A 284,385-nucleotide genomic window follows, 5' to 3' on the forward strand; every position below is an offset into this window, starting at 1 on the left:
TACATCCGGGACCTTTCCGAGTCGGCGCCTGATCCCACTATGTACCACTACTCCTTTCTAGTATGCGCCGCCTTTTCCACCGCTAGGTGGCGGGTATGTCGACGGGTCATTTCTTGTTTCCGTACTTTATGAACTGCATTCGTTTCTTTTCTGATCTAAAATACTGAACAATAACTACTTTATAAATAATTGAAACGGTTCGCGCCACTTATATTTTATATTTCGACTAAAAAGAAGTTTTTAGCGGCTCTGACCAGTAATAAGCCCAGGACCAAAGACGTCACATTTTGCGCGCTTTCAGTACTGTGGGTCGCCCTCGTCGGTGGAGGAGGTTTCCGCGTCGTTCGGTTAAAATATGACGCACTGTTATTTAGTCGCTTTCTCCGTGCCCGCTGGCTTGCCCGAACCCCAAGCTGGTATTTCAAAGCGTCCCAAAATCCACCTGACTTGGACGGAGCAGTTGGACACGCTGTGTAATACAGGCTCTCTATTACTGGCGCCTGCCTGCTATGAACTAGTTATGACGGTGTTACGCATGCGCAGAACGCTTAGTGAGATCGGTGTATTGCGTGCTTGGGAGAAAAGCACGCTTTCAAAGCGGGATGGTGCACGCGAGCGCCCAGTGTACCTTAATGCATTTCAAAGTAACGAAAACAAATTTACCCCGAATCTCAATTTATTTTATTTTCTGAGATGTTGAAAAACAAGAAACGGTAAAATGCTGATATCTACATTGCAGTGATATTTTCAAAATTAAACTGTGGCTGTTGTGCAAGAGTACATGTTAGGCAGAGATGCCCGGACAACCTGTTCATCCTTCGTAATTTCTGTTTTTTTTTTTTTTTTTTTTTTTTTTTTTTTTTTTTTTTTTTGGGGGGGGGGGGGGGGGGGCTTAGAATTGAAGAGTTAATATTTGCATACAGCATTATTTGTAAATACACTCAATTAGGTATGGCTTGGCATCTCTATATGTTTAACTTTCTGTCAAATCCGTCGTTTACTCGCCATCCCGAAGCATCGGACTGTCTAAGGTCACAGTCCATAGCTTATAAATGGATAACTGGAAGCAAGAACCACCTTCACGAGTGAAAGCAGGGTGCAACAGAAGCGAACTCAAAATCCACTATTCGCACATGACTAATTTCTATGAACAAAATTGTTTGAAGGAGTTAGCACACGAAAATCAAACGGGTAGATTAGTATATGCACCAACTTTCGCGATTTTTGGAGCTCTATAGTTGAAATAATCGTTTTACGAATGTTGATCATTTTCGTATGGCGACCAGGCAACACTGCCCAAGTTGGTCAGGTTTCTTCGAGCTACTGCGAATTTAGCGAATCGTCGCTAAAAAGACGAAGACAAGAAAGAAGACAAGCACGGGCGCTTGTGTTTGTCTTCTCTCGTGTGTTCGTCTTTTTAGTGCTTTTCACCATAGTTCAAAACGAAAAAAAAAGTTCTGGCGCGGTTGTACGAGATGCAGGCATGTTTCAATCAACTGCACATATTATGACACGACATTCAGATCATTTGTCTGTATAAAACACGCGAGATAAATCATGATAAGCAACGGTGCCGCATTCCGTAATGTTGGGCACAACCAAGCAAATTTTGCGTGCGGCCTGATGTACCTTGAATTTTTTTTCTATTATTATTATTTTTTGCATTTTAGATTATTTGAAAGGTTGTAACAACGCAGTCGCCTGCATTATTTCTTTATAAAATTCGTGTTGATTTGCGACGCCGCCTGCAAGCAAGATGATATTTGTTTGACCAGCACTTCCATACGCTTTCCAGTACAAACTCCGAAGCTCCAGTTCTAAGTTTGAGCTATCAAAATAAGGATAAACAAATATTTTGACGGGGGACGTCAGAATGATCTCGAAAATATTTTCCCGTCTTAAAGGTGCCCTAAAGAAGTTTATGAGATCGTCTGTTCTTGGTGATAACAAATATTATACGGGATCTTCGCATCCCAGAAATCAAAAAATAATACTCGTGCGACGTTTATTTGTCTACTAAAAATGTGATCGAAGTTCGTGCCACGCCCCTTTCTGAGCGGAAAAGCGCCGATGGCGTGGCGACTGGCGCGCGTCAGCCAATCGCAAGCGGAGGCGCCTCCTCCGAATTTTCTGTTTCAGATTTTTCCGCTTAGAAAAGGACGTGGCACGAACTTCGATAACATTTTAGGTAGGGAAGTAGACGTCGCACGAGCATATATATATATATATATCAGTGTGTCGAACCGAAAAAAATACGGGTTCGGTTACGGTTCAGGTTCAGGTAAATTTATTTTGTTCCGGTTCAGTTCCAGTTCGATTGATTCGATCCGCGAACCGGTTCGCGAACCGGTTCGGGGCGCTGAACCGGTTCGCGAACCGGTTCGGAAATTATAGATGACAAATTGCAACATCAAAATAAATTACAAATAAAACATCTGAAATCAGCACATACGAAACGGGATACATCGTAGTGTAAGGCTCAGGGATTTCTACCAGGAATGATTTCTTGATGTGCACTCAAAGGTTACCTCACCGACGTTTACGCATTCGGACATCATCTAATTGGGTCCGACGCAGTAGCTGTAAAATCCGCGTCCTCCTCACAAACCCACTTAGAAGGAGAACTCGCTAACTATCCCGCCACCTCGGCGTGTAAGCAATTGAAGGAACAGTGGGGAGAAAATACAGCTTTCTTTAATTGAACTAGCCTTTGGTAACTCAAATTAGACCCTTAAAGAAGTTTTCATGAAACAAGATACGGAATATGAAAAACACTTCACCGAACGCAACGCCAGAAGGACGTAACAGGATAAATATTAAAATAGAAGAGTTCGCTGTCTCACAAATATGTTAGCTTCTAAGTGCCTATACGAAACCGGATGCATTATTATCAAACTCCACCGCCTTTTCTTTTCTCATTCCGATAAAAGCAAACTTCAAGAACTCGCGCGTTCTAGAAACGTCTTATGAAATGAGCACACAGCAGCATTTAGGAGTTACGAGATTGTAGAAAAACGAAATCCCGTGACGCGATTTTTTTTTTTTTTTCACAGCCTTTCAATTCTTTTTTTTCCGTGCAAGCCGCGACCAGCGCAATACTGGTTCCTATGTCAAGATTCATGGATGCAGCGTTTGTCAAGATTCATGGATGCAGCGTTTATATTCCTAAGACTGAGTGGAGAAGAAAACTATGTAAGCGAGGTGTGTGTCAGTTGACGGCCCTTAAAAAACATATGGCATTGATAGCACATTCATTGTCAACAGCGCGTGGCCGAACCGTTTTGACATGAGCCGGTAACCACTATTTTTTTTTTCCGGTTCAGTTCCGGTTCGGGTTCATCGCGATAACAATATAACGGTTCGGGTTCGGGTTCAGTTCCGGAAAAAATACCGGTTCGGTTCCGGTTTTCGGTTCGGTTCGGTTCCGGTTCGACCGAACCGAACCGAAAACCGGAACCGAACCGGTATTTTTTCCGGAACTGATATATATATATATATATATATATATATATATATATATATATATATATATATATATATATATATATCCATCCACGTAGCACGAAAACGTTCTGAGAACATTCCGGGAATGTTCAAAATAACATAGACAACATTCTTGGAATGTTGAAGATTTACGTAAGAACATTCTATCAACGTTGTCAGAATGTGGCGCAGGCACTTATCGCTACATTCGGGGAATGTCTTCAAAGGGATATTCTTAGAACGTTCTGAGAACGACATAGAACATTTCCAGGTCATTCAATCAACATTGAAACATCCTAACAGGGTTCTAAGAACGTTCTCAGAACATCCAAATAACTTCTGCAACATTCTCTGAATGTTGCAAATTTACGTAAGAACATTCTATCGAAGTTGTCAGAATGTGGCGCAGGCACTTATTGCTACATTCGGGGAATGTTTTCTAGGTGATATTTTTTAGAACATTCTAAGCACGACCAAACCAACAAGGTTTTCAGAACGTTCCCAAAACATCCAAAGAACGTCCGCAACATTCTCTGAGAAATGTTTACAAAAATTCCACAATGATAGCTTGCTTACCTTACAGCCCCACTGAGCCGTACTACATATATTGATATATTAAATCTTAAAGAGCGATCGATATTTTTTAATCGAAATATACTTTTTCTAGGCCTAGCACAACCTAGACGGCTTTACCAGCGCATTAGCCACAGCCTGTACTATAACGGCAGTTTACTCCTACTTATCAAAACGTGCGGCATACATAACCGATTACTCACTCGGAGCATAAGAACAGATACCTACGGCATCCCACACTCGAGCGGGACATACCTTCGTCAAGGTATTAAATCCGAGATGCTAAAAATCGGGTCTATTCAAAACTGCCCCTCTACATACGCAGTGAGTGCCAAACTCATTATCAAATTTTGAAGACCACTGCTTTTCTCCTACACCTTATCTCACATTCCTCGGTACGCTCGTACAAGATAAAACTGATCCCTTATGCTAAGTTTCCAAAACCTCCACTTCATTTGCATATTTTTGGCACAAAGTGGCATATAGTGGATGGTGTTTCGAAACACAGGTTGCTTGAAAGCTCCGTAAAGTTGGCTTCACCTGCGAAAATTCTAGAAATGTTCGGAAGCGAACGTTCTAAGAATGTTGCACATATGAATGTTCAAAGGGGAACGTTCCGAGAACGTTGTGCATACGAATGTTCGCGTACAAACGTTTTTAGAATGTTGAGCAGCATACCTTGTAAGGAATGTTCGCATACGAACGTTCCTAGAACGTTCCGAATGGTGTTTAACGTTCCTTCAACATACAGAACACCCAGGGAATGTTCGCACGACATTGGATGCTACGTGGGTATATTATGCTAAGATTCTGTAGAATTAGTTATCACCAAGAACGGACGATCTCAGAAACGTCTTTAGTGTTTCGTTAAGTCATTTTTCATTATTTGAAACTGTGTTAGTGTTTTCCGCAACAAATCGTGTAATAATTATTTAAATTGTACGGATATGTCGTGTTTTGTGGTCCTTTCAGGTTACTGAAGTTTTTTTTATTATTATTATTTATGTGCATTTTTCTTCCTACATAATGCCCTTCACGAGCCTGTAAAGTACCAAAATAAAGAAATAAATAAAAAAGCAGAAGTTGCGGGCTTTGAGGAGCTTCCAGAAAGGTTAAAACTGGAGAAAAAGACATAGTAGAATCTAAAATGCCAATAACCTGTGTTGAGGAAACAAAACCTGAAGGTCGGTTACGGCGGCGCCCCATACACAGCTGCTGCAGAGCGTCTACTGGGAGTACAGTTGCTGGGACTGACGACCACTGATCTTTACGACAATGGACATAGAGCCCCCCTACATCGTTCTAGGGATCCGTGGTGACGACATTCAATACTAAACATGATTGTAAACCTGAGACTGGAGCGGAAAAGAGAACACAACAGAAGGTAGAAAAAGAGGAGGCAACGTCTCAACAATACTAGCTGCGTTCGATTTATTTACACCTCCTGCGCCGGTGCAGAAAAGTGTAGGACACTGTACTTCCCTTGCACTGACGTCACATCGCATACTTTTGAACACCAAGTAAAAGGAGGAGAGGGAAGCTGCTTTTGTATGAATTTTGAGTGACAGGCTAATCTTCTATAATCTTCTGGGGGGAGAATAGCGACGCCTGTACAAATCCGGGAGCCACAAAGGAGGATCCTGATAAGAGGGGAGCTCCTTCTCCCCCTTTTCTCTGGAGGGCATCGGAAATGACGTCATGTGCAAGTACACCTCCCTAGGGTGCCTTCATGAAGGCTCCCTACACCTCCGGACTGTTTTCTGCACCGGTGCTGTAAGCAGGGGCCGATCCAAAACTCCGTTTTTTTTGTTTTTTTGTTGTTCTTTCTTTCTTTTTTTTTTTTTTTTTTTTGGGGGGGGGGGGCGGAAAATTCGTAAGGATACTATTCTCCCATTCTTTCTTGTGCACCGGCGGGTCCACCCATGTCGCATTGCCCTCCGAGAAGCGGGGAAGGGGGGGTCTACTTCGTTTGGGTTGGGGGGGGGGGGGGGGGGGGGCGGCCGGCCCCGTGGCCCCCATCCCCCTTTGGATCCGCCACTGGGTGTAAGTAAATCGACTCTTTGCACTGACACTGCACTGCTTTTGAACACCATGTAAAAGGAGGAGAGGGAAGCTGCTTTTGTAAGAATTTTGAGTGACGGGTTCATCTATAATCTTCCGGGAGGCACAAAGGAGGATCCTGAAAAGAGGTGAGCTGCTTCTAACCCTCTTCTCTGGAGGCAAGTTTGCAAGTGTGCAAGTTTGCAAGTCCGGTCTCAGGGCGCCGCCACCTTGGTCAGTGGGGTGCGTTCTCGGGCGCGGCCATAATCCGATTACGACGCCTTAGCAAGGCTTCGTAATCGGATTACGACGCGTCCAAGCTAGGGTGACCATGTTCCTCAAGGTTAAAAACGAGACATCCCAGTGTCACAAAACAATTTTTCCGCCAACAACAAAATTTTTTACAGCAATATTTATTGCGCGAGACTGATTTTAGTTTGCGGCTATTTCGTCCGTTTTAAATCGCGCGCCACAAAGTTGGTATATACGTCACGGAGTGGCTGCTATACGTCACTCCGTGATGTATAGCAGCCACTCTGCGCGCGTCGAGAGAGCGGGAGTTTCAAATGTGGAGAAGTTGTGACCCCGACTAAATTACGTCCTGTGGCGTAAATTTTGCTAGAAAAAATTTGTTTTTTCGCGGAAGATTTGTTTTGTGACATGCTTGTCCCAATTAGGCTGTTTAAAAAAAAAACGTTTTTTTTTTCTTTGCAGTTACCCTTTAAAGAGAGATTGAGGGGAAACGTTTAATAAAATAATTGCTCCTATTTCAAAACGTTACCATGTTGCACCAAGCCCTAGTGCGTAGGGAACAGTCGCAATCACAGTTCAATTGCATACATCCATTTGGAAAGTGTTTGTGGGCAAGAACAGTTCTAAATTTTACACTCTGAGTAAATATTTTAAAGTGCCAAAGTTAAAGGGGCCCTGCCAGCACTTTTTTACTGGTTTTTAATTTGCACCAAACCTGAGCGCACTGAACGTAGTAACTTAGTGTAACTTTTATTTTCTTGAAATTCGCTTTATTTTAAAAGTTATAGGGAAATCAAAATTACAAAAACAAGCAATAAATAACCGCCCTCATGACGTCCTTGGTTGCTTGAGCGACCGTGAACTAGAGGAGGGGTAGTGAGCTTATCGCGAGCGCTCACAGCTGCCGCCTTCCGTATCGACGGCGGAGAGAGCGGCACTAAAGCATGTTCTGGGCAGGCTGTATGCAGCGGGCAGCCAGGGTGGCTCTCATTGCCTTTGCTGCGTGATCAAACACCAATTCAGCATGACACTTCATTGGCCACAAACGACAGCAAACACGGGGTAAAGATCAGTTCAGAGTGGGAGCCTCTTCGCACTGCCATACCGCGAAACGGCCAAACCGCAAGACAAAGCATCTCGCCGACGGCCTTCGGAAGGCTCGGAGCCGGTCGGATCCTCCTGCCCATACGACTGCAGCGCTGCCGCGTACATCCGGGACCTTTTTGTGTCGGCGCCTGATCCCACTACTTCTTTCTAGTATGCGTCGCCTTTTCCACCGCTTGGTGGCGGGTATGTCGACGGGTCATTTCTTGTTTCCGTACTTTATAAACTGCATTCGTTTCTTTTCTCATCTAAAATAGTGATGAACAAAAACTACTTTTATAAGTAATTGAACCGGTTCGCGACACTTATATTTTGTATTTCGACTAAAAAGAAGCTTTTAGCGGCTTTGACCAGTAGTAAGCCCAGGACCAAAGGCGTCACATTTTGCGCGCTTTCGGTACCGCGTGTCGCCCCCGTCGGTGGAGCAGGTTTCCGCGTCGTCCGGTTAAAATATGACGCACTGATATTTAGTTACTCTCTCCGTGCCCGCTGGCTTGTTCGAAGTTCAAGAGACATGGAAACCGCAAAAAAAGTAGACGCTTAAATATGATTGCAGGGCCCCTTTAAGTTTTATAAAATATACTAGTAACGAGTAGGCATAGTTCCGATTTGCTTCAACTCGCTTGGTAACAATTTCAAGACTATGCACTTCTGCGAAAACGGGACATGATTCTTCATTGGGACAAAAAGAGGGGACGGCAGAAGCGGACCTAAAAACGGGACTGTCCTTGCCAAAACGGGACGTCTCGTCACCCTAGTCCAAGCGCACCCAAGTCGAGCAAGATGGCAGCGCCCTGAAGCCGGACTTGCAAACGTGTAATTAATGTCGTCACCACAAAGTTAATATATGTACGCTAGAGGCTCAGCTGGCGTTAGTGTGCTGCATTTCTAAGGGAAAAAGCGAGCGCATTTTCTTTTTGCGCTTGATTATAATAGAAAATATCACGAATAATTCGTACGTACTAGGCACGAACGTTGAAACATTTCTCAGTCCCGCAGACGAAATAATTTTTCAGTTACCTCAATTTTATTTTAAATTCGTGGCATGAAAAGCGGTGGTAAAACCACTTCGTACTAGGGGTGTCGCGAACCGGCCGAGGTTCGAGTTCGACCAGGTTCGACTTTTTCGAACTTTTAGTAGAAAATCGACGAACCTTGTATTGAGGTTTGACCCATGTGCGCATGCGCGACAGGCTGGCCAGTTGGCTTCGGATTGGATGGCGATGGCTAAGAAATAAATTAAGGGCAGCGCTGATTGGTTATTTCACTTAATACAGTACAAAACAATTAAGTTATTAACTTCTTCGGTGATTAGAATTAGTTTCTTTAAATTGCAACTGTTTATAAAATAAAATAACCCTTTTCTTAAAAAAGAATTCTTCAAACCTAGACATTCTTGTATCAAGGTCTGGCCACACTGTCCACAAAGTCGAACCGGTCGAATCCGGTGAAAAGTTCGAAGGTTCGTCGAACCGGTTCGACCCAGTCGAACCCCGAAAGTTCGACCTAAAATTCTGGTCGACAAAAGTTCGCGACACCCCTACTTCGTACATCTATTTTTGTGCACTGTCGGACAGTGTTAGTGCAAACACGGCGTCGGCGCTTTTTAGCATGTGGGATATACGTACCAAACTAGAGCACTATATAGCTCCTTCGGAGCAGAGTAGCGCAATCTAGAACGCCGCCTCTCGGCGACTAGCGGCGAACGCCCGGAGGTTCCAACTGTGGTCAGAAATGCATGGAGAACGTGAGAAAATCGTTGTTTCTTCAGTACTGTGGGGTTGTACGGAATGGCAATTGTTTTTGACATAATAATGGAACATTTTAGAATAATTTGCGCTAAGTTTTGTGCCCCGCAAGGACGTGACTTTTTTTAAAAAATTGCCTGAGCGGCATCATGCAGCAGACGACACGGCGACGTCACACCATTCACGTGACCCGCTCCGGCCAACCCGAAAGGCCCATCTCCGCTGCGAGCAAAAATCGTCTGCTTCAAACGCCATTGCCTTGGAAATTGCCTTCTCAAAATTTGCACATGCATCCGATATTATTTAAACTTTGATAAATGGTTTAGTGCTTTACTAACTTCACGACAGACTAGTTTTGAAAAGTGTGAACTCGCCGTTCATTTTTTAATCAGCCGTGTTGTGTCGATCTCCATGTATTCTCCCATAGGGCAGGCCGCCTCCTGGAACCCTGAGTACCACGTGACTCGCGCCGAGCCGCTCTGTCGGCCATGTTGTCGGCAAAACACGGGGTTCAAAGGATTGCGCTACTCTGCTCCGTAGGAGCTATATAGTGCTCTATACCAAACTAACGAAAGACCTGTGGAAAACCAAGATGGCAAGAACTACGCAGTAACACAGAATAAGTAACTCCGTGCTCATGCAGACGATAAAATAAATTGAAAGCCATGTAATAGTCCGATTCGCAATAAAAAATTACTGCTTTATTCTTTTTGCTTATGAGTATGTGCGAAGATGCTTGTTCGTTCAAATCATCACCCGCACGCTAGAGTACAGGTGTCCGATAAGAACTGCCCGACATAGGAAATAAGAAAAAGACACACGTTTCGTAGCCCACATACTTTATTTTTTTTTTATGTTCGAATGTTTTTGTTTAACCGATCGTAAAAATGCACGACAGAGTCCTTTTCACATAGTGACAGGACGGGCATATTAATGCTAGCGAACCTTGAACACACTCCACATTCCTTTCGATCGTTATTTTGCTTAGAATCGTCGCTCGTTTTTACATACCTGCCATGGAATAGAGGTTTGGGCCTGAAATATAGCGAAGTTTAACATCGTTCAGTGGTAAAGAAAAATGCTGTAACTAAAGCAATTACACTTTCACAATATTATTAAAGGTACATACTATCCGGTACAATCAAAATAACAAAAGTTATTCAAGTTATTTTACGGAGAAGAAAAAAAATCACGCGCGTTGTCCCATAGGAATGCACAGTACTGGCCTTTGGCCTTTCCAGCACACCTCAGCTCTCCTGAGTTGAAATAAAGTATTGTCAACGTTACTAAAACACTCAGTTGGGAAACTCCCATAGAGACAGCGTTGAAAAAGTGGCCCCAATCTGTCTCCGAGCACCGAGCTAATGACAAACACAACGCCACCATTTCTCCCGCAGCGGCCACTCTATGAACAGATACAGATGGAAGAGGTTACAGGGGTGCCACCCCCGTCTCCCCGGCGGACGCGCCGCGTCGAACTGCCGAAGTTAAAATGCACCTAGGTCGGGACGCGCTACCTGAAAGCCCCGCTGAGGCATGGTTGTATAAAAACAAAACCCTGCAAACTAAAGATTTTAAAAACATTACGCGCCCCTCTTTTTGTACTAAACTTTAATAAATTTCATACAAAAAGAGTCTTTTCCGTTTGTTTTTACGCAAAAACAGGCTTTCAAAAAGCTCAAGGTGACCACAGTACAGACAAACGATAAAGAGTGGCGCTGTTGCCGCATTTAGCTCGGTCTCGGTGGACGCCGGCGGCCCAGGTTTCGACGGCGAGTTTCCCAACTGAGTGTTTTAGTAACGTTGAGTATTGTTAAAAGCTAAAAGTCACTGATCTCTATTCTATTTCCTGGATCGCGTTTGACCAGCTCCGCCTATGGACCGAAATGCGGTCACTGGCGGCCATAGAGATCATACATACTAACTCTAGATGAAAAGGTCCGCCATTTTCCCATACATTCTGGCTGCCGCAAGCGGCGGATCATGCAGGCAGACCCTCGGGGTCCCAAACACGGTTACATCATCAGAGCAGTTTCATGAACTTCAACAATCCACGAACTTACCGGTGGAAAGATATTCGCGTTCCTTTCGAAGCTTTCTTTTTGCATAACGCGCAGATGTACGGCCTCGCGTTAACGCTAAACTAAACCATATACCCGGCTCCGCCGGTGCGGCGCGGGTATGGTGTACTAGAAGATAGCGCGGGTGGGCGCGTTGAGGAATACGAAACTGCGCAACCACCAGATTTCCGAGATTTCGACAGAAGGGAAGTTAATGCAGCAAAATGACTTTACTGCTTTTTATAAGCGTTGGAATGGCTCAGAATTTCGTTTACAACGTTAAATTATCACTGTTTATATTGCTGAGAGTTTTCACTCTTGGCGTTTACCATGGCAACGTTGCTTTCTTTCTCTCGTGTTCTGTCGCTCTCTTTTGCGATCGTTCACTCGGGACCCCGGGTGTCGGCGCACGGGATTTGCCACTCTTCCTCACCCACCTTTACCGCCCTGCTGGCGGCCATCTTTAGGTAGAGTGTTAAAAGCAGTGCTTCAGTGAGTGCTTCAATTTGCCTACCGGAAGCCGTATTGATTAGTGTCCGCGCCACTGATCTCAATGGTCCGCGCCAATTCCAAGGCGCCGCCATGTTTATCTACGCTCGCGCCACCACGCGGAGAGAACTGGCAGGCAGGAGGGGGGGCTGCGTTGGCGGCGTTGCTGGCGTTGGCGTTGCTTTGTTTGGGGAGCTGGATGCGGCAGGCTGTCCGAATGCACCGGCACATCGTGAACGATGTCTTCACCATAAGCCTCCGCGACCCGTTCTTCAACAGATAAGATGTCGTGAACGTTCGAGAACCCATCTTGATCAAGAAAACAAGAGAAAACCTTTCTTGTCTTAAATGTTCTCGGTGTCTGCTGACCCTTGACATCCGCGTTTCAGTCCGGGTTCATTGCGTAGTAAATATTTCGCTACCGCTTTCTTGTAGCTTTCAAATGCTTGATTGTTGGCTTCTTGTATACGACATTACATTCGTGGCACGTTTGAGACCGATTTTCGCGATCTGCTTGCCTTTCTGCAGCAGCGCGGCTCTGCCAAGCCGAAATAAGTGGGAGGCGATCACTTGATCGAACGCCGTTTTAGCGAATGAAAACGAGACCACGACGTTTCATCGAATGACTAGCGAATGGGTCTAGTTACATAGACAGCTCGGATATACTTTCTTTTGTAATGTGGCGCCTTGTCTGCCGCTGCAAAGCGGCGTAAACGAGGGCTCCGAGTATGTTAGCACGCGTCCCCACCCCCCCCGCACACACACACAAACACACACTGCGAGCGTCTGGGTTCGAAACTATTAATTGCCAGTTCTAAAGGATGGTACTTACTTGAAGTGGGAGCTGGAATTCTACGAGGTACCAGGAGACACTTACTATCGGGCAACGAAGCACGGTGCCTGTGGGGACGGAGTCTAGGAACGCTACTGATTAATATTGTGACAGGCGATCACTTATGATAGCAGACGAAACTTCGACTCGTTCGTTCAGAAGTTCGCGGTGATGTTTTATTAGCCTTCGTTACAGCACACCAAGGATCTTAGGCAGTGAAATTCACATCACGCAGGCTCGTCCGTCGTAGTCAAATGAGCGCAGTCGACGATGAGGTGTAATGAGCTACTAAGCTTCACAAGGAAAATGCGCGTGAGAAGGAGTTTTGAGGAAGTCCAAAACACCGATCCAGCAGACGCACGTACGTACGTTTACTCCGGACTTCATGAACCCGACGGCGCAAGATCAAAGAGCACCGCCGCCATCGCCACGCGGTTTTCTCTGCACTTTGCGCGACGACGGCACTGCACCGCTTAATTATAGATTAATTTCCCACTCTTGAAGCCATTCCAAATGATAAATGAAAATACATCGGCGTTGTTGAACATCTGACGACACAACCAACACAACTGTGCCGCTGGCTGCGTGAGCCTGACACAACTGTGCCGAGTGCCCACTCGGCACCGTTGTTGCTCGTGAAGGCCTGCTTATTTGTAGTTGAGGCGATGATTCCACATCTTTCGTGGTGCTTGCAATAACTTCGAAGGGCAGGGGAACCTTCTCACGAGGACGTTGAAGACACTCAACACCGGAGCCACCAAAGCAATCGCACAAACCGTCGCCATGTTTGCTTCTTCTTCGTCACTTGCGGCGCGGTCAACTCGTCGCGAGATGTTTTCTGGCTCGGCTAGATGGAAACCAACAGCGGCAAAGTGGCGTATGGACACACGGCTCTCACATTACGGGCACTATACTCACATACCGCGGTAAACAGGACCGATGCCAGCGAAACGGCAGTCGGCACATCAGCGAAGAAGCCCTCAACGGGAAGCGGCGGCGCAGGCCGACGCAGCCCCCCCAGCCCAAGCCCGGCCCCCCCTCCCCGTGAGCGTCTGGATTCGAGATTATAGTTCGCTTTTGTTCCTTGCGGTCGAGGCTAAATAGAGCACTTCCGGACAAAGGTCTATGGAGGCTACCTACAAATAGGGGTGTCGCGAACTTCTGTCGAACCGGATTCTTAGGTCGAACTTTCGGGGTTCGACTGGATCGAACCGGTTCGACGAACCTTCGGACTTTTCCGACTTTTCACCAGATTCGACCGGTTCGACCAAGGAGGTTAGAAGTACTAGGAGGGGGCACGTTGCAATATTGGTGAAGCCTAGTCATAAAAAGTTTAAACGATTTTGTGCCCAGCGTGACCGCAGATCTCTCTGGCGATTGGTGCGCGTGACATGTCACGTGTGAGACGGATGGTTGATTGTAGAAGGACTCCTTGCAGGCTTGCGCGCGCTCCGTCCGGTAGGTTTTATCGGATCGAAGTCTAGACTGTGGTGCATTCTAGTACCCTATAGCAAGACGAAGGCTAACTAAGGTCACGTGATGTGGTCACGTTGACATGGTAAGTGAGGAGAGTAAGGAGGAAAATGAGAAAGAGGCGAGGCGTCAAGGGAGCATGGCTTGTGGAGGCTACGCGGCCGACGTCATGCCCTCTCCTACCCTTCTATTCGTTCTATTCTCCATGGGTTCGACTTTGTGGACACTGTGGCCAGACCTTGATACAAGCATGTCTAGGTTTGGAGAATTTTAGAGCGCAGCTCTTAGGCGCCCGTTCCCGGCTTGAGCGGCGTCGCCGTCGCCGTCGGCGTCGGCGTAACCGCGCGGTGCATTATGGGTAAATTTCCCCGCTAAATCTAGCGGAAAAATTTCCCCGCTAGATATAGCGGAAAAATTTCCCCACTAAATCTAGCGGAAAAAATTTCCCCGCTAAATCTAGCGGAAAAATTTCCCCGCTAAATCTAGCGGAAAATTTTCCCCGCTAAATCTAGCAGAAAACTTTCCCCGCTATATTTAGCGGAAAAAATTTCCCCGCTAAATCTAGCGGAAAAACTTCCCCGCTAAATCTAGCGAAAAACTTCCCCGCTAAATCTGGCGGAAAAATTTCCCTGCTAAATCTAGCCGAAAAATTTCCCCGCTAAATCTAGCAGAAAAACTTCCCCGCTAAATGTAGCGGAAAAATTCCCCCGCTAAATCTAGCGGAAAATTTTCCCCGCTAAATCTAGCGGAAAAATTTCCCCACTAAATGTAGCGGAAAAATTTCCCCGCTATATCTAGCTAAAAACTTCCCCGCTAGATCTAGCGGAAAAATTGCCCGCTAAATCTAGCAGAAAAATTTCCCGGCTAAATCTAGCGGAAAAACTTCCCCGCTAAATCTAGCGGAAAAATTTCCCCGCTAGATCTAGCGGAAAAATTTACCCGCTAAATCTAGCGGAAAAAATTTCCCCGCTAAACCTAGTGGAAATTTTTCCCCGCTAAATCTAGCAGGGAAATATTGGTCACGTGACCTGGGGGGTCACGTGACTCCCCCTCCACGTGGGCTCCCTCCCTGAGGTCACGTGACCCCAACAAGGTCACGTGCCCTCGGGAGGGGGGGGGGTCATTTGTGACCCTTTCCCTTATGTCACGTGACCCCCGAGAAACCGTGGCCCTCATTACACTTCCCTCCTCCTCCTCAAGAGCTGCGCTCCGATTCGGCGTTACTGGGAGTGGTAAACAGCTTTCACTTTTTAGAGCGCAGCTCTTAGGGGCCCGTTCCCGGCTTGAGCGGCGTCGGCGTCGCCGTCGGCGTCGGCGTAACCAAGGTCACGCGACCCCCAAGGTCATCCCAAGGTCACGTGACCCCCAAAGGTCACCCCAAAGTCACGTGACCCCCAGAGGTCACGTGACCCCCAAGGTCGCCCCAAAGGTCACGTGACCCCCAAGGTCACCCTAAGGTCACGACGTGACCCCCGAGGTCACGTGACCCCCCGGAGGTCACGTGACACCCCCCTCGAGGTCACGTGACCACCCCCAGGGTCACGTGACCACCCCCCAGGGTCACGTGACCACCCCGCCAAGGTCACGTGACCTCCCCGATGACGTCACCGGCATCCGCATCGTCATCGTCATCATCACTGATGACGTCATCAGTGGTCACTGATGACCTCACCGGCATCCGCATCGCCATCGTCATCATCACTGATGACGTCATCAGTGACATCACTGATGACGTCACCGACATCCGCATCGCCATCGTCATCATCGCTGATGACGTCATCGGAGTCCGCATCGTCATCGTCACTGATGACGTCATCAGTGACGTCACTGATGATATCATCGGCATCGTCACGTGACCTCCAAAGGTCACGTGACCCCCAAGGTCACGTGACCCCTCCAGGTCACTTCACCCCCCCCCCCCAGTACCCCTCCCCCTTACTCCTCAAGAGCTGCGCTCTAATTCGGTGTTACAGGGAGTTTAAACGGCTTCCACTTTTTTTTTTGTATGCAATGGGTTATTTTATTTTATGAACAGTTGCAATTAGAAGAAATAAATTCTTATCGCTGAAGAAGTTAAGAACTTAATTTTTTGTACTGAATTAACTGAAAGAACCAATCAGCGCTGCCCCTCATTCATCTCTTAGCCATCACCATCCAATCCGAAGCCAACTGGTCTGCCTGTCGCGCATGCGCACACGGGTCGAACCTTAATACAAGGTTCGCCGAAATTTTCACTAAAAGTTCGAAAAAGTCGAACCTGGTCGAACTCGAACCGCGGCCGGTTCGCGACACCCCTACCTACAAAAGTCTAGGGAGGCTCAAGTGAGGGTAAGTGCAACTGCTAGATCGGCGATCACGGGACATGGACGCCATTTAATTGCTAAATTTTGCTGGGAGTCTATGGGGCAAAGGGTCGTTTTCTTTCCTAACTCGGGTCATAAAAGCCCATTAAGGTGCTTGAATAATTTACACAAGGTATAAATGATTACTTTTCTATAGCCACCAGTTTTGTTGCGATAGGTTAAGTATTTTTTTAACGCAATAAATGGTAAATTCCGCCATCTTGGACGTTGCTGCTTGTCTGGCAACTTTGCTTTCTCCGCTCGACGTTTGCAATTCTCGGAGCGAGAAGGAATCGAGAGAGGCTGCCCCAAGGCGCTCGTTGCTTGCAATGGGAGGCGAGAGGAGGAAAGGCACATGGAGCAACAGAGTAGCAACAGAGCGGGCGCCTGCTCTCGTGCAGGCAACACTGGCGCATATCCTTTCTCGAATCCTCTCCACCTCTCCCTCATGCGCCGCCATTAAATTGCAAACGCTTTCCAGGTTTTGAGTTGCGCCCACCCTCACTACTAAGGGTGTCGCGAACTTTGGTCGAACCAGATTTTTTGGTCGAACTTTCGGGGTTCGACGAACCTTCGAACTTTTCACCAGATTCGACCGGTTCGACTTTGTGGACAGTGTGGCCAGACCTTGATACAAGCATGTCAGGGTTTGGAGAATTTCTTTTTTTATGCAAAAAGTTATTTTATTGTGTGAACAGCTGCAATTAAAAGAAACTAATTCAATTCACTGAAGAAGTTAATAACTTAAATTTTAGTACTGTATTGACTGAAATAGCCGATCAGCGCTGCACTTAATTCATCTCTTGGCCATTACCATCCAATCCAAAGCCAACTGGCCAGCCTGTCGCGCATGCGCACACGAGTCGAACCTCAATACAAGGTTCGACGAACTTTCCACTTAAAGGTCGAAAAAGTCGAACCTGGTCGAACTCGAACCGCGGCCGGTTCGCGACACCCCTACTCACTACAGCCCCCCTACAAAGGTCTATAGACACCAGCGCCACTTGAACCTCTATACAAAACTTGAAAGTATAAAACAGAGAGGACGAGGACGAGAACAGGACATCTTTCAATTGTAACTGAACCTCTAGCGTACATTATAATAACTATTGGGGAGGAGGACAGACCGTGACGCCCCAAGCGGTTAACTTAACAACTACATGGATGGGGACAACAAATACAATGACTCGGCGCTCGGCCGACATAACCGAACGCGGCGTCAGCGTTCGTCTGGAGTTCGTGCTCTCCGGCGAGGGGGAGGAGGTTTTTTTTTTTGTTTTTTTTTTTCCACTATGGGCTGCATGAACAATGCAGCATGCACGATCCCAGCTCAGCACAAAAGCCGAAGTGGGTCAAGCTCGCATTCTCTGAGGATAGATCCGGCACTTAACGTTGCTTCGTCGATTGTTAGTATTTTTTACATTAAACTGTGCCCCGTGCTCTAGTGTAGAAGATGATATGGCTATGCCCATAAGGCCTGTCGGCATGTGCACAGGCCTTGTGTTGAGTAAACACCGAGCGTGGGGAAAACAAACGGGTCAGAGCGCCCCCTATAGTTCGATCTCCTGCCCAATATGGTCGTCACTTCTGGGTTTGCGCTGGAAGGTGTTCGCAAAAAATGCGTGACTGTCATACATTCTTTTTTTGCCTCACCTATATTTTTTTCGCATATTACAAGTTGAAATGCTTTATTATTTTTTCGTCCATATGGAACCCATTTGACTCAGAACGAAAGGAAACGAGGAACGTCTGATTTTTTTTTTTTTTTATTTGGAGTGTCCTAATATTGGTCTTTGCGCCTTCAAAAAGTCTTGGGAAAATTTATTTGTTGCTCTAGACTCCATTTCTTTTGCTCTATCAGAAAACATGCGAAGAATCTAACAGGGTTATTTTCAGCAGTAACATGCCCAAGCCTGCACACCGGTAGGCGGTGACGCGCGCTTCGCTTGCCCTCCTGTCGAATCGAAACTACGCCCGGTTATCAAACCAAAGTATTTCACCATTTCGGTCATTGGCCTAGTGAGACAGAAAAAGGACGCACTCACAGTTTGCTATCAACGCCGTTTATGTATATAATGATCCAAACATGGCGTGTTTTGTGCACGTGACGTATTTTAGCCAATAGAAGGGGATTAGCCAGCCATTGAGATTTGTGGTTACCTTACGCCTTCTCCCAAATGTGTACTCTGTCGTGCATTTACCCGTCGGAATGTGATTTTCTGGCGTGTTTCGTCAGATTTGGCCGTCAAATCGTTCTGAGTTTCGCATGAATATTGCACTGCCATTTGGAAATATCAGCATCGAATATTAGCTGTATCATCCTCAGTACTGGGTCAGGGTGCCTGTGCCGTATCTTGTCCAGAAGAAAGATCTCTGCTGTGCTGTCAGTATGGAAACTGCGTTTTCCTGTTCGCCGTGTTCTGCCAGGTTAGCAAGGGAAGAACTGACCAAGAACTGACTCTGCCTTTCACGCTCATTTCTCATACTACGACACGCGACTAGAGTCTACTCCCATAGTGCTCGCGTGAGTAACTTAAAAAAAGGGGAAGTCCGTTTTCGTCCCCGTATCGACGACGGTGTGCTGGTTCCTTTTTCGGCTCGATTTCGTACAGTGATCGAGACCCTTTTCGATGGAAAACCGCGGCTTTCCCGACGCACCCGGTGCTTGTGGAGGCGACGGCTACGCTAGGGAGTGCAACGGGAACTTTCCGCCCCACTCATCTCTGTCGCCCCTCGCCGAATACACCGGCGTCTACCACTTCGAGCCCGGCCTGAACCGTCCGGCGAGTGCCGCGTCAGCGTGGAGAGATTCGAACCCACAGGGTTATGTGGACTACGGCAACGACTTCTATGCTCGCAGGCGGGGCTTCTCAAATTTCTCCGCTTCTCCAAACGCCGACGGTAGACATCCCCAGGACGGCGGGATGACCGCAAAGAAGGTCGCCGTTCCGCAGGAGAGGAACAGGAGGAAAGGAGAGCCATTCCGTTACGACCGTCGGTTCTCCAATCGAACCCGGACCGCGGTGCACGAACCGCAGCCTCCGCGGGAGGAGCACGGCTGGATAGACATGCCGGACCAGGTTGGCGTCGAGCAGTTCCAGCCTCACGGCCAGTCGACGAGAAGCTGGGAGGACTCGGCAGTATATTGGGGCCCCACCGTCGGCGCAGCGCCTCACGCGAAGGGCAGGGGCCGGAACCGAAAACAGGATCACGACCGAAGACGAGTGCCCAAGGTGGCCGACCGCGGCGAACCTAGCGAGAGCGGGGCTCCAGAAGCGGACGGTGGCCCCTGCCTTCTTGAGACCTTCTTTGGCATTAAACCTTCCGGGCATAGTGACAGCAACACTCTATCAAACCCTCAAGGAGTTGCAAATGGTCGAGACAAGGAGCCCGTCACCGACACCGAGGCTTCTCCCACAGTTCGCAAGGAAAAGCCGGTTCGTTCAGCGAAACGGGGACGGTCGCAGCCACGCCGTCAAGGAGAGTGGAGGGAGAGGCCGCCGGCAGAGCATGCCAGGGACATGGCAGACGACGCGGGGACTGTAGCAGACGATGGGGCACCATCGAGGCAGAGGGTGCAGAGCACTGAAGGGCAGGGAAGGAAGGAACCGAGGCAGTTCCGAGAATACGGTGGCAGGGAAGGCCGTAATGGGTGGGGACAGGATTCCGTGAGAGGCGGCCGGAGAGACTCGTCGGGTAGGACGTATGACAAAAGGTCCGACAGAGATAGGTGCAATACTCGGGACTGGAGGAACGACTCCTCTTCCGGTGGATTTGGACGGGAGGACGATCGCAGAGCCCAGTGGGGTGGTCGCGAAAAGTCTTCGAGGGCAAGCGAGTCCCCTTCTTCGTCGAGTAAACGATCGCCTCCGGCCAACAAGAGCTACCCCCAAGTCAACCGCAGGGACGATGCTCCCCAGAAGGGTAAGCCAAGCTTGTTACGCCTTCACCAATACACCAACTGAACTCTGACGTCGCGCCACCCTGGTGGTGCTGCTGTCCATATTATGCATGCGCAGACGCTTCACCTTGTGGGAATCTGGCTTCGGAGTATGTGCAGTGTCTACACTTGGTGTGGGCAAACACGGGCTTGTTTCTAAGCAGTGTGTTGGTGTATAGCAAAGTTGTCCACTCTTCCTCGGTTTGTATGCTTGAAGAACTAGATTCGGCATCAACATTTTTGCGGTACCTTGTCATAGTATCCCAAAGCTGCAGCCCTGCATTGCTGCTCGAGCACGTGGGTTTGTTTAGCGTCTTACCTGCCTTGTGCTCGAGCAAGTAGCTTCACAGAGCAGGGAAAAGTTCGCTGACCTGACAACATGGCGCAAAAATGTTTATGCCGACTAGAGCACCGCCGTCAACATTAGTGCAGATTATGCAGTGCATTCTGAGAACCTTTACACTTCACGTACCGAAATTTGCTCAGGGCAAGAACTTCACACCGGCTTGCGGGAACAGCTGCAATAAAAACCACTTGGCACAAAACATGCATTGTCACTGTCAACGTAAGCTGTGAATTATGCTCTGTCACGCTCGAGAGCATAACTGTTGACAAGGTTGGTTTACGACAGCTGTCCATCGAAACTTGATCCTTACGAGCCTTCAACACTTTTCAGAATACTAATCCATTGGATACTTAGTCTTTCTTTGTTCTCTTACCCACAAAACTTAATTTAGAATCGACAATTTCCACGAAAGAAGAATGCCAGCCTGTTTGCTTGCTGGCGAACAGGCTGTCTCTTGCCTCCTCGATCCAACTTGATCATAGAGGGCCACCATTTTGAAACTGTTGACGTGGCTCGACGTGATTTCGAAACAAAGTTTGAGCATACTTTAGGAGCATTTGGCAGCTCTACTCGGGACTCGTTTCACCTCAAGTCTGAGCGTAGCCAACACTGAGCCGAGGGGATCGATTGAAGAGAGCTGAACATGCCACATCACGGTATTTGTTGTCTCACTGCGCACCTGCTGTAATCTGCTGAACCAGTCAAGCACAGTAAATATGCCGTGACCTTGAGCTTTTAAAATGTGTGTTCATGTTTGTATGTCTTCTGTTGGCAATTTTCGTTGCATGCTTTTTACGTTCCTCACGCTTTGTCTTTAGACGGCCAGGTGCTGTGAGAATCAGATTCGCTATAGAAAGCTGGCGAGCAAACCTGCCATGACAGCTTTCTGTTCTAGCCGCTAGGTGCCGTCGATTTCGCAGAAGTCGCCCTGACAGCTACACTAACCCTTAGCCACTCACTCACCATAACCCTCACAGCCACACTCACCTTCAGCCCTTCACTCACCCTCGCTGACCCTCACGCCCCTCACACCCTACATGCACTCACCGCCCTCACGGACCTCACGCACTCATACCCCTCACGCACTCATGACCCTCACCGCCTTCATGGCCCTCGCACACTCGTACCCCTCACACACTCATGGCCCTCACACCCCTCATGCACTCACCGCCCTCACAGACCTCACACACTCGCGGTCCTCAATGCCCTCACGGCCCTCACAGCCCTAACAGCCCTCACACCCATCACGACCTCACGCTCCTCACTCACCCTCACACATAAATTTTCTTGTTTCAGAAACTCACTCACCCCCTCCTCACCTGTGAAGATGAGGGTGAGTGAGGGCCCTCATGGGTGAGGTTTGCCGTGGTATGGTCACATATGGGATGATAATGGCTGGGAGGATGATAACGGGTAGGAATGGTTGGGTGGATGCTAACGGCTGAAGCGATGGTAACGACTGTTATTGAAGGACTGAAGGTAGGTAGCTTGTGCTGGGGGTGGGACAACTGAGACTCATCCTTGCTCTTCTAATCCTGTCAGTGACTATAGCCTTTGACTTTTTCTTTGTTGCGGTGAAATGAAGTGTAGGAGTGATTGGCCATTTTTTCCAAAGTTGAAGCGGCCAAAACAGGGTTGAAACTTCCCAATCGAGGTGTTGAGGGATTGCTCGCAGTGCGGCTTCGTTTTCGGGGCTGCGTTCCAGACTGGCTGTCCTCCCCTCGCAGATCGGCTGACGGAGCAGCTGCTGTCTGGCGAATATGAGTGCCTGGTGTGCTGCGAGCGGGTGCGGGGCTCGGAGCACACCTGGAATTGCGCCAGCTGCTTCCACATCTTCCACCTGCACTGCGTGCGCAAGTGGGCACTGTCCCCGGCCGCCCTCGTCAAAGGTGGGCCCTCCTGGAGCGCATTTCCGACCAGTGTGTTAACTGTTTTTAGTGTTTGAGAATTTATGACCCCCAACTGCTTAATTATTGTCTTCAAAATCAAACTTGTTTCCTCAAAATCAAATTTCTAGCCACAAACCGAATGGGAGCAAAGTTTAAACAAATACAGTTCTGCCATCTGTTGGCACAGCCACAAACTAAGCCATGGGTAGGCCTGGTTCGTCCAAAACAGTTGAGTGCTTGAACTGGGGAAAGCAGACGAGCTAGGCTTGTCCACCACCTTCAAGTGTTGACTTTTAAACCAGTCGCTCAATATTGATAAAATTTAAAGGGCCTGTTTATCTCGTCGCCTTAATGCACCGTATGACGTTTCATCTCCGTGGGACAATGTGCCGATAAGCTACATGGGGAGGTATACAGCTGTTGATACAGTTTGCCTCACTTAGTGAGGATATCTATCATATAAAATTGCTGCAAAATATTGAGCATTTCTAAACCAGCCGTAACTAGAACAAATGGAGGGTGTGGCTATTTATTGTTTGCCCTGAAATCTGCACTTTTTCTGTGCAAAATGACAATTTGAAAAGCATTCCACATAACGGGCCTTTTCTTCTCATCAAAACCCTACTTTTTGGCAATAAGAACTTAATTTAAATAGAAAAATAAATATCTAGCCCCCTTCTTCATTAAATTTTGCTTCAGAAACATCCACAGTGAAGAATAAATTCTGCAATTCATTGAAATGATAGGTTTCTTGAAACAAAAGTTGCTGCAAAAAATGAAACCCAGAAAAATCTATTTAAAGTTTCCACACCACTACATTTGGTTTTATTGGTGGTGGTGGCAACCAAAAAGGCAGCAAGAGCATAGGCAGTGCCTTCTGCTTACACCCAATCTCCTGCATGGCCTTGCCGAGTGAGTCTTGGCTTAAAACGCCTTCTTCGAGTGTCATTTTGTTGGCGACATCTGGATATTGATTATGAAGCAAGTAAGGAATTGGATATGCTCGCAGTACACGAACCAGTGTCAGCAATAATGGGCGGGGCAAGCATCGTCGAAATACAAAGCAGGCAAACCACGTGAAAGCTTTACTTCAAAGTGGACGCCAAAATTGCGCTTTCTTAAGACACAAACTGTTGGGCTCCTTGCAAATTTGTGAGGGATGTGTGAGTCTAGGATAGGTAAAACTAGTACTACAAGGTTTTTTATGCGTTGCCAAATTTGCAAGCACTCTAATGTTGGGAGCATATTTTTCCATCTAGGATGTGTTGCTTATTAAACATGACGGGAGCGAAAGGCAGATAAGGACACGAAGAAGAGTGATGCTTCTATAGTCTGTTGACAGTTAAGAAAAGCAGGGAAACCTCCTCTCACAGAGCCCTTTACTCTTTCCACTTGAGCAGGGCTAGCACTGGAGAGGAGGCGGTAAGGGACTCGCCCCCTTACCTCGCCCCAGTGTTCGCTTTGCTAGGGAGGGAAAAGTGAAGGGCTTTGCGAGAAAAGCCTTTTCTGGTTTTTTGACCCTCAACAGACTATAACAATACATACTGTCTTTAGGTTGACATCAGTGTTTTCATAAGCCTTATAGATTGTTGAGAACCGAAGGAGCAAGACAGTTCAATTTTTATTTGAGATGATCCTGTCATTTAAAAAAACCCAGAACTTGTTTCTAAAAATTAAGGGTCGCAGTAAAGATGCAGATGCAGCTGCAACTGAACCTCTTTGATACGTTTTTCAGGGGATCGATGCAAATAAATACTGATAAGAGAAAATTGTAACAACTGACAGCTCTATAGTCTCGTCTCTTTCGTGTACTTGTCTGCCCTCAAACTATTTGTTTCATATGCTTCACCAACCATGCCACCTTAATAATATGGGAGAATTTTATTGTTACTAAAGCTAACCTTGATTGAGCCTTCAAAAGTAAAGCGTGCCATGGTCGAAAAGATCTGTTCAGCTGCCAAACACCTGTGTCGTGAGCTTCACCAATCACGCAATGCAAATATAAAATAAATAAAAAAATAAAGAGTAAAAAGATAATGGAAGAGGTAGGACGGAGGATTCTGATGATGAATTCCACTGGTCGTTTTGAAGCGCACAGAGATCAGGGCCCGTTTGCTCGAAGCGCTAACCGCGGCTAAAGTTAGCCGCAGTACCTAGGAGAGGGATTTTGATATCACATGACTGGCTCGGTTGGGATGCGGGGAAACATGGCGGTGCCCAGTGAGTGAGCGCCGGTCGCTTTGGAACTAATATGTCGTTGTAGCTGCAATATCGGGCGCGTTAGTCAGCAACGAATAATGCAGGAGGCTTTCGCTTTGCCTTACCTCACTTAAACCGCAAAGCATGGGCAGTGACATCGCCGCATTTTTTAGATAGTGTTTCGATTCTGGGCATTCCTGAGCCTAAATGAACGCGAGAATTGTCGGCATGGCAACGTCTTTGTAAAGCGGATTGTTGATAGCACACAAAAGCAGACAGCGTCCCGGCAGACTTTTTTCTAAATTATCCAAGCATCGCGAGGAGAACGCTGGAAGTGTAATTCCACGGTTCACGCGCTGACCTTCCTCTTATAAAAAATTTGAAGTAAAAAATCCTAATAAGGCTTTAACGAACGCGTGTGCAAGGCAAAATTCGTTTTATACTTTTTGCTTTAGAACGGTTACTACTGCAGATGCCAGCACGTGTGACGCGTGCAACTACAGTCGTAGCATGCACCTCGGTGCTTGGATAATTCAGAAAAAAGGTATGTTGGGACGCCGTCTGCTTTTGTGTGCTATCAACAATCCGCTTTCCAAAGACGTTGCTATGCCGACAATTATCGCGTTCATTTAGGCTTAGGAGTGCCCAGAATCGAAACACTATCTAAAAAATGCGGCGATGTCATAGCCCATGCTTTGCGGTTTAAGTGAGGTAAGGCAAAGCGAAAGCCTCCGGCATTATTTGTTGCTGACTAACGCGCCCGATATTGCAGCTACAACGACATATAAGTTCCAAAGCGAGCGGCGCTCACTCACTGGGGCACCGCCATGTTTCCCCGCATCCCTACCGAGCCAGTCACGTGATCTCAAAATCCCTCTCCTAGTTACTGCAACTAACTTTAGCCGCGGTTAGTGGTTTGAGCAAACGGGCCCAGTAGACCAGATCCGAGATGGAGCACGCAACCCGAAGGGAGTTGCTCCACCTCCAGATCCCCAGTGGAACATGACCCTTCTTCCGGGATCAGCGGATGCCTTCCCATCATTCACCTTCCCAAGAATCCCCTTCTTGCAATCCCAGATGTCGAAGCACATGTTTTCGCAATCGCGGTGCTGAAAACACATGTTCAACGCACGAGCGAAGTTAATCATGATATGAAAGATGCGTGTCGATAAGCGATGTGCATTAGTGTAGCCCACTTGCCCCTTCATCGGAATACTCGGGAACGGTGTTCAAGTATGTTACTATTTTCAGCCTCTTCTGCGGTGGTCTGAAAAGGCAGTCGAATTCATGCTGGAAATACAAGTAATCTTCGTTGTCGTGGAGGAGCTACTTGACGACCAAACTGTCATCAAGCAGAAGCAGCATTAAAGAGAGCGGCGCTTCGCGAGCTGCCATTACGAATTCTTCCGAGGTGAGATGCGAGATGCCCGGCGAGAAACGAAGTCACATGTACGCGCCGAGGGCTGGTCAGGCTGGCTTCCAGTTGAATCAGCCGAAATTGGCGGATTCACCAATTTCAGTGACATGGTGACTCTAAACAAGGCATCGCATGCCTTTGAGTTTGAGACTGGAGTTGGCATCCGCTGCATTCCCCATAAAACACAGTTCTGTACATGATGGTTTGATCAGTATATTGAAGGACAACTGCCAGCCTTTTATTCTTGCTAACGTCCCTCCACTCCCTTTGTTCCAACCAGAGGGCGGCTGGCGGTGCCCGGCTTGCCAGACGGCGGTGCGAGTGGTGCCGGACCGCTATGTGTGCTTCTGCGGCAAGCGGACGAACCCGGAGTGGGACCGGTATGGGGTGCCACACAGCTGCGGGGAGATGTGTGGCCGGCTGAGGGGCCAGGGCTGCACCCACCGCTGCACACTGCAGTGCCATCCAGGGCAGTGCCCGCCCTGTAGCGCCACCGTGCGCAGGGCCTGCCCCTGCGGGAAGCTCACCAGGGTTAGTAAACGCACTCCAGGATTTGCCCCAAAGCCGTGTTCTGAGCGTGGCATCACGACTAGGGCGCCTGCCCGAGACCACAATGTGCTGGCTCAAAATCTTCGCCGGAATTATGTCAGTGGCGTTCGTCTGCTTTTGCCTTAGGTCCGTCACATCTTTCTATGCGCGGAAACAGTGTTCTCCAGATAGCTCAAATCCTTTTGCGTTGTGGTCGACTGCACCAGCTGAAGTGGTCAGGAACGTAAAGGGGCATTGGCTGGTACACGATTTTCGTACACACCGGTCTTTATTCTGACTTCAGACGAGCCAGCACTCGAGAAGTTGGTTTGTCAGCAGGCATAATCGGAGGCTCTGAAGAGGAAAAAAAAACTAAGTAAGCTTGGGTTTAAGCATCGCAAATACTTCTCCGACCATGTTTCTTGAGTTCTGTTCTCTACTGAGCCGTCCACTTTTTCGAAAGGGTCATCGCTGGCGTTGATAAAACGCCAGCGATGACCCTAACGAAAAATCGCTTTTGTGTGTGCAAATAGGGAAAATAGCGGAAATATCCTCCGGCACAGGGCACTGCTTTAGGCAAAGCTTGCAATGCTCAGAGTCTTGTTGCCTCCTTTTTCACGTACACTCACTTTGCTTGGTTTTTGTTCACACTTGCACAGCCTCGCAAGATGCTTCTAGCAATACATACTGTCTTTATGCTCGACATCAGTGTTTTCATACATTTTGGTGGTAGTTAAGAGCATCAGACTTTCCAGCATTTCTTTCACATGAGCCTTTCGTCTGGAGGACTGCACAGATGCAAATATAATATTCAAACTCCAGCTTAATATTAAAGATTATGGATCACGGTTAAGACGCAGATACAGCTGGATGTTTCCAAGTCAGATCGTGCAATAACTGTCTGGGTCATATTTTTATATTTCTGTAATAAATATATGTGAAAGCCATGTTCTTGGGAGCAGCATTCAGCGATATGTGAACGCTGTAGCAAATTTTTTTTCAGACATATACCGTAAAATACTGGGCAAGCGCCCACTCAAAATTTAGAGATAATCGCAAAAAGAGGGGGAATGGGCGCTCGTCCGGTCATCAATTTTAGATATAAATGTACTGTGCATATTTTCTCAGATCTTAGAAATTTGGATATGGGCAAATGTGGGATGGGTGGATACGCGGTATTTTACGGTAATGTTTAGTAGCTTAAGGCATGGACATTGCCGAGATTTCACTATGCTAATTTGCACAGCTGCCAATGTCATACCAAAGCAGGCACGTAGTTAAAACTCTTTTTCATTTATTTTATAGACAATTTACAATATGCACACCAAATATTAAAAATCACAATTATATATTTTTATGCAAAAAAAAAAAAGAAAGAAAAAATATGAAACCCATAAAAAAATGTTTAGAGACACATTCACAAATCACCCAGCAAAGAACTTTCTATAAAACATTGTGAAATCAAAATGTATGTCTTGAAATGCAGCTTACTATTATATAAAGAATATTTGTTTATTCATTATTGTAGTTATGTTATTTTTTGTGAAACGTAGGTCATTTCTCTGAAAGTAACAAAATTGCACAACAATATTTTTAAAAAGTATATTTTTTGTTTGTTTTAAACTCTCCTTAACTTCTTGCAGTACCTTGAGCTAACTTGTGATGGCAAAATATTGAGTAGCATATTACCTCCAATTGAGAAAAGCGACCACAAACCTTCGCTCAAATTGAGCTACTAGCTTGTCTTCATTGTAGGGGCTTCGCTGCACTGTGTCGGCTCCAAAGAGATAGGCTCTAGAACCAACAGAGTGTACACAACGGTGCTGCTCTATTGCAGAGTGCAGAAGGACATCATACCTTAAAATCATGGGACTAGGAGGGGCAAAAACACAGAAAACACAACACAAAATCTCCAGAACAGCCGAGTTTATTCAACCACACCAAAACAAGGAAAGATAAAAAAAACAAAAAACAGAACATGACGTCGCAAAGATTTCACCAGATGGGGCTTGACAGGCTAAATTCGTGCAACACTAGACACTCTTCCGACAACAAGCATTTGTTGCGAAGCACCCGAAAAGATAATCACACAAGCTATAATGTGGAGCTCCAGGCCTGCTTTTGAACATTTTAAAGTTTTTTGTTTTGTTTTTCTAAATATAAAAGTAAACTTTGAGGCTCTGTTATGTTTTAGAAAGACCACTCACAAAACATAATGCACATTCAGGGGTGGAAGCGCTGCCCGAATTGCGCCACCCTGCGCCAATTCACTTCCCTGCGCCAGCCTGCTCCAAAACGCCAATTTCAACTTTTTTTTTTTTTTATTGTTTTCTTTAAATTTAGTGGAAAACGGTTGGCCACGGGCCACCATGAGGTGGGTACTTTTGCTTAGGTGTCACTGCGGGTGACTCGTACCAACTCGACTGGGGCTCCGAACCATGTCTAACCTCAGGGCGATTCGTCGATTTTAGTTCATCGAGAGTGCGATGTCGTTTTTTACTACAAAGAGTTTATATACGAACACATCGGTTTGGTTTCGGGCATAGTTGGTTGGCGCGGTTGGAGCGCGCATGCAGTTGCCCGTGGTCCCGATTTGCCGTGATCGTGGGAGTTGGTGCCTCGGCACCGGTGGGCTACCTTGGCCATTAACATGAGCAGAAGTGGTCTTTACTAGCTTTACCTGTCATTTGGTAGCGTACCATATTTGGACGCTTAGCCGTGAAGAATCGCGAGCACAGGCACATGGGTTCTCGAGCTCAATTTGTCTTGTCAAAACGAAACCAAAACCATCATTGTGTGCGCGAATGTGCACGCTGTCGTGTGTTGTCTACCGCCGTCAAACCACTGGCGAAAACAATACCCGCGATCTTAAGCGAGTTGGTTAATTGGCAGTGCTACACACTTTTTTGCTTCTTTCCTTTGGCGTGGAGGAGTGGGGGTTACATCAGAAATGCCGTAGAACACTCCCGCGCTGCCGATTCCTGTCAAGAACGCACCTTAACTTGCTATAGCCACTCTACTCGTATAAGTTTCTGGATTGGGGGGGGGGGGGGGGGGGGTTGGGTTTGGGGTTGGGGTTGGGGTTGGGGTTGGGGTTGGGTAGAGAGAAGTTGGTGGGCTTCTTGTCACGTAAGAAGGCAGCCTGCCCCGCAGGGATCAGCGCCTGATCAGCTACATCTCATTTTCAGTCTCGTTCAAACTGTCTTCTCTTAAAGCACTTCTACTGAGTGCACAAGAACTCATAAGCAAGGGTGAGGCAGTTAAGGACATGGACAAGGTGGGTAGTGGACACCTCCTGCTAAGAGATGTGAACTCTAAACTGCCCAAAGTACTCGAGCGCATAAAAGAAATTGACTCTGCTCTTCAAACTGTGAAAAAAAAAGGTGAACTTCAGTTGTTTCTAAATTACACAGATTCAGCTTAGTCACAACCATTTTTTTTTGAACATGGAGCCTGTGGGCTCTTCTAGTCAGTGTTTATGCTGTATATGTATTAGTGGCTGTGATATTTTTAAGACAATATATTTTTCCATCCAAAGTAATTAGATATAGCTTAGTATGTTAACTTGGGTGTAGGGATTACTGTATTTTATGAACAGGGATTAAGAACATTTGTATTTCATGAAAACAGGTCAGCAAGGACTGCTTTATTCTGAAACATGTTGTGGTACCTTAATTTTTTTTTTATGGAGACACGCAATGCACAGCATTTTATGGAGTACATAAGGTTGCGTTGCTCTTCTAGTCGATGCTTAAAGCTGCATATGTACGAGTGACCGTGGTAGTCTAAAGATATAAAATACACATTTTATTTTGCATCTGAATTTTTGTCAAATGTCAGTAGCCTTGTATTTTGTTACTAACTTGATATAGGGCTTTTTAAGTAGTGATTGAACATGTGTATTCTTTATTAAACAAAAGCTGTAGTCAGCGAAGGTAGTTTATCTGACACCTTGCAGTGGTTTCGTTTTCTGGATACATGTTTACAATTGGTCTATTGAGTAGACGTTTTGTACTGGCGTGGCTCAAGTTGTGCTTTTATTGTCGGGGCCTCCCATATAAAGTCTATCATGACTCTGCCTGCTGCCGGAATGGTTCTCAAAGCCTTTCCTTTGCATAAATTGCCAATATTCCATATTTCAATGCAATAGAAATAGAAAAATGTGTATGTATGTTGCTTGAAAATTATTCTGGGATGTGCATGCATATATTTTTGCTACATTTTCACATTTAGAAACAACAAATCACTTTTAGACATTTGTTTGACCTCCGTGACCTGCTCCAAAACCTACTTCTACGGCTACAAAACTAACTTTTGCTGCTCCCGAGCTGCTCTAAAGCGAGCCTTTTACTGCTCCAAAACTGCTCCAAATTGGGACTTTTGCTGCTCCCAGTCCTGATACAAAACGCTCTAGCCCGCTTCCACCCCTGCACATTTCTATAATACATAAACCGTTTTTCATCGGTATATCTTCGAACTATCATAGCCACTCCGTGCTATTTGACATAGTGCGTCGTCTGCTCGCACCCTACCAACTCCGTCACAGGAGGTTGCGTGCGAGGTGGCCCCACCAAAACATCTCGTTGCCAATAGTGTAATGTTCCTTCCAAGAACATGGCTTTCACAAATATTTATTACAGAAATACTATCAAACATATGACCCGGACATTCATTGTACAATCTTATGGGGAAACACCCAGCTACGGTTACAGTATAACCTCATGGTTCTACGTAACAACCAATAATGCTTTCGGGGCCTGTAGGTGCAGCAAGAAGCAACTCTTATGCAGAAATGTATTTCATGTGAACTTCTTGTGTCTATGGAGAACTACTATATTTATTCAGATTGATGGGAACACTAAATATTATGTAGAATAAGGGGCCTATCTGTATTTGTATTCGAGGAATGTCAACCCGTAAGAATGAGCAAAGAATTTTTGAAAAATGTTCCCCCTCCAAGCATGCCAGTGCAAAGCAGTGAAGTGTGACATGCACGCCGGTGTAAGACAGTGAAGCTAGAGCTTGTTGTGCAATGCATGATTGTGAATTCTAAACTACTCATGAAATGAAGGTAGCAAAACCAGGGAAACGGAGCACAACGAAAGACAATATGCACGTTGGAGAAAAAGATGGAAGGACAAACGGGTGATTGAAGAAGCTGGAATGTTTTGCAAGCCCACCTGGACAGAATTGCACAGTACGGAAAGCCGAAGACGGTCACGAAGAAGGGGGAGGAAGGTGGTTGAGAAAAAGGAAGCGGGAGGCGCACCGTGTCGTGTGGCAGTTTTTGGGCATAAGAACGGTGAAGGCAAGCTAACAAACGGGAAGTCAATAGTACAGATATTTCTATTGGGCATCGAACAGGACTGATGGTTGTAAACATAACATTGGGGAAAATAAGTAGGTTGAGAGCACATCACCGAGGTTCTACCGTACAAATAAAGTGCGTGTGCATTTGGACGCAGATGCAAAGTCTGTAAATTAGCGCTTAACTTGGGTTCACGAAGCTTGGAATGAAGAAATTGTTACCATACTACGTAGCTGGCATGGAAACATGATTGCCAGTTTTTGTATTTTTTCTTTCTGATAAACGACTTCGCAGCAAAACTACCGTCGTTGCGTCTCGTTAATATGAGCACCTCCGCTCCTCCCTCAAATTGCCCGTAAAAAACGAGACAGAAATGCACATATTGATCCAGTTCGTCCCTGAAAATGTGTTCTATATAGTGAGACACGACAGTACTATAGTATGTCGGAAGTTCTAGCATAGTCCCCCGACTTTTGCGAGGGAGTTCGTTATCACTGCGTCTGCCTTTCCAGCACGTGCGCTGCAGCCAGGAGCAAGAGGTCAGCTGTGGAAGTATCTGCGGGAAACTGCTCAACTGCGAGATGCACAAGTGCGAGTCGCCCTGTCACCCGGGTCCTTGCCAGCCCTGTGAACAGACCGTTCATCAGAGTAAGCGCCTCGCTTTACCTCGGAGTGCTCCGACGGGCTTTCTGCACTTCCGTAGTGTCACGCTCCTCGGCAGTCTCCCATCTAGAAGCATTAATTCTTGCTATGAAGCCCGGCTTGCATCTTCGACTTGCGCGTTTGTCGCTTCCTCAAATGTCCCTCAACTTCTGCCCCATGACATCGTAGAAGGTCCTGGAGGTGACGGAGTGGCGAAGGTAGATTTAGGAGGTGCCTGTTCCGCTGTAGGTTGCTTTGCAGCCAGACAGTCGACAAAAAACGGAGCAGACGCGAAACGGAACGCCGCTACGACAGTGACCCTTGCGTCTGCTCGCCTTGTTCTCTGGCGTTTCTACGACCGACTTCCAGGACTGCGACGTCGGACGACACCACATGGCGGCTCGTGCGACTAAAGTTGTTGCCGCTTTGCGTGACCACTTTCAACGCATGGGCGAGTTAGGACGCTGAATTCAGCAGTCGAAGGTGCGTCTGTTGGAGACTCGTATCCTTCTTGATTGAAGACGAGTTTCAGCCGCTGATGCAACGCTCGTGTCCAATCCGTGCCCCGCATTCGCCTTGTTAGGGTGATGCTGCACGTTCAGCTCTATGGTCTTGACAGAATGAATGATTGGGCAAGTTGGTAAGTGTTCATCTTGAAACAGCTCAACTAGACACGGATGAAGTGAGAGTCTGGGCGAAAGAAACGTTGACTAACAACTGACTCGTTGCATTTTTCAAAACCAGTCAGTTGTTAGTCGACCTTCGTTTCGTCCAGTCTCTCACTTTGTCCGTATCTAGTCGCACCATTTCGAGATTAATACGGCCTCCTTATCTTGATGAGGTTGCTCACCTGGCCCTCCTCCTGTTCCCTTTGCAGGGTGCTTCTGCGGCAAACGCAGCCAGGACGCCACATGCACGCAGGAGGCGGTCGCAGCCCGCGAGTTCTGCTGTGGCGACCCCTGCGGCCGGGCCCTCTCGTGCGGCCGCCATGCCTGCAAGGAGGAGTGCCACTTCGGGGGCTGTGGGCCCTGCCCCCTCTCACCCGCCTCCCTCACCCACTGCCCCTGTGGGAAGACCTTGCTGGCCGACGTGCCCGGCGTCGTGCCCCGAGAGTCGTGCGCCGATTCTGTGCCAACCTGCGGCGAGACGTGCGACAAGATGTTGCCCTGCGGACCCAAGGGTGAGGCCGCCGCTTCTCTCTCGCTTGCTGGCCGCACGGTCCAGAGCACGGTGTAAGATATATATGCCATGAAATCCCGTGAGGGCACCCTCCCCCAGAGATTGCCCATCCCGTCTTTCTGGCTAAATATCCCTAACATAAAGATTTCAAAACATCGCCCATCCCCCAATTCTCGTTGCACATCTTAGATAAGTGACTAGAGGTAGACTGTCGCAGGCCCGGTTTCCCATGCTTCTCTGTGGGAAGCACGCTTGTTTTAAAGCAGCAGCTTTATAGGGCCACCCAACCTCAGGAGCTGCGTAAGCACGAAATGTGTAGGTTGGTCGATGCACAACCGTGGAAGCCGAGTGCGTTGCTGACTGAGCTATGGACCCAGCATGCAGGAACGGGAGGAGCAGAAGCAGGTGGTATGAGAAAGTCAGTGGAAAGGAGAGGGATGGAAAGGGCAAGAAAGAGAGGGGCAGAAACAGGTGGTGTAGAAAGAGTGCGTGGAATGAGGAAGAGTGGAAAGAGCAGGAAAGTGCAGTTCCCCTCTCTTGATGACCCAGAAAATTCAGCGCAAAGGCTTTGTATCTGGGTGGTGCTGAAGGAAAGCGCGCGCAGCGTTGCAAAGAGACAATGGTGTGACGTAATCTTTCTGGGTGTGCCGCGTTACGTAGAACTCAACACTTGCGCCATGCATCTCGATTAGACACTGCTTCATTATTGACCTCAGCTTCATATTTTCACAGCGGCAAGAACAGTTTTATGAATGTGTTGAAGCAAAGAGATCTCTTGTGTGGTGTTGGAGCCAGCGATTACACAGGCCAGTGCAAATGCTCCGAGCAGAAAGCACAGGCGCCAAAATGCTATGGCAACAAAACATTTTTTTTTTTTACTTGCAGTTGCAGGCAAAAGGAATTCTGGGATCTGGCTGTATAAAACTAGCTGAGGCAGATGATGGAGGAGCAACTGCAGGGCTGGACTGCCCTCTCTCTCTCGTTCTTGCTCTTCTTAGTTACTCTTCACGTAGAACCTCTTGTGGGTTTTGCAACTGGCCTCTCTTTGGACTAACCGTGTCGCCCCTCCGGATGCAGACAACTGGCACCGGTGCGGCGTTCCCTGCCACGAGGGCCCGTGCCCCCCGTGCCCACGCTCGACGCAGGTGCGCTGCCGGTGTGGCGCCACCTGCCGGGAGGTGCCGTGCCCCGAGGTGGCGGCCATGGAGACACAGCTGTGCCAGCGGCGTTGCCAGAAGCGGCGTGGCTGCGGCCGTCACAAGTGCCTGGTGCCGTGCTGCGTTGACACGGAGCACCGCTGCCTGCTGACATGCGGCAAGCGACTCTCATGCAACTTGCACGTGTGTGAGGAGCCTTGCCACCGGGGAAACTGCCCCACCTGCTGGAACGTCAGTGAGTTCGCTTCCCACCGAGCTCTTTACCCGTCGGGGCTATTAAAGGGACAACGAGAATGCTTTTTTAATGCGGAATGTGTTTTACAAGTCGTTTTTAATTAGAAGATTGTCATGAATGACCAACACACTGGGAGCCTTAAACGACTTAAGATTATATATAATGCTTACAAAGGCCCAGATAAAATCATAAGAAGGACACTACAGCGGGGTTTGAGCCTGGGTCAGTGCGGTGGCATTTAGATACTACAGTCGAACCCGGATATATCGAATTAGGGTAAATTAAGCTTGAGTTAAATTTCCTGGTGTGTCTGCTAATACCGAAGGTAGCTGCAAACGGGAGCTTACCAAATAGAGCATCCAAAAGCTGCTAAATACAGTAGAGCGTAGTTGGCGGAGACTGCAAACACCTCCGCGCCTACACACGCGCCTGGATGGGACTTCCACACAGCATAAACGACAAAACACGGAAATAATAAAAAAAATGGAAGCAAAACAAAAAAGCGAGACGCATAAAAAAATCTTTTGATCTATCGAAAAATGTTAAGCAAGCAACAAAAAGAAAGCTCACTAAATTCAGGCAACAAAAGACGGAAGGAAAAAAAACAAAAAAACGGGCAAAGTGATAACGGCAAAAGAAAAACGTAAACAAAGAAAAAAAAAACTCACTAAATTCAGGCAGCAATGAAAGCAAGGCAAAAAAGCAAACAAGCAAGAAACCTGGCAAAGCAATTACAGCAAAAGGAAAAGGTAAACAAAGATAAGGCTTTCAAAGTGCGATTGCACAACCATTGTTGTCAACACACTTGACTTGTCGAAGACTTTTTTTTTTTTGCTTGTTTTATTTTGGGGCCAGGGAGTTGGCAGTGTTCAGGGAAAGGGCGCAGGCTACCTTTCCGACAGCGTGCTCTTCCTACTCTTTCATTGGGTATCTTCCAGCGCGTATGATGGCTTGGCAGTCTGCCAGACACGCAAGGCAAGCGATGTGCTCGCCACCAGCACAATCGGATTGTGTGAAAAGCAACAAGCAGCTGGGCCTCATTCGCTATATCGAGTGTCCCCACCATGGGAGTTCGATACAAAAAGACAACGCTCCTATACCGTATTTACTCGCATAATAAACACACTTTTTTCCCCGAAAAATTTACACATATTGGGGGGGGGGGGCATTCATTACGCGGGGTAAAATTTTTGCATTTATACACTTTGTGCAAATGTCATATTAGGAGCCAATTTCACACAGCAAGGTACTGTGGCACGTCCCCAGTGATGGAGGTGCAGGGGCGGACGCAGGTATTTCTTGAGGGGGGGGGGGTCAGGTGTTGGTCAGCGTATCGTATGTTTAAGACCCCCCCCCCCCCCCCCCTTTTCCCGTTTCTTGCCCTAATTTTTTACAAATGCAGAATTTAAGGGGGGGGTCAGGACATCGGGACCCCGCCTCTGAATCCGCCCTTGTGGAGGCGCACCCATGGCTGGTCGGGGCGCACCACAGTAACCATGCTTTACGAATTGCAAACCTTTTTAGGGCGCTTTCGGGGTGCCTTTTGCCAAAGGAAAAGCACCCTACGAAGCTCACTCAATGCGAAAAGCAACACGACCGTTCTTGGGATATATTGCTAGTATTCCGTGTGCACGCTCAGGCGTATCCGCGACTACGCGTATAAGAACTCGTCCGAAGTCCAATCCCCGACCGCGGAAGCCCGCTCGCATGGATCAAGTTTCGTTCACGTAGACAAGAACTCGCACAAAGTCCAACCGCCGACCCTCGAAGCCCGCTCGCACGGTTTAGGATCGTTCACGGAGAGGCTACCAGACACTCTCAGCCTACAGCGCAGCATGCGCCTCGCTGTGCCATTTTGTTACGGATTAAATAAATGCATTTAGCCGGAGTATGTGAAATTAGGCCTAACCACTTTCACGATTTCACTGTCCGAAAGCGGACCACAGACGATGGCTTGTTTGTTGACATCAATGCATCCGGTAGGCAAAGAATGTCCGGGCTCGGCAGTTCCTCGACCCAAGCTTCGTCGAGTGTGCGCAGCACTCGGTCATGGTTAATCACTTCCGTAACTACCGCAACTACGCACTCGCGGCCATTACAGGGGTGCGAGAGTGGCTTGGCTTGGCTTAACCGCTTGGCGGCAAAAGAAAAATGGCTTGGTGGCTTGCTAAATTGGATGCAATTCGAGACTCTCGGATCCGAAAATTGGAGGTGTGTTAATTACGGGAGGGAAAAAAAGTCAAAATGTTGATGCCTGTTGTGGGGAGTGCGTTTATTATACGAGTAAATATGGTACCATTACATGCGATTTTCAAGGGGATGTTTGGATTGTTTGATATAAACAATATTTTGAAATACCCAAGTGTGATACAACGAGCTTGAGTAAACTTAGAGCGGTACACCAGCGGCCAAAAATGGCACCCCCCCGGTTGCCGCCATCTTGCCTGTTTGCCACATCAGTGATCACGTGACGTTAAGATGGCTGCGCCCAGAGGTGGGCCAGATCAGATTGGCCAGATCACGGTCAGGAGATGGGCACTCTGGGGCTGCGTTCCAATCTTACTCGAATGGGTCCGCTGTTCCGGCGGGTCAAGTCACGTGACGAGACAGATACAGCAATGCTGGACGCGGGTAGGTTTTCGAACGCAACGGGTACCTTCACCCAAAAGTCACATAAAAGCTGCGTTCGATTTAGCTGCACCTCCTGCACCGGTGTAGGAAAGTGTAAGGCGGTGTACTTCCGGTCGCATCTCAATACACACACCGGAAGTAGACTGCCCTACACTTTTCTGCACCGGTGAAGGAGGTGCAAGTAAATCGAATGAGAGTGAGATAACTTTATCTCACTCCTGGGTGAAGTTCTCGTACCCGTTGCATTCGAAAACATACCCGCGTACAGCATTGCTGCATCTGTCTTGTCACGTGACTTGATCCGACGGAAAAATGCGGATCTATTCGAGTACGAATGGAACGCAGCCCCAGAGTACCCGTCTGCTGACCGTGATCTGGCCAATCTGATCTGGCCCACCTCTGGGTGCAGCCATCGTAACGTCACGTGATCACTAATGTGGCAAACAGGCAGGCAGCGGCAACCGGGGGGGTGCCATTTCCGCTGCAGGCAGTAGGTTCCGGTTTACCGCTCTAAGGTAAGACTCAAGCTCGTTGGTGGGATATAACCACTGTAGGGTAAATTACTTAATCTGAATCTGGAAGTGCAAATTTAAACCTTTTAGAGAAAAAAAAAGTAAAAGAAAATAGATTTTAGAAAAAAGTTCGAGGACACTGTAGAATTCAGCAGCAAGCGTACCGCCATGAAAGAACGACCATCTCGTCCGATGCCTCGTGATGAACTGATTTTATATGACATAGAAAAGAAGATAGGTTTCTTAAAGTGAGATATGTAGGACAATCAATAGAAGAAGTGAAAGAGAAATAGCAGAACACAACATTTTCCCCCCTGCCCTTTTGGAGAGAAGACGGGTATACAAGATGCACATAACAAAGCCAGTCATAGATATTATACATACAAAACGAAGATGCACGAAATCATAATTTAAAAGAAATTAAAGTTAAGCATTCATTATCACACTTGGCCTAGGCTATTTTTAGAGCATTCACACTCAACACTCATACTCTGTACACAATATCTCAAATAACACTGTCAGAAAGTTTTTTTACAGAATTCCAGCAAGTTATTTACAAAACTACGGCAAGTTATTTATCTAGCAAATAATTTCACTTCAGATAATAAGCGTTAAAGAAATATGTAAACTTCTCTTCCCCCCCCCCCAAGACAAATATAGACAACTGTCACGTCTGTCACCGCGGGTCAGAGACCCACATCTCTAAACCGCACAGATGGTCGGCGAGTTCGGGTCGATCGCTGAAGCTCTTCCACTGGGGGAACGGAAACTGCCACTGGAGGAATAGTAGCATCCACTGAGGGAACGGGAATTTCCGGTGGCAACCTCACTCTTTGGTGTGAACTTGGTGGTACCGTCACGGCACCCTGTCGAGATTCAAAAAGACCGGTTGGACTATCTGGGCACGCTTCGTCTCCATCCTCATCTTGTCCCCGTGGAGGTGGAAAAGGCGGAGGCATATGTGGCCTTAGCTGCTGCCGTGGCCACTGAGTAGCCTGCTTTAATGTGTTTGGCCGCCAATCATGATGAGGATGCTGGCTTCTAGAGGTCTCTTTGAGAATTCTCTGTGTAGGCAGGTGCTCAAAAGGCTGTGCCGTTGCTTGCGACGACTTCTCAACGGTATCTGTGACAGGTGGAGCCGTTGCCGCCGTAAGCTTGGAGGCGTTCCAGATGCGACTGTCATGAAGCTTGAAGGTCCATCGGCCGACACGCTCCACAATTTTCATTGCCGGACCGAAAGCTTGGTCTCCCTTCTTTACCTTTCCTGGCTTCCTGACGCGCACCCATCCGCCGACCTTGAATGTTGGAACTTTGGCTGCTCGCCGTCTGCCTGTGTAGCGTTTGCTGTGCTCTTGTCCCCGCTGCACTCGGCACCGCAGACGCTGCAGCTCCTCAAATGGGTTCTTCAAGAACTGCGATGGAGAAAGGCCAATGATGTGAAGCCGGTTGCGTGGCTTGCGTCCATGTAGCAGAACCGCAGGAGACAGTTCTGTCATTGCGTGCGGCGTACAACGATACACGCACAAGTAATCCAGAATGGCAGAGTGAATTGGACGCTTCTCCAGTGCAGCACACTGTAAGAACGACTTGAAGGTACGATTAAATCGTTCTACTTGCCCTTTCGCCTGTGGATAATACACGGAAACCAGGTGATGGGTAATACCTCGCTTAGCCAGGAAGCTCTCGAATTCTGCAGAAGAAAATTGAGGTCCATTGTCATACACAATGGTGTCGGGGTATCCTTCCCGAGAAAAGACGAGCCTCAGGAAACCGGTCACCGTGCTTGTCGTGACGTTGGAGCAAAAATGGACTTCAGGCCACTTTGAAAAATAATCCACGAGCGTGATGCAGTACCGATACGCTGGTGACGAAGCTTCAAATGGGCCAACGATGTCGATGCCGAGCTTTGACCATGGTCACTCTGGCAAGGGCACGGGTTGCAAGGGTGTTGGCGATGTCTTTGCACTCTTGTCAGCCGAGCTACAAACACCGCAGGCTTGGACTGCCATTTTCACCTCCGCATTCATGCGGGGCCACCAATATAGTTTGCGAAGGCGAGTCTGCGTTCTGACGATGCCAGGGTGTCCCTCGTGTGCTCAGCCGATGAGAGCGTCTCTCATACTAGTAGGAACGACGAACTGTTCACCGCGCAGCAGAAGACCGTCGTGCACAGAGAGTGTCTCTTTAGTGGCGTAGAAGATGGCTTTGTTGGAAGACAACGCCCTAGATGGAGGCCATTCCGACATGACATAAGACATCACTACAGTCAGCTGGGGGTCATCCGCCATTTCCTATTGGAGTTGAGCTGTTGTCTTTGCTGGTGGCAGAAGCCGTTCAGTCGACTCTTCCTCCAGTGCAGCTGACGAGTCGTGCAGCTGAGAGGTCGCGGCTGAATTTGATGCCATTGGCTTGGTTGTCAATGTAGGTGATTGTGACGACGTTGACGGTTGTTCTGCCCCGCTTGTAGAGGCCTCACCGGTGTCACTGGTCGCAGTATAAAAACAAGTCCGCGTTGCTCCGCTCATTTTGATGTCGAGCGCCACAACGGCGTCCATGCCTAACAATGATGTGCCTTGGTCTGCTATGTAGAATAGCACTTGCGCGTGACGCTGCTTGAATATCACCATTGCCTTGAAGGCCCCCAGGATATTAATGGGCTGACGCGAATAATTCAATAGCGTCACCGGTGGTGGTATGACGAGTGCATGTCGCGCAAACCATTGCATGAACGTGGCTTTGTCCATTATTGAGACGGATGACCCGGTGTCAAGCAGGAACTGTATCGGCGTTCCAAAGACTTTGGCGCTAATATAGACTTTTTTCGTTGGTGATTCTGTTATGTGGCATACGATCTCAGAATCATCAACATCGTCGTCCTCGTAGTCATCATAATCTGAGAGCACCTGCTCCACTTGCTTGTATCGCGATCGCTGACAGCCCCGACGTGTACTTCTGCATATGTGGCCAAGATGACCCCTGCGACCACAGTTGTAGCAATAAAGGTTTCTTGCGGGGCAGGTGTCGTAGCTCTGGCATCGATGAGGACCATTTCCACAGTTGGCACAAGTACGTGTGTGGCGAAAATTGTCATGTCGCCTTGAATGCTGCCGCCCTTGCGAGCCTGGCCTTGAGAGAATTGACTGTGCCGCGGGGTCCTGACGGTGGTCCGACGAGTGTCTAGGTCGTGGTTGCTGATGGCTGGAGAACGGATCTCGGCCGCTTCCCCCGCAGGTCATGCAGGTTGTCTCAAAGCTCGGACGTCGCTGTCTGATGAAGGTGTCACTTGACAGGTCTGTTCGCTCGGTGTAGCGACACTAGCCCACTCTCGAACCTCTCGACGTGATCTTTCGAGGTTCATGACGGTATGCATAACAATGTCGAACGGGAGAGCTGCATCGAGGACCATCGTTCCTGAATTTCAGTCAAGCCACTCCAATCGTGAACTGTTTCCGGATACAGTCTTGAGTACGGCTTCCAAAATTAGCGCTGGCGGCTAACATCCGTAGAGCCGACAGAAAATCGCGAAGGGACTCGCCTTCTTTTTGTCTTCGTAGATAAAACTGGAGCTCCTGGAGCGTCACATTGGCTGGCTGTGTAAATTCAGCCTCCAGTAACTTGACTGTTTTCTTGTAGACATCAAAGGGAGCTTCCACAACTTGTTCGCCGCCTGCTGCTGCCAGCAGTGCTAGCGCTGCCTCAACAGCAGGCTCAGGCGTTGGTAGAGCGTCGTAAATCTGCTGGCCGGCCTCTCCGAGACAATTGAGCAGCATTGCCCGACGGCGTTCTGCACCAAACTCTTGAGCGCCACTTGCCAGCAAATAACGCTCAAACATCTTGATCCATCGCTCCTATGGAATGGGCGGAGGTCCCAGCTTGACCAAGAACTCTGGGGGTAACTTGCCGCCCGAGGCCATGACTAGTCCAAGATGGCTTCTCAGCACTCGGTGATGCCGTTCGATGTAGTCGCCATCTTGTTGCTGGATCGGTTCTGGCAAAGGTTTTGCCAGGACACGCAAGAAATTGCCCATTTGGCGATTAGCATTCCCAGCATATTCTCGCCGTGGCCCTGTCCAGCGCAGAACTCACGTAGATCCTCAACGCCATAATGTAGAATTCAGCAGCAAGCGTACCGCTATGAAAGAACGACCATCTCGTCCGGTGCCTTGTGATGAACTGATTTTATATGACATAGAAAAGAAGAGAAGAAAGAAGATAGGTTTCTTAAAGTGAGATATGTAGGACAATCAATAGGAGAAGTGAAAGAGAAATAGCAGAACACAACAGACACCTTACCACTTCTTATCAGTTGTGAATGCGAAAGCATGAATGTCATTCTTCTGCTCCCTTAGTTTGTCTGCGGCGTAGTGGTGTAGACGGCCGTGCTTCATTGGCCGGCGACAAAGCGCACGCTCTCGCGGAGTGGCCGCGCCACGCTGAGCTCTGCCGTTCGCCCTCTTCGGAGTGTGCCCAAGCGGGCTGTGCAGCCAGGCGGCCAGGCCCGCACTGCCGCACCTTGCCAAGCTGCTGCGTGTGCTGCACCACCATGAAGAAGGCTTCTCTGGTGGCATCCCTTGGAACTAAGCCGTTCGAGAGCCAATGGGAGCCTCGTTTTTTGATGACGCGTGCAGGCTAATGGGAGCCTATCCAGCCGAGTGCAGCTGTAGCCTCCACCGTGGTAAGGAAAAACTAGCGCCACAAGTCGCAAGTGGCAGAAAGTACGGCGTGAGACTGAAAAAAGTAAATCAGTCAGTCAGTCAAATGGGCCAAAACGTTTTTAAAACAGGGCGGGTATTTGTAGGAGGAGTGCCTCTGGTATCGTGAATAAAATAAAATCAAATCAAATATTGGGAGACCGCCAGATGGCGCCACCAATGTCGTTGGCGTGCGCAGGCGCGGCAGTCGCCGGTCTCCGACCCTCCTCCTCCCCCTCTCTCTCTCTCTCCCTCCCGCTCCTTTTTTATTATTATTATTTTTTTTTTTTTTTCGGTTTGTTTTCCTCTTTTGCTCGATCGGTGTCGCGCTGGCCACTGCGAGCGGCCAGCGCGGCACCGGTCGAGCAGACGAGCCGCGCGCGCTACACTTCGCAACAAATGCGCTTTGCGAGATATTAATTACCAGTACAATAAAACAGAAACAGCACGTTCATTGAAACGTATATTTTATTGAACACCGTTCAAATTAGTTGCAGTATTCCAAGCACGTATTTACAAACTCTGTCGGCAGTCCACCGCCCCTTGAGCGGAACCAAGAACTGTAGTAGGCAGTAAACGTTATCAAATATGTAAACACCAAATTAACTCCTTTAATGTACAAACTAACAGAACAGCACTTATAATCGAATTATCTAAATGCGTCTATAAACAACTCCTACAAACAAAAATGCTGAATACCCAAACAAACTAATCAACTCCGATATAAAGCAGGCTTGCATTTTAATTTAATTAACGCAGGGCTGCAGGTGAGCTCCATAAGAATAAATGATAAATAAACCATAAACAAACTCGCTAATTGGCAACGCAAAGAAGAAAAAAAAATGTTCTGGATTGACTGATTGTGGATGCTTTTAGGTACTCTATCCTAGAAGCTGTCAAATTAACTAAAGACTCTGACAGCAACTCACTTGGAGGAACCAGTCCTTGCAGCAACGGATTCGTAACAAGAACGGTGAGGCACGTGTTTTGCCGCAAACGAATCTTCCTACATTTTGCAAACGCGGTTGCACCGGCGTGCTTGCGGCACAGACGACACGGACGCAGCTTGCTCACCGGCAGGCTTCCAAAGTCCTGGCGCTTTGCATACGCAATCCATTTCGATGCTGTAACGGAAAGATTGAGAGATCATATATTTCAATGCTTCCAGTTTCGAACGTTGACAAAAAAGTTTGATATAAAGGCTCACCCGTCATTTGTTGGAAACCGGAAGAATAAGCACTCCGAGTTCTTTTGAAGAATTGTTACACCACTTGGCCGCGCAGTAGACTCCGTAATACGCTGTCATGAGGCACGCAACCCACTCGGCAGAATCTCTGTCAAACTAGAGACGTCTTTAATCCCTCTAATCATTTTCTGAGCGCAGACGCGCAGCTCCGTACTCCGTAAAATCTACACTTTCGATTTCAACACGCGCGGAACGGTTTGAAAGCTTGGAGTGACGAGCTCAAGCAAAAAGAGAAGACAAAAACGGTCGTTTGCCCTCACACTGAAGGTTGGTGATTGGTCGGAAGCGCCCAGAGTGCTTCAGTTTTGGTAGCGAAGATTCTATTCACGACGCCAGCGCTCAAAAGTACAGCGGCGAAACAGTCTGGCGTGAGACTGTTGGCTAGACCAACAAATCTGCTCTTTGGGTGGACGTACGAGAGAGAAGCCAGCGACGCGGCGCCCCAATCGGCCCAACCGGGAACTCCGTTAGCTGCATTCGGCTGGCCTATCCACCAGATTTCTGCTACAGACGACATTGGGACAGGGGAAGGTGCCGTTTGGCGCGGTTTCAAAGCTGATGATGTGGTTCGCTGCATGAAACAGTTAATGCTTTTGCATTAAAGATGAGAAATCTAGCACAAACCACACACGGAGGTTTGTGCGGGACCCGTTCTGTGCTCCCTGGTCTTTGTCGGCACGATTGAGCCCGTGTAATGTTCTTTAATGCAGAATGGATTTTAACGACAGCAGAGTTGGAATTTTTGTTGCATTGCCTTTGCCATACTCTGCCCTCATCGGCTAAGTTTAGCAAGATGCCACTACAGGTCTCATGGTCATTTGGCCAGTGCCGTCACAGGTCACACGTCCACGTGATGTGCATCGAGTCACGCCACTCAATGTCACGTCGCACTATCACGTGGCTTGGGGTCGCGGGATGTTGCGGCACCAACTGCGCTATTAGATTGAGTGACGTTGGGCGTCAGGTCGTGGTGTATCCTGGCCTCCCCCTCCTTTCAGTGCATGGGAGGTCTGCCGCTTGGCCAAAGCTTTTTTGGATTTTGCCCAGTCAGTTTACTCGATCCAGCTCCCGAATGAATCCGATCTGACCAAGCCGTTTGTTTTACCATTACACATCACTTATCCGTCGACTCACGCCAAGCGAGGGAGCCGTCCAGTCGATCGACACCTTTGGAAAGAACGTGGAAAGCACGACGAAAGACAACTTCGCGTAGGAGAGAACTGTTACCTTTGGCTGGGCAAACACGAAAGCAGCAGAAAGTAGCAGGAAAGGAAGGGACTACCAGCAACTGTGAAAGATGCAACGTCTCAGACAGCGAGGCCGTAGTGCTGGATATTCTTTAGGTCCCCTACTGGAGGCCAGCACGGGTCTTGGATTGGACGCAAGTGCTGTGTCAGCGTTTGGCAGTCTCGTGCTAAATCACCGAGGGCACAAGTCGCGGCCGGACGCCAACACTGCATGCATGTTCGGTTTGTGCCCCACGCTGGCTTACAGCACTATGGTTCACTTTTATGTGCCTCTACGTTCCAGCGGACACTTCCGTCTGTTTTATCCTGGTTCTCGGAAAAAAGCGTGTCTGATCACCCATGTGCGAGCGTCCTTTTGTGCCATTTCACCAGGCACATCTTTAGATGCCTCTACAAATAATGTATATTTTAAATGTGAACTCGAATAACTGTATTCTTTTTCAACCTGCGTGTCGTGGACGTTGCATAATTACAAATGTGCCTTGTACCGAGAGTTCGGTTACCCCGAAATGCGAAATGATAGAGCATCATTACGCAGTCATGTCTCTGACACGAGGTTCGTTAGTTTGTGTTAATTTAAGATGGTAAAATAATCAAAGACGAGACCAAATCGAATTTCTGCAATTTGTTATCATAGTAAAGAAGCTAATCATAGGACATAAAATAAGATAAATAAAAACAAAAATATGAGATAAATAGAATTGCGAAAGAAAGCATGAATGTCATTCTTTTGCTCCTCTTTATCGCTTGCCATCACCTTCCTTTTTGTAGGGAAAAGGGGGGGGGGGGGGTATGCCCAGATGCTCCAAGAACCCACCATCGGCGGGCAGAGCGGGCGCATCTAGCGGGAGGAGGGGAAAGTTTTCCGGAAAGTCGTAGCCGTCTGGCGGGTGTCTGACGCACTCGACGCCTGGCCCCGGCCTGCACTGCCGCACCGCCGCACATGGGAGCCTCGTTCCTTGATGACGCGTCCCAGCCAATGGGAGCCTATGCCTCAGTTTTCGGTCACAGACGACATAGAGACAAGGGAAGGAGCCGTTTGGCCCGGCTTCAAAGCTGATGACGTAGGTTCGCTCCATGGGACATTTAATGCTTTCGCATAAAAACAAATACAGTATAGACCACTTACAACGTAACCGCTTATAGTGCAGGACCGGATATAACGCGGCTTTTTTAAACCACCGGTTCGCCTCCCATTGAACTCTATGTAATTACATACCGCTTAAAATGCAGGCGCGCGAAGGGAAATACTGGTTCTAGTGCGGTTTCTGGAACAGCCCGCCGACCGCGCCGACTGACCGGCGCAGCAAGCACGCTTCCCTGTGCGACACTAGATAACGGCGCTAGCCGCAAGCGGCACTCGCGGGGCAAGGAGGTTGCTCGAAGAAGCGGGGAGAAGCGAAGAGAGAGGCTTCAGTTGCCATAGCGACGGAGGGACGCATGCACGTGTCGTTCACGTGCGTGCGTCCCTCCGCTGCGTTGGAAACAGCCGCAACGACAGACCAATCGCAGGTCGAGGAAAAGTGTTCGCGCGCGTTGCATGCCGGTCGCGGGCCGGCTGCTTCTATCCGCAAACGGCGTGGTGGAAGCTCATCGTTCCGCGTAAAAGCGCTAACCTTGACTGTGAATTTTCGTTGTGTGTCGCTATGATAACCCAGCACGTACTAGAAGGGAAAATCCACCGACTCGTGCTGCGATGTTGTGGAGGCACACTTAAGACAGCAGAAACGCCCGTGTAGTCGTGTTTGTTTACTTCGACTACTGTGGTGCTTTCTAAGCATTTGTGTTTTCGAACATCGCCCGGATTTCTTATTTGGAGCATTTCATGCCTGTGCTCAAGTTGAAGGTATTACTGGCGCGTACCGTATAAGGGAAGCGAATTTTCACGCGTTTTCATCACCAGAGAAAGGTGATTAGGGTTTGCAATCCTGAACACTCGCAACGTCCGCCCGCAACCCGCGACGCCGTTAAAAGGCTGCGCCAGGCAAAAGTCGCTCATTTCTTTCAAAACGTGCGACACACTTGAGAGAGAAGTGTACTAGTCTGGTGAAATAAAGACTTTCCTCAAACTAAGCTTTATTTTTCATCTAACATAAAATAAATTCTTTTACTAAGGTAAGTTGTCTGATGGCATGTATTTTGGCCTGAAAAATTGATGTTTTGGTTATAGCGCGGTACCGCTTATAGTGCAGATTTTCGCGACTCCCGCGACATACATTATGTGCGGTCTACACTGTATATTTACAGCAGAGGTGGCGGTGTTGAGTTTGGTTGTTTCCGGCGGTTCCGGTGGAGGTGTTCCTGTTTACACATCAGCCTTTGTGTTTCTGTTCGCCAGAGAGAGGATGAAGGTTGGAGACTCATAGTGCAATGTCAGGTGTCCTGGGAGTTCAGTTCGAAGGGAGCTCGAATTGACGGGCGACTGTGTTGGTGACTCTGGCTTTCCGCATACGAAGAAAGTCTTTCTGTTCCACTGCCTTGGAGACTCTGGCTTGGTCCGGCGGGTTCCTGGTTGCCGGCGACTTGCAACCCAGTCCTGGTTCGTGCCATTTATCCGAGCGCCCTGGCCTGGCTGTCGGTTGCTGGCTGCCCCTCGTGGAATCTCGTGCCAGTCTCCTCGTGCTTCTTGCGCCATCTACTATTTTGTCCATTCAGTATGAATGTCATCACAGTCTCGTTAAGATGGACACCCCGCATTAAGAAAAAAATGTTCGAAGACCGATCTTTGACCCTGCAATTTTTCCCCATTAATATGGGAACCCACACTCCAGATTGTGAACAGATGGACTTTGCTTTCTTTCCCATAAAATGGGTTATTACCTCTTGCAGTCTATTGTTGCCTGTGATCGTGTACTGTGAAACCCGTTTAGAACGAACCCACGTACAGCGAAATATTGTCAATATCGAACTCACGAAAAATTTAAATAAAAATGCATGTAAAAAGTACTTTTTATAACGAACAGCATATTGGCTATATCGAACTTTTTCCCCCCAAGAAGGCTTCCAGAAACGCGCAAGCACTCGTCTTCTAGCGTGTCCCTTACCCCAAAAAAAAAAATGTTGAAGAGAAAGAAAATTCCAAAAGCTCAAGCCGGGAACGAAATTGAGCGAAGAGAAGCGATTCAGAAGGGGAGAAAGCTAAAAAAAAAACACTCGGCACGCACGCATGCACAAAAAAAATAGACTTTTCATCCCAAAGTGGTTGCCCACGAAGAGAAGCGATTCAGAAAGGTAGACAAGCTAAAAAAAAAAACTCAAAAAGCTGAGCATGCATGCAGAAAAAGAAATCTTTCCAGCGCTTTGTTACAAGGCGGAAGCGAAGAAATGAGAAAGAAGGAAGCTCTCGCCTTACAACGAACGTATCGTGGAAATTCGTTGTAAATGATTTTTGCTATATCGAACTAGTTGCTATATCGAACTGATCGTAGCATTTCCTGCTGTTCGTTATTAACGGGTTTGACTGTATGACTTACAACTGGGAACACAGAAGAATTAACCCCAAAGCAGCTAGGCCACTTCACTGTAGACCTCGTCACTGCTTGGGGTACGGGAGAGAAGCTGTGGACCCACAAAGTTGATATCTCCTAGATAAAGCTATGATGGGAGATGAGCGAATTCTTGTCCTTGGAGTGGTTCACAGCGAAAGCCCCCTTAGATCACAAGCCTGGCATTGGCATAAAAGGCAAGGCCGGATGCCTCTATCTTGGTCACTTGGAAGGCAGAGTAGATAATGTCATGCAAGAGGCGGTCAGAGTTAATGGCAAGTGTCAAACGTAATTGAACAAAGCGTTCTGCTCAACTGAAAAAATGAGCGGTGAAGGAAGAAAAAAAAAAAGAAACTGGAAGAAAACTTTGCATAGACGGCAGTAGCTGATGAAGACGAGAGAGTCGACGTACAGTTCGCCATGGGTCGGAAACAGCCGTCTTCTCCTGCCTTGAACAGAAAGGGCAGGGAGAATGCACACTTCAAGTAGCGGACGGGTTGCACTTTCTGGACACAAAAGTAGGCTCGAAAGTGTCGGTACAAAACCCGCATCTTGTCCTTTTTTAGAAAACAAACCATGTATATCTTGTTGCTACACTGGTTAATATGTGTGTTTGGAGCCTGATTCGTTATTATAAACGACTCCACTATGAACGATTTTTCTAGATAACTGAGGCGTTTATATTAAGAAGTTATGACTATTATTATTTTATACAGTCTCAACATCCAGGAGATGTTGCGTGTGGGTGCCCATTTGCTTGACTCGGACGAAGGTCATCTCTTCTTTGCTTTTTCAGCCTTTTCCGTGACCGAGGCGATCTCTTTGCAGGCTTTGAGGACCTGACGTGCAACTGCGGCAGTGCCAGCCTGAGTCCGCCCGTGCCCTGTGGCACGCGGCCCCCCGAGTGCGGGCAGCCCTGCTCCCGCCCCCACCCGTGCGGACACCCCGTGACCCACACCTGCCACAGCGACCCCACCTGTCCCCCATGCGCCGCCCTCACCGAGAAGTGGTGCTTTGGGAGACACGAGGTAGGGAGGAGGTGCTGATGTGCCACGCCTGCATGTGCAGGTGTCCCTGCATGATGTCACGTGACACTGTGACGTCATTGAGGCTACATGCCACAGGCACAAAATTCTCTAAGCTGGACATAAAAATTTACAGTGCAATTAAAACTCTGTTTTTTTTTTGTGCACTTCCACGTGCGCCACCCCACGCCGCCAGCAAAGTGCTTGCACTTGGATCTTGTCAGGTGGCAGTGTCTTTTACTCTCAGGGTTGGCGAAGGACGCTGCTACACATTTTTCACCGTAGAACTTGGCTTGCGTGTACTTTTATATGTAAAGCAACCCTCCACTCGTGTACCAGTCTTGGGCAGGGACGTCGGCACATGTGTGCATGTTCCCTCTCCTACATACTAAGGCTGTGTTTGCATGGGATTGAGTGAATAAAAAGTGGATATGCATAGAAGTGGGTGTAACTACATACAATAACAGCTGTCGTCGTCATTTCTCTGCACACTGGTGAAAATCTGCAGATTTTTTAATGCAGAATGTGTGTAAGGGTTAGGATCCTTGAGGAAAGTGCGATGGAATGGTACGAAAAATTGCCGCAAAATGCTCAACACAAATTTTGAGAGGAAACAAAAGAACAAAATAATTTTTAGAAGAACTAGCTATATGGGAAGAAAGAGCAAAATTTCTAACATCCCCCAGCAAGAGTCAAACCCGGGATTTTAAGATTTTGAGTTCGTCACCCTACCACCATGCCAAGGGGTAAATTAAAGTTACAGCTTTTTATAGGGCCAACCAACCTCAGGTGTCGCTTAAGCACAAAATCTGCTTATGCGACTCCCGAGGCTAAGAAAGCAGGACAGGCTCATCTTGCAAAGCCCTTCACTTTTACTTTTTCTACTTTAGCAGAGCAAACATGGGAGAGGAGGTGAGTGAACTCGCCTCTTCTCCCATGTTTCTCGCTTTTCTGTGGCTTTCACTCTTCTTAAGTAGTAGTAGTAGTAGTAGTGGTAGTAGTAGGCCTTTGCGTGAGGAGCTTGTCATTCTTTTCTTAACCTGCAACAGAGTATACCAAACTTGATTTCCTGGTCAAAATTGGAAGAAGTTCTTTATAACGGACTTTCTTCCCCCTGCACCCACGCCCCGCGTGCAGAAGCGCAAGGCGGTACCCTGTTTCCTGGAGGGCCTGTCGTGCGGGCTGTCCTGCCAGCGAGAGCTCCCGTGCGGCCAGCACCGTTGCCAGCAGACTTGCCACCTGGGGCCCTGCACCCCGGCCCAGCAGGAGGGAGGAGAGAGGAAGGGCTGCGGTCAGCGCTGCACCACCCCGCGGGCTGGGTGCGGACACCCTTGCGGGGAGCCCTGCCACCCGGGCAGGGAGTGCCCCGCCACCAGCTGCAAGACCCTGGTGCGTGAATACGAAAATGGAAGCAATGCAAACTTAAAACTACTGCGTGGCACAAATTCTGAGCAAAGAATTGTCTGTCTCTTTGGCTAAAATCTCCCTCTACTTTTTTTCACATTTTCTTTCGAAAAAACTTGCTTGCAACGACGGGTACCCCGCCCCCCTCCTGTGGCGTCGCCATGCGTCGGATAATCATCTGCCGCCCGGCTGCAGGTGAGCATCTCGTGCGACTGCGGCCATCGGTCGGAGAAGCTGCCTTGCGGGGGCTACTCCCAGGAGCCGGCGCCCTCCCAGGCCCCACAGGGCTTCCACCAGCTGTCGGCCTCCCTGCTGGCCTCCAAGATCCAGGAGATCCAGCTGGGGGAGTCTGTCGACATCGGACAGATGCTGGCGCTGGCCAGGGCCAGGCCGTCCAGGTGGGTTCCCCAGTCGTCTCTTGTTTTCGGCCATAACGCCACGCTGCCCAGAACGTGTCTCCAACCGGTGCGTCCACCGCGTCCGAAAACGTGGTCCCTTTATTTCCGCCCGACGATGTTGTAGAGGTCCCGTCGTTGCTGGCCGCGATCTTAGCGGTGTCGCGGCAACGGTGGTGGATGTTGGCAGACGCCCGTTCTGCTGCGGGTCGCTCTCCAGCGTGACGGTCCACTGAAGCTTCTGCAACCGGGGGTCAGGACCCCACAACAACGGCGACATTCGCATTTGCTCGTACTTTCTATGGGGACTTCCAGCACCGACTACCAGGACCGCGACATAAGACAACACGGTGCTCCGGCTTCTGCAACATCTGTTGCCACTTTGGGACCTCTTTGGATGCGTGGGCAGGATAGGACGCTAAACACATCGGTTGAAGACGCATTTCGGTCACCGTAGCAATGCCAGCCAACCGTGGTGCATGCTGGTCGTTGTGACGGAACAGGTTGCCTAGGCAATGGCGATGGAAAGGGTTGCAGCAGAAAGAAGGGAGCGCAGCTGGTGTGAAATTATCACTCTGGAATGCAACGCAGTGTGCTGGCAAGGGCACTCACTTTATGCGATTGGGGAGAAATTTAACTGCATATCCAGCTACTTGCATAGGCGAATTCTACGAGGCTTGGGAAGTGGATTGAGCGTGTATGAAGAGTGAGAGCATGTATGAAGAGAGCACGGCGCAGTTCATTATGCAGTCGGGCTGTCACTGAAGCCTGTTCGTGACCTGGAGGAAAAAAGAGGCCCTCAACAAAAGCAAGCTGAGGCGGCGCGGAAAACACCACCTCCTAATGTCGCCATTTTATTATGAATTTCGTGCTATGTTGTCAAGGCTAGCATAACTTCCGTAGTGCCATAGCCTGAAACCCTGAAATTTGAAATGCAATAATCGTTTTAAAGACACCAGGCCCTTAGAAAACGATGACACCGGGCACTTTGGAAGACAACCGCAAGGACATAAACAGTCGCCCGTGATTAAGGGGGGCCAAGGTGGCCTCGATACGTTGGGTTTTCAAATTTCAAATGGTTGGAGTTTTACAGCGGAGCTGTTAAGGGCTAGGTTCCCCAGGATCATGTCCGGTCCCAAAATCATACCGGCACAAACCTCTGGACAGCTACCGCCATCTATAAACGACGGCGGCAAGCACTCAACTAGTCAAGTTGCCGCCGTTGCTCGTAGATGGCGGCAACCTTTCGAGCTATCATAGAAGAATGGATACTTGGGCGTGTTGGTGGGAATTCATCATAGGAAACAGCGCAAAAAAGAGACGAGGACGAAGAAGAAACTCACATGACGAGCGCAGCGCTCGTCACGTGTGTTTCTTCTTCCTCATCTGTTTTGCGCGCTGTTTCCTACGCTCTTATCAGTTTCGGTTTGGGCTCAGGATGGGTCGGCTGCAAGCCCTTTCGGTGAAAGAAGACTGGGTGCGGAAGGAGCGGCGACGTACACAGTAACGCAAATGGGTCCGCAATCGACGCAAAGCAGCTGTCGCCTCAACTTCCACTGCGTCCGCTGCTTCAGACTCCCTTGCAGAAAAAGAACACATTGCTTGCCTGAAAAGCCGCCGTTGAGAACAGAACCAGCGATGTAAACGGCGCCGGCGGGCCAACGCCATGGACAAGGATCGTTCCACGAAGGCGAAGCGCAAGCGCGAGGCCCAGTGTTCCGGAGGGAGTTCGCGGAAAAACCATTTAGCGTCACGTGCGCCGTGTGCGACTGACTCTGGTTCGCCGGAGACGTATCCACGATTGGCGGCGTTCCGGACAAGAAGTGGGAAACGGGCGCGTGCACGTTGCAGCAGTGTATTGAGTCGGCGGACGTCTACAAAGAATCGGTGTGCAGAAAGTGCCGAGATTCCCTGCTCAAGGGCACAGTGCCGCGGTTCGTAACCATGAATGGCTACAAGTACCCACCCAAACCGGAGCACCTACCGAGGTTGAACGTAGTGGAGGAACGACTAGTGGCGCCTCGACTCCCGCTCATGAGCTTTCGGCGGTTGACGTGGTATAATAACAACCGGAGAGAGTATGGTTGTCACATAACCAATTACCCCATCACAACTTAATCCTTACATTTATAAATACTTCATTTCCACCATAGCACAGCTTCGCTGGTCTTCCTTCTTCCCGAGAGTGGAAAGGCTGAAGTTTTTTCTGTTCTCTTTTGCTGTAGCCTCGCATTGCTGCGAGAGTTTGCGGCTTCGTCTTGCATCTCGTTTGCACACATTCTATTCTGAAAAAGGTGCCAAATGAAACCACATGCTTGTTTAGGTTTGAGATCATTGAAGCACTGCAGAAGCTATGCTAGCCTCGACAATGTTGCAGGAAATAAAGTTGACACTGAGTATAGGCTGTAAGTTGGCTCACTCTTGCTGGAAGGCAGCAGTTAATGCCAGAAGCAAAGTCAGTTTTGACCCTCATATTATCAGAGACTAGACCGCCACATTGGCCGACGAGCCAGTATCATCTTTCTCAGACCTGTTTTGTTAGCAGATGGGAGAAAATCGCGAGCACAAACTTACGGCACCCTTCAGAGGGGCCTCTGACTAGCCCAAAATCTGTAGTTTTAAAGGACACATGCAAAGGAAAAATAACTTTTTTTAATCAGGCTAGATGTAAAAAGAATTTTATAAAACAAATTTACAACGAAGAAAGAAAAAATTTAGCACTATATTTACGGCGCTAAACGAATTTGTAGTTGGCACCTGCGGGAGCCGCCGCTGGTCACGTGATGGGCCTGTGCGCCGCCGCGCTGCATCGCCACCGCCGCAAAGTCACGCCGTCGCCGCACGCAGAGCGTTGTGCGACACCGCTTCATTGCATTTCTCCACGCCGCCGTCACCGCCACCGCACAAGTTCGTTTGCTTCAGGGCGCCGCCGTTGTCATCTGACCGGCGCACAGGTCTATCACGTCTGCTTGTGCTTTTTCAGGAGTTTCCTTTGGGCTCTTAAAGTTACTTATTAACCTTAGTTTTTTTATTATACTTCAAACAAAGATGAATAAGTTAATTTTAGAGGCCAAAGGAAGCTTCCGAAAGAGCGCAAGCACCACGTGACAAATAATGGCCAGTCACGTGATAAATAAGGGCCACTTTTCCGCGGCGCCCGCGGGTGCCAACTACAAATTTATATAGCGCCATAAATATAGCTCTAAAAATTTTTTTTCTTCGTTGTAAAATTCTTTTATGACATCCTTTTTCCATCTAAGCTGTTTTAAAAAAAATGTTTTTTTCCTTTGCATGTGTCCTTTAAAGAAGAATGCTTTTATGGATCAGTTTCTAAGTCCCACTGTCCCAAAATGTTGCAATATAACATGATTACACAAGGGTATGACAATCCCTATGGGATCCACGGTCACGCTTCCACATGAAGTGATGTCAGCTCACATGATGTCACTGTTGTGTTGGGGCACCACAAGGTGTGGTGACATGACACCACGTCACAAGGGTTGATGTTTACATCATAGTGTCACATGGCGTCGTGTCATGCAACATCACGCAACGTGGTCCCAAGTTCAGTGTCAGGCGACCACGTTGTGCCGACGACATCATGTGACTGCCGTCCGCTAAATTTATCACGAAAATTTTGTGTATCGGCTCATAACAGTCCCCCAGTCCGCATTCTGGGTGATTTGGATTTTATAGTCATATTGTTAATATGGACACCTTCATCCTCCCTAAAAAGTGTCCTAATTTGAGTTGTCCATCATGACAAAACAATATTATTATTTTCTTCTTTTTTTTTTTTCATGAAGGCGTTTTATTGTGAAGCATATATCTGGTTGTATGTGATTTTTTTTGTTAACCATAGTTTTTCTTGTTTAGAAACTCGTATTTTGTAGAATATGTATTACGAACAGAACCTGTGCACATATTTTTTTTTTGGTGTTAGCTTGCTTGCGTGTTTGCTTGTGGCTTTTTTTGGGGAGAGGGGGGGGATTTTGGTAAATATGATTTATTTTATTAGCTTGTTTTTCTTCATACATATATTGAAAACTTTACCTGCTGCTAAACTCCAAATGGGCCCAATACCCTGTCAAGCTGCCTTTGGCAGCTTTTTGTATGGGGAACCAATTGCTTCAAGGCCAAAAATAAAGGACGAATGACTGATGGGAGTGTCTAGATCCCCGCGTGGGGACGTAGCCAAGCCGGCAGGAGATAAGGCTCCATCCACGCACGACGTCACTTCCTGCGTGGACGGTGCCAGTTCTCCTCCCGTCTTTTTTCCGTCCACGCAGGAATCAACTTCTGGTCTTGCCTCCCATTTTTTTGCCATGTGCTTGGCGGCCATTGCTGCTTGCTTTCCTGCCCTGCCCAGACTGCTGTTCCCGGCTGGTTTTCCGCGAGCAAAATTGATTTTCTCTGAAGTGTTTTTTTTTTTCTTGTTTTCTTGGTGAAAGAGTTTGGCCCTTTGTGTATTAGCACGGTCACACTTCTGACGTGTTTCGAGTTTCGGTTACCGAAGATTCATTGATAAAATACCCTGCGCGTGAATGTAGCCTCAGCCATGATTGATTGATGAAAGTGCACGCGTTTATCCAGTTTGTCCCCAAAATGCTTTTCTGTATAGCAGGGTAACCATATTAACAGGGCTCATATTAAAAGGGTGCGGAAACGAAATTCCAGCACTCATTTTCTGGCTTTAATGTGTTGCATGTTCTAGTATAACCTCAAAAATACTAGTTTTCATTGAAAAGCACAAGAAAACTAATTTTAAAGCTAATTAAACAATCTTTCAATGTGCACCTAGTGGATACATCTGGAGCCTATTTGGGAGGTAATCTAGCAGCGTTGGGGAACTTGCTACGTAGTCATGACGTAGCAAGTTCCATCAGAGCAGCGCCGCTCTTTGGAATTCAGCATTTTCCTTCTTAGCTTTCCTCGTCAACTCGCAAATCGCGCACTGTACCAAACAGTTCAAGAAGACAGAAAGGAGGGACTCCCCTCTTGCTCAGACCCTGGACACAGCCGTTCTCCCCCTAGAAGATTAGCCAGTTGCCCAAAACTCGGACAAAAGTTTCTTTCCCCACCCCAATCACCCCTAAGCTGACAGTGCTCTGGAAGCTACGTGCTCCATGGGCCAGCCTTATGCTCGTCATTCTACGGGTACTTCGAACGGCTCGGTTGTAACGCGTTGACGCTATTGACGCTACCACAATGCTGATAACTCCACCAATGGCAAAGCTCATGACGCATCGCGCTCTCCGTTCGCTTCTCTTCGAGCTCTTGCTCGAGTGCACCGTTTGGAACGAAAAATGAAACCAGTCGTTCAAAATACAAATGTGCGATTATCATTTACGGTTATTATCCGTCATGCTTGGCTCGCTTCCGAACGAAATTTGAATATTTAAATTTTCGTTTCCGTGCCTCTTTTACGAGACTTGACTACACATAAAATCAGTGTGCTTTTTTTTTTTTTTTAATTTATTTTTAATACGACTGGAAATGATTCCTGGGCCTCATCTCCAAATATTGAAGATTGGATGCTGTGTGTTTGCAGGAGGAAGCCTTTATTTTCTTGAGCCTGAGTTTGAGACATTTCCTTTCCGCCTCTAGGCTGGAGTGCAGTGAGGAGTGTGCGGTGCTGGAGCGCAACCGGCGCCTGGCGGCAGCCCTGCAGATTCCCAACGCGGATGTGTCTGGGCGGGCAGGGCCCCCTTCCTACTCGGAGTTTCTGCGGGAGGAGGCTCGCCGCAACCCGGCCTTCCTCTCCTCCCTGCACCAAAAGCTCACCGAGCTAGTGCAGACCGCCAGGCAGGTGAGAGGTACACGTGTTAGCAAATCAATAGTCTTTTAAACTTTTAAATGTTTTAAATGTCTCTGCTCATAGTCAAAGTCACGCTCAAGCTTATTATCAACCTCAAGCTTTTGTTTGCCTTCTTGCTTCCTCAGGCCAACGGTTTCATGTCAGTGGGCACTCCCAGTTCTTGCCTGTCACCTAAATGGAAGCCTTATTTAATGGTGTTTCGTCACTTTCAATTGACGTGTTTATGCCCGGACATGCGCTAGGGGAAAGATATTTTAATGCGTTAGCATTAGTGCCTTGGTACATGTGCTAGCTGACCTTGGACGTGGTTGTAGCAATGTCGTCACGGGATGGTGCCACGGCCCTAGCAACTGAAGTTTGCCGGCGCAGTGGGGGACGGCGGGTCTATCACTGGGGCGTGTGTCAACCCACCTCGGACCACCCAGACCCCCTGTTCACGCCGCGACAGTGTGCTGTTGGCTGATTACAAAATATTAATCCACCTTGGGCCACCTGTACATGCCGCCTCGCAGCGCCCCGCCGGCGGCCCAAGTACACCATAGTCCCGCTGTCCCCCACTGCACCTCGGTCGCTAGATGCTACGTCATATGGCTGGCACGCGGGTGCACGCTTTCGACGCCCTCGGAAGCTTCTGCTGCCGGCTTTGGAGACCTGTGTATGCACACAGGCTGCGGTCTCGTTCTTCGGCCTGCCACGCCGTTCTTAACGCGCAGTCGTCTTACTATGTCACCAAGCCGTAAGCGCACGGTGTTGTCGCCCTCTATGCACAACATGTATGCACAGCAACAAAATGGCTCTCGTTTTCCACACAGCATGCGCAGGTCCTTTGTGCACAAGCTAAGGGACCTGATCTGCTTCACAAGGGAGAAGAGGGATTTCGGGAACTATCATCCTGCAAAAATGCAAAATCATGCATTCTTACATATAACCACTGCACAATATTCTAACGCCTTTCTTCTAGAATCAGCATGGCTGCAGCAGTGATTTCGGCCCATTTTTTTTAAATATTAGCGATAACTGAATGCAATTTTTACAGTTTATAGTGCTTGATCTGCTTTTTGTAAATCTGCTGTTAGTTTTGATATTGCTTGCTGTTTATCTTTTGTTCTAAATGCAATGCACATGCAGAAAAAAAAAAAAGCTCGAGGTACACCTAAGCATTTCTTAATAGTTTTGAGTGCGAAAGCATGCAAGCCGCTATCCGCTCCCTTTGTCGTCTGCTGCATACTAGCGCATACGCGCACTTCAGAGGCCATGGCACAGTGGCCAATGGGAGTCCCCACTGACGTGCACCAGCCGGTGGAACCGAAGGCGATCGCAGAAACTTGGAGCCGTTTTTGCGCCTCAAACTGATGACGTCAGCTCGCTCCATGAGACAGTTAATGCTTTCGCATTAAAAATCATGAGCCATTCCACTCTGAAGGTGTATGACCAGTGTGAAGCTGTTTAGCAGACGACACAGACCTGCCCCGAGGAGCCAGAGGAAACTAGACAGGCACACCGGGACTGCCACTCGGCGGAAAGTAGAGATATGCAACGGGACCGCCACCCCGGAAGAGCAGACGGAAAGGAAACTAGGCATGCAAGCACTTGGAATGATGACAAAGAGAGGGCGGTGCTAGCGTAGACATGGCCAACGCGGATCGCACAGCAGCAAATCTTTGAGAAACCTTTAATATCTACCTAAAAGTCTACTGATCTTGAAGATGATGGCTATTGATAACTAATCTACTGAAAATGCATATCCATGTGATGAGACGTATAAGCTTTTGCACTTGAAAACTCCACTGATCCCTAGCCATAAATAGCTTTGTTGTAAAACAAAAAACGTTCTTGCGTGCCCTTGGGGCATGGCACCACACTTAAAAGAGCCTAGTAAAATGGGCTAATTCTGTTCTTTTAAACTATTCAGTGCAATGAATGACAGAGATAATGTGTATGAGAACATGTGTAAGAAAACATTCAAATGTATGCTGAGAAGCCTATGAATCTTTGAAGCAATGATGCACACACTAGAGGGAGCATTTGACATGGGGTTATGCATCAGTGAGTGGCTTAAATCTGCTTAAATACTGGCTAAACTGAGAAAAATGAAAACACTTTTATTAGCGCAGGGACAGCCGAAGGGATTTGAGAGCCTGGGGATTCTTTAAAGTTACTCTGGGGGATCCCTGGATTTTTAGGAACCCGGTTTGGGAACCCCCGAGACAGACGTGTTGATCACTAAATCTTGCCACTCGAGTTGGCGGCCTGCATCGGTGCACTTTGACGTGCCAGTAGCTTATGGCGGCCTCACATCCTTAAGAAAGAAGACGGGGAAACATTAGAGATTGCAGTTTGGGGCCAGCTGTGCCATGCTCCTTACCCAGCCGCGGTGTTGGCTTTCCCTCGCAGTCCAAGCAGAAGTTCCGTAGCCACAGCTTCCCCTCGATGAACCGGGACCAGCGGCGGGCAGTGCACGAACTGGCCGAGTTCTTTGGCTGCGAGACCCAGAGCTACGACCAGGAGCCCTACCGCAACGTGGTTGTCACTGCCTACAAGTGAGTGTCTCTGCTCATAGTCAAAGTCGCTAGATCCTGGGAAAGTAGCGTCATCGCCTTCCCTGCCTGCTAGCTGGTCACAAGCAGATACTAATGTACAAACGACCAAAACCTTGCAAGGCAATTGGCTGATAGGTCTCCGTTGCCACAAAAATGACCATTTCGGTCCTGTCAGATCTTTGAAGCTTCGAAAGGCTCGTTCCAAGCCAGCTATGGAGCGTCATAGTACGGAACGCATCTCTCGCCAACATAAGCGCCTTTGGCAGTGTGCATACAGTTAACTTATCAATTGTGCTTATCTCCACATATCTCTTACGATAGTATCGTTCTTCTGACATATTTCAAGACAGGGAAATTATTTTTCAATGCCTCCAAGCACTGACGCCACACTGAGTGGTGGTGCAAAGATGTGCGCTTGTTTCGCCGGTGTGTAGATAACAACATCTGGGTATACAAGAAGTGCCTTCATAAAGCAACCTGTCAGCGGCGAATTTAATTTGGCTCACCAAGAATGGGGAGGTCAAAAAGGAACCGCTCATTCCAGGGACCGAAATGGCGACCATACGAGGAGTTTGTCGCTACTTTCCCAGGATCCAATGCCTCTACTTGTAACCATTGAATGACCTTCGCTTCTGAGTAATAACACTTCTGCCATCTTGGCTGTTAGGGGCTCGTCCCACCCCTGGAAATGACGTCCGTGGTTGATGTTGCAGTAGTTGTCGTTGCTGATGTTGTATTTAGCGATTTAGGGCGTCGGTCGTCGATGTTGCCAGATCCTTAAAAAAGGCATACAGCGCGAACAATTGCTCCGTAAAAGCACGTTATACTGCTATGTTCTCCTCGTTAGTTTAAAAAAAAATGTCCACAAGAAAATAGAAAAACCAACCAAGTGCAACGAGGGAGCGAGCGGACCAAAGAAGCGACGAAGAGCGATGCTGGGAAAGTGGGAAAGCCAGTGATCATGTTGGCAAATACTTTGGCGTCGGGCACCTTGTCAATCGCAAGCTCTTGTGCAACTTTCTTCTTTGGTGCATACATGTGTGTGTGCATTTGTGCACAGCGGGCTATCAACGCGGGTTAAGGCAGTGTTGCTGCGTGGCGTGGACGGCACCACGAACACGGAGCTTGAAATGGGATGCTCTACAAACATCTGTGCGCGGCATTCCAGCAAAGCTTTATTTACCCCTTCGGCTTTGTCTTAAACACCCTCGCAACGTGCCAGGAAAAGAAGCGGGTTCGCAGCGACCTTACTTCTGTGGAGACAGACTCTGACCTTACACTCCACAGTTACATTCGAGGACATGGGGTGTTCGCTTACTTCGCGATTCCTGAATAGGTATCTTCTTTGTTATCTTTCAGACTTTTTTTTTTTTGTTGGGACGATTTTTTTTAATTTAAAAGTTTTATTTTGTTTTTTCCATCGTTTTCTTTTTGCATGGATACATTATGACCTGGAGGTCGCTCGCAGAGGAAATGCGTAAATAAAGAGAAGTGTCTTTCTCTCCTTTGTTTTACTTTGTCACGAACGTCTTCCAACTGTAAGATCTGTGACCACGTCATTCAGGTAGGACGAATGTTCGCGGAGTCAGTGTTGGGGTATTTGAAGGGGTGGACAATGACTCGGGAATTTACGGTGGAAGGTATTAAAGTCATTGTTGCCAGTTATCTGAAATCACAGGAAAGTGTTTTTGATCCTCCAGAGATGATAACACAGTTCGTGAGAGAACAAAACAATATCCCCTGAGCTATCCAAAGCACAGGAAGTTGCATTTTATTGCCAATGGCGCATGCTCTGTCCCAGTCATTGAAATGGTGGCGCCCACGAGACATTTGGGGAACGGAGTGTTGCTCGTTTATTAGGTTTAACCATAGTCATTCACCGGCTGTCCAGAAGTGCTATGAAATTATTGAACGCAAACACAAGTAAAGTAGTCAATGTTCTTGTCATCCAATGGCCGTGGGTAGGAACATGGCGACTCAAATTGTGCCACGGCCGACATTAGTAACCTTAATGTTTGTTTGTAACCTTCACAAGGTTACAAACATGTATGATGTTTTTCATTCTTGTTTGATCATGTTTATAACCTAAAGATTGCAGTCACCGTTTGTCACATGTAAATAACCTCCAATCTCTTAAAAGGGTGGTGCAACAATGATCAATCGGGAGGTTTTTCACTTTACACGAGCTTACTGGCACTAGTGGGACTCAAGGATACTCGCACGCAATGCCACTGGCCAAGAAACTCCTTTGTTGCGGTGTAGTATCAACGACAAAAGCAATCATTTTCAGTCAATCTCTCCTTTGCAAAACTTGATGACATAACTGGGGGTCGCAGTATGCGGTTCATAGATTGGACCCAAGCATTGCATGCGCAGTTGATTTGGGCTCGTGTTAATTACTAGCTCGAGAAGCATTCGGGTAGTGGCCCGTGTCCAATCGCTACAACGACGACAATAGCCGAGCCATAACAATGTCTGGAACTCAGCGCGTGTCCTGTGCCTTGCCAACCACAGCGCGTGGCTATGATCAACATTGCCGGTATATAATTGGCTCCAGATTGCGTGGCCGCTTGTTCTGGCTGCCAGTTGAGGGGGTGAACGCTGCTCGTTTTTCTTTAATTTTTTGGGGGGGACTTCTATGTCATGGGGTGAAAAACGAACTTGTGTTTCATAGGTCATTAACGTCGGGGATCCATTCTAAGCGGTATTTGCGCAAAGTACAAAAATTGTTGCGTCGCCCCTTTAAGCCTTCTTTTTTTTTTTTCCTTTTCAGTTTGCATTTGTTTAAAAACCGTTTAGTCTTTAATTAATTGGATGCAAGAAGTGAGAATTAAGTTTTGGTCGCCTCCCAGTCCCAAGGGGTACTGAGTCTCGAGGCGCGGGTCCGCAGCCCCGACAGGTGCATGTGCCGAAGCAGCCTGGTGGACGCGTTTCACTGAAAATAAACTCCCGAAACCCGAAACGCAACTGGAGTCGTAGCCCTCGCTGGGAACCCTGCCCCGTTGCCGAGAACTAGGTGGGAACGATGCTCGTAACCCGACTCGCCGGCCTTGCAGGGACCGCTGTCGCATTCCCAGCGGCAGCGTGGTGTCTGTGGTGCAGCGCGAGGGTGTGGGCATGCCCGGCAGGAAGGGCCTGGTGCCCCTGCTGCCCTCCTGGAAGAGGGACCCCCAGCCGCACAGCACCCCCTCCACCCTGTGCGCCAGCAGCGCCTCCAACGCCGGCCCCCGCCAGGAGCCACCTTCCGAAGCCACCCCTCCGGACTACTTCAACTTCGAAGCCTCCTGATGACAACGAACCTGTTCTTCAGCAAACCTGATCCCTCAGTGAATCTGACTCTTTGTCGAACCCGATTCTTCAATGAACCCATTCTCTCGGGGAACCGGATTCCTCAGCAGACTCGATTGCTCAGAACAAGAGGCCCCAGAAACATTAACCGTGACCTTCTCTGGAACCAACTGGAATTGTGGCGAACATATTTTCCCATGAAAAGCGCAAACAGTTGATCGTTGCAATTCAAATGTATTGCATGTGAGCTCGTAAAATGTGCCAAGAATTAGCGAGCATACCGAGAATTTTATGTGAAGCATTTCAGACCCCTCCGAGCGGCAAAAAGGATGGATCCGTGATGTTGTTTGTTAATTTCTTTTTAGTTTTATTACCTTAGTTTTGAGTTTACTGTGTTCTATTCGAAATATTGTGATTTTTGTATTTGGAGATGTTTACAATTTTTTATTTGGGAGATTGGTGAAGTTTTGTGGAAGTAATAAGTACCTAACAGTTGGTCTATCTTATAGGCAGATGTGCGGAGAGTGGAGCTTTACTTCGAATTTAAAGAGTGTTTGTTTTCAATATATGCAAGCTTTCAGGACTGGAGAACATGAGCGATCCTGAGGGAAAAAAAAAAACACAGTTTAGTTATGTAATTATAACAGATGCTATAATTCCTTGTGCTACAAGGGAAAAAAGTATGTACGTCATACTCAACAAGTTTTTATAACTTGGACATAGAGGAGTCTTTTTACCTCTTGAACCGATCCTCAGAATGGCGTGTTGTTGTTCTTGACAGTTCTTTCTATCGCTACAAGAAGCATTTTGAATGGTGGTTTTTGGAGCAGCTCTTCGTTGTTTGTCTCAAGATAGAAACCAAAGATACTGCCATTCTGCTCCTATTAATTGGGAAACTCATGCCGCTTATTCTCAATGCTCGTTAAGCCTATGTCAGGAAAATACCGGCGAGTGAACCTCCCAAATCAAGTAAAAGTACAGCCTTTGTCGAACAAAGGGCAGTTTATTCCGAGTCTCAAATTTTCAGGAGCCCATAAATGGATGTATGCAAATTTCTTTTGGTCTTAAAAGGTGTTGCTTCGTGAACATATCTGCAGTGCTGTTTTGGATTGGTTCATAAACCAAAGACTTAATACATGCATAGAAACTTACCTTTGCATTTCAACAGCACTTATGGTTGTGAAAGTCCTAAGCACTCGGACTGTGCCTTGAATTCTGCTCGGAGCAGATGGTTAGGCGATCTGTACGGTAATGTATGTTGATGGACCTAGGAAGTCAAAAAGTAGGATTCTCATTTGTTGCAGTTTGTTCATGTAGTCCTGGTTTTTGTAACAGCACATAATTTTTACAATTAAATTTTTTTTTTCTTGTTTTCTTCCAATCATTCTGTTACGATTTAAAGTTAGCCAAGTGAAGAAAAGGACAAAGCGCAGTAATTTCTCGTTGGTGCCTTGGGTATTAAAACTTTACAACTAAAATAAAACCTAACTACCGTAATACACTGTGCACCCACCCATTCCCAAATTTGTAAGGTATCAGGAAATACGCACAGTACATTTGTAAAATTGGTGACTGGACAAGTGCCATCCCCCATTTTTTTGCGATTAATCTCCAAATTTTGAGTGGGCGCTTGCCCGGTATTTTACAGTACTATCCGTTTAATTACATTTTAACTTTTTTTTTTGTGCTGATCTTTATTTGATTAATTACTTTTCAGAGTAAAACTGTCGAACATTCAGCTGCTGTTATTCTAGGATGGGCGGTGATCATCGAGCTGTTTCGGCATTGCACACCCAATGGTTCAGCTCGACCTTTGGGGCATTTTCAAAATAAACATATTTTCTGCTTTTTGTTGTGGATCTTGCACCCTCGTTCGAAGCATCACCCCCATGGCCGTCGCCAGGAAGACCGGGGGATTGGGCGAAAAAACTAAAAACACAACTTCCTGCCTCTTTTCCCCCCCAGCGGAGTTGCTAATTTTTCTCCGGTCAAACCTTGTCAGCATCTCCTCAACACCAGACCCACTGGGGGACAGAGTTGAGACTTTGGACCGGAGCCGTGTGGGAGGGAGTCCCAATTTTCCTTTGTCCCCAGCTGTGCTAGTTAGGTTTACTTCAATCAAGTTTCCACCGATAATTTCCGCCAATCTTCTAACCTCCTTTCTGTGACTAGTAGTCCTTTCCTCTATTATTCCATCTTCGCCACCAAAAACCCAGCATCCCCATCAGATCTGTTACCCCTTGCACTTTGAAACCAAATGTTCTAGCATCTGTCTCACTATGGCATACGGCATATGATGTGTCAATCTCTTGAAATTTAGCCCTATATGTACGTCTTTGTCCTGGTCGACAATGGAGCACAGTCGTTTGTTTGAAGTCGCTGCGTTTGCGACTAATGACATTGTGTGGAGTAGGGTGCAAACAGCATTATTAGTAGAATCTAATAAGGTAGTTGCATGGATGAAGAAGAAAGAAAGTTTTTTCTACATTCACAATTCCTTTGCCACGTGTCGCATCGCATGCCATTTTGTCACCCCTTCATTGCATTCAATGAAATGTCTAAGCTAGGCAATTTTTTGTGATGCTGCTAGGAAGGGAGGAATGTCCTTCACAATTCTCAAAACTGGACTGCGATGGAGGTATAGGTCGGTTGTAATGTGAGGTGAAATTATATGGAGAGGCAAGGTCCCTTTTTATAGCTTCAACCTGATCATGGCTAAAAGTCTGTCAGTTATCCGCATTTACAAAAACAAATGGACAGTGGATCCCTTGTGGGTAAAAAGGACCACGAGACATTCGTCATCCACGAAAAAAAAGAAGGCTGGAAAAACTGATTAGTGACCAAGTGAACAGATATCCTTTCCTTGGTGTGGTTGGCACATGCTTTTAGGTCTTGGTCAGCATCGAACAAGTTGCCCAGAGAACAGAGGGAGCACGATGTAGCTTAAGGCAGTGCTGCTCATCATTGATTTGAAGTGGGTACGTCGAGCGCCGCCACGATTGATTTTGCTCGGCATCAACCCATCCCTTCGCGTTTCTTTCCTTCTCCGCCCCCGTAACGGAATTTTTATAGACAAAGCTAGAGTCACTCTAGAGGAAGTGGGACACATTTTAGTGGATCTTTAGAATCCACATGGCATGTGAGCAAGATAAAAGTTGAAGACAAAAAAAAAAATGACCCTGATCCTAGGAATACAAGTCGTACACAGAATGGGTTTCGACAGCGTTCTTTAAAACTCGTAGCAAAATTCAGTTATTTTTTTTTATATGGATAAAAATGAAGGGAGGGGAGATGAGCACTAAGCTCTGGTTGGAATGATTAATGAGTAGATGCAAAGTTAGCTATTTTGTCACCACTCGCTGTTCAAAACACAAAGACCGGTATTAGTGCTTGAGCAGAGAGTAGACCAGTTGTTTCCTCTTCAGAAGTTTTCCCTTAAGCTGAGCGGCAATGTCAGACTGGTATAATCATGGGGTCGCAAGTTAGATTCGGTTGGGTCTTGTTAAAATTTTGTTTTTCTTCTCAATTAGGTGTTTTTTTTATTTTTTTGTTGATTGTTCTTTGAAGTAGACGTTACATATTTCGTACAGGTGCCTATGGTGTTCCGTCACACTTTCCTAGGGGATTTGGGCCTCTACACACATTCTGCGTTAAAACATTTTCAGCGCGCCTCTAAAGATGCACTAAACTGGCTTATGAAAATGTTAACTTTATTTATTTCCACCTTAAAGGGATACTACAACGAAATTTCGGCGCTTATTTTATGGTCTATATGTGTTCAAAGAAGCAGCATCACATCGAACATACCAATATATTGTTAAAGAAGTCACGAAAAGGAATTTTAAAACAAATTAAACGATTCGCAAAGAGCACCTGGTGGATGTCGCTAACGCCTCGCTTGTAATACCAGTCTAGGAACCTTGACAGCTAGTGACAATGAGTGTCTCGCCTCCGGCCACGACGAGAGAACGGGCAGGAGGAACTCCCCTCTTCCCGAGAATGCCTTTTGTGTGTCGCAGAAGTCGCTATTGTCCCTCTACAAGATTATAGAAGATTAACCCGTCACTCAAAATTCATACAAAAGCAGCCGCTTCGGTGGCTGGAACGACTAGGCCATCCTCTCGACGTCAGCCTCGTTGTAGCTTTGCTCGTCCTGAGATGACCTACGTCACGATTGCGTTGGATGTCACGTGGTCTCCGCTGGGCCTTCTCCGAGCGCTTGCCCAGAGTGGGCCATTTATAACAAAAAATACAGCCACCAGGCTCAAAATACAAATGTGCGATTGTCATTTACGGATATTGTGGATTATATTCAACATATTTTTGAACACGACGGGAATATTTCAAATTTCGTTCAAGTATCCCTTTAAAGGCCCAAATAGGGAGTTAGATAGGGGGACAGTGCAATAATATACAAATTGTGGCTTTTAGCCTTAAAAGGTGCAAAAGCGGCATTGATGAGAGTTACCAGGGGGACGTAATATGGGGGGCAGTTGTTGCGACAAGTCATAATTTGCTTGTGAACATCTAGATTCGTGTTGCAATTGCGGTATTGACGCCGGTTGTGATAAAGGCGAAGCCCATTTAAGCAATGCTTCATGATATTCATGGATGAGTATTTGTGTTTCCTTTCCCCAGATTTTGATACTTCGCAACAAAAGAGCCAAAACCATGCGTAAAGGAGCGACATACTCATGTCTGGGCTTTTGTCATTGTCGCTTTCGGTCAGTGCACCCACCAAGAGCACACTGCTGAGATAGCGATGACCCCACCAAAATTACTACATCGTTCTTCTAAGAGTCTGTGGGAGAGACTTCCGGTGTGCTTTCTGCATCGTTTAAAAATCTTTCGACGAAAACTCCAAAACGGATTGATTAATTTTCCCGAAGCAAATTCTTTTCGTTTGTCCTTTCAACAAGATATGCAGCATTCATGGGGCCAGTCTTGGGGATTTTGTTTACACGGATGTAGCTTCGACGACATCGCAGCGTCACGCAACACTAGTGTACATCGCGAGGAGGTGCTCTACACAGATGGTATTCAAGTCTTGTACGATGTTGTGCAACATGAAGGCGTCGTGCTGTCCTGCGACGCAGTTCCGACAGCAGCAGCATTGTGCCAGAGTTTTGCTGGTGTATACATTCACAAACCCTCGCAATAGGCCTGCGAAAGGAGCTCAAAGAGACCTTACTAAGACTATGCCCGAGATTGCCTTAAGAGACGCCAAACACAACCAATTTTGTATCTTCTTATTTATTGTTCTTGTAATCTAGCAGCGTGCTGTAAAAGTGGATGCTGCCTTGGGTTTGTGGAAGAGGCTTTTTTAGCGGCAGCAGCGGCCCGTAGGGGTGAGCAGCACTACAGTCGGCGACAGGTCAAGAGTGAAGTGGAAGCTCCTCCCACCTTAGCAGAGCTCCCCTCCAGCATTTGCTGTGCTGATGTAGGAGAAACTTCCACTTTTAACATGTCACCGACTAGGGCCAACAGGGGGAGTTTCTTGTATCACGCCCCCTCTTAGATTCGCCACTGCCTAAAACCACGTATAGGGTACACACAATGAATCTTATGCCGAAAGCAGGTCGGGTTTACCTTGTAAAATTTCAAGGCATAGTTCTCATCCTGCAAGAAATGGGACCAATAAACTTGCCAAAGTCTATGGCAGACGTGTTTGCAGACGACTAAATTTCCTACAAAATGTAACTTCTGACGCAGTTTCCCGATAGGTGTGGCAAGCAGACGATCCTCTGCAGACTGCTCGCTGCACCTATCGGGCGATGGTGGCAGAAGTTCATTCGTCACTAATTCAAGAGTCTGAAACATGTTTGCTGTTGACTTTGGCAAGTTTGTTGGCCTCATTTCTTACAGGAAGATAGTTATGCCTTGAAATTTTACGAGGTAGACCCGATTGCCTCAGTGCACATTCAATGAAAGTATGATATTTTAATGTGCGGGCACAGACGTTCCCGGCTCGTTTTACGGCGCAGGATCTATTGTACAGACCGTATAGATCGAAATAAAACCACAAGACAAAGTGGAAAAACTTCTCTAGCACAAATTTAATAACATAAAAAATATGTACAGATCTAAAATAAAACTTGCATGTCCTGATGAAATTGAGGACGGTAAAATTGAAAATAGATATAATCGGTGGAGCCCAGTCAAGTGCATATCGCTAAATCCTCGAAATGGTATGCGGGACTAAAAAAGAACATTTATTAATACATTAAGATTTAAAAGCAGAAAATGGAATCCATGGATCACATCTTTGTTATGGGTGTCGGGAGATTGACATCGCTGGGACTTGGAGGACGACGCAGCCTGTTCAGAAAAAAGAACATCCATCAGAAAATATTCACCATCCATGTCAGCCTTATATGCACTCTGAAAATTGTTCTAAGTTTCACAAGCTCAAAACAAATAGCAACATATAAGAGCTTCCACCTATGAAAAGATTTCATTAAATTTTTCTTCACAAGACGTCCTTTGGAATACCTATTGTTTTATTTCCATAGTCGTTTTCACCTCAATAATTGTACTAAAAAAGAGTGTGGCTCCTTGTGGAGCATTACTAATTTCCCCTTTATGTGGAGAACTAAGACATATGTCGATGCATTTAAGATTAGATATACTGCCAAGCGCCACCACACACGATTAGATGTACTGTTGGAGTGCCACCACACGATTTATTGCATTCATGCAGAGGTCTCAAAGGATATCCCATCGCCATCTATTGGTTCAGAATCACACTAACCAAGTTCAGACGCGGCTGACGCTACAAGCTTTTGAAATCAATTACAGCACCAAAAGCGCACCAGACCAGCATGGTGCACTTTTGGCATGTCATTTCTGTACATTGTCTATTATCACTGAACCAATCGTAGACAGGAGAAGCCCAGTGACTTGCACTTTTGACGCTGCTCGATCAGTCCCATTAGCTTGTATGACGGCTACGTCTGAACTTAAGCTGAAACGAGGTATAGCACGTGGCGCCATCAAGACTGACGTGTCTGCCACTTTGCGGCGACTCTCGTCGAACTTTGGCGTGTTTGCCGCTTAGGGCAGGTATGGTATCCACTAACGATGGCTTTATGTGCAGGACTGGTCTTCTAGGTGGTATTGAGTGGTTGCCTTGCACAGTGCTCATTGGTGCATGGGAAAACATGCATGTACGGATTCGGGGCCAATTAGTGGGGAGAGGGAAAATGAATGAACTCTAACAATGTCGGAAGCCCCAGATATGCTTTGACCATTGAATGCATGAATGCGACAAATACTGGTGGTGCGTACTGGCAGACAAGCACCAGAAAGCGTGGTTTCGCCACAAATTGACAAGGTTAATGGCACCTAATTTTTCCTGCAGTTTTTTCAATGTTTAGCGAGTGCAGCTTAGAACAAATGCATGTCTCGTACATTACAAACATCAGCGATTACATCTGAACAGTGAACAGCGAACAGTAAAGCAAAGAGAAGGATTTTGCAACTAACACTACAAGATCTCTTGGAGGGCATGGATCATTTCATGCAGACAAGTGAACTACCATATTTTCAAGTCTATAAGTTAAACCCCCCTTTAACGGCTGTTTTCAGAAGGTTGGCATATGAGTGACACCTTCATGTCTGTACAGTCGGTGTGGCGTTACTGCATTGAAACGCCCGCATATTCATATTACGATCGCAGTAGTATATGCACAAGCAAGAGCAAGTTTCAATATTCTCGTCGACTATAATTGAACAAGAAAAATTACACAAGCTTGACCATGCCGACAAGGACTGCTAAGTACAGTATGTGCAGTAGGAACTCCCAGGGAAGAGAAGGGTGTCTCAGTGCTGGAACAGACAAGAGGTGATTTGGAGCAGCTCTTGTAGCAGGGAAAAACAGATTTTGGAACAGAGATTCCCACTATTGGAGCAGACAATTTCGAGCTTTCATGTGAGAAACCCTGCAACCCTGCTCAAGAACCCTGCTCTAGATAGAGGTAAATTGGCACTATAAAATGTCTTCTCACGTGAAACAAACAAATAATCGATAAAAATATCTCTGGCTTTCCCTAATGTATAGCCATTTTAACGAGTAGTATGATTAAGGATTCATACCATTTGACGTGAAGGAAGGCAACAATTCGTAACCCAGCAGTCGTGACCGAGCATAATTGTGCTTGCGAATCTTGAGTAGTGCGCTTCAAAATGCAATTACAACTTAAGACTGCACTGCATTGGGAATGTCGGTAATTGGTGTGAAACCTGCGAAACAATGATGCGGAGCCGAAAATCTTGTTTGGATTGTGATGGCCAAACCCCACCAGGTTTCCACAGTGGCCAGACGAAAACGAAAACTCTTCCAAAAATCAATTCGTTCGCAGATTTGTTCGATTTGGCGTAATTTGCTTTGGATGTAGCAAGGTGCAGTTAAATGGTAGTTTATCAAAACGGAGAAACTGAACCACACCTGGGATGAGTTCCCTTTTGGCACAGACATGTGTACAAACACAGCATTTGGGGCTGCATGCAGCAGGTTGTTAGTTCTGGCACGGCACGGTTCTGGCACGCTGCAAGGTGGCACTACGCGACTGGAAAGGCCGAAAGTGTGCAAGCCCATTCATGCGCCAGGCTAATGAGCTCGCTCTTGTGTGGCCGCGCAAAAGCCTGTAACATTTTCCTTGTAGCGAAACTCTGGTACGTGCTCCATGTGAGACAACCTTTTTCGCTCCATTGATACAGGGGGTCTTGGGCTGATTCACCTATTTTTAAAACAGGTGGTTGTTCGTTTTATGTTCTTCCGAACTGTATCCCATCATTTTCTGCGCACTTACGTGCAGACAGAACTTTCAGAAGCTTTACCATACTTGGTAGTCTCATCTGTGCCTGTAGGCACATTGAGTCCTTTCGGTTTCCTTGGAGAGGTAGTTAGCGCGATTGAGTTTTTGAAAACCCGGTTTTCTCTGGAGTATTTATTTAAAGTTCTCCGAAAAACAATTTATGCTGATCTGATACATTGTTTTTCCTGTACCTTTGTATCGAAGCATATTTGGTAACGGTTCGGAACAGGATGTTTTTAAACGTGTGAAAAAAATGCGAGTGTCACCTTCTGCAAAAACCTTTTTTTTAAACTTCACACTACCACGCTACCTGTCAAGCCTTGGCTTCAAGAAAAAGGCATTTTCGTTCCGTGGTCAGTCAACTGCCGCCTTTATAACCAACCGGAAACTATAGAACATTGTTTTATTTTCTGCACTGATGCTTACCTCTTCTGGGATGTGTTACAAAGAACTGTGAAAAAAGATTTAAATATAAGTGCCTACACAATCCGTTTTCTACCTTTAAAACCGAATGACAGCTTCCCTTACGATCTGTTTACACTGATGGGTTTGCATAGTCTCTGGAAAACGAGAATGATTGACAGAAATGCTGATGCTCCCCGGACAACAAAGTCGAATTTTATAGAAACTGTATCACATGTACGAAATGTATTTGACCATCTCGGTGAACGCCCAGACTGGTATGCTCTCTTAAATCGATGCATTCATCTTCCGGATTTTTAGACGTGTTATTCAATACAGAATACTTTGTCGAGTTGTGAAACCGCACTCGAACCTATGAGGGGAACTAAGGCCCAATTAAGGGCATTACATGAGGGGGGGTACATTCAGGGTAAGTATCAATCAGAACAGAAGAATAGAAACAAAGTCAATAAAAAAAATTAATAAAAGAAATAAAATAAACCACACACACAGACACACGCGCTCCAAGGGGGAAAAAAAATAAAAAAATAAATAAAATAAACGAAATGTATGTCGACGCCTGTACATGACACCTAACGCCAACCTTGGTGTACCGTGATTTCAAGTGCCTTGTGTTTTCTGACCAAATCCCATGTAATAAATAAATAAAAAAAAAAAAAAGAAATCCTGCATAGCTTAGTTGGCAAAGCACTCGGCTCACAATCTGAAGGTTCAAATCCTGCTGAGGGACTGAAGTCTACACGGTTCTCCAAGGTATTTCGGTGTCGACGACAGAGCCGGCCGATACAGAACTCCATAGAAATCGACCGATAAAACACATTTTGCATTACTAGAACCCCCACGGTAAATTTCCCCGGTTAAAGTTTACGCTTTTATATCAAAATAGACACAAGTCGCACCACCCTGCAACAACAATAAAAATGTAAAAAAAAAAAAGAAGTGACTTATACATTGGAAAATGCGGTATTTGATAGCAGAGTTGGCCCACAGAAGGGCACGGCAGGAAAGCCTACCCCAGTGGTGTTGATGCCCTCACCACCGAAGGAGGGGGAGTGGGAGCAGCGGCCGGCGGGAGCCCGCCAAGCACCCTCTGGCCACGAGATGGGGGGGGCACCATGGACCGGCGGGTCGTTGCAGCACCTGGAAAGAGTCATCTCGTAAGCAGCATTCCACCTTTAAAGGAACCCAAGAACATCTCCAAGAACATCTTAATGCAGAGTCGCAGCGTACGAGGAGACAGAAGCATTTCTTTACAGATTACGCAAAGCAGACAAGCGGAGTTTCCAATCGAAGTCGCCTTGCCTCAGCACCGTGCAACACTTTTGGGGCCACAGGCAGTGATATTCTATTACGCAAGAGGTGGGAACTGAAAACGCAGATCCCCCCACGTGCTGGCAAAATGGCCGCAGCTGGCACTCGTCGGTAAATAGGCAAGGAGACGAGCGCTGAGCCGGCGTTTGCCGGGCACACGGGTCTTCTGGATCAGTCTCAAGAGGGAGAACTAGAAACAGTTAGGAACCAACCATATAACACATTCAGTTTAAAAATCAGTACGTATCAGTTGACTTAATCGAGTGGCGCCAAAGTATACCACCATGCCCCAACACCACAAGGCAGCTCGGAAAGTGGCAAGCCTATTTTTCAGCCTTTTGCGACACGACAAGCAGAGCCCTCCAACACCCCTGTGAATGAGGGTAGGATGAAAAGTTCTCTGGCAGTTCTTGGAGGTAGACAAAAAGCCTTTCGTGGTTTTTAGGGAAGTAATAGCCTGCTCAATGAAACATAGTGTTGATTTCCATTTTTTCAGGCTCGTGTATTAAAACACTACCACAGCGACACCACTCTATTGTCCGGGCAGCTCGCTTGTTTAGATTTTGCTAGGAATAGAGCATCGCTCTGTTTGATCGCGTGATGCAATCCAGGGAGTGGCTTGCATCTAATCGGAGGTTTGGAGCAAACAGCCAGCTTTACTATAGACAAACGGCGATATGCAAAAGAGCTGCAACAAAGCCGTAGAGCTGAACTTTGTATAGGGAACCCACTGGAGCCCGTTGCGGGGCACGAATTGGAAACCAGTTTTGGTGCAGCGGTTGGCTGGGATTCATGTCCGATCGGCGAAGAATCAGGTTAGTCAAATGCCGACACATCACTCGTGCAACGGTCTGTGATTTCGGAAGTGCGAAACTGGAAGCACCTAAAGGAGTTGTGCAATGATTTTAATGTTGAAAGAATTTGCATCTTCTACTTTTGTCTTTGTTTATCTAGTCACAAAGGACAGAAAACACATCTCCTTCGTTCGAAATGTTGCGAGTCCGCCGCGTAATTGCGAGGCAAAAATTGGAATATTCCCTGACCCGCTGCGGCCATGAGAACCACGCGGCATGACGTCAATGGGGGTCTAGTAGAAAGATAAGTTTTGCGAATACCTGCTCGGTAAGAGGCAACTTTTCTATAAATCCTGTTGTTCCAACATAAATATAAATGCGTCGAAAACCTGGTATCATCGACAAAACTTTTATTATAGGGACTTTTAGTGGTGCCATCTATCCTAGGTCCACAAAATTATCAGCTCTATCTGCTACTGCGAACAGCCGCCAGAAGCCGGAGTGGGACGGGTATGGCCAAACCCGGATGAGACTTTCCTCCTTTCACCGTATTGTTTGCGCTGCGCTAGCACATGGTCACAAGCGGACGAGTTCTCGCTGCTCATTGATGGCTCTAGAGAGAGCTTCTCCGGAACCCCGAGCGACCCCCACTGATGTCACAGTGCACGTGACTGAACATGGTGAAGTAGTTGAGAGGTGCCGAAAACTCTCTCTCCAGAGTCATCAGTGAGAACTCATCCGCTCGCGACCGCGTGACCACGTGCTGGCGGGCGCAGCGCGAACAATATGGTGCAAGGAAGAAAGTCTCATCTGGGTACGGCCATCACCGTTCGGCTCTGTCCCCCTCCGGTTTCTAGCGGCTGTTCGCGGTAGCAGACAGCCGACGGTTTTGTGCACCTAGGATAGATGGCGCCACTAAAACTCCGTATAATAGAAGTTTTGTCGATGATACCAGGGTTTTGACGCATTTATATTTATGTTGGAACGATAAAATTTATAGAAAAGTTACCTTTTATTGAGCAGGTATACGCACAACTTGCTTTCTACAAGACCCCCGTCATGCCGCGCGTTTCTCATGGCCGCCGATCGCGGCTGCAGGCCGGGGAATATTCCAAGTTTTGCCTCGCGATTACGCGGCGGAATTGCAACATTTCAAAGGAAGGAGGTGTTTTCTGTCCTTTGTGACAAGATGAACAATGTCAAAAGTAGAAGATGCTAATTCTTTCAACGTTAAAATCGTTGCACAGCTCCTTTAACGCATTCTGCGGTAAACAATTTCGGCAGCCCACCCGTTGCCCTGACGGGGACCAGCCGCGACTGCGTCGGTGCGGCAGCCACCCTTGGCAGAAGGCTCCCAGGCGGCTGGATGGCGGGCCGAAAAGCCAGCCGTTGCGTCGCAGTCGGCCGCGCCAGCACCCTCTGCTGTACGTGGGTGGCCGGAACTGCATGCGTGGCAGTGGACGAAGCCGACGTCGCTCCGGCTGCAGGTGCTAGAAAGGGAGTCACGCAAACCGCAATTAAATCTTGGCGACTGGAGGCAATAAACCGTTTGCCACTGGCCACATTCCCTGCTCTATGCATTTAAATGTTCTAATAATTAGACCAAATTTTAAGGTCCTGTAGAGGTACATGGTTGCATCTACAAACTGAGTGGCACCAGGTTCTACCATGGTTCTGTTCATGATTGAGGCAGCTGAGTGCGCCTGCTGCCTTTTATTTGGTAGAGTAAGAAATTCTAGAAATCTTAGAGCGCAGCTCTTAGGCGCCCGTTTCTGGGTTGAACGGCGACGGCGTAACCGCGCGAGTTGCGTTATGGAAAATTTTTCCACTAAATTTAGCAGAAAAACTTGCCCACTAAGTTGAGCAAAAAAACCGCCTGCTAAATTGAGCGGAAAAAGTTTGCCATTTAATTTAGCGGGGAAACTTAAGCCGCTAAATTTAGCAGAAACATTTTCCCGCCAAATTGAGCGGGAAAACTGATGTCATGTGACCTTAACACCAAATCAGTTTCACCACTAAATTTAGTGGAAAAATGTTTTGCTAAATTTCCCCGCTACATTTAGCTGGAACATTTTCCTTGCTAAAAGTAGCGTGATAATTTTCGCTAAATTTCCCACTAAATTTAGCGGGACTATTTCCCTGCTAAATTTAGCAAGAAATTTAGTGAAAATTTTCCACCGAATGGGAGGGCAGAAGGTGAGAAGGGGGAAAAGGTACGGAGAGGCATACCCTCTCCTCCTCAAGAGCTGTGCTCTAATTAGGCAATACAAAGAAGTGTAAACATGTCATTTTTTTACTCTCCGTTACCATAGTGCCAGTGGATACCAGCTTTCTAATGTGCGTTCAGCTTGAAAAATGTGTTCTGCATTGAAAGAAATTTAAATACTTACAAATTCGGCTATTTTGTGTGAAATGTTTTGTGGAGTGTTCACAGTCGCCTAACACTCCAACTGTTCTTGGCATGCATCACAACTAACATTTAAGCTTGCAGCTAGTCGAGTTTGACTAGTGGGTTTTATGAGTTTGTATTGTGATCAATGCTGGATCAACTCAATTTGATTTGACAGGGGCAGACCTGGCATGACTATCGAAGCCATAGACTTTAAGAGACTGAAACTCCACTTCAATGAAGTCCACTCACTGCTGCAACAAAGGGCCGAAATCTATTGTTTGAGCAGGTCTGTGGCTCTCTGAAATCTAAGACAACCGCTTATATAGTATGCTTGCATTATTGTGAATTACAAAACTCTCTGCTGAAGGTTTCTGCAGCCGTTCACACTGCAAAGCCCCATCTTGGTCCCAGCAACACCACACACTTTCAGTTACTCAAACTTCTCAGCGGCTCGGTTTGTTCTCTCGTCGTGGCTTACCGTCTGCCCATCAGTGTCTCTCACATATCACCAGTTTTGCCTTCGTGCTGCTCTCGTTAAGCCTACGAGACTCGGCGAGCGCAGTACTTCAGCGTGCACAGCTGACACATCGCACTCCAGTTCTTAGTCCGCTCCGGATGTACGACGTCCGGGAGCAAGACAGATGTACGACGGATGAGCTGATCGCGGTCCGTCGTCTGCTCCTCCGAACCTCGCCGCCACGGCCTCACCTGCCTAGACTTCACTTCACTTCACTTCACTTTGCTCATGTAACCCCTACCGAATGGAAACTAGAGCAATGTTACAGCCACATCCCATACAACCAACCGCCCAACTCTCGCATAACCCTGTCACATGTTAGTGCGAGTGTACTCCATGTAGGTGCAAGTAGTGTTTCAATTTTTGTGGCTGGACATCAAAAAAGTTTGAGGACGCCTAAGAACTTCTTAAGATTTGTGAATGCGAAAGCATGAATTTGCCATTTTTCCGCTCCCTTTGTTCGTCTGCGGCGTAGTGACGTGGACGGCCACTTTTTGGTACTGCGGAGGCTGCGGCCAACAGCCCAGCGTGCGCTCTCGTGAAGTGGCCGCGCCGCGCTGAGCTCGGCCGTGCAGCCTCTCCGGAGTTTGCTCGGGCGGGCCCTGCAGCAATGGGGGCCGGGCAGCTGCATGCACTGCACCGCCATGGAGAAAGCTTGTCTGTCGGCATTTTTTGGAACTAGGGCGTCTAGGACAACCTCAAGGACGCGTCTAGGACAACCTCAAGGACGGCGTCTAGGACAACCTCAAGGACGGCGTCTAGGACAACCTCAAGGACGGCGCCTAGGACAACCTCAAGGACAACCTCAAGGACGGCGTCTAGGACAACCTCAAGGACGGCGTCTAGGACAACCTCAAGGACGGCGTCTAGGACAACCTCAAGGACGGCGTCTAGGACAACCTCAAGGACGGCGTCTAGGACAACCTCAAGGACGGCATCTAAGACGACCTCAAGGACGGCATCTAAGACGACCTCAAGGACGGCGTCTAAGACGACCTCAAGGACGGCGTCTAAGACGACCTCAAGGACGGCGTCTAAGACGACCTCAAGGACGGCGTCTAAGACGACCTCAAGGACGGCGTCTAAGACGACCTCAAGGACGGCGTCTAAGACGACCTCAAGGACGGCGTCTAAGACGACCTCAAGGACGGCGTCTAAGACGACCTCAAGGACGGCGTCTAAGACGACCTCAAGGACGGCGATTAAGACGACCTCAAGGAGGGCGTCTAAGACGACCTCAAGGAGGGCGTCTAGGACAACCTCAAGGACGGCGTCTAGGACAACCTCAAGGACACTCCTAGAGAAATTCAGCCTTTCTACTCTTGTGAAAACAAGAGTGGAAAGGCTGGAAAGGTTACCGCCATCCAAAAGTGACGACGGCAACCAGACAACCGGCAAGCCAGTTGTCTGGTTTCCGCCGTCACTCATAGATGGCAGTATCTGTCCAAAATTTTGTATTGAGATTTATTTGGTGATGGACACGAAACTGGGGAAACTAGCCCTTAATAGATGGCAGTATCTGTCCAGAATTTTGTGTTGAGATTTATTTGGTGATGGACACGAAACTGGGGAAACTAGCGCTTAAAAAACACATGCAAAGGAAAAAAACATTTTTTGACGTCCTGGTTGGGAAAAGGAAGTCTTAAAACAAATTTACAACGAAAAAGAAGTTTAGAGCTATATTTACGGTGCGATACGAATTCTTAGTTGGTGCCTGCGGAAAGGTGGTCTTTACTGTCACGTGACTGGTTAGTATTTGTCTCGTGGTGGTTGCGCTCTTTTGGAAGCTTCCTATGGCCTCTAAAAGTATCTTACTCATCTTTGTTTGAAGTATAACCAAAATCTAAGATTAATTAGTAACTTTTAGAGCCCAAAGGAAACTCCTGAAAAAGCGCAAGCACACGTGATAGACCTGTGCGCCGGTCAGATGACGGTGGCGGTGCCCCAAAGCAGACGAACTTGTGCGGCGGTGGCGGTGGCAGTGTGGAGAAACGCATTGAAGCGGCGTCTCACAACGCTCAGCGTGCGGCGTTGTGAGACGCCGCACGCTGAGCCTATATTCGTGGTCGACTTATATTCGAACAAATACGTAGATAAGTTTCCGACACCTTGCCAGCTTAGGAGGAAGTGCAAAACAAAATCAAGGCTGTAGTTTTGTTTGGTTGTCCACGAGTTGGTACAATGCTTCCTGCCTGCCAGATTTGAATTTTGGCGGCATTCAGAAACAATTAGAACCCAATATATTCACACGCTTGTTGCCTTCCACTGGGCATTGGCTTTGATAGCACTTTGGGCCAAGTGCCAGCAAAGGCAGCAAGCTCGCGCTCAAGACTGAGCATCTTCTGGGCACTTAAAAGGGACACTGAAAGGGTATTTATGCTCGTAAAGGTTTTTAGTTGTACGTGACATGAGAGTAAAACCACCGAGAACAGAATTTGAGGCTTAAAATTGGGTTTCTTTCTGCTCTAAAACCGCTGATCGAGAACAGGCTGGTTTGAGTCGCGCTCACGCTTTTCCGTGATCACGGGCCGTTTTCTAAGGACCACCAAATTTAATCAAAGTCGTGGGTCATTGAAGGCACACAGTTAATACTAAAAATAGAAAAAATATGAAACCCATTTTTTGTGGCTTCCAAAGAGCTGCAAATACGTTGACTGAAAAAAAAAAAAGGTTGCACAGACAACCGGAAGCATTCTGCGAGGTCACTGCATAATTCTCAACATGGCGTCGTTTCGCATACCGTGGGACTAGCGGACGGCAGCGGACGACGAGCGTGGGACCTCTACTTCAGAACTGTCATTCACGGTACCAGCAAATACTGTCTTCCTTCGAAAGAGAAATTTTGGACCAATCAAAAGAATTGATATTCACTGTACGACACGCCCGATCGGCAAGCCGATTCCACAAAGACGTCGCCGAGCCGTCATCCCTTTTTGTGGCTGAAACATCGCTCGCTCAAACCGGCTTAAAACGTCAAGCATGAAGTGCGTACTTCGAGCTGAATGCGCACGCTTACAGTTTCTTTTACTAGGTGCGAATGTGGCCAATGCGTGGTGCTGCCCGACTTCCGGGAGTGCATGTACCGGAGGGAAATCTGCAGCAAACTTTCCGACACAGTCTATCGGCTGCATTACTACAAACAAAAGAGTTCCTTCAGTAGCTCAGTGGAAAGACGTCTGCTTCACAAGCAGCGGACACGGGTTCAATCCCGAATGTGGGCGTACCATTTTTTTTTTGTAAGTCATTTTGCAATGTTAAGAGTTTTTTTTTTTTTTTTTTTTTACAATTATCACTGAAAAAAACAATTCTTGTCGACGATATGTCGCTGAACTAAATGGTATGGGATTCCATTTTTTTTACACCTGCGAACTGAATGTAGTCACTTTCCACAAAATGCAAGGAGCATGTGAATGGAGTAGCGTCTGCTTTTTTGAGGTTCCCATAACTGTTCTACAGGAATTGCAGCCAGCCATTGATCCCGACCCGTTGATCTTTCGGAAACTTGTGTACTCTGCCGCACATTGCCACTTTCAGATGCAGGACATGTGAGGCAGCTCTTCACGCAACATCTTGGGAGTATTCTTTTCGGAGCCAATCATGGGAATTCACCACGGGCACCTCACTACTAATTGGCAACACTTAAAAGTACAAAACTAATCTTGATGTACAGAACAGTGAGCGGAACAAATATAACTACAAAGGAATCGCACGACAAACGGATCCCGCAACGCATTTTGTCTGCCGCGTGCAAGAAAAAAAAAAAATCGCATACTTTTGTTATTTTTTCTCTCCTCTCCACTTCTCCGTGTGGTGCGGGGGTTTTGGTTTCAAGCAGTTGCGTTTTTTGGCTTCATTAAAAAAATGCGTGACTCTGTAGCAAAATATTTGGGTAGTATTCTAACACCATAATAAATATCTTGGCGAAAAATTAAAAAAACTATTTTGGGGGTGTCAGTGTTCCTTTAACCTACCACAACTATATGCATCTATTGAGAATTTTCCTCGCATGTTTACGAACCGACTCTCACGGCTTCGTCTTTAGAAGCCGTGAGAATAGGTGCTATGAATATCCGATTCGCTCGACTCGTCAGCCTTCTGTTCTAACCGCTAGGCATTGACTTCTATAGGGCCATGCACAGGTGAGAGCGGAGCACGGCCGCACGTCACACACGCCAGTTCGGCCACTCTTACCGTCGGCAGAGGGGGCCTGTCTCTGCCTGGACGGCAACGTCTGCTGCAGGGGACGCAAGGGGCGCTGGGAGGGGACTGCCAGAGACTTCCTCTGCAACCCTGAAAGGAGGGACCATCGCACGACCATATGGAGGGCACCACACACTTCTGAGACGTCTGCCCAGACCGAGACTCCTTTTGGGGTCATGAGAGTTATCCACTTGTAGGCCCCTCTAACCAGAATATAGGCCAAAAAAGATGAAATTAACGAGTGACCTCAAATTTGAACTCTTTAATATACTACAATCAATATGTTCAATTTGAACCAACTCTGCATTGTTCTGAATGTTTTTAGTTGAATTATTGAACTATATATTTGCGGTATTTGTGCAGCATACAATACTTTTCAAGGCAAGTGCCGGAGTGCGAGCCAGGATGTCGAGTGCAGATTTTAAGTCATGTCTTTGTCTTCCGACTTTCCTGTCCCTGTAGACTGTACAATCTCCAGGCTGCACAGTCCGTACAATGCTGACAGAGCAAAGACTGCCATCTTGAAGACCCAAAAGCGTGTGCGAAATGCCCGTCCGCGCATCTAGCAAAACAAAAATGTGTCACACCTCTAACTAAACTAAGTATGCATAATTTACATACCCGATAAGAGATAACGCAAGTTGAAATTGTCGAGAGGCGCCTGACACCTGACCGCAAAGGGGAAATGGGCCTGTTGGGGGAGCCCAAACACTTGTCCACAACGGGAACATTTTATTATCCGGAGATACCCGACAGATGACCCCAGCGGGTTGAATACGAGACTTTTTCGAGTCATTCCTACCAATAAAAAAAAAAAAAAAAAAAAAAAAAAAAAAAAAGCAAACAATGATCATGACAACGGAGCATTAAACTTTCTTTCGCCCTTGTGCATTTTTTGGCGCTCCTCTAAGGCGATAATGACTTAACTGGCCCAAGTTGCCCTCTTAATGCAGTTAAAAAAGAGCTCCGGCAAAATTTTTATAAACACAGATTTACCTCAAAATTGGTTCAACATATTAATAAACACATCTGAACTGGTACCCAAATTACAAGTCACAATAAGTTTTTTTTTGCAGCTATCGAATCTTAAAATTTGGTTTGAGAGGCTCTATCGGCAACACTGGAAATGTGACATCAGATGTTGTAATAGAGTTTTGTTTTCTCAATAAGGACTTTTTAAAACAACAAAGTAGATAGCCCAATTCCCCAGTGAATTTCAGTTCAGAAGCATTGTGATTGTAGTATCAAAATGCTTTTACCTTCGAACAAAAGATTCCTTCGTATGAAAGTTCCAGCAAAAAGTGGAACTGAGAAAAATGCATTCAAACATTGAACTTTTACCCTGTTACTGCTGCACAATGTGTTGAAAATTTTATCAGTGTATAGCTATTTGGCATATGGTTATCAAATATAGTATAAGGGTGTATAATTAGTTTATAAAACCGAAAACCTCAAAATTAAAAAATTAAATTTAAAAATATTTTAACCCCTTAAGCGCCTTGGACGAGCTGTGCTTGTCGGCCACATTTTGGCTAAGAATGCCGTGGACGAGCTCAGCCCGTCCAGTGGTTTTTTGGCAGCCCTCAAACTAATCAGACGAGCTAGGCTCGTCTGATTAGTTTTGCAGCGCTGATCATAGATGGCAGCACTCGTTTTAGTTGGGAAATATTTTTTCACCTCCGCTGATTTTTGCGTAATGAACTTTTCAAATTTTATGTGTAATACTAGAAGAATAACAATTCAAAATAAAAAAAATATGGCACTTTTAGGTTAGTTTAATTTAGGCTTATGCCCCCCCTCTCACACATCTTAAATGTAGTAGCTTTGACAAAGTATGCTCGTCTTTTTTCCCACAACTACACTGAAATATGAAATGATGGCATTGTAATTATAACCTGCACGACCCCCAAACTGAAACTTTTGCAGGACGTAGAACTCACCCCTGCCAGCAGTCTTGGCAGCCCCACCGGTAGGCAGTAAAGACTGTCTGCCAGAGATACCTGTGCCCCTTTTTGCTGGGACAACCTGGAACCACAGTGCCGAGTGTCAGCAATTGGAGCAGAATGAGGAAAGTCAGAGCAGTTTCCACAGAAAACCCAAAAGCACAGAACTGAGCTTATTCAATTGTTTGCTTGCACCCTCATCTACAGCTTGGAACTTAAAGGGGTACTAAAGTGGATTCTGAGATCATTTTTATAGCATAAACCCGACCTATGCGCCCGACAAAACCAAAAATTACAATTGTGCGCAGCCTTTTCCCCCGTTTAAACGCGAGCAAACATTGCGACGTGCCCCTTTATCCCAAGCATCCCAGAAAACCCCAAATTAGTCGCTGCCAAATATTGCAGCAAGCACCCGTTTTCAGGGGTTTATCTAAAGCAGTTTTCCAAACAAGCAACCTTGAGTGCCCCCAAGCAGCACACTGCCCCTTCGCAACTTAGTTTCAAGAAAATGGTTTAGCAGCTTTATTTGGTTTTGTCAACAACAATAAAGACATTACAAAGAAAGAAGGAGCAAGGTTTGGTAATTCATTTATTGGCTACGCTTACATTGTGTGCAAACTAAAAAACAATGACACTTTAATCAAGGTAGGGGCGATATAAGAAATCACGAATTCGTTCCAGGAATCTCTTAACCCCAACGAACCCGATTTGTGAAGTTGCGACAGTCATCCGTAATGCAAAAATCTAGTTTTTTTTCGTAGCTACACCTATGTGCAACCAAAGGCTGGCTCACATTCTTGCATTTGGTTGAAACCGAGCGCATCCTGCAGCCTTGTGGTTGCTTGCGATGAGATAGGACGCTGATGCCACCTATCTGGTTGGCTGTAGACACCCCCGATTTCCGCATCTTCCAACAATGTTATAAACAACCATTTCTCGAAGAAATGTGCATTTGAACTCGCAAATACGCTACAAAATCTTCACTTCAGTTGTAGTTCCAGGGCCTCCATATAGATGGTGCCAGCTTGCCAGTTCTCTGAAGTTTTCGAAGCGCCGAGATTGAGATACGGATCGCCTCCACAACTTCCCACTACCGTGGGAATGGGGCCAGTCCCGCTGTGTGCGCATGTCGCCACGCTCGGTTTAGTGGCTGAAGTTTGTAGGCTATTTCCTTTTGGACGGATGGGACGATTGAATGCCTCCAGAACCATTCAAACGTCATCCGATCTTTGGCAAAACATTCCCCGCCCTTCTGAAGGAAGGTCCTTTCGAATCGGCACGACGTTAAGTTGAGAGTTGAAACTTCCGGCAAGACTGACCGCGCACTCACCCCGGCCGGCTGACCCTTTCCAGGCTGCAGCTTCGTCCTCAGTCGAGGCGCCGGCAAAGACCGCTGGGAACCGAGCGGCGGGGCGGGCACTCCAGAAGCGGCATCCGCCTTGGCACCGGCAACGGGACGGCCGGCCACGATTCCCGAAACCTTCGAAGGCTCAGTGAATGTGGCATCCGAGACAACGGCATCGCCCACCTCGTCCGCTACGACGGGCACCGTACCATTGTCTTCCTGGGTAAAAGAATGAGACAGTGCATTTCTTGGTGCAGCCTACTACACTGAGGTCTCGTTAATATGGACACTTTCGTTTAGCCGAAACGCAGGTTCGTCCGCCTCTTGCGCAGAGGTCGCTGCAATGTCAGAACGCCGAGCTCAGATTGGCTCCGATTGGAAGGTTAGCGGATAGACCTCAATGCTAGCTGCCTCGAGGTCTACCCACCGTCCTTCCAATCAAAGCCAATCGGAGCTTTGCATTCTCGGGTCATCGCAACCCCTGCGCAAGAAGCAAATGAACTTGCGCTACACATTGCACCTAGTTACAGCTTATAAAGTTTATTTAGAAATCCTCTTTACTATAGACCTTTGCAAAAAGAGCGCTCTGGCCGCCGCCATTTTGCGAATCAAGCAACCCCTATCGTCCAGAAATTTCTGGCACCCGCCTGAGCTGTGGAAACCCGGTCAGCGTGACTCCCCACCTGGAGGATTATTTCCGTTGAGATAATCTCCAAAAAGCCTTCCCAGCTGTGTTCCGGGTCTTCGCGAAAAATAGCTGATAGGGTCGGGTCCGGGGTGTGGGGACAGAATAAACAAGTTCATTCATTTGCTTTAAAGCTGTGCAAAAAAAGGAGCTCTCTTCTACATGTTCCCTAAAACACGCCGGATTCCGTCCGATCGTCGTGAAGTGACTATCGTCGACACTGTATATAGGATATGCTGAGTTATGCGAGACCTTTCTCAAATCCTGTTCGGATAACGCGGCACCGTGGGGTACGTACAATATATGGCGTTCAATTGATGAGACCTCTATAAATTATGTTCGCCACAGAACACAGAATAAAAAAGAAAAAGTGGCAATTCAGCCGCCACCACCTACGCAGGCTGCCACAGCCCACTGACGAGAAACTCCACGGCTCAGCGCAGTCGAGCAACACCGACGTACACTCTCAAAACCAGGGATGCACGCTGTAAATCGCTTCGTTCGAGACTGCCGCTGGAAAGGTCTATACTGATACTATACGAAAGTAGGCCCCCTTCGATAGTGAATTGTGGAAAGAACTGTCACGACCAATGGTGCATGCCCCACGTTAGGCATCATTTCTCTGCACTATTGCACCGTTAAAAGCATATTCAATGCAGATAAATGAACTCCCCAATGTTCGAACAGACTAGATTCAGAGAGAACTTCAGAGTACCTTCAGGTTGGAGACAAAAATCAAACTGAACATCGCAGCACACTAAGCAATAATCAAAATTATTTCTTCTTTTTAAATTCACACTTCACACAAGCCCATCGTAACAATTCAGCAGTGAGCTACGACTCGGCATTAAGAAAGGAAAACATACGTAGGTTGGTGCAGATCCCTCACATTTCTGTGTAGCGTAGAAAGCACTCACCGCAGTCGGCCGAGACTGTTGGGGACCGAGAGGCGAGGCAGAGGCCCTCACGTCAGCAACAAGACGGCTTGCCACAGTTCCCCGGGTCTCAAGAGACTCAATGAATGTGGCATCCGAGATTGCCGTTCCGCACACTCTGCCGGCTCCAACAAGTGCCGCGCCGACGTCCTCCTAGACAAAAGAATAAGACCTTGTCTTCCTTGGTGCAGCCTATTCCCACGATAGAATAGGGAGAGAGCTTTTACGTGAAACGACAGATCAAATGGCACGCATCCCTTCAGAGATCTCCAGTTTAATGTACCGCCTCTGCTGACAGATGCCTACGATCCTTCTCAAGAGCTACTTGCAGTGTCGCAGTAGGTATGGGGGAATGGTGGCATCAGAAAGTGCTTACATTTCACTGCCAGGTGCAAAATTAAACCACAGTTCCAGAAATTAAAAAGAAAAGGTCTGCCAAAGAGGATAGCTGCTGACAGATGCCTACGATCCTTCTCAAGAGCTACTTGCAGTGTCGCAGTAGGTATGGGGGAATGGTGGCATCAGAAAGTGCTTACATTGCACTGCCAGGTGCAAAATTAAACCACAGTTCCAGAAATTAAAAAGAAAAGGTCTGCCAAAGAGGATAGCTGCTGACAGATGCCTACGATCCTTCTCAAGAGCTACTTGCAGTGTCGCAGTAGGTATGGGGGTATGGTGGCATCAGAAAGTGCTTACATTGCGCTGCCAGGTGCAAAATTAAACCACAGTTCCAGAAATTAAAAAGAAAAGGTCTGCCAAAGAGGATAGCTTTGTAGCGATTAAGCTTGACAATCTGGATTAATTTTACAAATATGTGAAGATTTTATGACTTTGCGCTGTCCTAGTACAATGTACTTATATCTTAGTAAAGAGCATGAGCTAATGTAATCTTATATCTAAAAGATTAAAGTGCCTCTGGCACAGATGACAAACCTCAACCATTAAACGGGCGATGCAACAATTTTAACTTCAAAAGAATTTGCAATTTTTATTTTTACATTGTGTATCTTACCAAAAGGGATGGAGAAACTGCCTTATTATATAATTATATATTTCGCGATTTGCAGCCACGAGTGGCGGCCATGGGAACTAAGGTGTGATGCTAATCTGGGTGCCTTTTACTAAGTTGGCAAGATGTGCCATTATGCACTCAATCTCAGGCTATCTTTTTGTAAATATTGTTTCAACAGAAGTAAATTTGTCAAAAGCCTCACAACATGCACAAAATTGTATTATATTCAGTTTTAGTGGAGCCATCTGCCAGAGGTGAACAAAGGTATTCCTCTCTCAAGTCTCACCCCTGTGGCTTCTTTGTCAGTCCAACTTCCTTAATCAGACATGACTACTGCTGCGTACAGGCTTTCTACGTAGTAACATAATTACTATAGCACCATTTACAGTCAAACCCACTTATAACGATCCCACATATAACGACCTATCGGTTATAACGACCAACTTTCAGAAAATATACGAGTTCAAGGCCCTACCCATTAAAATTGGTCCAGATAAAACGACCGTTTTTTAAAGCATCATACCGTTACAACAAACACAAAATCTGCTTTAAAAAAAAGAAAAAAAAAAAGCAAGAAGGAAAGAAGAAAAAGAAAAAGAGGAAAAAAAGAACAAAACGAAGATTAAAAGATATGCCAGGCGCGGCGGTCCGCGAGACGCTCAAGGTCATTTTCACAGCATCGTGGCAGGGGAGAAAACAAAACTACAAAAACGAAAACGTCCTGTCGGGTCGCGTAGTCTGCTCATTGTGCGCACGCGGGAAGGAGAAGAGGACGGGGGTCAACTCTCCTGCCGTGCTGTGTTCGTTTGTTTGGGTTCGTTCTATGCGAACTGTATGCAGCTCAAGAAGAGCTCAATGCTTGGTACAAGTTGGCTAGCCCCATCTCCATTGTTACAGCTTGTTTACGTTCGCCATTTTGGTATCATGCACATTCTCTCGCGTCTACGGACTCGTGTCTGTCGTTTTAAGATGGAAAAAAAAAATATCCACCAAAAGGTTTTGTTTATACGAAAGGGCATCACGCTGGCGGAAAAAAGATGACAACGGAGCAGCACTGCGCGCTTGGCTCGCAATCCCAGCCACCCGACGAGCTCGCGAAGTGTTGTTTGAAAGACGACCCTGCCAGAGGCCACAGCCGCGCACTCGTACATGCGCAAGAAGCACGGCACTTAAAACGTTTTAGACCAAAGCAAGTATTAATTATTTCTGTAGACAGCGAAGAACCATCGTCGGGCTAGTGCTCGGCATTTATTTTTGTGGTGTAGAGCGTTTCATAAAATCTGTTGTATGAGGTATGTGGTCAATGTTCCTTATTTTACTTGTGCAGTAGAATCGGCAGCAATTTACTTTTTATTTATCTGAAAGCTAAATCTGCAATCGCGTTAGAATTGGGGGCCCGTTAATATAGTGCAAACAGTTTCTTTAAATAAAGAGCTGGCAGAGTGAAACTACCTATACCAGCTTCATTTTCCTTATTTATAACGTTTTAAAGGGAAGTCCAGATATAACGAACTACTGATAAAACGACCACTTTTCGCGGAACTATCACGTTCGTTATAAGTGGGTTTGACTGTAGACACAAGGTTGCACACTAACGAATTGTTTGCACCAAAAACCAGGCATGTGTGGCGTGGCAACAGCGAGGGATGGGCGCAGTTGAGGCTTCAACTGTCACCGGTGCAGCAGTTTGTTAAACCAAAATACAGTGGAACCTCGATCATGCGTCCCCGGTTCCTACGACATCCTGCATTTTACGACAAATTTCCCCGGTCCCGACGAACTTCCTATAGAAATAATGTATTAAAGGTTAGGTTTACACGATGCGAGATCTTGTGCGTCCCGCATCGTACAACGTTTCGGCAGAAAACGCCCAACAAATTCGACGGCTGCATGAGGAGAGGGGCGGCGGCAGGGCAACGCGGAAGAGTTCTGCGAGCCGTTTTGAAGGGTCCCAGAACATGCCACTGGCAACCAAAGACAGCCGCAGCGCCGGGAGGGAGCAGAAGACGGCGCATTCCTTTCTCCCCGGGTTGTCAAATGCCTCGGCGTTTTCGCAGTGCATCCTTGCTCCACCCATCCCATCGTTCTCTCGTCTACTCTCGCTCTCTTCTGCACGCCACTTTCTCCAACTCGTTGCTTCTCCCAGGAATGAGCATGCTTCCACTGGTTCCCGCATTTGGAAAGCATAAAAAGCGACAAGGATCTGATCGTCGCGATTGTGCACGCCGGCACAATTTTATGGTTTTGTTTCAATTCGTTTGGACGGTTTTTGCTTTGTCAAGGTACAACAGATTATTAACTTGGACATCATATTAAACGTCCGCTTGTCTTTTTCATGCGAGACCGATCACTGCATCCGTAATTGTTTCTTCGGGTGATACGACTCACGGATCATACAGTCGAATCTCATTAATTTAAACTCTTAAATCAAACTAACATGCAGGTCCCATGCTATGCGTCTCTAAGGGAGGAAACTCCCGGTTACTCAAACTGATTTATTCAAACAAATGTTCGGTCCCCCTCGAGTTCGAATTAATGAGATTCGACTGTACGACAATTTTGCGCAGTCCCGCAAGTCGTATAATCGGGGTTCTACTGTATTTGTTAAACAAGAATTCATTATAATCGGAGAAACAGATTGGCCGGGACTATTTTATTTCATTAAATGGGCATTTTCGTAGTAAAGGCGTTCGTTATAAATTCGTTTGACTGTACCCCCAGTTTGGAACCTACAGTATTGCTATAGCTCTCAATCACAAAAATTTGTTCCTGCACATTTCAAAGAGTGGCACTAGAGCAAATTCACGAAACATTAAACCCACCAATATACAGTCATCCATGTACTAATATCTTTAGCTTATAAACAAGCTACAGCAGAGCTTACGCCTAATGCGGTATTCACATGAGGGAGAAATCCGACTTCACCCAGTGGAATGCGCGTCACGTGATGCCGACGCCACGCCTTTCTGAGGCAGCACGGCGACGTCAAGTTGTGCAGACTCCGTTTCGGAGGCGCGAAGGAAATGCTCGGACGGTACAGACATTTTTCGCAGAGCTGCAATGGGAGATTCCTCGCCGGCCGACGTCTCGCCACCTCCGTCCGGGGGTATCTTTGTGCAAACACCGCATAAACTATGATATAATAGCCCGTGTGAACCGACCGGATTGTGCAGCCACAACTCACCCCCGCCGGTCCGCCTTTTTCCAGCTCTTCTGTCGCAGATGCTGAAGGCACCGTGAAGGAGATGCGACGCTCTGCCTCTAGGTCAGCCTCCTCGGTGAAGCCATCTTGGCACTCCCTCGCTGCCGGACAGCCGGCTTCGTCCTCTGTGCCGCCCCCCTTGCAAGCAGCCTCATTCGGATGGGACGATCCCGACGCCTCTTCCACAATATTGTGGGACACCGTTAAGGAGGAGTTTAGAAAATGTGCCGGCGCCATCTGGAACCACACCGACGGTTAGTCGTTACTGGGTTAAGGATGAGGTCTATTATGATCGCGCTTTTCACTCCGAGATTCCTTTTTCGGCACTTTGCTGATGCTGCAACCTTATTGGCTGCGAGAAGGTATGCTTGAGACTCGCCGAACACCACGTTTCTTGAGCAGTCGCCAACCATTAGCGCCGAGATTGTTTCGGTGGCGCAGTCTTATGGTTTCCGTCCGCAACATCACGACAAGGATTTGCCTCGCCGTGACATCGCGGGTTGTGAGGTAGCCTGCTTACGATCAGCTGCAAACGACAAGTTCGATGGTTTGCATAAAAAGCACAGTGGAAACTTTAAGCGATTGCATTCTTAAACCAACACCGTCCAATAAAAGCAGAATTCAGCCCACTAAAGACGTGCCAGGAGCTTGGCCAACTGTGGAAAGCGGTGGCAAGCAGACCACAGAGATGCTTTCGGTCGTATATGTTGCCAGTGGTTGGTACGAATTCAAAACAAGGGTAGAAGGTTGCCATACTATGTTTCACCTTACGGTGTACCGCAGCGGATGCCACGAGTTGCGTTAACCAATACAGCACTCCACGCATACCATGTGAACCAGTGCTCCACACGAGTATGTCCAAACTGTAAAATAGCTTGGATGACTCTTAGCGTCTGTTAAGCTACAGTAATCCCTTGTTAGAAACAAGGTCGCTTTTTTAGAATTGTCGCTTTTATGTGGTCCTGACCAAAATGCACACATTTTTAACCGGATTATTCTAAGTGTATCGGCGGCCGACCACGCTTATTACGAAGGCCGCGGTGCCGAAAGCATGGAAGCCTTCAAGGACATGCATGGGGACCCTTGCGTTCCCTCCCCCTTCTCCACTGAGGCAAACGGCAAACTGGGAAAACTGAGTAAACGGCCGACTCAAGTTCGAAATCACCAAATAATTCACAATTCTGGCATCGACTGTTCGACACTGTCCACCAGTTTGCAGAGCGAGCAAGGCATATTGGATGGGTTCGAGAAGTTTCTCATGGAGGAGAAAGCGTGCCCGCAACTCGAAGATAAAAAGTTGCCAACTGCCATGCGCACGTCGAATTTTCTTTTGCGAGCATACTTACCAAGCTGGCAAGCACGATTTCCATAGCTGCAACGATTTCTACAGGAGTGTGTGAAAAAAACACTCAAGACTGGTAACAAGTTGGAATGTGAAAGCGTGGGACAGCTACCATATTAACTGAAATCTAGGCAGATAGTTTCTATAAAAAAAGTAAAACTTAACTCGGGTATAATGGCTATAAGGGGAGGTGTGCCGAACAGAAAATAGATTATTCATGATGCCGGTACCATCGGGTGGCGCATAATGGCACCAAGCGTAGAAGTGTGTCCTGCATGAGCACGCAGAGCATGAGAGACTCTCGTGCCCCGTGACGCTTTACGCCATGCCCCTTCCGGCAGAAATGCACCGGTATCCTGGCTACAGCACCACTTTTTCGTCATAAAGCGGCAGCAAGTGGAACTACCCATAAATGCGGAGTGCTCGGTACACCTACCCCTACAGCCACCATAACTCGGGGGTCGGCCTAGAAACGAGGATGCGGCTTACGCCTACACCACCTCGCTGCAATGCCAGCTACCGAAATCAAAACTGCCGTATTTATTCGTCGCCGTAGAGTCGCGCCGCTCCATGTTTCAGAAAGCTTTTGGTGCACGAAAACAACCAAAACAGCAGCAGCCGGTATCTTAATGGGCTGCCTTGTGAGATACTCAACTTCTGACATATAAAACACTAATCCGCCCTATCGCTGAGTATGGTTGGGAGGGATCGGTGGCAGAGTGGGCTAGCGCACACCAGCTCTGAGCACGAGGAGTGAAAGCTCGCGCTTCAGAACCCAGGGATCCTAGGTTCAAACCCCACCCCTGCCAGTTTTGATTTGGATGAGCATCGTACCGGCGTGCGGTCGTGTATCACTACTGCGTGGTGCACGCTAAAGTCCCCAAGCTAGTGCTTGTACTGCACTGGCTAAATTGCTCATCTACAGCTAGTGACTCGTTGCAACTTTGAAATGGGTGACCAACTACACGCTGTATAAATATCCACACAACCCCAATTGTATGGTTCAACCATTTAGAACCCCTATAAACCATTGGGTAATAACAAACTCTAGTCAATCCAGAAGAAAGCAGTGTTTCATTCTTAGCCACTCTGACAACAAATTCTCACCCACCTCTAACCTGCGTCACGAGTCGTCTACAAGGAGCCAACACGGCTTAAACATCTTTTTTGTGCATACTGACATGTTAAAATACAGCTTTTTTACCTGAACAATTGAATGAAACAATTAGGAAAAACAACGAGCGAGCCTTTCATTTTGTCCTGTTACCAAACGATAGTTTTCCTAAAGTGAAGTTTATGCCAAAAGGTGGAATGGAGAAAAATGCGCTCTAAGTGCACGAACCTTTATCTTTTCTTTAGCATCGGTGAACCGAAAATAATTTATTAAAAACTATGCTCTGTAAACAAGTGCACCTTTCTGGGAAGACTATAGATGTTGGTGGATATAAATATGGTAATTTTCAAAATAACCTCTTGCAAAAACTTGTTTTTTCTGTGTAGTCCCCCCTTAATGATTGAAAGGTCTGCAAGCTTCTGCACCGTTTTGTTGCATCAGTGCCAAAACCATTAGGGGTTCTTGGGCCGTCAGTAATGGCAGATAGGGATTCCTCGAGACCAAAGAGTTCGAGATCACCCGCCATGTACAATTTTTGTAGCTTTCCAAAAACTCGTTTCCAATCTAAGACGCCCACAGAAAGAAGAAAATGGATTTGAATCGTTCGTAAACCCCGAAACATACCGCCCTCGTCTGTTCCAGCTTCGGTCGGTCTACTGCGGGAGCAGGAGATGCCATGAAAGTGGCACCAGATTCCGCTGGCACACCAACATCCTCGATGGCAGAATTTTCGCACGCCTCCATGGCAGGAAGCTGTGGTGCGACTTCAGAAGTTGTAAAGGACACCGAAAATGTCCCATCCAAAGCAACTGCAACGTCCAGATTCCCAGAGTCGCACAGAGCCTCGCCTCCATTGTCTGGTTTGGAGAAAGTTGCTTCCGCCAAAGTCTTCAAGGGAAGTCCAAGGGGGATGCTGGAAGGCACTGCTGGCAGCTCCTGCAACAACACCAACGCTGGCTTTGAGTGAAGCTCTGACAAACGTTGAATGAGAGAATGCCATCTCATAAAATGCTAGGTGTCTGCAAGAGGCTTTCCGGCAGACTATCTACGGTATTAATTTGTGTCAAACTGGAAGAGAGCTAGCACTGTCCGTGAAGCATGCTTCCTTTGTAATCACATCCCTTACCTCGTTTCTGTCACTAATCGGTACTAGTACTTAAATATATTGTTAGTATCCGGCAGCATGCCCAGCTATATGTTGCATATTGCGACTACGCGTGCAAGGATCCTCGTACGAAGTCACAACGCTGACCACCGAGGCCCCCGCAGCCCCACTCGCATGCATCAGGTTTCATTCACGAAGAGCGGCAGTTACCACGGTCTTCAGACTTAACCTACGAAGCAGCGTGCACCTCGCTGCACCGTTTCGTTACGTATTTAATAAACGCATTTACCCGAAGTATTGAAACTGGCAGCAAGGAAGTTTCTCGAAGACTGGACAGCTCCGCTCATCACGGACGGATTCCAAATTCCAAAGTTTTTTCCCGGCGGAAACTGGAGTTCTTGGTTGGAATGCCTCGAACTCTACTTCGAGGTTAAGAATATCACAAGCTCCGCAAAAAAGCGACCCATCTTCCGACGTCCTGCGGTGAATCAACCTACAACACCGCACGAGCCATGCTCGCAGCCAAGAAGCCTTCAAAGGTCAAGTTTGAGGACACAATCAAGAGCCTCAAAGAACACTATGACCCCAAGCCGGCAGAACTACTCAGTCGGTTCAAATTCTACCAAAGGAACAAAACACCGACCGAGTCCATCTTCGAGCATGTGGTCACACTGCGAAAGATTGCTGCTGACTAACATTGGCCCAGTGATGACCGCACCCACTCTGGCAAAGGCCATGACAGCCGCACCTGAGTCGGATGCCAGTTCATCACAAAAGAGACAGGTCCCTCAAGCCCTGGCAAGAGCATTCTTAACCGTGCTACCACTCCAAGTGATGCCGAGGGACCGACTCGTTTGTGGCGTCAAGATTTCACACCTTACACTATGTTTGTTAGAGGAACGGAACAGCACCTTCAGCAACACCTACGCTCTTGCATTGGCAACAGAGTCTGCCACCAGCCAGCAACTCTAGGTGCGAAAAGAGGGGAAAATGCACGGTTCTACTGCAACCACAAGAAGGCGAAACCATAGAAGAAACCCTGTTTCCTTTGCACAGGTATGCATACACCTGATGAATGTAAGCATGCGAAAGCTATGTGCCAATTTTTCCACAAGAAGGGACACCTCAAAAAAGTGTGTTTTAAGCGCAAAGTTCAATGCAAGGCGCAGGAACGCTCGCCAAGTCACACCCATCAGTTAAAAGCTATGCAAGAAGAGACGGATGGAGACCTCTTTGCTGAGAACAGCATCACTCAAGGGGACACATTGTGGATCATTGTTGACGCCAGATTTCACTCATGATCTCACCGCGCATGACGTGATAATGCCTCATGCTGGACATGTTGTGGGGATTGTGATCCCTTAACATTCTGTCGCGTCAGCGTTTTGGCACGTTGTGGCGGCCGCGCTGACGTAGTGAGAGGTGGCGCTGCATACAACTGTGAGTGGCTTCCTCCTCTCCCCCTTTGGGGCGATTTTCGTAACGAACCCCCGGCAGAGAGGAGATCGACGTGTCGCTCCTTGATTGGCCACTTCGCCCCCGCCGTTATCTTAAAACCAGCGAACAGCAGTATCTCGGTCTCTTCTTCCTGGGATTCGGCGGCGGCAACAACGGGGAACCGTCCGGCGCACCGGTGAGCGTTTACCCCGTCCTTTGTACCTTTGTGAACGAACGTTCGGCCGTGGGTGATCTCCACACCGACGGCATTCACCAGCTTATAGCCGGCGTTTTCTTCTTTTTGTTTCATTGTAAATAAACAGAGTTTATCACAGTTACCAACGTGACTGGTGTCTGTTTGTGCTCAAAGAGCAGCATGCCACGCGAGTACGAACCCGTTTCGCGGTCCAGCGTCTCGTCGCGAACGTGGTACTCCCAAAGGCAGTGGCCCAAAGGAGAACCACAATGTTCAGCCGGCTATTTCTGCCAGGCACCAGGGATGAACCGGCACCACCAGGATATGTAATCTTGCTGGAAGTCATGGAGATTTCACCCCTCACTGCTCAGCACGCAGCAAGTCTCACTCGAGATCACTGGTGTTGTCGCGAGTGTACAAAGGACTGCAAGATGGCACAATTTAACCTCCAAGTGGACACGAGACGAGTTAACGCCGTACAAGCGTCGGGAACTTGAGTTGGCAACTTGAAATGGCCGCAGTACTCGGGGAGCATGTATTATCATATTATTGTACAAGCAATGCGCAAGCAAGCCCTGAAGGTGTGTGAACGCAAACCATCCAGGCATTGTGGTGATGAAGGGCACTGCCCAAAGTTTTTTTGATGGCCAAGACTAAATGCAGACATTGACGACACCGCAGCTGTGTGCAAGACATGCCAGTAACATCATCAGGCAAAAACAGCAGTATACCTACACCTGACTGGTCACCTACCACCCGACCCTGGGAGATAATCCACATAAATTTCGCAGGACCAATTAATGGGGTATCGTATCTGATCATTGTCGAGGCATACTCCAAGTAATTGGAAGGGAAGCGGATGCGTGCCATGGCACCCACGCCCTCGTTGACGTTCTACGCTGTTTTTGCGATTTTTGGCGTACTGAGAATACTTTTCTGTGACTATGCGCCGAATCTTGCGACGAGAAAAATGAACAAGTTTTTGACAAAAGAAACTTTCAGCCTTTCCACTCTGGTGAAGATAGAAGACCAGAGAAGTTGTACTATGTGTGTACCAGTCTTGCACGCGGCCTCCTGGTATACCAAGAGGCCGCGTGCAAGACAGGTACGCACAGAGCATTAGGGCTCGCGGTGGTTTTTTGGCTTTTTTTAAGTTGTACTATGGTGGGATTGAAGCATTTACAAAAGCTGCGCAGCCGGCATGGCGTCCCGTCGTTGCCAAGCCTCGTGCTTGCGCTTGGCTTCCGTGGCATGACCATTGTCAGTGGCATTGGCCCGCCGGCGCCGGTCACATCGCCGCTTCTGTTCTTGGCGGTGTTCCAGGCGAGCGACCTGCTCTTCTTTTGCAAGAGATTCGGAACCACTCGACGCAGTGGAACTCGAGGCGAAAGCGGCTTTGCAGCGTTTGGGAGACCATTCGCGCTGCTGTGCACGTCGCCGCTCCTTCCGCTCTTCCTCCGAACGAACGGCATGCGGCCAACCCATCGCGAGTTCAAAGGGCAACTGATAAGAGCGCTAGTGCAATCTCAATGTCGCAGGACACGCACGATTGGTAGGCGAGATGACGACGTTTTACTCTAGTAGAGCCGCGCCAATCACGGTACGTGCTTGATGGCACGACACGAACGCAGGTGGCTGCTGACACAGAAGGTAAAGCCTCCATTGCCGACAGCATTGGGAGAGAGACTGTACAAAACACAATGGGTGAATCTCCTCGTCGTATGCGAGTGAAGGAGACGGTGAAAACTGGCTTCAGTTCAGTCGACACGCCGCTTGTCCGCTGACATGATATTGGGGGAACTAGCCCTTAACAGCTTCGCTGTAAAAGTTTGAGGACACCTAAGCACTTCTTATGAGTTGCGAATGTGAACGCATGAATGTCGTTCTTCTGCTCCCTTAGTTCGTCTGTGGCGTAGTGGCGTCGACGGCCACGTTTCGCCGGCGCATGGCCGAGTGCGCGCTCTCGTGAAGTGGCCGCGCCGCACTGAGCTCGGCTGTGCATTCTCTCCGGAGCTTGCCCGAGTGGGCTCTGCGGCCAGGCCCGCACTGCCACACCTCTTAGGTGTGGAGGTGCGGGACGCCTTTAGAGGTTCCAAGAGACGCCACCAGAAAGCCACTCTGGTAGCGTCCCTTGGAACTATGCCACTCGAGAGCCAATGGAAGCCTCATTCCTTGATGACTCACGCCAGCCAATGGGAGCTTATCCATCAGATTTCTCCTACAGACGACATCGAGACAGGGGAAGGTGCCATTTGATGCGGTTTCAAAGCTGATGACGTCGGTTCGCTTTGTGAAACAGTTCATGCTGTCGCATTAAAAATGGCATCAAGCACCAGACCAGTGCTACATGTCATCCGGCAGCCAACAGGCAAGCCGAACGGATGGGGGGCAAAACGAAGAAAGCCCTCTCGAAGCGTACAGAAGGAACAGCTCAGTGCAGAATCACCAGGTTCTTGTCCCGGCAGCACATGACGGTTTCATCTTCCACAGGGAAAACACAAATTGAAGCCATTTTCGGCCGACAAATATCCACATTCCTCGATCTAATGAAGCTATGACCTTTGAACGAAGACCCAGAAGTTCCCAACGATGGAGCAACGGCAGATTACTCTATTAGACAACCCATCTGTGTGAGGAATTTCAGCGAAAGTTCGACCTGGCTTCCAGCAGCAATTGTGAAGCCGATGGGAATTCAATCATTCCAGACAAGGGCAAAGGACGAAGACTTCAGCGTCGACATGTGGACCACATTAGCCTTTGACAGGAAAACAAAGGAGCTACGGACATGGAACCGGTGCTGTGTGGAGGTCGTGGCCAGGTGTAAACAATCACAAACACAGTCGGGTAAACTCGGCGGTGTTTGTGATCTAAGCTCTACTGTATTTAGCGGCTCATAGATGCTCTTTTTTGTTAAGGTCCTGTTTGTCGCATCCTTCGGTATTAGCAGAGACGTGCGGAAATTTCAACTGGAGCTTAAAGGGGCACCGACACCCCAAAGGTCGCATTTTTTTTATTGTCTAAAACGATGCAAATTGTAGTCCCCCCTCCATAACATGCAAAAAAATACCGCATCGCGAAAAAAAAAGAAGTGTTCATGCGCGCACACCTTTTTATTTTTGCCACTACTCTCTCGCTCTTCTCTTTTTAATTTCCGACGTTAAAAATTATGAAATTTGGAAGCTTTGCAGGTGGCATTTCTATAACATTTAGAAGCGGCAATCGTAAAACATGTTTTTTGACGCAATTGCAAATGCACTATGGCCCTTCTTTTTGAAATACCGAAATCGGAGTCCCTTGTGATGTCACCTTCTGGATTTTCATCCTCCCTAGGAAAACATGGCAGCACTCGACGCATGTAGCAGAGGGTGATCGGCGAATCGAAGAATCTGACAAAGCTGTCTCTTTTAGGTGCCCGACGAGCTCTCAGACATCGAAAAGGAAATCGTCAAACGGTAAAAAAAAACTGTGTTTGGTGTCTGTATCGTAGTTTCGGTTGTGACACCGCCGGGGCAGCGTCGTCTGCTCGAAGCAATAGGCAGCATCGCATGCACGAAACCGGTTTCCCAGTGCGCCGGTGCCCTTCTCTCCCGCTCCTCACCTCCTCGCTTCGGGTCGCGGAGACACGTTTCGATCCGGAGGTGCGAAAGAAACTCTACTCGCAGGACCCCTCAATATTGCACGTGACTCCACTGGCGCGCATCGCGCAGGAACTTCAAATTCGGCACTTGGAACTTGTTTTTTTACTTCACAAACACTGAATTCTCAAGCTTTGCATTTTTAGGGTAATGCCCAGGCATCGTTTTCAATCGTTTCGCATAATAAAAAAAAATTATTTTGATTTGTCAGTGCCCCTTTAAGTTAACATATTTTTGTATATCAAATTATTGATATATCGAACTATTTTACGATGTCTTTTGAATTTGATATATCCGGGTTCGACTGTATATACTATAAACTTTATTCATATTAAGCCAATGGTTCAAAAGTCAACCCTTTTGGGTCGTGTCCCCCCTTAAATAAATGCATTTACCCGGAGTATGTGAAAGGGACATTCTTCAAGTGTTTAGGTCACTGTCGCATTACTTCCAGGTTAGGGAACCCCATTCCCGTGTTCTATTCCCTTAAAAATAAGCCTCAATAAACAGCGATATTTTTGTCCCATAACGAAAATTCACATTGGAGCGATGGGTAAAAAATAAACCCTAATAAAACTCTCCCGAATTCGGGGGGCGCTTCCTGCCGCCAGAGCGAATGCTGGAGAGGACGCGACCTTCTCTTCAACGTTCGCTCTTCTAAAGTAGGAAGAGGTGGGAAGAGCTTCTCCTCGAACTCTTAAGTCGTCACCGACCATAGTTACGACTCCACTCCATTACACCGTTCAGTGGTTATGGTGAAATAATCTGGGACACAAACCTCCAGTGGCAGAGCAACGTCGATCGGCTCTTTCGTTGCAGGGTTCAGGCACTGCAGCACCGTACAGTTCAGAGAGCTTGGAAAGGAGAAGTCCGACGTGTCCACGTGGGAAGACTTGTCGACTTGGGTTGGAACTGTGGCAGCATCATTGCCTCTGCTAGAGATTCCCGGTGAAATGTCGCTGCACATCCAAGATGGGTCATCTGGGGCAAGGGACGGCTGAAAGCACCAATGGTTCCGGACAAAAAGTTAGTTTTCTTTTTTTTTTTTTTAGAGTACACAAATATCTAAACAGGTATGATGCATGTTAGTTAAAGGGTTTGAGGAGATTGTCGGTTAAATGTCCTCTGAACCATTTGATCAACCTCCTCTGACCTTACGCTCTGCAGTCCCAATCCTGGAAACTGAGAGATTGCCACCCTCCCGATCTAGGAGTGGGTTACTGCTTGTGTTAGCGATCTCTCCCTTCCTTTGTAAAAACGAACTTGCTTAAGTTCTCCAGCAAAACAAAAGCTGTATTCTGCTACCTCTGTAGCGACAGTGCATCTGACTCATCCCGATTTTTCTAGAAAGCGAGTCACGTGATACTGTGTGCGTTATATATACCGCCTCCTGAAGACTAAAGGGGGCTTTTTCCACTTTCCCAAGCGATCGGTGTTCCAGTGTGTCATTCTCACGGCTGCCCCTGCGCACGGCGCAAGCGTTAACGCTACAATCTCCATAGGTTTTCTTTTTTGCACGGACAACCTCAGACCTTACAATCCCCGATCTTGACATTCTAGATGATGAATGTTCACAGATTGCGAGGTCCACAAAGTATGTAGTTGAAGGGATTGACGAAGACTCCGTTCCTTCAGAAATTAATATTTTGCCCAAAAAGTGGTGTGGGGGATGACTCTGGATATTACAGTACTCAAAGCGACTCAATTTTGACGGTCTAATTTTCGCAAATTGAAAATTAGAACTTGCGGTGAGCGTGAATAGAGGAGACAATAATGGCCTCTTGCATTATTTTCTTCAGAGTATTTTAAATACCTATGCTATTAATAGAACATAGATAATGATCACGTGAGAACCTTTGCACGAGTTTTCTCACTGGAACAAGGAACCACAGCCTCTTAAAGGGATACTACTACAACGAAATTTCGGCGCTAATTTTTTTTTTTGTCTATATGTGTTCAAAGAGCAGTATCACACCGAACATACCAATAGTATCTTGTTAAAAAAAGTCTCAAAAAGGAATTTTAAAACGAATTAAACGATTAGCAAAGAGCACCTGGTGGATGTCGCTAACGCCTCGTTTGTAATGCTTGTCTAGGAACCTTGACAGCTAGTGACTGAGATTGCCTCGCCTCCGGCCCTGACGAAGGAAGAGGGGAAGGAGGAACTCTCCTCTTCCCGAGAATGCCTTTTGTGTGTCGCAGAAGTCGCTATTGTCCCCCTACAAGATTATAGAAGATTAACCCATCACTCAAAATTCGTACAAAAGCAGTTGCTTCGGTGGCTGGAACGACTGGGCCATCCTCTCGACGTCAGCCTCGTCATAGCTTTGCTCGTCCCGAGACGACCTACGTCACGATTGCGTTGGATGTCACGTGGTCTCCGCTGGGCCTTCTCCGAGCGCTTGCCAGAGTGGGCCGTTTATAACGAAAAATATAGCCACCAGGCTCAAAATACAAACGTGCGATTGTCATTTACGGATATTGTGGATCATATTGAATTTATTTTTGAACACGACGGGAATTTGAAATTTCGTTGAAGTATCCCTTTAATGTATCTTCCGAAGTGTAAAATTTTGCTCCAATTGCTCGTGGGACCTATTTTCCGTGAATCAGAGGCGATCCACGAAAAAAGGTCCTCATAAAAATTGAGTCGTTTACAGTATGTATATGGACCCTTTTTGTTCGATCTCGTCCCCAGCAAAGTAGTTCTTGTAAAAGTGGGACTCCGGTTTCAGATAAATAAAAAAAATCCGTAAAACATGCACCGGTAAATTTTCAGTCAATTTTAATTGATCCAAAAACGTCTGAATTTGAAGGTCATGATGGCAAAACAAAAAGAAAAAACTGACTTGCAAATAAATTTTATGAGAGCACAGTATCAGTGGTTCTGAGGAGAGGCCACTTCAGTTTCCTTTGAAATCTCAGACTACAGACAAAAGGGGCTCTATATTTAGCTCCTCAAGGATCGTTCTGGACAATGGGTCTGGTTACGGTACCTTTAGGTCATGACAAAAGCCATTGCTTAGGCTGTCACTTTTGACCATACATTCGTGCTCCTTAGAGGAAGGGGGCCTAGTGTTTTTACTATAACGGTGAAAGCTACAAATCCATAGATTTCAATGGAGGACAGCTGAAGCCTCCAGGCTTCCCAGTGACTATATCCTGAAGTTTAGTCATTTTAAGGTATAAAGTGTCACTAAAGCAACAATCCTTTTAAATAGTTGTTGCGCGATAGCACTGCCAATGAAAAGGGCGAGTTCCGATAAATTTAGGGTATGTTTGTGTCTGCAGACTTCATTTTATCTGCTCCAATACTTTGTGAATTCCACGAGGAACAAACTTTGAAAATACAAAACCCTACCTGTAGGGTAGGCAACGAAAAGAAAACTCAGTTTTCAGAAATAGGGGTTGAACAAGACAAGCAGGAATCCATTCCACTCCATTGCTCTCAGAGGGAACACTACCAACACGAGAGAGATGAGATTGTGATTCACACCTGCTTGACGTTGTCGGTGGGTGTACTGCCGTCTTTCTTGACAAACGAGCACAGCGAGAAAGTGCAGTTTGCATCCCTTGTAGCCGGCACCGCAGCAGGCGTCTGGATGTTGGCGCCCTTCTGGGCATCACCACAAGACCCATTGACCCAGAAGGTGTCCCCCAGCAGGTCGCGGCAGGCGGGAGACGCCGAAGCTACACAAGGGAACGCATAGGCAGTCAACTGGGCCAGAATGCTCAAGTCGAATTCGGGAGGTTTTACGTGCCAAACCAACAAGGGGGACATGGGTCTTTGGAGCCAAAAACTTTACAAAACTTTACTCTTTTGAATGGCAAAGTTGACCTCTACAACTGTTCTTCTGACTCTACAAGGTTTCTAATTTTGTGGACGAAAATTTGAGCTATAAATCAATTTATAATGCTTATGTGGGCTGAATGTGCACTGAAGTTGACTCTAAAACATTGTTTTCACAAAATACTATTTTTGAACTCGAAAATTTGCAGGAGGGATCTAGGCCAGATAGAAATATAACCTTTCCTGAATTGTGTTACTCAATATGTGAAGCATACAATGTTAAGAGAAGATTTTGTAATATAGGTTTAAAACTTTTTCCATTTTATCTTTTGTTTTATTACTTCTTAGCCCCACATTGAGCACTGAACTTCAATGTGTGGTAAAATCACTCATAATGGCTTAATCTCAAAAGTACTTTGAACATTCTATCTTCTACACTTCGTAATATCTAGCCGCATCTTAAAAAAAAAAAATATTTCGTTGATCAATTTTTTTTATTGTTCTTTCAAACAAAGGCAGGCGAATTTTATCTTGAGGACAATTCTACTGACTGAGAAAATCACCAGATATATGAAATCTGGCACAAAAAGCTGAACAAGCTTGTGCAGTTTCATTGGGTTTGGTCATAAAACAAGAAAAAAGCTCCAAGACCAGTGTTCCCCCTTCAGGAGACATGTGCCAGGGGAAACATTTTGTTATTTACAATATTGGAATAAATTTTCACAGTTAATGATGCTTAATCTCTTATAACTCTGGTGTTATATTTGATATACTGTTGAGACTGGTTATAACGAACTCTGTTATAATGAAATAGCGGCTACAGCGAAGCGATCACGATTTCCCATTACCTTTTGCACTTCGTTGAGTGAAGTCTGTTATAACGAAATAGCGAATGTAATGAAGTGATTTCCGATTCCCGTTGACTTCATTATAACCGGTCTCGACAGTGGCTTGTTTTTTAGGTTCTCGACAGAATGTACATGCAGAAAAAATTGTGTACTTGAGCACACGCGAGGCATGGCAACATGCTTAAAAAAGCCTAGTAAAAACAACCGAGTGCAATTAACAAAAATAATGAGTGCAACACTTCTTCAATTTTAAAATAATTAATAGTAAAAATGCCATTTAAAGAGTCTAACAAACAATTCTAGATTTTTTTAATAAATATAAAAAAAATATACATTCCAACCGAACTTCGATAGTCGCATTCTACATATCATAAAGTATGTGTGTGCCAAATCTGGTTATGATAGGGCTATATTAAGAACAGAAATTCTTCTGCACAAACTGTGAAGATCCCTGAAAAATACACAAAAGAAAAACGCATTTGAATGTTACCAATGATGTGTAGCAATACTCTTTCGTGGTGCGGAATATTTTGTTAATAAATATCCATGAGAAACAAGCTACAGAAAACTGCAATAGAAAGGCGACGGTAAGGCCGACTTGTCAACGTAAATGTGACAGTGGAGATATCACAACTTGAAGAACCACGCAGAAAAATATGGCCCAAATTCATGCCGTTGTGGGTTGCCTGGAGGTCCTCAAATGCGTATTTGACTAGTAATTTTCCATCATAACTGTTACTAACTATATTTATACATTAAATATCAAGATTCAAAAATAATAAAACACCATAAAACCCAAAATTAAATTTTTTGCAAAATATTGCCAGTCTTTGACACGCATCTCCCCTTAATATAGACCATGCAGGGATCTTTTGCACACCCAAAAGCTCCGTTACATAACACCTTCTCCACACTAAGTGTCAACAGAACAACAGCCAATGTTGCTCGATCTCAAGATTCTGCCAGGCACCCGAGCAAAAGGGTGCAGGGCACAAGAATGGAGAAAGTCGTGAATTGCTTACCCTCGCTCCCAGGAGAAAACGTCAGCAGTTGCACCGGTGTTGTCCCGACACCTGTGCAAGTGGCCAGGCTGCGGGGGGAAAAAAGAAAGCAGAGGACCAATGCTTTCATCTTGGAAGATCTGGTGCTTTTTTTTTCCTCGCATGTTTGAAAACATTGAAGACTTGAGATTCTGCTACTACTTCCTCACATTTGCATGTAGTATAGTATATCCCAAGGCAACAATCTGAGCCAACCAATTAAGCAGGAAATGTGAATAAAACAGTTACTACAAGCTCCGAGTGTTTGCCTCTTGAAAGTAATAAAGAAACATTGTGCAGAAGCTAAAATTAAAACTTAATAAAGAAACAATATGCTGAAGCTAAAATTGCAGAAACAAAGAAAGAGACAGTATGCTGAAGTAAAATTACAAACAAAATAGCATCATAGAGGGGAAAAAAAGGAAGCCACTACAACTAGGTGAGGATACAGAAAGGAAGATCAGACAATGTTAAGCCACTGAAAAAAGCAAAACAAGGCAGTGTGAAAACAAACCCAAGGCGAGGAGCAAGTGGTATACAAAGATGCAAACCTGGAATCTGGCAATGAAGGATTGCCAGCCTCCGGCGTAATGGAGATGTCCACGAATGTGATCTGCCGGGTGTCCTCCAATGGTGTGAACTCAAGGGAGTCGGACAGATACCTGCGTCCGACAGGCCAGGTGGGTGTCTCCGGTGTGAGAGATGGCACAGGGATCAGTCCCAGACCAGGGCATCCAGGCGTGGGAGACAGCGCCTCCTGAAAGTGAGAACCAATCTGCAATGCCACCTCAGAATGCCGCAGGATTTTGAAACTGCCAATCAGTTCGGAGAAAGCTGGCTCTTCAGCTTGGCAAGGCCAGGTGTTCTATATGACAAGGACTTCCTTTAACGCGACAACATTCTTCAGCTACCCGCTTACCCCCCACTTTTTTTGGACTCTCTGGCCTCCCGATTTTGGCCTTTCTGGTATCCTGCACATTCGCAACCTCTTCAAAGGACCCGACGACTTTTAAGTCCTTAAGATTGTCGAAGAAGTCGTTCTGGACGTTGTCCTCTAGGACGTCATCCTCGAGGTCTTCCTTAAGATCGCCCTAGAGGTTGTTCTAGACGCCATCATCTCAGACGTCGTCCTTCAGGTTGTCCTAGAGAAATGCTATCGCTATTAATAGACAACCAACAATAGTGGATTCTGCAGCCATTTTTATTTAAGAAAGAGTAAGACTTAGTTTTCGAACATGGCACCTTCGAATATCAGGATTACCACATTTTCTGGTCTAAATGTAAACTCATGAAGGGCATGCAAGTTGCAGCTCTGTATGCTATTCGCCCTTGTATATTTTTACGGCAGGCACGGCAGAACTGCACTGACAAGCCTACCTATATATAATGTGAGTGCAATATATGCACTAGCAGGAACCAGTTACAATATTCTCGCAAACAAATTAAACAAAAAATTTAACTCCGAGGCAAATTTGCGCAGTTCACGTTTATACACTACTTGTAAATAAAAAAAAAAGACGTAAGAGAAACTGGTTGGTTATAAATAAAAAGATGCCGCTACTAATAGACTGCACATGCACAATGCTAAAAATAAGATGCAAGTGTAGAAGCACATTACATGCGCCATCAAATATGACTAGTAAAGCAAGTGTAGTCACTCACTGAATAAAAAAAAAAAAAAACAGCAGTTGCAGGTAAAATTTAGCAAATTTGGCGGATAGTGGAATGAAAGCAAAGTGCAGCAGATGCAGGATCTCTAAGCTTTGTACATTAGACTGGGAAGTAAAATGTCTTGGAGGGCAAGACTAGCAAGGAGAGCCAAAACTGGAGCTAAGAATAGGAGGTCTCGCTTGCCTCACTGTTGAAATGCAGAAATATTAATGGGTTGATTTCTTCGTCGCATTAAGTCGGGCTGGTACATACTGTATACTGATCAGGCAATGCGAGGCCTACCGATGCCCCTGCAACCTTTCTTTGAGAAGCAATGCTTTGGCTTTCGTAGCAAAGTTTCCTAGCAAGATGGAAACGGCGCATATAAAATTTGATTTCGAATCAACCTCAATATGCAGTTGAGAACAGTTCCAAGACACTCACACTCAAAGATTATTACTTCAGCTGCACGAGGTTCGTTGATATTCTCTGGCAAGGGCAACCTCCCTTAATTGTTCACAAGAGCCTGTGCTGCACCAAACAGACACTCGAACGGCGTTGAACTGGCCGAGCCACGTGTAACCTTTTGCAATTGGTTGGAGTTGCAAATTTCGTTCCAACGGTTTACTTTAGGATAAAATTCACCTAAAGTTTGCCCTTCATAAAAATGTACTCGTCAAGATCTGCGTGGTGAAAGCGTTGAAGTTTTACTTCCTTTCGATTACGCAAATTTTTACCGATTAAGCTTTTAAAAATATTAATCACAATTAAAGCATTAATCGGTACGTTAATCCATCAACTGCCCAGCCCTACATTTTATTATTATAAACCCCACCATACCAAATAAGCTTGAAATTTCTACCGTAATATCCCGGGTCATCGCCCATCTCCGAGCCATCGCCCACCCCATTTTTTGGGCCAATATCGATTTCAGAAAAAACACCGAGTCATCGCCCACCCCTTCAAATACCCCAGCGCGGACTCTGCGATCCGCGAACACTCATCCTACCCGAATGACGTGGCCGCGGACCTTACAGTTGGAGGACGTCGGTGACAAAGTAAAACGATGGAGGGAAAGACACTTCTTTTTGTTTACGCATTTCCTCCGTGAGCGACCCCAACGTGGTTGTGCATCCGTGCGAAAAGAAAACGATGGAGATAACAAAATAAGAGTTTGTTAATGTAACCGCGGAGTGTTAGGTCAAAGCCTGTCTCCGCCTAAGGTCACCTCGAACCCGCTCCTTCTTCCCGCCCGTCGCGACTGCGGTTGTGCAATATTTTAGGCAAAGCCAAAGCGTAAATAAAGCTTTGCTGGAACGTCCTACACAGACGTTTGCAGAGCGCCCCAACCGTGCAGTGATAGCCCGCCGTGCACGGACGCACGTATGTACGCACCAAACAAGAAAGTTGCGCAAGAGCTTGCAATTGACAAGGCGCCCGACTTGGCCCGACGCCAAAGTATTTGCCAACGCGACCGCCGGCTTTCCCGCTTTCCCAGCATTGCTCTCGGTCGCTTCTTTGGTCCGCTCGCTCGCTCGCTCGTTGCGCCTGGTCGGTTTTTCTATTTTCTTGTAGACTTTTCTTTCTTTTTCTTTTTTACTAAATAGGAGAACATAGTGGTGACATTCTTTCACAGAACAAACGTTCGCGCTATATGCAGATCGGCGGTGTTTCTAGCGCGTATGCAAGCAACGGACTTCGCTATAGTAAAATATTCTTTCGTGAGCATTTTTTTCTATAAACCAATGAAACTAAATCGAGTTTTTAGTTTGATGTATCTCTTGTGCAACAGCGCTAGATACGCAGAGAAAAATAGGCGGTTTTTTCCGCTTTTTTTCAAGTGTTTGTGCTCACCCACCGAGACATGGCCCACCCCTTTTTTAACGAATTTCAGGCGGTAGGGGGGTGGGCGATGACTCGGGATATTACGGTAGTTCAAAAAAACCTATTAGCCAAATTTCTTTTTGCGTTCAATTGTTTGCAATAGGATTCTCGTTTTCTTTGGCATTTCGATTTGCTTGTAATAGTAGAACATAACATAACCGACCAGCGAAGTGGAAGGTAAAAAGAAAGCTTGCTCCGATTTGCTGAGAAGAGCACCGCTCTTTGTTCTTGATCAGCCTGCCATAAACATTTCTTGCCTGATGATTCTTTGATTTAAATACACAACACATGCACAGAAAGAGCGTCAAATCATAGACAAGCGGTAAATAAAATATGTTTTGGGGATTATTTTTGCAAGAAAGGTTTGGTTTAAATCCCGACTTATCAAATATTGATTTTTATTCTCCACCCTGCGTATAACTAAGCTATTAACTGCTTTCAAATAATTTTATTTTATTTCTAAACAGGTTTTGATGCAATATACTCAATCCGGACGAGCCTTCGTTTCCTATCAAAATGCACTTCTACACCGGTGGTCCTGCTCTCCATGGTAAAAGCACACAACCACCGGGTGAAGGCACATAACCACCACCTTGCCTTTCTTGTAGGAGAGAATAAAGTGTGGCACTCACCGGCAGAATGAAACACTGCTGTTCCATTCCGTCCAGTGCACCCTCTGAGGGTAAGTATTGATTCTAGAATTACCCTCGCTCATGTGAAGAATGCACCGTGGCGCACGCTGGTTTCGTGTTTTGGCTACGGGGCGGGCGCAAAGTTGCAATCCGATAGGAAACCGAAACTTAAAAACACGTCCCAATCGGATGTAAAATGGGTTGATTTAGAGATATCTGACAATGCCCAGAAAATTCCATATTGAAACCATAGCTGTAAATTTAATTAAAAAGTTCACCATAAAAAAATAATAGTAACCAATACGACATCCACCTTTAGTCTGTGTAATGCATAGTTGTTGCAGGGACAATTTGGTCGCCATTTCGTGGAACACCCTGTACACTCTTTTCAAGCTCAAATTTGGGAGTTTTACGTGCCAAACCAACGACGGGCATCTGGCACGCCCCCGCGGAGGCCTGAGGATTGATTTCGACCACCTGGGGATCTTTTGACGTGCAACCGAAAGCTCGGTTACACGGCGTCTTCTCCGCAATAAGCCTCCGTCAGATTGTGGGCACCTCGGCCGGGATTCGAACCCGCCACATGGGGATCCGTAGGCCGACGCTCTCGCCTCCGAGCCACCGAGGCGGCTTTTTTCAAGCTCCTCCTTTGCGTTAAAAGAGCATTGGCAAAGATGTGTGGCATTAAGGAGGGTTTGTGGTGCAGCAAAGAGGCACCAAAAGCATTTGGATTGGATTGCGACTAGGATGCAAGAGCAAGGGTGGATAAAGCCCGAGGCTAACTCCACAGGGAAAGTAATTACAGCTATCAAGGTCCTCTATAATTTTTTTGGCCATCCAAATTGCCTGACGTATTGGGTTCTTTTAATCTGTACAGCAATCATCAGCTTGCTGGCATTCAAACACTTTGCGCAATGTCCCTGTGGTGCTGAAAAAACTCACCCTGCTGTCGCTGTCCATGAAGGTGCACTGTTGAAGAAAGCAGGCATTAAGCAAGTTAGTCTTGAAATAAGAAGTGAGCAATCGCACAGGCCCTGGGGTTTTTCACCACAATAGCAACATTCTTTTTATTATTTATTTCTAAATGCCAGGGTGTCCAAACTTCAGTTCAAACACCCCACTGCAGTATAAATATTAAGAAGAGAGGGGGAGGGGAGGGTATTTGTCTCCAAGCGGCAAAGGGCAGTGGGTGGCGTTTTATATTTCCCGACAAGGTTCAGTTCTGTGGGTACGAAGCTCCAGTCCTAAGCAACCTTTGGAATGTCGTGCCTGCCTTTGACAAAATGAAGAGAAGGACCTTGTAAAGGGCCTTATATCATATTACTAAAATGACAGCCTCTTATACTTCATCAAAGCTTAGAAACACTATTTTCTTGAAGCTTAAAGAATGGGGGGACTGAAAAGAAACCACGGCTTGCCAAGGACAGTCAATGACAGTCACCAATTTTTCCCATCGAAGTTGCGGAGCAAAAAAAAAAAGATCCTATTAAAAGGCTTCTTAGGCTTCTCAAAGAAGTGCCTCCAATCACTGCCAACGGAAACTGGCATCAAGTTAAGCACAACGGCCGCACAAAAGGCAAGTGCCTGTTTTGTCGTAGCCCCCTTGCCAGACTATCGGCCGAAGATACCTCGAAAAGGCCATTGTAAGGCCGGCTCACACATACATCGCAGCGCTAAATAAACACCAGCGCTGATGCAGGGCTGATTTGAATACAACTTGGTACTATCAGCGCAGCACTCACCCAGAACAAATTAACCAACTCCAACAACTAAAAAAAAAAAAAAAAAATGTGGAGTGCAGTCGCTTTTATCAAAATAAACCAGCCTTAGAACGAGCGTCCGTTTTAAATGCCGTGGAATTCAAACTTTCCAGGTTAATGCCGAGGGCCGTTATCTCTCCTGTCTATCGTTGGAGGCGGACACGGTCCGGGCGACGCCTTGTTCGACATCGTTCCTCTGCCGGTCAACATTTTCAGACGTGAGTCAGGTTCGTCGGCTCGAAGAAGACGCCGGTAACGAAGGTGTAACGAAGGCTAAGGTCAGAAAGAGGAGCAGTGAGCAGAGTAGACACGGCATGCGGAATGACAAAGGTGTACTCGACGGAGAGGCGGGAATGGCAAATGCAGCGCTGCGAGAAACGCTGGCTTACCGACCGGAAACTGAAGAAGGCACGAACGACCAGCTGAGGTACCGGACGATTCGAAATGAGATCTTGAACTGATGCTGCTGATGCTGCTGATGCGCTCACTGTGGATGCTGGTGGATGCGCTGACGACTTTTTCGAATCTGGTAGCGCTTGCTTGACTTGTCTTGGCTTGACTGTCAGGGCGTCAGGGCTGGGATTGATTTTACGTTTACTCTTAACCTTGAGCCGAAAATGCTAGTCCATCTTAAAATTGTTCATAGTTTTTAATTTTACTTATATTATTTTACAATTCTCATTTTTTATTGAGTCAAGACTAAATTATATGAGACTTATTACAGCCAAGCCAAGCGCCCGCCAAATACCCCCCATGCCCCCCCCCCCCCCCCCCCCCCACCCCCCCCCACCCCCTGAAGTTTAAATCAGCAAGCGCGCGAAATAGTGATCCGTACCAACACCTAGACAGAAGGCCTCCGTATGTTTTCCTCTTCCTCTATGAAACGTCATCACAGTCGGATCGCGCTCGGTCGGCTATTGGACCCGAGTCCGACCTTCGACGCGCTGATTGGCCACGAGCCGCAGCTGAACACTGACGCAGCACTCGTGCCCAATCTCTCGCCTTGATCGATCTGACTATGATGACGCGTGTGGAGGCCATCTGTGGTGTTGTCCGTACTCGCAGTTGCTAATTTCTGATTTCCATAAACTCGTATGAAAATGTCAGGTGAATTGACGTGTCTTTTTTTCTTGGCGCAGAAACATAACCTTGTTTATGCCCTCACAAGCAGCGGCGTACCAACTTGTTTTTGAGTGGGGGGGTGCCCTTGGTATTCCTTGAGCGCCGCCAGCCAGTATTTGGCCTCCCCAGTGGCCACTGTTTCAGGGGGGGGGGGGGGGGGGGGGGGGGGGGGGCAAAACACATGCCTCGCCAGGCAAGGCATGAGCACTGGGGGGAGGGGGCAAGCGCTCCCTTTGGCCCCCGATTGGTACGCCTATGCTCACAAGTGCCAAACCTAACCTTAATATTATATAACTGAACAATGTTTAATCACAGTTGACTGCTCAAACTTTTTGCACAAGATTTACAAGCATACTTGAACTGACCTTAGCGATGCAGACATTTCTGAAGTTCTGCATGCGCGCAAGTTTGTCTGCTCTTTGCACACCTTGTGCGTTTGTTTACCCTTCATTAGAGCCCACATGCTTTTGTTTCCCACAGACATCAACCAATGACAGCACACGCTGGGCTGCCTTGTCAGCACGCGTTCCCTATGTTGCTTTTCTTCACGTTCCGATGCGCCAAAGACGCCTTCTGGGGCACTTGCTCGATGTATAGCAATTAGTTTCGAAACTGTAACCTAGGTTTCTGGTCACCCTCCACTGAACATCAAAGCAGCTTGCCAAACGTTTGTGAACCCACTGGTTGCAAGGACTGTGCATCACATTAGTGCGGTCCCTGGCAATGTGTGCCAGAACTTTATCAGGGCGGTGTATTTCTGTATTTCTTTGTGCATTTCTGGGCCTTAAGCCCAGAAATGCGCAAAGCATTTCTGGGCTCAAGGCATTTTAAATGCATAGTATTTAGTGCCCAAAAGCAAAGCACTTAGAACACTTTTAGTCATGTCCACTCAAAACCACCGTGTATTGCACGTCACACACTACACTGAAAAAATCGTCCCAACCAGACTGTCTAAAAAAATATGTTTTTTAGACAGTCTGGTTGGGATGCAAGTGTCAAAAACACCTTTTACGTAAAAAAAAAAAAAAAATTGGAGCAATATTGACAGGTGAGGTTCATTTTAAATTCTGCGCACAAAGTCCACGATGTCACGGAATGGGCATACACTCTTTCCACCTCATCGAGATGGTGATACAATCTCTCCACCTCAATGCGATGGCCAAGCCGATCCACCTCTCCTCCATGCGCCCGTAATGCCCAGAGAAAAAAGTGGAAAGGAGGTGCCGTCAATATGTTCCAAAAATATTGTGTTTTTTTTTGCGTAAAATTAATTTTTTTACACGCGTGTCCCAATTACACTTAAAAAAAATACATATCTTTCTTTTATTTTCAGGGGTCCTTTAAACTGCCGGTCGGCCACCGTGTAATGGCAACTGGTTTTGTGTCGTTGCTGGGCCTGACGTTTTCGTTTTGCAGCCACGTCCCTCGCTTCCCCCCCTCTGCCCTGTTGTGCCTGCTGTTGTTGCTCCCGCACCGCTTTGGAGGTACACAAAGCCCACAAGGATGAGACTTTTGGTATTGAGTGTGTGCCCTCATGGTATGTGCAGTCCACTTTGCCGCCGAGCACACCGCGAAGAGTCTCTGAGCCAAGAGCGGTCGATGATTGTACACTCTGTCAAGGCTACGTCCCAGACTCGAGCACGAAAGCACCAAGAGCTGGCCCTATTGACGCTGTTCATTTAAAAAGGGTACATAAAAAACGGCATTTGGTTTTATTGTCGCATCATAAGCCCACACGGCGGTGCCACCGTGGGGAGTTCAGGCGAAGATCTTCTCCTCCCTGCGCTTCTTGGTGACCACGGTGCCCGGCTTGTGCTGCGCGTCTGGGTGATTGGCCAGCTCCGGGGGGCAGGTGGACACGGGGCTGCTCATGATCAGCTGCTTCAGGTCGTAGAACAGGTGGGAGTCCTCCTTGGTCACGAAAGACACTGCCTTTCCCGTCAGCCCCGCTCGGCCCGTACGCCCAATCCTGTGCGTGTAGTCTGCAACAAAATGACACTGGCTAGAGCGCATTTTCTTGCGACAACTTACGAGGTGAGAACACACTGGATGAAATCTAATGCTAGCCCTGGAACCGTTTCGATCGGCATATATATTTTTATATTATTTATGCGCCACTGTTATCGGGGTTCGAAATAATTCTGTTGAAGCTATAAGCGACCGTTTCTCATATATATAGTGTGTAAATCTGATCTGTTCAGTACTGAAAAACCTTCATCGTATTTATACACAGTTTCTTGGCTAACAGACAGATGGCACCAGTGTCACTACGAGAGAGCGCAACACATCCTCTCTTATTTGTCAAAGTTCCCCATCTCAGGTTGTTACGTTAACATTTTGGAACCGTCTACTATGTAGCATGGAGAGAGTGGTGCAACTCGGTTTCAGATACAGCTCCAAAGCTCTCTGGTGTGCTGCCAGGTACCACTCTAGCTGTCCCCTCTCACACAATCTAATTGTCTTCTTTGCCTTCCTAGCACTTCGTGGCTTTTCACTCGCTACATTCATGTCCTTAACAATCTCGCTGATCCTCACGATTGGCTTGGCACCCTAAAGCAAAAAGACAAACTACTCTCAAGAGGAGCCCCACTAGTGACTAGCTGATGCAAAACCAAAGCTTGTGCACCCTTCTTATCCACACATCCAGACGAGCTCGTAGCGGCTCGTACATGTGTAACTAAGCCTCGCTTGCCCCCTCACTCATCCACCGACCCTAATGCAACTCCGCTCGCTAACCTTTCCCCGACTGGGAGAGTTAACGTGAAAGGGCAGACAAAAGATGTCGGTCCGACTCACTACGGACAGTCATGTCGTGTGCTAGTGTCAGTGACAATGTGAGAATGCTTGGCCTCCAGCAAGTGCTTGTTGCCTTTCGCCGCACCTTGGCTGCGCATGCACGTTGAAGACTAACAAGACGGCGGAGCGTTGTCAAAGGCAGGAAGCTCGCGTTGGAGGCGGGAAGACTGAAATCCTGCCCCGTTGTTCTCGTCTTGTCAGGGACTACGACATTATGCAACGACGTCTAACTGGGCAAACGTAGCGGCAACACCCACCTTCGATGGACTTGGCCATGTCGTAGTTGATGACCATGGAAACGTTGCGGATGTCGATACCACGTCCGGCCACGTCGGTGGCCACCAAGATGTCCTTGGCGCCGTTCTTGAGGCTGGCCAGGGCGTACTCTCGCTGCTCCTGGCCCTTGCCTCCGTGCAAGGTGCAGGCGTTGAACTGCGCGCCCGAAAGACAGGGAGAAAAAGGACAAGCCAAAGTAAGTTGCCAACCCCTTCCGAGCGGACGTCGGGACTGAGCGCGTTAGTTGGAGGTTCCGCGACCCATAAGTTTGGCGAAGCAGAGCGCAGGTGGTGCAGGTACAACCTTGGACGCAGCTAATGGCCTCGTTTCTCGATGTTCGGATAACGAGAGAAAGCTAGTACAAATATGGTGCCTGGAACGTGTTTTAGACTGGTGCGTTCACCGCGTCCCAAAAAGTGATTCCTTGATTTCTGCTCGACAACTTTGTAGAAGTGTTGCGTTCTTGCTGGGCGCAACGCTAGCGGTGTCGCAGCGGCGCCCGTGCGTGAGGCAGACGCCCGTCCCGCTAGAGGTCGCACTCCGGCTTGACAGTACACAGAAGCTTTGGTGGCCAAAAGTTGGGACGCCGCAACGACCGCAAAGCTTGCGTCTGAGCTTATTTCCTCCGAGATCGCAACACCTCACAACACGACACACCGGCTCATGGGACGTCGTTTGTCGCCACTTCAGGATTCTTTTAAATGCACGTGTGATATGGGACGCTAGACACACCGGTCGCAGACACGTTGCAGGCACCGCAGTTAAAGGGAGAGGCCAGACAAACGCGGACCGAGCGGGGTGCGGTGGCGGAGAGAGCACTTACGCCCATCTTCTCTAGACCCTTGGCCAGGACATCGGCCCCCTTCTTCTGGTTGACGAAGATGATGACCGGAGGCTCCACCCCACGGTTGAGCAGCTCCACCAGCTTCCTCCTGCGCAAGACATCATGGTCGTCACTGCCACGGCCCTCGGATGAACCACTTACAAGTCTGGAACATTCGGCGGTTTCCGCCCTACTTTGTCAACACAAGCAGCACTGATCCATGTAGAGGTAAAATGAAGTAAAAAATAAATAAATTATTAACGAATTAGAAAAAAATATTCTTTCAGAAAGCAGATGTAGCACCTTTCATCAGCATTTCAATGATTCCAAGTAAATATGACTTCTAGGTCTTAAGTGTAAATGGCGTTTCCAATCGTCTATCTTCTCAACAGATCCATGGTGGGGTTTTATGAAAGAGTAGATGCTTTGAGCGACTTTCTCCACGGTGGCTTCTCTAAACCCACGTCCTTCCGTTGAGTTCTCCGAGTGATCCGACAGACCTCTCGCTAAATTACCCGAGCATCAAAGAGAATGTTGGGAATGTAGGTACACGCGCTGCATGCACTTGCCTTCACTATAGAAAAAATGTGAAGTAAAAAACCAAAACAAAGTGTCCGTGGAAGGCGCGTGCGAACTGCCGATAGGTTTAGAATTTTAGCTTTTGAACAGTTGGAGCTGAAGACACCAGCAAGCGCAGCGCATGTACCTATGTTCCCAGCATTCTTTTTGATGCTTGGGTAATTTGGCAAAAGGTCTACTGGTTGACTCTTAAAGGGACACTGACAGGGTATTTATGCTCGCCGAGGTTTTTAGTTGTACGTGACATTTGAGAGCCCAACTACCCAGAACAGAATTTGTGACTCGAAATTCGGTTTCTTTCCACCCAAAAACCGCCGATCGAGAACTGGCCGGTGTGAGTCGCGCTCACTCTCTTTTCTGGGGTCACGGGACGTTTTCTAAGGTTTCGACGCGACCACCACATTTAAACAAAGTCGTGGGTCATTAAGACACACATTCAATACTAAAAATAAAAAAAAATATGAAACCCATTTTTTGTGGCTTCCAAAAAGCTGCAGATCTGTTGATTGAAAAAAAAAGGTTGCACAAACAACCGGAAGCATTCTGTGCGTTCACTGCATAATTCTCAACATGGCGTCGTTTCGCGTTTCGTGGGACTCGCGGGTGGCAGCGGACGACGTGCGTGGGACCTCTACTTCAGAACTGTTGTTCACAGTACCGGCGAATTTTGTGTTCCTTCAAAAGAGAAATTTTGGATCGATCAAAAGAATTGATATTCATCCCGAACGGCACACCCGACCAGCAAGCCGATTGCACGAAAACGTTGCTGAGTCGTCGTCTCTTCTCGTGGCTGAAGACATCACTCGCTCAAACGTCAAGCACGGAGAGCGTACTTCGAGTTGAATACGCACGCGTACGGTTTCTTTACTCGGTGCGAATGTGGCCAATGCGTGGTGTACTCCCGACTTCAAGCTTGGAGTACATGTACTGGAGGGAAATCGGCAGCAAACTTTCCGACATACAGACCACTGGATGCGTTACTACAAACGAAAGAGTTCCTTCAGTGGCTCAGTGGGAGGACGTCCGCTTCACACGCAGTGGGCACGGATTCAATCCCCAAAGTAAGCGTAACATTTTTTATTTTTTTTCAAGCATTTTGCGATGTTTACATTTTTTTTTTTTTTTTACAATTATTACTGAAAAAAAAAAGAAAACAATTGTGGAGGACGATACGTTGCTGAACTAAATGGTATGGGATTCCATTTTTGACACTCTGCCACACAATGCCACTTTCAGATGTGACGCAGCTCTTCACGCAACATCTTCGGAGTATTCTTTTCGGAGCCGATCACAAGAATCCTCCACGGGCACTCACTACTAATTGCCAACACTTAAATGTACAAAACAACTCGTCTTGAAGTACAGAACAGCGAGCGGAACAAACATAACTGCAAAGGAATTGCACGGCAAACGAATCCCGAACGCATTTTGTCTGCTGCACCCGTAAGAAAAAAAAAAAAAGAAAAACAATCGCACAGTCGGGTGTAGCCACGTTACTTCCACCACTCACTCTCTCCTCTCCACATCTCCATGTGGTGCGTGGGTATCGGTTTCAGTTTCGAGCAGTTGCGTTTTTTGGCTTTATTAAAAAAATATGTGACTCTGTAGCAAAATATAAATTGGGTAGTATTTCAACACCATAATAAATCGCCTGGCAACAAAGGAAAAAATATTTTTGGGGGGTGTCAGTGTCCCTTTAAACTCAGCAGCATGCCTTTGGTAATTCAATTTGTCCCTAGAGAAAACTTCCCCATACTGCGAGCAAAGATGACAGGCCAGATAACCTAAATATTGTGGTCACCCGGCTGAGTACCCACCTCTTCTCGCTCTCGGTGACCAGGTGGACCACCTGTTCGGTTCTCTCCACGGGCTTGCCGATGGAGCCGATATAGACGATGGCCGGACGGCGGAGATACGACCGCGCCAGACGCTCCACGGCTGGAGGCATGGTGGCTGTGAACATCACCGTCTGCCACGGGCAACGAGCAGAATCAGCACAGGCTGCACCAAACTCAAGTAAGGTTTCAACGAGAGTCACCGATGATCGTTTCCGAAGTTCCACATTCTATAGAGCATTTGCTGGATTTTGAAAACTGAGCTAATCGAGCATTCCGACTCAAGGATGTTGGTCGTTTTAAAGTCAGAACAAAACGAAAATATTTACGCCAGAGCTCTGTACAGCTTGAGAACTACAGCAAAAGTGGAAGGTAGTAGGCGCAATTGTTTTTCGCTGGGGCTTTCTACGTTGATTAACCGGTAACCCGAAACAAGGAGTTTTCAAACTTTTTCAGTCTCAAGGAGCACCAATTTCATTTGACTGTCAGTCAAGGAACTCTATCCGGTTTCACCGTTGCAATGAAACAGTGCAGAGGCTTAGAGACCTTGTAAAAAGATCGATGAATGAAGCGAGCAGGGACGCCGTGAAAACCGCAACACTAGCGTTCGCTCGCCTTTTTTTAAAAAATTCTAAGACCAACCATGCAGACCGTGACATCTGACAGTATAACGTACCGGCTCGCGAGACGTCATTTGTCGCCATTTGCGGATCACTCTCGATCCGCAAGCGGTACGGGACGCAAAACACACCAGTCGGATATGCGTTACGGGCACCATAATGAAACGTCCCGCACCTGGCGGTACTTGTGCTTGGAGGCGAAGTTAGCGAGCAGTTTCTCCTCGTCCTCCGCTTCCTCCGTGTCCGGCTTCTGGTTGGTGACTGGCATAAAGTCCAGGATTTTCTGGACCTCCCCCTCGAAACCCATGTCAATCATCCGGTCGGCCTGCGATCGTGGAAGAGAGACACAGACGCCGTCGCACCTTATGCCCTCTGCTTACGGCACGGAGGAACCTTACCTCGTCCAAGACTATGTAGGTGCAGCGACTCAGCACGAGGTACCTGTTCTCCAACACGTCGATCAGACGACCGGGGGTGGCAATCACAATCTGTGGGTCATGGACCAACGTGAAACGTATGTTAGCCCATCGTTGCCAAACACTTTTGAATGAGGTATCAATAACCGCCCACTGTTGCCATAGCACACCACTGAGACAGTTTGACGTGGTGGTGCTCGAAAGTATGGCGTGCTAAACGGAGAGCTTGAATAAGAAAATGACACCTGATTGCACATCACTCAATAATTTCAGATCGCAAGATCACGAGAAATGTAATTGGTGAAGGTTTTTAATTCACTTGATTTTTTTTATGCAGCCTGTCGTCTACAATAAAAGAATACACAATTAGTAGTTTTGCACACAAAATGAAGGACTATTGAACTGCCAAAAATTGTACATCATGAACAGCTTGACCGCCACATTTCCGCACACCGCTGATTTGGTCAATTCTGCCAACCAATAACTCGGAGTCTATTATCGACAGACTTCAGCCCGAATACTGCGACGAGGTGAGGACAAAATGCTTGTAGCTTGTTTGAGATTGCATTCCAAGGACTTGTTTCGAGGCATTGACTGTGAATGTCATCTTGAATTTTGGTCTCAATCCGACAAAGGGCCCCGTACCAACTTTTCTGGATTATCTCTATACATCAAGCGGCGTGTGTGCTTGAGATCATATACCAATGCTGAATAAGCAACTTTTAAATGAACAAGTCACATTCAATTCGTATTATAAAATTTGAATTCTCTGGACACCCAACCTCCCCACACAAAAGGCTTAACGAGGAGAAAATGAATGGGAAGAAATACTGGCTCACTTGCCACACAAAAACAATGACCGACAGGTTGGTACAGTTCAGGGCCGTAACCAGGGGGGGGATAGGGGGTTCTGACCCCCCCCCCCCCCCCCCCCCCCCGAAATTTTTTTCTGGGTACGGCCCTGGTCGGTGCACTGGCAGCCAGCCGATTTTAATCTCCACCTCTGCGCACGCGCAGCGGCGCCGGTCGGCTACCGGGTACCAAACCGGGACCGGTTCTCCGGTTTGCTGTAACTCTCCACTATATGCCACTGATGGAGATGATTCATAGGCGAAAATGAGACAATAGACACTTTCAAAATGGCCACCGTTGTCCCCAAAACCCCCCCCCCCCCCCCCCCCCCCCCCCCCCGCGAAATTTTTTTCTGGTTACGGCCCTGGTACAGTTGTACCATCTGCGTCGTCGGGTGGTTGCCACTGAGTGGCGCACGCGAAAAACCCCAGCCTAGCAGTTCTACTGCATCTGCCAAACTGCTCATCTACAGTGGAGACGGCAGATGCCATTCTAAAGGGCGGTTCAAGGGTAAGCAAATTCAGAATTGAATATTTTCAACTTTTCGGGTGTCCGTATTGTGACATAGGCTCCTGCATTGAGGGTGCAGCCAATAAGCAATGTCAAGGGTGCTTTTCCATCCTCCTTGCTAAACATGCATCACCACGTGCCACAGACCCTTTTGCTCTTTCCCCGTCTTCCATGAGCATTTGCATATTCCAAGTAGGTAGCTGTTCAAACCAAAAGTAAATAAGTTTGGTCAGTATTTGTGGACAGGAACACGTTTTATTTTTTGGTTTTCCTACGCAAATAGGCATAGTATTATGTCTAGGTTTGAACCATAGAGTTAATATAACAATCTAGAAGAAAAGGTCCTATGCATTCCGGCCGCTCCGGAACGGTGGTGCATAGACATACACATCGGTGGTTTAAATGAGCAGTCCTGATGGGCCAATATCGCTGGCAACACCTTAATATATACACAAAGAAGCAGCAAGACATGTGCAAGGTCTGTACCTAGCTCTTTTTAGCTTACTTTGCATCAAAACACTGGCATCGAGCGCTGTATAAAAATGAATAAAGTTGATAAGCACTCAAAGAACTTTAACTCGTCGCAGCACAACGAACAGGCCTAACCTAAAGTCTGCTTCCTTTCCCCTCTCTTCTGTCACTTTCTCATTCTTTCTCTCAGGACTATTGACGCCAGCACCCACGATTCACCGTGTTCTGCTCTCGTCCTTATCCCCGATTTGAACCGCCCTTAATGCGGGGCAGCTTCCGTACACAACACTCGACCTCTAAGCCCGTGAAACCAGAAAGGGTAGCCGACCTCGCAGCCGAGGCGCAGTCGGAAGCCCTGCTCCTCTCGGGAGAGCCCTCCGATGACGGCCACGGTGCGTATCTCGAGCATCTTGGCGAACTTGATGGTCTCCTCCTCGATCTGCTGGGCCAGCTCGCGGGTGGGCGCCATGATGATGGCGTATGGGCCCTGGTCCGCGTCCTCCTGCCTGCAACCGGCCGTCCCTGAGTCAGTCGCTTCCCCGGCACAAAGCAGCGGGGCGACCGAACACCTAAAGTAAGGCGCCTGAAACACGTCTCCGACCGATGCGTTTACTATGTCCTCAAAAGCAGTTCCTCGATTTCTGCCCGACGACGTCGTAAAAGCGTCACGCCGTCGTCTGCCAGGATCCTGGCAGTGGCACGGCGGCAGAGGTGGATGCGGTGGATGCCCGTTTTGCCGCGGTTTGCTCCGCGACGAGACAGTCTACGGAAGTATCGGCAGCCAAGAATTGGGATGACGGCAACACTCGTTTTCGCTCGTGCTTCTCGACGGAACTTCTACGACCGATCGCTAGAATCGCAGCATTCGACAAATTGACATTTCGCCATTTACGACGTCGTTTGTTGCTGCCGCGGGACCAGTTTTGAAGCGTGGGAGGAATAGGAAGCTCAGCACACCGGTCACAGATGCGTTTCAGGCACCATGGTGAGGAGTAGTTTGTCCAAAAGACACTGGGCTCGTTTGATTTAACTCCACCAGTTCATGTTTGAGCAGAAAAGTGTAGAGGAGTGCAGAGCAGTGCACACATGGGCAGGGCAGTGTATTCAGGTATTTGTGTTAAAACAGGCTGTACCCGTAAATCGAGTATGGCAGTGTGCGCAGAGTGTAGCTGATGCAGGATGTGTAGGTAAATCGAAGGAGCCTACTGACAAGCCAAACGGAGAACCCTGGCTCATCGTTGAAGGCCGCTAGACTGCGCATCGTTTGGAATTTGTCAACGATTATAGCTGGATATTATGGCTTTTGAAAAAAAATGACCGCATCTCCACGTGGTGAATGATGTTGATTAGGGCGAAGCTCTGGTGGTGCTGATGATACTGATTTTTTTGTTCATAGGTAGTGCTGATTTTTTTTATTGCTCATAGGTAGTGCTGAATTCCGGGTTGCGTTTCGACTTCATTATTACTGCTTTAAGGACCATGCCGAGCTTTTCATTCGTTTTCATCCATGTCAGAAAGAGAATGTGGGGTATGGAATGTGGTTATATACGCATTTGAGCATTTGACCGCAGTGCCCTCTCGTCTATAAAAGTTGAGCCAATGCATGCAAAGTTTAATGCGATTATATCTGCATTTGACCGCAGCGCCTTCTCCTGTATAGATGCTGAGCGGCTACATGCAACGCTTCATCCATGACACCCCCAGCTCTTGAGTTACTACCACATCTCAGAGCCCCCTACTCGTCCCGCAGTCGTGGCCAAGTGGTTAAGGCGATGGACCAGAAATCCACTGGGGTCTCCCCGCACAAGTTCGAATCCTGTCGACTGCGCAAACATTTTTTTCTTTTTTTAAGAAGACAGATAAGATGGCAATCGATGTGAGCACGAATGCCGAACGGACAGGGCTAGACCCTAAGGAGCTTCGCCCCTAAAAAAATGGGATACACCCGCCAACAAAATTTTCGTTGAGTTGGTTTAAAAAGAATTATTACCACAATTTAACAAACAAATTGTGAGATTTGACATAAACGACAGAGCACCAGGTGACTAGTCCTGGCAAAAGACCTCTTTTGTCTCCTTTCTAACCTTGGGCGATAAACGAAGAAAAGCTTATCGTCCGCATCCGTTTGGGACAGTGGGTGAATGCTGGTCTGTTTCTGAGTCACAACAAAAGCCAATCTAAGAATGTAATCATGCTAGCAGTTAATTTGATTCTACCTCTAGACGATACAACTTGGGTTTCCTTAAGAGAAAAAGAGACAATGTTTATATAATGGTGGAGATACCATGTAGCACTAATGGTAGAAGACAATGTTTATATAATGGTAGAGAGTGCATTTCTCGTAAATATTGTCTATAAATAAAATTGCCTTTCGCGCCTTTGAGGCATTTGTATCTGGATATTATTTATTTTTGGTTCCAACTTCGAGAATGGGAAATATTCAAAAGCTATACTGCCAAATAAACCATAAATTCAACCGAAGTAAACCTCAATAAACACAAGATTCTTGATAATTAGAACTGTGGATACTTGCCAAACTCGCAATAAAAACCGAAGTGCGAAAGGACCCTAGGAATTTCACCAGAAAGATATGAGCTTATCTTGATCGTATCTGACAAGCTCAGAGACAAACAAAATAATTTGCGAACAAGCTGGGCACAGGCTATGTTACTTCACGTGAGACCCTGACGTCAAGGTCGTAAAAGCGATACAGTCCTTGTGGGGCTACATTGCTTATATGACCCCGACACGCGTGTCACTCGAGCGTAGTGCTCGAACATCACGCGTCACCCTTCCGAAGAAACCCAGCCCTCCAACTTGACGCTCGGGCTCTCAAACTAGGTTCCTAGGAACCCGGGGGTCCCCCCCAAGAGCCCTTGGGAGTTCCTCGAACTTGCAAGCCTATGAATCGGAGCCCCGTGTTTCCGGACAGCACCTTGCCGTGCACGTGTGGCTGTAAGCGAGAGGGTGAGGAGGCCCACCTCACGATCTTGGGCAGAGAGGTGATCCAGACGAGCAGGGGCAGCAGGAAGGCCAGCGTCTTGCCACTGCCGGTCTCGGCCACCCCAATGATGTCCCGGTTTTGGAGCCCGATCGGGATGGCCTGCCGCTGGATGGGCGTCGGGTCCTAAAACAAAACGAGACATTGTTTCCACGGAAGAAAACCCACCGATGTCCCGGGAAGGTGAATTCCAAATGGCGGTCGTACGGTGACCGAAACGGGTCTTTGATCATTGTTTTTACTGCATCCATAGAAGCGGTCCCTCGATTTCCATCCGACGATGTCACAAAGTGCCGCGTCGTTGCCGGTCGCGACTCTGGCGGTGTCACAGTAGTGGTCGCGGATGTGGCAGACGACTATTCTGCTGCAGGTCGCCTCATAGCTTGACAGATCAAGAAAAATTCAGCAGCCTGCAGTTGGGACTCAGCGACCACAGCGACACTCGTGTTCGCTCCTACTTTTTGCCCGGACTTCTAGTACCGACCGCCAGGTTGCAACGTCCAACAACATGACACCCCAACTTATGTGATGCCACTTGCTGCCACTTCCGGACCACTTTCGATACATGGGCGGAATAGAAGGCCAAACAGACCTGTCGAAGACATGTTCAGGCACTGTAGCGGTCGTAAGTACTAACCCCAGAAGAAGGCCTGAAGAAGCACAACATGAGATTATTTTTATGAGTATTCCATAACATTTATTTCACAAACTATGTTTAAAACAAGATGAACCATTTAAAAAATTACAGGAATGTTCATTCGACCAAACGCTATGAAATGTGATAGCTTAACAGAAACATTGTTAATAAAACGTCAAGGACGACCTCTAGGATGACGTCAAGGACGGCACTGAGGACGACCTTTAGGATGACCTTAAAGGGACCATGAAATGATTTTAAAATCGAATTTCATCCACCGCACGTCGTAAAAGGTGTGAAAAGAAACACAAAAACACAAAACTAGGGAGCCAAAAAAAATTATTTGCTATAGAACTTTTAAAAGAAAACTGGACTCTTTTGCGCCTTCCTTCCTTCGCCTGTTCACTACGATGCATCCGCGGAAATGGAGCACGTCAGCCAAATCCAGGTCGCCTATTGGGTAAGAGCCTACCTCACCAGCACCACGATCGTAAACAATAAATAGCCGGCGAATGTTTCCTAAAAGGTTTGTTAAATAATATTCAGATCCACATTTTGTAGCATAATTAGAGATGTGTGGCGAAAATTGCAAAATTTGATAATGCTGAGAGCCAAGCGCCATCTATCGTGTGGTAAACGAAGCAACCACTGCGCGTGCGCAGTAGGGCAGGGCCGAGTTCAGAACGGTTATTTTTTTTGGTTTCCTTGACTGACTGAACGTTTGTTTTTCTACGTCTTCATCTCGCGCGTGCCGACTTCAAGCAGCAAGAAAAAAATGTACTTAAAACAGACCACGACGAACAAGAACGCTGGATCCACAAACACCCGAGAAGAGCGACAACAGCCGCGAATCCCGCTCCTACGAAGCTCTCAGGATATAGGCCTCACAGGCACTCCGACTCGGCGCAGCGTTGCTTCGTCGCAAGACCGTCTGCCTGCCTACGACCGGCTGGCGTGCTGAATGGAATATGCCCGCGCTACCTTCCCGTATTATAGTTTGATCGCTGACCTCAATTTTAGGTGAAGAGGTGAGGTCAATCTCTTCCCCTTGTTTTCCGAGGCAGGGTTGACGAACACTCGTCGAAAAGGGACCCTCGTCAATTCTCTCTTCTTGTTTTGTGTGATATAGAGCTGAAATAAACGCTGTATGGATTACCTTCGTAACACGGTATGTACACTTTGTTATTGGTATGCCATTTTTATTCTGACAGACTGCACGTCACTGTCGAGCTGTAACAGTTCGTGGGAGGTATACGCGCAATACCGGTCCAACCTTTCTTTGCCGAGTGTCGCGTCAGTATCGAGTTGCAATCGTAAAAGATCGGTCCCGAAGCGCTTACCAACAGCGCGAATACAGCACTTCCATCAAACGCGCGCGTCCGCTCCGAGTGTGAACAGGTATTTACGTGGCTCTTGCTGACACTCGTAGTTTAAACGTATCTTTTTTAACGTCGGCTCGCTCCTGCATCTCCGAGACCGCGAAAAACGCCGCGGCAATTTGTTTCCATCTACGTCGCTTCGCAAATGACTGACACTGGCCGCCTTTTACCAACAATGACAGTTGGGTTAACTTCTGGAGTCTTCACCGGAAGACTCGCTGCACTTCCCAACAGGCATAACGGCGTATGGGACTAGTCCCATGCTGTCGCTGTAGCGCAACGTATCATTGAATTTCGCTCAGCTGTGATGCGGCGATGAGAGGCGCCGATTCAGAAAATACGTCGGTGACATCGGCGCAGTAAAACCTACCGGCACACCCCAACTCGTCACCGCTAACGCTCCCATCTCCAACTGCCGAGAGAACTTCCGGTTCCGGAAGCAGCGTACGTCACGGCTTGTTTTGCGGTCAAGAAAAAGTCGATATTTCATTAATTTTTTGTGTACAAGTTAAAAACCGAGACGAAAACGGATGCCTGTTCGGCATTCAGTGAACATTGACGGTTTAATGTAAACGTTATCTGGAAAAAGTAAAAAAGTCATTTCATGGTCCCTTTAAGGACGACGTCAAGGACGGCATCTAGGACAACCTCAAGAGTGACCTCTAGGATGACCTCAAGGACGACGTCTAGGACAACGTCAAGGACAGCATCCAGGACGACATGAAGGACGACCTCAAGGACGCCATCTAAGACGACGTGAAGGATGGCGTTTAGGACGATGCCAAGGATGAAGTCCTAAAGGACTGCGTGAAGAAAGACCTCCAGGAGGATTTCAAGGACGACATTGAGGACTACATCAAGGACATCAGGTAATGTCAACCTTGGCTACCGATGCTTACTTGAACGGGGCTTACGCGAACAGATCCTACGAAACCGGCACTTGCGTGACCCTGATTACGCGATCTTGCACTACAGCCGCGGGCATTACGTGCTTTGATTATGCAACCTTGAGGACGTGACCTTGAGGACGAGAACATTACCTTGAGCAGAGTAGAACCTATTAATCTACTGCTTCAAAAAAACTAAAATTTGCCCCTTTCCTGCACTATTCTGGAAAAGCAGAGGGAACACAAAATGCATGCTGTGGTGCTTTGCAGTCATGCTGCATCGATAATCTTGGTATGCATGTTGTGCTTTGATGGCACTAAACTCATTGCGCACAGCGTCACTGAAAGAAAGCCTCGCCAAGGCAGGCGCTATCGCGGAGCACGAAGTTTGCGACCCCTGCTGTTGCGCTCCCCGGCTTTGACCCTGCCAGTCTGTGTCTCCCCGCTCTCTCCAAACAATGTTTCTTCCCCCTTGCCTCCTGCACCCTCCCCCGTCATGTGTGCGAGGGCGCTCACTCAACACCTTTTAGGGAATGATGCCATAGTGCCAGATTTTCTGCGTTGCCTACCAAAGCTCAGTGAGAGACAAAGATTGAAGTGCTATCAGCATTGAATTGGGACTTTCATTCAATCAGTGAGATTAGGAGTTCCAGCTGAACGGTGATGCAGCACTAGGGTTATGCTTTTCCGTTTCAAGACTGCGTAACATGATGCCCTAAGAGCCGGCCATATAACGCTGTTCGTGCTAAAAAATACCCGATAAAAACTTATCTGCCCCCGGTAATCTGTCAAAGGCATCGCAACGTCACTGCTTTCATACCTCTCAGCCGGATAAAGGCGGGTAAGGCTTACCCGACAGCTCCGATCACTCCACTTTTGCTAGTTTCCCTTGTCCTTTCTTCCTGTTCCACGCTCGGTGGGCAGCGGGGCGGGGGGGAAGTGGGGAGAGCTATGGGATATTTGAATTTCCGCCTTTCGGTGCTGCAACTCGTAACACCGAAAAAACAAATCTTTAGGCACATTTTTTTAAAGGTGCCTGCACCCAAACTCGCAGCTCTTTTTAATCCGAAAACTGCTTCAGGTTTCTTTTAATGGGAAGACTGAGAAAACCATTTCCAGCTGCCTATCGTGCATCGTCAGTCGCTCAAAATAAACTGTGTCAGGCTGGTGCGCGATGCCGCATTTTGCGAAAGACATAGACAAATTGTCACCTTGTAGCCCAGCTCCTTGATGATGTCCAGGATGGAGGAGGGCAAGGGGGACTCGTTCCACTTGCGAAGCGGGTTGGGGATGCGGCCTCCCTTGATGGTGATGTTGAAGTCTTCCCGGAAGATGCGCCAGTCTCGCTCCTGCATCTCCTCCAGGGACTTGTGGGACCAGTGCCGGTCGTCCCACTTCTGCTTCTCCTCCTTGCGCTTCACCTTCTTCAGCCGCAGCCTGCACGAAGCGTCGGCCACCGAGCGCGTTAGTGCAACGCGGCTAGGAGCACGTAAAGCGACAGCTCATGCCACAGAGCCCAAAGGTCTCGGGTTAATTCCCTCCCCCCTTACCTGTTTTAATCTGGATGGGCATTGTACTGGCATGCGGTCATGTGTCAGTACCGTGTAATGCACATTAAAGACCCCATGGCCTGTACTTCGTTTCACCTTAACTCGGCAAACAGCGAGGGCTACGGTCCCAGTGAGCCAATCAGCACATCAGAAGGAGAGACACGCGTGACTCTATCTCACCAGTTGTGCACGGTACAGTTGAAGCCATGGACGGGAGAGAGGGAAAAGTCGCTCTCATGAAAATTTCAAGTGACAGGCTAATCTTCTAGGGGGGACAAAGTGATGTCGGGGACACACACAAAAGAGGTCGGGTAAGAGGGACTTGCTCCTTCCTCTCTGCTTGAACTTAAGCTACGCTCCCTGTAGCTTTGGTAAGAGCCGTCACGCGCTTCGCCTCCATCACAATGATAGGCTCGAGGAGGACGTAGCACTCCCTCTTTGTCGCGTTACGGTAAAACAAAGTATGGCGGTGGTACCGCAGTGGGGAAGTTTCCCCATCTAGAGTGGAGACACCAGTTGCTCCACCTTTTTAGCTGCACGGAGAAGCAGCAGAGGGGTCTCCATGCCACGAAGCGTGGACTCGACGGCATGCCGGTCCTTTGAACGGACCCGCATTAATCGGTTTCTCAACGCATTGCGCTAAGATTTCCTTCAGAGGATAGATTGTGCATTTATAATTTGAAGGTTAGAGAATATGAGCTCACCTCAACCAAAAGAAAACATAACACCCCATCCTTTTTCTTCTACAAATAAATGTTTATCTAAGATGTTTTTTTTTTTGCAAAGTTTCTATAGGGAGTATTCACAGGCGGCCATATCTGTGTGCACGAATTCTGAGTGCGTGCTGATGGCGAGCTTCCACAGTTCTTTTGCAACATGCATTCCGCACCAACAAGCATGCCGGTCTTAGCAGCCTATTAATATTAGCTCGTTCTGAGAATGCGCTTTAAACAGCACTCACAAATATGGCGTCCAGTGAATACTTCCTATATAGCATTGCGGGCCATTGTGGTGTTTATTACGACTTAAAAATGGAAGAAGGAAAAAAAAATACAATAGGCTTAAATTTTATCTCTTTCATTTTGCAAACTTGAACTCTACAGTGGTCCACCACATCATTTGACGGTTTCACATGATCTTAAAGTGTAGCCCCATAAAAAAAACAAAAAAAACCTTGCATTGTGTCATTAAGAAAATAAATGAAATAAACTTATTCAATTTTTTACAAAAAGATGCACCATCTAATTATGGTACCTTTCTGATAAAGTTACATACCCAGCAATAGTATCTTTTTGATTGTTAAAATAACTGAAAACGATTCCTAGGGATCATCCTAAATATTTTAAGATTGAGAATTGTATTTGCAGAAAAAAAGAAATAGTTATAAAAAGCCCGATTTAAAAACTTTCGTCCAAATCTATGCCGGAGATGGCGAAATGGAGCATTCCTTGCCTTTTTGGATGACTGCAAACAGGAGGTGTCATTTAACTTCCATTTTTCCCTTGTCTTCGACCACGGTAATCACGAGCGCTCGCGTCTGCCAACCGGCCCAATAAGCGAAAACTTTGCTGCATAAAACGTTGCACGTGAAGAATGGTCCCATGGCAATTTGCCATGGGACCTTTCTTTATGCGCAGACGATGCATCATTTTTAAGTTGAAATCTATTTTCGACATGATCACATCTTTCATTTCGGGCAGGGAGGAAGGGGTCACTCGCTAAAACTGCACATAACGAAAGCATGCAACACTAATATCACGTATAACTTTGCAACCACACTACCTACGTGCCTTGATTTGGTATTGTTGTGTGAAGAAAAGAACCCATTACTCAATTACGCACAAACACGTGCGCAGATAACGCAGTTATTGCGCCACGCATTACACAATATGAGCTAAATTTAGCCTTGTGTGCAGCGTTCACAGGGGCTTAGCAAGGCAGCATGTTTGTCGATCCGAACGGGAGTGGTCGCATTTGAGACAGCTCACTCTGCCATGGTATGTGTAATCCATCAAACTCAAACCAGTCCTCATCGGGAGTTTAAAGGCTCACGAGTGCGTGATTTGCTGCAGAAATTTGACAGTTGCTTGGCTATGGTGCCTCCCGCGTTCGACACATAGGGTCTAAAAATGGCGCAAAGAGTCTTTGGCAGTAAGACAGAGGGAGGCCCAATCCTCGCCCGCCCCTTTGACCACGGCAGAATGACACGTCTCCATGGGGAGTGAATTGAGAGCAAGCACGGTTAGCTGTAACATAAGTTAAGCATGTAAGCTTCGTAATGTGCGAATAAATGTAAGTTGCATATTTGGCTACTTCGTTTCTCTACCCTAGTGCACACACACTCTCCGCAGCACGTGCAAGACATCTCACATACCCCATTGCGGCTCTGCCCCCCACACTACTGCCCGCCCGATTTTTTTTCATCCCGGTTTTCCGCTTAGTGAGTCTCAAACACTGGAAAATGATGTGTCGCAGACTTGGTGAGCGACGAGAAGCAGAGTTTGCTATTTCTGTAGGTACTCCGTACTCCGCTGGTCAGTGTTCGCCACTAATAATTAGAGCCTCATCAAAGTGGTCACGCACAAAAAAAGGCTTAAGGTGCACCTAAGCGCTTCTTATGAGTTGTGAATGCGAAAGCACGCACACCGCTCTTTGCTCCCTTTCGTCTGCGGCGTACGGCGCGCTGACCTTGGGAGTGAAGCTTTGCGGGCACGCAGCGCCATCGATGAGCGATCGTTGAAACCGACGCACAGCGGCCAGTAGAGCCTCGTCGACGCATGCCAGCCAATGGGACCGAAGCCGAAAAAACATCAGCTTTACTTCGCTCCTTTGGGATCGGGGAAACTAGGTGCCGTGTCTAGGCTTTCCGTGTGGTTTTATAGCTGGGAGCAGACTCCACTTGGAGAAAGGATTTAAGGTGCCGTTTTCGCACTCCAAACTGATAATGTTGGCTTGCTCCATAAAACAGTTAATGCTTTCGCATTAAAAAAAAAAGAAAACAAAACAAAACCGTAGTTTATGCTAGACTCTGATGGACTCAATCAAGCAACGCCAAAAGCGTATCGTTACGGCGTTCATCGTCTTTGTGCATCTGCCTTCACTGACTAAACCAATCATGCAGAGTGATTACATATCCACAAAGAAAGCGAGCGATATGACTACACACTTTTGGCGTCGCTCAAGTGGCTCTGTTTGATTGTAGCGTCCAATGCGGTCGGACTCGGAGCGGAACAGACCATGCAAGCTCCTAAAAACACCTTTGACACAGTCTGAGGCGTCGTCCTATGAAGTTGATTTCGGGGTGCAGATGTGCTTCCCAGGCACTTGCTAGTTTGACACGGACTGTGCTGGGTCAAATTGCCAAGTCTGGACTTACACTTCCTGGTCCTTCTCGGCCTGCGTCCTTCTGCGCTCGAGCAGTTCGCCGTAGAACTTGGATTGCTCCTTCTTTTGGGCCTGCAAAGTATGTGCGGAACACGTGCCAATTGTCCGCAGTTGGAATTATCCGTAGGGGGCTCAATGGGCGCTTGGCAGATCGGAAGATTTAATATAAAGAAGAGGGCAAAGGGGAGCTACAGCAGTTCTTTGAGCTACCTGAACTAAACAGATTTTTGCAATGCTTTACTCTTCCCGGCGTGCTATTTTTAATCTCTAAATTTAATGTGGCTATTGAGAAAACGGCAAATGAAGGTCATGCCAGAACCAACGGGGGGCGACGTCACATGATGTAGGTATAACCTGCAACTTGAGCTAGCAATCTAAAAAAACAGAATTTTGAGCGTTTTAATGCAGAATGTGTTTCATCAACCTATTTCCACGGAATTCTGTAACGTTTGGCTGTAGGGACCGGCTGTGATGACACCAAAAAACAATGCACCCATAGAAAATCATATAGAAAAGGAAAGACGTTTACAATTTTGTGTAATGCTGAATTAGAGTGCAGCTCTTGAGGAGGAGGAGGAAAAGGAGGGGAGGGTACGGAGAGAAGGGTAAGCCCCTTCTCCCCCTCCTCCTCTTCTGTTCCCCTCCCATTTAGCGGGAAATTTTCGATAAATCTTCCGCTAAACTTAGCGGGGAAAGTTTTTTACCCATAGTGCAATGCGCGGTTACGCCGACCGCAACACAGCTCAAGCCGGAGACGGACGCATAAGGATGCTCTAAAAGACTTCACAGCCCAGGCAAGATTTGAACTCGCTACCTTGAGATGGTAAGCCAAGTGCTTTGTCAGGGGCCTGACCATTCAAAGGTGGACTCATCTGCATTGTGTGCGAACATGCGATCGTGCGCTTTGCGTGACCGCACGTTCGTCTTAAAATGCACTGATGTTGCGCTCCCGAAGGAGCACAACATCAGTACGTTCTGAGGCGAATTCAATAGTCCTCAATCTCAAGGGAAACCAGTGACTATCAATTTTTTGCCATTAAAGATTGGCACCGGCGTCACTAAATGTTTATAATGTGCCACAGTCAACATTTTCTCCTAGAGGGAACAAAAACGGCTTCTCCAGCTAGTCGCATGCACTCACACGATGAAGAAAATCTGAGGCAGACAAAAAGACAAAAACAAAAACAGCGAATAGACAGGGGGACGCAAACGCGGGAGTACTAATGTGAGCGGGATGTTGGCAAATATTTATTAAACCGTTTGCTCAATTTAAATGGTTAAAGTCGGAAGCAAGCACGCAAAACTCCCTCGTAGCTTAAATCACCCCTGCAATTAATTCTGAAAGAGGTCCCGGGCCAGTTTGCTGGTGAATGCGGAGTATCTCTCCCAGTGGCTAAAAGAGCTGCAAGATGGTTTCTGAGGTCACATGACTGGCTCCGTGGGGAGAAAGTATCTAGCGTTCCAGCCTATTCTGCTAAGCAGACGTAAGCGTCGCCCATAGTTTTCTTTAAGTCTCGCTCAAAACGACCTTTCCCAGAAATAAATTTACATGCCACTCCTAAAGTACACAAATGTGATTCATTTCACTTACATTTCAGGCCTGCTCACCCTCTCTCTATCTATCTATGAATGCAACTGCAGGTGTTTGGTCTCAACAACCAAGAACCGAGGCATATTTATTTTATTTTTCGAAAAAAGTAGAGGATGGCAGAAGCAAAGGGGGAAGGCACGTGAGTGCGCGTGCCCTTCCGTCTGCTTTTGCCATCCTCCACTTTTTTTTTACGGTTTATTGTTTTTCTTTTTTTACACAATGTCCATACAATTTTTTGTGACGTCAATTTTTTCACTAAATTTAACGGGGAAACTAAATTGGTGCATAGGTTGTGACGTCAATTTTTTCGCTAAATTGAGCGAGGAAACTGTTTTCATTGCGTCAGTATTTAAGCTAAAGTTAGTGGAGAAAGTGTTGCCGTGGCTAGGAAACAGTATATTCATATAGGTAAAAATCTCGAGTACGGCATTCATTCGAATATAAGTCTACCTTTTTTTTTTCCCGTAATGTTTGTCAAAAATTAAGCGTCGGCCTATAATCATGACCAAAGAATTTCGACCTACATTCGTGACCAAATTTCGCGACCCTACCAAGGGCGTGGTGCTATTGAGTCACAGAGTCGGTGTCGCCCTAAAGCCGCAACACTTCTTGATTCAGAAAGCTTTTGGTGCACGAAAACAACCGAAACAGCAGCAGCCGGCAGCCTGGCCGTCGTGGCCACCGCTGGCGCGCGTCCCTCCTCATTTGTTACTCACGGCGACTCGCAGCATTGCAAAGCGTTTTTGTATTTGGTCTTTCATTGTTTCACCCGTCTTCACCTTCTTCTGTTTCTTGTTGTCGTCATTTTGCAACGGTGTCAGTGATGTATTTTTGCGAATTTGTGAGGATGTCCACGAAGCTGACGAAGCTTCCGACAACGATGACATGTCCGGAAGTTTTGACGATGATTAAGTTTTTGGCATCACACTGTGATTTAGCTGAGAGCGCTGTAAATAAAGGTTTTTTTTTTTTTTCTTTTGCCGCAAACTTTTCCCTGTTCTTTACAAAAAGAAAAAAGGTTGACCTATATTTAAATTATTTTTTTCTTCTTGACAAATTTAATATAAAGGCATTGACCTAGATTCGTGGTTGAATTATATTTGAGTAAATATAGTAGTAGGCTAATAATGCTATCGCATTGAAATGAAAACTTAAAAGGAAGCCGTATCCCTACCTTGAGGTCGATGCCCCCGATGTGCCCCCTGCCATAGAACTGAACTGTGTGCTTGTCCTTGTAGATGGGGTTGTAGTCCACAGCTGTGTCCTCCGACGCATCCCAGTCGAAGACAAACTTGCGGTCGTTGAGGCGCCGCACCCGCCGCTTTTTCTTGATGATCCCCAGGTAGCGCTCCTGCAAGGCCAATGCCCATTGCACATGTGCTGTATCTAGAAATGCCCAACCCTCACCAATGATTACAAGTTTAAAGCTTGAGTCTCTGTCATTGAAGTCTCAATACAAAACAAACACGGTGCTGGACAGCTTTGGAAGAGTGTCACTGAATAGTCTTAAGAATGGGAAATTTGCAGTTCTATTCCAATACCCCATGCTTTTGCATGCGGTATGAATCAGGACTCCAAGTATTGAGGGCCTCCGCTTTATAAACACCTTCACAAAGCTTTTCTGGATAAGCCAAGTGGATCAGCGACAATTTCTGAATTGAGAAAAGGAAGACCGTACAAAATGTTTTTTCTAAAACCTACCGAACAATGTATACTTTGACAGCAATTTTAAGAAAGCTACGAACATGAGGTCACAGCCTTCTAAACTTTGCTATGCTTCACCTTGTAGGAGCTGTAGACGAGCGAAGGTTATTGTGTCAGTGTCTTCTTTTGGAACATGTCAGAGAACATGCAAGCAAGAAAACCTGTCAGAGCTATGAGTGCATGCTTATAGCCTCGATTCCACTAGACATGGTTTGAATCATATGGCGCTGTGTCATTCAATGACACTGAGCTATTCTATTTGAAGCAGCATTTGCACACCCCTACATAACATGCTTCCTCTACACACACAGCAGAATCTATTTTCCAGACTATAGTTCACACCCAGGACATAATTCGTTAGGGCCCATTTGGATTAAAAAAAAAAAAAGTTTCCCGTAAAAACTGCTTCTGGTGCATAGTTTGATTGTAAAATTCTCACACACTGCCCACCCTGAGAAACACTCTTTATTGGTGCACAAGGGAGCTTGTACTATACGAAATTCATAATTAACATAACGTCTTATTCAAAATATCATGACGCCTTTGCATAATGAACAATTTTGAAAAACAAATAATTTGTGTGTAATTTGCACTTGTAGGTAGTCCACACCACATAAAATTTAAACTTTTAAACATGTATATAGTTTGAAGACTATAATCTGAAAGATACGGTGCCTTCAGAGATGTAAGTAATACAGGCCAGCCGGTTTTCTACAGCCGTCCCACGTCCGAGGGAAGAGTCGACAGACAAACCTTGATGGCCTCAAACTCCTTCTCCTTGTCTTTGTGCTCCCGCACCTTGTCCCTGTCGTCCTCATCCTCATCCTCCCGGAAGCGCTCCCTCTCCCTCTCTCGCTCCCGCTTCTCTCGGATTGCCCGCCTGTCCAGCATCCGGTCGGGAATGTCGTCTGCAAGCAATCCAGTGGACACGACTCTCGCAAGGAGCATTCGCAACTAGAGGACGGTCACAGTGGATCTTACGCTGCAAAACAAGTCCAAGAAATCAGCACTTGCACATAGAAAGCTGAAGTTTTTGTCAAATCTGCATCGAGGTGGCGGATTTGGCCTTGGGAAATTTCAGTTATCTTTCTGTAAAGGAAGATGACTGCACGACCGAGCTAGCGATGAATGTGACTTGTGGCGCCAACTCCTGACAGGCGCAGTGAGCAGATGATGCACTCTCGTCTGCTAACTGCGGTGGTGGCTTCTCCAAACCCATGCCCATTCTTTGGATTCTCCGAGCAACCCGCTCGGTTGGCTCCCAACATCGGCAGCATGCCTCCAATGCTTTAATTTGTCCCCCAAGAAAAACCGCGACAGCGCGTGGACTTGATCCCCACATCGACTTGCCTGTGCTATGCTTGGCCTGCTCAAAGAACTGCTGCCGCTTCTTCCTCTCCTCCTCCTGCCTCTGTCTCTGCCCCTGAATCTCTTCCTGGCGTCTCTTGATTGCCTCGGCCTCCCTCTGCTCTTTCGTCAGGAACACGGGCTGAAAAAACATGGTCGGAACAAATCGTAAGGTGGAGCCCTTGACGTGAGGTTCTCGAATTGAATTCCTAAAAACACGGGCGGGGGGGGGGGGGTTCCTCACAATCCCGAATTTCCTCCACTGTTCCTGTCCCTAAGTAGTGTTTCCCCATTTCAGCACTATTTTAGTTGATTCGAGCCACTCACTGATGCATAGTTATGAGTCAAACACTCCATAGTATGTGCATCACTTTTTACAAGGTCTGTAGGCTCCTGAACTGCTCTACCTCGACAAAGCCGACACCGGGAAGGGTCCCTCGGCTATCAGTCAAGGTAGAGAGAGGTGCTCATATTCCGCGAGATTGAAGAGTTTAAGAACCGCTCTTCAAGAGTATAGTACCCCCAGATGGCAAGCTACGAGGAATTCGTTTTTGATGCTTTGGATCAGACACTCAACAAACTGGTTTATGCGGCAAGCTAGCTTCTCACACAGATAGCAAACGGTAAATCCCAGATGGCAAGCTACAAGGGATTCGTTGACGCTTTGCTTCACACTCCACAAACTGGTTTACGCGGCAAGCTTGCTTCTCACACGGACGGTAAACAGTAAATCACGACACCGAGTTCTGATAAGAGGAAGCAACAGGCACAAAAACGCGTCGTCGTTTGCTAGTCGTAGCCCCGGCTGCCTCACCTTTTCTGCGGCTGTCTGGAAATCGCCAATTCTCGCGGACGAGAACTCGGTCTTCGAGAAAGAAGAGTCGAGACACTTCAAAGGGCACACTGTTTTGGTCGACTTCAGTACGAAAATAATTGTGCACTAAAAAGTGTTTCTTCGTCACGATCTCTTAGAAGTAACCAAGTTCCAGTGTGCCTACAGCGCTCCCTAGTGGGGGCTCACCTTGCTGCGGGCCTCCTCCTCGGCCTTCTTCTTGGCCATGAGTTCCTCCAGGGAGAGTGGCTCCTTCTTCACCTTCCCAGACTCCTCCTCATCCTCCTCCCCATCCCTGGAGAGAAGAAGAGAGGACACATCATGCTCCGATTGGCCTCTTGCCGGCACCTGAGCTCCTCAAATGCCAACAGACCCTTTTCAAAAGTGCATGCCATATAGTGGCTGCGGTGCCTGTTATCCGGGTACGCCATCGCTTGGGCATATACTAAAATAAAATTATGATTCATTATAGGGATGGCTAAAGACACAAAGCAGACACACAATGATTTCCTCTACACAGGCCTACCAACCATAAGCAGGTATGCCACACATGAAACAGTGGTGAAATGTATGAGGTAAGTTTATATTCGTTGCTCGAAAATGTTGTCCATCGTGAACTATTTAAACAGCCCATGACACCTCAAAACAAAAATTAAATTTGTTAATCTTGCAAAAAGTTGTCTATTGTGAAACATTAGGCACGTCGAGTGTGCTTCTTATCGAGCACCGGTGCACTGCGGGGAAGCAATACCCGTGAAAGCGAGCTATGCAGCAACGCCATTCAAATTAGGTGGCTTATAAATATATTAAAAACATAGCAGGACAACCAAAATTCCTGCATTTGTTTGAATTAACCAGAAGCATAAAATATCCAAGTTTGATTTATTGCGCGCCTACTGTATATGGCTTATTTCTTCACATTTTTTTGTGTGAACTTTATTAACCCTTTTTTTTTTCGTCCCTAAATTTTTTTTTTTTTTTGCACAGACTTTTTGATGTTGTTATGCCAACAACATTGTGATCGGTATTTTTTTGGTAATTCGTTATTCTTCTTTACAACCTCTAACATTTATACGAAGCTGGGTACCAACTACGCATCGTGTCGATATTCACTTTTTCGCTTAGCCTGCCACATCCCGTGTCGACATTTTCCACTCTTTCTTATTTTTGAGTGCAACTAATAATAATATAATTTGTATCATTATCATTGCTATCGTTATTACTAATATTTTGCTCCTTCAAGCTCGCAGCAAACTGTGAAGCCGCAGCACCCGGTTCTGAAGTGGAACAGGAAAATGAGTTTGGCAAACAAATTCAACAAAATAGCCCTGTTTCGCAATTGAGGGGAACTATTCCTTTTAATGGTTATTATTTAAATAACAAATACCACGGAATGCTGGGAGCAATAAAGGGTTCTTAAGGGGTCAGTACAAACAACAAGGAAGAAATGATTTGAGAACGAGTAAAACAGTACACACCAAGCACCGCAAAACCCAAAAGTAAGGCAGTGGCCATCGGCATCTGCTGCAAGGGCTAGTCAAGACCTTGTGGACAATTTTGTGCTTTCCCCTTTTTGTGCCAACCCAAAAAGGCTGGTTCTGGTAGTGCTAACTTTCTGTCATCCTCTGAACGTCAAGAGACGATGCCGTTTGCTGCGTTCAAGGCTGCGTCCACGGTGCCCCGCTTTGCAACACCAAACTCGCGGGTTTTGGTATGTCCGGTGAACGCACTCGGTCCTGACGACCACCTGCACAGGTCGGTGACTTACTTAGACCTGTCCTTGTTCTCCTTGTCCTTGGGACGGTCTCTGTCCTTACGCCTGTCCTTGTCGCGCCCCTTCTCTCGGTCCTTCTTCTTCTCCCTGCTGCGGGACCGGGACCTGGGGAAGACGAGCGGACATTTCATCAGATGAGCAGAGAGAGAAAGAAAGTTGATGGGAAAGAGATAAAGGACACGGACACAGAATGGATAGGAGAGACAGGAGGTGTAGAGAGTCTAGATTTAAGAGAAGGAGCAATTCAGACCATGGAGAGCATTTGAAATTTAATGGTGGATGCCTCCTGCACAGATCAGTTGCAAGTGCACATGCACAGTGTTGTCGCGGGGCGAGTAGGAAAACGGGCAGAGAGGCGGGGGCACTTGCCAGGCGGTTAATGCCCTCTACTCCTCCTGGCACCTCGCATCGCAAACGCAGCCCATAAACCACGTTAACTTGATCAAGCAGTTGGTAAAACTCCATAGTCAGTTAGGAAAAGAGTTGATCGCAGACAGATGGACACCAAGAATTTATCAGAAGATCGGGGATCCACTAACAACAACTTTATGTGCAGGCCTTGTCTCCTAGGTGGTGTTGATAGAAGTGACCATAAAATGGGAGAATTCATTGGAAACAGAAAAACAGCGTATACCCGCAAGACACAGACGCCCAGGGAGAGGGAGACCGGAGTTGGAAATAAAAATTTAATTACCAGAGATGAAGATGCAGAGCGGTGATCCGAAATAAGGTGAAAACTGATTAGAAATTCCTAATTTGCGAGAAAGTTGATTGGTGAGACTGACATGTAGGAAGGTTGTCCGAGACTTGATCAGAGAGATTAAGAACTTGTTGAAGAGAAAAAAGCAAGGTGTAGTTGGGCGAGTCGGTGCAGGGTAAGAATAAATATAACAGCATAAAAATGACACAGGGACAAGTGGAGGGGTGCTGCCTAAATGACTGGCTTCACAAGCACAATAACAACGTGTAAGAACAGAATGGTGGCTATCTTGACTTGCATTGCAGGACTTGCGGTTGTACCCCACTGTTGGACAAATGCGTAAAATTTGGGAAATGCAAGTCAACGTTAATACGCAAAATTGTAGAAGCAAACACATTGATTATTTAGGAGACACGTGTGTTGCTATGCCATCAATAGTTATCGAAAAAAAAGCTGGTTTTCCTTAGAACGAGATAGTTTTTTTTCCCGATTATGCTCTGTGATGGTTGTTTCCTTTGTGTATGTCGTTTTGTTTGTTGTCATTGTGACAATGGTTTAGACTATAAATACCGGAACACGTATTCAATAAAAATCACTTGAAAGTTGCGCCTTGTCGTGTCCTGTTGCCCCCTTTTTTCCTCGTCCTTGCTGCACACAAGACTGCATAAGATGGAGGACAGAGTGGAAGTCTGATTTGGCAGCACAGAGGTAAAGCAGTGCCAGAGAGGGATGAAAATCAATTTACATTGACATGTAACCAGACACATTACTCTCTTCAGAGCCTTCATTTATTTTCTCTCTCTCTCAATCGGTGTGGAAAATTGAGCATGTTGGTGACTAGAATGCAAAACCGAAAGGAAGGCATCCAGGACAATGAAGGGCGCAAGTTTACGTGCTTTTTCGCAGGGGTCGTGGTGGCGTCAGTACGCCACGCTCTAATTGGCTCTGATTGAAGGATAGTGGGTAGACCTCAAGGTAGTTAGCATTGAGGGCTACCCACTATTCCTCAATCAGAGCCAATCAGAGCTCGGCGTTCTGACGCCACCAAAACCCCTGAAAAGAAGCAGACGAACTTGCGCTTCGCATATTATTGGTACGTACCGTTTCTCTCTGCTTCTGGAGCGCTTCCTGCGTTCTTTGCTCCGAGACCTGGATTTCGAATGCATCACATTTAGTAAGCGGTTCGGGCTCTTGTTTGGGCGACGCACACCGGCGCGTCCCGGCGTCGCTTCCCGCTTACCTGTGGCGCTTCTCGCGTTCCCGGCCGCGATCCGAGGGTCTTTTGGGCTCCGCCGAATTCACGGCCGATTTGGGCTGCACGCGGCTGTCGTCATCCGAAGCCATTCGGTCTGCGGGAAAGAATAAAGCGGCTTTGTCACACTTGGGAGCTTTCTCCTAAGAGCCTTGACGCGAGCTAAAACACCGAACTCGATTCGTAAATGCCGCGACAGTGAACTGCGTCCCGAGGAAACGCTACTTTTTTTTGTAAACTCACGTTTTGCAGCTGTCCTGCGGACGCTGCTTGTAGAAGGCTGGTGTTATAAAGGAAGTTTATTTGCTGTAATAAATTCACATCGCCCAGAGAGCGTACGTTCAACAAACGATCAGCGATGAGCCAGGCTTTTAACCGGATGTAAATAAAGCTACCGGAACCAGATTATCGATGCGTTGAACTTGCCGGAACGTGCTACTTTTCTCATTCGGAAGAAAAAAAAGACAAAAATTACAAACATTTGAGCTAATAAAATACTTGTATTTTAATAATTATTGTTTTACGCATTTATTTTTATATTTTAGAAATCACTGATAAGAAAAATTCAGATATGACATCATAGGAATTTTTAGTCGGAATTTTCGAAAACGCTCAAGATCACCATAGCAACCCCCAATTCAAAACAAACAGCGGCGACGGTCGGTCATTACGGGATGTCCTCAGAAGCCCACTACTACGACGGTCTTTGGCAGGACCGAGATGTGAGGTTCGACGTCTCCAATCAGTGCGTCGCTTTCATTATCACCTGTCTCATTACGCGCGTTCATAGAGCTCTCAACCTCTGACTCGGCACTAGTTTCGCGCGCAACTCAATGCACGCACCTTTCAGATAGCGATTACGAAGTGCCAGTAAGTCTTGGGTTGCCAAAGGCATGGTAGCGCTTTTTTGGACGAGGACAAAAGAAAGAAAGACAAGACAGACACGACCGCTCGTGTCTGTCTTGTCTTTCTTTCTTTTGTCCTCGTCCAAAAAAGCGCTACCATGCCTTTGGCAACCCAAGACCAATACCAACTAGCCCAACATACAGCTTTGATATGCCAGTAAGTGTCATCTAATCCACTTTCACCACAAGTGTGGCACTCTCATCATTTTCTGCCTTTATATAAACGATTTCTAAGTGTACGGGGTGCACTTAGAAATGTCAGGATATCACCGAACGGCCCGGAGAGTATCCTAAACTCCTATGTCCAATTAAAATACGTAGTGTCTAGTGTACCGTCTGACGGCACTCTTGCAGAGCGTTCGAGTGCCGTCCAACGGCATTCCACTCACGCCTTCAAGTGTCGTCCGAAAGTCTGGTATAAAGCGAATTGTCAAAATCTGTTTTTCGAAGCTGTAGTGTAGCTTAGTGGTAAGATGTCTGTCTCATACGCAGCGACCCTGGCAAGTTTTTAGACCCTATTTTTTTTTACAGAAAGAGTTCTTCGCTTTATAATTTTATAAGAAAAAAAATGAAACACGTTTACAACTCCCTGTAACGCCGAATTAGAGCGCAGCTCTTGAGGGGGAGGAGGGAAGGGTACCGAGGGGAAGGTATATCCTTCCTCCCTCCTCCTCACCTCCTCATCCTGTCTGCTACTCCTCCCTCCTAGCGGCGTCGCCATCGCCTTACGAGGGTCACGTGGCGATGACATCAGTGACGTCACTGATGACGTCATCATCACTAGTGACGTCATCAGCGACGATGCGGATGCCGATGACGTCATCAGCGACGATGCGGATGCCGATGACGTCATCAGTGACGATGACGATGCAGATGCTGATGACGTCATCAGTGACGCCACTGATGACGTCATTAGGGACGATTATGATGCGGATGCCATCATCAGTGATGTCACTGATGACGTCATCAGGGACGATGCGAATGCCGATGACATCATCAGTGATGTCACTGATGACGTCATCAGTGACGAGGCGGATGCTGATGACGTCATCAGTGACGTCGTCGATGACGATGCGGATGCCGATGACGTCATCAGTGACCTCACGCGTCCCATAATACACAGCGCGGTTACGTCGACGGCGACGGCAACGTTGCTCAAGCCGGAAATGGGTGCCTAAGAGCTGCGCTCTAAAACTGACCTGTGAAATACGCCTTTGTCGAAAAGAGATTGCTACGTGCAGGCGTAGGTTTTTACGGCCCATTTTAGATTGAGCCTGGTGACTTGGGACACCTTATATATATATATATATATACACACATATATTTTTTTTCTTCATGTTGACGTTATCGATTGCAGCGCACGTCACCTGGGACACGTGATATACAGATGCAATTTATGCGTTAACTAGTTAACTTTCTTTTTGTTGTTAGTTGATATAATCCCCGTAGCAGCAGCACATTTGAGTCACATATATTAGTTTGCTAATTTTCATATCACACTCATGACAGCTTTACCTTCTAAAAAAATTAATTCTTTTTAATGCGAAAATCTGGTGGCGGCGTGACCTAGCAATGGTACAAAAAATGGCCAACGGCGCAAACAGGAAAAACACGACGAAAATGCTTGGATTGACGTCAAATATCTCGGGGAAGTTCCTGTAAATAAAGTAAATTAATGGCTTTGAAAATAAAATTTGGTACATTGCAGTCTGTGTGGGAATCGAACTCGGGCCTCCGGGGTGCGACACGAGCACGTTTCCCTGATGCCACGGCGGCTCCACAGTTCTGGTTGACTAAAGCTGTGCCTAGTCCATGCGTCATTGCACACGTCACGTCGCAGCCATCTGGCTGACTAAAAGTGTGGCCTAGTGCGTGCGTCCTTGGGCACGTAACGGCGCAGCCAATGGGGAAGAGGTGGCGCCACGTCATGAGTACGTAAAGCGAGCATGTTGCCTCCCGTGCTTCACTTGCTCTTCGGATTTCATCGGTGCTGTGTCTACTGCGATGGGCTCTCGACGCCATGTCATGGGTGTATAAAATGAGCGCACTGCTTTCCACACACACCGAATCAGCAGAAAAAACTTTAATGCATGTCGAAAACATCAATCAAAAACATTGCACCAAAAAGTACAATGCCTTCTTGTTCTCACACATAAGCAGTCCCTGCCGAATTTTTATTCCAAGTGCCCTTTTTAATACAATTTATCTAACACACTGTATTTTTTGATGCCTGCGAAAGAAGTGATCACATTCCGCTTACACAGCGAGCTCCAGTATGGCTGTGGAGAAGAGCAACTGGACAAACTCTGTGCAGTTGAGGACACGAAAGGGAACAGCGGCGATAAAGGCAAGTCGGATGCAAGACGCTATATTCTACGTGCACATACAAATGAGGTCATGACAGTTCTTTCGTTACACACCTGCACAGGAACCTTATACGTCACAAACCTGCGAATCATCTGGCAATCAAATGCACGGTCCCGGGTCAACTTGTGTGAGTCACTCTTTTATAGCTAGTCACTGACAAGGTAAGAACGGCAAGGAGGAGGAGTTTCGGATGTCCCGCCTCTAGCACGAGCTTCATATTTTCCAGCAACGCTTCGGCATCAAGGACATCTTGAGCACACGCGTGATAAAGCATGATGCGCTACTTTTGCACGCCCACTCAATACGCACACCGTTCAGACAGCAATTACGAAGTGCCAACGCGTGCTGGAATCCGGGCATTCGAAAGGTGCGCTCTGCCGTTCAATGAGTAGCTTTGTCTGATTTGTCTACACCGGTGCAGAAAAGCGTAGGGCACATGTATTCCCGGTCAAACCTCAACACACATGCCGGAAGTACACTGCCCTAAACGTTTCTGCACCGGTGCAGGTAAATAGAACGAAGCTAACGACTATACATCTCTCGTTCATTTCACTTTTACCGTGTCTTTTCCATCCACTTGCACAGCTGTCGGTTTCAACTGCGTCACGGGCGTGTCGACGCGAACGGTTAATTCCGTAAGTTCACGCCGGCCGTTCCAAATTGTTGCGTGCACTACTCATGGTTTGTGCGAATGTTTTGCAGAAGTTGTGTGGAATCGCCGAAGCCCTGTACCTCATGACAAAGGCAAACAACAGCAGGTTCGAGTTCATCTTTACCAATGTGGTACGTTGAAATTGATGTCGACCACAAAATATTGATTTAAAGAGCAGATCGGTCACAGTTGTTTTCTTTAATCCCCACACAATAGAGTTCAGCAATGGAACAGCCACGACTGATAACGTCCGTTCTGAAAACATTCAAGTAAGTCAGTTAAAAAAACAAAACAAAAAAAAACAAACTTACCTGTGTTTCTTATTACCTAATTTTTTAGGAAATGTTTCCAGCTTGTTTCAGTTGTAAAAAAACATTAATTTTTTTGTTTAGTGTTGTGAAACAACACTTTGTTGCCGTGTTAAGCTATGGCAAAGTACTAAAATTACTAAGAAATGTGTCCAATATCCAATAAATAATAGAGGCTAAGAAGTGAGCAAAAACAGCATAGTAGTACCATATCTTCTGGTGCTTGAGTCACGTTTCTTTCTCTCAAAAATTTCAGTCTGTGTGTTTTGTACGGCAGTGCGACTTATGTGCACTCTTTTTTCTGTTCGGACCTTAACTGCAGCAATTTACCACAGGGGTTATACCTCTCGTTCGATTTGTTAATGAGAATAATGAAACTTGCTCTTGCTTGCGCATGTATTTTGATCATGTGGGCTTTTGAATGCAATCTCACTGCGCTGACCATACAAATATATAATTGCGCCATATATACCGACGTATTTTTGAAAACGGCCATTTATAGGGGGTGCGGCTTATAGACTGAAGAATATGGTACTAGAACTTCTGCCATCATAGTCCTTAAAGGGACACTGACAAGGTATTTATGCTTGCCAAGGTTTTTGTTTGCACATGACAAATGAGAGCCCAACCACCCAGAGCACAATTTGCGGCTCTAAATTCGTTTCCTTTTTGCCTGAAAACCGCCGATCGAGAACTGGCCGGTTTCAGTTGCGCTCACTCTCTTCTCTGTGGTCATGAGATGTTTTTTTAGGGTATTAACGCAACCACCTGACTTTCGGCAATGCTCTCCTGCTTTATATTTCTTCCCCCCCAGTCCAGTTTTGGTTTCAAGCAGTTGCATTGTTTTACTTTTTTTTTTTTTTTAATATATGTTACGCTGTACCAAAATATTGATTGGGTATAGTCTTGTGACACCATTATGAATCGTCTGGCAAAAAATGAAAAAAATGTTTTGGGCGGTGTCAGTGTCCCTTTAAAGGGCAACTCCGCTCAGTTCCGAAGATTTCGGAATAATGAATGATTCACATTAAAAAGCCCTAGTAAAAGACTGTATGTCGTTTGCTTCGCAAAAAATGGGATAGTTATTTTTAAATCTAATTTTAAACACGAGCGGAAATTGAAACCAAAACTTCGGCTCCATCCAGCAACATTGGCCTCGGGCCGCCAAAAACATGGCCATCACATGGTATGAGATGTCACGTGATCCTCTATTCAACAACGGGCAGGATTGGGGCAGGCGTGTGCCAGGCGCAAGTGTCGTCTGCACCGCACTCTTCGCCACGTTTCGGCGTCTACGACATTCGACGTCTGCACAACTGCGGCATAGGTTTGCGCACATACTGCCCGTAGTGTGGATGAAACTCAGAGACAACATGGCCATCACATGGTATGAGATGTCACGTGATCCTCTATGCAACAACGGGCAGGATTGGGGCGGGCGTGTGCCAGGCGCAAGTGTCGTCTGGACCGCACTCTTCGCCACGTTTCGGCGTCTACGACATTCGACGTCTGCACAACTGCGGCATAGGTTTGCGCACATACTGCCCGTAGTGTGGATGAAACTCAGAGACAATAATCACGAACAGTGAGATGACAACGGCGGTTGTGACGCAGAAGACGGCGGTAACGGCGAGTCCATGGCGGGGTGGCCCAATTCGCTGGCGCCTTACGCCAACCACATAAGGCGCTGACGTCGTCCGCTGACGTCGTCTACTACGCTTGCCCGGAGAAGTAAAAACAAGCAAAAGGGGGCAATGGGGGTGACGTTTAGCTTAATGTTGGCTACGGCCATACCGTAGCCTTGAGTGCGCTGTTAGTTGTGCCTGAATTCGCCTGCTTGAGTTAGCTAATTTCAGCAACTTGGCAAGTTGCAAAGTTTATCCGACCGTTTAAGAAACATCTAGACAGAACTGCATCGTAATATTTGATGTGGGGTCTTCCTATGTGATACTGAAGAGGACTGCATTGTTTTTTCAAAGCCAAAAATGAAACGGAGTTGCCCTTTAAAGGTTTTTAATGTTTGTTCAGACCTTCTCAACACCAGGTGTTGCTGTTAGTTGTGTTTTTGGGGTGAGGATGTGTGGCATACCATATTTGAAGGCTTGGGGAGACCATGGCCTGCGGCTGTAGTTAGAGCTTGGTGCGATGTGCTGACTTCGGAATGCAAGGTCGGCAGGAGGTCGACCGTAAGAAACATGTGCAAAAAAGAAACTTCTCGGTGGGGTTGGACATTGCTATGCGTCGCGTCGGTTGCCATAAAATACCAAGGATGTGCGTATGTAGCAACAAAAGCAAGGTGCCCACACCTTGCTTTTGAAATATAAGCAAAGGACATATCAAGCACCTACCCCGGAAAACTTCTGAGCCCATTGTGCTACCTGATGCCTTCCTCTGCGTCGGCTGCTGCCCCAACAAGCCAGTGCAAGGGGGTGAAGCTTTATGCGCATGCACCGGTGTAAAGCGGTGAGGCTTGATGCGAGAGCGCTGGCTCGCAGCAGGCTCAATGAGAACAACGTGGCATGCTTTACAAGTATTAGGTGTTCTTCCAGACTTCTATACTACGGCGCCTTGAACGTGGCTTTGACTGGTGTGTTTACCATTCGCTCGTGCATTGAAAGTGATCCCGAAGTGGCAACAAATTGCGTCGCATCTCGTGTCTGCTTTTGTTTCTGTCGACTCTCTGGCTGCTGAGCGATAGACAGCAAAACAGGTGTTTGCTGCATCCACCTCCCCTGCTCTGCCATTGCCAGAATTGTGGCAAGCAACAGCATATCCACTTTCAAGACTTCGTCAGGTGGATGGAGGAACCACTTTTGAGTATGCGGTAACCGCACCAGATGAAAACTGTTCCAGGCACCATACATACACTGCTTCCATACCGTTCTGCTGGACCAAACAAGGGCCTGTCCTACCATGTGCTCCTTCTGCTTTTCCGCTCCTGAACTTAACGTGCGCCCACCCATATTTTGTCGCCATTATCTCCAACTTGTGGTGTTATGTATCAATCCGCACTTCGCCACTTCCGAAACCGTTCTCGTCACCTCGCTCGCCCTTCACTTCCGCTTCTTCCTCTTTACTCTCGTTCCCCCGCGCATCCGCGGGACGGGCCCGTTCGGTGCCGCGCTATCCCTCACAATCCTCCCCCTTTAGAAAGTGAAGTCCAGTCGGTCTTCGCAGAACTTCAACAGCTGATCCACATGTGCCAGTCCCGCCAGTCTTCCAGTACTTTGGTCCCTCAGACGATAGTCATTGGCCCCCACTTTCCCCACCACCACGAAAGGTCCCGAGCGTCTTGGAGCCAGTTTTGCTGCCACTCCTTTGCTGGCATCACTGGATGTGTGCAGGTCGCGTAGTACTGTGTCACCTATTTGGAACTCTGACTGCTGTCGAGTTCGATTGTAGTAACGCCGCTGTTGCTTTTGCGCTTTTCTTTGGTTCTCCAGAGCAAACTCATGCGCGTCCTGCAGTCTAGACGTCGAATCTGCCACGAAGCCCGGCGTGCCACTGATTGGTAAAGGGAGTTGGCCGGGGTTTTGTTCCCAAGGGCAGCGGAGCCCCCACTTGTTATGTATCAATCCGCACTACTCCACTTCCGAAACCGTTCTTGTCACCTGCGGCCAGTCCCGCGTTCGCTCGCCCTTCACTTCCGCTTCTTCCTCTTTACTCTCGTTCCCCCGCACATTCGCGGGACAGGCCCGTTCGGTGCCGCGCTATCCCTCACAGTGACTGGACACTTGATTGGTGTGTGTTTGACGGTGGCGTTTCTTCGGCCTCGGGGACTGGCAACGCCCTCCTTTCTTCCGGGTCCCAGGGCATACAGTGCCAGCAAGCTGTACCGTGACCTGCACCTGCGCGCCGCGCTGCTACACAACCGCCAGCTGCGGCTGCTTCCCCGGGAGGAGGTGTGCAGCCAGGTGAACGGGGTGTGGAACCTGTCGAGCGACCAGGGGAACCTGGGCACCTTCCATATCACCAACGTCCGCGTCGTGTGGCACGCCAACATGAACGAGTCCTTCAACATCAGCCTCCCCTATGTGCAAGTGGTGCGTGACGCGCCCCTTCCATTATCGTCTCACTGCCAGATATGGCAAATGTGCAAGTTCTCAAACTTTTTGATCTCGAGAAACCCCCATCTCCCTCGACCGACGGCCGAGGAGCCCGCCGTGGTCTTTGCATTAATGCGTTAATGCGCCGCAGGAGCCTATGGGCCCTCGATGCAGTGATTCACATACTGATTGACTTATAATTATGCATCAGTGGGTGGTTTCCACCCACTAAAATAATGCTTAAAGAAGAGAAACACTTTACAGGGGAGGAGACGGTTTGAGAAACTTAAAGAGTTTGGGAACACCCTGATGTAACTTTCGATTTCTTTCTAATGAAATCTATGTTCCGTTATTGAGCTCGGTTGTGAGTACCCTTGTGGATGTTTCTCTCGTCCCTAGTTTACGCGATAGGTACATGGCCTTGTAGATTACCGAAAGCACGTCTCTGCGTATATTGTCCAGGTGCGCTGTTTGGCATCATGTTGTCACTGAAACCAGGCTTGATGAAAATAGCAGCCAGCATTCACCAGCCGCAGTTGTCAGGATTAGCCTCAATGTCCTAGAATTCGGGTTATTTGCATCGCGGAGACACGTGCATGGTTGTTTGTTTTTCCGTCGCAGGCTGCCATCAGAACGAGGGAGTCCAAGTTTGGCAAGGCACTCGTCATCGAAACAAGCGAGAGCGTGAGTAGGCCACAACAGGTGTTGCAGAATTGGGAAATGCAGAAACACGTGCGGCGTTGTGGCCCCTCGTGTTAATGCATTCATCCATCCAGTTTTTCCACATGTGTCTCAAAGACGGTCTCCAGCTCAAGGGGTGTTTTAGAGAGACAGGGAAATAATTTTTTCACTTAGGCTAAGACTATGCACAGAATAAACACTTCACCTTCATAAAGCATGGAACAGAAGTGTACATTTATTATGCATATGCTAGTCTTTTTGCAAGCACATTCCGCTCCCTCCTATCAACTCCCAGTTTTAATCCCCCGGGCCAGAACAAAAAAAAAAAAAAAATTAATCGTCTGTTGGCGACGGATAATCTGCTTAATTATGCTCGCAGGAGATTCAACACTAAGGGGCACTAAACAGCCAAAGTAGCAAAACAAGAAAAAGAATAAAACCTCCAGAGACAATAACTGCTTCAAAACCCGACGCACCGGCATCACTCCTCGTGTCCTGAAGCGGCTCTTAGCTGCCGTCGCACGTTGCTTGGCAAAAGTCGACCGTGGCCTTGTAGGGTAGAAAGTGCCGCACCCTTCACGTCTTAGGTTTGGAATCATGGTGAGTCGTAGAACACGTTCATAATGCACACGCCTAGATAGATGATGCTGCCATTCCATTAATTACTCAGCCAATAACGGTATGATCAGTCTGCCAACAAGCGTGCCCGATTCTGGATGCCAGGTACCGCAGATCAATGACCCTCTTGGCGTAAACCACGATCAAACACCCTGGCCACCTTTAGCCGCCAACCAATCAAAAGACTTTGACGTATTCTTCCTTAGTCGGAGCCATCTTCGACTGCCTGGAAAGAGGAACATACGAATTCGCTACGGCTCCAGACTCGTGGGACACTCTGTAGTTAACGACATGGTAAGAATGGCAGGGTGCGTCTTTGGAACGTTCGGCCTTTGGCACATGCTTGTTGCCTAGCGCTGTGCTTCGGCTGCGCCTGCACGCTCGGAGGTCACGAGACGCCAAAAGGTTGTCGAAGGTAGGGAGCTTATGGCTGGAGATGGGACATCCGGGACTTCCCTAACCGTAGCATCGCCGCTTTCGCTTACACGGGGGATCTTGTTTCCTCTTAACGCTGCTTCTCCAACTCCCGCAGAGCGGGGGTTACGTGCTGGGCTTCAAGGTGGACCCCTTGGAGAAGCTGCAGCAGGTGCACAAAGAGCTGGCCAGCCTCCTGAAAGTGCACAGGGCCAAGCCCCTGCTGGGAGTGGACGCGCTCCTGCAGAGGCAGGTGGGAAACTGCCTTATGGACAAAGCACTAGCCAGGGGGCACATGGCAGACTTTTAAACTGGCGGCTTTACATGTGATTCGTGCGCTCAGGCCTCGCTTGCTCGCGTCGGTCAAACCGTAGCGTGGCCGTAAGATAGGGCATTGGCAAGGGAGCACGGCTGTTGGCTCAAGATCATGGCAAACAAACGATATGCTCAGTGCCGTGCGGAGCTAAGGGGGTGAGGGGTAAGCGGCGCGCTAACGCTTCCCTCCCGTCAGTGAGGCTACGTGCCACGGACACAGAATCTCTAAGGCTGGCCCTTTAAATGCTATAAATTTAACAAAATAATTTAGAAAACCCAACTTCGAAGTTCCCGCCCAAGTCGTTTATGTGTATGGCGAACTGGCGTGTTGCTGCCTCAAAACGAAAGTGTCGTAATGCGATCGTGGGCACACTCCTCATTCTCGCGCCATCCTCGTCGTCTTTGGCTGGAATGATAATTTGGCTTTCTAATTATCGTTCCTTTTGAGATTCCTCCGGATCGTATACCACAAAAATGCCCTCGCCGTTTCCTGCAGGACGAGGTGGAACCGGGACTTCCAGAGTCCGGTCCAGCTCTGCACTCGGAAGACGCAGAACTGAGCGACGTGGAGGGCAGCCATTATGACGCCTTTGCCGTACGTTTCCCCGCCATCAGGAATCGGGTAGTTGCACCGTTACACCACAGTGCCTGGAACATGTCTCTGACTGGCATGTTTAGCGTCCTGCTCCTCCCATGCATCGAAAGTGGTCCCGAAGTGGCAACAAGTGGCAACAAATAGCATCACAAAAGCTGGAGTGTCATGCTGTCAGATGTCGCGATCCTGACAGTTGGGCAAACAAGTTCTCGATAAAAGCACAAGAGAATGCGAGTGTTGCTGTCGTCGCGGCGCCAACTCTTGGCCGCTGGAGCTTCCGTGGCTTGTCAAGCTGGAGAATGACCTGCAGCGAAACAGACGTCTGCTACACCCAGCACCAAAGCTGCGACACCGCCAGGATCGCAGCTGGCGACAGCATGACACTTCTGCGACGTCCTGAGGCGAAAATCGAGGGACCACTCTTGAGCACGCAGTAAACACACCGGTCAGAGATGCGTTCCAGGCACCATAGTTGCAGAGTGTGTGTGAAGTAAAGGCTTAATTACGTCCGGCCACTGCTAGAAAACATGCTGTGGATGCCCCACAAACCGTGAACAGTAATCTAGGGGACTTATATAATCGGCGCCTTGCCTCGCGTTTTGTTGAGTGCGCTTTTCCACAATACAGCGGCAAACTGCAGGAAAGCATGAGCGTGTGTGCGCAGCTGTTGCAAGGTGTGCTATTCTGTGCTGCGAAAATATAGTTGGGATTTTCTCATTACAGTTTGTAACTGAGCACGGGGTCACTGCCAGATTTGCCTATTCCATCTTAATATTATTAAGGGTAACGCTATCTTAATTTAGACATAAGAAAGGTGCAAGTCGCAACAAAAGCTGTTCAAGACAGCGTGACAGGATCTTGGCCTGTACTCCGTTTCAGGATAACTTGGTGAACTGTATAGGCTGCGGTCTTAGCGACCCAATAAGAGCGCCGGAGCAAGGCACGTGATAACAGTCCATGGTCGAGGCCACGGGGGCCTCGTTACTGCCACAGCAACAGTGCCGTCTGCGACAAAAAGTAGTTCTAGGCTTCTTTCTCTTTTAGTGGCAGTTGAACTCGTGCAATTCCATCTCTAACGAGAAAATATGAGGAATAAAAAATCACAAACTTATGAGTTTCAATTATATTAAAAAAAAAATGAAAGACGTTTACAATGCTCTGTAATGCCGAATTAGAGCGCAGCTCTTGAAGAGGAGGAGGAGAGGGTATGGCGGAGGAGGAAGGGAGCATACTCTCACCTCCTCTCTCGCTCCCCTCCCATTTCGCAGGTAATTTTCGCCAAATTTCTTGCTAAATATGGCGGAACCAATTCCCCGCTAAATTTAGCGAGGAAATTTTTCCGCTAAATTTAGCGGGGAATTTCTCTACTGAATTTAGACGCCATGTGACGTCACACATGACGTCATTATGGAAAACGTCCCATAATGCAATGTGCGGTTGCGCCGACGACGACACCGCTCAAGCCGGATACGGGAGTTTAAGAGCTGCACTCTAAAAAGCGACGCCACATCTGTATCCGCTTCCGATTTTTTTTTCCTTGTAGTGCCGTGGCCGTTGGCGATCGCAGCCATGTAACTGGCTGTTTCCACCCAAAACATTGCACTGTGCCTTGGCATTAGCACTAGTCACAGATTCGCGGCAAAATTGGGCGTATAATTTTTTTTTTTTTATTTGTTTTGTGGATCTATTTTGGCAGAGGGGGAATTGTCTCATGAACTGTTCCCAAAGTACTCGCTATTGTAGCAGACGGAAAAATGTTGCTGTGGTGGACATTCATCCGAAGTTGGTTTTGGAGCAGACGGCTCTTAGCTAGCAGACGACAGCCAATTGCTCCAAGCCTCACGCCTCGCATTTGGCGTAGTGACACAAATGCTCCCGTGACATCGGGTCACGCAGAGCCGTGTATAGACTGTTCCACTAGGAAGAGCAGAGAGCGAAAAAACACCCTCCCCCTCTCACCCAGTGCGTCGTCTGCTCCGTTGAGTGGGCTGTACCCAACATCCGGCTGACGTTCCAACTCGGTTTAAAATCGCGTCATCTTGGAAACTTCAAGCGCAGATGCACAGATTTTTATATGCAAGTTATTGTGTAAAGCTGTGCTCGCAAAAAAGACGAACTGAATTCAATTGCGCTGTTACTTGTGTGCAAAAAAAGAAATGGGAAAGGTGTGTCAGAGTGGCTGGTCTCTCCGGGAAAATCATTTTTTCAACCTCCTTTCGAATGCGATTTTTTTCACGAATACTATGAAGTATCTTGCAGAACTAAGGTCTGTCCCGTTGTGTGGACAGGTTTCGCTACTTCATATAAAAATTTTATTGAAAACAAAAAATAGGCATGACACCACCATGACCGTCCTTATCTGAACACACCCTACTATAAAAAGTTTGTACTGGTGTAGGCCTTTAGCGACAGTGAGTGAAAGTCTGAAATAATAAATAAAAACATGCTCTCCTGACGCAATAGACGCAGCGGTTGAGGGTAGTATTGCTGGCTGACTCCACTGCTGTTGAAGTAATGGAACAAGGATACTCTAGTTGATCATTGACTGAAATAAAACAACAGAGCGCTATAAGCTGATTTTGGAATAGCTATGAATATTCTAAGAATGCAAAACACTTGACAATGGCAGCCACGAGCGAGAGTTCGATGTTTGGTAAAGCCCGCCGGTACAACTCAAAGATGGAGAACGGCAAGCTCCGGGTCTTTCATCTGCTAGCGGAGTCGGGTGCGTGCCCTCTCTCTCGTTTTACTCTGCCGAACCTGCTGAACTTCCGGGATGTGTAGAGAGGGCGCTGCGGTCTAACAAAATGCAGAGCCGTATATGGGGAGAGTTTGGTCAGTCTATGATCTCGCCGCCGTTACGCTCTCCTCCCGAGTGAGCCAATCAGCACGCAGCGCAGAGCGAGAGGCATGAGCGCATGCGCGTGAACTCCCGGCTGCTCCCACCTGAGCGGGAAGGGCCGCCATCTTCGATCATTCTCCTGGCGGAATGCGTGGGATCGGCATCTAAATCTCGATTATTGCCTTTTATATCACTGGCTCTGGCAAGAAAATGACATTCTGTTATTCCTCGGTGGGTTAAAAAGCTAATAAATGAAGATTTTTCGACGTATGGCCACAAACTTTTATTCAGGCGAAAAAGAAGTCGGCCCGTAGCAGACGACGCGTAACCTCAGCAGTGCTCTTCTCCGACAGTGTTGCTAAAAAATGGCGGTCATCTCCTCTCTATTCCCTTCTTTCTCTCTTGCTCCTTCGGCGCTCTCCTCCCTTTCATTTACTTTTCTCCTCTCCGGCGCCTTTGTCGCCACACCCACTGGCCAAACTCTCCCAATATACGGCTCTGACAAAATGGCGCCGCCCTGAGAGCACTAGATAGAATGGTCTATAGAGAGAATTTGGTCATTGGGAGGTGCGGGCAGAGCCAGAGCATGCACCAGATGCAGAAAGAGGGCTTGTCATGCCCTTTTGGCCAACCAGAAGCCAAAAACAATCCCCTAGTGGTGGTAGCAAGAAACAGTTTTAATCATATAGGTATATGGTTTTAATAAGCGTGCAAGAATTAAATGTAGTAACCCTTCATGGTTGAAAATCGTGTGCACCTGATGTTTCGATTATGATCATGCAGAAAGATGTAAGAAACGAATGTGTCGCTCAGCTCTGGTTTGCTCGGACAGAGTGTGACTGCTCGGGTGCCAGATTCCCGGCCCTTGACGCCTAGCGTACGAATTATGTCGATCGTTCTGCTAGTCGCACTCTTCCACTATGATTTTGGATGACGGCCGTGACTGAAACATCACGTACACCATATTTTCAATCACCGAGAGTTACTCCGATGCACTTATTAAGTTTGTTTCTCGCGACCACCGCCTGGTTGGCCACATTCAAATTTGTGAAGGCGCCCTGCAATACGCCCAGCTTACTTTCGGCCAATGGCTTTTCCTGATTTGTCTCCTATACTTGCCAATGAATGGCCAAATTCTCTACATATACGACTCTGGGGTCACGTGCCTCACTGCGACGCTCTTATTTGCGTTTCCAGTTCACTATAGATTTTCGTTTTCCAAAATGGCGATTTTAATGAGGGTAGGAGATGCGTGCCAGTATACTGGTTGCTGAGCCTGTCTACTGTGCTGGCTTCACTGAGCGACACAAATTATTTCTGGTTATACGAGGAAGCTTGGGTGTTATGAGTGCAAATCCTCTTTATACTGTAAAAAAAAAAAAAAGGTGTTTGTTGTAATATTTATGCCAGCAGGCACATTTTAATTCAGGAATGAAACCGAAACTAACTTCTATTTTGAATTTAATTTCTCGATACAGGTGTTAATTTCGGATTCTTTCATAACTCAAGGTGTGTCTCGCGCAGTAATTATTGAGCCAAAGAAGTTGTTTGGAGAAACTTTATTTGTGACATACAAATCCAATCCAGGAACTCCAAAATATTTTGTAGAGTTCGAAGTCCCTTTAGAGAGAGGGTCTTCCATACACCTTAGAGGTAACATAGCATATGGTATTTATTGAAAAAATCAGCATGATATTTATGTTCTTGCTGCATTTTCTCGCTCAGATAATTGCCATGTGAAATAATGAACTGCGGGCCTTTCAATATTCAGATGATTAATTGCTTTAACATTATTTCCATGCACAGGCGCGTAGCCAGGGGGGGAGGCCCATGGGTCCAGGGCCCCCTCAAATCTTCCATTTTGCTGGGGCCTCCTTTCCCCCCTCCCCCTCATACAATATTTTGTCATGGTCCCCCCCCCCCCCCAAAACAAAATCCTGGCTATGTGCCTGTCCATGCACAGGAATAACAGAATCATTCAAACCTCTAGAGAATATCGCCAAGGGTGATGGGTTTAGAATATGTTCACAAAATGTGTAAACTAAGAAACGCTGTTCTCACTACAAAAAACTAAAGACTGAATCCGAGTCAAAGAGCAGAAGTGTGTGTGTTTTTTAAAGCAATGCGTGACATATTGGACTTTGTATTACATCCAGTGTTCAACTGTTTGTCTATTTTGACAGCGAAATCAGAGTTTTTTTTGTGCTAAAAGAAAACAAAATGAGACCTGCCTACATTGCCACAATTTGTATTAATAACAATGAAATTAAGATATTTTAATGCATAGTTTTTTTTTAAGCTCTAATATAATTTGTTGCTTATGATTAAATTTAAACACACAAACAAGTATGGCAATCAATTGTAGCATTTTTAATTGCCAAGTTATAAAATAAAAATAGTCTAAAATCAATGAAAACATTCTAGCTAATCTGAGAAATCTATTTAAAATTACATTAACTAATGCTCCTGCAAATTTTACTTCTGATCTGTATGACGCGCTGAACGTTATCTCTTCTAGATTTCCTCGTGCCCCTTTGTTATTACTAGGCGATTTTAACCTTCCGCTAATTGATTGGTCCGGAGCGTTCCCGATTGCATCTGGGGGCTCTCCTGACTACACCGAGTTCTTGAACCTTTGTGCCGATTTTTCCTTTTCCCAATCTGTCACTGAACCCACCCGAGTTACCAGTACAACGGCCAATATATTAGACCTTATTCTATCTACTGACCCAGACCTTGTCTCATCCATAACTTACTTACCGGGAATTAGCGATCACTCGATTTTGCACTTTTATTTGCAACTTCCAGCTTATTTTGAAAAGAAAACCACGAAACATTTTCTCGATTATGATAAAGCTAACTTCGATACCATTAATAGCGAACTAGCTGCTTTTCTCGATGAGTTCCTTTTTAATTTCTCACACCGCACAGTTGATGCCAATTGGAATATGTTTAAAACCAAAGTAAGCTCTTTAATTACCTCTTTTATCCCATGTAGGCCTATCATTTCTAACCACTTATCGCCCTGGTTCAACAGATCTGTTAAGCGTCTTTCTAATAAAAAGAAACGTCTTTTCCGGACTGCCAAGCTTACTGGACTTTCTGAACGATGGGAAGCTTATAGCGCAGCAGCTTGTTCCTATAAGACCGCTATCGCGGAGGCCAAGCGAACATTTTTTTCTGTAACCCTCCCCTCTATGCTAACTAACAGTCCTAAACAATTTTGGAATATGTATAGCGGGTCTAAAAATACAGTGCTTTCGCTGACATGTGATGATGGCGTGATAGTTCCTAGTCAAAGTTGTGCTTCCGTTTTTAATGAATATTTTGTCAAAGAATTTGCTAGTGATGTTGTTCCTGTTTACCCTGGTACTTTCCCGAGATATGGTTTTTTTCAAATGGATCCACTTGCTTTTGACTATGACGGAATTATAAAACTTATTGATGATCTAAAACCATCTTCCTCCTGTGGCGTTGACAATATCACACCGAAATTTCTTAAGAGAACTAAAAATTACATTTCCATTTTTCTTTGCAAAATATTTCAACAATCTGTTAACCTTGGCGTTTTACCAGACGACTGGAAAATTGGGAAGGTGATTCCGCTTCACAAATCAGGCAGTAAACATAACCCTTCCAATTATCGACCCATTTCCCTTATCAGTACTCCCTGCAAAATTTTAGAGCACGTAATTTACTCACATCTTGCTAACTTTCTTGATTCAAATTCTTTTTTTACTGCATCACAACACGGTTTTCGCAAATCACTGTCCTGCGAAACCCAGCTTATCACTTTCACTAATGACCTACTTTCCATCCTCGACCGTGGTTCCCAGGTTGATTGCGTCTTTCTAGATTTCTGTAAGGCATTCGATAAAGTCTCTCACAAACTTTTACTTTTCAAGCTCAGTCACTTGCATATTGATCCTAATATTTTGTCTTGGATTGAATGTTTTCTTACTAATCGTTCTCAGTTTGTGTATACTAATGATGCTAACTCTTCTCTAAGTCCAGTCACTTCCGGTGTCCCCCAAGGGTCCGTTCTGGGGCCCTTATTGTTTCTTATTTACATTAACGACTTACCTACGTGTGTATCCTCTTCTATTAGCTTATTTGCCGACGACTGTGTGATATATCGTGAAGTTACTAATGAATCCGATTCACTCCTCCTCCAAAATGATTTGTGTGCTGTATCCCAATGGTGTGAATTGTGGCAGATGTCCCTTAACATTAACAAGTGCAAGTCTATGAGAGTTTCTCGTCGTCACACGGTTCTTCCACCTCTCTCAATTTGTAACACTCAACTTCAGTCTGTGACCTGTTACAAATACCTGGGTGTCTATATTACCTATAACATGTCATGGAAAACCCACATTGACCACATTATTGCTAACGCTAACTCTATGCTCGGTTTTCTAAAAAGAAATTTTACACTGGCCCCCGTTTCTTTGAAATTACTGCTTTATAACTCCATGGTCCGGTCAAAATTAGAATACGCTGCTGCAATCTGGGATCCCGGTCACTCGACACTTATAACTAACCTGGAAGCCATGCAAAATCGCGGAGTTCGTTTCATACTTTCTAACTATCATCGTACAGCAAGCGTTTCCTCCATGAAACTCAGTCTATCCCTAGCCTCTCTCTCTTTACGTCGCAAAATATCGCGCTTGTGCCTCTTTTACAAGATCTATCATTCTAACACGTCATTGAAAGATAAACTGTTCCTTGAGCCCCCATTCATTTCTCCGCGTTTTGATCATCCATTCAAAGTTGGTGTCCCTCATTGTAACACATCAGCCTTTTTGAACGCGTTTATTCCAAAAACATCTCTTGAGTGGAACCACCTTCCCGCTTCGTTTGTTAATATACCTTCAATTGATTTATTTAAAAAAACCTTATCTGCTCACCTTTTGTCGTGATTGTCCTTTTGTTTATTTTTTGACCAGAGTGCTGTGTTTCGAGCTGTTGATGTTTATTCTCGGCTGTGTTTGCTCTCTTTTTGTACCCTTTTTTTTTTCATTTTTTGGTTGCCCCACCCCCTCTGTAATGCCTTTTGGCCCTGAGGGTATTGTAATAAATAAATAAATAAATAAATAAATAAACTGTTGGTAAAGCATATGGTGCTATGAAAGTTGCGACTTTTGGAAATCGGCAAAACTTAAAAAGTTACCGCCAATCCTTCCAAACCAAATGCCCCCCGCCTCCCTTTCCCCCATACATACACACACAAAAGATGGATTCCGTTTGTGTTTTTATTAATCACCAATCTTCCCAGAACATTTTGTTTCTTTAATTTTTATGCGCCGTTGTTTTGCCAATTTGAACCTCTCCAGTTCAGAGGAACGCCTGCCCGCTTGCACGTCTGCTCACTGCAGCACGTTTCGTTGGCGTTGGAAACCGGTGAAACAGTAGTGAGTTATAGTATTGTGTATACGAGCGAACGAAAGCACTGTGTGTTTGCATTAGCATAGCGTGTTCTACACCGCGCATGCGCCGAGTCCAAAATTGTGGTTTTGACTGGAGCTTTGCAATGACGCGCACACACAGCGTGGAGAACGCCTCTAAGGGAAATGCATAGCGTTTGCGTTTGCTTTTTCACGCAATACTGAAACACTCTACAATCCCATACCGGCTGCAGCACTACATTGGGACAGTGAATAGTGTTGCTTGCGTTCGGAAATGATGTTTCACGAACCATGATTGCAAGCAGTTATGCCTTGCCTGCTGAGCAGAACCGGGGGACTCTTACTGGAGTGCTTCCCGTTTCTGCCGCGAGACGGCGAGCTGGAGACGCGAATCGGGTCGTGGGACCCTGGCCTCCACAGTTTGCCAAGCTATCATGAAACAGAGAATGCTAGTTAGGTAGTATCAGTGCCAGCAGAACAGAACATGCATGGAATAAAACAGATTTAATTACTAACCTGCACAAAATTGTAAAACAAACATACAGCTTTTGGACTCTTCGGTTGTTTAGAAGAGATCATGGTACCAAATGGGAAGTGTTCATAGCAATTCACCTTCAGTCAGGGTCACCAATTGTAAAAATGCAAAACACAGTATAGTTATAGTTCACAGATTCCAATTGAATTGCCAATTGAATAAGTGTAACACAGATGGAACAACCAATTAGTTTACTCAGTGATAATTAGATTTCAATCATTTCAACTGGAATAACCAATTAAAAAACAGACCCAATTGGAATGACCAGTTGATGAGGTCAGTATTAGCTGGACTCAATAGTTTCTAATTGGTACCAATTTAAAATTGTCCCATTGTGCTCGACAGTTATTTTTAACTGAAAAGTTCTTTGATCATGACCTCAACCATGTTGGTTTAATAAACTTGGTAACATGGCCCTCACCATCGCTTCCTTCTGGACTTGTTCCAGGAAATGGTAATTCACTTTTACCTTTGATGATATCCCGCGTAGCAAACTGACGTAATTAAAAACAAGAGCAGTCAATGAACCGTGCTTGAGCGAGGCCGTCCAAACTCTGCTGCAGGCCTACCTGGCGGACGGCACTCACGATCGCGATCGGGAAGTGGTGCTGAGCCCGGAGTTGGGACTGGCTGTCGAGAAGCTCCCCGACGGATTCACCCTCGCCAACCTCTGGGAGGTGCTGCCACCTTGAGGGCTTCTGAGGACTCGAGCCTGGCATTGCACCGACTACGTCCCTCCATTGAACCAATGAAATCAACGCACTAGGCATACCCATACTTTAAATGTGCAGCAGGTTAGAATGCTTCTACAAATATCAAAACTATGACACCCAAATCATGTTTAGACACCTAAATCATGAAGTTTAGGTTGTTTTTTTTTGTTAGACATGTTATACACCTAAACTATAAAGGTTTAGGTGTTACAATTAATATCACAGAACATCTTTTTTGCAAAAAAAAACAATAAAAAAAACGCAAATTTTGTTTTTAGGCTATTTGTAGAAAGCCGTTTAGCAAAGCTCCAGGGTCAAGCAAACAAGCCCACACGAGCAGCGCAACAGTAAATGCCCAAAACCCCGTTGCCAAATTCTGTCCGAAGGCACTGTACCCTAACATTGATTTCTCGGGTGCATATCCGTCCAGAAAGCCACGCAGAGGTACAGGGTTTGAAAGCCGGGCCTAGAGTTTCATTTCACCTTTCACCACACTTCTGAAACGTTTCAGTAGATAGAACCTCTGAACTTATTGCATGTTCGTGCCCATAATGTTGTTGACAACATGACCCCTATGACACAGGTCGTGGCTGGCAGCATCGAGTCGGTTATGCTTTACTCATCGTCGCAGTACATACGACGGCTTTCTTGTTTTCTACTTGCCTCATTGAACATTTTCTGTTTTATGCTCTTTATTCGTGACATCATCATATGCAGCTCTGGTCGCCGACAGAACCAGGGTGGCAGGGCATTTCTTTCGAACGGCCAACCAGCCCAACCTCCAGTATGCGCTTGCTGCCATGCTTTGGCTGCACGCATGCACTTGAGACTCTTGGCATGTTGAAGCCTCATAGAAGGTAGGAAGCTCGTACTGGAGGCAGGACGACTGAAGGACCTCCCTGCCGCTATCGGTGACTGGAGGGTATGGTACGAGAGCATTCCACGTTTCTTTTCAATGGACTGCTGGAGCAGTTCACCGACCGACAGAACAATGGACCTGTTGCTGCAGTGCAGGTTGCTTTGCCAGGTCCATCACTCTGTCGGTTTGTATTTCTCTTCACTGGAAAATTGTGAATATTTCATGGAATGAATTAGCATTTCTAATGCATTACACACAGGATACTGATGAAATAGCACTGGTGTTTCGTTCAAAGTTATGTATGCTTCCACTATGAAGTGCAGTATGCAAGATACAGTCGAACCCGGATATATTGAATTCAAAGGGGATCGTAAAATAGTTCATTATATCTATAATTTGAAATACAAAAATATGCTAACTTAAGCTCCAGTTGAAATTTACGCCCGTTTCTGCTTATACCGAAGGCCGCGACAAACGGGACCTTACCAAATAGAGCCTCTAAAAGCCGCTAAGTGCAGTAGAGCTTAGTTGGTGAAGATCACAAACGCCTCCGCGTTGACACAATGGTGTTTGCGATCCTTTACGCCTGGACACGACCTCCACACAGCGCCGGCAAGAAACGCAAAAATAATTTTAAAAAATAAGAAACGGAAAAAGCGAGCCGCATAAAAAACCCTTGATCTATAGAATAAAGTTAGGCAAGCAACAAAAAAGAAACCTCACTAAATTCAAACAGCAAAAAAAGAAAAGAGGCAAAAAAAGAAGAAAAAAAAAACGGTAAAGCAAAAGGTGAGCAAAGATTAGGCGTTCAAAGTGTGATTGCTCAACCGTTGTTGTCAACACACTCAACAGGACAAAAAATAAATTTTTTTTTTAGCTAATTTTTTTTTATTTTGGGGCTAAGGAGTCCTGCAGCGACAGTGGTGTCCAGGGAAAGAGCGCACGCTACTGTTTCAACAGCGGACATTCCCTGCCCTCCCTACGAGTGTGCGTGCCCTTCCCCTCGCTTTTGCCATCCTTCACTTTTTTTTTTACAATTTATTTTGCTGCGTATGCTGGTTTCACGGTATGCCAGCCCAGCAACGCGAGCTATGTGCTCGCTGCCCGCGCAATCCGACCGCAGGAGAAGCGACGACGGGCACCTGTGCGGACGGCCGGCTGTGCTTAGTGCTTCCTTTGCTAATTCGCTGTATCAAGTGTCCCTGCCATGGGAGTTTAATACAGAAAAACAACGCTCCTATACTATTACATATGATTTTCAAAGTGATGTTTGGGCTGTTTGGTATAAACAATAATTTGAAATATCCGGGTGTCATACAACCGGGTTAGACTGCATGTATGCGGGGAGCAAGTCGTCTGCTCCTTGCGCTATAGGCGTCAGCACGACGCCGAGCTCCGATTGGCTTAGATTGAAAGGATAGTGGGTAGACCTTAATGCTAGATGCCTCAAGGCCTACTCACTATATTTTCCTTTCCAATTAGCCAATAAGAGTTCGGCATTCTGACATCATCGCAACCCCTGTGCAAGAAGATGAGCCCCAAAAATGTTCCCACTTATGCCACATTTTTTTTTTTATATTTAGAGTTTGAATAGCTGCAGGGGATATATCCCAGGAGACAGTGGCCCCTTGCAAAAAATAAACTTTATTTCGATAAGACCTTCACGAGCTCTAAAACGGCAGGTTTGACAAGTTAACACTGTCGAAATGACCTCTCCGATTGTAACTTTCTACTTTTGAAATTCTGCTAGAGAATACGGTTTAAGTTGCCCTTCACTGCATAGCCCTCAATAACAAATAGTCAGAATTAGAAGCCACAAACAGATGGTGACAGTGACCTAGGGGAACAATATGCACACGAATCTGACATTCAACCTCAAAAAAAAACTAGCAGCAGCAGCTGGAACCATGTAATAAACTTTTATTGTTGAGAACCTAAAGGAGCATGCTTTGACACCAAAAACCCTAATTCTTAAAAAAAAGCTGAAAAGAGCCATTTTAATATGGAGAGTTCCTGGTCTCTCTCTAGGTCTTTCTTTGCCCCATTTGCATAGGTCAGGATGAGCATCGTGCTGGTGTGCTTACATGTAACCACCGCATGGTGCACATCAAGCACTCCAAGACAGCAGTTCTACAGCACTGACTGAATTTTTCATTTACAGCATAAATCATTGTTGCTATACCCCAAATGCAGACTGACCTTGCACTAGCATGTAGCCACAGATGTCTCTTTGTTTGTTTTTTAGAGCGCAGCTCTTAGGCGCCCGTTTCCGGCTTGAGCGGCGTCGACATAACCGTGAGGTCACGTGACCCCCCCCCCACCCCCCCCCCCACCCCCAGGTCACGTGACCCCCAGGATCACGAGGAGAAGGAGGGGTATACCCTCCCCTCCTCAAGAGCTGTGCTCTAATTCGGCGTTACAGGGAGTTGTAAACGGCTTTAATTTTTTTCCCCGCCGTTTTCCAAGTTTTGTGTCAAACAAAGTACTATACGAGGCATATATACTACATACTCTGTTCACCTTCAAGCTGAGACTACAGCCAGGGCTACAAGCGCGAGCTGGCCCACACCTCTTGCTTCGAGACATGCCTTTCTATAATCCGTTCCCCTAAGCTGACGACGAGGTGGAAGCTATGCGCCCGTTCAACCAGTCTGTCTTCTGCCACACGATCATGCGTCCTGCCATACCCATATGCAGGGAGCAGGGTCGGATAATGAAAGGAAGGTAATCGATTGGTCAGGCAAGCATGTACCTCCCACTTCACTGTCGGCTTACGGGTGAATCGAGAACAGCGATGACTCCATGCTCCTTGGTGACCTGGTCTTGAATCTTTTCGTTGCGCCGTGTGGAAGCTTTTAGAGCGCAGCTCTTCGGCGCCCGTTTCCGGCTTGAGCGGCGTCGCCATTGCCGTCGGCGTAACCAAGGTCACGTGACCCCTCCCAAGGTCATGTGACCCCCAAGCTCACGCGATCCCTCCCAAGGTCACGTGACCCCCCCTCCCCCCCCGAAGTTACGTGACACCCCCCCCCCCCCCCCCCCCCGAGGTCACGTGACCCCCCTCCCCCCCGAGGTCAGGTGACCCCCCCGGAGCATATTAAAGAATGGGGAGAGGAGGAGGAGGAGGGGTCTACCCTCCCCTCAGTACCCTTCTCTCCTCCTCCTCCTCAAGAGCTGCGCTCTAATTCGGCCTCACTTTTTTTCTTGGAACAAATGGAAGCGCTAGAGGCGCACTGCCGACGTCGGCATTCAACCTGTTGGTTCGTACGGAGAATTCTTCGAAGACATTGTGGAAAAAATGACTGAATGCATATACTGTTTTATAAAATGCCATGGATGCATCAAAGAGGCAGACAATTGGAAATGCCATCCACTGCAACTTCCTTTATTTTCGTGGGCTCGATATTTCAGAAGTTTCAGAAAGCATGGGTTTTGGAAATGTTTTGTGGGCACAAAATCTGGCAAGACCAATCTTTCGCACTCTTTTTCAAGTAACTTCTAATTCATTTTCACAATTTTTTACTCCTATATACGTGAGTTCCGCTTGAGGTGTCAAAATTCACTAGAGCGGAAACTGCTGAGCAGACCAGTACAGTCGGTAAAAAGTTTGACGCCCGGTCACAGAGTGCGGTCCTCGTCGTAGAGGCGGGCGGTGAGTGTGGCATAGAGCAGGGGCTTCCTGGACGGGTTCCCTTCGTCCATGGTGAGCGTGGTATAGTTCCCGGTGGTGGTCTCGACCTTCCAGTGCCGCTTGGGCGTCAACTCGAGCTCGGTGGAAGCAAGCAGCGGGAACACCTCGGCCGTCTGGAACTGGGCCTCCAGAGAGAACTTGGTGAACACGGTGCTCGACCTGGTGCCGAACTCGAGGCACTCCTTGAGTTCGGGCTTCTTGCAGACGGCCACGATGCACTTCTGCAAGGAGAAGGGGGCAGAGACGCACAACTGTGGGACAGTTTCGTAAAAGGCTCAATCGATCTCGCAAACGCAGAGGAAACGTGGAATGCACGGGCGTGAGCTGCACACGGAGTGTATGGTTTGCGACATGTGCGGCGTTTAAGGCTGGTTAACGCGGCACCGTTTTCTTGCGTTGTGAAGCTTATGGACGATTATGTCGAGATACTTCGCTGGCACATCCGTGCTTTGTACGAAGCAAGCATGTGCCTGTGACTGGTGGTCATTTCACGACGTATGTGTATGCAAGCTCCATAACGCAAGAAAAAGGTGCTTCGTGAAGCAGCCCTTCGAATGCCTTTGGAAAGCATTAAAGAGACGGCCAATGTTTTGCCTTTACTTTGTATTTGGGGTTTTTAAGGGGGAAGGGGGGGGGTATTTCTTTTCATAAATTTGCCGCTTCTTAATGGCCATCTTCGACGTCGGAGAAGAAAAATTGGCGTCAGTCTGGGCTTTGTCAAAGAAGACTGGACATGGGGGCGGGATTTCCCGACTCCCGAGGAACACACGCACGATCTGAATGCTCGGAAAGCATCCCTCCACCAATAAGAGAAGGAAATAAAACGAGGGGACTGGTTCTTGTAAAAAAATTGAGCAGTCCTGCGTTAATCCACGGTATAGTCGCAGTGTTAGCTGCGAGACGTGACGGTGAAGTCGTTGGGCATCGGCGTCGCATTCACGCATTATGAACAAAAGCGTTCGAAGCAAAATGAACACCTAACCATATTGTTCTAACCGCTTTTTTTTTTTTCCTTTTCTGTTCCGGAGCACGTGAGAGTGTGACTCCCGGCATGAGCTCTTGACATTGACAGTGCTACAACAGTACATGTTATTGGCTTTATTTTTTCCACAGGTTGCAAGCAGTCTGCATCAAGTGCTACAAAAACCCCAAGTTTAAAGCGGGCTGTTAATACTGTGGCGTACCCTCGGGGTAATGCCTTCGCTTTGCACGCAGCAAACCCAGGTTCGCCCTTGCCAGGCCCTTGGGCTATCTTTCTCGAGGATTTGGCAACATTGATGACGGACACCCTACATCACCAATGACACCTACAACAACGGGCGTCGTTTCCTGTGATGGGAAGAGCCCATAACAGCCATCGCTGTAAAATAGAAGCAGCCTTGCAGACACTCTGGTGTTGTCTCGGCCAGCACAGCACAAGCGGTAGTTACTTGCCTGCAAAGCTTGGGTTCTTCCCATTCAAGAACTCCCATTCGGTGTTTGTCGGTGCGTAGCGAAAACGCGGAACCCTATTACTTTCTTTCACCTTAAGTCCAGGTGCAGCCAATGCTACAAGCTGGTGGGAACGATTGAGCGGCGTCCAAAGCGCACCATCGTGGTGTTTGTCGCGTTTCAATACGAGTACTAGCCATCGTCTGAACCAATCATACACAGAAAAGGTTCAGCGATTTGCAGATTTGACGCTGCTTGATTGGACTTAGCTGGACTGTATCACAACTTAAGGTACGAAATATACAGTCGCGAATAGGGTTCTGCATTTTCGGGAGACCCAGGTAAGCACCAGTAAGTACACCGCGAGCTGGTTTTATCAAAATCCGGGAAGACCGGAAATCCACGAATTGTGGCCGTCCTTGTACAAGTTTGCGTTCACTAGGAACAGCTCCCGCAAAACTCCTCATGACGCTGCACCTCAATTCAGGCAACGCGCACCTTGTGTCGTTTCCTTTTATTGGTAGAGGGATGTTTTTCAAACGTTTGGGTCCCTCGCACATCCCACGAAGGTTGAGGAATCGCATGCTCGTATCCCGTTTTTTTCAGTGTGGGCACCGACAGACGTCGCCGCTTTATCCAACAGCAAAATTCGACACCAAAAGACAACCTCAAATTTGAAGAAAGACCAACTTCGAAAACCGGAAAGCCCCGTTACGAGCCAGACCCACCTGCACTCTGAGGGCCCAGCGGTTCTGGATGTGGTCGTAGCCGTCGTAAGCGAACAGGTAGAACTGGTCGCGGATCATGTCTGTCTCGAAGCGTGCCCTGCAGCAGAAGTTCCCGTGGCACACCCGGTACTTTCCGCTGGGGTTCCACAGGGCCAGGCTGATGTAGGGCCGGTTCTTGAGGTTCAAGTGCACTCGCTTGGGGGGAGCAATCTCGTCACCGTGGTACCTGCACGACAGTCGGCGTCCGGTCGCTGTGAAGTTTGCCAACCACGCCTGGAACGCGTCTTTGACCAGCGTGTTTAGGGTCCTATCTCACCCTGTGTCCCACCCATACGTTTGTAGCGGTCCCAAAGTGGCAACAAATGATGTCGCAGAAGCCAGCAGTTTCACATTGTTAGACATTACTACCCTGGCTGTTGGCTATAGAAGACCCGGCAAAAAGTACAAGCGAATGCGAGTGTCGCCGTCGTCGCGGAGTCCCAACGCCCGGCTGCCGAAGCTTCATAGATGGAACAGCGAGGGGCACATCTGGCGCGCCCTGGCGGAGGACCAAGAATTAATTTCGACCGCCTGGGGATCTCTCGACGTGCAACCGAAATCTCAACTAAACGGCGTCCTCTCTGCAACGGGCCTCCGTCGGAATGCGGGTACCTCAGCCAGGTTCGAACCCGCTGCCCAGGGATCCGTAGGCCGGCGCTTTGTCACGGTGCCACCAAGGTGGCTCCCGTACGCCGTCAAGCTGGAGAGTGACCCGCAGCAGAACGGGCATTAGCCACGTCTGCCATCGCTGTTGTGCACCGCCAGGATCGCACCCAGCGACAACATAACACATGACAACATGACACATGCTAAAAGCGGTGCCTGGTCCGGCCCACCTGGGGTTCACGGGCGTCTCGTCGAGGCTCGCTACGAGCAGCTTGGCCTTCCCGTCGGGGCTGTATGTGTAGTTGAGTGGGCCCCGGATGCCCGCGTAGATGCCGCTGCCCAGGGAGCCCACCGCCTTTTTCTGGATGTTGGCTGCGAGCAGCGGCACCCCATGGCGCAGGGACCAGGCCTGCTGCTCAGCAACCGCGTACAGGCTGGGCAGCTCGTCGAACCACCAGGTGCTCGCGATGGCCAGGGTCACATTGTGGTGAGTCACCAGCTCCGAGGCCTCCCGGAACAACACGTCGAAGCATATGAACATGCCGGCGCGCACGCCGAAGTCTGTCTCGAACACGGCGAACTCCGGGGGGTCAGGGCTGCTCATGAAGGGCTCCACGAACAGGTGGTTCTTGTGGTACCTGCGGCAAGGATGGCGCACGTCGCCGCGACGTTCTTGAACCAGGGGCGATATAGCCTTACCCGTGAATATAGATACCCATCAATAGAGAGTTTCTTTAGATCGTTCCGATACCTCCGATAACGATACGGTGCATGCAGAAAGGCGTCAAGTTTACTCACCAACTTTTTAATTATAAATAATAAAAATGACTGCAATTAGAAAATCGCTAAATAAGTCAATTTCAGGAAAACTTAAAGTGTGAAGCATGGGAGTGTGCCAAAATATCCAGTTGAGCAGCAGGCGCAAAGCTGACAATGCGAAAATGCGAGTGACAAGAATATCTTTTTTGTTTTCGAATCGCTAGCCGTGTTACTGCTGCGCATGACTGGGTCCTTGTGAAAATTAAGTCATTTACCACGCATACCGTAAGATGCCGCAACAGCGCCCACTATTAACATTTCCCAAACTTGAGAGTTATACAAAATATACATTAAGTGCCCGATATGACCGGATAAGTGCCCATGTGAAGATTAACCCAATTTTCAGTCAAAGTGGGCTGAGCGCTCCCCCGGTATATCACGGTAGTAATGTGCAAATAGTGGATTTTTAGTTCAAAGCAAATTAAAACTAAATAGTGGGTTTGGCCGAATATTTTCTAATCAAGTATCAAATAGTTTCTCCAAGCCCTTCGCTACTGTTGGCACCATGCCTAAATGGAAACCCAGCTTACTCATGAAGGTTGTTCCCAAGCTTCCCATCGTCCATTTTTAAGCCAAGTTAATTTTAATTAATCTATCTATATTTATATGAACTGTGGCTTTAGAAAGTTTAATGCCTACATTGTGATGGCCAAAAACGACGAATTTGACGTAAAACGAAACCTACAGAGATGCCCAGCTATACCTAATCGAGGGGACTTATAAACCTTGCTAAATGCAAATATCTTCTCTTCAATCTCAAAGTAAGAAGGAGAAAAAAAATCTCAAATGACGAGCGCAAGTTGTCCTTTGCCTAACATACACTCTTGCAAAATAGCCAAAGTTAAATTTTTTTTAAAAATTTTACTGCAATACAGGTATAAACATTTACAAAGTTTCCGTTTCTTTTTAAATACACCAGGCAAGCGCGTGCACCATCCTGCTTTGAAAGTGTGCTTTTTTCCCATGTATGAAACTGCAACATTTGTACCTTTTAAAATGTTGATTTCGGCGGGTTAGTCCCATTGATCGCGCTTCTTACAGAGCAACTTCGTTCATCTTAAAGCAAATATTTAATAACGTATTATTTGAATATTTGCACAACACTAGTACAGAGATTAGTGTTGTCATATATACAGGTAAAGGGTCACATTTTCTCGTCGACACTTTTCCAAAAATTATTTAGAGGGTGTGCGAGGTATTGGGGAACAGCTTCAGGGTGCGTAACTTCTCCCACTCTTACTACAACTGTCTAGATGCTTGACTTCGTCTTTGACTACATCTATGTCATCTATCTGGTGTATCAATTTCAAAATTGCTAAACCGGTCTTGCACAAGAAATGAAAAGGCATGCCGTCCTGATTGCATTGGCCGCTGACCACAATGGTTTAGATATTGCCACTTTCTTGTACCTGTCAAGGTCCTTCGTTTTCAAGGTCAGAAAATTACTTTCAGATTCTGACGGGAACATTGCACCTTTGGCTTAGGGGAAAAGCATTTTCAGCAGTCGGACGTCATCAGGACGGCAGAGTCCATCCAGCAAGTGCAGGATATTATGAACGACGACCCCAGCAAGTCAATGAGGGCCTTTGCTAATCAGCTCTAGGTGGCGAAGTTTACTATCAGGCTCGTGGTGCATGAGAGCCTTAGATACCAGTCATGATAAGGAGAGGGCGGTCTATGCTCCGAAGAAACCAAGAAAACCATATTATCCTGTTCAAGCGCTTGTTGAAAAATCTCAAGCACCCCTACAAACCGGACGTGCTTTGGTTTTTTTATGACAAAAACAACTTTGACCAAGATCAAAAGGTCAACCATAGGAATGAAAGGTGGCTCTGTGCGAGCCCTGATGAGGTTCCTACAGTCATGCGGACAAAGTTCCTGTCATCTGTGATGGTCCTAGCTGTTGCGAGCATCAAGGGTCATGTCATGCCGCTGCATTTCCTCCAACAGGGCCTTATGATCAACCCGAAGGCCTACATAGAGACCCTGGGTACTGTAGTAAAACCTTGGATAGAAGAGGTGGCCAGAGGAGGCCACACATTTTTCAACAAAACTCTGCTCAATACCACACAGCCCATGCAACCCAAGATTAGCTGACTGACAACCTCCATGACTACATCACGCCCAACATGCAGACGCCTAACTCTCCAGATGTAAGCCCCCTGGACTACGTCTGGGGCGTTGTCGAAAGAGAGAGAGAGAGAGAGATCAACAAGCAGCCTTACAACACCAAGAATGTCATTGAGGGCTGCCATATTGGATGCTTTGGCCAACATCAAAGAAGACTATTTGGTCGGGGCATGTAGCCATTTTCGAAACCGCACTGAGTCTGTTATTGCTGCTGAAGGTAGTTTTATCAAATGAAATATAAGAACATGAATAGAAAACAGTATCGACATACCGAATTCTCTGCAAATATATTAATATTTCTTTGAAACATATTTTTTTGTTTTGCTGAATCCACCGTTATGTTTTCAAACACCTCGCACACACCCTGTATTTAAGTTAAAACAAGATCAAGACAAACCCCTGATGTTTCACATCTTTAGTCCTTCGTGGGAATGCCTACCTCGATACCAGGGTCCCGTTGCGGTCAAAGGCCACATTGGTGTTGTAGAAGATGGTCTTCTCAGGGCAGGGTTGGCGAGTGCAGGGCTTCTTGTCTATCAGGTTGGCCACCACATACATCTGGTTCTCCTTTGCCATGCAGCTGAGATTGGTCAACACCGGAAGGTGGTCCTTCCTGTCGACGCAGGGCACTGCTCCGGCGTCAGGCACGTCCTCGGCTGTGGTGTTCACGTCAGCCCACTTGGAGAAGCTGAACATGATGCCGTCTTCCGGAAACACGATCATGTCCGCTTTCTGCACAAAGAATGAGACGGTTGGAAGTGACAAGGGTAATGTCAGCAGGCAAGCTGTACTCATTTTCACATCAAGAACCAACAAACTTAGATCCTCACAGAGCATTACTAGCTTCCCTTTATAAGGTGACTTAAGGGACGGTACAATGGTTTTTGTAACTTCAGTGAATACAGCTTAGAATTAATCATGATGTTCACAACCTACAAAACATATCCATGCAACAATAGTTGCAGAAAGAATGAGAGAAAAAGAATTTACCTTCCAGACAAGCTGTGCTAGTAGCTCAATGGGAATAGTATCCAACCACCAGCACACTGACCCAGGTTCGAGCCCCGCCGAGGTTCAAAGTTTATAAATGAACTTTATATGAAGTCACACCTTGTTAATACAGACCCCGCTGATGAAGGTACCTCGCTATATAAACACCATTTTCGGGGAAAAACTAAGTAAATACATGCATCTTTGTCTCATTATAATGGACAACTCGCACTATGGACGCCTTTTTGGGGGGAACTGACGTGTCCGTATTAACTAGACAGGACTTTATAACCTTAATGTGTGTAACGCTCCCAGCGTGTCACTCGGTCACGACAATTTTCTCAAAGAAAACAATCCATGAAACACATTCTGCATTAAAACGAGCAGCAGTGATCACCAATCCCCTCAACTTGAAGTCAGAACAAGTGGCCATATGATGTGGTGCTGTCGTTTGTATGTTGCCAACGTTAATCATGGCAACACACTCAAATTGGCAAAGTAGGGGGCACGCGCTGAGTTCAAAACAATGCTTATAAGGTTTGTCTATTCTCACTGCAGCGGTTGGACATGAGTCACAACCCGAATGTCAAAGCACCGATTGTCACGAGCTCAAATCAAGTGTTCACACAGAGCTTGTGTCTAATCTACAAGTCACTTTTGAATATCGTCACCAGGCAATCTTCACGACTATGTCAACACTGCCATTTCTGTCGCCAAGTTTCGCAAAGAAGAGACTAAGAGAAATCCACTTTTATCTTTGAACTTGCACCACCACAAAGAAATTTCTTGATCAGCGGCGTTGCGTGCAAGCATACATGAGTCACACTAGTGCCAGTAAGCTTGTTTAATGTGAAAAGAGTAAACTGTCTCTTTAGCATTTACTAAAGGGGTTCGGCATTTAGAACGCCTTTGCTTGTGTTCGCCCGAAACCACTAGTCTGTCGAAGGCATTACACACCGCACCGGACGGATCCATGAAAAGGTGTTACAACTCTATTTAAGCACCGGTTCAGCCGCTATATAGCGGCAACCGACTTCCTGTCGCCGTCTTTCCCGGCACTCTCTATAGTTTTGCAGTCGCATCCAACGCCCCTCTCTCTTAACCCTGCTACACCCACCCTTGCCCTTCCTGTGCCTTTTTGGTGCTGCCCCTGAGGCTGGAGCAGTGTTTCACACTGCTTTGACTTCGGGAATGACGTTTTTTGGGTGTTTTCCGCTCTTTGCCACCCGAGTCCAGCTTTTGTACTGCCGTGCAGCTACCGATATTCGCCACGTCATAACTCCAAGAATATTTTTCTTCTCTTCTAGTATTGAACAATATTTATTTGGCCTATATGAGCAATGGGTTTTAAACCTCCAATTGAAGAAAAATAAAATGAATAATGTTTTTATTTCCAGTGTACTTGCTTTGAAGGGGACTTGTGCTCATACTAACAAAACAGGACCATACTTAAATAGCATAAAATACAAAACGCGTATGCAGGGAAATTTGCGGTCTACTATTTCAACAATCATTGTCCACCGGTATACTTCCAGACGACTGTAATATAGGGAAGGTCGTTCCTGTTTTCAAAAACGGAGATCGCCACCTCGCAGAGAACTACCGCCCCATCTCTTTAACTAGTCTTGTGTGCAAAGTACTTGAACATATAATTCTTTCACATGTTGCATTGTATCTTGAGTCTAACAATTTTTTTTTATAAACATCAGTATGGTTTTCGTAAAGGCCTTTCCTGCGAAGCACAACTGCTTGAATTCACCCATGACCTACATCTTAACATGAACTCTAACTCTCAAACCGATGCAATATTTCTGGACTTTTCTAAAGCATTCAACCGCATCTCCCACTGTCGCCTTTTGTCTAAGCTTTCGTCACTTAATCTTGATTCTTTAACCCTCTCATGGATTCGCAACTTTCTGTTGTTTCGCTCTCAGTATACTGTCTGTGGTGATTTTCAGTCTGACACTACTAATGTAACCTCTGGCGTTCCGCAAGGCAGCGTCTTGGGTCTTTTGTTATTTCTTATCTACATAAACGACCTCCCAAATGCATTGTTTTCTAATGTGCGTTTGTTTGTGGATGACTGTGTCTTGTACAGAAAAATAAACACTCCAGATGACCACATACTGCTTCAGCATGATCTTGATTGCGTTAACAACTGGTGCGAAGAATGGCTAATGACACTAAATAAATCCAAATGCCAAATAATGAATTTCACTCACAAACAATCTCTTTCACAGTTCCCATACACATTAGGCACTTCGTCTCTTAGCGTATGTTCATCCTACAAGTATCTTGGTGTCCATTTTACATCTAACCTTTCATGGGTCACCCATATTAACTCTGTGACCGCTGACGCATCTAGAACGCTCGGTTATAATAAACGTAACTTAAAGGCGGCCCCAAACCATCTCCGCAAACTCGTTTACGAAACATATGTCCGTCCTAAACTTGAATATGATGCCGCGATTTGGAGCCCTCAACAGAAATACCTAACCATGCACATTGAAAAAGTCCAGACTCGAGCAGCACGCTTTATAACATCCTAAAACATCAATGTTCCCTGCCATTGCTCGAAGTGCGTCGAAACATTTTTACTCTGTGCCTAATTCACAAGTTCTATTATAACAATCGTTTTTCAAGCGTTACTTTCCTTAAACCCCCTAATAGATCATCTCATCGAACCACTAACAGAAAAAGTTTTCTACACCTCACTGGGTCAACCAACACGTTTATTAACTCAGTTGTACCACGTGGCATCCGCGCATGGAATGACCTTCCCGAATCCATAGTCACCATTGCCGAGACTACACTGCTCCGTGCTAAACTTGAATCTTATTTTCTAACCAATGCGCTTCCGCTTAATTTTGTTTCTGTGTAACTTGATAACTTTTTATATCAGTCCAGTGTTTTTTGTTATTGTTTTTTTTCTCTAAATTTGTGCTTAGCTGGGTTTTCACTGTATGCTGTGCCTACATGACAACTTTGTGTGAGACTGTATGTGCGTTTGTTCTATTTTCTTTTCTGAATTTATGTGTATAATACCCCCCTTACTTATGCTCTGGAAAAGAGCCTGTAAGGTATTGTGAATAGATAAATAAATATCTCTTTTTAAATTTCGTTTTGAGCAGGCATGTAGAAACTTCTGGGATAAAAAGACAAATCTGAGGTTGTGCGTCACGACGCAACCAAGTAATGAAACCGAAAGGATGGTGAGGAATTTAAACTTTCACGCTAATGACTTCGCACCTTATACAGTTTATCACGAGCCCATGCTTTATTGCATGAAAGTTTTTGTTGGTTAATTGGCTACTCACCTGGCTTTTAATTGTCCAATGTGCTGTCGAGTAATCAGTCTGCTTCCAAATGCATGCATCCCCCAATACTCAGCATTCACATTTAGTCGGCAAGTCTCTAGAACCAATTTGAACGAATCCTTGCCCTACTTTAAATTACCTGCTAGGCGCTGAATACACCACCCTTTTATTTTCGTAGCTTTAGGACGAATAAACCTCCGCAAACTAGAAAACGCAACAGCAAGCGGCAGCCGCGCCAAAACAGAAACCGAAACGCCTCCTGAAAACCGGAGGCGGCACTCAGCAAAATGCGGCACTCAGCAAAATGCCACATCCCGTTGGCTACAACTCGTTGTTGGCTGGCCACCGTCGGCTTGTCCTCGCTCAGCTATCGACAGCCCAACAATCAGCGACATCGCGTCGACCTTGAACATGGCGTCCACCGCCGCAGCTGATTCGGATCCTGCGTCCCGAAACCCCGCTCCGGAAAAGCCGACATCTCGACTCAAATCCGCCGACTCGGGATCTACCAGCGCTTTGGAACAGAATACCCCGAAATCGCCTATCCAAGCAGCCTCGGCAGACACGCCGGACGGAGAGTCGACCGATGTCTCGACGCCCGGAACGCCCGGGCCCTCGGTGCTGCCGCCTCCGCTGTGCGCCAAGTACGAAGACAGCTTCGCGTACAAGACCGTCCGAGAGAGGCTGCCGGTCATCCTGACCCGGGTGATAGACGCGCTGTTCCGGGACCGCATGGCGATCGAGCGTCGCCAGGGCAGCGAAGCCCGCGAGCAGTCCAGGCAAGTGCACGGGCCCCGAGCAAAACATCGAAAAAGCACCGCTAACGTTTCCAGTCGGTGGCCGAGTGGGCTAGCGCCGCACACCAGCTCGGAGCACGTGGAGCGAAAACTCGCGCTGCAGAATCCAGTGATCCTGGGTTTAATCCCCACCCCTACCCGATTCGATCTGATTAAGCACCGTACCGGCGTGCGGTTGTGTATCACTAATGCATGGTGCACGTTAAAGAGAGACTTTAACGAAATTTGAAATATACCCGTCGTGTTCAGAAATAAGCTGAATATAATCCACAATATCCGTAAATGACAGTCGCACGTTTGTATTTCGAGCCCGATGACTGTATTTTTCGTTATAAACGGCCCACTGTGGCAAGCGCTTGGAGAGCAGGCAGCGGAGAGCACGTCACGGCGCAATTGTGACGTAAATTGTCTCGGGACGAGCAAAGCTGCGGGCGAGGCTGACGTCGACAGGGTGTCCTAGCTGTTCCAGGCTCCAGCGGCCGAAGCACGCCAGCGATCTGGCCATCCACCGCAACTAACCCCAAAGCTGCTTTTGTATAAATTTGGAGTGACGAGGTAATCTTCTATAATCTTGTAGCGGGACTATAGCAACGTCTGGGACACACAAAAGACAGTCCCGGTGAGAGGGGAGTTCCTCCTTCCCCTCTTCTTATCTGTTGGCCCCAGACCTGGCGGGATGACTTCACGTTCAAGGCATGTATAGTTCTAGGCCAGACAGGCATCGTTGCTACCTGTCAAGGTTCCTAGACTGGCAGTACAAATGAAGCTTTAGCGACATCCACCAGGTGCTCTTTGCTAATCGTTTTAAAACTCCTCTTTGTGTCTTCTTCAACAAGAGATTGGTGTGTTTGATCTGATACTGCTCCCTCGAACATGAATAGACCAAGCAATAAGTGCCGACATTTCGTTGTAGCATCCCTTTAAGGGTGCCAGGCTAGTGGTTGTACTGCACTGGCTAAATTGCTCATCCAGAGCTGAGAGACCAGTTGCCCGTCGAGGCAGGCTTAGTTCAGACTGTATGAACATTTGCAATGCCCACAGTGCTTTTGCAACGTGATTCCACACTACCAAGATTGCCGGTTTTGGGAAACATACATGTTTTGCACCTGACATCATCCCATCAGCTTTCCGGCCACCACCAGACAAGAGGGCAAGGAGGAACTCCCCTCTCACCGGGACACTCTTTTGTGTGTCCCAGACGTCACTATTCTCCCTTCAGAAGATTGTAGAGGATTAACCCGCAACTCAAAATTCGTACAAAAGCAGCTGCCCCCTATTCCTATTCCGTGGTGGTGGGAAATGAAAGATGTGACGTCAATGCAAAGCATGTATAAGTGTGAGCTTGTGCAATGTAGTAATGTATAAATATAACGACTGTAGTGTAGTGAACTACACACACACCTTACTATATTGCCTCCAGCATTTGGAAAAATTTGTAAATTTCCACACACAAAAATAACAAGGTGTGGTAACCTTTTTGCCAAGCTTGTCCATTGTTGCCGTTCCTCCGGAACTTTCTTCTCTTAGTATCAACCTTACAAAAGCAGGACTCGACCACATCATACTCGGGGCGATTGCAAGTATTGTCCCCTACTCAACAAAGTAGCCACACTTAATTTTTCATGTACCGCAGAGAATGCTAAGAACCAATGAAGCCCACCCAATGCCGTGCAAGCGTCACATGATCTTCGACGGAGGCAAAGGCGGGACGCCTAGTCACGTGATATGTTCACAGCATTGGGTTAGCAAAGATGGCTCGTATAGTTTGCTGCAATCCGTCGTAAGGTGAAACATAATACAGGTGATATTAACCGGCAGGCCATTGTCGAGTCCAAGGCTGCCGAGCGCAAGCCGACAACAAGCTTCTTTGGTGCATCCGCAGCATGCATTACCAACACCATCGAGACTGCCGGTCTTAGCAGCCCATAAGTGCAAGCTCGTTTCGGGCATGGGCCGTGAACGGCACACGATGAATAACCCCTATAGGTGGTATTCGCTGGACGCCATATTTGAGTATGGTGCTTGCAGCGTACAGAGCAAGCCCCCACTTATCTTCCGGGATAAACTACAATCTCAATTGTGTGCAATGCATGTTTGCATAAACGTCATGGAAGCTCATTGTAAGCTCGCACTCAGTAGCAACATCCCCACATATGGCCGCCAGTAAATATTGCCTACGCGGAGTGCAAGTTTGTCTGCTTCTTGCACAGGGGTTGCAATGATGTCTGAATGCAGAGTTCTTATTGGCTGATTGAAAAAAATAGTGGGCAGACTTCAAGGCATCTAGCGCTGAGGTCTACCCACTATCCTTTCAATCCAAGCCAATCGGAGCTCGGTGTCATTCTGATATCGCCAGAACTCCTGTGCAAGAAGCAGACGACTTGCTCTCCGCATAGCGATGGACCGACTGCACTCTCTGCATTCTTTTCAAACATCTCCCCGTCTCTCGCACCTCCGCGCATTCCAGGCAGGTGGTGGGACGCCTGTCCAAGTTGCGCAGCGACATGATGACCAACAAGCCCCTGGCCCGCATCACAGATGATTATGCCGACGCGGCGCTTTGGAACCGGGCGTTCGAGGAGTGGAGCGAATTGGAGCCGCCACGCTGGTTCCAGGCCCCCTGGCTGTACGTGGAGTGCTACCTGTACCGGCGCATCTTTGAGGCCTTCCAGTTGACCACCCTGCTGCGAGACTACGACCCCTTCGCCCAGCAGAAACGGGAGGCCCTGTTCGAGTCCCTGAGTGCCATCCGCAGCCTCACCGACTTCGCGCGCAAGAACGCCCATTCCAGGGCCAGCCTGGAGACCATCAGGCCCGTGGCATTGAGGTCTGCCTGCTGCTGGTTCCGTAAGAACTGACAAGGTGTGAATGGCGGGGAGAAACTTCAGTTGTTCCGCCTCTAGCACGAGCTGCCTACCTTTGAGGACGCTTCGCCGTCTCGTGCACCTTGAGCGCACGTGCGCAGCGCAGTCAGAGCACGGCAAAAGGCGTGGAGCGTGTGCTGGAGGCCGGATGTTCAAGAGACACACCCTGCCGTTCTCACTTTGTCAGTGACTATAGAAGCCATAGGTTCTCAGACTGAGTTCTAAACACCCCAAGAGCTTCCCCGAGTTCCCTTGGGCGTAGGGTCCCGTTCGAAAGGTTCACTACTGCTGTCACATCGTTTTCTAGCGTTGGAGCCGCGCATCCAGTTGTCTCATAGTTATAGAAATCGGAGCCAAAGAGTGCTAGAAAAAAACTGAGTGTTTTCCCTGTTATGGACATAATTTTATAGAAGTAGACATACTACAAAAATGTTACCTCCCATGGAATACACTTTTGAGCTCTTTCTATGGCATCTGCCAATACATTTAGTTTGCATAAATGTGCTTGCGAGAGATGTTTTCTATATTCTATATGCGTCGGTTGGCGAAAATTCTACCCCACTGTATAAAAATGAAAAAGCGAGACGCTTTTTCATTTTTATACAGTGGGGATTTTTATACAGTGGGGACGAAAAGCGAGAGCGAAGAGCTCCAGAAAATTATGAGTTTTTAAGCTCAACTGAATAGCACTGGAGCTTTTCTTTCTGCCTCAAGAAAATGGAACAGAAAGCCCCCCCCTCCCTCTCTCCATCTTCTACTGTGAGGATTACGTTCACTCCACTCATCGGTTTCCCAAGCTGCAACATTTTCTTAACCGTCCCTGTACTGCTCTGCTGCAGTTCCTGCTGCTGCAAACTGCTCTCACAATTTAAGTACTGCAGTTCTGCTGCAGTTTGTCCCACGCAGTCTTTTTTATGCTGCAGCCTGTTCTGCAGCCAGGGGGTCAAAGGAAACTGAAGCAGACACGAGATGGTACTCTGCAACAATGGCGACCCTATCGTCTGCTCTCCTTTTAATGCGAAAGCATTAACTGGTCTCATGGAGCGAGCTGACGTCATCAGTTGCAAGCGCAAAAACGGCAGATAGTTTCCGCGCGCCAACGGGGCTCCCATTGGCCGCTGGCCCATGGCCTCCGAGATCCCGAAGCGCTCGCAGCTAGTACGCAGCAGACGACAAAGGGAGCGGACGAGCGGCTTACATGCTTTTGCATTCACAACTTATAAGACATGGTTAGGTGTACCTCGAGCTTTTTTCATCGGCATTTTCACAACCGACCGCCGCAATCGTGACAGCAGGGCACACCGGCTCCTGCGACGTAATCTGTTGCCCTTTTAGACCGCTTTCGACGCATAGTTGCGACGAGACTGCATGCAGAATTTGTCGTCCGACCCTCCCTTCCCGCCGCCCCTGCAGGCTCATCGAGGTGTCCCTGTGGGGCAACCGCTGCGACCTGTCCCTCTCAGGCGGGGCCGCGTCCAACCCCTCGGGCGGGGCTCTGCAGGAGACACAGTCCCTGCGCGCCAAGATCCTCTGCAACCAGCTGACGCGCTTGTGGGCACACCTGGGCCGCATGCGTAACCGGGCGAGCGGCGGCATCCCTACCCAGCTGCACCTGGTCATGGACAACGCGGGCTATGAGATGGTCACGGACCTCTGCCTGCTGGACTACCTCCAGGTGGGACGGGCCTTGTCGAGCTCGAAAGAAAACTAGACTGTGGAGGACGTGCTCTGCGCCTTCCTGCCCTGCACGCGCACGTGTGCTCCGGCTGCACGAGATGCCAAAGTATTGTTGGGAGGTGGGAGGCTTGAACTGAAAGGTGGAACAACTAAAGCCTCCACCTTGCCATTCTCTTCCTTGTCGGCACCTGTACCTGGACAAAAATGTGTGCCACAAGAAGCACTTTCCTCGAATTTAGGCTGTCCAGGATTTGCCCAATATATTTAGGTTGTGAGACGCAATTCGTGTATCGCAAGGCTTTCTATTTGGTGCGTCTATTTCGGAGTTACTTTCAAAATGTAAATACTATGATAAAGAAACGTGACCCTGCCAGAGAACTCAACGGCAAACCGCACTTCGTCAAATCGCCAGATCGGTGTCATGAAACGCGAAACTGCGCGTTGGAAGTGTGTTTTTATGTAAAAACATCTTGGACCGGGGCATGAGAGTAAATTCATGAAACTGATGTGATGAAAATGTAAAATGCAAGTCCTACGTCTCGAGCTGCAAGCACGAGTAGCCATGAATGGTGTTGGGGAAGGGCTGCGATCTCTAATTCGGGGGGGGGGCTAAAGGGGCGGTGCAACAATTTGCGAACTTCGGCTAATTAATTGCGGGAATTGATCCCAGCCACATATAAAACGAAGGACCGAAAACTATTCTTTCCTGCTTGCCCTAGTTTTCATTAAAAAAATAAAAGAAATTGGTATCTCTGGCACCCCTCAACTCAACATTGAAGCGGCACCAGCTCGCCTGTGACCTCATTCGGAGTGGCGTTGGTTTCCGGTTGGGTGCTTCTGGCTTCCGTTTCCCCAGCGCTCGCTGGCTCGCCAGGCTCGCCGCTCTCCCATCGATTCCCGACCAACATGGCGGCATGGGCGGACGGCCTGAGCGACGTCGAGCACAAGATGCTTGCGTATAGTAAGCCAGTTGGACTTGTGCGGCGGGCAGTCGACGCGGGGGGCAGTCGAAGTTGAGGTCGAGACACCACAGGAACAATAACGATACTATGGACCACGACCAACGCACTCCGTCGAGCGAGGGAAAGACAAAACGTCCGGGTTGCTCGTGTAGCCGCCGTAGGCGCCTCGGGCGTCGACGGATGACGGCAATGGTAGGTTTGGTTGACTTGCGGTAGATGGCGCTACAAATCTTTTAGCGGCAATATTAGGCTTTTGAAGCGTTTCTGCATGCCTAAACAACAAGATTTTTTTTAACTTAACTTTAAATCAAGCTTACAATTTCCTAACACTATCACTTACAAAAACCACTCCGAATGACGTCAGACCACAGGTTCCATTTGCGGCCACCATGTGGCCGCAGGTTGGGAAAAAAAGTGTTCTTTATTTTGCGATTATGCAGCGAAATAGAGGTATATTGGGGTATGGTGGCACTTTTTCTTTCACTTATGCTGAAGTAAACAATATAAAAAATACAAGCTGCACATTCTTTCAGTGTTAAAATCATTGCACCGCCCCTTTAAAGGGACAGGGTACTTATGCATGCAGATGTTTTTATTTTGACATAACTTATGAGGGCCCAACTACCCAGAACACAATATGCGGTTCAAAATTTGTATTCTTTGCACCCGAAAACCACCGGTCGAGAATTGGCCAATTTCAGGCGTGCTCACTCTCTTTTTTGTGTTCACGTGCCGTTCAGACTGATGCGTACCAAATATGTTCAAAGTCGTGGGTCAACAAGCGCGAGACACATGGACGGCAGAATCGTCCGATCCGACAGTACGAACGCCGCACGCAACAGTTTGAGACACACGCTTCCGAACTTGCATGCGTCACGACTATCCGTTCGGCTCCGCCCAGGAGATCCAAGCACTCCAGCGGAGGTCCGCGTTCACAGATCTTTGGTCCTAGATTAACGGTTTCGCTCACACGAGCGAAGTTAGAAGCTCGTTCTCGTTAGCGCGTGCATTCTATGCCAAAGCCATATTTCTCGAATGGGTCAGCGGGATCCACGCTTCCGGCTTCCCCTCGCCGTTCGCTTCGTCCCGCCAGACTCAGTGCATCATCATGACGTTCGCGCTAGCTGTGCTGTCATTGGCTGGACGCATCCGACAATCCGTCTGCCGTGCGAAACTATCTGGCGCGTTGGATGCACGTCGGATCGCCGATCCGGCGTCTGAAGCGACCAAATTTTTCGGATCAGGCAGTCGCATTGCCGGATCGGACGTCGGATCGGATGGATTTTTCGCGCATGTGTCTCGCGCTTAAGGCACACATTTAGTATTAAAAATAGAAAAGAATATGAACCCCATTTTTTGTGGCTTTCAAGAAGCTGAAAATACATTGAATGAAAAAGATTATTGCAGAGATCACAGGAAATACATGTACACATGTACTTCGTAACTGCGGTTCGTGGTACCAGCCAATCGATCTTCAAGTGCAGAACAGTGAGGGGAAGAGATATAAGTGTGAAACAATCACACGACAAAGGGTTCACACAACGTCCTCGTCCTCGTCTGCTTCACACGGCTCAGAAACGGAGGAACGTAAAAAATCTGGGTAGGGAGCGATAGCCACACGACTTCTGGCAGCTCTTTCCTCCTCTACATTTCTCCCTCCTCCTCGGTACACATCGTCCACATGTCAAGGCCATAAGCCTCCATGCACATGTTTTGGTTTCGAACGGTAGTGTTTTGGCTCTATTAAATATATGTGACTCTGTTAAAAAATATTGATTGGGTAGTCTTCTTAGACCATATAAAACTGCCTGGCCAAAAAACTAAAAAAAGTTTTAGGGGGTGTTAGTCTTGGGGCTTGAAGAATTCTACCGTGCATTAAAATTGATTTCATGGGGGGGAGGCAGGAGCAGATCCTTGCCCCATTTTCGTCACGTGCCCATTACTTTGCTATTTGCTGGCCAATTCTACAGCAGCAATCGATTTGTCTAATTAAACTGCATGTGGTGAACTAAAGCTTCATAAAATGTGACAATTTTTTCTGTTGGGTGAGGTATACAAACCACTGCATACTCCATCAATAATGAATAAGGAGACTTGGGTTTGGACCACGACCCTGCTAACGCTTGTTTTTTTGGCGGCTTTCTATCTTCCATTCTTATTTGGTTGGTATGCTCAATTCATCCACATATTTGGAACATTTGTGTAGAGAACTTGAATAAAAGACCAAAATGACTCTCGACAAATCACTAAACGGTACGCCCCACCCTCGACCGTTTCCACACCGCCTTGGCGGCTCCAGGAGTGCGGCTTCATCTCCCGGGCCTGCCTACACGTCAAGGCCATGCCGTGGTACGTCTCGGACGTCATGCGGCGCGACCTTTACAAGACTTTGCGCCAGCTACGTGACCTGAACCACGAGCCGACGTCTGCCCTGGCCCAGCGCTGCTTGTCCCGGCTCGAGAGCGGCGCCTGGGCCGCGTCCGAGGACCCCTTTTGGACACTGCCGCACGACTACGCCCGCATGGCCGCCCTCGCGCCCGAGCTGTATTGCTCCCTGCAAGAGGCTGACCTGGTGCTTTTCAAGGGCGACCTTAACTACCGCAAGCTGGTGGGCGACCTACGCTGGGAACCCTCCACGCCGTTCGAGGTGGCGCTGCGCGGCTTCCTCCCAACCTTCTTGTGTGCCCTGCGCACCATCAAGGCGGACACAGTTGCCGGTGTGGACGCTGACCTGGCAAGGGAGGTGGCACACCGGTCGCCAGACTGGATGGTCACAGGGGAGTACGCCCTGGTGCAGTGTGCGGGTAGGACTCTGTGGTCGCGCGACAGCGAACCGTGACGTTGAGCCCGTTCCTTCAGAAGCACGCCGACTATGCGCGGGTTGGCTTCCCAAGCTCTTGTGGAGTGTTGTTGACGAAATGCTCAAATGCAAGGTTAAGCGCCAAACACACGAGCGACAAAAACGGGAGTTGCCTGACTGTTACCGTAGCAACCATCGCTTGACGTGGCCCTATGCTACGCTGACGTGCCGTGGTGACGATTGCTATGGCAACCGTCACGCGAAATTCGTAAGGATGTCGCGTGACACGCGACATAAGACATCTTGAAACGTTTTTTGGAGTCATTGTCAAGTGCACGTTTATGTTTCATTCATTCCAAAAGGAGCACAATTTTATGCTCCTTTTGGGTATATATCAAAATTAATACTTTGATTCATGTGGAACAACTTGGTTTATTGTCTCCTCCCGTTAAAAGAGCCACCCACCAATTCATTCTTGCAAACCAAATTAATGAATTGCCTAGAAGTATGGAACACAGAGGCAGCCATCGTCAAGATAGCCAGCCAAAAAGCAAACAATTCTTTTAGCTTTGGGGCTATTCCATATTTATGCTGTTATCGGTATATTAAAGAGTTGATTGTTGTTGCCGACTTTTATATGTGCGTCGACTATCTTCGGAATCCCTCACACTTTAGTTGCCTGCACAGACATTGCTGATCGCAGCATTTACTCGATACCAAAGAAAAAAAAGCCAGTCCGGCTGGGACTGAGTTCTCATCAGCAAAGATAAGGAGAACAAAGGCAAGATAAGTGCCATAATCGAATCTAGGCAATTGTTGGCACTACTTCATTAATAATTGCAGCCTCAATTCTACAAGCTCTGGTCAGAAATACGAGGAATGAATAACGATTACATACTAAATTTCCTAAACGTATCGCCAAATATCCTTCGCCGAGAATGTCCTAAATGTAAGGAAAAGTTTGAACAGCAGCCTTGCCGAACAAAGGTTTGTGGAAGTTTTTCCTCCTTCAAGTGACCTGGCTTGTAGGGAAGGCTTTTCCCCAAAAATTTGTCTAATAAAGCTTCTACTGCTGTTCAAACTTTTCTCTACTACTTTCCTGAAATTCTCTATGGCTAATCGTAAGAGTCAAACCTTTCAGCACATGAAGTAAAAACTTGCACCATGGACTCGAAGATCACGGTTGCATCCCCAACTCGTGTCAGCTTCGATTTCGACTGGTGCCGTACTGTCGTACTTTTGCATCAACACTGCCGCACAGTGAGAGACAATGTCATGCAGTGGTCATAAATTGCTCCTTTTTAACTATGGCAGCTACATCTCACAAGGCAGTCTTCCTACGTTACCACAGTTGATTTTGATCGAAAATCTTTTGCATGTACCCCTCTTCGTAGCAGGACGCAATTTTAAAAGAAATGCAATTTGGCACATTTCTGCGAGACTGGCCATCTTTCAGAATACGGCCAATTCGAGATATGATGCACGACACTGCAATGCACTGTAATATTACTTGATTCTTCTTGGAGCAGCAGCCAACATCTGACCAAGATACTCCCCCTCCCCTTCAGTCTATTTCCGCGTCTCTTACGCATCTTTAGTCGGGACGACATCGCAAGGGCATACTATGCCCTCATCTTGTGGAATGTAAGGACAGCTCGTGCTCTGTGATGCACGACACCTTTGACTTTGATAGCCTTCAGATTATTGGCCGAGGAAAATATAAAATGTTAAAGGTATTCTACCACAGTCGCCGACGGGGTAAGAACAGTGGGGAAGCTCTTTCGAGCGCCGGGCGTCCAGCATGCGCTTGTAGCCTTGCAGAGGTCATTGATAGCTGCATTAGTTAAACTTCCGTCAATCTACACAACATTACGATAGAGTTCCCTAGTACTTGTTGAGTCGGGATTCATGTGGCCTGCGGTCTTTTTTGCTTGCTGCTTTTACTTGTTCTAATTTTTTTTTTGTGTGTTGGCTGTTGCTTGGTTTTTTTTTTCCCAAAATATTTCAGTTGCCTGCCAGTGTGCATCTAATGAGTTCCTTTCACTTGTCTTTGTGTTTCTGTTCACTGTTTAGTTCCTTTTCGCCATGTACCGACTCGCCCACGTCGTCAGTTTAATCAAGTATTTCTTCGGGACAACATTACTGATTGTGACAGACGGCAGGGTTTCAGTGTAAAGGGATAATAAGCAAACACTAATTGGTAAGTGCCCGGCAATGTCGATGTTTAAAAAAATTAATTATAGTAGTTTTTAAGTAATCATCTCGTTAATTATTACTTGATATTCATACTCGCCGTGGTTGATAACGTTATACCGAAAGGATAATTTCCTTACTTTCAGTGCCCGTTTTTTTATAAATTTACTTCATTCGCACGTCGTTAACATTTGTTTTAACTTGTTAAAACTTTCCCTATTTGTTCTGAACACAATTGACTGACTACAATGAGTAGAAGTGAAATAAGTCTAACCAAAAATCACAACTTTGTGTCGCTATGCGCGACTTACAATGACTTGCCACTCGTAAGCATGTTTATCGGTCGTCTCGCAGCAACATTTGCAATTTTTTTTCTCTCCAAAATTGGTGTTTGTGACTTTGTGTCGCTATGCGCGACTTACAATGACTTGCTACTCGTAAGCATGTTTATCGGTCGTCTCGCAGCAACACTTGCAATTTTTTTTCTTTCCAAAATTGGTGTTTGCGACTATGTAGCGTAAATTTATCTTTTGATGATTATCCTATGGGATCATATTTGTTTTTTCTTTCCTATTTTTTTTTATATATTTTCTTTAAATGTTTCTTATAGTATGCCCCTCCGTGTTATGACCCACCGGTGCATTAGAGGTACTTGGACAAGTAAATAAATGCCATATTTTCCAACTTACAAGTCACAATTTTTTTTTTTTTTTAAGTTCTTTTAGTGCAATTTATATGCTTTTTTTTTCTATACTTGTAGGCCTTAAATTTGCTGCGATTTCTCGTTCGTGTTCATTGGCAAGAATATGAAAACTTGCTCTCGCTTGCACATGTACTGCAATCATAATACACATGTGCAGGCTTTTCAATGCAGTTTCGCCATGTCTACCGTACAAATATATAAGTGCGACTTACAAACTTTTTTCTGAAAACACGTTTATAAGGGGGAGCAACCTACACAAAGGTACGACTTATAAACCGGAAAATACGGTGAATGGAACACTCTGTGAAAAAAAAAAGTGAGACAACCAAACAACAGCTTGAAGAAAAATGAGCAAATGAAGGCTTTATCTGACTCAGTCTTGGGCAAAAGATAAATTATGAAACTGGAAGATCCAATATATGAGTCTCTTTGTGCTGTGCATGGTCATTTTTTATCTCACCCAATCTGAGAATTCTGATAAGATATCGGAAATCATAATCAGCGGAGCTTGCTTATGTTTCAACATTACTTCTGAAAATGAAAGGTCCAGCATATGAGTCGATATTACTCTGTGCATGGTTATTTTTATCTCGCCCAATCCAAGAGGAGCAGAACAAAGCACAAGGTGGCTTTCACAGAATTCTGATAAGATAGCAGAAATCATAATCAGTCGGGAGAGATTGCTTATGTTTCAACACTCTACACAAAGGCTCTTTTCTGCGAAATGATAAGAAGAGCAAAATGTGATAACGAGTTGCAAAAAGACTTGCAGTTGCTGCTTATAATTCCACTAAGAACATTCTCAGAAATTTTCAGACAAGTCACCATTTCTGATACTGGCTTTCTGCAATTTTTTATCAATATACAAAAAAACCCAAAGGGATCTTGATAGAAAATCACGGCTTCAGGAACTTAAACAGGTATGCCCGAAGCATACTCAGAACTACCTTGTCCTCACCCTTCTCAAAGTACAAACAAAAAGGTCCCCTTCCCCCTTTGCAGGCAGCACGAAGAGAGAAAGAGAGATTTTCTGCGAGGAATTTGCAGCTTGATTACCGGAACAGTTCGGAGGTAGCACACGAGCAAAGTGAAGTAAAAAGCACCTGGCTCAAACATTCTAGAAGCCAAATGTAATCAAAACTAATATGCAGTTCCTGCACTATAATGCAGCAGAGAAGAGGGGGGGAGTGTTAGCATAAACCACCCACTCCATGCGGAGTAGCACCATTGGTCATGAGTGCCATGGCATTAGACCAACAGCTACACACCGTCACCAACAATCTTTCCCATGGCCTTGCTACGGTGCAACCAACGCGAGCAGGCGAGATATGTGCAGGGTTCGCATATAAAGCTAACGCCTTAAAACGAAGAACGTAAGACCGCACCTACCTCGACAGCAGCCTGTTTTGCAGCCTCTTCGTAGGCGGCGAGGTTCTTGGCAACCACCTCACTCCGTGCCTCGGTCGCCGGGCTCCCCAGCTGGACGTGCTCGAAGACAGCAGCCCTGAAGGCCCACGCCCCACTTGCGAGGACGCAGATCACCAGCTGGCTCAAGAATACTTGCTGCATCGTGCTGGAACGGGGAGCGTTGAGGGTTGTCAAGGTCGGTCACCAACATCGCCTACGGACCTTGTAAACAGTAATGCACATACAAGAAAGCGTTCGGCTCACAGTTAGGAATCAATGGGGGGACACTTTACTCAGGGTCTAGGGACGCTCGGGGAAATTCGGGAGCTTGGGGAACCCACCGCAGTACTATAGGAAATTTCTATGTTTCCCTAGCATTTGAGAACCAGTCATGTGCATCAGTAATACTAGAAACCTGGCAGATGAGAGAACAAAAAAAAAAGGGGACAAGCACTGTAGTCTGTGCAAGGTTAAGAAAAGCAGGACAAGCTCGTCTCACAAAAAATCATCGACCCGTTCGACTTTAGTACAGCGAATGGGGGAGAGGAGGTGAGTGGAGAGGAGAAAACTGTGCCAATTATGATGAGCAAAGAGACTCGTGGAAGAGGCTTGTCTCGCTTTTCTTAATGCTGCAAAAGACCACATACGCTGCCCCAAAATAATGAAATGAATGTTACATTTTTATTACTGCACCATACTTACCCAATTCTAATGCACACACTTTTTTTTTTAGAAAAAAAAAAAAAAAAACACACCTAGAAACTTGTTGCACCTTAGAGTCGGGCACGAAACCGAAATCGAGGGACATGCTGGAATCGCTACCCCAGAGTATGAAAACTGGTTGCACGTTAGAATAGGGTAGATATGATAACTAACCAAATGATTGTGTTCAACTCGTTACGTTATGCTGATGCTAGTGTACACTTCTATGCTAGTGTACACTTCTATGTGCAAGAAAAGATAGAAGAAAGTGCCCCAAAATAGTGCCTAAATTTGTCGTTGGCTTTCGCTGAGGTACCGAGATGTGCTATGGCAAGTTTCTAGCTGAAACTAATTATGCTGGAAATCTAACATCAAATATTTTATTAAAAAAACTTTCCTCGGAGCAACACTTCATTTGGCCAATGTACAATACTAATGGAAAATCTTTTACAAGAAAAAGCATACTAGGAAAAATAAACCAATTGTTGTTTATGAGGAAGTTTGGCTGTTTTTTTCTATTACCTCATTAGGAAACGTGAAGCGCAAGTTTGCCTGGGTTTACTACGGTTGATCAGATAAAATGCACCCGTTCCCTGCTTTAGGGAACGGGTGCATTTTATCGAAGCATGGTTTAGGGAGAGCGGAGCCTCAGTTTAGAGAGATGCTGTTTAAAAAAGGTTTTTCTACTTCGCATGGGGATCACTGGGGGCGCATTAACCCATTCCCCTTGTTGCATTCGTGCCGTTTTGCAGCAGCTTATTACAAAAATTTTAACTCATTTGACCCATCTGTGCACGCCGCTTCGCAGTGACTGAATTCGCTAAAAGGAGGCTCATCGCCATTTTCTCTAAACTGGGTTTCTGTATAAAGCAATTTGATAAACTGGGGTCGATAAAACGGTGTTTGCTAAAACGAGCTTCTCCAAACCGCATGCCTCAGAGCTTGTCTGCTTCTTGCTCAGGGGTTGCAATGATGTCAGAACACCGAGGTCTTATTGGCTGATGGAAAAAAATAGTGGGTAGACCTCGAGGCATCTAGCATTGAGGTCTACCCACTATACTTTCGAGCAAAGCCAATCAGAGCTCGGCATGATTCTGACATCACCGCAACTCCTGCGCTAGAAGCAGATGACTTGCTCTCCGCATAGGGTCCTGTTGAGCCTTATATAAGATGATTAGTGCAACATACAGCTTGGTAGTGGCTAGAAAAGCAATTTTACGAGAGTCAAAACAGTGGTGCAAGCACACGTAAAGAGCTAAAGGGCACAATAACTACTTTTGCAAGAAGTTCTAAAAGATGGGGGAATATGAATTGCGACTATTTCAGAATATGCCATTGAAATCTTTTAATAGGGCTATATATATATAAAACAATTGACACACCAGCTGCATGATTTGAAAGACTACCATTTTCTTTGTCTCCCAATGGACCTTTTCCGAGAAGCGTTCTGCGCACGCGCGAGCGCCCGATGTTAAGCGGCGGAAGTCGGAACGAAAAATCGAGGAAATTCGGAAGGAGGCTGTATATCAGTGAGTAGAACATGTAACTGCAGCATATATATAATTGTGGTACACAAAAAAAGAACGTCGACGGAAAGGAAAACACGACGTTTGGGTGGACGCCACGGATGCCCCTCTTTAAAGTCGCGTTGGGCAGGCGCCGCTGCTCAGAGAGCGAAGAAACTGGTAGCGTAGCTCCCATTATCGATTGGTAGCGCAGGTAGGTCACTTCCTCGATTTTTAGTTCGTGCAGCCACCGCTGGTGCCGTCGGTGTGTGGAAAAGGTCCATTGCAACAGGCGGCAGATCTTTCTAACGAAGAACCCCAAGATGCTGCTTGTGGCATATTGCACTTTCAACTACAGAATGTAGGAATGGAGAATGCGAAGATGTTGTCAGTTTCAGAGGAATGTATACCTAGAGCTGCCACCGAAAAGCAAGGATCCAAGCACTGCTCTGGATAGATGCTGTTCACACATCTTTCACACTGCACTTGACAATGTCAACAGCTATCCTGGCAAGCTTTTCAGGCAGTAACTATACTTCTGAGCCCCTCGCCACCGCTCACACCACCATACTGACTACATCTATGAAAAATCAGCATCCATGATTCCATTCGATACAAATACAACAAAACAAAGCGGGCCCAAATTCTGCTAGGGCAATTAATCACAATTTTGGTGGGATCAATAACCAATGATCATTAAAATGTGCTTCGGTAAAATGGATGCCTCTGGTTTCGGCGCATCCCCAAAAGCAATATTAAGAAAATAGCACTTTTTTTTTTTCTGAATAGTGCATGATGACTTAATTAAATGTAGAGTTTGGTTGTGTCTTCGAATGTGCTAGATAAGAATAGCACATCCCTATCGCACTCAACCTAACATTATTATTGAATTTTATCGATGTGCTAGCCAGTCTTTCATCCGGCCCTGCAAGTCTGTCCCAATACGATGGAGGGAAGTTTACAGTTAAAGTGACATTAGTTCAACAGCCAAACCAGGGCTAACGATATCCCAGTGCCCAACGCTGTGACGTCACGTAACAGGCCGAACCAGAAGCGCGGGATTGGCTGGAGGTCATGACGTCGCTTTCACTGCAGACGAGTAAAAATAACGAGCACGAATAGGGGAGGGCAAAAAGCAAATAGAAAAGCTTACCTTGTTATTCTTTTTTTTCTGCGGTCGCGCGGGAGGTACGGCCGAGCAGTGAGCTCCGCGCACACGAGTACGGAATGAGTCAGCCGGGCGCACTCGTGAGGCGCTTTATAGTGCGCAGGCCTATGATAAGCCGGCAAACCCGCCAAAGCCGGTCTGGGGCAAAACCACGACCTACGGGGCAAGACGAGCTGTCGGCCGTAGATCGCAAACCACACTTATCAATAACAAAAAAGAAAAAAAAAAAAAGAAAAAAAGAATTTTGCTGACCGTTGTTTGCAGGAAGAGATAAACGATGGTTCCGAGTCTTTTCTATGGCACCAGATCAAAAGAGAGCACTGATTTCACGTAGTTTGTGTAGTTTGGAAGCGGTGAGAAACTTTTTTTTCTTGCACGGCCGCCGAACCAACCAAACCAGAGGAGTGCAACTTCCTATACCGCCCATGGAACGCAAATTGGAAAACCCTGGGAGGCAGCAGCGCCATTTGAATCCCCTGGTATCTGGTGGCTGTACTAAAATCAACATGGCGGCACAGCGAAACCAAAACCGAAACTGCACGGCAGCGCCATTGTGTTTGGATGGATGGTAGCTTGCGCCCCCTAGAGTTAAAAATATATATATTGTAGCTTTTTTTTTTTTTTTTTTTTTTTTTGTCCGGTTTGCGGGTTTGCGCGTTGCTTTGCCAGGCTTCTGCTGCTTTGCGGCTGGTTTTCGCATTTCAATGCTGGTTAATGTGCGTTGAAACGCACACAAGCCAGCACTGAAAAGCGTGACCAGCAGCAAAGCAGCAGAAACCTAGCAAAGCAACGAAAGTGACACATACACAAAAAATATGCATTGCTTGTCCTTTTGCGTTCATTTTTATTCAACAGACAGTAGAAAATACAGACAAAATTTCTGTTTTCCACACGAGAAACAAAGAAATGAACAACAAAACGGGATAAAACGCTAAGGTTACGTGCGACGAAGGTGATGATATGCGTCCTTGCAAATTTGATTATATAAGTAAGCATATAAGTAAAGACCGACGACGGTGTCTTAATTGCAACTAAAGGAAACTAAGCAATGAGTACCAAGAAAAACAGCTCAGCTCTTTGGTATTGAGTCTTCATCGAGAACCTGCCCATTCGTTTTTAATATTATCACTTAAATTTAGGAGTGAGTTACTGCTAAACGAAACGGAAAACCAGAGCGGATCGCTCTATCGCTCATCCTCAGTTAATCGAAAAATATTTACGCTCATATTTTTACTCCTCGCGAACAGACGCGTGAATCGCTGACAACAGTGCCAAATAAACAGCTCACAGCAAAAAGTTTGCCATCTTTTAAAGTGAGCATATGTGCTCGATCTTGATATGAAAACGTCTACACAGAAGTCTCCAGTAATTTGACAATGACATATTTCTCGCGGCGAGTGATGAGCAATCCTGAACAATGATAGGATTTGGTTTTGTGATTGGAAACCATTGTAGCTATTGCCAAAATCAAACGATTAATACTCACTACCACTGGGATAGTTAGGTTTTGTTGCAAACATCTAATCAGAAACTTATGCAAGAGAAGACCAAAAGAGCGTACCGCACGTCCATTCGAACTCGAAACCATTGATATCCCGGCTTTCGGCAGTCATTCTTTCCCCACTTGGCATATCAGGTGGTGTGTTGATGACGAAAATCCATGCTTGACCACATTACACCAACAAGTTCCCACGAAAAAGAAAAGATAGCCGCGCGCGCACGAACGCGGGACGAATCTCGCGCCGCGACGCACTCCCAGAAGCGAAACAACTCGCCGGCTCGCGTCACTCGCGCGTTCTAACGGTCCACCGACTTCCCGGCGCCAGCGGCCAGCCAGCGCATCTCGAGGCGAGAGGCGCGGGTTCGGAGAGAGAGAAAGCGCGCCCAGACACGTTGAAAGAGTGAAAGAGAAAGTTACAATAACAAGCTTCAAAGCCATTCACACTTTCAAAACAACTTCACTTTTATTTCGCATCATTAGATATATGAATCAATTTTATTTAAAATGAAATAACAAGTGCCAACAGCCGCTGGGAGCGCGGCAATCGGAAGCAGTTCGCCGGACCGGACAAACGTCATAAGTATACGCGGCGGGACGGAAGTAGCCGAGAGCTTCACCCCACTGACCAAACTACCAACTACCAGAACTACTCCAAGAACTGACCGCTACGCGGATGGTGGTGACACATATATGCATGCATGCCACGTAGACGCTTTGAAGCGACAAAACAACGCGAAATAACTTAATGTCATTTGTATTTGAGTTAGATTATTCGCTTATTTTCTGTTCCTTCCACCACTGCAGTCTTTACAGCCGTATGATGACGCTACTCGCCGCCTAACCGTTGACAGTTACTTAAAGTAACCTCCACCTGTTCTTTTATTCAACTTCCGCTGCCTACCTCTAGCAACGTTGTAAACTGTCATGGCAACTTGCAGTGGCTTGTCGCGTGCCTGTCGCGTGTAACAACAATGCCCAAAATATGACGTTTAAAGAGCAAAGATTACCCCGCTGCAAAGCGGGGGCGAGCTTGATCAAATACAAGCCGGTGTTTTCGTACGACTCCAAGTAAGTCCAGCGGCGCGTGACGCGTCCGCTTCGATCTCATCGGCACATGTGCCCCACCGGCCGGTCGCTCGCACATGGACCCTTCTTTCGTTTTAGGTTCTTCCTCGTCCCCAGCGGTCGCTCGGTGAAGGTATTCAGCTGCTCTAGCGGGGAGTGCGTTCGGACCTTCGGCAAGCACGCTGCTGAAGTCGTCGCCGTCGTCAGGAACCCCGAAAACCACGTCCAGGTAAGCGAAATCTCCGCTAGCCTTGCAGAGCGAAGCCGTAAAAACTCCGCACAAAACCGATTAAATTTTTTTTTTTCTTCCTAGGTTTTGAGTTGCTCGGAGGATGGCGTGATCATCAAGTGGGATCCTTCGGACGGATCTGTCCTTAAGGTATTTAGATGCTTTCGGTGCATGTCAATCGCCCGTTTCACCCTTTTTTTTGTGTGTGTGTGTGTGTGTGTGTGTGTGTGTGTGTGTGTGTGTGTGTGTGTGTGTGTGTGTGTGTGTGTGTGTGTGTGTGTGTGTGTGTGTGTGTGTGTGTGTGTGTGTGTGTGTGTGTGTGTGTGTGTGTGTGTGTGTGTGTGTGTGTGTGTGTGTGTGTGTGTGTGTGTGTGTGTGGGTTTTGTATGCAGCGCTTGCCAATGGGCCTTTCTAGTGCACTGTCACCACCGTAGATAGCTTTAATGTTTGCAAAAGTTTCTTAAGAAATGTATACCTAAAATAAATAGCTCTTTCTGCCACACTGGTTGTCTGCACCGTTTCAGGGTGCTTCTGTTATGTGGCCCTGACTACACAGATTGGCCAGGCAGTTTCAAACCTGGTCAGTTTCTCCAAAACGAGTGAGACTAGAAGCTCTAGTGGCGACGAGATGTTTTGGTGGCGCCTAGAGCCATATATTGGGAGACTTTGGCCAGTGGGTGTGGCGACGAAGGCGCCGGAGAGGAGAAAAGTAAATGAAAGGGAGGAGAGCGCCGAAGGAGCGAGAGAGAAAGAAGGGAGCAGAGAGGAGACGACCGCCATTTTTTAGCAACGTTGTCGGAGACTGGTCGGAGAAGAGCACTCCTGAGGCTACGCGTCGTCTGCTACGGGCCGACTTCTTTTTCGCCTGAATAAAAGTTTGTGGCCATACGCCGAAAAATATTCATTTCTTAGCTTTTTAACCCACTGAGGAATAACAGAATGTCATTTTCTTGCCAGAGCCAGCGATATAAAAGGCAATAATCGAGATTTAGATGCCGATCCCACGCATTCCGCCGGGAGAATGATCGAAGATGGCGCCCCTCCCCACTCAGGTGGGAGCAGCCGGGAGTTCATGCACATGCGCTCATGCCTCTCGCTCTAAGCTGCGAGCTGATTGGCTCACTTGGGAGGAGAGCGTTACGGCGGCGAGATCATAGACTGACCACTCTATACGGCTCTGGTGGCGCCATTTCGCGTACGCCCTCCTGTGACGCAGCTAATAGGACGCGAGCAGACAATGTGCTATGTCGAAGCACCAGGTGGCTGTGTAAGTGCATCTTTGCCGCTTAAAAATGGTTTATTTATTATAAAAATGCATATAACGTTTTTGTGAGTAATCTTTCTAATGAATAATAGCACCTCGATTTATTATAAAAATGCTTATAACATTTTTGTGAGTAAACTTTTTAATGAATAATAGCACCTCAAGGTTGCTTTTTATTGTAAAAAATATTCAAAATGTTCAAAAACAAGCCTGGAGCTTTATAATACAGCTTGCGCGGTGTGAGTCGGGGCTATTCACAGCCTTTCTGATTCTTGTTTTTCCGGATCTGTGGAGGCTGCTGTAGAAAAATGTTTTGCATTAACCAGACTAAGTGACAGGTTGCCTTCTTAGCTTTGCACGCACGCACAGTTGTGTTGCAAAGCACCGCACACTTGCTTTAGCTACGTTGAGCTTGCCGATACTGATGCTTTTATCCAAGTGTGACTCGACAGTTTCTGCCGAGCAAATGCTCCTTAGCAACTGAGGCTTGATTCCTCCCGAATTGAATACATTGCAAAGAAGTTTGTCACCTCGAAACTTCTGTTCGAAAGAAAAGCGGAAATTTTCACAAAGTCTTAAATTGTCGGCCGTGGCCCGGCAAATTCATGCGTTTGATTAATTTGTTCTATCCTATTTTTACTAAGAATTGTTAGCAAATTTAAAATCTATTGCTGAGGTGCGCATTACGCATTATGCGCATTTCGGTCCACAAATATTAATCATACAGACAATAGTAATTTTGGGGACACTGAAGTGTCACCGAATTACTACATTTAAGACTTCGATGGCGAGGTGGTTTCGCGTCATTCAGTTGAATAAGCATGGATTTAGTTGAAACGACTCAGGAAGCCAGCCACCGCTTCTTCCTGCCAGGTATTTTGAGAAAATGTTTGTTGACTGGTTTACAAAATTCCAAAAGGAATCAACTCACACCTAATAAGAGACATCACTTCACTTTATTGCCAGACCGCCCCTAGGGGGTATTGCATAAGGGGTGTGGTGTACAAAATAAACATTAGAAAAAGTGCAACATGGATTCACTGAGATAAATGAATGGTAACATTTTCTATGAAACTTGATGGGCAGTTGATGGCAGCGATGTTGTAGGAAAGGTCTTTTCAGTCTTTGGCTGCTCGGAGAAAAAGTGAGGCAGAAAAAGTGACAGCGCGGGACTGTGGGCGGGCGACTTGGAGCAGATGACCGGTGCAGTGGGACCTGCGTGCTGGGGGTGTGATGTAAGGTGCGATACGAAGCGGACAGTAGAAGAACTTGTGAAATAGAGAGAGGCCGGAAATGCGGCGACGGCAAGAAAGAGTTAGCAGACATGATTCAGGTTTTAGGGACAATGCACTGACATCGTACGAGTACGAAGCATGAATGAATCTGGTGGCTCGATTTTGAAGTGCTTCGAGTGCATTGATAAGCTATACTTGGTGTGGGTTCCAGATTGTGGGTGTGTGTTCAAGTTTGGGTCTGATAAACGATTTATAGGCAAGTAATTTCACGTGTTGCGGCGCATGGCATAGGTGACGTTTTAAAAATCTCGGGGATCTGTTTCCAGAAGAAATGACGCAACACGCAGCAACGGAAAGGCGCTTTCCAGATAGCGTAGGAACGGTGGCAATGCAGTGTTTGGAAAACCTCTTCGACTGGTGTGTTTAGCATCCCATCCCATCCTGCATCGAAAGCGGCATCGAGGGGGTAACCAATGATGTCACATGCACTACCGTATTGTGCCGTCAAACGTCATGACCCTGGCCGCTAGTCATGGGAGTTCCAACAAAAAGCGTGAGTGAATGCGGGTGTTGCCGTCTTCTCGACGTTCAAACTCCTGGCTGCAGAGGCTTTTATAGACTGTCAAGCTGGAGAGCAACCTGCATCTGCTGCATCCAGCTTCGCTGCTGCACCCCTGCCAAGACCGAAATAAGCTACAGCGTGACACTTCTGTGACATCATTGGGTAGAAATTGAGAAACCATGTTTGAAATACACCAGTTGGATACGCGTTCCAGGCACCATAGTGGCAGGAACGCCGGTGTTTAAAGCACACTTGGCATATTGGTGGCGGCGAATGGCAGCCCTTTGTGGCATCCATGTGTGCTTCAAAACGCTGGTGGCAGGTGGCACAAAATTTTGTGAAAAGGTCTAGTGACAACTGTGTCTTGACTGTTTGCAGAAATATGAAGTTACGGCGCCTGCATCCAGTGGAGGGAACAGGGATGTGCTGGCCGGCTTTTATGCACCACCATCCGGCTCTGCCTGGTTTTGCCTTCGAGGGACACCAGGTGACTTTTTTAAAGTTTTCAGTTGTTTGTCGGGTGCTACTGCATTAATTCATGACTTCTTTTGTAACTCTTTATGAAAGACAGCAAATATGATTTTTCAGCACTAACCTTTTTAAGAAAAGCCTCAATATTCAGGCTGAACCTCCTTCTATGGTGAAGTCCAAAGAAAATGTGAAGGTGGCAGAAAGCAAAACCGTGCTTTTTTAAAGACAATAGCTTTGTTGTTGTTGGTGTTTCTTTTTTTTTTTTGGGGGGGGGGGGGGGGGCAGGGAGGAGGAGGAAGAGAAAAGAGAAGCATTGTGAACTAGGCAAGAGAACTTTATTGATTGACATGCAATCGGAGAAATTGTGAAAGAGCAAAGTCCTCGCATAGCAAAGACCAAGTTTTGCAGGACCTACTGTGAACAGTTTCTTTCATATGCACTCTATACATACTTGGTTTCATGTAAAAATAACTTAACAGTATTTGCTACTTCCACTGCCTATAGGTGGCACCACTCCTTTTTCAAAGTGCCGGGTACAGTGAGGGTCGGAGATTGCGTGCCGGTATACCAGTTGCTGAGCCTGTCTGGTGTGCTGGCTTCATTGAGTGACAGAAATTATTCCTGCTTATAGTCGAATCTCATTAATTCGAGCTAGATGGGGACCAAAAATTTGTTTGAATTACCAGGAGTTTCTTCCCATAGAGACGCATAGCATGGGACCTGCATGTAAGTTTGAATTAACGAGATTAGACTGTACAAGGAAGCTGGGGTGTTTAGTGTGGGTCACCTCTTTATCCTGAGAACAAAAAGGGTGTTTAGCGTAATATTTACACCGGGAGGCACATTCTAATTCAGGAACGAAACCGAAATTGACTTCTATTTTGGAGTAAATTTCTCAATATAAATGTTAATTTCGGTTTCACTCCTAACTCAAGACGTGTTTCGCAGCATAATTACTGAGCTAAAACAATTACAGTGATGTGATTGCTGCACCAAACTGCGCCAAACTGCGCCAAGGGGCTAACCCTGCTACATGCTGCTACATTTTGCCAAAATATGGGTAATCTGCGCCAAGCCTGCGCCAAAGGACCAATTTTGGTCGCCTTTTAAAACCGAAACTAAACTGAGTACCGTAATTGAGCACTCATGAGCTAGGTGGTGCAAGCAGCCATCCGACACAAAGTACCCTGCATCAATCGTTCATCCGGTCTTGCATGATTTTTCCCGCCGTCTCTCGTCTCGCGTCTTTTTAAAAAAAAAATTCAATGATAGACGTGGGCGTGTGCGGACGCTCCGACGCTAGCGTGCTGGGTACCAGCCATGCCGTCATGCAGTGAAACGAAACCATGTTTTTGCGCGGCGGGGGTTACTTTATGGGCTGAAGCACTCGCCCTGAAAGCAACGGCCGTGGCCAAACTATATTTGGTCCCCGCCTGTCAGTCACCATGGTCGCGCGGCGTCGGGTGTTGCCATCCCCACGTCACTGCAGTTATGGCACTTTCCAAACTGAAACGTAAGGACCGCCGCAAGGTTATCAACATTCTTGTTTTTGTTTAAATCATACGCTACTACAAAAATTCCTCTTTAATTCAAAGACTGCTGTGCCGAAGTAATGATTACCTAGGTTTCTCTCAAAAGGCCTTCTTTTGAATGGGACCCCGGTACATGAAAAATCTGCTGCGAAAGAAAGTTGAAGAGAAGTGAGCTAAAGCAAAGAAGGTAATGTCTGCACGCTGAACCCGCGCAGCGTGCTTATTTGTCTCGAGTTCAGTCATTGCACAAAGCCCTCCAAGAACTTGTTGACCCTGACTCGCGATGTCTTTCATCAATGTGCCCAGGTTCTTTTTTTTTTTTTTTTTTTTTTTCTTTGTTTAGCTTGTACCTCGCCTGCCGGACTGGCAAGCACGTGCCGCTGGACTGTTTTTTTTTTTTTTTTGTCGTATGTTGGACAGTTACATTTTGCATACAATTTTGGGAATTAGTTAGAGACAGAGCGGAGTGGCATGGTTTCGATCGAACAGCCATCTCCGCTCGCGCGAGAATTTCGCATTGCACGGCAGTAGTTAGGTGTTTCATCAGTTAGAGACTGCCTCCATTTATTATATTACTAGTCAACCTAATGATGTGATAATAGAGTTTTGGTACATCGTGTTTTCGGGTCACGCTATTTGTAGCGGGAGCTCGCGCTACCCCCTCGATGCATGCTCTGAAGCGAGCGCCTGTAGCTGTAGCAGGCCTTTGAAAACGATCTACTAAAATTCTCTATTTACTACTAAGGTGGTCATTTTCAAATAAATTTTAATATGTGCAGTTTCGTCTTATATATTCGTATCATTTAACTGAAGCATTGGAAAATGTGTTATGTCATTGGCATTTCAGTTACATGTTGAAAGACTCCCAGGTTGTCTATCTTGACAATAATTGGTTGATTGTGGCGAAAAATGTGTCCTTCGTTTGTCCACCACCTAAAATTAATATCTCTTTTTTTTTTCTAAGATTATCTGCTCCAAAAGCCACATTCGCTGCTCCGAAGCTCTGTTTTAGCTGCTCCAAAAGCCAGTTTTGCTGCTCCAAAACTCTGTTTTGGCTGCTCCAGAAGGTGCTCCAAAACGGCTTAGGCCAATCACATCACTGCAGTTGTTTGCGGCAAATTTATTCCGCAACATACGTGTGCTATTCAGGCACTTCAAAATATTTTTTGAGAGTAGAGTGTTCCGTTAATGCGCCTTAGAGGCAACATAGAATATTGTATCTGTTGAAAATATCAGCTCTGGTGTTAATACCGTTTTTTGTGTTCTTGGCTGCTTTTTTTCACTCGGGTAATTGTCATGTGAAATTAATAAACTGTGGGCCCTTTAGCGGGGTTTTGGGCATTTAGATTAATAATTGCTTTCACATTATTTCCAGCACAAAAATGACAAAATCAGTCAAAATTTTACATAATATCGCTAGAGCTGGTGATTTTAGAATAGGTTCACAAAACCCATAAATGTTTTGGAGTTAGTATTATGGGTTTTTCAGCCCAAAAAATTGGATGGGTCTTCTCTCGGGGGTGGGCATTCGTACGGGAATTCGCTAAGCACCCAGATCGTAAATCACCTGAATGCTAGTGATGGTGCATGTCAGAATCCCAATGAAACAACCTAACTTCTGTAGACACATTCAGATAAGCGGCCATTTTAAGGTCATTACCCCGAAATGAAATGATATGCATCATATTTTCCAATGTATAAACTTTTTTTTTTTTTTTGAGCGCGTTATATAACGATTTGACTTATATGCATTTTTTTTTCCTTTCAGTATAAACCTTTATTGTGCAAATTTGCTTCAGGGGTTATATCTCTTGTTTGATTCATTGATGAAAAATCAAAATACACGTGCAGGCTTATCAGGGCAGTTTTGCTGTGTCAACCATAAAAAATAAAAAATGTCAAATTTTGGAGGTTTTGCGTGCCAAACCAACTAAGGGCATCTGGCACGTGCCAGCGGAGTACCGAAAATTAATTAGGACTGCCTCGGTATTTTTTTGACAAGCAATCGAAATCTCAATTGCACAGTGGCTTCCTTGGAATGAGCCCCTGTCAGATTGCGGGCATCTCGGTCAAGATTCGAATTTGCCACCCGGGAATCCGTAGGCTTTGCCTTATGCCTAGACTTATACAAAAGAATGATTTATGTACCGCCTTTTTTGTGCAAATACCCCTTTATAGGGAGGTTTGTGCACTTACAGTGAAGTTCAAGGCAAATTTGACTTGCAGGGAAATACCACTTGAACAAACTTCGAGGGACCTTAAAGGGTCACCAGAGTGAATCCTGAGACTGTCTATTTTTGGCAATAACTTAATCTACGGGCTCTGAGCGTCCTGAAAAGGCCGAAATTACACTCGTGAGCGGCCAATTTCTTATTAAAAATCTAATTAAACATTGTGACACGCCCCCCTTTTCGCGCCTCGGAGCGGACACCAGGGGGTGCCGTCAAAAGGCATTGTCAAACAACAACTCTTTATTCAAATGTAAGCTAAAAAAAAAAAATTGCTTTATTTATATGTTACTATACAAATTTTTCAATTTGCGAGCAAAACCAAAATGGTACCCCTGTGGGATGATGATGATAGTTTTTGTACCCATCTATACTCCGTTCACCCTTAATAGGCTGAGACTAGAAGCTCTGCCTTCAGTGCGAGTCTTCTGCCTTTGCTAACACAAGTGTGATTGTGCAGGGACACACAACTAGAGCACTGCGGAAGCCAGTGAGCTCATGCTGAGGGCGGAACTTCAAGTCTCAGCTTAAGGATGAACGGAGTACACTGTGCGCTCTGGGGTCCAGCGAACTCAGTGTGCCCACTAGATGGGGACAAATGCTATTCTCATCATCCCACTGGGGTACGATTTCGGTTTCACCTGCAAGTAAAACAATTTGGATTGTAACATAATTATTAAACAGAAAAAAGTTTTTTTTTTTTTTTTTGACATATTTTTGTATTTTGAAACATGCCTGTCCTAATCAAAAATAATATTTTCTTTTTCTTTTTTATAGGGTTAGTGTTTTTGTAAGTGCCCCTTTAAGAAAAAGCAAGTAAAAGTTTACTCAGCTGAATGCGTTGGCCAATATGGGATTTTGCTGGGGAACAACCTTTGGGTTGCTCCGAAAGAAATAAACTTCAATTCAATTGGTTTAAATTTTTCAAAAGTTTGTTTATCCGAGTTTATCCAAGTGGTATTTAACCCTATAGACCGGAAAATATGGTACACCTTGCCGAAGATTGCAATAGTGCACCTCTCGACGTAAAACCTCGATCCCGATTCTGCCCGGCCTTGCGGCGTCTTGGTGCTGACTCCGCCGGCTTTTCTCTCCAAGGTGCTGGGTGGTGCAGGCTGGAGACGTGTCCCGCGGGAGACGACGAGGAGTCCAGGGTCCTCGTCGACAAGGTGTCGCTCGGCGGCGCCTCCCCTGTGGCCTTTGGCGGTCCCTCGTGCGGTCTGTACGCCGCCATCCGCAAGGCCAGGCTGTTTGTCGGTGACTGCACAGCACCGGCGTCTCCGCTGAAAAAGTGAGCGCGGCGCAGTTGTTCCTCGCCCTTTCGGCTACTGGTCCCTGGTTATAACGAGGCACCGCGTGGCCGTGGACAAAAAAAAGAAACCGATACGCACTGCATGCGCACACAAACCAGCTTTGCGAGAGAAAGCCTATGTGCATGTGCTGTGCTGGGAACAGCGCCTTTGCTGTCTGTCTCAATAAGCCCTCACTAAAGTCTGGCAGATGAGGCCCAGATGAAAAACTGTGCATGTAATTTTGTTTCTTTTCTAAAATTATACATGTAACAAGCTGTTGACAAGTATCTGGAGAAGATTGTTAAGCATTAAGCAGTTTTTTCATGAACAGTTGATGCCTTGGTAATGGTGCAGAACAGGGTGTTTAGAAATTTGTTAAACAGTGTCTATGCTACACAATTTCAGTTAAAATGTCAATACCTGCTGCACAGAGGTCGTTATACAAGTGTCGTATGAGGGTTATGGGACTAATTGGGACGATCGAATTAGCAAAAAAAAAGCCAGAGAAACTCACAGAAGTCGTCTTTAGAAATGAACGTAAATAGCTGATGCGAGATTGGGGCGTGTTGGAAATAGTGATGACCTTGCCGATACAGCGCTGACTTCAGTGCTAAGTTACATTCAAGTCAGCGCTGCATTGGCACTGCTCATAGTCTTGTTTTAACGTAGCGATATATGTGGGAACCGGCCTTCAAAGGGGCTCTGAAGCAATTGCGGCACAAAGATGACGATGTGGGGCTTCGGGGGAGCTGGCGAAGGATCGGTGGAGAAACGGCATAAACGGTTTTGTGTTACCTGTCTACCTTTTCAGGTTCTGGTCAAAAGGGAAACAGAATGGGGTCCACTTCACCTGTGTGACCTGCCATCCCACCATGAGGACACTTGCGACGGGAGACAGTCTGGGCTGCATCACGATCTGGTATGCCGTGCGCTCCTGGCACCTCGGTGCGCACCTGTCTGCCCACCTTGTGCGTGCAGACTTGTGCTGCAAGTGTTACGAAGGAGGCTCCAGGCCTTTGGAATTTCTATTCTGAGTAAATTCTCTTTTCTTTTTTAGTTGCTTTTGTGTCAGAAATTTAACTGCTACCAGAGTTCACTTTCATTCAAATATTTCCATTTTCTGAAATTTGGCGTTTACGAGAGTTTAATTTTTGTAATATCCCCAATTCTCCACACTTGCGAATGAAGAAAAGGAGATCACAGATAAGTCAAAGTCACAAGGCCCTTTTTATTACATGTAGCATTCGTGCAAATTTTGCAGGATGGCTGGTACAAAAACACTAACTCCTGTGTGTAAGATACTTATACTGGCTCCTCCACCTTTTAAGATATATCTTGCAGCGAGCAATTACCCTAGCCACTTTTCCAGTTTTGAGTTTAGACTAGTGTAGTCTGAGCTCAGAACTGAAACAGTGTTCGAGTTCTCAGTTTACCAGAACTGGAAAACTGAAACTGGATCAAAGTATGATATGGAACAGTGTTCCATTTCATACTTTGATTAGGTTTATTTATGTTTGAGAAATATGCTAACATACTGCACCTCTTGTCCTGAACGAACATTGACCATAAACCCTTGTTCGTTCATGTTAGAGGTTAGAAAGGAGACGAGGCTGGCGTCTCACGACAGCTGACCTGCTGGTCGGTTAAAATTAATCTAAAGTGTCTCGTCTCTTCAATTTTTATAAATTGTTTATTTTTTAAATTTTGAATTTATGAGTTTTTGGTATAAATCAGATAGAACGAAAATCTTACTGACAAGTTTTTTCTTGTTGCTTTGCCTTTACCTGTAAACGTGAAACCGTAAGCGGACCTTTTTGTCATGCAAAGAAGTGTACATCACGCTGACAATTATTTCTGCCATCCGTGCTAAAGGGGTAAGCATCTAAAAAGGGCATATGCCGTCCAGAGGGAGGGCAAGAATAATTGTGTCATCAAAAAGAAAGTTACGAATGACTTTTTGCGTGATAATGAAGTCCACTTGGTTCACACGCAATGGTCCTCTTCGCTTTCCCAATTGGGCGTTTGTTGAATAATTCTTTAGAGGGTGCCGTCTTCTTAACAGGCAGTTTTACAAGATTGTCTCTGCGCTTTGATAACGGTATGATGCAGGTGCAAGGGCACTGGTAAAATGTTGAGCATAGCTTCTTCTATAAATGCTCAGTCTATGGCCGGCGCTGCTTTAGTCCACTTCTTAGATATCGTCTCTGTCCTTTTGATGCAATTGCGTTTCTTATTCGAACTTACTAATCTTTTTCTTTTTCCATCGTGCAGGCAGGGCCTAGAAGAGGGTGCTCCAACCAGATCCGTGTACCACTGGCACACCCTTCCCGTTGCGGATCTCGTCTTCTCCTCCACAGGTGGGCGCGATCGCTTCTTCGGCCTGCAGACTTTACACCGCGTGCAATATCCAGTTAGCTGTACGTGGCTGTACGCGGGACAATGGCATAAAGGTGACGGCCATTGAGAGGTTTCCACTGCTCGGTTGCAGCTACAGTAGAATCTCGTTAATTCAAACTCTCTTAATCCAAACTCGCGGATAATTCAAACTAACATGCACGTCCCGTCCCACGTGTATTTAGGAAGGAAACTCCCAGCAATTTAAGCTTTGCATTATTCAAACAAAGTTTTCGTCCCCCTGGGGCTCAAATGAATGAAATTCCACTGTACTAGTACCTCCTAAACCACTCGCTCAGAGATCTTCCTGTAAACTCTGGAACACCTGGGAGTAGAATCGGGTCTGATTTGTGCTGGCAGTAACTTCGCGGGCACTACGTATACTTGTTTCATTTTATTACGCTCACCATGCCAACGTTCTTAACTTAAAACATAACTTAAAATTAATGAACGTACCGCAACAGACGCTACGAGCCACATAGCCGATTCGGCGTGCGACGTGGGCCACAAGATTTCACGCTTCGTGCATTGCTTCAAGCCGGAAGGAAGGTCGCGGGACACGCTCTGAGCTATGGATTGGCTCCGGTGGCTCGTAACATCCATCACGGTACTTCGTAGGGTAAATTTTAAAGGAGCGTGTTTCGATAGCCAGAATAAAATACCACCCAGAAAAAAACACTACCCAGAAAAAAAATTTATGAAAAAAATGTTGATTTTGAAAAATGAAATATTTACACCATCAACATCGAGAGAGTATTCCTAAAAAGTTGATTTGTTTACACTGCATGGTGATTTTTTTATAAATTATTTTCGGTCCACTGAAGTTAAAGAAAAGATAGAGGTTAGAGCCCTTCGAACGCTTTTTTCTCCGTTCCACTTTTTGGCATAAATTTCACTTTAAAGGAAACTATTGTTTTGTAACGGCTCAAAAGGAAAGGCTCGCTCATTGTTTCTCATAACTGGACTTTAATGTGCAATGCAAAAATCTGGACAACATAAAAGGCCAAAGCATTTTGATTTTTGACCGCAATGTTAGCATATAAAATAAATTACTTTTTGGAAATATTTTTTCACAGTTGCACCCTCCGGGCATTCTGCTGCATATCGAATGAAAAAAGAATATTGGGTAGTACATTAGTTTTCTAAAGATAGCTTTTTTTTTAAACAATGTCAGTGTGTTCCCAATAGAAACAATTATAATTTCTTTCACAATTCATGTACACAGTTAAAACTTTGCACTGCATTCTGCCTCGCTACTGCCAGTATATGCTGTTGACCCTTTTGGGTAGTGTCTTCCCTGAATAAAGAATGCATTTAGTTGACATTAAAATTGAAAAATAGTCAAACCATCTACTGGCAATGAGGACTTGGAGAATAGACAAACTGGCAATGAGGACCTTTCTTCTTCAAACTCTGGGGAAAGGGGGCTTAGTACTTTCTCTTTGAAAACAGTTGGGGGAAGCATGTGGACACTCTCTTTGCCTTGGGCTTCACTAGTAGACCAGTTGAACGGTATCAGTTGATGCCCAATGGTTGTGGAGAGCCCCATAGGACTTCGTCCACTTTCGTGCCCTTTCTTTCTGCAATTTGAGGAAGATGAAAAAAAGCCCACACAGGCTTCTCGTCGAGTTAAGTGTAGGGACATATGAGGATATGCTACTATTTTGATCAGATTAATGCTCAAGATTGCTCCTATGATCTTCCTGCATCATTGTTGACTCGTCTTTGTCCAGCTTTTTAAGGGGGGACACCACCTTAAAATTGCAATTTTTGAAAAAAGAAAAAAAAAATCTAATTTCCCTATTTTTGTGTATTGTGGTTTCACTACTAATAATGTATACTCCTGCAAATTTGTATTGCGATATCTGAAGTATTTACAGAGAAATAAAACATTTTCGGTCAGCCAACGATGCAAAATCACGTGTTTTTGAAACATTAAATTTCTGTTTCCTCTTTTCAAACTACTGCAGCTTTCCACCGGTATGCCCTAGAATGATGATCATACTCTCGTTGAAAGAGAAGTTCTTCACAGTTTCAGTACATGAAATATCTTTGCTCGAAAGTACACTCTTTCGGGCAAGAACACCGTAGAAGTCCAGCTTTCACGTAGGAGAGGCTATACATATGGCCAACAATCAGAAAGCCCATCCTGATTGAACACAAAACTGACTAAAACCAGCATTCATTTATAGAACATCAAGTGGGTTTGTCTTCTTTGTATTTCGATGATGCTTGGCCGGCCCATACTTGCTAATGTTGGTTTGTGTATTGCAAGCATACCCAATTCCTCACTCATTTCACAATCGATGTCCAGATGCCGACAACAAAATGACACTCAAAGAAAGCGCTTTAAGCTCGGACTGACTCAGCAAAGCCATGCTGGAGATTGGGTGTAAGCAGAAGGCACCATCTACGCTCTCGGTGCCTTTTAGTTGCCACCATCACCAGTAAAAGCAAATGTAGTGGTGTGAAAACTTTAAACAGGTTTTTCTCAGTTTCACTTTTTGGCAGCAACTTTCGTTTTAAGAAATCTATAATTTCAATGAATCGCTGAATGTATTCTTTGCTGTGGATGTTTCTGAACTAAAATTTAATGAGGAATGGGGCTAGATATTTATTTTTCTATTTAAATAAAGTTCTTATTGCCAAAAAGTAGAGTTTTGATGAGGACAAAATGCCACAATGTGTGCAATGCTTTTCAAATTGACATTTTGCATAGAAAAAACACGGATTTTAAGGTAAAAAATAGATAGCCCCCCTCCCCCCCCCCCCTTACATGTTCTAGTTAAGGCTAAAGATTAGAAACGCTCAATATTCTCCAGCAATCTTATACGATAAATTTCCTTGCCAAGTGAGGCGACTTACATCAATACAGTGTAGACCGCATATAACGTATGTCGCGGGAGTCGCGAAAATCCGCACTATAAGCGGTACCGCGTTATAACCAAAACATCAATTTTTCAGGCCAAAATACATGCCATGAGACAACTTACCTTTGTAAAAGAATTTATTTTATGTTAGATGAAAAATAAAGCTTAGTTTGAGGAAAGTCTTTATTTCACCAGACTAGTACAGTTATGTCTCAAGTGTGTCACACATTTTGAAAGAAATTAGCGGCTTTTGCTTGGCGCAGCCTTTTAACGGCGTCGCGGGTTGCGGATGGACGTTGCGAGCGTTCAGGATTGCTAACCCTAATCACTTTTCTCCGGAGATGAAAACGCGTGAAAATTCGCATCCTTCATACGGTACGCGCCAGTAATACCTTGAACTTTAGCACACGCATGAAATGCGCCAAATAAGAAATCCGGGCGATGTTTGAGGTCACAAATGCTTAGAAATCACCACTGTAGTCGAAGTAAACAAACACGACGACACGGGCGTTTCTGCCGTCTTGAGAGCGCCGCCACGACATCGCCGCACGAGTAGGTGGATCTTCCCTTCTAGTACGTGCTGGGTTATCATAGCGACACACAACGAAAATTCACAGTCAAGGATAGCGCTTTTACGCAGAACGATGAGATGAACTCCGTCTACGACGACGATCACAACCGACACCATGTTTGCGGAGAAGCAGCCGGCCCGCGACCGGTACGCAACGCGCGCGAACACTTCTCCTCGATCTGCGATTGGTCTGTCGGTGCGGTTGTTTGTTTCTTTGTTTCCAACGCAGCGGAGGGACGCACGCACGTGAACGACACGTGCGTGCGTCCCTCTGTCGCTATGGCGACTGAAGCCTCTCTCTTCGCTTCTCCCCACTTCTTCGAGCAACATCCTCGCCCCGCGCCGTCAGCGCCGTTATCTAGTGTCGCACAGGGAAGCGTGCCCGCTGCTCCGGTCGTCGGCGCGGTCGGCGCGCTGTGCCAAAAACCGCACTATAGCCGGTATTTCCCTTCGCGCGCCTGCATTTTAAGCGGTATGTAAATACATGGAGTTCTATGGGAGGCGAACCGGTGGTTTAAAAAAACCGCGTTATACCCGGTCCTGCACTATAAGCGGTTACGTTGTAAGTGGTCTATACTGTAGCTGTGTACCTCCCCCCTTAGCTTATCCGAATATAGTCCTACAGAGATGAAATTTCATACAGTGCATTTAGACGAGATGAATAGACCCCCCAAATTTCTTCAATATTGAGAATCTGGTTTAAAAGTCGACACTTGAAGGTGGTTTCACCCCGTAAACGTGTTTGAATTACAATAACCCGCTTTATTGGGAAAGTGGAATATTGCCAACGTAATTTGGCCTCTTGGGATACCCAGCTTTGGGACCCGTGTTCCAACCAACAGTCGGAATGCTCAGGCTGGCTTTCTGCTGCTGGCAGGGGGTGGAGTGGAGCACATTGTAAGAACCAATATGGGTGGTCCTGAGTAAAAGAATGAGAAAGAGAGCTACAGGGAATTGGAAAAGAAAGTAGGCGAAAGGTTTGGTGCATTTGTGTTGCCAGGATGTGTTAAGGGGGGACATGGGTCTTTGGAGCCAAAAACTTTCTAAAACTGCATTCTTTTGAAAATGGCGATGACTGTTGTTCTTCCGAATCTACCAGGCTTCTAATTTCAAGGATGAATATATGAGCCATATACCAATTCATAATGTCTATACGGGCTGAATGGGTATTGAAGTTGAATGTAAAACATTATTTTCACAAAACACACTTTTTGGACTCATTGAAAATTTGCAGGAGGGATATCTCAGCATCTAGTGCAGATACAAATATAACTTTTCCTGAAATGTGTAGCTAAATGTGTGATGCATACAATGTTGAGAGTAGATTTTTTAATATAAGCCTAGAAACTTTTTTATTTGATCTTTTGTTTTATTACTTGTTAGCCCTACACTGAGCACTGAACTTCAACGTGTGGTAAAATCACTAATAATGGGTTTATCTTAAAAGTACTTCCAACATTGTATTCTCTACACTTCATAGCATAAAGCCATCTGTTAAAAAGGATATTTTGTCGAGCAGTTTTTTTCCTATCGTTGCTCCAAACAAGGGCAGGCAAGTTTTAATTCTCTTGAGGAGAATTCTACTGCCTAAGAAAATGACCAGATATATGAAATCAGCCCAAAAAGCTGAACAAGCTTGTGCAGTTTCATTGGGTTCAGTCATAAAAAGAGAAAAAAAGCTCCAAGACCAGTGTTCCCCCTTAAGGCTGTTTGAGTTGTAGTCAACTCAAGTTCTTTTTTTCCGACTCACAACGCCGGTTCTTTATCGCAAAATTATATTTTGCCTCCGCTTTGCGTTTATTGAGGTGATCGTCAGCAATCGGGACCCACCGGGACCACTGACGTCTGCCTGTATATACTGCTGTTTCGATATGGCTGAAACGCAAGGTAAGATGGCAGACCTTTTCTCCCGGGCTCATCGCATGCACTTTCCATCTGCAGGCGGCTTCCTGCTAAGTGGGGGCGGCGAGTGCGTCCTTGTGAAGTGGGGCCTGGCCTCAGGGGACAAGCAGTTCCTGCCCCGCATGGGGATGCCCCTCTGCCGCCTGACCACCTCCCCCGACTCTGCCCACATACTCACGGCCCACGAGGACAACTGTGAGTGAGCGCCCATTGGTAGAAGGCCCTTTGGACGCACTCGCATCCGATTGCTGGCTTTTCATTCTTGAAAAACATTTATTTTACTCGATTGACAGCCGACGTCATACAGTTTAGTTGGCAACGTCATACAGTTTAGTTGGTGACGTTGTACAGTCTTTGTGCTATTTGTGTTCTGTGATGTTGAACAGAAATAGCACAAAGAACAGACAAGGACACAAAGACGGGAATAGCACTCACTCGTGTTACGTCTGAAAGAATCGACTGTCGAGCCAGTCCCACACACATGCTGAATAAGACATTTCCACTGCCAACTATACCTGTTTTTACCTAAAGAACCGTAGTAAAACAACTCTGGCTCCTCGTGGAACACTACTAATTTCCCCTTTTATGTGGATAATTAAGATATATGTAGGGGAATTTTAGATTAGAGTTATCAATATGTACACATTCCAAACACCAAAAGCATAGCTTTTTCTTCCGACAACCAAATCTCGTAAGAACTATGGGCCGCATATGAAAAATGCGCAAAACTTGCCTTTTTCTTGAGGTGAAAATGGGTATAGAATCGAAACTTCTTAAGGAAGCAACATGACTCCGTCAATATGCCAACAGAGCACCGACAACAGCATCAGAAACTAAACAGAACGGAGCCACGAAATGGCTACCACTGCGATCGCTGCATTGAGGGAGGACGTCAAAATAAGAAAGCTGCTATTTTAATGTTTTGTGGAAGTGGCGACGTTGAAATAATATTTTAAGTCTATTGGTGGTGGGCATTGAAATAATCACTGCCTTAAACTTTCGCCTCTACTCTTAAAGGGGCAATGTAGTGCCTTTTGAGATTCTCGTTTTATTGTCATAACTCAATCTACGAGCTCTAATCATCCTAAGAAACCTGAAATTACAATCATGCACAGCCAACTTGTATATCAAAAAGTGATCAAAGTTCCCGACACTTACTATCGGCTCAGAACGACAGATGGCACTACCGAACCTTACTGAATATGGTCGAACGACGGACGGCACCTGTCAGCCACCTAAGAGCGATGGGTTCCTGCATGGACGAGCGGGACTGGTCGGCCACTCGTCTACGCGGGAAACCATCGTTCGCAAGTGGCTGACACGCGCTGTCTGTCGTTCGACCATATTCAGCAAGGTTTGGTAGCGCCATCTGTCGCTCTGCACCGACGTTAGGTGACAGGAACTTTGATTAGTTTTTTAATACAAATTGGCTCAAAGTATGTCAGCCCATTCTACAAACAGCAGAGGATGCAACAAAACCATTTGGTTTCAGCATCATTGTAGAAAAAGTTATCACGTGTTCAAATGTTTTGCTGATGTTTAGAAATGACTCGTTTAAGTCTTTGCCAATTAGAAAATTTTGTAGTTAACATTTTTTATAAATAGTAGTCTTATTGCACTCTCTGGTTTATAAGTAGTAAACTCTGAAAAACCATTCAGGTCCAAGTTCAAGAAGATAACCGTGGGCAACACTTTGTGTTTTGAAGAAAAGTTAATTTTCAAAAAACAGAAGAAGTTTTTCAAAACATGCTTATGAACAGCCTGTATTTGAAATAAACTGTACTACAGGTTTTACTTGAGCTGGTTGGTACATAATTGAATAGAAAGGAAGTTGATAGTCAGCAGTGTGTGTTTATTTTCCTCTCATGGTGTTTTCATGTATAATTGTTCAGCTGTCAATATTCAATTCAATGTATATGAAACTTTGAGTTGATGTAACTAATATAAATGTGCCCTTCCTGAGTGTGTTACTTACAATGCATGTTGTTTGTAACTTAATAATCAAAAAAAAATGTGTTAAAAACTTTTTTGTTATTTTTTTGTTTCAAGACTAGGGTCTCCCCTTCACTCCACTCTTTATTGTCCAGGTCCCAACTGTCGCCCCCGCGCACGTCCCACAAATTGACACACTCTCACACCCCACTCTCTTCCTGGTTCCTTTTCCCCCGTTTCCCTATCCTTATTCTCCCTGGAGTGTTCCCTACCCTTCTGTCATGCCATCATGCTCCCTACACCCACACGAGGCAGAACGTCCCTATATATTGGCTCACCGTTTGGCGTAAGAGTTAAGACAGGAGCACGGTGCGGCGAATCCGGAGTGCTGACATTGGTGGTCCCAGGAGAAACAGAGCAGCAGGAGAGTGGAGGAAGAAAGCAGATGATAAATTAAGCGGGTTTGTTCTGTTGCAACGAGTTGGAAGTATCTGGAGTGCTCCTCAACATCATGTATTTTTTTACAATGCGCGATGCCGGTGTTTTTGTGCAATGTAAGCTAGAAAAGAACGAGGTGCAGACCTTACAGGTGATGTTTTGCCGCTTCTTCGTGCATATTAAGGCGTTGCCAACAAAATGGGCCCGTCAGGACCACCCACTGAGACCACGCACGCTTGCATTTATGCCTTGCCATTTCGAAGTGGCTGGAATGCACGGGACCTTCTCCTCCAGATTGTTGTATTAAACTCTATGCTGCACGGGGCGTTTTCGGGATGGCGTACGGTAAAACGGTGCCGTGTTGCCCCTGTTGCAGGCCTGCAGCTGCTGAGCTCTCAGCTGCGGGTGGAGCGTGTGGTCCAGGGGCTGGCCCGGAGCCCTTGCAGAGCGAGGCCCTGCCCGTTCCTCCTTCACGACCCCCGGTGGGACTCCCTGGTGCTCGGGGGACGCCCGGGGCACCTCCAGTTTTACCAGCTACAGCACGACAAGCAGCTCTTCAGCGTTAGTGCAATCCCCCTTTCACCTTCTAATTGCTCCCTTCAACCCCTGCCTCAGTCAGATTAAAGGCTGCAGCCATAAGCCATGCGAAGCTCAAGGTCGCCCACTTCACTCCAATTGAAAAGGTAGTGGATAGACCTCGAGGCAGCCAGCATCGAGGTCTTTCCACAGCCTTCCAGTCTGAGCCAATCGGAGCTTGGCGTTCGGACGTCATTGCAATCATTGCGCAAAAAGCAGACGAACCTGCGCTCCGCATAGTCTTCTGACAAAGACCTTACCGTAGCATGTTTCTGGATGGTTCAATATCCTTTTCAAAAGTTGCGCCATCTAGTAGCAGCTGCACCAATTAGCCGAGCTTGGGCACGTAATCTGAGCATGTATTGGACTCGAGGGCTGCTTCAGGATTCGGCATGAGCTTGGCTCGGCCCGTATCAAAAACGAGTGCTGTGTCGGCGATCAGTCGTGACTCTAATGAACCACATGCTTTGTGGCCGAGAAAGAGCGACCACCGATGTTGCTTGGGGGGTTTTGACGAGTCAGTTTAATTGGATTTGTTTTATTATCAGTAAGGCATACGCATATTACTGAAAAAGCTGATGAACCCATAGCCCATTGGCTAGTTTGGGTTCATTAAAAAATTTTGAGGACACCTAAGCACTTCTTAAGAATTGGGAATGGAAAAGCATTCTTGGTGCCAAAAGGAGCAAAAGCGGCCGCAGTGCCGGCAGGGAGTGCAGCGGTGCGCCGTGCAGGCCGCCCTGGCTCGCTGGTGACTGCTGCATTGCTGGGTGAGGCAGCAGCGGGAGTGTGAAGCTCAATGCGGCGCCATTAGTGCGAAGCTTGGCGCGGTGCGTGCTGAAATCATGTGTCCTCTCGTCATCATCGCTCTAGCTGTGGGTACTGGTTGACGATGTCAGACCTCAAAGCATAACGATAGGCCTAATGTTAGGCCTAATAATAAGGCCAGCGCCAACGTTGCTAAAACACTCAGTTGGGAAACTCGCCACCGAAACCCGGGCCGCTGGCGTCCACCGAGACCGAGCTAAATGCGACAACAGCGCCACTCTTTTTCGTTTGTCTGTACTGTGGTCACCTCGAGCTTTTTGAAAGCCTGTTTTTGCGTAAAAACAAACGGAAAAGACTCTTTTTGTATGAAATTTATTGGAGTTTAGTACCAAATGATGGGCGCGTGATGTTTTTATCATCTTTAGTTCGCAAGGTTTTGCGGAACAATTAATATTGTTTTCATACAACCATGCCTCAGCGGGCCTTTCAGGTAGCACGTCCTGACCTAGGTGCATTTTTACGTCGGTAGTTGAACGCGGCGCGTCCGCCGGGGAGACGGGGGTGGCACCCTGTAACCTCTACCGCTGTATCTGTTCTCAAAGCCAAAGTAGATGTGACGTGCAGTTCTTCGAGAGGCCGCTGCGGGAGAAATGGTGGCTTCGTGTTCGTCATTAGCTCGGTGCTCGGAGACAGATTGGGGCCACTTTTTCAAAGCTGTCTCTATGGGAGTTTCCCAACTGAGTGTTTTAGTAACGTTGGCCAGCGCATACCCGCATCCCCCCCCTCCCATGCACTGCCAGCAGTTCGGCTGGTTCCTCAGCAACGATGACACCATTCCTATGGAGCCACACGACGCGTCGCAGCCAATGAGAATTTAGGTGCCGTTTTGCTCAGCCAATAAAAATTTAGGTGCCATTTTTCGCTGCTATAAACAACGCTGGCTTTGCTTCATGGGACAGTTAATGCTTTCGCATTAAAATAAGGTGTCCAAGGCATAGAGTGAGCAACACGGGTTATTAAAAACCTAGGTGAAAATGCTACTAAACAAAAAATAAACAACAAGACTCGCATTCGTAGGAGCTATACTAATTTCACTGAACCAAGAGGATGATGTGAAGGTGATTTAAGGAGGCTAAAGGTAGTGCTTTATTTAATGTGTCTGACGGATATGTCTGGTTTTGAGATATGTAGAAATTAATCTGAGGCGACTGCGTGATACTTGCTTGAAAATTTAAAAACCTGTCTTTGGTAGAGATGATGTATAAATTGCGCGAAAATTTGACTACATCCATCTATTTTATGCACCGGTTCCTAGAATTTCTTTTGCCTTCGTTACTAGCTCGCTGGAGCTGTAAATGAAAATTCTGGTAAGCTCGAACAGTAAACTTTCGTTTGTTCGACCTCGGTTAATTCGACTTTTCCTTTAATTCGATCGGGTTCAAAAGTCCCGGCGAGTGCCCATACATTTCTATGGGAAGAAAAGTTTGATAGTTCGAACTGTGGAAGACTGCATCGCATCGGATAATTCGTCCCGAGCAAATGTGCGCGGGCTCACATTGCAGGGCACCACGACAGAAAAACCACCAACATACGGTGAAACTTGGTCCCTATGCTGCAAAGCCGAACGTGCACAAATATGCGCCTGCTCCTCTACGCCGTTAAGATGGACCGTAGCGAATGACACGAGCCAGTGCAGCCGATTTGGTGTGGAGTAGCGCTGGAACATAGCACATGGTCAGGCGCACACGAGCCAGCGTGCGCTCGCGAAGCGTTTTTTCTGTAGCATAAGTTCTACAGAAAGCGTAAATACTCTTTTTCCTTTCTTTTTGTTGTTATTTATGTATTTATTTATTTTTTTTTTTTTTTTGTCGCCGAGGGTTTGGTTGTTTGGCGCCAAAGTCGGCTTGAAGCTTTCCCAGCGAGCGCTCTCAAAGTGCTTCTCTATAGCATCGTGTGCGGTCCATCTGCGCCATCTGTGCGTCGGAAAACTGTCTTTTCCTTTTTTTTGTCTTTGAGTCGACTTTGTATTGGTGCAAAAGTCAGCTCGTAAAACTTACTTTTTTCGTTGCTTTCTTTTTTCTTTTCTTGCAGTGCGCGATTTTTGGGGGACGTGATGTTTAGTTACGCTGCTCTCCGAAGCCTGCTTTTGGACACGCGTTTTAAGCGCAGATGGCAGCAGACTATCCGTGAGAACTTTGGACAATAAAAGGAAGTGGAATTTTAACCGTTTTCCTGTCATTTTTTTTAATTCGAATCATTCGGATAATTCAACCAAATTTCAAGGTTCTGTCGAGGTCGAATTAACGAAAGTTTACTATAGTAATAATAAAAAGGCTAAAAATTGACTGTGTACATTACGCTGCACTGTTGATACGAGCGAGTGATAGCCGGCTCTTCTGTTCTGGAATTGAAAGGCTTTCATTCAAAATTCTTTTTAAATCGCTAATTTCGTACGCTAACCTAAGTGGGAACATCTGGTGCGTGCCAATATTTTCGTAAAATGCGTAAGAGCTTCAACGTCCTGTTTGCACCAATGATGTGACGCAAACAATGCGACTGAGACGCGAACAGCGGAGCGCATGACCATTTACACGTTTGACGCTACCTGGAGGCTCCTAGGAACTGATTAAACTGTGTGGCGGAGAGTGAATGGGGGGGGGGGGGGGGGGGGGGGGGGAGGGGGGGGTTGCGAAGGTGGGTGACCCACGTAGATGGCACACTCTTGCAGTACCCCTCTCCACTCTACAGTTTTAGCACTTCCGAGGCGCCTCCAGGTAGTGTAGCACGGGGTTGGAGGCCGTGCGCTGCCGCTATTTGCGTTCCATTCATACCCGGTAGTTATGGTGCCTAGAAGGCCTCTTCGACTGGTGTGTTCCAGCCTTCTGTCCTTCTCATATCAAAAGCGATCCCAAAGTGGCAACAGATGACGCCACAAAAGTCGGAGTGCCATGCTGTCGGATGTCGTGATCCTGGCAGCTGTTGCTAGATCTCGGGGCAAAATGTATGAGGGAACGCGAGTGTCACCGTCGTCGCGGCATCCGAGCTCTTGGCTGCTTAAGCTTCTGTGAACTGTCAAGCTGGAGGACGGCCTGCAGCAGGACAGGCATCGGCCAGTTCCACCACCAGGATCATGGGTGGCGACGACATTACACTTCAGAGACACCATGGCTGTGTTCCAAAATTTACTCTCTTATCTTACTCTGGGGTAAGGGTTTTGTACCGTGGCGTCCTTAAACATACCCGCCTCCACCGTTTTTCAATCTATGTTGTCATGTGACACGACCCGTGGGAGCAACCTCGGATGCATTTAGGTAAGATATGGAACACAACCCATCTGGCTCCAGTTTTTAGGACGCGGTTAACGGGTTAGTTGAAGGCATGTTCCAGGCGACGTACCGGCAGTGTTCGCATCACCTCTCTGACCGCTTTCCCTCCATGCAGCTGGATGTGGTGGGCCTGAACTACGTGACCCAGGAGAGGGACGGGGCTGTGGTAAACACGGAGGTGGCGCTGGCGTCCCTGGCAGGGGACTGGCTGGCCAGTGTCCAGCACTGGGCAGACGCCGACCTGGGCCCCGAGACGCGCCTCAAGTTCTGGCGTTTTGACCATCCCCTCCAGAAGTAGGTGCCACCCACCCTTTTTTCGTTTGCCGCCACCCCGACTTGCTCGTGATGCCACTCGCCGTTTGCTCGACGTCTTGTGCGCCTCGTCCTGCATGTTTAGAGTTCGAGAGCCCTTCGTCGAATTCTCGAACTCGTTTGAGTGTAGGAGCCAAATACCGTAAGCTATTTATTTTCGCTGACAAATTTTTGTGAATCCAGCCAGAGCTGAAAATGTTCCGGCCTACTGCATTATTTTCTTTCAAATACTTTACATACTTATGTTATTAATAAAACATAAGTAATGCTCACGCAAGAACCTCTGCATGCCTGTTTTCCCCTTGTTAGATCATTGCTCAAGGAGGCCCAGCATGTCGACGCAGCTTCCGAAGTGTCGACGTTTTGCCCGAATTGTTTGCGAGGCTAAGTGTTTAGAAAACCTATTTTTCGCAAGATGCGGGCGATTCACGAAATTTGCGAAAATTGGGTCCTCGCAAAAAAGAACTTATTTACAGCAGCCAATTTCTCGAAAGGTTGAGAGCCAATGCAGAGCAGAGGGAATTAAGATTTTGGGGTATGGTTTGTCAAACTGGGCGGGAAAGGGGGGGGGCGGGGGGGGGGCGGGGCGGGGCGGGGCAGGGCGGGGCGGGGCGGGGCGGGGCGGGGGGGGCGGGGCGGGGCGGGGCGGGGCGGGGCGGGGGTCAAGAACCTTGTGGGTTTCCCAAACTCACAAACATCCTCGGCCATCGCAGGCCTAAGTGAAGTGTTCTTCCAGATTAAGCGCTATTTTAGCAGCTATGAGCCATTCACTGACTCCTAGTTATGAGTAGGGTGTGTACTTTCCGGTGTTTATTTATGAGAAAAATCGGCAGATGTTTTTCGGTGTTTATTTATTTTCAAAACACCGGTGTATTTCGGTGGAATGTCTCACGACGAGGCTAAAATCGGTGAATATCGGTGAAAAAAAGCGATTGATCACAGGCAGAGAGTTCCAGTTTTATTCACATAGTTCATACACTTCTTCTCTAGGAAGCAACTATTTCTCACACTTGGTTATTATAGTAGATGCAAGCATACTTTCATGCTTGCATCTACACGCAAGGAACGTGCTGGCGTCATGGCAGCACGTTCCTTGCGGTTCACAACCCGCAATTATGAAAGCGCACTCTCCTGTACGACACGGACGTTGGCAATGTCTTCCAGGAACCACAGCAACCTCTGAATACATGGCTTTCACTGACATCATTTGGCCAGACACAATGAGGAAAAGGCACGTGAGAGCCTACCCTCCAATGTGTTAATTTTTCCACAAAAGGGGGCCATGGGAGACACAATAGGGGAAAGGCGTATGAGAGCTTAGCTTCCACTGCGTTCACTAGACGCTTTTGACCCCCAGAAAGGAGGGCGGACTGACGCTACCTGCAAGCCATGTATAAACACTGGAAGAATGCAGGATCCACGAGATAACACGTTTGACGAACTTCTACGGGGAAAGGGTTTCGCTAGGTCGGAAACTAGCAACGACCGGTGTTTTTCGGTTTTAACCAGGGTGAAAATATCCAACCACCGGTGTTTTTCGGTTTTAACCGATTTTATATTTTCGTCACCGACGGATGTTTATCGGTGTTTTTCGGTTAAAACCGGAAAATACACACTCTAGTTATGAGCCAAGCACTTTATAGGCAGTGGTAGGTTAGAAGCCCAGTAGACACTCTGCCTCCAGCGCCAGCTTCTTGCCTTCAATAGCACATCGTCGCACATGGAGCCAAAGCCCCGTGGAAGGGCAGATGCTGAAGGCAGAACATCTACCGCATTCTTAACCTGTCACTGACTATAGTATGCCCATTATTTTTTGCAAGGTCCGTAGCGTTCTGCATTTTTGTACTGCATCGGTGCCGAGACCGGGACGGGTTCTCCGGTTGCCATTTGAGTCACATGTTGAGAATCCCTGCAATGAAATTCCATCACTTCACTCGCTCTGCATACTATTACCATTTCACCGAGGCGAGCTCGTCTCAAATGGCGTTTGTTCCCCGCAGCTTTGTGCTGGACACGAGCGTGTACCAGCCCCACGGTGTGGAGGTGGTGGACCTGCAGCTGCGCCACCCGGCCAGCCCCGGCCAGGCGCCACTGGCCGTCACCGCGGGGCGGGATCGCAGGTTCAGGCTCTGGGCCCCTCAGCACCCGGAGGAAGACCGGGCTGCTGACACACCCGACACTCCTCGAAGTAATCCCTGTTTGTGCGCGAGATGTGAGGGATTGTGTGCGTTCATCCATCAAGACTCGACAGCTAGATTTAGCGGGGAAACCTCACCAGCAAACTCGTCTTTGTTTATAGTCACCAAGCGTTACGGCGAGCTTGTAAATAGCCTTATAATTTTTACTTGCTGATTTTTCGCTTTCTTTTTTTTTTTTATTTTGAAGTACTAGACCAACTGGTATTCGCGACTCCAGCGACCTATAGGGGGCGCCACCACCGAACAAACATGGCGGCTGAGTCCAGGTCGCGTCAGCTCGGCCGGGCCACCAGAACAGGTGGCGCGTTCAATTTAACAGATTTTCTTTTGTTTAATGCCCAATTTTATAGCTATTTGAACTGAGACGGCTAAGTGTAGCCGGTGCACATAAACTCGCAGACCATAGTTTTGTTTTCCCGGTGTTTTTTGTTCTTTTCATGTCAAACTGTCGTTTCAGAGATTTCGTTCAAAACCGAAACTATATGGGCTCTGGAGAGTCGGTAATATACTAATCAGTTTTGATCATCTAAGAAAAGCGGCAATGACCGCAGAATTCTTCCGCCGACAGTAATTTTCAGCCAATTCGCATGCCTCGACCATCCGACTAATCTGTCCGCGAAATCGAGCTTTTGTGCGTATTTGCGTTTAAGAAACAGCTCCCAGTCGTCTGCTCGGTCAACAACTCAGGCTGCACGAAAATTACGAAAATTAAGCAAGCGCTTCTTGAGCCAAGGATCATGTTAACCCGTCGGCACTCCATTAAGCCGCTGATACTCGTATTTCAATTCAGGTTTTGTCGCAATCGAGAAGTCATTTTGACGAGCGGGTATGTATTATATTACGTACTATGGGGGTACCACTGAAGCGGTATTAGTATATTCTTCGGGTTGAATTATGAGCTTAGTCTAGCTATTAGGTGAACTGCTGAATAAATATATATTTGACAGGCAGAGAGATACTACTTAAACTTAGCCAAATAGTTCTAACCGGCAGCACGGAGACAAACTGAAGAGAGTCTTCACTGGAGTTCACGCAGAACCTCTCCGCATTGAACTTTGCTTCGGATCCTGAACGGAGAAAATAAGTATCTTTTGTGGCCGGTTAACCTGAGCAATGTAGACATATATTGCTGCTGGCTTCGACGGGGGATATAATATTTATATTGGAGGCTTGGTAGATCAAAATGCCGTAACAGCTTCTAACGTTGAGAGACGCGTCCCCCACCTTTTGAAAACAGAAAATTTCCGTCATTCATCATTTGCACCGAGAAGGTTTTCCTGAATCAAGTAATGACGAAATCAGCCCAACTCCTTCAGAGTGGTCCAGAGGCTTTTTCGACTAAAAGCAGCCAAGATGAATGGCCAACGCACCGACCGGCGTGGGTGGCTCAAACTTGAAGCTAATCGAACACAACCAAACTCAAGAAAAGCAGCTATCGAGCCTTCCCATTCACTTGACTGCAACATTGGTGTTCCCTCCAGTGAAAGGCCTCGTCTGTCGTCCTCCCACTGTTCTACATCCTTACAAAGAAGCCCCTTATCAGTTACCAAGTAGTCGTCATTTTGAATGTGATTCGAGACAGACAAGAAATCAAAACGTTTTTCCGCGATTCTTCCCCATCCAAGAAATCGAAAGCACGCGACCGTGTGTTGTGGAGTGAACGGGCTTGCAAACACTTGATAAAAAAAAACAATGTACTGAGGCTTCACCACACTAATGAACACTTAGGCAAACTTGAGAAATTTTCGGACCTTCGTCAAATTACGTTGTTCGCCAGCACGCCGACAACACGTGTCCGCGAAAGCCACAAGAGACGCGGAGGGGCGCGGAGCGACCTGGACCGGCTGGTTCCCGGTTTTCCCGCTTGGTGGCGTCCGTTTTGCTGGAGTCGCGAATAGGCTGCCGACCTTTCTGGCACACCTCAACAGCCCGGGGTCGAAATAAGGATTATTACCCGGATTAGTGCATACTGTCGTAGTCTGTGACTGTGGAAAACATTGATGCTAACGTTAATGCTCTGACAGCTCGTTGCTGCTTTGAAAATTTGGTCAGAAGTCTGTAAAAGTGTGTCGAGTCTCAACAAGCATCCCCCCCCCCACAACACCAGGCGGTGCCCCGTCCCGGTCGTGGAACTGCGTGGCCAGTGGCCGATACCGGGACCTGCAGCCCGGACGCTGTGCCTTCTCCGAGGACGGGTCCCTGCTGGCCGTGGCCTTCGGCCGGTCGGCCACCCTCTGGTCCGAGGAGTGCCGCCTCGTCGGGTCCCTGGCGCACCCGCACTGCCCCTCGCAGCTGGGGTGAGCACGCCGGTCTGTGTGGGCGTCTGCCACAAGCTGCAAAGGCATACCTGCAAAGTCTCCCGTATTATTTGGGAGACTCCCAAATTTTCACCAGTTTGTAGTGTTGTACGATTGACAAAACAATATCCCGGAAAACGCAAATTCTACCCCCTCCCCCTCCTTTCCCGCACTGAAATAAGGAGTTTTTGCTGCCGCAATAAATGGCCGCAATTGATAGTGAGGCCCAGCTTCTTCCCGCTAGCATGAGCAGTGCCATATAAATCTAGTGAAGTTGCCTTCATGTACATTTGTTGTCAATATTTTTTTTTAAGAAACTGCAACCCTCCCACCCCTTTTCCACTTAGAAATTCTCCCGGATATGGTTTCTCTGAACTTGGCAGGTATGCAGAGGGGGAGTGGCTGGGAAACCTCAATTTGATCCTCACTATAATTTGGGCCTCTGTGTAGGGTGGAGTTTTAATGTCGCAGGGATATGAAAACACCATAGGACCTTGTTGACGCGTTTTCGGTTTGTACGTTGTAGTCGCATCGGTGGCTCCGAGACAAGGCGCCGGCCTGCGGATCTGCGGGTGGCGGGTTCGAATAAGCCCCCAATCTGGTGGAGGCTTATCGTGTAGAAGGCTCCGTGCAGCTGAGATTTTAGTTGTGCATCAAAAGATCCCCGGGTTGTCGAAATCGATCCTCGGTCCTCCGCCGGGGCGCGCCTGATGTCCTTCGTTGATTCGGCTTTAAAACTCCGAGATTCGGTTGATACGTTTTTCCGGCCGTTAAGGGGGAACACTACCCAAAAGGGTCAACTTTTGAACCAATGGCTTAATATGAACGAAATCTACTGTATATACTGCAAGGCAGAATGCAGTGCAAAGTTTCATCTGCGTACATGAATTGTAAAATAAATTATAGTAATTTTTATCAGGAACACACTGACTTTGTTTAGGAAAGCTATCTTTAGAAAACTAATGTAATGCCCAATATTTTTCTTCGTTAGATATGCAGCAGGATGCCTGGAAAGTGCAGCTGTGAAAACAAAATTTCCAAAAAGTAATTAATTTTTATGCTAACATTGCAGTGAAAAATCAGATAATTTGTTTGCCTTTTATGTTGCCGACAAAATCTAACATATTTTATAAAAGACATCCGCAAAGTCAAAAAACAATTCCACAGTTTCATTGCCCATAAAATTCCAGTTAGGAAAAACGTTGAGTCTTTCCTCTTGTCTCATTAACAGATAATATTTTTCCTAAAGTGAAATTTATACCAAAAAGTGAAACGGAGAAAAATGTGTTCAACGTGCTCTAACCTCTACCTTTTCTTTAGCATTGGTGTACTGAATATAATTTATAAAAAAAATAACCATGCAGTGTAAACTAATGAAACTTTTCGGGAAATTTGTCTAGATGTTAGTGGATGTAAATATGGCATTTTTCAAAATCAACTTTTTTTGCAGAAATTGTTTTTTTTCTGGGTAGTGTCCCGCTTTAAGGTCGAGCCTGCTGGTCCTATTCAACTACCATAGAGATATATACCGAGAGTTGCCCCACCCCTATTTAAAGGGGCACTGACACATCAAAATCGTAATTTATTTTATTATCCGAAACGATTGCTTGGGAATTCAGTATTTGTGAATTAAAAAAAACAATTTCCAAATTCCGAATTCGAAGTTCCCGCCCAATCCGCGCCAGTGCAGCGAGTCAAATTTTGCGGTCTCCTGCGACTCGACTTTCTTTCGGACCTCCGCACCACGCTGTGAAGCAAAGCGCCGTTGCTACCGCGACCCGAAGAGAGGAGGAGGTGAGCAGGCGGGATGGAAGGGAGCCCGGCGCGGGGAAAAACCGGTTTCTTCCCCGACTCGGCAATAAGCCTCTGCCATAGCTATGCCTCTGCTCGAGCGCCGCCAAGTTTTCCGAGGGAGAACACAAATCCAGGAAGTGACATCACACCGAAATCTGATTTTTGATATTTCAAAAAGAAAGGCCGTAGTGCGTTCGCAGTTGCGTTAAAAAACATGTTTTACGATTGCCGTTGTTAAATGTTATAGAAATGTCGCCTACAAAGCTTCTAAATTTCCTGATTTTTGACGTCACCGATCAAAAGAAGCAAGGAGGTAATCACGGGAAATATAAACGCCAAAAATAAAAAGGCGCGCGCGCGCGTGGGAAAATTTTTTTTTTTTGCGATGCGGTTTTTTTTTTTTTTGTGTCTATGACTACAACTTGCATCGTTTCAGACAATAAAAAATAATACGACCTTTGGGGTGTCAGTGCCCCTTTAAGGCATGATTTGCTATTTATTCTAAAATGCAGAAAGACGGCCCACTTCAAGTAATTGCAGTGATCAGGCCAATCGCAACCTTGGCTGGCATGGGGTTAGGTAGCTACAGTGGAAGATAAGCAAACATTGCTGTCTGACTGGGAAGAACAGTCTTAACACGCCTTTTGATTAGCCCCTGGCACTCTCTGGGCAACTGAATCGTGCAGCTGCAGCAGGTTTCATCTACAGAAGAGGTGTATACGCCATAGGCCAATAAAGCTGTTTACCATTCTAATGTGATAGCAAGTTTGGCAAGTTGCAGAATACAAAAAATAGCAGTCTAATGCGAAAGCATTAAGTGTCCCATGGAGCGAGTCGACGTCACCAACTTTGAAGCCGCGCCAAACGGCACCTTAAGTCCTTTCTCCAAGTGAAGCCAGCTGCCAGCTATGAAACTACTCGAAAAGCCTAGCCAAACGACACCTAGTTTCCCCTATCCCAAAGGAGTGGAGTAAAGCTGATGGATTTCAGCTTCAGTCCCATCGACTGGCGCGCGTTGACAGGGCTCCCATTGGCCGATGCGCATCAGTTTCAACAACCGCCACCCCATGGCGCTTCGTGTCCACGGGGGCAGCAGCTCCAACGCTCCACGCCCAAGGTCAGCGCGCGCGCGCGCGCTTGATTGTCGACGCAAGTATGCTGCACAGGAAAGAAGAGAGTGGAAGAGCGGCGTGCATGCTTTCGCATTCACAACTCGTAAGAAGTGCTGAGGTGTACCTTAAGCCTTTTCTTTTCTTTTTTTTTTCACACTTTGCTTTTGGTCACACGTTAAATGTTTTCCCATTCCTTATTTTCATCCGATTTACTCTCAGTCAAAGGCAAGCTATCTCTCAGGGTGTAATGGTAGCGTATTGATTTCCCATTCGTCGCGTTTATGTTCCCGGTTGTTACGTCCAAAAAATGAACCTCAATGCGGCCCATGTAGAATGTGAGCCGCTTCGAGTTGCATTTTTTCATTTGATTTCCACAGCAATTGCATGTCCGGCAACGAGCCAATGGTTACCCACTACTGTATCCTTCGCCAACGTCTATGCTGCCTCTTTGCATTGTTTAGTCGCTGATTTCAAGATCAAAGTGCGGTTTTACTAATGAAAAAAGAATCAGATATAGACAGTTGAAAATTCGATGATTTCCACCAACAGAAACGTTCTTGTGTCTGAAAAGAGCCACCCGTAAATCGGACAATTTGGTCGTTGAAGTTTGGGCTTCTCTCCTCTTTTTCTATTTCGTGATCCATTGTTCCCCCGCCCTAGCCACACCGCTCTAGTCACAGACAAAACGAGAACGGTGGGGCACGTCTTTCGAACGCCCGGCCTCCAGCACGCGCTTCGTGCCTTCTGCCACGCTTTGGCCGCACGCACCCCCTCGAGGTGCGCGAGATGCCGAACAGTCGTTGAAGGTGGGAAGCTCGCGCCAGAGGCAGGACAACCGAAGCTCCTCCCCGCCGTACTCGTCCCATCGACGGCCGTAAGGTGACCTTGTCGTGTCCGTTGCTTCGTCCTTGTACCGTGCCAGGTCCTTGGCCTTTGGGCGTGGCTCCTCCTGCTGTCTGCTCCTGAGCTGCACCGAGGCGAGGCTCATTGCCTGGGATGTGGTTTCTCTCTCAGGTAAGTGCCCCGGCCCTGTCCAATTCTCCCGGGGGAATGTTGGGCGTGACAGAGCTTTGGAGGGGCCGTATGAGTCGATTTCTTAACGGACTGCGATATAATTTAGTCCAGGGGTGCCCCTAGGTGGTGCATTTGCATGGACGAATGTGGGGATTTTCTGCAGGTGAACTGGACTCTTGTAGCGAACCCGGTTCGAAACACTCTTCTTTAATCTCCCCTAAACAACCCAAACACACATCCTAAACCCCTGTCGGAGTCCTGGCTCACCACGACGCTCTCGCACCCCCCACGACTCCGCGAAAGTTCTCTCACCCTCAGCTGCTTCCGCGGGCTGCCGCTAGAGGCGCCTTAGTCGGGCCAGCCCTGTCCCTTACAGTCTCATCATGTACTGCCCTATATCACTAATTGGCTAAATTACAAATTGCAAGGTATGCCTAAAAGCAATCGAAGCTCGAAATCAATTATGGCTTTTGTGCATCGAGCTATGTTCAAAGTACCTTGAGTGAAATATAAGTAATCTGCACAACATAGGCTACATACTTTTACAGCAATATCTGATTATTTTTTAATTCACTTTTAGTATTCATCATACATGTATTTAATGAAGCAGAAGTTAATGACTGAACAATAAACTCCAGTTGAGCAGCAAATATCATCTCGTAAAATGTAGTCAGGATATAATGTAAGCACTCAAAATGTCCTTTGATTATACTATCAAGTATTCATCAGCACTAGCTCTAGGGGAAGGCAGACACGTGGACTTCGTTTGTGCAAAAGTCAACCTACATTTTGTGTCATATGGTACTAAAAATGGCAAAGAAGTGAACATAGCTTTTGTTGTTTCTATCTCCTCTGTGGTTCAATCTCTAGTGCTTCTTTTCTTCCACCGAGCGAGGAGGCAGCCTTAGGGTCTCTGACGGTTGCCACCATGCCCATGTTCTTTATTCCCAGTGTTGTGGGAGCTGGAGAAGGCTGTGACCTGCCTGGTGACAGACCCCTCCTCCGAATTTGTGGCTGCCTTCTGTGAGGGCGCTAAGTGTGAGTCCTTTGCTTTGTTCACGCTAGAATATCCTTTCATTGTGCTGTGACATTTGAGCATTCTACAGGGTGCTTTTTCACAGCAATATGTGTTATGGGCTCTTCCCGCCTCTGGAAATGACGTCCATTCTTGATATTGTAGTTGTGGATGTTGTAGTAGTAGTTGTAGTTGTAGTAGCTGCCGTTGTTGATATGGTTGGCGACGTAGGGCATTCGTTGTCAATGTTGCCAAATCGTTGAAAAAGGTTGCACGTCGCCCGCTGGAATGGAGCCTCGGTCCGTTCCAAGGCTCCATGGGCTTCGCACATTTGGTTTGACTATCGACAGATTTCCAGAACAGAAGTTGACAATGAATAACTTGAACTGCGTGCTTGATCAGTAATTTTTAAAAACTGGACTGTACTTCAACATTGATTGCCTCCATTTCTCATTTCTTCAATTTGAACATGTGCCCTAAAACATCTAATTAAAAAATGAATTAGTGAATTTTCGTTAACTAGCCATCTTTAGTTGCATTCGCTCGAACCATGGCATACCTCACATTACACACGTTTATTGTACACACACCAAACACATCACCTGGTGATTGACTGGGCAAGTGTCATCTGAGCTGGCGATCCTGGATCAATTGAATAAGAGCACAAAAATCTATTAGCTGAAGATACATTACTATCTTTAAAACTTTAGGTCACACTTGTGACCAGTTAGGCGTTCATGCAACTGGATTAAGAGATGACGAGTGGAGATATTTGACATGGGTAGCACATACCTGGATCTGTCTGGAGATTCTTCAACTGTAGATGCCGAGAAGATTTCAAATGCTCGTTCAGACGACTGCTGATATGATGAGGGTCATCACATATGCTCAGCCGGCTGCACTTTAAAACAAGGAGCTTCTTCGCATCCTAACGTTTACACGAAACTCGTCGAGCAGTGACTACGAAGTGGGCTGGCGTTGGCCTTTTGCACGCCCAGGAAAATAGGACACCAATCCGTGGACCCTATTGCCCTCCCCCCTTCCCGCTGCCCCTCTTCGCCTTTCCTCCTTTCTCCCATATAATAGGAAACCTATGCCTGAACAAAAGACTTGAAAACCGTTGTGCTAAAAAAGATAAGGGAAGAGAACAAGGCAGTAAACATGGGTTCAAAAAAAAAAAAAAAAGAGACGACCCCAAGAACAGTTTAGTTGGGCTGTGTTCTGGGTCAACAAGAAAAGAAAGCGGGCTAGAAGATTCTTTCATTAGAGCTGCCATTATTTCCGCAGCTTGGATTCGGTTTTTTTTTCGGTTTTTACCGATTCAGAAAATAACGCCTCGGGGGTTAATTATCGGTATTTATCGGTAGACACCGAAAACACAAAACCCTACTTATAACTCACTTGCAGAGACCACATTTGTGTAGCTTTCACTGCTTCTTTTTAGACATATCATTCCATAAAAAGCGACACCATGCATATTTTTGTGGCAGTCACAAGCTGAGCGAGGTGGCTTAGCTTTGTTTTAATGTGTGATTTGCAGCCTCATAAAAATGTGATTAGGTGAAACTAAAAATGTCCTAATGTGGATTAAGATTCTCCTAGAAAGTGAAGATCAACTGGTCAGCGTTGATAGGTGCTGGTTGGGTACCCCCGATGTCAAGTTGTACAGGACTATACAACTTGACATTTTTATTTCAGGTTGTCCAGTTCATGACTCAAATGCAATGTGCTTCCCTAGTACATTATGCCGTTAACACGACTACATTGAATGCAACAACCGGATTCGGCACAACTGAGTCAACTAGGGACAGAGATGCTAAGAAGGCTCGTTCCGGTACGACGGAGGTGCGAGCGAGGGAACGAGGCTCATCTCAATTTAATAGGCATAACAGGCCTTCGTAGATGAAGTAGTCTGCAGCAAAGCTTCGCAGAAATGCAGCCCCATTTTTGCTGACAGTGTCTTTGCACCTCCGGTGATGCAGTGCTAGTGTTTGAGCCCCAGAGGCGGGCTGCGACGGTAGAGTGCGACGTGCCCCCGTCCTGCCAGCCCGTGGTGTCGGCTATCTTTGTTCCGGAGACCAAAAGTCCCGTGGCAGCCGGAGGCCACCAGAGACCCTTGTCTCGACTTTGCTTCGTCAGCGCCGCTCAGGTGAGTGGGACCGGCTTAATTACGGTGTCTGGAACCCGTCTCCGACTGGTGCGTTTACCGCGGTCCTAAAAGGTGGTCCCTCGACTTCCTCCCGAGGACGTCGTATAAGTTTGATGCTGTCGCTGGCCGGGAGTCGAGACGCAGCGACGATGGTGACACTCGCATTCACTCATACTTTTTGTTGGGACTTCTTGCGCCAGCTGCCGGCATTGCGACATCCGATAGCCCTTGTGGTGTCACTCATCTTTGCACTGGGTGCCAAAAGTCCCGCGACCGATGGGCGAATCTGCGGCCAGAAAACGCGGCCGGTTCCTCACCGCGTCCTGGGAGTGGCCTTTGGCCACGGCCGAGGTGCTGCACGCATCTGCTGTGCACGGACCACACACAGTCATTGGCAGCCATGTATATATTGCACTCTTAGGTCAAGTCACAATTTCCCCACTAAATTTAGCACGAAGCACTTCCTGCTAAATTTAGTTGAAAATCAGAGTGTCGTGATATCACATGATGTCATGTCATATGACGTTACAATTTCCTCGCTGTGAAATGCTTCCCACTGAATTTAGCATATAGATGTTCCAGCTTAATCTAGCGGGACGATTTCTCTGCTAGATTTAACAAGGAAATTGTGATGTCTTTGTGATGTCATTTTATCACGCGGTAATGCGATCGCCCAGTAAAGTTAGGAAGAGGCATTCGCTTCTAAACTTAGCAGGCTGCTACCCTACACGAAACGGACCTTGGGATTCGCTGCGACGTTTTGCCAATGACGGGTGTCGCTGTAAAATAATTGGGGTGTCAGAATCTCTTTGGGCAAGCTGAAACCTGTGCACTGTTTTAGTATCCAGCAATTCATTTATAAGTCAATGTTCCATTCTCTTCTGTCCTGAAGGGCTAGTCACATCCGAATTAGAAGTTTAGGAACGCATGCCCGTTTCTTTGACCGCAGTTTTATACAGTTTCTAACAAGTTTTTTTTTTTCTTTCTCCGACACAGGAACTTTTTACATGGGACGAGGAGAACAATGAAGAAGAGGGACAAGACGCAACGGTCAGTAGCAAACTATTCTTGCTTTTCACGGTCACATTGATGCTGGCCTGCTAAGCTCTGTTAATTTTCACATGCCTCTTCGCTTAAAAAAGAGCACTGGTCTTGGGGCTTTTTTCCTTATTTTTTGTCCAAGTTCAATGAAACAGCACAGGCTTGTTCAGACTTTCACGCCAATTTCAATTATCTGTTTTTTTTTTTTTAATTATTAAGTTAGTTCTCAGAAATACTTATAATTGACCAGATTTTGTTTCCAAAAACAATAGTGAAAAAACATCTTTTATAGCGGAGGTGTTAAGGGCTAGGTTCCCCAGGATTGTGTCCGGTACCAAAGAGGTGTCCACACAAACCTACATGAACCTCTGGCCAGCTACTGCCATCTATAACTGACGGCAGCAACCAGGCAACCAGTCTGGTTGCCACCGTCGCTCATAGATGGCGGCAACCTTTTCAGCTATCATAGAAGAATGGAAAGTTGGGCGAGTTGGTGGGGGACTCATCGTAGGAAACGGCGCAAAAAACAGACGTGGACGAAGAAACGCACGTGACGAGCGCAGCGCACGTCACATGTGTTTCTTCTTTGTCCTCATCTGTTTTGCACACTGTTTCCTACGCTTTTATCAGTTTCGATTTGGACTCACGATGGGTCGGCCGCGTGCCCTTTCTTCGGGGAAAGAAGACCGGGTGCAGAAGGAGCGGCGATGTACGCAGCAGCGAGAATGGGTCCACAACCGCTGCGTGCGTCGAGTGCTTCAGATTCCCTTGCGAAAGAAGAGCAGAAATCGCTCGCCTGCAAAACCTTCGCCGAGAACAGAAGCTACAGCTCCGCTGCTCTTCTTCTTCACCAAAGTAATAAGGCTGAAAGTTTTTTTTTTTTTTTGTAAGGATGTTTTAACATATGGTCAGATACTACAAATTATGAAGAATACAATGTTGGAAGTACTTTTTAGATTGAACCATTATTAGTGACATTACAACACATTGAAGTTCAGTGCTCAATGTATGGCAACCAAGCAATAAAACAATACTGTATTTACTCGCATAATGAACGCACCCTCCACAGCGGGCATCAATATTTGGGCATTTTTTTTCCCTTGCATAGTTAGTGCACCTCCAATTTTCGAATCAGCGAGTCTTGAATTGTGTCCAATTTATCTAGCCACCAAGCCAATTTTCTATTGCCTCCAAGCGGTCAGGCCAAGTCATGCCAAGCGAAGCTACTCTCGTAATGGCCGTAAGTGCATAGTTGCGGTAGTTGCGGAAGTGATCAACCGTGAAACCGAGCGTCGCGCACACTTGACGAAGCTGGGGTCGAAGATTTGCCAAGCCCCGGACATCCTTCACCAATCGGCGACTGCGCAATCTGTCGAGGTTACTACCCAGACGCGGACATGAGATTGCTAAGAGTTGTTCCCGTCAGTGCTATGCCCTTAAAATCTCTTTGTTTCTGTGTGTTCCAGGTCAGGCTGGAGGAGCTGGTGCCTGCCACCCCATTTGGCGTGCTGGTGGCCCAGCAAACGAAGACCGCCATGCAGGCAGCAGCGGGGGCTGCGGGGCAACTCCATTCGAGAGTGGGGGCGGTTGGCTTCAAAGAGGTGCACCAGGTAAGGACGTATAGACGGGTGGATGAATCAGTGATCGCAGGGGGGGGGGGGGGGAGGGGGGAGATGGGGAGGGGGTGGTGCAATCTTGTGTCTAGATGGCTAGGTGACTACATTTCTGTCTACAGGCTTCCTATGCAGCCACATAGTGATGTAACCATCTAGACACAAGGTTGCACACTAACAAGTCACTTGAGCCTGAGAATGTGTGGCACTGTGGCGGTGGCAACAATCGCCACTGCTGACACCATATTTCTGCTCATTGTGCGCATTACCTGAGAGCAACAATTTACGTAAAATTTATTACTTTTCACCTTGAAAATTCATAATACTGGTCATTTCTACTTTGTGGGGCTGCACAATTGTTTCGATAGATATTTGTTGAACAGGAATTTGTTGTTGTAGTCAGAGAAACACATTGAACACATCTGAGATTGGCCGGGACATCATTTTACTTTGTTAAAAGGACATTTTCATAGTTGACACATTCGTTATAAAGGCATTTGACTGTAGCATTTGACTTCATGATCAGATCAACCTGATCCCATTGCTGAATGCAACTCGGATACAAAAAGAGCATGCTAACATGGGACAGGATGAACTAATTTCAAATGTCCTTTCTGCATTCCTGTGCTCTCTGTATATATTTGTTTGTCCTATCTGAGTTAAGTTTGAAACTAAAAACCACATTTTCCATTCTAAGAGTCCCACCCTCCTTTAAATGGCTGTATTTGCAAGAAGGTTAGTAAATAAGTCACACCTTGGTATAAGTCAGTGTTGCGGAGTTGCCACTCCGGAGTTGGAATGATTCCGGAATGATTCCGCATTTTCGCGACCCCGGAATGGAATGGGCGGCAACATTGAGGGGAATGGAATAGGAGTGGAATTAGATGCCTTTTGCCCGGAATGGAACGGTCCCGGTTCTTTATTTTTTATTTACTTACGGTATTTATAGATTTTTATTTACTTTTTTTTTTTTAAGGGGGGGGGGGCGAGGGGGGTTACGTTCAATTAAACTGAGCCAGTCAGCGATTCAGTTGCTCAGATATAAAATGAGTGGGAAACTGCTAGCCCGCATGGAGTCATAACAGACTTGTACGCAAAAAATGCAATGCAAAAAACAAGCGTGAAAGAAAAGACCAGAAAGGGGGGGGGGGGGGCGGCGGCGGCGGCGGTGGTGGCAGCGGAAGCGTTCACGGAAGCGCAGGCGACGGGCTTCACTGGTGTTACATGAAAGCGAAACAAGAAACCAAGCACCAAGCAAAAGAAACGAAGGGAGCGGCAAAGAAAGAAACTGCCATGCACGGCTCCTCATCATCCTTCTCGTCTTGCTTTTTTTCTTTTTTGCAATGGCTTGGACAATGCACGCGCGGGGGGCGGCTCATAACCGCAGAGCTCTGACAACTCATTGACTTGCACGCCGCCGAAAGATGATCAGTTATTGCTTTCTTATAGTTTGAGGAGCGTTGTTTAGCAGGGGGTGCCTTTCACGTTCATTCGCGCGCACTCCTTTGAAGTGCGAAATCTGGGTTCACTTCTTTCTTCTCCTCTTGCGCTTAGCTCCGGTGCTTGTTTTTTTTATACATCAATTTTAGGTGTAAGTTTGCCTTTTCCTTGGTCTTTGTTCTGGTGCTTGTTTTTTGTGTTATATGTTTTACATTCAAGTGGGTTAGGGTTACAAGCAAGCTAGCGGATGCCCAGTCATTTCCTTTGACTTTATGTATAGCTTGTTTCATCTTGCGATGGACCGCTGTGGATGCTGTGAGTCACCCCAGGCAATCCAGCATTGTGACCTTAGTAAAATCAGTGCTTTTTTGTGGCATTTAGCATTTTTTGCAATTGTCTATGTGTTTGATAATGTCAGCTTTATGCTACTTATGCCAGCAACATTCACAATGTAGCTGTCAAGTGCCAATTTTTACATTTAGGAATTAGAGGAATGGAATGGGACGATTCAGCCATTCCAGGAGTGCGAACGGGCCCAGTGTCCCTATTCCTAGGAGTTGGAAGGAATTGAATTATCGAAAACTCTAATTCCCGGAATGGAATGGGAATGGAATGGGGGTGCCCATTCCGCAACACTGTTTGAAACTGCATTGATAAGCTTGCATATGTGTATTGTGATTGCAATGTATGCAGAAGCGGGAGCCTTTTTCAATATTTTCGCCAATTAATAATCGAACGAGAAATATGACCCCCCATGGCAAATTTGTGCAGTTAATGTTCCTACTTATGGAAAACAATGCATGTAAGTCACACTGTAGTGTAAACTGTACCGACAAAGATGTTTAAAGAGAAACCGCGACTCTATACACCAAAAAATATGGTAACAATTTCTTTCTTTTTTTTTTTTTTCCAGAAGTTGTTTGGCATTTTTGGGGGGATAAATACTGTATGTTTTCCTTGTGATCTCTGTTGATGACAGTGATGAAAGTGCCGTGCCATTTATGCCGAATTCTGCCAGTAATGAAAGTCTGCTTTATTTTGTGCCAAAATGCTAGTATTTTTGCTAAAAATTGTGCCACACCTGCACAATGTGCAGGTGTGGCACAGCTCAGCAAAAAGAAAACAAAAAAAAAATTATTGGTCTTTTCTAATATTTAGAGAAGTATAGATGGAAAGAAAAATGGTATATATCTTACAGCGTCTCTTTTACCGTATAGTTTCTTATCCTAGGTCAGAGCACAGTCGAAGGCTCGAACACATACAACCTCGATAAGTTGTAAGAAAGTACCAGGGTCTTGTACCGCTTATCAGATCAATTGATTATCGTGTCTTCCACATGCACCCGTGCCATGGCTACAGGGTGCCGTGGTTCTTGTACCACTCGCTCTCGCCATCCTCCACCGGCTTTCACTAGAGGGCGCGCGTCGAGCTTCACCACTTTGCTTTGGAGTGCTGGAGCAGCGGCTGACATGGGAGGGCGCCTGGGTTTGCACGATAGGCTCGGAAATTATGCTCAGCACTATTCTGGGGCCACCTTTTTTGATCTTGATTGTAGGTTGACCTCTAATTTAAAAAAAAAAAAAACTGCCAAGAAAGAAAACAACAACAAAAAAAATACCGTATTTATTTGATTATAAGGCGGTCACGATTATAAGGCGAGGGGGCAATTGAAGGACCCAAGAAAAAGAAAAAAAAATTGTCATATTGCTATACTGAGCTTCGAATATAAGGCGGGGTATGGCTTTGAGACTATGGATTTTGGAAAAAAACCTCGCCTTATATTCAAATAAATACGGTTTGTGGGTTTATTTTTGAAAAAATGCGGTAGTCAAGGTAGTTACCGTGCTGCTGTCGATTGCAAAAGCAGCAAACTTTGACTCGACTCCGGTTCTAACTCCGCCAAAGAGCGGTGTCACATTTAAAGGACAAGTGTAGGCTCTCATGATATTTGTGGCTGGTTGCTTTTCCACTTTATGATATTAAAGTCTCAAGGTTAATAGGTTCATAAAACTTGGGGTATGCGTTTTTATTGCTAGACATTTTAGCGGAAATGCTGTCTTTTGCTGGCATTTTACCGAAATTATATTTACAGGCTAAATCAGTTGTGAAGTGTAAAAGGGGGAGGGGAGTGAGGTTTTATTTCAACTTAACTGTTGTGCTATGATTCATTTTTCAACCATTTTTTTAAATGGAAGCTACTCTCCAGCCCCTTATTTTCTAAAAGAATGCCCTGTGTTCTTTTTGCATCCTTTCTATTCGTATTACAGTAAGTAATATGTTCCAGTTTTAAAGAGGAACCTTCCTAAAGGAACCTTGAAAGAAAAACTTTCAAAAAAGCGATGCAATTGCTTTTTTTTTATTTTTGATTGATGTTCTAACATGTGGGCATCTGCTCCAAAAGCGTCAGTGGCTGCTCCAAATCAATATTTTGTCTGCTTCAGAACCTGCTCCAAAAAAAATGCAATGGCATTTCCCTCACTGTGACAAGTCAATAACTAGATAGTGCAAAGCAAGCAGGTTGCAGTGTTTATTTTAGGTCTTTTTTTTGTAAAGATGCAAGACAAGTCTAGTCTGTTTTTTTCAGTTGAGCTGTTTTTATCTTGTCTTAGCTCCTAGAAGTGGCCTCCCACACCCTGCCGTCCATGACGAGCCTCTACCAGAACTTCCTGTCGGCATTCCTGAGCAAGACCGACACCCCGGGCAGGTAGGTGGTCGCCTTTCTGTCTCTTTGCCATTGGGCTTCATGCAGGATCCCGAATCCATCATCTCACGTTGCATTTCAAGCAATTAATGCTGTAAAGCAAAGAAAGAAAACAAAGCAACTTCATTTTTTTTAAATAATTTTTTTTAACTGCCTGGATAGGACATGCATGTCAGGAAGAGCCCTTTCCCCAAGATTGAAATTGAAAGAAATTAGAGCTGAAAGTTTGATCACCCTTTGTTACGTGCCGGGATCTATAATTTAAGTGATATCAAGGTAAAGTTGAGTTATAATGTTGTATCCACATGAAGATCCAATTGCATATATAGCACATTTTTATTTATTGAATGCATGAAGACCTTTACACACAGTTTTGCCATCCTTTATAGAGCAAGGCACTCCTCACCTGTGTAACCAGGCGTCTTGAAAACAAATTTGAGCTTGCCTTAACACTTTTAAAACAAATGTGAACTTTGCATCGATACTTTGCATAAAGCCAGTTGATACAGAACGTGTTGCGTGTTTTGATCTTTTTCTAACAGAAACTGATTGATGCTGACAGAAACACACAGCACGCTCTGCATCGATTGACTTTACTCAATGTGTTGAGATAAGTTGACACTTTTGGAACTGACTTACGGCCAGCCGCCGCAGCTGCTCTTAAAAAAAACACTAATATGGAAAAAAGTGTTTTTTTTTTTTTTAGGGGCATAAATGGGACGCATATTTTTTACAGCGGAGCTGTTAGGGGCTAGTTTCCCTAGTATCATGTCCATGGACACAAAACTCCCATCTGTGAGCGACAGCGGCAACCAGACAAACCGGCTTGCCGGTTGTCTGGTTAAATATGTAAATATGTGTAAAAAAAAGAATATTTTTTTTTTTTTTTGAGCAGAGTACAAGTTTTGATTTTAAAGTACATTTCCCACATTGGACCTTATTAAATTTGTATGACAAAATGATGCTTTGTCAACACTAGAGAAATACTGAGGGAGATAGTCTACTTTCTCCAGAAACGCAAGCAGATGACGCATCGCTTGATTTGTACCGAGGACAGCCTTCCCACACCATATCGAACTCTGGCTACTTCTTGCTCGCTCAGCGCAAGCGAGGAGGCTAAAATTATTAGGAAAGGGCAATCCTCTACGAGAGGATTGCTCGCGAAACCTACAGAGCTGACGTACTGGTCTCTCCTAGTGGTAATTTAACCCCCTTGGATGCCAACCAGTGCAAGCAGCACCAAATTCAGGAAAGGGAGAGGGGTGAGGACGGGGAATACTCACAGAGTTTACAGCACTTGCATGGTGGAGTGGAGTACAACTAGTCTTTGACCACTTGGCTTTATCTAACTGATGCAGCCTGATTACTCTAAAAACAATAAATACGAGATTAAAAAAATACATTGTAGAGGGGAACGAAAGGGCATCATGGAAGATGTGTTAAAAAAGTACTTGTAATCTGCTTTGTAAGTGCATTGTATTTACAGTATTTTATCTCAAATACATTGCACCTGGTGTACTTACAACTTTACTTGAAGTATATACATGGTAACCCTTAAGCGAAGGGACAAAAAGGGACGGACAAACACAAACTCTGTCCGTCCCTCGCTTCAGGGTTATTATGTCTATCCCTAACCAGCTCGCCTGCATACTTACTTAAAGTATGTAACCTCTCATTTACTTTGCACTTTACTTCAAGTACTTTTTAGATGTACTATCACGGCGAATATGAGCTGAAACGCCGCTCAGTGTGGCACGCGGCACCATCAGAGCCGCTAATCACATGTTTATGCAAACTTTAATGCACGCTGAGGCCAAGGCAACTCACCTCCAGCGACCACTGTGCCACTCCGCACTTCCTCGTCACCTGGTACTGTGACGGCAGTTCGTAACTGTGGCAGGACTGTCCACATGGATGCCTGGATCGCCGGGTTTTTTCAAAGCTCCCGTTCTAATTGAAAAGGGTTCACCAATATCACTGCGACAAGCTAGCAGCTCTCCTCATTGCTTGTGACGCAAGAACGCCTTTCGTGAGGTGCATTCCCAGGTTGGTCTTCATCCCTGTAGGCGTCAATTATACAATTCACAGTCGTTAACAACCTTCTTTTTCCTATTGCCCTTTGCCGGTACATTTGAATGCTCAGATGTTCGATGCACTTCTATCAGCCCTCTCAAATATTTTTAATATCTGTCTGACGAATACAGAGAGACACCTGTGTTTGAGCAAGTCATTATTTTGTAGAATTGGTGGGTAATGTTTTGTAGGGTTGTTATTATCTGAACATCTTGAGCTGCTGAACTTTAGGGGGCAGAGGCATTGTCAGGCACCACATCTTTATCTCTGCTGCCTATGCAGTAAATCTGAAAAACAAAAAGGAAAGAAACTGTGGACTGATTATTGCATTATCAACAGTAAGGGCTCGGCAGAAACTGTTTGGAGAAAGTTTGCAATAAATTTTGCTGTGTCATGCAGAGGTTTTACGGTTTCATTAAACAAAGAGATATCTATAGACTTGAGCGTGTTGGTAATCTACATTGAATTAAAACGAAAGAAACACACAAGAGGACGAAACAGACGACACAGCTTTGTCGTCTGTTTCGTCCTCTTGTGTGTTTCTTTCGTTTTAATTCAAAAAGAGATATTGCCTGCACTTCCTCACTAGCAGACGGCATGGAGGTGCAGTGTGGTGCCACAAGCACCGCAAGTGAGTTTTGGCCTCAGCATGGATCACAGTGTGCAGAAAAATCCGACCAGTGGCTTCGACGGTACTGCGCTCCACGCGGAGCAGCGTTTCAACTCAAATTGGCCGCGATACTACTTTACCCAACACTGCGTTTTTGTAACAACTTTTCATAATCTCTAGTCTTGGAAACCGATTTTAAAACACACTGTGTTTAAGTGGATTCTTTGCTTTTTAGAGTGCAGCTCTTAGGCGCCCGTTTCCGGCTTGAGCAACATCATCGTCGCCATCAGCGTAACCAAAATGTGTCGACGTCGCCGTTAAGGTAACCGCGCGGTGCATTATGAGAAACGTCCCATAGTGCACTGGGAGGAGGGAAGAGGGAGGAAGATGAGGATGGAGGAGGAGGCGAGGAGCACGGGAGGAGTAGATGAGGGTATAGATGAGGAGGAGGGGCATACCGTCCCCTCCTCAAGAGCTGCGCTCTAATTGGGCATTACAGGGAGTTGTAAACGTCTGTCATATTTTTTGTAGCAACATAACCTATTGCTGCATGCATTCTACCCTTTTTCTGCAGCCCTCGTGCGGAGAGCGACGAGGACGAGGACATAGTTGATCAGGATGCGGGGTCCGACTCCGACATGGAGGTGGATCACGAGCCTTCTCAGAAGCTGCCTGAGGAGGAGGCCTCAGCAGAAGCTCCTGTGGCTCATGCCACAACGAAGAAAGTAAAGTTGGCAAAAGCAAAGCATTTTGCCTGGCTAAGTGAGACGACAAAGTCCTAACCACTTCACTAATGCCCATTGTCATGACTTAACAACACAAAATCCGTATTAAAGATATTTAAATTCTTCTACAAGCTTGTTGTCTTATTTCACACTTTTGGGGGATACTGTGGAGATTGGTTATAAAGGAGTCGGTTATAACGAAATAGCAGCTTCAGCGAAGCGATCACGATTTCCCATTCTCGGTTGCACTTCGTTCACCGAAGTTGGTTATAACGAAATAGCGGATATAGCGAAGTGATTTTTTGATTCCCGTTGACTTCGTTACAACCGGTCTCGACAGTATCATTTTCAGCAACTGGCCACGGTTTGAGGGAGAATGACAGATTCTTCGTGGTGCAACAGCTGGGGTGGTGGGCTAAAGTAGTTGTATGTAAGAGGAATGTGTTAAAAATGTTTTAGTGCACAATTACATTCTTCCTGAAGCTGATTCTGATTTAGCCTTGAGAAGTGAAGCGTGCCACGGTCGAGATGGTGGGCTGGCTGTCAAACTTGTGCGAAGTGGGCTCCACTGTCCCCATAACGCTGGTTGGCTGAAAACAAACTACCCCTTAACTGCTCTGGAAGGGTTTGAATGCCATTCACTGTCTTTTCCAAAACTCCAAGCCAAGCCTCGAGCTTAAAGGGGTACTCCGGCGATTTGTGAGCTACCTCAACTAACAATATTTTCTGACTCCCCGGCCTTTACCCTTTCTGGTATGCTATTTATTATCGTGAAATTCACAATAGTTATTGCGAAATCGGCAAACGAAAATGATGCAAAAACCAACATTCAAATATACCCGCACTTTTCAGTGCCGTGACGTCAGTGGAAGGCAAGCTTGCAAGTCGAGCAAGGAGCCAAAAAATAGAATATGCCAATCATTTGTTCCGTGCTGGAGCGCGGGGACTGGAGCGAGCTTCCAAAGCATTCATTTGACACCATGAAACTGCTTCGAATCAGTTGGGAACAAATTCTACAGTCCAAAGAGTGAACCCCTGCACTCCCACTGACGTCACTTTTTCGTTGTTGCCAGTAGAGACTCAGTTTGAAAAACACGGTGAGGAGCAAAATTAATTCAATAACTTTGTGAAAAAAAATTATTTTGACCTAATATTTGGTATACTATTTTGGCGATGTTGTTTGGCGAGTTTAGCAAAATTTCAAGCAAATCGGGGACCATGAAGAAATCGGCGGAGTACCCTTTTAACTCTGGATGGCTCACCACTAAAGCACGTGCCCTCCACAGCCCTCCTTGGTGTCGTCCTTGATAGCCGTCTCAAATTTGCCTCCCAGGTCCACAACCCCACATCGAAAGCAAGACGCATGCTGGGCTTTGTCACTCGAGTCACACAAGGGATGAAACCCAACACCTTCCACCACCTTTACACTGCGCTGGTGCTGTCCCACCTAGAGTATTGCTCTGTGGTGGTACACCCAGCAAAAATATCTCGAAACTACACTACAAGGTGTGCAACGCATGCCGCCTACACTTACTGTCGCCGCAGTGTTTCCCCACCGTCAGTTCCACTCCCCTACAGAGAAGTGCCCCCTAGCCTCTAGTGACCTCCTAAAGACTGCTGCCTGGAGGAGCCTGCACCAGCGACAGCAAGTGGCATCTGTCTGGCTGTTTTGCAGGATTATGGGACTAAACCAACGGGAACTTATAAAGCCCCCAGAGTGAACAGAGGAACAGGTAGACTCCAGCCTGTGATGTCCTGAACATTACAAGAAGGGGAGCCCTGCCTGCTGAGGGCAGCTACACTTAGGAGGGGTCTCCCTCCAGACCTTGCCAAACATATTCCCTCTGTCTGTGTCCTCCTTTACCCTGTCCGTCGTTTTTTGCACTGTTTTAACCTTTTAGTCCCTCTGATCCCCAAGAGGTGAAGGTAGTAGCTCAAACGCTCTTCAGAGACCCCTCTAACAGTGTTTAAACTTTTCCCCCTATACTTTTAGCTTATTTATACTCCTTTTTCTCATTATTTTGTGCAATTGTACATATGTTGTAAGAGGTCACGGGTCGGTGTTGTGGGCACACTAGTTGCATGGGCATCAGCGTTCCCCCCAGCTTGCCTGTACATTTCTACCTTCAAAGTCCAATAAATAATATCAATATAAAAATTTACCACAAAAAATAACAGCAGGAGAGAAGACTCTGAGACCTTTGAGGCCTTTAAGGAGGCTTAATTTCACCAGCTGTAAATTGCAGAAGCTTGAAAAACAATAAGGGGAAAAGAAAAGACTCGAGGTACACCGAAGCACTTGTGAGTTGTGAATGCGAAAGCATGAATGACGTTCTTGCGTGCGTTCAGCCAAACGCTTCCTTTTCCCGGTGCGCTCTGGTGCGGGCACGTAGCGCCATGGGGTGGCTCTCTTTGAAACTGACGTGCCTCGGCCATTGGGAGCCTCGTTCCTCGAGACTGTGACGCGCGCCAGCCAATGGGAGCCCTATCTATTAGATTTCGGCTTCACTCGGAGAGGAGAATTTATTTACCGTTTGGCTCGGCGCTGATGACGTCTGCTCGCTCCATGGGACAGTTAATGCTTTCGTACTAAAACTAGGAAAGGAGGATGTGGTGACGCTAGGCACGGCGTCGCTTGACTGTGGCAAATATTTTATACCGTCTTCGCATTTTGCATTTTGTTTATTTTAATCCACTGAATTCAAAACCGAAACCAACTTTTGGTGACGGTAATTAAAAAGTTATAAATATATTTTATGTAATGTATAGTCTCCAAAGTTTTGTAGCGGTAATTAAAACATAAAATATAAAATTATATTATTTTATACAAAATATAATCTTTCACTAACCGAAACTCGTTGATAAACACCGGCTGGTGAATCCAACAACAATGTCTGGAGATCCAAACAGAGCCAAGCCGATACCAGCCACTCGTGTGGGACGCTTGCTCGGGCGCTTGCATGACTGTGGCTGATATTTTTTGCTTCTGTCCGTCTCGTACAGCATATCTGATAGATATCCGCCATTTACTCTTCGTTTTCTGTGTAGTACGATAACACTACAGAAGAAGAAGTAGGTGCTTAAACAGGGGTGCAACGATGCAACGAGCTACAGTCTGCTGAGATCTCTCGTTCATTACGGTTCCACAAAGGTAAACCGCGATCAGGCCGCTGCTCTTAAATGTCGTCCGCCTTATCTGCCTGAAAAAAAATCGACTTCAACCATAGCTTCGCATTAAAATGGTTGGTTTGTGTTCCGCTGTAGGTTCCGTGGCCATGTATCACCCCGTGCGCGGCGGTTCCAGAGGCGGCGCTGATCAATTCAACTGGGACGACGTCAAAGACGACAAGTATCGAGAGAACTACCTGGGTATGCGACCTTCCTGGGCTTTCACTTATCTGTGATGCCAACAGACGCATCACTCCATCGCCGACAAGGTGGGAAAGGCAGGGAGGCGCTTCAGTTGTCCCACCCCCATCTCGAGCTTCTTACCTTCGACTCCGCTTGGGCGTCTCGTGCTCCTCGGGTAGCGTGTGCGGTGGTATAGACCTATTCCTAAATTACCCAAGCATCAAGGGAAATGCAGGGAATGGTGTTTCAAGCGCCGCACGTGCTGGCCTCAGCAGTAGTAACTTTTCCAAAGCAAATACCTAAACCAAATGGCATCTTGAACGCGCGTTCGTCAACGTTTTATTTTGGTTATTTACTTCGAATCTTTTATACGGGGAAGGCGTACCCGTGTGGCCCGTGGATCACCCTTCCCTGCATTTTCCTTGATGCTTGGGTAATGTAGCAATAGGTCTATTGCAGCCAAAGTGCTGCGGAAAGCATGGAGGCCGGGCGTTCGAAAAGCACCACCTTCCGTTCTCATCCTTTCGGAGTGTAGTGTGGGGTCTGGGGCTTTGAAAAACGTTAGAATTCTAATAGGCCTCTACAATCTTCAGTCATATTATTATAATTATTTTTTTGTCTTTGAGCAGTAGGGTCAGCTCTGGAAGCTTAGTTCCTAATAAATTGGAAATTCAAATGTTACGCACGTAGGAGATGACTGCTCGTCTGAGCACCTTGGTTACCATAGGAAACATCTCAAACAAACTTTGAGTAGACCTTTTTTCAGATTTGTGCGCCATCTGTGGGACGTTGCACCAACCTCTCCCTAGCCTCAAACATGGCGACTCATGTTTGAGGTTACGAGCAAAGCGCTGCTATGGGAAAGTGATGCTACTCTACGGCTCTGTCTCGCTGCGCAATCAACGGAGAAGTAAGGAACCTGCCAGAGTAAATGTACTGATTGTGTTATTTATTTTTCTCAATATCAAGTTTTTACGGCGAATCTTGAAATAACTGTAGCAAACGGTTTTTCCGGTGACTATGTTCTTGGTGTCGTTTCGGTCATTTTGAACGGAAACAACTCGATTGTCTGAACCAGGCTTGCTAAAATGATGCGCTTTGAAATACCGAACACCACCACCTCGTTTCTAAACAAACATCCTAAGGACTAGCGCAGATAATGCTATGCAGGCAGAGCGGAGACTGTGGGGAAGCCTCAAGCAGGATGCGGAGGGTCGGTAGTTTGCGTGGCCTCCGAGGGATAACGCTAATAATAAATAAAGGTCTTTTGTGTTAGTGTGTTCATCAGACAGGTTTCATTTCAGATTTAGTCGTGATGGGGAGTCACAAACTACTGTGGGTTCGATCTAAGTATTGTATTGTAGTGTGGCAGTTGATCTAACAATAATCGGTGTCACTGGAAGTACATAAGAATATGTCTAACCTAAAAAACTAGAAGAGAAAAAAAAAAAAAAAAAAAAACGCCTCTCCCCTTGATGGCAAAGTACTGCAAGCGAAAATTGGTCCCCAGATTTTGAAAAATAAACTATTGTAATTATTTGCACATCATATTGTATTATGTAAAAGGGTTGTTGTGAAAAGCTTCTTTTTTTTTTTTTTTTTTTTTTAGTGAAGACGGCCACACAAGGCAAAAAACCTGCAACTCACAACGTTCAAAAAACAACAACATAAGGTTCAATTTTTGTGTACGAGCATTTTAGTATAAGTGTAAGTATCGACATGAAACAGTAAGCCAAAAAATATTTACTGTTTCCTAATTCCTTTTGATGCATTGGGGTCTGGTGCAGTCAATTTTTATATTTTCAACTTCGAAACTTTTAATATAATATTTACTATTAGATTAAACAAAAATATATCACTGTGAGTGAAACTTCTCTTAGTTTAATTGCCGCGTACAATTTTGTACAATTTTCATGTATATAATAGGCTTTGGGACAGCACAGGATTTCGGGGTGTGCGTTGGAGAATTTCATTTACTACTTATTTCTTAAGTCGTAAAAATACCGCCCTCTCCTACTCCCCCCCCCCCCCCCCCCCCCTTGGTCAGGGTGTCCCGCATTTCGCCGGCAGGAAGGTGGTCACTCTAACCGTCACTGACTCGTAACTGAGGTTGTAATACGGTATTAGTAACGTTTTAAAACCTCAGTTCAAAGTCAACTCCTGTCACGTTGTGCATGTTCCTTTTCTACATTTTTGTTCCTGAGCAACGTAAGTTTTTCATTGTGCTTAACATATACCAACTGGCCTATTTCTTTATCTTAGGATTTAAAGTGTTTCTGAAAATTTCTCACCTCCGCACAAACTCAGCACCTTGACCTTTTGCAAAGAATCTTTCTGCACAAACTTGGCACCTTGACCTTTTGTAGAGATTCGCATATTCTTAACCCTGTCCAAGCTCAACATTTTTTTTTTTGAATACAGAAGTATTTTTTTTTCACTGAACACGGGAATGACTAGCTTCAACTTGCGGTGGCGCTAGTCATCTCAACATTAGAGACACCTCTTTTGTGAATCTGTCCCACTCCATAGCCTAGCTGCTTTTGCACCAGAAACACCGGATCCAATCTCTAAGTATTGAGATTTACTGTCTTCTTAGCCCTGTGCACCATGCATGTACTAGTTTGATGTACAAGTAAGAATATTGTCAACAATATTATTATTACTATATTATTACAAAGTGTTGACATACGGACCAAAACCCATGCACGGGTCAGACTTGCATTCGAGCCTCGTTAAAGACATGTTGCTAACTGAACCAACGTTTGACATGGGTATGCAATGGGCTAAAGGGGGCTGAAAAGAAACAAGAGACTTTGAGAGACCATTATGTCAGAACGCCTGCGACTGGATGTGAAAAGAACCTTGAAACAACCAAAAGTAGAAGAGATAGGGAAAGAGGTCAGGTGTTTTAACATAGTGGTAAACTTACACCAGCTTGCCTGCACCCTCACTGTGTTTTTGTTTGAGAGAGTTTGAACTATAGATCTAGCTAAGTGTTCTTGTAGAGTGCGAGTTTGAAATGACGCTATCTGTAGTCATTGACAGAATAAGAATTGTGTCTGCGACCGTTCGAACCATTCTAATTGGGTCTGCGGCTATAGCAGCCGCGTGTGGCGAGAGCAGTTGAAGCTGGACCCTGGGGTCTGTCCTTCCCTGCCAGGGCACTCCCTCAGGGCCCCCGTGGGCCGCTGGCAGAAGGGCAAGGACCTGACCTGGTACGCCAAGGACCCCAAGGCCCAGGGCGCGGAGGCAAGGGCCGCGGCACGGGAAAGCGAGCTGGCGGCCGCCAAGAAGGCAGAGGAAGAGGCTATGCTGAGCGCGCTGTGAGTGCTCCCACAAAAGTAATAATGATATCGAGTTGACCTCTGACGGGGCGATCGAGGGAAAAGACCGCCAGACGCATCCCTCGGATATGTGGCATCCAAAGAATGTGATGCATTAGCCTTGCTCCACAGAAAAAGTGTTCTGCGAGGTTGCTCTAAACCAAAATTACTTGAATTTCTTTCTTGTTTTTTTAACTGACTTACTTTTTTGGTTGCTTCAGTTAGATTATGATCATTGCGACTTCTCTTACTTTTTGTGTGCCACCTAAGATGAAGAGGGAGGGGCGAGGAATGCGGCTGCAAAATGAGAATACCGGGACCAGCCACGACAGAAAGCCAATTGCCACTACACGGCGGTCGACGGGCAGTTCAAGCACCAGTTTACGGACAGTGTTCACGGACAAGGCGTTCTGAATGCTACGTATCTTCAACACCTTTAGGGAATGCTAAAAAGACAGTCATTTCTTGGCTCGGATATCTTGCCGGAACATATGCAAAGTTTGCAGAGGTTTGTGGATTGTGCCTTTTAGCACGTGTGATTGTTCTGGTCACAGGATGTGACCTTTTGGTGGTCCTGCTGCCCCCTCTTCAATGATGAACATCCCAAACTCCAGGCATCTGCGAAGCTTTCTGTCCGCATGTGGATGTAATTTGTGCGATGCTTTCTCGTAACGTGGCATGGATGTTTTTGCACTATGTTGTGAAAACTAGAGGCAGGAAATGTGAGGTACTGGAAAGGTTTAGTTTACACAGACACTCGCTCGACGAGATTGCTGTCCACACCTGAGGTGTAATGGGAAACATTGTACGGTCTGAATGTGGATACAAATTCTTTGAATGTGAATATCGAAATTTCTCTCCATGCCGGACTCTGGTTATTTGCTGGGACGTGTCTCATGTGTGCTCTGTTTGCTTTTTTTTTTTGTAGGGGGTTTTCGGTGCCAGCTAAGCCAACGCACCAGCCTTTGTCGAGGGAGGTAAGTCGTTTTTCCACATACACAGGGTTCACTGGATTTGACTGGAAGTGGGGCCTTTTATTCGTTCTTATGGCCCTGATGGATGTTGTTGCCCATAAACAGGCTGCCTGAATTGGTTTTCTCGGAATGGAGACTGTACTCGGCATAAACTATTCCATGCTGCACTGTCAAGGCAATACAGTAGAACCATCTTAGATATGTTTCCGGCTTTTATGTTAAAAACCGCCGCTCCTACCAAGCTCCCAGCCCTTGGGGCCTTCTTGTTTTTTTACGTTTTCCCGGATTACACTTTTTTTTTTCGCGATCCCCTGAAAAATGTATCAACAAGGTACTACTGTAGTAGCTTTCACAGTGCTGTAATCTCGCGCTACCGCAAGAGCTTGTGGCTTCATCTTGCATCTCATTCGCACACGCTCGCGCAAGTGGTTTGAACAGTATTGGAGTGCTGTGTAAGCCATGCTAGCCTTCACACCGTAGCACAGAATGGTTGACGCTAAGAACAGGTGTTTGAAAAGGTGGTTGATTTTAAGTAAAAATAGGTGCCCTTCTTCGTTTGTGTGTTTTTGAAAGGATAAGTTTTAACTTACTAAGTTGATATCCAGGGAAGAGGTTTTTATTTCATTGGGTTACAACAAACATTTTGCAGAAGGCATTTTGTGTTTATGACTTGTATGTTCTTCTGTTTCAGTTTTTTTACTTGTATGTTCTTCTGTTTCAGTTTTTTTACAGCGGAGCTATTAAGGGCTAAGTTCCCCAGGATTCTGTCCGTGTATGTCGACACAAACCTACCTGGACAGCTACCACCATCTATAAGCGACGGCGGCAAGCATAGAACCAGTATGGTTTCCGCCGTCGCTCGTAGATGGCGGCAACCTTTCCAGCTATAATAGAAGAATTGATAGTTGGGCGCGTTGGTGGGAATTCATCGTAGGAAACAGCGCGAAAAACAGACGACGACGAAGAGGAAGCACACAGTGTATCGAGTACAGCTCCGCTGGTCTTCCTTTTTCACGAGAGTGGAAAGGCTGAACAATTTTTTTCCTTCTTTTTTTTTTTTTTTTAAAGGGGCGGTGCAACGATTTTATGATTAAAATAATTTGCATGTCGTCATTTTTATGTTGTTTATCGTGTCCCGGAGGATAGAAAAAACACCTCCTTCATTAAAAATGTCGCAATTCCGCTGCATAATCGCAAAGCAAAAGTCGAGCTTTTTCCCCCACCTACAGCCCCAAGTGGCAGCCGAAGGAACTACGGCGAAAAAATTACGTGACCGCGCTCGGCTCTAAGCTGCAGCATAACGCCCGCTAATGTTTGCAGAGAGAGGGAGAGGAAGCGTCCTCCGAGGGAGCACATGGGAAGCTACACGGCACCCCAAGTTACGTCACTAAGAGGGGGACTAGGTGTGACCCTGATGGATGGGAGTGAGTTGAGGGGTGCCAGAAATGCCAATATTTATCTTTTTTTTTTTACACAACAACTAGGACACGCAGGTGAAATCGGTTTTCTGTTCTTTACTTCAGAAGTGTCAGAGGGCAACTTCAAGAAATATTTGACCGAAGTCCAGAAAACATTGCACCCCCCTTTAAGATTTAAAATCAATCTACATTGTCCACTTGGGAAAGCTGCCGTGTACATTGCCCGCGAGGGTATTGAGAGTGTAGGCAACACGCTGACTAATGTTTGGCATCAAACATTGTGTTCCCAACATTCACCCTGGAAATGTGTGGTGAGAACTGAGCCTCGAAATATAAAATGTTCATATAGTCCACACTTGTAGATGTTCCAGACAGGATGAAATGATGACTTCTAAATATGTATAGTTTGCAGACTCAAAAATCATACTATTACTGATTTGGAAAACATTGGCTACATGCTCATTGTCTTCGTATTGGGAGGTAACTGTGACCCATTCTACCACTCTTTCAGGAGGTGACCGAAGCCCTTCGTCGATCCGACAGCAAGAGGGACGATTTTGAGACCGACCGCGTCTCCGGCGTCGGCACAAATGCTAGGTGAAGGGTCTATGCCTTGTTTCTTTGGACACTCATCCCGATTTTCGTTATCAAGACTGAGTATTTTTATAACATTGTGTGTTTCGATTTCGACATATTTTAATGGCAGTTATGACGGGAGTCCTCTTTTTTTTGCAGCACGTGTTATAGAGCGGTCTCACGTAACATACTTCCAGTTTAAAACCTTGCCAGACGCCACGGTAAATAACTTTTTCCCGGTGTCTCTTTATACGTGGAGGCAGTGTTATATTGTTTGAGTTTTTTCGCATCATAATCGACCGCACCAGCCAGATTATTCGGGAATGCAAAAGGGCGTCGGCCAGCGCTCTATTTTTATATAAACCAATCTTTATTCGTTAAGGCGATCAGGCGATAGAGATGTCGACCCCTTTGGCAGCTCAAACGGTTGCGGTAAATGCCGCCAGGGCGACGTCAAAAGAAAAAAAAGCGGAGTAAGCGCAGGTTTATGCAGCCCAAATACATCCCCGGTCATACTCTCCGAGTTATGTCCTCGACGGAGCCGCTCGCCACGCTCGTGCGTTTCACTGACGCCAAATGCGACGCCAATAACTAACCGTTTGCGCGCAAACTAGCAGGGAAAGTGGCAGACGCCATTCATCGACGTGGCAGGACGTGCCTTACCCGAAACGTTTCGTGAAACCGCCCTCCATGGCTGCGCCTAGCCGCCTCTTGTAATACGCTCCCGTAGCAGAAAAGCGACCCGTGGTTGCTACGTCTGCATTTAACCGTAACTCGTGTCTAAGCTGTGCTCTGTGCTGGCTTCCGGTAGGCGATGTTGAGAATCTTAACACCGTGGCCTCATTACCCATGTGTTGAGTGAGTGAGCTCGACACCTCCGAGTCTTCGTGTATAACGTCTCTTCACAATGCTTTGCACGGCGACGTTGACATCGTTGAGGCTCAGAATGCCGATAAAATGTCGTCTCCGTAACTTCTCTGCAAAGCTGCGTACGATACAGTTGTGTCTTGTTAATACAGACCCCATTAATATTGATACCCCAGTATGTAGATTGATATTTTGGGATCAAAGTACCTTCAAGTTCAAGTTTTATTCGCCTCAGACACACTCATTTGAATGTATTACATGAGAGGGGGGGGGGAATAGAAACAAAGGCACAATTGCAATGGCAATCAAAGAAACAACATGGGTTAAAAAGATTAATAAAGAAAAAAACTGTATGGAAATCAGAACAAAGTTTATACCACTGAGCATGAGAACTGGGAGCACAAACTGCAATTTTTAGCGAACACAAGCCGACATGGCATTGAAAATATGTCTAAGTACTGAAGCCCAAGATTTTTCCCGGAATATGATTTCATCGTAGTCAGTGACTATGTCATTTGGGAGAGAATTCCAATTTTTCATAGACAGCAAGAGGAGAGTATTTGTATCTATTTGTGTGACCAAATATGGGTTAAATTTTTAAGGAATGATCATGATGTAAAGAAATGTATGAGGCAGGCTTACAGTGAGTGAGCATGTTGTAATAAAACTGATGAAAGAGGGTAAGGCAAACGACTGTCTGGCGAGATTCAAGAGAAGCTAAGTTAGTGAGATTTTTTAGTTGGGAGACACTGGTTTTCGTACTGTAGTTTCGATAAATGAAACAGACGGCCTTATTCTGAACTGATTCTAGTCTATTAATGAAGTAAGGTTGATGAGGGGCCCATATAGAGCTAGCAAATTCAAGTTTTGATCTAACGCGGGTTTTATATGCAGTAAGTTTAACGTCCTGTTGTGCAAGGTATAAATACCTTCTAAGAAATCCCAGAGTTCTTAATGATGAGGTAACTATGTTTTCGATGTTAGCATTCCAGGTTAGATCTTCGGTAGAAGTGATACCTAGGTACTTGTATGAGTGAGTGGATAAAATGGGATTGCAAAAAATTGAGTCGAAAGGAGTGTGGTGGTTTGAGGAATTGAAGTAAATGAGCTTAGTTTTAATATCATTGATGTTCATTTGCCAAGTTAAGCACCATTCAACCAAAATGTCAGTGTTACATTGAAGGAACTCTGATTTGCTAGGATGAAAAATTCGGCAGCAGAGTACACAGTCATTAGCAAAAAGCCTTACTGATGATGAGATCAGTGAAGGTAAGTCGTCTATATAGATGAGAAACATAAGTGGACCTAAGATGCTGCCCTGTGGAACTCTGAGGATCTGTTATCTATAAACACAGACTGCTTACAGTTTGAGAGAGATCATAAAATCCAACTGATGATTTGAGCATTTATGTTTAATTGAGGAAGTTTTAGAAGTAAGCATTGATGAAGAACAGTATCAAATGCTCTAGCAAAATTAATAAAAATTGTGTCCGTAGTACAAGAGTTGGTAAAGTTATTGTGTAGATCTCTTACGAATTTAGATAACTGACTATCACAAGAAGGATGTTTGTGAAAGCCATGTTGGTGAGGGAGAAGATCGCTGAAGTTATGAAATGTGGTCCATGACTTGACATTTTTATGAATATTTTACATGGAATACTTGTCGGAGAGAGGGGTCCGTAATTTGAAGGGTCATTGCGGTTGCCATGTTTACACACAGAGATGACTTTTGCAACTTTCTAATCGAGCGGTAAATCTGACAAATCAAATGAAGCTTGAAAAAGGTGACATGAAAGAATTGATATTTTGTCTTTGGTTATTTCAAGAAAAATCAAGGTCATGTTATCTTCCCCACAAGTCGAATTCGCATGCAAACGTTTCATGGCATTTGCTATTCCGTATGGTGTAAATGTTATATCATCCATGCTTCTGCTGGCACGGACAATGCCTGAGGTAGTGGGAATGACCCATCCGTGAATACTGAGCTAAAGAATGAGTTAAATGTGGGTGATAAGTCATGAAACGACAATTATTCCGCCACTGTCATGGAGAATGGGTGAGGGGTTACGTTTACTAAGTGAGACCACTAGCAAGAACTCTCTTGCATTAGTAACAGATTAGTCCAATTGCGATTCAGAAATTTTAATTTAATCTTCTTTAGCTTGTAAGTTTTGTGTTTAGACGAGACAGGAGTGTTTCTTGAATTGGCTGAAGAGAATAGCCATTTCTTCCTGTTCAAACTTTTTTTGTAATAGTTATTAACCCTTTAACTGATTTTTGTTCTCTTTTTAAAATTTTTGATTTTAGAGTTTTTTTTTCTTCTTTCGTATTGCACTTGCGGCTCAGCCACACGTGTCTCCACAATCGGTCGTCATCCTTAAAAACATACAATAAAACCACGTGCTGCCATCTCTGAGCAGTGCCACATACTAAGCTCTGAATGAGCATGGGTCGTCCAAAACAGCCAAGGGGCAAGTTGGTTTGGGGATGGCTTTAGGTGGACAGGCTAGGCTTGTCCAAACGGTTGAGGGATTAAACGAAGGACTCGATAAGTTTTTATTAATGAAAACCACCAGAACAACCTCCTTGACAGTTTGTTATTTTATCCCTAAATAGCTCCCAGTTCTCAGATACAGAATGAGTGTCGGAAAGTTACAGGTATCGTTTGAGAAAGGTTCAGAAGAACATAGCAGTTTATTGGCATCCACCTTGGAAAAGTTTAGAAACATTTTTCTAACAATATTTTCCTTAGCCGGAAGGAATGTAGAGTTCATAAGAAGAGCGTTATGGTCGCTAATGGTTTCTGAAATAGGGCAAAGCATAAATACATTTTAGGGTGAGATGAAAATAGCAGGTCAAGGACAGAATCCCCCCCCTGTATAGGATTTAAAATAATTTGAGTGAGGTTGCACAACTGAGAGACTGACAAAGACTCTCGGCACTCAGGTGGATCCCAAAAGCCTGCGAGAAGCGAACAGTCGCTCCTGTTGATCACCGGATAGTTAAAGTCTCCGGCCAACATGATTGGTCATTTGAGACAACTACTGATTACACAGTTTATGTTGTCCGTCAGTTTGTCACTGAACTGCCCAGAGAAAGATTGTGGACAATACCACACTCCAGGGATAAGGTTGGAACGCACCAGTTTCACACAAACCCAAATGTCAAGAACAACAATATTGTTGCTAATGGTTTCTAAGATATGGCAAGCAGTTGAGAGTTTATTAGAGGTCGGACGAGGGCACATTTTTCATTGCAATCACAATCCCGCCGCCTCTTGAATGAAGTCTGTCTTTGCGGAAGGTGTTATATTCTCCAGAAAAAGCAAGTTCTTGATTATCTATGTCCTTTATTATCTATGATGCCTAAAATGCATGTGTTTACTGTTGTGATTCGGAGAGCCCAATAAATAAAAAAAAGAAAGGAAAAGAAGCAGCGCCGAGGCGGCCTGCTGAAAGATGTTGTCTCACATGCCGAGGTGGGGCGGCGAACACCGGCGGGTCCGAGGCGGGAACGACCCGGAAGGAAGGGACGTCTACATCGGTCGAGGTCAGAACACGTACTACTTTATTCAGAGGGAAACAGCCCGGGGGCCAACCGCCCCGGGGGAGATCCACCTGGGCGCACGGCCCAATGGATGAAGTGTAGCGCCGCCTGGCTACAGCGATATGGTGTGGCGGTCAGTGGCGCCATCTGGTTAGTGTGGCAATTACTAAAATGGAAAAATTTAAATACTACATTTACTACGTGCATTTTCGTCCCGTCGTCGTGGTCAACTCGCGTTGTGGACAATTTTTGGGGAAACGGAGGTGTCTGTATTAACGAGACATCGCCGTACGTTCTGCGTTAGCACTGTCTTTGCCCCGACGGTGCGGCTGCCTCAGCGGGGCAAAACGCCGGTCTACGGATCCCCGGGCGGCGGGTCCGTATCTCAGCCAAAGTGTCCGCAATTCAACGGAAGCTTGTGGCAGACGTACCGAGATTTCGGTTCCTCGTCGGAGGGTCCCCGGGTGGTCGAAGTTGTTCACCCGTCCTCCGCCGGGGCGTGCCAGGTGCCCATGATTGGTTTGGATTCGATTTTTCCTACGGCGGTGCGGGAAAGGGGCAATGCCACCACCTTCGGTTGTCCTTGTCACCATTTCAGTCCGAAATGAGACCTCCGAGATCTCTCTCCCGTTTTTCCGGCCGAGTTGAGCTCGTCATGTTGACGTTTTCTTTGTGTGCAGAGGCGACTTCTCATCCAGGGGCAAGCGTTCCCACGAGGGCGTCCAGTTTGTATCCCCCGCACCTCCGCGCCCCCAAGAGGACGGGGACTCCTCCAAGAAGCGCAAGGCGGGCCAGGGGTGAGCATGATTGAAAAACATCCTATTTCTCGGAAATTTCACTCCAACTATGATTGTTTTTGTCAACTCGCTCCCCCCCCCCCTTCTTCCTTAAACTTGAGCTCCGAGTCTTTCATAATATTTTTAGCATCTGTCCTAAACAGATCACCAAAACGCGCCAGTACTTGAAAAATAAACAAACACCGAAAAGATCTGCTGATTTCCGTAATAAATGAACACTTAAAAATTTGTTGCATTGCCCTTGAATGATTAAAAGACTAGAGGTGGTCTCCAATATAGAGAAGAATTACACACAAAAAAAAAAAGAAATTACTTCCACCCGAGGTGGATTGTGGTATCCCAAATAAAGCTAAAGCAGAACAAAAAGAACAGACAGTATATAAGTTGATGAAACAAGTGCTGCTTCTCCATTTGCTTGTCTTTTTTATTGCTTTTAGTTCTTATTGAATGTCATGAGCCAGCTCTGCTAAATTACCACTATAATTCACGATTTTTGAAACACCTGTCAAAATAGCAGTTTGAGGGTACATTTGTTCATTTTTCCCTTCCTCTTTGTGTGCTGGTCAAAAGGACAGGACAGAAGGCTTCTTTGTACAGATTTGGGGAGCTAAGATGATCTGCAATGGGCCCAAAAGCGACCTTTAGCTAACAGGATTGTTAGTCGGTGATAGATTAAAGGGACACTGACACCCCCCAAAAAAATTTTTTTATTTTTTGCCAGGTGCTTTATTATGGTGTCGGAGGACTACCTAATTAATATTTTGCAACAGAGTAGCGTATTTTTTTAATAAAGCCAAAAGACGCAACTGCTCGAAACCGAAACCGAAACCCGACGGAGGTCGGAGAAGTGGAGAGAAGAGAGTGACTGGCGGAAGTCACGTAGCTACACCCGACCGTGCGGTTTTTTTTTTTTTTTTTTTTTCTCCTCTCCGGTAGCAGACGACACGACATGCGGCGTGCGGGAACTGCTTGCCGTGCGATTCTTTTGCAGTTATGTTTGTTCCGCTCGTTGTTATGTACTCCAAGATGAGTTGTTTTGTACATTGAGAAGTTAGAGATGAGTAGTGAGTGCCCGTGGTGAATTTCCATGATCGGCTCCGAAAAGAATAAACCCAAGATGTTGCGTGAAGAGCTGGCTCACATGTCCTGCATCCGAAAAAAAGTGGCATTGCCGAAAGATCAACGGGATCGGGACCAATGGCTGGCTGCAATTCCTGTAGAACATTTACGGACACCTCGGAAAGCGGACGCTACCTGATTTATATGCTCCTTGCATTTTGTGGAAAGTGATTACATTGAGTTCGCAGGTGTCAAAACGGAAATCCCATACCGTTTAATTCAGCGAAGTATCGTCCACAACATTTGTTTGTTATTTTTTTGTTTGTTTCTTCAGTGATGATTGTAAAAAAAAAGATATGTAAACATCGGAAATTGTTTGCAAAAAAAAAAAAAAAAAAATTCACGGGGGATCGAACCTGGACCTACGGCGTGTGAAGCGGACGTCTTTCCCACTGAGCTACTGGGGCATCTCGTTTCTGGTGGATCACATTCCTTAGTAATACTTCAGCCGGTAAACTGTAAGTTTGAAAGTTTGCTGTCGATTTTTCTCTAGCAAAAGCACTCCCGGGTCGAAGTCGGGAAGCACCACGCTTTGGGGACATTCGCACCTAGTAAAGAAATCGTACGCGTGCATATTCAACTCGAAGTAGACACGTCGTGCTTGACGTTTGCGCGAGCGTTGTCTTCAGCCACGAGAAGGGAGCGACGGCTCGGCGACGTCTTCGTGCAAATCGGCTTGGTGGCCGGGCGTGTCGTACGGGATGAATACCAATTCTTTTGATCAGTCCCAAATTTCTCATTTAACGGTAGACAGAATTCGCCGGTACCGCGAACGACAGTTCTGAAATAGAGGTCCCACACCCGTCGTCCGCTGCCATCGCCGTCCCCGCGAGTCCCACGATACGCGAAACGACGAACGCACAGAATGCTTCCGGTTGTCTGTGGAACTTTTTTTTTTCAATCAACGTATTTACAGCTTTTTAGAAGCCAAAAAAAATGGGTTTTATATTTTTTTCTATTTTTAATATTGAGTGTGTGCCTTCAGTGACCCACGACTTTGATTAAATTTGGTGGTCGCATCGATACCTTAGAAAACGGCCCGTGACCGCGAAAAAGAGAGTGAGCGAGACTCGAACCGGCCAATTCTTGATCGGCGGTTTTCGGGCGGAAAGAAACCGAATTTCGAGCCGCAAATTCTGTTCTGGGTAGTTGAGCCCTCATATGTCACGTACAACTAACAACCTCGGCGAGCATAAATACCCTGTCAGTGTCCCTTTAAAGGGGTACTCCGCCGATTTTTGAGCTACCTCAACTAACTATATTTTCTGACTCCCCGGCCTTTGCCCTTTCTGGTATGCTATTTAGTATCGTGAAACTCATAATAGTTATTGCGAAATCGGCAAATGAAAATGATGCAAAAACAAACATTCAAATATACCCGCCCTTTTCAGGGCCGTGACGTCACTGGAAGTTTAGCTTGCCAGTCGGGCGAGCAGTCTAAAAAATAGAATATGCCAATCATTTGTTCCGTGCTGGAGCGCGGGGACTGGAGCGAGCTTCCAAAGCATTCATTTGACACCATGAAACTGCTTCGAATCAGTTGGGAACAAATTCCACAGTCCAAAGAATGAACCCCTGCACTTCCAATGACGTCACTTTTTCATTGTTGCCAGTAGAGACTTTCAGTTTGAAAAACACGGTGAGGACTAAAATTGTAAATTCAATAACTTCGTGAAAAAAAATTATTTTGACCTAATATTTGGGATACTATTTTGGCGATGTTGTCTGGCGAGTTTAGCAAAATTTCAAGCAAATCGGGGATCATGAAGAAATCGGCGGAGTACCCCTTTAAGAGCCCAGGACAAGTGCCTCCCACAAAGTTCTCCACCCTTTCCACTTTAGCAGAGGGAACACTGGATAGGAGGTGAGTCCCTCCTCGCCTTCTCTCTAATGTTCGCTCTGCTGAAGCGAAGAGAGTGGGGGACTGGTACCACACGTTTTACCAAATACTTTTGGAACAGTGATTTTAAAAATGGTGGATTCCACTTTGACCGTTTGAGGTGAATGATGCCGATGCAAGTAAGGATTAATGAGAAATTAAAATGTACAGCTAGCAGCAGAGGCAAATTTAGAAAGGGGGCAAGTGGGGGGAGGGGGGGGGACAACCACTTCCCTCCCCTTCCCTATCTTAAGCCCCCCAAAAGAATTTTTTGTATTGAAAAAAATTGATATGCACCAGCCAAAATGTCAGTTTTTGGTAACATAGCAAATATTGGGTCAACAAAATAGGTCTGGATAACCTTTCGGCCGTAACATCATATCTCAGTAGACACCCCCAACCCGCCGGCTGAATGCCTACTGCCCCCCCCCCCCCCCCCCCCCCTCGAAAACCTGACCCATAAATCTTCCCCTGGCTAAGAGTTCAAAGGGTGATTTGGACTGGGGTTGGTTTCTTTTCGATTTCTCAGATTTCATATCTTCTGCTCTTCCAGGAAGGAGAAGAAATCTAAAAAGCACAAGAAAGAAAAGCACAAGAAGAAGCATAAACACAGAGACCGTCGATCGCCCAGCTGATGTGCGACAAAACCGAAACTCAAGAGGGCAAATGGCCAAGCGATTTCAGACTCAACAATACACATTCATTTTATGCGGGATGCATTTCATCGCTATGTGTTATACATGTTGTTTGTTTTTTTTTATATAGAACATTTCTTTAGAAGATGAACCTCCAGATGAAATGAATCTTTTGATTTTAATTAAAAAGTTTGTGAATAGCAGACAACTAATCAACAGTGGCTTAAATAGTCATACTTATAGGTTCTTCCCAAATGCTATGCAGTCGTAAAAGAAAAAAAAAAATGTGCCAATGTCCAATTGAACTTTTCAAAAGGGTGTCTTTAGGGGGTGCATTTATAATGCTAAAAATTTGTGAGTGCAGGTTTCAGGAAAACACTTCAATTATAGAAAAGCATATCATTCTTATGCACAGCACAGAAAATTGAAACAAACTATCTGGTTTGTTTTTATTTTTTCCGTCCTATTGATTTTTTTTTTTAATGATAAATGCACTACCTAAAGACACTTTCCTGAAAAGTTTAGTCACACTCTGTTCATTAGCTTATTTATGCTATTCTCTTTACATCCATGAAGAGCGCTCTGGAACACCCTGTAATTGCTGACACAGTTAGTGATTTCCCTACACCCCCCTTGTGGGGGTGTACTCCCCCTCTTGTTTTTCTGAAGGCACCCCCTTAGTTTGCAACGACTCATACCCCCCCCCCCCCCCCCCCAACTCCCCCTCTAAAAATTTAGACCCCTCCCCCCTTCCCCTAATATAAATTCCTGGGGAAACCCTTGGACACAGTGGATATGGTGCTGAGTCCTTACTAATCCCTTCTTGACCTTAAACTTGGTGTGAATTTGATAGATTTTGCTGGAGCAGACTGGATTCAGATCAGTCATGGCGTCCAAAATTTACCTTAATTTTATTTATTGTACTGCTAGCAACAGGTTTCTCCCAAGATTTTGGCTCGGTTCTGAAAAATCCCGGAGAAAAGCTCACCGTAAAACCAGTGGATGCGGAGACAAGCTCACAGATTTTTTTTCTTCTTTTCATACGAGGCTGTCACATCATGTGTAACATACATCAATTTATTATCATTAAAATTTGTCAGTTTTGTAAAAAAAAATGTCCTTTTTTCCAATATTTGTTAAGCTTATAATTGCGGGCGAGTGTTTTCTGTGGTTCACTCTCTAGGCAACGAAAGCCTAACTGAAAACATTTTGAAATTGAAAACGGAAAAATTTGAAAACTTAATAAAGTCTGCCTAAAATCTAAAAAGCAAAACTGTAAATGCCTAAAATCCGAGAGTGCGTGCGCAACAATGCGGTGCCTGAAATTCTCTTCGAAGCTTTTGATAATGTTTGAAAACGGGATAGAACAGTTAGTAAGATATTGAGGTTTCTTCCTTCCATAGACATGCACGTTTTCTAGCCATTCATGCTGGTTTTGACACATGCTGCCTTTGTGTGATAGTGCCCTTCTACGGCGGACCACCCATGACCTTCAGAGCTGCAAACTAGCGCCATTAGCGAATTCGGCAAGTTGGTAAACGTTATGCATAATGGAAACAGCTCAAAGAACGAAGACGGAGTGAAGACAACAAGAACAAGACGATGAAGCTGTTCTTGCATCTAACGCTCTATTAGTAAAAAGACGGAAAGAAACAGCGTAACCGACACTGATAACATCGGCAAACACCTACTCATCGATCAGGCACCACACAATCTTCGGAGCTGAAACTGTTCACACACCCCTATTCATATGAGCTTGTAGCATCATTAATAAGCAAGTAGGCGATTACTATTTTGAAGTGTCGAATTCTGTCACATTGTCACGTGTGACGCACGATCCGCTAAGCAAAAAAAAAAATCGTCGAATATTTTTTTTTTCTTAATGATTGGTGAGCTTTTCTCCACACTGCCGGTTCTGCCGGTGAGCTATTCTTTGGAGAACTTTTCTCCGCCGCCCGTTGTGAGGTACCCGAGGTCGTTATCACGCCAAGCGTTGCCTTACGTAATCGTAATATATCCCATGACGTCAAAACTGCGTCATCACTAATCGCATTAAAGCAGACGACGACGCACAATACGCGCGCTCTGCGCACGCGCGAGAGAGGTCCGCGCATGCGCAGCGCGGTCGTTGCGCAGCGTGTCTGCTGCCAAGAGGAGGTTTTGCGGCGGTCACCTTCTTCACGTGAGCCAGGCGGCGGCTGGAGAAGTCAAGCTCGCACTTCCACAGGGTAAGCCACGTAGATACCTTATTCATTCGCTTAGCGAATTAGGAATTTACGGGGTGTGTTGCCGTAAACTGCGGGCACAAAGTGCCGAGCTTCTGCTCATTTAAAAACCTCTTTGTGCGAGTAAGGGGCTTTAAAACGGCGCGATGTGCGAGGCCTAAGGAATGAATGAAAACTTGCTGGGCGAAGAGGCTGGAGACGATCTCGCCGGCTTCTAACGGATCTGACCACCCCCGCGAAAGATAAGGCCAACCTAGGGCCCCAAACCGCCGGCTCTTGTCCCATCATCCTGACGTGTATGGTGGGTTCCAAAGTAAATCTCCGGTCACGGAAGAGCATGCAGGCTGACGCAAGCGTTGCGTCGCCTCATTTGATATCTCGACCTTGAACATGCCATTTTCATTGCGCACAAATCCGACGGGATCAATTGATCGAAACGGTTACCTTGTCCGAAACTTTCGCCCATCTTCGATTGATTTCTCTTCCGGCAAAATTTTGTGCAGCAAGGTGACCGCAACGAACCTACTGACCCAGTGCCATCGGAAGGACACCCCTGTTTGTGTCTACTTTATTTGATGTCCGTGGTTCAGGATTAAGTTACTTTTAGCTCAGCGTAGTGAGTCTACGAAACTCGAGATTTCGAGGTGTGTGGCCTTAATTACTATGAGTTAAAGACGGTGCCGTCGTTTATCGCCGCGCAGCGCACACGTGGAAACCTGGGCACGGCCGCTCGCTGCAGGCTCGACCGATTGTTCACCCTGGCTGTGACCCCCGCGCAAAGGGCGCCGGCCTGCGTACGAATTGATCGATTCATGTGTTAAAGAGCGTACGACTGTTGGGATCCGTCTTTTTAGTTACTTGGTTGCTGATTCTTCGCCTCGAAACTAAGCAGAAATATTGAACCGTACTGATTGAATAGAATAATTGTTACAGAACCGCCGAAAGACAAACTGTTTTGGGAAACTGGGATTCGAACTCCGGACGCACTGCATCCGCCCATGGCGTGGTGCGCTTAAAGTTCGGTGCAATGCAGTGTTTAGCATAGCTGACCGGTATTGGGAGACCCGAGGCTCGAATCCCAGCGCCGACAAGGATTTTATCTTTCCAATTATCTCCTCTTTGGAGACCATGTAAGATGCTGCGAATGCCCCATTGTACATTCAATATGACTCTTTACTCTCGCAGATGATGATGCCGTCCCAGCTAAAAATTATAAATAGATCCAATTTGAATTCTATCTTGTTTTTATTGGAACCAATTGGTTTTAGTGGCTTCCAATTGGAAGTACACTTTAAAAAAAAAAATCAGTTGGAAGCTTAATGGGTTCCAAATGGTTCCCATTGCAGTGACCAATTGGTTGTCCACAAACCTAACTGGTACCAATTGGAAATTCCAATTGGAATCTATGGGAATTTTCAAATGGGGTGACTAAACCTCAAACAATAAACAGTCGGTGTAGTACATACGTGCATGGCACATATCATGTGCCGTCGTACTGTGTTGCACACAGCGGTGAATGCTTTCACAGGGTGTCTACCAACCTGGAATTGTCAGGAAATCTCAAAGCGTCAGTGAATGTCGGGGATTTTTCAGGAAATTGCTAAAGTCAGCAAAAGTGACCAGTGTGGGTGGCGCAGTGACATGGTGAAGTAGGAGGGTGTGGCGTGCGGTTTGCTTAGATGGCTTTCGTGCTGGTCATCGCTGGGGAAGCGTAAGCCCTGATTCACCGGATTAAAAGGGAACAGCTGCTGTAAACCCATCCTCTGAGTTTTCTTTGTAGTGATGGTCGGGGTATTTAATATTCGGAGAAAATCTGGAAAAGTCTACGAGACTCTGTTCGGTAGGCACCTTGTTTCAGAACGCCTCTGATTAGGTAGATTACATTTTGATGCATTAATAAAATTAATAGCAAGTGCCAAAACGACGAGGTGATGTGGTGCACATTGGGAGACCCGCAGTTCAAATTCCGCCAAAGATTTTGTTTTTCGGCGACTTCGTAACAATTAAATTCTGTTTGATCAATATGGTTAATTAATCTGCATATTTTTTCAACTATTTCCTCTTTAGAGATCATGTAAGATGCTGAAAATGTTCCAGCGAAATATTATAGATGGAGAAAAATTGTAGGTGCCAAATGCAACAAAATTTCATACAAACATTTTTTTTTTTGCTAGCTAGAATTTTGGGAGTAGGAAGCAAGTGCTTGGCTCGTCAGGTGAAATCGAGCAAATATAATAAAAGATAAAAAAAAGAAAGAATGGATAGCCACACAGCATCTCAAACACAGTTGTGTTTGAGACGTCAGTTTTATTACAGTTAGTTTTTTGTTTATTAGTTTTTTGTTGGTTTGTTCTTTCAGTGCTATAAGAATGTGTTTGCTGAATTGTAGAATTCCGTGCACTGAATAGGGAAATCTTTAAGCATTATGGTACGCTCGTAAAAATTTATTTTGGGGTCAACTTACTTTTTTTGCCTTAAAATAGAGAAAGATCTAATCGGGCCGTTTTAATCTTGTTTCACACGCAAGCGCCTTGTCTTTTTTCTTGTCCTGTTCCCTGGCACATTTGTTGTTGCTGCATGAGGTTGTGTCACATGGGGTGTGGACATACTTCCATTTCTTTTGCTTCCTTGACAAAGGAGCGTAGGGGCGTCACACTTGCCGAGCAACGTGGCTGTAGGGGGGTCGGCGAACCTTGGGTGACGTTGTGGGCCTCTGTTGCGCAGGTCTTCAGAGCAGCCATGGTCGAAATTCCCAAGGGCGACCCAGAGAAGGGCAAGAAGATCTTCGTGCAGCGCTGCGCCCAGTGCCACACGGTGGAAGCCGGAGGCAAGCACAAGACTGGTCCCAATCTACATGGGCTCATCGGACGCAAGACGGGACAGGCGGCAGGCTTCAGCTACACAGACGCCAACAAGAGCAAAGGTAAGACCGCTTGCACCACATCTCGGCGGTTGTTTTTGCCCGACGCGCAAATGCCTGCGTGGTGTTAAGTTTCCACCGAGAGAGATACTGGAACATAAAGCCTCGGTTAAATGGGAGCCAAAAAAGGTGTAGGCAAGTATAGACGTGGTCACCAGTACGGCCGAGAGTGATGCGGTAACAGCATTGTGAGGTATTCACACTAAGCACAGAATCTGTTCTATTATTCATACTCTACAAAAAAGCAATTGCAAAGAATCGTTGTGTGATTTTTCAACATTGTTGCATGTCACGGCATCACGTGATGGCACAGGGCTCGGTCACATGACATAACATCAGACTCACGGGACGTTGGGTGACTGCAGTGTCATGGTGTCATGCGACTGAGCTCTGTTACGTCCTGGTCTCGCGTGACGTCATAATTAAATATGACATTAACTCCCTCGCTGAATTTAGCGGGGAAATTGACGCCGCATGGACCACATTATAGGACTACATCGTGCGACGCCAATTTCTGCGAGGTGGTAGTCTGCACTCAACACATTCTCCCCTCCCCGTTCTTTGTGAGCATGGTTAAGCTTGTGTAATTATTGGAACTCTAGTAAATGCCGTACAGCGAGAGGCGTCCACAGGCATGTCCAGTTTTACGCCGGGTGGCACTCTGGGCAGGTTTGGACGATTCCTTCGGTAGCTGGGGTTCCTCTACAATTACTGTGTTTCAAAGAAGGGTGACATATGCAAATTTCTTTTTTTTTTTTTTTTTTGTGACTGGAGTTAACTCTGTCAATCTGTTTTATTTCCAGTATGTGCAGGGAAGTTATTTTGCAAAGAGAGCAGGCAAGCACTTGTGATGTGTTTTGAATCCTACGACGACACAGTGGCAACTTCGTGCAAGTTTGGAAAGCATGTCCTTTTTGTGTATCATCCTAAAAAACTGCCTAAAATATTTCGGAGCCTCATCCCCATCAGAAGCAGAACTGCGGGGCATTCAATGACATCGATAATCTATCTTGAGGTGGAACAGGTACAAGAGAGGCTGTATTACAGAAAGTTTCCAACTGCTCGATCGAGGTCACATGGTTTATGACTGCATTTGCAGCACAAGGTGCGAAAGCGTCGCGTCTATCGTCTACAAACGTTTCCACCTTTCACCTGTTTCCTTCTTGCCACACGAAAACACAGTGCACGTGCACTTGCAACCAATCGTCTCAAAAGGCGTCTGCCGCTAAATTTTGTAAACGCTCCCCACGATCTGTGATGGACCCTGCCTTCAGTGTAGGCTCTTTAACGGGCGCACGGAAGCCTCCCCCTGAAGGAAAGTTTCACAACCGATTTGATCGACCATAGTTGCTGACAGAATGAGAATGACGGGGTGCGTCTTGAATGTCTGACCTCCAGCTCATGCCCATTGCTGTAGCGCCATGCTTTAGCTGGCCATGCACGTGAGAAGCTCGCGAGATGTCGGAGCGTTGTTGAAGATAAAAAGCTAGCGCTATAGGCAGTGCATTTGTAGATTTGTAGATTAGTGAAGGGGTGGAGTTTGAAATAAGCCGTATGTGGCACTGGGAAAATGAGTTTTCGGTTACCTTGTCGAGAAGTATGTCTTTAGCGCTTGGAACCTTGTTTATTTCCTTTTTTTCCTCTGTCAATTTAATGCCTGTGAAAACTATTTGTTGCTGCAGATTGGTTGTCTGGAAAAGTCTTCAGACCCTGAAGATAACGCATTTGCATTACAAGATGTGCAGCTGAGTGGCACTTTTCATCATTGACCTTAGACTTTCAAGTGACATTAATTACGTGGTGGAGGGCACGCACAAGACCATCTCTTGAGAAAAGCCATTGCAGCTGGTGCATTTTCCGAGGTAGTTGAAGTCTCTGAAATAGGGCTGTCGTAGAACCGTGCAAGGCCCACATTTGCGTGAATTTACATTACTACGGTGGGTAAGCGTGGTGGATGTTTCTAAAACCATCCAGCATTAGGTGTAGCAACTGAATACTGCCAAAATGGGATTTTGCATAACACGAGTCATTTTTCAAGACAAGTCTTTCAGGCAGACGACAGGAAGATTCCCTCTTCGTCACATCATTACTGGCCGAATGCCAGGGCTACCCGCTCCTCTCTTACCTACACTTGTGAAATTTGTCCATAACAAATGCACCCACTAAAGAAACCTTTGTGAAAGGTTTCTGTGCATTCCGTTCATCGGCTTATCATAAAAATTTTGTTACGCCGCGATAGCGTTGACGAACGCTCTCAAAAATGGTTCCACACGACGCCAGCAGAGCCCTCTCTGGTCGCCTGAGACTCTGTAACAGTGTTTTGTATTGGAAGACAGACGTAGAATTTAAACTTTTGTCTTGTAACTGTTGCAGCTTTCTCCATTGCGTTCAAGCATTCAACCATCCTTTCCGAAAAGGGGTAGTGGGACAGGCTTTGCTCCGCACAAAGAGGCAGGCGGCCGTAGCTGAGAGAAGTCTCTTTCCCTGGCAGGCATCACCTGGAACCGGGACACATTGTTCATCTACCTGGAAGACCCCAAGAAGTACATTCCGGGCACAAAGATGGTGTTTGCGGGCCTGAAAAAGACGCAGGACCGGGGAGACCTGATTGCCTACCTGGAGCAGTCCACCAAGTAGATCTGTCGCACTGCCAAGGCCACAGGAGGGTGACCCGGCACCTCCCCATCAAGTAAATTATCGCCGTCACACCACTATCAGGAGCCGGGTCGCCAAGTCTTAGAGGCGCCGCTTGTTCCCTCGGGAAATAAAAGATGTCTACCACTGTTAACTCTTGTTGGCCTCTGCTGGGGCTCTGTGTAGGCAGTCACTGCCACATCTATAGACCTTAACAGCTTGGTAGTAGTCTACCGGTGGACAGGGGTGCCGACACACGCGGTGCCATATGGTGGCTTCAATTTGGTTGACTTCGGTTTCAGCAGGGTTTGCGGCTGTGTTGCTGTGTTATGTCATTTTCGCTTAATTTTATGATATGAATGTATCCCTTGGGTGGTACAGAACAAAGGATACAGTGGTAATGCACCCCCTTGAGAACTACGACATGGTTACGAACCTAAATTCTGAACGTGTTAACGAACACCTTTGTCTGATCATGTTCCTTGTTTGGCCAGATTCGGCAACGAAACAACTGAAATGATGCTGGGAAAGGGTTAGCAAAGTCTACGGCCGTGCTGGACATACCCGCTGATACTAGTGTCCATAAAAATAAACTTATGAAGAGACTAATGAATGGAGGCAGTGGAAAAGCAGGTTGACGGTCTGACTTGCATTGTGCTGAATTGCATAGAGCAGGTACAAGTTTAGTGCTCACTGTTCAGTTTTCGAGGACACCAACGTCTTGTGAAATTTTTTGACTGGGGAACCCCCCTAATGACGCATAGATTGCAAAAAAGGAGCGATATTGTCTCTCGTTTTTTTTAAAGAAATTAAGTACTCGAGAGATGTTTCGATGGTGCTTTCTAGGCAGAGCAGAAAATTTTTTCAACTATATCAGCCTTGCTGAAGTTTCGCAATGTTGACCTTGGGAAGCTTTGTTATATGGACATTTCCTTATAACGTATTGAGAATATGAGATAAAGGACAAACCCACCAATCGAAGTTTGTCGTCTGTCTCCCGTATAAATTGCAAAATAAAATTAAATGGCGCAGGAGAATTGACCTCCAGCAAACTTGGCTCAAGTCAGATGTCAGGCATTACTTCACAGATTTGTGTAGACGGATCTTTATTTGTCTGGACAGATATGCCTTTTACTTTCAGCGGCGTCGAGAGTAAATCTGGCATTGACAACTTTGCATTCCAGTTATTTCCATGCAAACGGCTTCTTTTCGGTGTCATGCATTGCGTGTCTCAGGTGCTTTTGCCAGTCATTCAAGCTGTTTTTGACATGGTTTTCACTTGTTTAAATAAGTTATTTGAATTGGATATTTTAAGAAATTTTAATGACTGCAGACATGAGACCGAGCACAGTGTATAGTTTCTTTAAATTCATAAATGAACAGTTCAAGTAAATGTTTACACTGCAAAAAATAAATGATTCCCCCGTATAATCCAGACCAACTGTTTTCGATTTGTCATGAAGGCAGGATATGATTCAAGAAACTCCCTACATTGACTATATTTGCTTTCTTTAAAATCATAAATATACCTTGCACTTCTTGTTGCACCACTATTACTTTGCAACTATCGCTTAAGCAAATTTGTACTGTTATAAATAATTGGCCTCTCAGCGCTCTTGCGTATTAGAATCGTCTACATACTGAATGTGCGCCAGTGCAAACGCCGATTCCTTTCCTCGCACGTGTCCGGTACGCCAACACTGTAAATAGTCAAAACGTGCTAAAAGACGAAGTGCTGAAGTTGTGCATGTAATGATGGCATGCAGTTAGGTTAGAAAAATAGGTATCGGATGACACTTCACAAAGCAAGGCACAAAGCGCTGTAAAACTCTCCGAAAAACACGAATACAATGCCTCTTCCAGGGCACGGAGTGGAGAGAGGAGCAACGATTTGAAGCCACCTAATGTTGGCTGCAACACGCAATTCCAAGATGGCAGTGCCATTGCGACGGAGGGTGGAAAGGTCTATAGTCTGTTGCAAGTTAAGAAAACAGGTCGAGCTCCTCTGCAGCACAAGAGGAGGCGAGGAGGGTCTCATCTCTCCAGCATATGCTCTTCTAAAAAGGAAGTGTGGAGGGCATTTCTTAACCCGCAACAGACTACAGGGCCTTCTGGTTACGGAAGCGAAGGTGTACCAGAAGGTGTACCAGGGGCCCAAAAGCTCTTATGCACCATTCTGGAATGCTAAGAGTATGTCGGTGAGGCGGCAAAGCCCTCGGTGCTTCGAGCCGCACTAAAAGGAGAAGACTTTTAAGGGAACCCTGTATTATGTTTTGACCTATTTTTTTAAACTTGCATAACTTCTCTGGTAATGACACAGTTGGAATTGAATGATGGAGAATTGACGCACAGTCATCACAAGCAGTGTTTACCATAGTTTCCTTCCAGTTGTGATGATCTGCGGACTCGCGAGTGCTTCCTGGGAGGATCGTGTGCCTTTAAGCATTGGAATGAGTGGCATGCTATTTTCAGCCCGTGCCATATCAGGATACCCATATCGTGACTTTCTTATGCCAATGTCCTTAGCATCACATCACTAAATGCTCATACTTGCCACTGATCAGTGCTTCATGCAGAATGTCTTCCTTCTTGCCAATTAAAAAATATTCAGTGAGTCCAAAAAAATGCACATAGAAATTCTATATTTTATAGATGATTGCAAGCATGGCATCCTGTCTCACTCTGCATGTATGCAAGCATGTGCATGAACGTATACTGGTGGCAGGCTTGCAGTGCTTGCCCACACCAACAGAGACCTTGCACTGGTCGGATGACCCCGCTAGAGAAAGAGGCAGTAATGTACAGCAGGCATCAATATGAACTGGCCTAACAAAATGCTGGTAGAGCGGGCATTCTGTCAGGCTGCCGCAATTTTATGCCTGGGGCAGGTTGCCGATAAACTGAAGTTTTGCATGGATGTGGACCTTCATACATGGCCTTGAGGATCACCCTAAGACTGATGCACAGCTTATCGTGAACCTCCCCCTTTCATGGAATCGTGGCACTCCGTTTTAGCCTCGCTCCCACCAGGTTATCGCGACAAGTGCGTCCGGGATTTTTACCGCTCCGGCCGTGGTTCTGCTAGTGCAGCTACTCCCACTGTACAAGCCCATGATGCTTCTGTGATGCTTTTCAAAAAGTTCCAACTTTCTCAAATGTATTCTGACAAGTTAAAAGGTATGACATATCCATCCTGGTTTTGGTTAATGGCTATGCCAACTGGCTGGTGCAACCCTCTTATGAATGAATTATTTCTTCGTTTTCGGGTAAAACCCGATTTTTGCACCCCGAACATTTTTTGTTATGAAAATCTGGTTAAACACGATGTCTCTCCGAATACCGGTCTTGAAATCAGCTGAATTTATGGAATATAAGAGCAATTCTGGATCTGTTTCAGAACTGCTTCCTCGGTCACTCGTTTGATGGTAACAAGCTTCTTTGATATGCGTTATACTCTGCACATATTCGCTTCAGAACGAGTCAGAAGGCGGAAATATACTGTGAGATCGAGCACCAGTGCTATATCATACACTTTGTTGTTTTTATTCGTGCAAATAACAGATTTCAGGTACTTGCCCTTCATAAATAAGACCCGAGAAAACCCGATTTCCCAATGGCTTCAGAAAGACCCATTATCAGCCTGAAAAATAACTCCCAATTTTTACTCCCGAATTTTGAAAAATGTAAAACCCTAGAACGGGGAACCCTAATTATATTTGGGAAGTGCAGGAGGTGCAATAAGGGGATGTGCACAGAGGTTTTTGGGGATTTGGCAAAGATATCTGCATGCAGCTTATATTGAACAGTGCACTGAACCTGAACATTCATTTATTTATTTTCAATACTACGAACACGTTGAGGATTTTAATATGGTGGTTACAAATACAGGTGCATAACTGCAGTGCAAAGCGATATAGCTGCATGGTTATACGTAATTGGCATACAGGAACGCTGCAACTAAATGCTGTAGGGTCATTCCATGTCAAACGTCCCAGGCGTTGCGCTCGACCACCTTCGATTTCTAAAAAAAAAAAAAAAATCATGACCTTTTGACGTATTGTCCGTAGCCGTGCCCTAAAATATTTTTGACGAAAAAAATTTTTTTGGTGGCGTGAGCGCGGTTTTAACTTTTAAAAATAGCGTGAAACTAGGTGTTACTCTATAATTAATGAGAAGTCAACGCTTTCATGAAACAACCAACAATATTTTTTCTTAAATCTGCACGGCTTTCGACTTGCAATGTGGTTGGGCTTGTGCAGTTTTGTTTAATTTGAATATTTTTTACGAACACAATTTTTTTTTTAATTTTATCGTTTTTGTTATTTTATGAAAAATATCTAATTATAACTTTTTACCGATTAGGTCCAAAGAAAGAACGGAGTTCACTGGCGCTTCCCCTTGTCCGTCTTTTTTTTATTTATTTATTTATGAATACTGTTCACCCCAAGTATGGGGCTTTAACAGGTGTGGGGTATAGAAGAGCACTGAAACATACAACATCAGGACTACAATACAGTACACATTCAGCGACATTCACTTAAAATAAAGGGGCTGAAATAGCACAAACATTCAATATATTATATAGCACTCAACAAAATGAACTCTCAGCACTCGAAATCTTTAACGAAGTTTCCAAAAAATATTTAACTACTATTTATCATTCCAAACCAGTCATATTCAAAAGGGCGCTCTCAAAATCATCTAAACAGTCCAATGACAATATATTTTGTGGGAGATCATTCCAGTTTTTCACAGTTCTAGGGAAAAAAGAAAACCTATAAGCGTCAATATTACATTTAGGCACTTCAAACTGATTAGTGCTAACGTATCTGAGTTCTCTCGATGCGCGATGTGTTAATCTAGAATCCGGGTTAATGTTATACAGGTGATGAGAAAACAAAGAAAAACTTTAGTCGAGCAATTTTTCGACGGACAGAAAGTAAGGGGAGGTTGAGGCTGTTCAGCATATCTGTGACAGAATCAAGTCGCTTGTATTTGGATAGAATAAATCGCGCCGCCTTCCTCTGAACTTTTTCGAGTTCACCAATTTGATTTTTTCTATAGGGGTCCCATACCGATGCAGCGTACTCCAAGGTAGGCCTAATATACGTTGTGTAGGCCATTAACTTCACTTTAGGCGGAGCACTGGCCAGATTCCGTCTTAAAAACCAAAGCTTTTTCATTGCTTTGTGACATATTTCATTTATGTGCTTACTCCAACTTAAGTCTTTAGAAAGTGCCACACCCAAGTATTTAAAACTGTCAACTTCAACCAAAGGACTCACATCAAGCTCGTAAGTATAAGAAAGAACATTCTTAGTTTTGTTAGTTATTCGTGCGAAAACAGTTTTTTGTGTATTAATTTTCATCTTCCATTTCGAGCACCAGTCCTGAATAGACCCAACAGATGCACTTAATCTGCGCTGGTCGTCTTGCTCCTCGATTTTTGAATATACCAGACAATCATCCGCAAATAGTCGCACAGTAACCCCTTGATTTATTTCCGCCGCGATATCATTATTGTAAATTAAAAATAATACTGGCCCGAGTACTGACCCCTGGGGGACGCCCGAGGGCACTTCAGATACAATTGAACGGTCCCCGTTAACCTCTACATACTGCACCCGATTAAATAAATACGCCCTGATCCAGAATATCACGTTCTGATTTACACCATGCAAAGAAAGTTTATGAAGCAGTTCAGTGTGTGGTACTCTATCAAACGCCTTAGAAATTCAAGGCATATCGCATCAATCTGTCCTCTCTCATTAGAAGAAGCTGAAAAATCGTCAAATGTTTCTATCAATTGCGTGACCGTCGATAGTTTCTGGCGAAACCCATGTTGGTTAGAATGAAAAATGTTAGAGGATTCAAAATACTTGTATAAAGCTTTAGAAATAATGTGCTCAAATAATTTGCATACTATGCACGTTAAAGATACGGGGCGGTAGTTTTCAATATTATGCTTACTTCCTTTTTTAAGGATTGGTACGACCCTCGCACTGCGCCAATCGGGGGGTACTTGGTGTTGTTTCAGTGATGTTTGAAAAATAATGGTAAGGTATTTTGAAACCCATTCTGCATATCTTTTTAAAAACTCATTGGGTATTTCGTCTGGCCCAGTTGACTTCTTTACGTCTAAATTTAATAGTAATGAAAAGACTCCCTGTTCAGTGATTATTATATCCCCCATAGTACTACTTGTCGCATTTAAGCTCAAGTCCTCTGTAGCACCATCTGTATTAACAAATACACTATGGAAAAAGTTATTAAACCTATCGGCGATATCTTTTGGATCGGTCACAATTTCATTGTTTTCAATGATATATTCTAATCGCTCTTTCCGAGGTTTTAAGTGACGCCAGAATCTGTCGGGTGCATTTCTCATAAAATTCGGTAGGGTTTCAGAAAAATAACGTCCCTTCGCTGAACTCAACTTTTGCTTTAAAAGACATGAAAGCTCTAGGAACTCTTCTTCGTTTTCCTTTCTTTTACGACGTTTGCGTTTTATTTTACGCTTGAGTTGTACGATCTCTCGGGTTACCCATGGATTCGATTTTCTTATTGATTTCTTTCGTTTGGGTATAAAATGTTCTAAGCAATAGGTAACAATTCGTTTAAATTCAACCCATAAAAAATCCACGTCACCCATACGATCGAAAGTTGAAAACCGAGAAAATGACAGATCGAGATAATCTAGCACACTTTCGTCGTTCGCTTTAGAAAAATTAGGCACTTGGATAGAACACTTTGTTTGTTTGCAGATTTTAGCAGTTTTGAAACATGAAAATACTAATTTATGATCAGAGATACCCCTGTAAACAGACACATCATACTCGAGTAAATGACTACTTACAAATATTAAATCTAACAACGAGCAGCTGTTTCCAACTTCACGAGTGAAAACCGCAACAACTTGCGTAAGACAATTGTCAAACGCAATATCGAGTAGAAGTTCGCTATTAATTACATCCACTTGTCCTGCATCAAGCTTATTCCAATTAATTCCAGGCAAATTAAAATCCCCAGCAATAATTAGTCTGGTTCCGAGTCTAATGTTAGTACTAAGGTAGTCGTGTAGTGCTTCCAAGACTGAATGAGGAGCATCCGGAGGCCTATAAAATGCACAGACTACGTAGTGTGTATTGTAAAAGTTCACTTTGCACCATATACATTCAACGTCCTGAATGTCTTTCATTACTACATAGTCGATATTATTTTTAAAAATCAATGCTACGCCGCCTCCTCTCGTCTTTCTATCTTTTCTTACCATCTTATACCCCGGCGGCAGTAACTCTCCATCACTTATTTCTGGGTGTAACCATGTTTCTGTTCCCACGACAACATGGGGGTTATAAAGCATTAGTACCTGCTCGAGTTCAATAACTTTATTAGCTAAACTGCGCGCGTTTAGATTTATGACACGTAATTCCGCGGTTTTTTGTTCAGCGAGTCACCCTTCAATATTATCGGATCTATTCCTTTTAAGTTTAACGCGGCAGTCATCCTCGTCATGCCACGAGTAGAAATCATCGTTTATCTTCATCTTATCTCCAACGAGCTTTACTCGGGCGCCATCATCCCTCTCTGCTCTCGCGCTTTCCCAGAGCAACTTTCGTCTGGTTATCGTGGTCCGTGAAAAGTCATCTGAAATAGAGATTCTTGAGCCCTTCAATTTTTTGCAGTTACGAAAGATTTCTATTTTTTCATTGAAGTCTGCAAAGTTCATAATTACTGGCCGAATTTTGTTGGGTTGCTTCCGTCCCATTCTGTGCGTTCGTACGATCGACTTTACTGTAACTCCAAGGCGGTTTTGGAAAACATCTGTGACTACTTTTGCTTTTAATTCTTCGTTTTTTTCGTCTTGGTTCTCAGCGATACCAAAGATTACCAAGTTGTTTCTTCGACTATAATCCTCTAGGTCGACAAGTTTCTCCTGTTGGGTTTGAATGGTCGCATTCAACTTTTTAACGGTATCTTCAAGGCCACTGACTTTGGCGTCGCTGTTCTTGACAGAAGTTTCAAGTTGTTTAATGTTTTTTGTGAGTTCGTCCATTCTTTTATGGAAGCTATTTTGGTTTTCTTTGATTTCTTTAATGTCAAAGCTTATTCTTTTTGGGGTTTCTAGCATTTCGAACATCATTTTTTCAGTCCTTGTTTCTGGGCCCGGGTTTAGCTCGACATCACCTGACAGCAGGAGCACCATCATTTCACAGCAATGCAAGACACAACCGTAAAACACTTTGGGGCACGGCAGGACAATGAGGTACCGATTATCACTTCTACAAGTTGAGTATGTTTCAGTACTAACCTGAATGGTAAATAACAGTGGCATATCAACCGACGTGATCCTTGCTAAGTTGCCGTGCCCACTGAAGCTTGTCGCGTCTGGTACAGTTCTTATAACAGCTGGGCCGTCGTCCCCCAATGCCGTAGGTGCAGTATCATGCCAGGGCGATGTTCCGCTGACGATGACCGGTGCAGCATCATGCCAGGCCGATGTTCCGCTTACGATGACCGGTGCTGATACGGTGCCTCCGCTGAATCCTATCTTCGTTTGGTTTGCTTTTGCCGCCGACGAAGAGCACTGGCCCAACAACAGCAGCACCTGAATGGTAAATAACAGTGGCATATCAACCGACGTGATCCTTGCTAAGTTGCCGTGCCCACTGAAGCTTGTCGCGTCTGGTACAGTTCTTATAACAGCTGGGCCGTCGTCCCACAATGCCGTAGGTGCAGTATCATGCCAGGGCGATGTTCCGCTGACGATGACCGGTGCAGCATCATGCCAGGCCGATGTTCCGCTTACGATGACCGGTGCTGATACGGTGCCTCCGCTGAATCCTATCTTCGTTTGGTTTGCTTTTGCCGCCGACGAAGAGCACTGGCCCAACAACAGCAGCACCTGAATGGTAAATAACAGTGGCATATCAACCGACGTGATCCTTGCTAAGTTGCCGTGCCCACTGAAGCTTGTCGCGTCTGGTACAGTTCTTATAACAGCTGGGCCGTCGTCCCACAATGCCGTAGGTGCAGTATCATGCCAGGGCGATGTTCCGCTGACGATGACCGGTGCAGCATCATGCCAGGCCGATGTTCCGCTTACGATGACCGGTGCTGATACGGTGCCTCCGCTGAATCCTATCTTCGTTTGGTTTGCTTTTGCCGCCGACGAAGAGCACTGGCCCAACAACAGCAGCACCTGAATGGTAAATAACAGTGGCATATCAACCGACGTGATCCTTGCTAAGTTGCCGTGCCCACTGAAGCTTGTCGCGTCTGGTACAGTTCTTATAACAGCTGGGCCGTCGTCCCACAATGCCGTAGGTGCAGTATCATGCCAGGGCGATGTTCCGCTGACGATGACCGGTGCAGCATCATGCCAGGCCGATGTTCCGCTTACGATGACCGGTGCTGATACGGTGCCTCCGCTGAATCCTATCTTCGTTTGGTTTGCTTTTGCCGCCGACGAAGAGCACTGGCCCAACAACAGCAGCACCTGAATGGTAAATAACAGTGGCATATCAACCGACGTGATCCTTGCTAAGTTGCCGCAAGGGAAGAAACGGCGGGCATCGTGTTGATAATCGGAGGTGCCGCTTGCTGTTTATTTTAAATAGTGTCCTGGCGTTGACAATCGAGAGTGATTGCGATGTCTAAGTAAGAAATAGCAAGCTTACTAGCGGGTGCTCTGACCCAACAGAGCTAAGCATCTGCTGATATCAAGACAGTGGAAGAGCACAGGCGGACACCGCCGCGCAAAACAGTCGAAATAGGAAAATCCATAAAGCAACAAGAGTGGGAAAAAGCTTCTTCCCACCAAGATATACCCGACAACTCGAAGTCCTGCTCTGCTGCCTACCTGCGTGCGCAAACCGTGACACCGTCGCACGCTTTGCGAGGCTCGACGGCGGCGTGGCGTGCAGAGAAGAGGCGCAAGAAATGTTTTTTTTTTCCTCTTTAGAACAAAATTATTTTATTTAAAAATTCATGAGCGAAAGACAATAAACTCTTCTGTAAAAGTCACCATGTTTCGTAGTTTTCTTTGGGCTACCTCAAGGCAGAATTGACGGCTCTTGAAACGGCAAAACGCAATTTTGCACAAATTTAGTTGTTTTTCTGCATAATATTTAGTTGTACGGCTTGAAACCTTTTTTTTTTCTTTTTCCTTTGTGCAGTATACTTACAGGGCTGTCAAAAAGAATTTCAAATGCTCGGTGCTCTACAGCAAATAGTGATGTCACTTTTACATGTATTCATGAGATTTGCATCCAATTTATCACTGATGCCATCAGATGCTGAGACAAATAAGCACATCCAAAATTCGGATAGCTGGCAGCACCAGGGAGGCGTGTGTGTGTTGGAGGATGTGTTGACGGGGTCTCGTATACTAAAACAATTGACGATAGTCTTACACACAAGATGAGAATAGAGCTACTCGCTTTGTCGGCACCTTTTTATGGTTCATTGAGTAACTAACATTAGTTAATCAACAAAGGTGTTGCCTTTTGTGTTCTATGCTATAGTCCTTTCGTGTTCTGTGGTATAGTTTGAATATTATGCACTTTGCACAAGCATATATTGACACACGTGTAAAAAGAATACTCGTGTACTACGTTGCTGAGCAAGAAGCTTCTTTGTTACAGTGTAATTTCAGGGGTTGAAGCGAGCTATTTCTTTGTCTCTCTTGCAAAGCTTGCTGATGCGGTCGTGAGGAGCACCCCAGGGTGACGATAGTGGAATGCTGCTCACGGATTACGCACAAGCACTGCACGGGCACCTATGTGGGCTCGGTTCCAATCAACGCCCTGGCGGACATTTGGGTCGTGGCTCGTGTCCAACCACTGCGTTAACTAAAATAGCCGAACCCTAACAACACCGCATGGCTATGATTAACACTGGTGGCATATAATCGGCACCAAAGCACACGACCTCTTGATCGTTCTGGCTGCGAATAGGCCGATCTCACCAAGCGATCCACGAATGTGTGACGCCTCCATAACTGTAGTTCAGGTACCGGACATCTGATTGAACGCCATTTTATTGAATGTTACTTCATTGAATAAGTGGACGTTTCATCGAATTTCACTTTACCGAATTTTGGAGCATAGTGCTCTTTAGATGTTTTCCTCTCACTTCTGAGTTATTTTACCGCTGGTGTCGAATCACCAGAAATAGAATTACTACTCTGGTCACTCTCTTACCAAATGTTTGGTTACTAAATCATAGAACATAAAAAACTTGAGTGGGTATGCTACTTATAGTTTTGAGATAAAATAGGCGGCTGTATACTTTGTTCTCAATTTGTTCACACATGAAAGATACATCCGGAATTAACAATCTAAATTAAAAAGGTGTACGCCTTTTTAATTTTGTATTTATATACGAGGGTTGTCCGTACAATAAGGTTCCCAAGGAGCTGCAGTCGCGAGGAAGGCTGTTACGCGGGATCCGGCGACACTGGCCGCGTAGCTTGGTTTCCCCTCTCCCAGTCTCCGCCCCGGCGAGCTCTCTGCGACGCTCAGTCTTGGCTTGGCAACCGTTAGAGATGGAGCTCCCGCTCGCTTCTCCCGCCACGTGCGAATTACGCTCTGTGATTCGTTTTTTGCTTGCAAAAAAAAACAGGGGGACACCTTCCCGTCTAAGAACATAGGTTGAAAAGCCTGCAGGTCCACAATTCTGCCAATTGCAAAAAAAAAAAAAAAAATTTTTTGTTTTTTGTTTTGTTTTATGCGACATGGAGACATGTCACTGCCGAGACCGGTTATAGAAGTCGGTTGTAGCGAAATAGCGGCTACAGTGAAGCGATCACGATTTCCCATTCCCTTTTGCACTTCGTTATAACCGAAGTCGGTTATAACAAAATAACGGATATAGCGAAGTGATTTCCGATTCCTGTTGACTTCGTTATAACCAGCCTGGACAGCATTGCTTCAACGACGGCTTTGTGCTTGAAACAGAATATGTCTCTTCGACGATGTGGATACAATTGAAGGAACGTACCTTCGTCCCTGCACCCGATGATCACGAGTTTCATAAAGTGTTAAGGCGGTATTCCAGTTAATTATTGGCCACGTTAAAGACACACGTCATCAGTTACTATGAAATAAAATAGAAATGAAAAAGTGTAGCGGAGAAAATAAAGGTTCTTATTCTTAGTCCCCTTCTCTCGAAGAAAAGAAAGGTCTGCTAGCTACCCTCCTGGTTTTAATGGAAAACTATATCCTAGATCAAACATTCCTACTGTTCAAGTAGGAGGTGTTCGATGGAACGGTATTCAATGAAACGGCGCTCGATGGAATGTCCGAACCCTCTACTTTATAGGAGGCAGGCGCCTCCTATAGTTCACCAGAGGGCTCGTGCCGCTTCGTGCTCTTCCAATACCACCTCTACTCGCGAAAACCCTGAGCAGGGTTACCGCTCAAAACTGGCTGTGAGATTTCGTTTTTCTGCAAATGCTTGTAAGCAAAAAAAAAAAAAAAAAAAAGAATAAATAAATAAATAAAAAAAAAAGTTTAGTGCATTTTGTAGCTTAGTTTTCCTTCGGTGCCTCAAGTTTAGTTATGCAATTAGTGCCATGAAAAGATTCTGGGCAGTATTTATAGTGAAAGTAATTAAAGAATTGCTTCATGACCCTTTCAACATTGGAATATCCAACTGTGTTTAAAATTATAATCCTGATAGATGTGGGATACAAGTTGGTACAGTAAGTGTGTTCATGCAGGTTTTTACACAATTATGTGCAGTACTCGAGGACAAAGAAAGACTTGAAGCCAGCACTTTCACAATGAAGCTAACGAGTTTATTGAAAGCATGTTCATCCCTGTCTCAGCTTTGTTTTTTAATATTTACTGTCGCTTAGGAGATTGATGGCAAAATTCAACAGTGGTCGTCGTGTTCAGAATCACATTGAACGTACGTGTAAGAATGGTGTATACGTATACCCTCCTTGGGGGTTATGTGGAGAGTTTCTTGAAGTCGGTGAACTGAAGGCGTAGCCGCCCCGAACAGATGCAGCTCGCATCGATGGAACACAGCGGAGCCAACTCCCGTTGGAGCGCCGCTGCAGTCGGCCTGCTTCAAGCCTGCCTGTAGTCGGCAGTCCAGGTGGATTCATCCACGAAGATTCTGCGCAGTGTCACCACCTCCTGCAGTGTAATATCAATAGCGCAGTCGAAAATATTTTTATTACATTGAAGAGAAATTATATATTTATTTCAATAAAATTTGAATTGCCTCTAAATATATTTTATAGTTAATATGGCGGATTCATTATCAGTTGCTTCAATGATCCGAAAACTCTCACGAAAAGTAACTCGTTCTCAGTTTAATTATACATTCAAGCAAAGACAGTCCTAATGATCATAACACAGCGGTGCAATTGCTGTGTCATACCGCGCGAAAGTACTTGCCCCTGCACCCATTCTACATATCACCAACGTGTACGTATTACCAAAATCTAATTTCGCGCTCTCCGCCACGAAACGAACAGCTCAGGTATTGTCACACTCTGGGATCGTTACGGTGGACATTTGCAAATTTTCGAAACTTTTGAATATCACATTGCATAAGGTACCACTACTTCCGTTGATCTTCGTATCGAATATTGACAGTACTTGGATGCTCCGCAGTATTTCTCATTGTTCGTGGTCTGCTCGGGCGGGTTAGTTAGCCCTATAGAGCCTAGGTTTCTAGAGCTAACTAACCCACCCAAACAAAAGCTCTCAGATGTCAGTGTTTCCAACGAATGGATCGGAGTTACGTGGGTTTATGGGCCGCGAAAGCGTTAATCATCTGCAAGCGTTTCCGCCACTCTGGCGGTTTTCCTCGTCGCCACGCGACAGCCTAAATGGATGTTTACTGGCGACGGATCAAGCCAGGAGGCGATCCGCATGGTTGGAGTTGCTCCCTCTCTAAAATCTAGGCTCTTTAGTTACCTCCGCTGAGTGGACTTCTCACCGCGCCGCGGTGCACTGAGGAGGAGCGACACTTGCGAAATAGACGTCGCAGTGCTATCCTCTGCAGCGCGCATAGCCGTGTGCGCAGAGGTGAAAAGTCTCTTTCAGAGCGAGACAGTGCAAGTGCACGCAACAAATAATAATAATAAAAAAACTGAATGCCTGTGGACAACATTACAGTAAAAGTCTCAAAGTAAAACAGTAGCCCTATTTATTCTCCGTTCAAGGAGGGTAGTAGAATATTAATAGCGTTTAGAACGCCTTACTCATGAAGCCTACCCGAAACCACGATCTGTATCACACATAACACATTCCTGCTGTAAAAAAAAAAAAAAAAAAAAAAAAAAAAAGATGCATACATAGATTAATGCCTATATACTGATAATTGAAGAGCGCTTTAATGTCAAATTCCACTAAAAATCCACAATCTGGATATAGAAAGTAAGACAACTATGAGGTGAATTTTGATGTTAAATTAAATGTGCATGAACGAGAAACCGTGTATGAATGAGCAGCTAAGTTTATCTAGAGCAGGGGTCTCAAAGTCATTCAGGAGGGGGCACATAACCCCGAAAGATCCAGGGCCAACGCAAGAAAAAGAAAAAAAAAAAATGTAAAAAAAAAAAAAAAAAAAAAAAAAAAAACAGCAGCTTACTTTTATTTTGCAAAGCAGTCGAGTCTTTCAGTGGCTCATTTGAGATTTCCTAGAGAAGTGACCTTGTGCCCTCTACTTTTCGTAAACTCGCCGTTCTAGCGGTGACATCTTTAATTTTGATTTCTATGTGATTGCTTTGGGCCCCTCCCTGATGTGACAACAGGATTTGAAATGACACCACGCCGCTCATATGCTTGCATTTTTAAATGGAACAAGAGAGCAGACACACTGTCACTGCCGTCTCGCTCAATTCACTCGAAAAGTATTCAAATTCAGCATGCATATATCTCGGGGGGGGGGGGGGGGGGGGGTACTAAATCTTCACACAAGAGTTTTTGCTTGCCTGACAATTTTGATAGGAGCATTATAAAACAATCTTTGTGTTTTAATATTTTTTTCTTGACAGCTAGAAAGCAGAGTTCATAGCTTTATCTCCGGAATTTGCTGCCGCTGAGCAAGAGTTCGGGCGTCCTGAAGAGCTCGCGCTTGTAGCGTTGTAATAGGATTGCCGTACAGGTAACAGCTAGGAGAGAGAGCTGAGTAGTAGTAGTGAACAATATTTATTTGCCCAAGCATGTGTTAATGACTGAACGGGAGATTCCTAGGGTCGCTCCGCCAGACACCCCTCAGACGGCAGCCTCAACCCTCTGGGTTTTGGCGGCGTCTTCGGCCAGCTGGACTAGTTGGTTCTGCATCGAGGGATCGGAGCAGAGGAGTAGGGTTTCCCAGCTCTCCTGGTTGTTGATCCTCTCCAGTAGGGGGTGGGACTTACGGTCCCACACCATGTGTCGGAGGTTGGCGTAGCCGCCGCAGAGCTTGCAGTTTGGCTTGTACTTGTCGGGGTACCATTTATTGAGTAGGGAGGGGCTCGGGAAGGAGCCTGTATGGAGGCGGCGCCATGCCACCGACGTCCTCTTGTCCAGCGAGGGGTGCGCGGGTGGATAGCGTAACCTCTCGCCAGTGTAGTGATCGAGGATGTCCCTGAATGTCCCTGAATGTGACCAGCCTGTCACCCCCCGAAAAAAAAGCCAGAGAAGGGTCCAGCGGTTCCCCGGCCCGGTGAGCGAGTTCTCGGGCCGCGCCGTGTGCTTTCTCGTTGCCGGGGAGCGACGAGTGCGCCGGTGTCCATATGAGTTGTACTTTTGTTGACGTCTTCTCGGGGTCACGCCCAGGACCTTGAGCGCGGCTGTAGAGATTCTTCCTTTGGCGAACTGCCGGATGGCTTGCTGCGAGTCGCTGACGACGATGCGTGCCCCCCGGACTCGGATCGCGAGGGCAATGGCCACCTCCTCCGCGACTTCCGGTTCCGACGTCTTGATACTGCAGCTCGAGATCACTTCTCCTTGTTGGTTGACCGCTGTTGCGACCATGGCGCCCCCGCCGGCTCTAGCAGCGTCCGTATAGAGGACGCCCTCCGCGATGCTTAGCCGTTTCTGCAGCGCCTTGACTCGCGCCGCTCTGCGTTCCGCGTGATGCGTCGGGTGCATGTGCTTCGGGATGTTTGGTATGACGAGGGCTTCCCTGACCCGTCCAGGGACGTCGGCCTTCTCCCCCGTTTGCCTCTCGTAGCGGATTCCAAGGCTGGCCAAGATGTGGCGGCCCGTGGCACTCTT

General features: G+C 46.4%; 9 protein-coding genes across 11 annotated transcripts; 6 read left to right on the plus strand and 3 right to left on the minus strand.

The window, feature by feature from the left end:
* The first annotated feature begins 18,548 nt into the window (after positions 1–18,548).
* LOC120842125 (transcriptional repressor NF-X1) lies at positions 18,549–64,889 on the plus strand. The gene is made up of 12 exons (XM_040213149.2): positions 18,549–20,320; positions 22,410–22,571; positions 26,468–26,718; positions 32,536–32,671; positions 33,543–33,845; positions 34,922–35,236; positions 49,877–50,076; positions 51,211–51,462; positions 51,673–51,875; positions 57,480–57,681; positions 60,085–60,230; positions 63,287–64,889. The coding sequence occupies exons 1-12, from the start codon at positions 19,027–19,029 to the stop codon at positions 63,516–63,518; spliced, it is 3,696 nt and encodes a 1,231-aa protein (XP_040069083.2). The 5' UTR covers positions 18,549–19,026; the 3' UTR covers positions 63,519–64,889.
* A 4,664-nt stretch (positions 64,890–69,553) lies between these two features.
* On the minus strand, positions 69,554–112,114 carry LOC115321122. The gene is made up of 15 exons (XM_040501914.2): positions 111,916–112,114; positions 110,709–110,735; positions 106,152–106,357; positions 105,583–105,650; positions 103,419–103,612; positions 100,701–100,919; positions 94,174–94,485; positions 91,076–91,330; positions 86,862–87,032; positions 85,245–85,478; positions 83,912–83,996; positions 81,963–82,061; positions 76,152–76,352; positions 73,771–73,897; positions 69,554–69,836 (listed from the first exon to the last, which is right to left on the minus strand). Exons 2-15 carry the CDS (start codon positions 110,724–110,726, stop codon positions 69,776–69,778), a joined length of 2,250 nt encoding a protein of 749 aa, XP_040357848.1. The 5' UTR covers positions 110,727–110,735; positions 111,916–112,114; the 3' UTR covers positions 69,554–69,775.
* Positions 112,115–114,343: 2,229 nt separating this feature from the next.
* Positions 114,344–162,149, minus strand: LOC8028961 (probable ATP-dependent RNA helicase DDX23). Of its 2 annotated transcripts, none has more exons than XM_042294039.1 (18): positions 161,969–162,149; positions 141,853–141,961; positions 141,714–141,761; positions 139,907–140,017; positions 138,328–138,433; positions 137,310–137,448; positions 136,713–136,867; positions 135,430–135,606; positions 132,657–132,736; positions 128,942–129,167; positions 124,808–124,953; positions 122,155–122,332; positions 119,976–120,065; positions 119,753–119,902; positions 118,940–119,091; positions 116,544–116,652; positions 115,702–115,876; positions 114,344–114,630 (listed from the first exon to the last, which is right to left on the minus strand). In XM_042294039.1, exons 2-18 carry the CDS (start codon positions 141,954–141,956, stop codon positions 114,407–114,409), a joined length of 2,370 nt encoding a protein of 789 aa, XP_042149973.1. In that variant the 5' UTR covers positions 141,957–141,961; positions 161,969–162,149; the 3' UTR covers positions 114,344–114,406. The 2 variants fall into 2 exon arrangements, with proteins under 2 accessions (XP_042149973.1, XP_029837266.2); XM_029981406.4 differs by lacking the exon at positions 161,969–162,149 and adding an exon at positions 142,108–142,274.
* LOC8028960 (Bardet-Biedl syndrome 5 protein homolog) lies at positions 142,484–162,948 on the plus strand. 2 transcript variants are annotated; one of them, XM_029981412.4, is made up of 11 exons: positions 142,489–142,609; positions 145,034–145,116; positions 145,198–145,263; positions 145,722–145,771; positions 145,839–145,919; positions 146,005–146,057; positions 149,908–150,139; positions 150,764–150,826; positions 151,974–152,108; positions 152,667–152,765; positions 162,111–162,857. In XM_029981412.4, exons 1-11 carry the CDS (start codon positions 142,539–142,541, stop codon positions 162,237–162,239), a joined length of 1,062 nt encoding a protein of 353 aa, XP_029837272.1. In that variant the 5' UTR covers positions 142,489–142,538; the 3' UTR covers positions 162,240–162,857. The 2 variants fall into 2 exon arrangements, with proteins under 2 accessions (XP_029837273.1, XP_029837272.1); XM_029981413.3 differs by lacking the exon at positions 151,974–152,108 and having other exon boundaries at positions 142,484–142,609; positions 162,111–162,948.
* A 3,532-nt stretch (positions 162,949–166,480) lies between these two features.
* LOC120835961 (pantetheinase-like) lies at positions 166,481–194,085 on the minus strand. Its single transcript, XM_040213144.3, has 6 exons — positions 193,631–194,085; positions 190,253–190,436; positions 173,000–173,292; positions 169,842–170,249; positions 168,967–169,192; positions 166,481–167,028 (listed from the first exon to the last, which is right to left on the minus strand). Exons 2-6 carry the CDS (start codon positions 190,430–190,432, stop codon positions 166,735–166,737), a joined length of 1,401 nt encoding a protein of 466 aa, XP_040069078.1. The 5' UTR covers positions 190,433–190,436; positions 193,631–194,085; the 3' UTR covers positions 166,481–166,734.
* Positions 177,211–186,597, plus strand: LOC8028959 (damage-control phosphatase ARMT1). Its single transcript, XM_029981415.4, has 4 exons — positions 177,211–177,646; positions 180,132–180,491; positions 181,942–182,203; positions 185,467–186,597. Exons 1-4 carry the CDS (start codon positions 177,279–177,281, stop codon positions 186,004–186,006), a joined length of 1,530 nt encoding a protein of 509 aa, XP_029837275.3. The 5' UTR covers positions 177,211–177,278; the 3' UTR covers positions 186,007–186,597.
* A 1,960-nt stretch (positions 194,086–196,045) lies between the features above and the next one.
* On the plus strand, positions 196,046–242,023 carry LOC120842120 (WD repeat-containing protein 75). The gene is made up of 19 exons (XM_040213143.3): positions 196,046–196,214; positions 196,311–196,440; positions 196,525–196,590; positions 199,880–199,988; positions 204,831–205,023; positions 205,836–205,943; positions 207,296–207,381; positions 212,801–212,956; positions 215,508–215,692; positions 219,917–220,095; positions 222,114–222,301; positions 224,419–224,608; positions 228,437–228,528; positions 229,480–229,566; positions 231,526–231,692; positions 232,689–232,742; positions 234,200–234,343; positions 238,396–238,490; positions 241,745–242,023. The coding sequence occupies exons 1-19, from the start codon at positions 196,129–196,131 to the stop codon at positions 241,950–241,952; spliced, it is 2,523 nt and encodes an 840-aa protein (XP_040069077.1). The 5' UTR covers positions 196,046–196,128; the 3' UTR covers positions 241,953–242,023.
* Positions 242,024–244,809: 2,786 nt separating this feature from the next.
* On the plus strand, positions 244,810–261,495 carry LOC8033693 (multiple myeloma tumor-associated protein 2 homolog). The gene is made up of 7 exons (XM_029981417.4): positions 244,810–245,046; positions 245,160–245,264; positions 248,407–248,569; positions 249,498–249,546; positions 251,473–251,558; positions 256,631–256,747; positions 260,299–261,495. The coding sequence occupies exons 2-7, from the start codon at positions 245,171–245,173 to the stop codon at positions 260,378–260,380; spliced, it is 591 nt and encodes a 196-aa protein (XP_029837277.2). The 5' UTR covers positions 244,810–245,046; positions 245,160–245,170; the 3' UTR covers positions 260,381–261,495.
* A 1,038-nt stretch (positions 261,496–262,533) lies between these two features.
* On the plus strand, positions 262,534–268,313 carry LOC8035110 (cytochrome c). Its single transcript, XM_029981419.4, has 3 exons — positions 262,534–262,608; positions 265,330–265,528; positions 268,017–268,313. Exons 2-3 carry the CDS (start codon positions 265,345–265,347, stop codon positions 268,160–268,162), a joined length of 330 nt encoding a protein of 109 aa, XP_029837279.1. The 5' UTR covers positions 262,534–262,608; positions 265,330–265,344; the 3' UTR covers positions 268,163–268,313.
* The last annotated feature ends 16,072 nt before the right edge of the window (positions 268,314–284,385 follow it).

Source organism: Ixodes scapularis, unplaced genomic scaffold, assembly GCF_016920785.2.
Source record: "Ixodes scapularis isolate PalLabHiFi unplaced genomic scaffold, ASM1692078v2 PGA_scaffold5__190_contigs__length_132052651, whole genome shotgun sequence".
Taxonomy (NCBI): Eukaryota; Metazoa; Arthropoda; class Arachnida; order Ixodida; family Ixodidae; genus Ixodes; species Ixodes scapularis.

Coding starts and splice junctions, on each gene's coding strand:
- LOC8035110 (XM_029981419.4), top strand. CDS start 265,345: ATGGTCGAAATTCCCAAGGGCGACCCAGAGAAGGGCAAGAAGATCTTC. Junction 265,529..268,016: donor AGACGCCAACAAGAGCAAAG/GTAAGACCGCTT, acceptor TTTCCCTGGCAG/GCATCACCTGGAACCGGGAC.
- LOC8028959 (XM_029981415.4), top strand. CDS start 177,279: ATGGCGTCCACCGCCGCAGCTGATTCGGATCCTGCGTCCCGAAACCCC. Junction 177,647..180,131: donor GAAGCCCGCGAGCAGTCCAG/GCAAGTGCACGG, acceptor CGCGCATTCCAG/GCAGGTGGTGGGACGCCTGT. Junction 180,492..181,941: donor ATCAGGCCCGTGGCATTGAG/GTCTGCCTGCTG, acceptor CCGCCCCTGCAG/GCTCATCGAGGTGTCCCTGT.
- LOC120835961 (XM_040213144.3), bottom strand. CDS start 190,432: ATGCAGCAAGTATTCTTGAGCCAGCTGGTGATCTGCGTCCTCGCAAGT. Junction 170,250..172,999: donor AACGGGACCCTGGTATCGAG/GTAGGCATTCCC, acceptor TCCTTGCCGCAG/GTACCACAAGAACCACCTGT. Junction 167,029..168,966: donor GCTGGGCCCTCAGAGTGCAG/GTGGGTCTGGCT, acceptor TTCTCCTTGCAG/AAGTGCATCGTGGCCGTCTG.
- LOC8033693 (XM_029981417.4), top strand. CDS start 245,171: ATGTATCACCCCGTGCGCGGCGGTTCCAGAGGCGGCGCTGATCAATTC. Junction 248,570..249,497: donor GAGGCTATGCTGAGCGCGCT/GTGAGTGCTCCC, acceptor TTTTTTTTGTAG/GGGGTTTTCGGTGCCAGCTA. Junction 249,547..251,472: donor ACCAGCCTTTGTCGAGGGAG/GTAAGTCGTTTT, acceptor CCACTCTTTCAG/GAGGTGACCGAAGCCCTTCG.
- LOC8028960 (XM_029981412.4), top strand. CDS start 142,539: ATGTCCTCAGAAGCCCACTACTACGACGGTCTTTGGCAGGACCGAGAT. Junction 145,117..145,197: donor AGGGAACAGCGGCGATAAAG/GCAAGTCGGATG, acceptor ACACCTGCACAG/GAACCTTATACGTCACAAAC. Junction 145,920..146,004: donor AGTTCATCTTTACCAATGTG/GTACGTTGAAAT, acceptor CCCACACAATAG/AGTTCAGCAATGGAACAGCC.
- LOC8028961 (XM_042294039.1), bottom strand. CDS start 141,956: ATGGCTTCGGATGACGACAGCCGCGTGCAGCCCAAATCGGCCGTGAAT. Junction 137,449..138,327: donor AGGAGGAGGCCCGCAGCAAG/GTGAGCCCCCAC, acceptor ATGTTTTTTCAG/CCCGTGTTCCTGACGAAAGA. Junction 122,333..124,807: donor TCTCTGCCCAAGATCGTGAG/GTGGGCCTCCTC, acceptor GGCCGGTTGCAG/GCAGGAGGACGCGGACCAGG.
- LOC120842120 (XM_040213143.3), top strand. CDS start 196,129: ATGACGTTTAAAGAGCAAAGATTACCCCGCTGCAAAGCGGGGGCGAGC. Junction 205,024..205,835: donor CCGGCGTCTCCGCTGAAAAA/GTGAGCGCGGCG, acceptor CTACCTTTTCAG/GTTCTGGTCAAAAGGGAAAC. Junction 207,382..212,800: donor TCTCGTCTTCTCCTCCACAG/GTGGGCGCGATC, acceptor TTCCATCTGCAG/GCGGCTTCCTGCTAAGTGGG.
- LOC120842125 (XM_040213149.2), top strand. CDS start 19,027: ATGGAAAACCGCGGCTTTCCCGACGCACCCGGTGCTTGTGGAGGCGAC. Junction 22,572..26,467: donor CCCGGCCGCCCTCGTCAAAG/GTGGGCCCTCCT, acceptor TGTTCCAACCAG/AGGGCGGCTGGCGGTGCCCG. Junction 50,077..51,210: donor GGTGCTTTGGGAGACACGAG/GTAGGGAGGAGG, acceptor CCCCGCGTGCAG/AAGCGCAAGGCGGTACCCTG.
- LOC115321122 (XM_040501914.2), bottom strand. Junction 91,331..94,173: donor AGCTGGAACAGACGAGGGCG/GTATGTTTCGGG, acceptor GTGTGGTTCCAG/ATGGCGCCGGCACATTTTCT. Junction 85,479..86,861: donor AACAGTCTCGGCCGACTGCG/GTGAGTGCTTTC, acceptor TCTTTTACCCAG/GAAGACAATGGTACGGTGCC.